Raw genomic sequence first — 263926 nt, forward strand, 5'->3', positions numbered from 1 at the left:
TATTTATTCTAGATACATAAGTACACATATACGAACAACAAAATTATAATGACAAATAGTGATGTCTAACACGGCTTTTGAAAATAGCTAGGGATTTAGAGCGACGAATATCGTCAGGGAGTGCATTCCACAGCGTTGCAGCTTTTATTGTGAAGGATTCCGAGTAACTTTGAGACTTACATTTCATCATTCGGAGAATATTCTCCCTAGCAGAACGCTGAGATCCTTGAGACGGACACGTTTTAAATACTGTTTTATTAAATTCCAGGGGTGCGGCTATATTTGGTCGCGCTGACGCTGCTGGCCACAGTGGCATGTCACAAGCCTCACCGAAGACGCTCTTTAGCGGCCCAAACACAAGTAAGTTTCATATTATGTTGTCAACTAGCTATAGACTATAGCAGTCCACTGGTGACTAAAGTCCTCTTCCAATTTGAGAGTGTCCCATAATCACTGCGCTCGGCAGATTGGTGGTCGCAGTTAATGGTAGTAGTAACACAGAGGACGCTGCTCTCCGTTCTCTGTTATATTCCCCTATACCGATTTTGTCAATCAATTTGTTAGTTTGTTTTAAGTCTTTATTGCACACACACATTTTATATAAATTAAACACAAATACAGAAGAAACTAAAAAAAACGATTTGCTTTGTCCTCTAAAAAATTTTCTTAAGTTATAACTCGTACTGGAGATTTTCTTCATTTTATATCATTTGCATACCCTGTGCATACCCTCTATGCACGCCACTGTGTCACAGTCCTAACAAGTGAGCCCGCTACCATGCACCATAACACACGTAAGATAGCATAAAAAAAGTTTATACTAAAGTAATTAATTCTACTTCCAGAATTTGCCAGTCTCGAAAGGCGGCTGGAGACCCGTGATCGGATCAGGCGGACTTCTATACGGATCTATTAACACCGCACAGCTACATTCTCCTTATAAGATACCAGCTTCTGGACTGGAAATGTATCATTCCTCAGCGAGACCATTTACTGCCAGGGATGTAAACAAGCTGACATCGATAGCCCAATCATACCACCCAACTACACTTCGAACTGTACCAATAACATCGCATAACTTACCCCCAAACCAACCTATAAACTCGTACCTCAACCCCTTCGCCCTACCAAACAACCTGAACCAATATAAATTCCTCCAAAACTATCCGATAGACAGCAACATTTTCCGCAATCAACACCACCAGTACTCCGTTCGTCCGGTCTTGAAGAACACGAAACAGAAGCAATACCATAACAATATAGGTCAGATATCCAATGCTCAGTCGATACAATACGGGCAGTACAATATACCTTTAGACATATATGGGAAAATAGATTACCCAAGACCGGATGGTAAGCGGCCACAGTCGTCTGACACCGAGATTTACAAAACTGAAGTTTTTAAGCTACCCGATACCGACACGGCCTCTCAGTTCATCGCACAGCCTGTGAAGACGGCTCACCAACAGCATACGTTCACGTCTAAATTACCGATCAATCAATATGGCCATCCATTCCAAGATAATGTTTACAACATGCAACAGTTCCCGAGCATTTTAGGTATGTATTTTGGTTAGGGAAAACTTCTCCGAATCAGCGTTGCGATTCTTGTGAAATATTTTTTGCATACTCGGAAGGTCTGAGAGTTCTTTATCTATATTATCTATATTTTTCAATCCCTAAATAATAACTCTTTTTTTTTTTATATAATCATCTCAAAATATTATTAAAAACCCAAAATAAGTGCGGACAAAGGCCATACTTATATATAATTGTAACTTATAACGGCATTAATACACTAAAGAATTAAAAGTACAGGGGTGAATAAAGATTACCAATGGTTTAATAGGAAGCCAAAGTTGTATACAATGCTTTAAATCTTGTATAAACATCTATCCCCCCGATGTCGTCGAGCCCTGGGGCTCTTCTCATGGCAAGCTTTCGCGCTCGCCCCACTTCCCCGGTGACGCCGTAGCATCCCCTCAGGTGGGCAACCCCTTTCAGCAAGTGTCCATTCGAAAATCGAGTATAAACATAAAGATGAAGAAAAGATTATTCATACATTTTATCATAATGTTTGTAAAGGTATGAATTGTTATGAATAAAGGCATGAATCTCACACGAAATCCAAGAAATGTATTATTATGGAAAGATTAAAGCATTTCCAACGTAATTGTGGTTTCGAACTTACAACGGAAGGTGATCGTAAATGTTTAAAAGTAGATTGTTATTGTATCTGTGTGTCATTATCAACTCGTTGTCCGCCGCGCTGGCTAAGTGAGGATAGGTGGACTTGCCATGCCTTTAAGAACATTGTAGAGGACTCTCAGGCATTCGACTTACAAGAAATGGTCATAAATTAGTGACATCTGCATATCGTCTGCGAAAGGTGCAAAAGTCATTTGTGGGACTGAGTATACGCTTTTATAATATGATTCCTAAGGTAATTTTGGACCTACCAATGCATAAGTTTAAAGAATGTGTTAAAACACATTTATTACAGCGAGGTTATTATACAATTGATGAATTTCTTAATGATAAGGTTGCTTGGAAGCATCCGGCTCCGCTTTCATCTCTCACAAGATAGAAAAATGAATTTTAAAATGTAAAATGTAAATTGTTAATGTTGGAAAAGAGCAACTGCTGAGTTTCATGCCGGCTTCTTCTCGGTAGAATCTGCCTTCCGAACCGGTGGCAGAGGCACACACAGACAGACTTGACGTTTCAAAAGTGCTTATATTAGGCCTACTTGAAATAAATGAATTTTGAATTTTGAATTTTTTTTTTTTGCATACAGTTTCCTCACGATGTTTTCCTCCACCGTTAAAGCAAGTGATATATTGCAAAAATTAAAAACGCACATTACTCCGAAAAGCCGGAGGTGCGTGCCGGGGATCGAAGTCGGTTCGACCGAAACGAAATTCTAAGTTGTTCAGTTCACTTCAGTTTAACTTTTAATTATCGCCTTGTTTTAGAATAGTTTTATAATTTTAGGTGTTGATAATCATTTTATTATTCTTCCAGGTACTTTCGGATCCTTTGGCCTACAATCCGTAAAAGGAAGAGATCATTTGCATCCAAACACAAAAACGACATATTTACCCCCACAACCGACCAAGCAGACAATTTTCAACTCTTTTAACTATTCACCAAGTTTCAAAACTACATCTAGTTTATTCCCTTCAACTACCCCTAAGATGAAAACAACGAAAAATCACTTAATCTTCAGTTCAACGTTCAATGATCTCGGAAATGTTCCCACGCAGCGAACAAAAGTAGTTTCTCAGTTAAAAATTGACCCCAACGCTGGACTTAAAAACTATTTTAAGCCTAGCCCCCAGGATCCGTTCATCAAGAACACCCATAACTTTGACTTCAATAAGATTACTACTTACAATCCTCCTATTATACAAACTACTACGCAAGGTACTTTCTACAACGATTATGGCTACCAGTCACAAAACTCCCAAAACTATGATGACCACGAAACTGTCAACATCAATCAACAATACGTTAAAACGAAACAAAAGGTATCTGATAACGTCGGTCTCACACAACAAGTTTCCCAACAATACGCTCACGCTCCTGGACTATTTGATCTACAGAGCTCTTTCAATAGTCTGTCTCATCGACCTTCGTACGCAGTAGTGGAAAATATATCAGAAGACACAAATACCCACACATCACCATCATGGACAGTTACTCCACAATCCTACACTCACAATCAGAAAAACGAAGAAACTGTTACAAAACCTGACAATACTAACAATAATTTCGAAAAACCAACAACTGCAACTCCCGATTCGGCAGATGAGTATGCCATTGTCACAGAAGGCGAGAAAGGTTATCAAAATGACTTCAATTATGAAAGTCACATAGACACTCAAAGTCGACGACCTCTAGGTGATGACTTCGAACCCATCGGAAAGACCAAATTGAAGGAATACTATTACAAAGTTTCCACTCCAGTATACCACGATCACAAACCCTACAGAAGAACGAAGAAGCCGAATGATATACCTAAACAGGAAATTACAACACAAAGTGCAAATAGAGATAACACTGAAGTTGCGATTGAAACATTACCTACTCTCCCTCCCAATCTTCATTTTAAACGCCCAAGTACTTCTGAAACTGTAGTAGATAAGGATAAAATCAGAAAACGGAATAAGATCAGGAGACGTCGTCCAATAAATCGTAACAGAGAAGAAACAACAACTCGCAGAGATTTATCTACAGACGCTTCAACTACTACTTCGGATGAAATTCCTACCATACGACCACGGGTAAGACCTATCAAGGCAAGAACTGAATCGATTGTGACTACTCCAACTGTAACTACAGACTTAACTACAAGCGCATTACCAACTACATCTCCCACAAAACCTACTACTATACTCAAGAAAAAGCTTCTCGGTCACCGACGGCCTTTAACAACTCCTTCAGACAAAATTGATACAACGACCCAGTCCATAAACGAACAAGATTACAATAAAGATTCTCCTATAATGAAAATATCTTCTCGCCCACAATCATCTAAAGTGTCTATTAATCTTAATGAATATAAAACCAGCGAAATTCCAGATTATAGTCATAAACAGGACGAAAAGGATACACCAACGAGTGACGTTTCCGTAAGTCTAACCGATACCCTTCAAGATTTTTCATTCCACCGTGATGCAAAACCTGTACTGACAAAGAAGTCTACCACAGAATCAGTAAAAGAAACTGAGCCAACAACTATCGCATCACGCACAGAATCAGATTCACGTACGACAGGAAAAATACAAAGGCCAAGACTAAAAAGCAAATTGGATAGACCAAAATTCAGCGTCAAAGATTATAGAAATCGATTAAATTCAACAACAAGTACAACGGAAAAAGTGGAAGAAAACACACACAAACCAAGATTTCCGCAACGAAAGAATCCATACAGCGAGGTTATTTTTAGCGACGTCGAAACAACGACAGAAAGAAAGAAGTTTACGCCTAAAGAACCCAGACACAAATTGAACAAGACTGAAAATAACGAGCAGGAAATTCATTCAAGACATAATGGCCGGCCGAAACAGAACACAGACAGTGAGGTTATAACACAAAAGATTTCATCTCGAATTCGCAATGGTCAGAGAAGGCCAAAACCAACTGAAGACGCCACAGAAACAACTAGTCCGACAACTGCACATAAAAGACCTTTAAGAAAGAAGATTCCAGACTCAGAAATTGGGCAATCGGTACAAGATATAACAGTGACGGAAACCACACCAAGTAATGATCATAAAAATGATATCACTTCTGAAAGAACGCGATCTGAAAGTGCAATCATGAAAATAGCGGACAAAAAGCATCACGACCATATAGAACGACTCTTTGAGCATTCAAAACGAGTGTCAGATTTAACTCTAGCGGCCAGCAAAGACTACAGCACCCCCGGTATGTTTAAAACTCTCTCTTCGAATAGCAGACGGATACCAAGTTACTTCACAATAGCTACAGACGACCCTATACTTCCAATAGAAGCTTTTTTCCCCCAGCTTAACCAAAAGAAGGAATCGTAATATTCCTAAATCCTATTAAATGTTACAAAAAACCAAATCTCTTCGACTGCCAAAGCGTCAGAAAAATCTAGTTTAACGCAATATTAGTTCTAGCATTTACAAATTGTGGTTGTATACGACCCCACCTGCATTTCTTTGTCGCTATTGACTACTTTTTTTTAAATAATAATTTCAACAAATGATTCCCTGTTATTTAAACTCATTGTTGGTGCTCATTTTAGTATTAAGTCCAATATATCATGAGTGATATATTCGTATAGTATTAAAGTACATAAGTGTACGTATGCATGTCTGTGTTGTTTAAATATTAATTATTATGTGCTGTCTTTCGCGTATGTTAGGCTATGAGTGTGTATGTGCGTTTCTTAAATATTTATATTAAACTGTAGTTGTTAAAAGTGTAAATAAATTAATTTCTTAAAGTTACAAATTCTTTTATTTCAAATTTACAATATATTATTAAACATTTTAAGTAATAATTCTTGATTCACTTATCCAGCATTGGCTTCTTCAGCGGCGCGCATTTTTGATGTTTTCTGCATAGATTTCACCGCCGCTTGATGAATGGTCTTATCCAAAGAATCTGTAATTAATATATCTATATATAGTATCTTGTGATCTATTATTTGACCCATAATACGGCAGCCTCAAAATGAATGAAATAATTGAGAAACCGAAAAATCTAATGTGAAATGCGGCCTAGTTATCCTCGTACCAAATGTACGAAAAAATAATAACAGATCATGAACATTTTAGATTAGGTTGGATTAGGTTATTCTAGTATTTTAGGGGTACATATTTTTTTTTTAATTTAAGCGGCAACTTTAATTACAATTTATTGTAATTTTTGCAGAAAACTAAAATGTTATTTACCTATATATATATATACACTTTAATATAGAAATCTTATTATGAATATAACTTACAAATCTTATGATGTCCCTTGATAGGAAAACGCAGTCTCAGACTGACGGGATTAGAGCAAATGAGTACGTAGGGACTGTCGCTCTCGTCACAGTTCGCGTATCTAGAAAAAAAGCACCATTCAAATTTCGATGCCCCTTTCTGACCCTTTTATAGCATAAACAATATTTCATATGCAATCTTTTTTTTGGCCTCTTGTTTTTTCTTATTAAATTAACGCTAGGATGGTTACAAAAACTCAGCCAAGTATTATTTTTGTTAAAACCATCTCACAGTGATATTTCATATACAAGCTATTTACCGTTTACTAACCGTTGTGTTCACCAATAGCCCATCAGAATGACGTAAGCTTACAGAAAAATCCTATTATAATATTAAGGATTACTTAAACGATAAAAAAAGCTTGGGTGTGAATTGCTCTAGCTTCATAGCTTAATATAGATCTACTGTCACATGGTGATAACAAAAAAAAAAATACCCGGCTAAGTTTGTTGTGGGCGTGTTTGGAACCCTAGTAGCTTTAGGTTTAAGTTGGCGAACGAAGTTATCACCATCCCCTTACAATTATGTAAACATATATGTATGAACGCTTCATAAGTGCCTGTGATAGGCCTACATGAATAAAGAAATTTTGAATTTGTATTTGAATTTGCCCATAACAGTCCCCTGCTGAACTAAAGAAGCACACAATCACCACGCTGAGTAGACAGGTTGGTGACAGAGAATATTGTGGTGGTAGCACAGAAAACGCTGCTGGCCGTTCTCTGTTATATTCCCTTAATCGCCTCGTACGTCTTTCGTCGAAGAGTAGGGCTGGTGACAACTGTATTCTAATCTACCGTCACCACACGGCATATATAATACGTACGTTAAGTTTATATGTTATATATATGTCAAAAACCTGGCTAAGTTTGTTGTGGGCTCTTCTTAGACCAGGGCACGTTTGGAACCCTCCTAGCTTTAATTTAAGTTAACGAATGCAGTTATCACCATCAGTAAAATAAGTGTGACATGTTAAATGAATGAAGGCTTCAGAAGTGCCTGTAATAAGGTATGCATGAATAAAACATTTTTGAATTTCAATTTGTTGCTTTAAAGCTAACAAACTCTTCAACTGTATACCATTAGCTATCGCCACCTAGCCCCAAATTAAGCGTAGCTTGTGTTATGGGTACTAAGATGACTGATGAATATTTTTATAAATAATATACATAATTAGAATATACATATAAATCAGTGTCTGGGACACTGAAAAACATTCATGCTCATCACACAAACATTTTCCAGTTGTGGGAAACGAACCTACGGCCTTGGGCGCAGAAAGCAGGGTCGCTGCAAACTGCGTACATCGGCCGTCATTTAAAGTCACATATAATCTACGTAATTGACTACTATTACAACTATAATTTACGTAATTGACTTGTATTACTTACTTCTTTGCATATTCCTCTTGCGGTAAGCAGTCATCAACATTGACGCATCCGAGAAGACATCCCGTTGGATAGAAAGAGGGAAAATTGTGTTCCTCATCTGTGAACCATAAAATACAACGTGTGATTGAAAACCGAAATAAAACTTCACAGGCTTCAGAGCTATATTATGTATTGTCTCTAAGACTCATCTGTGCAACAGAAAACCTAATAGTTTTTTAGTAATCCACTGCCATAGTTTTTACTGAAAGAAATCACATACAGCCATAACATCACATGCAAAATTAAAATCATGTGACTCCCGTCACTTTATTAGGTACGCGTCACGTAGGTACTATGCCCGTGTCGGGCTTTCATCATCAATAGGGTTGTCATAAGTAAACACTTAGAATGTTTTGAATTCGTTTGTATGGAAAATTATATATGCTTCTTTTGTTTTAATATCTTTACAAGGTCAATTAATTAATGAATTATTTCGTAATTCTGTATATCACCATCATCATACTCATCAATACTGATATACAGTAATAGCTTTAAACTCCATATTTTCCAACTTGTCTTATAATGTAAAAAATTAAGGATGATTATTAGATAAGAGTTCCTATGCATGGGCATGGGTCTCCCCACAATGAGAAGGGGTTAAGGCCGCAGTCCACCACGCTGGCCCAGTGTATTTTAATTGCTTAGAACGAACATAACTTAGAAATGTTAAAGTGCATGCTGAGATTTCATTGCGAGTTTTCGCAAGATTTCGTGGCGAGTTGCCATTTCATGCTGAGTGCATGCAGTGAATTCGAAGTCCTACCCTAAAAAAAACTTAAATTACCCGGACGAAGAACTCTGTACTGGTTCTCAACCGAGCTCACAACACCGTGGTCGGGTGCTCTAGCGGTGGAGGCGATCCAAAGGCGGCCGCGGTGGCTCGTGTACCAGGTTCGACCCTCGTGTCTGCGGAAAGAATAAATAAACCGTTGGATAGAAGCAGGCGTTACTTTGCGGAATTCCGCTTAATATACAATGTAAATTGAGCTTAATTTCCTATACTCCGGAAAAGGATGAAAATGTGTACGCTGTAATTCATAATTCCTTCGCCATTGGATAATTATTTTCATTGTTAACTCAACGTCTCCCGAGGACGGTGTCGGAACGATACGTGCGCAGAGAGAAGACTGCCGAAGATCTGTTTGGTGTGGAGTATAAAGATTTAAAAAAAAAGATAATATGCTATGTATACAACGTGTAACCGAATTACGAAATACTGTTGAAGGGTGGATAAGTATATTCCATAAGGAATCACCCTGTTAAAATTTCAAATCAGAAGAAGCATATATATATTTTTTTTTATATATATAATTGCGATTTCCCGTCTCTCATTGCCTTATTCCAATAGTTAAGGTAGCCTGGAAGAGATCACTGTTAGTGATAAGGCCGCCTTTTGCATATAATTTATGTTAATGAAAGTGTTCCTGTGTGTTTCCTTTATTATGCAATAAAATGTTTAAATAAAAATAAATAAATATATTTTTTCATACAAATTAATTCAAAACATAATCAGTGTTTACTAATGACAACCCTATTGAAGATAAATGACCGACGCGCGCATAGTACCTACGCTACGCGACGCGTACCTCATAAAGTGGCAGGAGCCACTTGATTTTAAGTTTGTTTGTGATTTCTGTGAAGGCTTTGTTTTCTTTCAGTAAAAATTATGTCAGTGGTTTACTCAAAAACGATGGTGTTTCGGTTTCACGGATAATTCTCAGAGAAATAATGTACTTCTAAAGCATGTAAAGTAATATTTCGGCTTTCATTTACACGTTGTATAGAGAACGCATGATGACATTTAAAAAATAACACCACGTCGAGGGTTCAAACGTATTTAATATACAGGTCAAAGTCAAAGTCAACATCGACTATCACTTTAACGATACTGACATTTAATACTCGAAAACGACTCCTCGATTGCTAGAGAGAATGTCTTGTACGAAGGCAACTGCTTAGAGCAATTATTCAAACTTTTTTTGGTCTTACCTTTTAATGCCCTCAACCAGCAGCGATGCCCAAGGTTGGTGCATGGACAAGCATTTGCCGGAGTCGCTCATCTCTTGCAGCTCCAGATCTTGGATGCGGGTTGACTGAGCCCAGGTCGACCTCACCGCTGATGCATAATAGCCTTCACAGACCGTCTCGTCGAACTGTTGAAAATAATTTAAAACGTTATGACAGCGGATTGGCGCAGTGTGTAGCGACTCAGCTAGTCAGATTCTGTTTTTTTAGTGCATTAATATTGTTCTCTCTTTCTTTTTAAAATAATTAATATAGTTCTCTCTAATTAGTTTAGTTTAGTTTTTTCTTTTGCAATATTTAGTTTCTCATTTCTTTTTTTTTTTCTTGTTGTATGTTGTAGCTACCTATAATACCTAATAAAAAAATTAAAAACATATGCGTATCTAATATATTAGACTTTTATTATATTATGTCAATGTATTATATGTGATTCTTTTGGTGGTGCTTTGAATAAATAAATAAATAGACAATGCTTTTTGAGTCCAAGGCCGTGAGTACGATTCCCACAATTGGAATTTTTTTTGTGTTATGAACATGAATGTTGGTCAGTGTCTGGATGTTTATATGTAGTGATAAAATATCAGTATTTCTGTGCTGTGTGGTGACAGATTAGAATACAGTTGTCACCCCAAAGTGGATATATCGATGTTTTTGTAAAATATTTAGATTTTAAATATCGATACTATGCCTTGCCCCCTTTCTCTAAGCAGCCAAGCGATACAAAGCGGTGAGTTATACCATATTGATTTTCATAGTATGGGAATTTTATTTTACAGTAAACATACCTGTAATAAAGGCGCGTTCACACCCGGAGCAACGTCGCGATCGGTCGACATGTCGGCGAACAAGTCTGGCCGCAGAATTTGCGCGTTAGTACTGGTGTTGCCACTATTTGCAGTCATTTGCCTAATGCGTTCCTCATCCACTTCGTGATCTATGGTCTTGTCTTCTAAGATTTGACGACCTGTAAGGTAAGTTTTTGACTAGTTACCAGCCTTTTTTTTTTTGGCGTGGTGGAAAAGCCTTTGGCAAACTAAAAACCACCTCAGCATATCCGGGTCCCTCGTGTTGGCGTTGTTTTAGATGCCCGGACGAACTAGTTACCAAGTAAATGCAGCCCCGTGCATAGGTTATATATGTATAATAGGTATAGTCTTCACTTAAAATTTACAGGAAAGTCAGAACCCTGTTACTTTTCCGGGATAAAAAGTCCTATGTCAAGATGCAAGCTGTCGATTTACAGATAATATACGCTGTCAAAATAAAAGACTTATTTGGATTATGGATATCATACACATCCTCAGATACACAGCTTAGATGATAAGAGACATAATAGCCAACTAAGCTACGTATGTGTGCTGTGAGGGAAATGCGGAGTGCCATCTGCCTGCAACGGCACTCTGCGGTAGGCCGATCCTGATTTGCTAGCGCGCCGTTTCTTTCAATGAGTATACAAAGTAAACTTCAACATATTAAACATAATATGATGCTGAGCTTAATATTCACCTCCAAAATCGAAAGTCATCTTCTTATTAAGCCTGGAAGTGTGCTTCTTTTCGTGTAGCGATTGCTGGTACTTCTGCAGCTTTTCGCGTTCGGTTGCGTTGAGCCACACGCTGTTGGCGCTGAAGTAGTCGCTATCATCATCTGTGACGCGTGTACGACGTTCACTGTTAAAGTTATGTGGGAGATACTCAATGTAGAACAATAAGATTTACTGTAAAGAAACTATTCTATCTACCGTCTCACTCTTGCTCACACATTCTCATTCTTCTCACTCATTCCCACATTTCGTTTCCTGTCGATATTTATAAAATTGAGAGATATTATGGAAAATAATGGTTTGGCACCATTTCTTTGTACAGAAATCGCTCAACTAAACTTCAAATAGTGCCATCCCTTTTATTGTATTCTTTGTGGAAAAGAATGGCACCATTTTTTGACTCATCAATAAGTTAAGGGATTACGTTATACGATTATTTTTATTTTTATTATTTATTGTTAGATGTTATTTTAACAGTATATTGTTTAAATAATATCTCTCCATGATGAACCCTAATAGGTAGAGATATCTCATGAACCGTTTATGAGATAAAGCCAACTGTCATAAAACAGTCCATAAGAAGGAAATATAAAGATTGTTTACATTTTATGGCACGGTATAAAAAAAATATTACACAATGATGTTATACATACCTAGTGCGGTCATACTCCAGTAGCCTGTTCCTATGTGACACAGCAGCCTCCCAACCCTTAGGTCGGCTCCTTTCCATCAGAGTCTCCATAAGCTTGGCACTGGATTTAGTCTTCGCATTTATTTCTCTTTGCTCCTCTGGAGTGCATACCTGTTTATATAACATTAATCATAATCATAATCCTTACCTGATCAATATTTTGGTTCCCAGTCACGTGTGAGACACCTGAGTCTACTAATCTGCACTTGGCCAGCGAGGCTTTAATATGATGGGTGGATAGATGGGTGTACAATGGAGCTCTAGAAAAATGAGGTATTAATGGATACTTAAGAGATTCTTTTTTTTTTATTTATATTTCAAAATTGCGGAACCAACAAAGTTTGACTGGCTTCCATAGCCGGGAGGGTTTTGACCACTTTTCGCAACTGTTCACTTTTACGTTAATAACGATTTTTTGACATCTAACTTTTGCTCTCCTCAATCCCTTGCAGTAGTTAACGATGTTAATTTCAATTTCTTTATTAGCAGATTGAATTACATAGTCGGTGGGTAGAATAGTGCTACAATCGATTGGCATGGAAATTTGATTTCTTAAAATTTATTAGTTAACTCACTAAGATATAGGTTTTCCTGGTTGCTGGCTGATTGGCCAACAGGCACTTCTGCGAGCCATTTTATCCCCATTAGTTTTTTTTTTAATATGCCTTAGGAAGCTTTGTTTCAAAAGAATTTGCTATAACTCCAACAATGCTTCTTTTCTTGTCTTCTTATATATCTCTGCTGTTAGATTTGACTTACCAAATTACCACAAAACAAGCAGGGCCCGGAACCTTCTTGCCTGCAAACCACTCGGCCGCATTGCAGACAGTTGTTTATCAGCTCATGCTTGGACGCCTGGCATTCACAGTGGTGCCTACCTGTTCAATAAAAAGATTGAAACATTTTATAACTCTGAACAATTTTTTATCTCAATAATTAGGATTAATTTGTTTTATAATTTATCTACTAAAACACTTTCGAGCAAGCTCAAACTTTTTACAACAACAACAAAGAGTAACAGTAATCTATCTATTCAAATTTTTACAAAGAGTAACAGTCTATCTTGTAGGTTTAAATAACATGATCATAGCAGGAAGTATCTTTATAAATATAAAACTATTTCTATAATAAAAATTCCATCCGAAAAGGAAAGCTACAGATTTATTTAATGCAGATAAAGCCAAAGGGCAGTACTAGTTATAAATTATAGCGATTTATTCAAACCTTTCAATAAAACAACTTGAGCATTCTTCCCCTCTTGAGAGTAGAGGTTGACAAATTTTGTTTTTTTCTTAGATTTGGAATCTTCTTCAGTATTTGTATTTGGTGTAGTAGTTGGTTCAACACTCATAAAATCTTGCTGTTTATTTTTTGATAACTTTTTTTTTTGCTGTTTTGTTTGGGAACTTCCTGAAAAATAATAAAAATAAAAAAGTTTGTGCGTATAACCTTTACGCGCAATTGAAGTTACACTTTAATTATTATTTATTGATATTTACAAAAGTAATAAATAAACAAGTATATTGAGAGATTTTCACAAAACTTTGCAATTAAATTTTTTTCTTGTAAACTGTTGAAGTTTTATTCACTTTGCTATTCACAATTGATCAGTTTGAAAATATTGGAAACAAATAATCCTAGTTGATTATGATATTTGCCCACTAGCTGGCGTATAAGACAAGAAGCGTGGAGTACATATAAGACATATACTTATGAACAATCCAAACGTGTTACTTGCGTCAGAAAAAAATCTGAGTTACTCCCTAGTCAAGCCTAAAGAAGATTTACTTCAATAAAAGGTAATAAACTAATCTAAAGAAATTCTGATGGGATTTTATTCAAACATTTCACCAATACATAGAAAATCTAATGGAGGACCCCTCCTACAATAATGATGATATATCATCCGCTTTTCAGTCTTTGTGTTATATGTATGTTGTATTAATAAACAGATACTCATTATAATGAAGATTTTTGAATAATGTGCATATCTCTCTTGGGCAGGTACTTTATAATTTAAATAGTTTTATCTATAAAACACACTTAAATTTAAAAAGAAAAGTAAAGCAATCCAATTGTATTTAAATTGAATTACTTTTTCTAATTACTTCAAAAACTACCCAACGATCGTTTTTGTATTACACAAGTACACATCAGAGCAGTTTTATCTCCTTATTTCTACTGCAACAGCAAAGCTTAGAGTTTTAGTGTCAGTTAATCTTTTTGGGTTGCTTGTGACAAAATTAGTGTGCAGTACAACTACTAAAGATGACACCCATGTCAAGCTGTTAAGTAGCTGAATCATAGACAAGAAAGAATAAGGTTTATATCATCCTCATAATCAATCTGCGGCAGAATGGGACAAATTAGAAGTCTAAGGCACTCCAAGAAATTCTTTGAGCGCAATTGGAGCTTGTTTTCCAAACAAGATTAACAGACTGAGTAGGAGACAGGCAAGATACGCCATAGCGGCCATAACAGGACACTTTGGCACAGGGTCCATGCTGCTCGAAATGGGCATAGTCCATGGAGCATTTGCTTTGTGAATGCAACTGATTGGCTAGAAAGTGGTTGGACCTCCTGGGAGTGGCCTATCCACAACCAGAGGATTACTGTGCCTCCAACCTAAAACTTCAATCAAACTCTTAAAGTGGATATTTGAAGCTATTTAGGGTGAGGGGATTCAAGGACGGGGCGAGCACAAAAGATCCTGTTGGGTCAAGTGCATCCACTAAAGCGGGCCTCATTACAAGATAGATAGATAGATCCTCATAGTCATCAAATTCAACAGCCTATTTTAACTTCTACACTAAATGTCTCTCCCATAAAGGCCATAATCATATCGCAGTCTGCTATAGTAGTAGCAAAGGGGAGACTGCTGCACTGCCTTTATTATATTCCTTGCCTTAAACGACACCAGCAGGAAAAGAAGAAACCGTATAAATATATTTATTATATATAAAATTATAAAACCTTAACTAACCTCTGTTAGGAAATATCTTTTTAGTCAACTCTAAGTAAAAGTTTTTATGCTGTGAATTATCGAAATCCAGTAGAGTTCTAAGATATTCGTTTAAATCTTTTTCATTCTCTATTGATAAAATATATCTGCAACAACAAATCACAATAAGTAATGGAACTATAGTGAATTGAATTTAAGAAAAATTTCAAGAACTTTTCTCACTTTATTAGATCTTCAGGTATTTCAAAGTCTAATATTTTGGACAATCCTTCACTGACCCACTCTTCCATTTTAATTTTAACCTTTCGCAATATTATCGCAACAGTCTTCAAAACTTTCAGAAATTCCGAGAACAGAGCCACCAAGAACAGCTGTTTGACATATTAAGACCTGTTGTCACATCTAATTTTTATAATAAACTGAACTTTTTAGTCCTAAAAGCTTTGGAATCTAATCTTTTTGAGTGTCACTTGTCACCAAAGACAAGAAACCTCGCTGAATCAGCCGTTGAAAAATCAATTAACTACAAAGAAGCGCGTCTGCATTCTGAGATGATACAAACACAACCACGAAGCCGAACATCGTATTCTTTGATTTAATATGTTACTATCACTACTTAGTATCATTATTATCATATTACCTATTACAATTTTTATTTTTAATCAACCGTTTAGGTTTTTTATTAACTTGCAAGTGGATTTTTCCTAACTGCTGGCCTTTTAGGTTTAGGAACCTTCTACCTTCTTAAGACTATGAACCTTCTTAAAACTTGAATTAAAACGCGATAGGCTGGCTGACTTTCAGAGATCGAAGGGAGGTACAGGACAATTTGAAAATAAACAAAAACTGATTATCACATTTTAATTACCTATCACAAATAATAAATAAATAATACAAGCGTAACATTCATTGTGTCTTATCATAATCAGTTAAAATTAATATTTGCAATAAATACAAAACGCGTTCGGTTACATCCTCTAATGACTTATGGGATAAGTTATTTGTTATTATGTTCAACAAATCTTTCTCTTTTACTATTTCCATTATGGTTTTATCGTTTCTCTCTTCGGGGGTCAAATACTTCTTAAGTAGTTCAAGTATGCGTTTGTCTTCATCTCTTGTCCATTCCAATGGTTCGGTTTTTATAGACTCGTCTTCGGACATGATAAGCATAGACATATCGGTTTCGCTGTTTTCCTGAACTTCTGTTTTAGTTATGGTTAATTCAGTTGTTTCTACTGGTTCCTGTGTTAAAAAGGAAGCTATTAATATTTTAAAAGTTTCCACGGATATAACAAAGTGCGCGGTGATTACAGTGAGATTGTCATATGCTTTATTGTAAGGTTGCTAGACAGTATAATTATTGTAAAAATCATGAGTTTTGTCATATGCTTTATTGTAAGGTTGCTAGACAGTATGATTATTGTAAAAACGCTATCTCATCATATTCAAGACAAACAGTCAGTCAGTCTAGTAATGAGAATTGACTCAAAAACATTTTTGGATCACACAACCTCGTTTATATGCTAAGTGAAATCAGTGAGGTAGTTAAAACGGTAAATCTTATATCTTTAAACGAGCAATTCTTGTATATATATATAATTGGAATCTCGGAATCGGCTCCAACGATTTTCATGAAATTTAGTATACAGGTGGTTCGAGGGCGATAAATCGATCTAGCTAGGATTCATTTTTAGAAAATGTCATTTTATTTGTGTTTTCCGGTAATAACCGATTTGGTGCAACGAAGTTGCACGGGTCAGCTAGTAATATATTATATAATATAGGTCCAAAAAAGGTTTTAAAATATCTCTTAGGTTATGCCCCGTGATGACGTCAGATTAGAACCAAATACAGTTGTCACCACCCTGCTCTTCCCGCGGGTGTCGTCCGAGGCGACTAAGGGATTATAATGGGGAATGATATCATGTAATATGGTATGTTCTCCATGTAACATTATACCATGTAACAGTGTAATGAGATCACCAAACCGTCTGTCCATGGTAAAACCCTCCCATTGGGAGCACCTTTAGTCCAGCTGTGGACTATTATAGGGTATTGATGAGGACAGACAGTGCCATTCTGCATGCAGAGCATTTTCCAATAATATGATTAATTAATTCTAGCTTATCTTCGTAGAGCTCAGCACTTATATCATAAATAAATGAGTTTTTATTTTAGAACGGAAGTGGCTTACATATTTAATAGTAGTGACTAGTTGTACTTGTTCTTTGTTTTCTCTTATTTTAGCTGATTTTTGCTCCTTATTTTCTTCATCCATTTCAAGGCCAAATTCTTCGTCACTGAAAATAGTTAAACACAAAGTTTCATTATACTGCACTTATTTTTTTTTTCTTATAGAAAAGTCTTATTAGGACTATGGAATCGATAAAAACCTTGGTTGTGAATCTCCTCCTCTAGAGCAACCTCTAACCAGGTTGCTTTTCTAATAATTTTAGATGACAATGTGACATGGTGATAACAAAAAAGGACACGCGGCTAAGTTTGTTGTGGGCTTTTGAACCATTGTAGCTTTAGCTTTAAGAGTACGAATATGGTTATCGCCATCATGTCACTACCATGTACACATTTCTCATGTAATGTGCGCGTCATAAGTGTCATCTTTTGGCCTGCTTGAATAAAGATATTTTTGACTTTGACTTTACATTTTTTAGTATTGTATATTTTTTGTGTTTTCTTTTATTATTCTTATTTTTATGTAACTTATTGGTTTTCTGCTTCAATAATTAAAATAAAGAAAAAAAAAATACCTGCAAGAATTGTCAGCCTCATAATCCATAGTAGCTGCCGTTTCTTCACAGACACTGTCCCTTGTTTCACATGTACTTTCTGTTAATCGACGCATATCATCCTGCTTCTCTTCACAGACACTAGTAGTTGTTCTACACGTACTCTGTGTTTGTTGGTAATATTCGCGTTGTTTTTTTTTTCTACAATTACAAATAGAAAATTTTTATTCGCATAAACATTATAAATACGAATGTGTAATGCTTGCTTTATGGTATATAATAATAATAATCATTTATTTCAGGCTTTACCCATAAAAATTTAACATCAGTTCAACAAGTACATCAGTTACAAAATTAAATTAAATGCAATTAAAATAAATACACGTCAGAAATGAATTAATTAAAAACTAAATTAAATCAAATCCAAATAAACCGAATCAAAATTAAAATTTAAAGAAGAAGAAGAAGAATAATCCATCAATACTAATTGCAACCTGCCTATCACAGCAATGTCGGAGGTAACGACAGTGCAGTCTAGCCGCAATCATCTTCAGAACTACATTGGAGCTATTCCGCACCAAAGACGCACACCACTTTCGCAACGTAGTGTGCAAACAATCCGTCCGCGCATCCGCAAACATACCTAAGGCGCTGAAGAATCGAGGCAGCCCAAACAACAATCTGAATACATTATTGTACAAGACGCGGACGTCGCTGTACCTTTTCTTAGAATAATTAGCCCACAGGCTGCACGTGTATAAGTGACGTAATATAGTTATAGTTATATAGTAAGACGTAATTTAGACGTAATATAGTTAGTTGAAAGTACGTAGGGTAACCTATGCTATTATTTATTACGGGATAACAAACGATTCCCAAGACGTTTGTAAGAAAATTGGTAATACAACGTGTAACGGAATTAGGAAATACTGGTGAAGGGTGCGTAAGTATATTTCATAAGAAGTCACCCTGTAAAAATATTAAATCAAAAGAAGAATATTTATTTTTTAAAACATTCTAAGTGTTTACTTATGACAACCCTATTGAAGATGAAAGAGTGACACACGCATAATAGCTGTATCAATTTCTATAAAAAAAACTATGGCAATGGTTTAATTAAAAATTATTAGTAGCGTTTCGTTTTCACAGTTGTCTCAGAGACAGTAAATAATGTACCTCTAAAGCCTCTGAAGTATTATTTCGGTTTTCATTTACACCTTTTAAAAATATTAAATCAAAAGAAGAATATTTATTTTTTAAAACATTCTAATTGTTTACTTATGACAACCCTATTGAAGATGAAAGAGTGACACACGCATAATAGGTGTATCAATTTCTATAAAAAAAACTATGGCAATGGTTTATTTAAAAACTATTAGTAGCGTTTCGTTTTCACAGTTAAGTCTCAGAGACAGTAAATAATGTACCTCTAAAGCCTCTGAAGTATTATTTCGGTTTTCATTTACACCTTTTAAAAATATTAAATCAAAAGAAGAATATTTATTTTTTAAAACATTCTAATTGTTTACTTATGACAACCCTATTGAAGATGAAAGAGTGACACACGCATAATAGCTGTATCAATTTCTATAAAAAAAACTATGGCAATGGTTTATTTAAAAACTATTAGTAGCGTTTCGTTTTCACAGTTAAGTCTCAGAGACAGTAAATAATGTACCTCTAAAGCCTCTGAAGTATTATTTCGGTTTTCATTTACACCTTTTAAAAACATTAAATCAAAAGAAGCATGTTTATTTACCATACAAACTTATTGAAAAATTTTTAATGTTCACTTATGTCAATCCTATTGAAGATTATTTATTTATTTATTTATTTATTCCCATCTCACAATTTTGTCATTACAGGAAAAAGTTATCCTAATACGACAATGCAGCATGTTATGTAAATTTTAATAATATATATATAACTATAATGTATATGATAAAATCCAAATCGCTATATTTGTGAGTTCACTCGGAGTGCAACAAAATAAATCCGTCTTCTCTGCTATTACATTGAGGGTACGGAGTGCGCGCGTCAGTGAAAATGAGATGAAAGAGCGACACGCGCATAGTACGTACGCTACGCGATGCGTACCTAATAAAGTGACAGGAGTCATTTGATTTTACTTTTGTATGTGATTTCTATCAAACAATAAACTATGGCAATGGTTTATTTAAAAACTATTCGTAGCGTTTCGGTTTCACAGATAAGTCTCAGAGGCAGTAAATAATGCACTTCTAAAGCCACTGAAGTATTATTTCGTATATAAAATTCGTGTAAATGAATAAATTGTAATATTCGTTGTATATACTTACGCATCTTTCCGTCGATGCGGGAACAATGAGAACACATATCGTGCTAGCTCAGGATAGTCCGCCATGCTCATTAACAGTTCGCAGCACATATCACAGGGTGAGAAGGACTTGCAGAAGAACAACTCCTTTATTAGCGCTAATATAGTGAGACGCTTTAAACTGTCTTGAACTTGCTCCTGAGGAAGAGGGAAAATTTTTGAAGCGAAAATTTCTTATATTTTTAGATGAGACAAAATCTCTGGACTCGCGATACCGTTACGAGACGCAGCTATTTGAATTTTTGAATACAAAATTAGATTTTACTAGGTAAAATCAACGCAATATTAGTACGACGAGATATAAAATAAATAAATAAATAAATATACTACGGCAATACACACATCGCCATCTAGTCCCAAAGTAAGCGTAGCTTGTGTTATGGGTACTAAGATAACTGATGAATAATTATATGAATAGTATACGTAAATATTTATAATATATAGATAAACACCCAGACACTGAAAAACATTCATGTTCATCACACAAACATTGCCCAGCTGCCCACTGCGCCAATCGGCCGTCTAAATTACTTCCACCAGGTGAGATTTCAGTCAAGGGCTAACTTGTAGTGAAATAAAAAATATATATGTATTCCCTTGCTCAGCTCGTACGACACCCGCGGAAAGAGAAGTGTATTCTGATCTTACGCAAAATAAGATACAAAAAAAAATATTACCTCAACTTTCTTGAGTAAACCATCCACGCAGTTCCTTATGAAATAATCTTTGAATTTTCCAATTTTATCTGCTTGTTCCGCTGTCAGGAATCCCAAAAACTCAGTGAACATGTCCGCTAGGTCGACATTGAATATTTTGAACAATTTCTCCGCCAATTCCAAAGCGTCACCGGATTCAGTGTTGAATTTTGAGAATGTCACTTGAAGGGTTTTTTTTACACTGGTATTTCTTATTATACTCGTCCGAGCTATTAATTTGGTTTGATATGTTATTGCCGACGCTAAAAAGATACAAGTACGAGTATAATTACTTTGCACAGTATTTTTTTTTTACTACGACAATACACACATTTTGTGTTATGGGTTCTAAGATGTGAATATTTTTATGAATAACATACATTAATACTTAGAATATACATATAAACACCCAAACACTGAAAAACATTCATGCTCATTACACAAACATATTCCAGCAGTGGGAATTGAACCCACGGCCTTGGACTCAGAAAGCAGGGTCGCTGCAAACTGCGTCAATCGGCCGTCAAAATTATTGTTTCGAGCTAAGATTCAGAGATTGGCAGTATAAAAAGGAGATAAGTGCTAGATTTCTGTGCATAAACTCGGAAAACGTAGCATCAGAAGTGGGATAGTTATACGTAGCATCAGAAGTGGGATAGCTTGACTGCCTATAAAAAATGTCAAAGTCAGCCGACTTTTTACTGTGTTATTTATATTTAACTTAGATCAAGAACGACCAAACAAAAATACGTGTGATATTACACAAAGTTCAGAAAGACAAAGAAAACGTTTTATACTGAATGGATATACCACAACGTATATCGGAGGGGTTAATATCGCAAAATACACTACATGTGGCATGGTGGCTATTTATATAACAAGTATATAGTTTATTCTTTGAAGTCAAGTGTTTCGCGGACCTTACTGCCATCGCTTAAAACAATATTATCCTAAAATGAAAGATTATTTGTCATACATTGACGTTCTAGATATAAGAATTATAATTCTGGAACAAAACGTCAACAACGTTGTAATAATACTGCTTTAAGCGATGGTAGTAAGGGGGAAGAGTAAGCGCGCGAGGTGTGCATTTCCTAAGGAAATACAAAACATTTGATTCTATCTAGATTTAGTTGCAAGGCAATTTTCCAAGTTGACACGCTACTTTCCAATCAGTTTTCACTATATCCACTTCGCTTAAGACTTGAATAATGTAAATCGGGCGTTAAGAAAAGTAAAAGATACATACCAAAGTCATCCATGCTAAAATCCGTCGATTCATTAATCAATTTATTCCCCATATCGCGATTTATGTCAAGTTTCTCCAATAGATTCGAGTATAAAACATTCGATAGAGTTTTAAAATTGTTCACTAACAGTTTCAACTTGTTCGTCATTCTTGGATACTTTTTACTAGTACATTCGCATTCTCTGACCTTTTTCTCTCTATAAGGTATGAAGTAATCAGTTATGTACGATTGCCTAATTTTACATATCCGTTTTAATATCAAGCAACATGGGCAATGTAGCGTCTTATCACTATCTTTTGAATTATTATTCGGCGTTATTACAATACAATTTTGTTTGATACTTATTTCTGCAATTTTTTTGTTATTTTCTTTAGTTTTATCACTTTCTATTACAGCTGGTGAACAAATAGGTTGCGTTGAACTATTGACTGTGCTAGTTTGTAGCCTTAGAGGCATCAACTGTGCCCCCGAGCTGGTATTTACAAGTGTATAAAGATTTGATGCTACGAGAAAATTTGAATCCGCCACACTGTCCGCTGTTGTAGCTATATGCACGTCAACTTTGTCAATAAAATTTGGTTTAGGAGTCTTTGGTATTAAATTGATGCGATTGCAGGATATGGGCTTTATGAAATCGATAGGTAAGGCTTCCTTTTGTATGGGCTCTATTGCTATCCCGGCTTGAACTTCGACACCCTGCGGAGCTTTTACAGTGTGGTATCGACGACTTGAACAGTGCTAAAAGAATTTTTCATTTATTTTACTACTATTATTAGTAAAGCTAAAGTTTTCATGGATTTTTGTGACTGAAACACGCGGGCAGGATGAATTACGTATCTCGCGACAGGCTTGCGACAGGCGTAAATCTCGCAATCACTGCTGTCGTAACTTTTCTTTATTTATTGTATGGAAAAGCGACGTTTGACAGCAGTGATTGCAAGATTTACAATTAACGCACATCTGTCGCGAGATACGTAATCACCCTGCAGAACGGCTGGACATAATTAGATAGAAATAGTAAGAGAAAATATTTATTCGAAAAACACAGTAAGGTACGAGTTTTTGGATTCCTGACCCCTAAACTGGGAAATCCCGTTTCGGATGAAAATTATGACAAAAATAAAATCATTACTGGCATTGTTAAAAACCGTAATAAACACAGACGAAATCGCGTCACATTTCCCGCCCGCGTTTTTCCCGCCTGCTGGACCTTTGCTCTCTCCCAATGTCAGGAATTTCAAATGGATGACAGATTTAAAATAGATCGCCGATATCGTTCTATCTCTTTCGCACAATAGGGTACGGATATTGTGCTGTGATAGAACGACATTGACCGCCTTGTTTAATAATCTATTCTTTAAATGCACGGGTTATAGATATCTGGCGATACACCATGTTATCATACACAGAGATTTTGTAGCAATAAATACTAAAATACTAAATGGCATACTTTAAGCTTAGCTTCTAGTTACCTACTATCACGAGCATAAGATATTTGCGTAAATCTCTTTCATTTTCTAGAATTCTTAATTCTAATATTTATTTATTTAAAATTCTCATTTCTTTAAAATTCTTAATTCTAATATTTATTTTAAGATGTGAATCAATTAAATAAACTAATATTATCAACTCGAAACGCTAGAAATAAGAAAACTTACTCTAAACCGTTTACTATTCGCTGCGAGGTATTTTATCCAGAGCCGGGGCATTTCCATTTCGGGATGTTCGTATAGTGTCATCTTTGGGTTGTATGGCAAGATTGTATGTCGCACCGGATCTATAGTTTTCTCCACAAAATATTTCTACAACAACAAGAAGCTTTATGTCAATTCTAAAACAAAATTCGTTCATTTCAAGTGGGCCCATTTTATGAGCGCTTTCGAAACGGTAATTATCTCTGATTGCAGTGACTCTACCACCGGTTCGGAAAGCAGAATCCACCGAGAGTTTGTTTGTAACGTAACACGTAACGGTCTCGGTTGAAAATCTACGTCAGGTACGTATAATGCATGGCAAATGCTTAGCTGTACACCCTTTCTGTCTGGTGTTACAGTCAGACATTCTGTTACTACATTAATATACAATGTACTGTTTGTAACACAACATAAATAAATGCATAGTAAAAACAAAAAACAGAAGAAAAAGGCGGCCTTATCGCTTAGTAGCGATTTCTGCCAGTCAATCTTAGGGAAACAGTTCGATAAAGTTAATTGGGCGATTGTGAAACATACCCCAAAATAAATTTGACTTTAGACTTACCACGATAGGATTACGTATATCTTCAGTTTTTCTCGCGGATTGTATGTGGCTTAATAAACCTTTAGGAGATAGCCAGGGCATCATGTGCTTGCATATCAGGCGGACAGTGATCATCAAGCCCCATCGGCGCCGCGGGTGAAGCTTTTGGGGCGGCTTGAAGATATCTGGGTTATTTTCTACGTACCACCAGAATTGTTCCAATCCCAGCACGATGAGTCTATAAGGGAGACAGAGACTATAGTAGTTACATTTTCTGCAAACTGGACGTATGCAACTATTACAACTTGGTCTCGGTAAAGATTAATAAATTGTTATTCAAATTTGCGTGATTGGTTCGTGCTACAATCTGGCATTCTATGGCATGCAAAATATAATAACACCTTAATTATAAAATTATTTTTCCATTTTATACAAATGTCAGAAAATTAAGGTAGCAAAATTAAATAACAATGGCAACTTTTTTTTTTAAATATATAAATAAATATACTACGACAATACACACATCGCCATCTAGCCCCAAAGTAAGCGTAGCTTGTGTTATGGGTACTAAGATGGCTGATGAATATTTCTATAAATAATATACCTAAATACTTATAATATACAGATAAACACCCCGACACTGAAAAACATTCATGTTCATCACATAAATATTTTCCAGTTGCGGGAATCGAACCCACAGCCTTGGACTCAGAAAGCAGACTTTTTTTTTTTTTAATTTATAGACGAGCGTTTGACTGCAATCACACCTGATGGTAAGTGATGATGCAGCCTAAGGTGGAGCGCGCTTGCCTAGAAGATGCCTATTCACTCTTGATTTGAAGGTACTAATGTTGTAAGAACTGGGGAAAATGGAAGCTGGAAGAGCATTCCAGATCGTAGCGGTGCGGATCAGAAACGAAGATGCGAAGCGCTTCGTACGCGTCCGCGGTATATCGACCACGTAGGGATGCAGATCCTTACGGTGCCTCGCGGTTCGATGGTAAAAAGGCGAGGGGGGAACTAGATCAAATAGTTCTTGAGCACACTCTCCGAAATATATCCTATAGAATACCGAAAGAAATACATGTTGAGCTATGCCGATAACTCTAGTTCTTCTACGGATCTCCTCATTTCTGATTTGATCACGTAGAGATACTCCTAACGTAGCTCTTTCCATCGCCCGCTGAGTGACTCTGAGCCTTCTTATGAGGCCCATAGCCGCACTATCCTTATATCTTTTAATGTAATATACTCACGAATCCTCCGAAGTCAGGTAGTTGTATCTCCGATGCGTGTTGAAAGATCGGAATGGCAACGGTGGCAGCATGTATGGGTATAGGAACACTGTGCTGTTGGCGACCACCTTTTTGAATAATTCGGGGAAGTCCCCGACATAGAGGCTGTTTCCTGCGTTACGCCGACGGCTAAAGATTCGAGTAAAAAATAATACTGTAAAATTTGGATATTATTTATAAGGCGGTCTCTCTTAATACTCTTTTATCTTTAATAGGCTTTTTTTTTTGCAAAAAATATTAAAAACGTACTGTACAAGCTTAACTGCCAGTTTTTACTCTTCTCGCGCCTGTATTTTTTTTTGTTCATTCAAGTCACATACCTCAAGGCTCGTGTTAAAAACACTGTCCGCACTTACATCAAAATATATCTTTTGTCTAGTCTTCTACTTTGCTTTTATTTTAAAATATCGAGTCATTAATTCCGACTACAAAATACAAAGAACAAATACAGTACTAAGTAGTTTTTATTAAATATGTTTGAAGACAAATGTGCTCTTAAACTGTAATGTTATGATATTATGTTACATGGTACATTCATTTGTATTTTTTTTAATAAACGCTAAATTTTTTTTTGTCTGTTACGGTAAAGGCTTAATACAATATACAATATACTTTTACAAAATTTACTTACCATTTTTCGACTTCTTCTTGAATAAATCTGAAATAAAAGTAAATTTAAAAATAATAAATTTTACCTTTATTAAATAATAGAACATTTAGGCGACTATAAATAAATTAATAGTAAATCATTTTGGCATACACACTCCTGCACTGTAAATTTTAATTAGTTTGTTATGCAAAACATATGGGAAATATCGTAAGTATTCATGACCATACACCATGATAATTTTTTTTTTAATAATCGAACTTTCAAGATAGTGTGCATTATTCTACTAGCCAAGCACTACATGTAGTGTGAAGCGTATCGAATGAATGCACACACGCAATCACACGCTTACGCTCACGCTCTTGCACACGCACAAGCTCACGTTTACGCTGACGCTCACGCACACGCAGTGACGTTCTTAGGGTTTTGAATTTGAGCAAGCCCAGTTACCTAAAGGACAAATGTAACTCGTCATGATCTCTAAGTCACCATTCTTGTTGTGCTAAATGACAAACCATATCAACAAATCTTTGAAAAACACTACGGTTAGGGTCAGCACGCGAATTATGATAAAGAAGTTTCTATGCAATGTTTGCCAAAATTAAAAAGTAATCATAGTAATCCCAAGTGTTTCTTTGAGTTCTGCTCTCTTTAATTCTTATGTTGCCTGGTAATTTATGTCGTAACAAGCCGCGTTCCAACCATTATTTTCATTAGAAAAAAAATATGCAGAATTGGCCTGTTGTTCGCCAATTATTTTTTGATTTCGCCACAGAAACAATTTGCACACAAATTGAGCTCATATTTAACAATATTTACTATAATTTTTAAGAAAACAAACCAGTAAAATGAACTATTCAACTCAAAAAAACAATAATAAACTCCTAACTAAGTAATTACTAATCAATAATAATGAATCTGTCAAGTGTCAACTAGTTGTAACGCAAACAATAACACGCGTGAAGTTGTTTCAATTCGCTCGCTGGTCATCTTCACCAACTTCAACTAGCAATCTGGCATTTGATCTCCATACTAAATTATTAAATAATCTAGATTGTCTCTGCTAAATACATTGAAATTTCTATGAGAGAGAGCAGTAAAATAAAAGCCACATATAAGCAAATGAGTGTGAGTGAGACAAAGCGGGGCATCCGCGGACACGCGAAGAGCGCGATAGTGACAGTTCGGCGCGGCGCCGCGCCGTTCGGCTGGTTGCTACCACAGAGACTACCTGCCAGAGTAACGTAGTGCTTGCAGTAAAGTAGACAAAGAGTATATACATTATTAAGCAAAAGTTAAAACATTGTATTTATATCCTCATTGCTATCAAGTTTTAATTATTTTGTTAATTTCATTTCGGAATAGTCGAGAAAATTTTTAAAGAGATATTTATTGTAACGCAAGCCCGGCTTTTCGGCTTGTATGGTAGTACCGCCACTGCGCACACGCTTACGCTGACGCTCACGCACAAGAACACGCTTACCTACCCCCAACTTATAACACCCCGCGCTAGGTAAAACTGTTTCATTATTAATGTAACAGTTTTACCACGCGCGGTGAGATACTGTTTTAATATGAACCGTTTTGTGAAAACGCTCCTCAGACTTTGACAGAACATATTTATATATTTTGTGTTAGTGAGTTAGTTATGGGATACAAATACTTACTCTACCATTTTCTTATTCTCCTCATTGTCTTTGGACACCGATGATTCCCAGCTCCTTATAAGTTCTATCGCGGAGGTCAGATTGCATACGTTTACCACTGACTTGGGTTTCGATGATAGAATTTTCTCGAACGTTTCCTTAAAAAACATAACTACGAGAGTGCTTACTACGATCGCATACAGAAGTATAAATAAGTATAAAACTAACTGTTGCCCGCGACTTCGTCTGCTTTTATTCAAAGGTATTTTAAAATCCTACAGGAACACTTTTTAGCCCAGAAAAATTTATCCTTTGGCCGTCTACAGGACGCAATCTGTTTCAAATACGCTAACTCATTATTTCTATTCGCCCGCTTTGTTCCGTTTTCGCAAATTTAATGCTTGGTTTGAATATTACAGTTTCTTATTAACGGTCGTCTTATATTCTTTTATTCGCTCGATAGATAATACGTGTATGTCTGTTTGTTTGTTTGTTACCTATGTTCGGCTCAACCGTTTCACCTTAATGGAATAAAATTTATTTATTATTTTTTCAGGGGAAACAAACAGTATTATAACACATAAAAGTAATGCGAAGTTTCCACGCGGTGCTGCGCTGCTGCTGGTAAAACAGTACAGAGCACGGGTCCCCTCCCACAATGAGAAGGGGTTAAGGCCTTAGGCCACCACGCTGTTCTAGTGCGGATTGGTGGGCGATGTAATTTATGCCAAAGAAAAAACACAACCAGTGGCTGTTACCGCACGCGGCCGTGAAACAATCATAATCTTTTTTGTGTTGGATTTTCCTTTTAACGGGTAAGGCAATAAGCTATATAACATTACGCTACTATTTAGGAGCGATCGATAAAAACTTTGGAAAAATTATTCTCACCGATCCTAAACGTTACGTAACTCTGCTAAAAAAAAGTCTGCGACAGCATAATATGACTGGTGATAAAAGACTAAGACACCGGGAGGTAGCTTTGCATCGTTCGAGTCCATGTAGGACTGAGGTGCGTCGATAATGCAGTCGTATTTGTATCGAAATACCCATCAACTCAATGTCATGATCATTGGTTGTTAATCCCTACTAATATAATAAATGTCAATGTAAGTTTGTTTGTTACGCTTTCACGCAAAAACTACTTAACCGATCCTTATGAAACTTTGTACACATATTCTTGGAAGTGTTAAAAGTAATATGAGATACTTTTTATCCCGACATTAAGCTCGGTTCCTTTGGGAGAGGAGATGAAAGTGTTTGAAGATTTTACACCATAGCTCCGACAAATTATAACCGATTTAAATAATTATTTTTGTACTATAAAGGTTATAATATGTGTTTAATTTTGCCCAAACCTTGTGTAGATCTGAATGTGGTTGGAGATAGAGGACAGAACTCCTCAGCGGACAGCAGCAAACCCCTCATTTAAGGCTGAGCGATACTGAATACTTTAAATTTTTTTTAAACTACAACTAAATTGAATGCCACAGCAAAAAACAAAATCAAACCCAGACGAAGTCGCGGGCAACAGCTAGTCGAATATAATTTTAATTGTTTCTTGAAAACGGCCTATTAACTATTTAATAAAATATCTGGCGAAAATAAATTTATAGTTATTAATTATTCACCCACTTTATAAATTTACTGTAACACTACCCTTTTAAGGTTGACTCATACGCCGGCGAAGTCGCGGGAGAGCGCTAATAAAACATAAGTGGTATTATGGTGACGGCCGATTGGCGCAGTTTGCAGCGACCCTGCTTTCTGAGTCCAAGGCCGTGGGTTCGATTCCCACAACTGGAAAATGTTTGTGTGATGAGCATGAATGTTTTTCAGTGTCTGGGTGTTTATATATATATTTTAAAGTATTTATGTATATTATTCATAAAAATATTCATCAGTCATCTTAGTACCCATAACACAAGCTACGCTTACTTTGGGTCTAGATGGCGGTGTGTGTATTGTCGTAGTATATTTATTTATTTATTTATAATAAAATATCTGGCGAAAATAAATTTATAGTTATTAATTATTCACCCACTCTATAAATTTACTGTAACACTAGCCTTTAAGGTTGACTCATACGCCGGCGAAGTCGCTGGAGAGCGCTAATAAAACATAAGTGGTATTATGAATTTGGATACATACCAAATAACCTTTGTACTTGTGCGCGTAAGACCAATGCACCGGGTGTACAAATAGTTGCAGGAAGTTCGAAGCAGCTAGCTGTACGTGCATTCTCAGCTGCTGCTGTAATATGCTCACTTGATCGGGTGACATCTAATTATTTAAAAAAAGGTAATTAGATCATCAACATCATCAATGTAAATATTTGTTAATATATATATATATATATATACAGTGTAAACTCTTTATAACGAAACTCGAGGGACTGAGCATTTTTTGTCGTTATAGAGAGTTATCGTTATATGGAGTGAACAAAAAAAAACAAGACAGCAACAGTGGATTGACTTAGTTCAAAACGCCTTCCAACGTCACTTTTCTTTTCTCCCTTTTCAATCGCACGTATCACACAAATTTTTTCGTCAACACTAATCGCTTTCCGTTTACTGGCCATGTTAACAGTTTCAAAGTAGGTTTACGACTGATAATACGATAGGTACCCAGTATGCTTGGTCGAAGACCATCACTTCCGAGAAAACAATGCGTTATACTGCACGTGTACAAGGCAATTAAGGATAACAAAAGCTAGACCGACCTCGGATGTTTCGGAGCTTCAAAGTCTTTTGTTACCTGATAACATAACATAAACAATAATACCGATAATAAATATTTACTGTCTACAAATATGAACACATTTCTTCGTAATAGAGAATGGCGTATCGCTATAAAGAGTGTTTCAATATGTGAGTTTTAACGCAAACCAACCAACTTGGGCTCACTCCAACGTTATAGGGAGTTTATCGTTATAAAGGATAACGTTATAAAGAGTTTACACTGTATATATATATTTATTTATATCTTATTTTATTTATCTCTTTTAATTATTTATTATATTAGTTATTAGTAGTATGTACTTAAGTGTGTAAATTTATGTATTGTTTATTTTAATTGCGATTTTCCGTCTCTCATGTTTTGTTGTGTACTATCGGTAAGGTTACCTGGCAGAGATCACTTTTAGTGATAAGGTCGCCTTTTGCTTTTAATTTTTTGTTTAACTATATTTGTAATTTCTCCTTTATTACGCAATAAAGATGTTTAAATAAATAAATAAATAAATCATCGTCATGTTTCAAAAAAGAAGTCAAAAAACATTTAAAAGTACGGCATGATACATTCATTTTTTTTTTGTTAAACTTTTTTCTTCGTTATGTAAGTACCTATTTTAGGGGGTTTTTTTTCTCTTTTTCATTATAATTATCTTTAGTTTTTTTTTTTTTAATAGCGGGCAAACGAGCAATCGCCTGATGTTAAGTGATCACCGCCGCCCATAAACATCTGCAGCACCAGAGGAGCCACCGATGCGTTTCCGGCTTTTAAGGAATAAATAAAAATAGTGGATTACATATTAATCCACTCTTTTAGGGAACAAGAGTCTTCGGCCAGGGTATGCATAAAGCAGATTGACAGCCGGTTGGCGCAGTGGGCAGCGACCCTGCTTTCTGAGTCCAAGGCCGTGGGTTAAATTCCCACAACTGGAAAATGTTTGTGTGACGAACATTAATGTTTTTCAGCGTATGGGTGCTTATCTGTATATTATAAGTATTTATTTGTATTATATTAAAAAAAATACATGCATCAGCTATCTTAGCACCTATAACAAAAGCTACGCTTACTTTGGAGCAAGATAGCGATGTGTGTATTGTAGTTGTATACTTATTAAAATAAAAAAATATATGCCATAAAATGGAAATCCCCTCGAATACGAGCTATATTAAATAATATATAAAACGAGCTATATAAAATGGGTAGGCAGTGCTTTTGTGCATGTATGAAGTGCACGCCACTGCAACTAGTTATTATTAATATTCCTTAATATTCTTAACTATGATATAAAATTGCTACATACCTCCACAATGTTACCCACTTCGATGTTAACTTTGAGCGGCTGGGGGGCCAGTAGTTGAAGCAAAGACGCTGGAGGCTTTATGGAAGACTGTTCCGGTTCCGCCACTGGATGCTCTCGCTCCTCTACTGTTATAGTAACCATTCCGCTGGCTGCACTGAAACAACCATAAAGTTCAGTCAAATAAGGTGGAAATAATTATAATTCATTCATTCATTCATTTTATTTATACTCTTCTCAGAGAAAATTTACAGAGATACAAATACAACAGCATAATGAGGTAGAACGTACAATTTGGCGGCCTTATCGCTAAATAGCGATAAGGCCGGCAAAGGCATACAAGAAAATGCTATAAGAAATAAGTAGGTGGTACAACAAACATTAGTAAATATTAGGATTTAAAACTAAATTAACATAAAATAAACATAAAGCATAGTACATTTTACTCTTTATTTGCACACAAAAAAATACAGAAAATGAATAAAGAAAAAACACAGACGGAAGCAGTATGTCGTAGATTTTTTTTTTTAATATATTCATTTATCTCTTTTGACTTCAAGACTTACTGTTTGACTTACTTTGTTGTTATATCCAAAGATGCAGTGCTGGGTGTTTCAGTCTTAGGAACCTTTGTACTGTCTAATGTAGACCCTTGTTTATCCTTGTCCCGCTCATTTTCCGCCTCTATCTTGCCAACAGAAACCCGGGACACGATGTTACTCGATTCAAAAGTTATTTTCGACGCTATGTTAGCGGGCTGGGTTTCATCATCAGATAAGGGTTCTTGCTTACCTTCCCAGTGAGGTACCTTGGAATAAATATATATCTTATATATATAAAAATTAACTTATATCTTATATATAATAAACTTATATCTTATATATATATAAAAATGTTATGTTGGTTTGTGTACGCTTCAAAAACTGAAAAAGTTCTGCACCGATCGAGCTGAAATTTTAGCACGATATATAATACGCATTAAGGATTGTTTTTACCTATTTTTCTCAACCATTCAATCACAATGTGCCACAACGAAGCGTGCCAGAGTACAGCTAGTACTTTTTAGTTCTTTGGCCTTAATCTAAATAATAAAAAATAATATTGTAAGCATAAAAATAAATTTGTATTGAGTTAAAAAAATCATTTGATGTCATTTAAATAAGAATAAACCAATTGAACGTGGCATAACGTCGGAATATGGACGTTTCGATTTCTGGTAAACAGTTGTCAGGTCGGAGGGTAGCATAGGCTACTTTTTATCATTGAAAAACAAAGGATGTCCACGACATTTGTAAAAAAAAAACATAGTAAACGTGGACGAAGATATTGATTAACCTGGCTAAGTTTGTTGTGGGCTCTTCTCAGACAAGGGCGCATTGGGAATCCTCCTAGCTTTAATTTTAAGTTAACGAATGCAGTTATCACCATCCCCTAAGGACATTAGTAAATATTTTAAACCATTAAGTGTCTACAAGAACAATACTTCCTTTTACAATCCCATCGTTCGCATGTGCCGCCTTTATAATGATTTAGTATCAAGTAATCATAATATTGTCATTTTTTAACAAAAGGATAAATATTTTTAAAAATCAAATTATTAAGCACTATTCCACATAATCTTTAGGGAAATAATATATATATTATTATTTAAGTGTTTCTTTTTTGTTTCAACTTTAATTTTATCTTAACTTTCTGTTTAATTTAATTCCAAGTTGTGTATACATACTTTGGGTTGTAGTTTAGAACAAAACTTGTTATTACTTATATTTAGATCTACTTTTAGTTATTACCTGTTTTGTGTACCTAATAACAATAAACAATAAACAATTAGTGGTAACATGTTATATGTATGTACGCTTCATAAGTGCCCGTGATATGGTCACCATGAAATAAAAAAAATTTGTTTTTTTTTTTTTTTTAATTGGAATAAGTTTGAGAAATAGCCGTGTTACCTCAGATTTTCTCTGCAACTTGGCACTCCTCGTATCCACAGCGCCATTGTTACTCTGACTCTGATCACTCTGCGTGCTGGAGAGCAGCTGGTTCTCAACGCCCTCGGGCATCACATTCATCAGTTCGGTCACTAAATCGTTCAACTCCTTCTTCGATATTTTTATAATGCTCTTCTCTAACGCATCTTCGTCTTCGTCATCTGTAACAACAAAATAATCGTAATAAACCATGAACGATCGGCACCTTTAAGAAACAAGTGAAGGAACACTACTAGTCTGTATCGGCCGGGCATTGATGGGAATGATCACTGTATTCTATTTTGTTTATAACGTATTCTACATATTTGTGAGGGTTCTTTTTTTTTCCTTAATTATGTATTTATAGTAGAGTATTTGTATGTTTTTATGTTTGTATATATGTATGGAATGTATATTATATTTTTGTACATATCTTTAATATGTTATGTTTAATATGTACTATGTTGTGTGTTGATTTTATGTTAATTTAGTTTAAATATTTCACTAATGTTTGTTGTACCACCTACTAATTTCGTATAGCATTTTCTTGTATGCCTTTGGTTGCCTGGAAGAGAGCCGTAAAATTGTACGTTCTACCTTATTGTGCTGTTGTTTTTGTATCTCTGTAAATTTTCTCTGTGGTGTACATTATAAGTGTATTCATTCATTCATTCATTCAATGAATGAACTTATATTTTGACGGGTGCACTGTTAAAACTTTTACCAAGATTTCAATTGAACCTATACTAATTCTGCATCGTCATCAACCAATTTATCGCCCCACTACAGCGCACGGATCTCCTCTCATAGGCCGTAGTCTACCACGCTGACCAAGTGCGGACTGGTAGACTTCACACGCCGTTGAGAACATTATGGAGAACTCTCTTGCATGCAGGTATCCTCACGATGTTTTCCTTCACGGTTTAAAGCAAGTGATATTTAAATTGGCTAAATTAAAAACGCACATAACTCCGAAAAGTATATATGTATATATATTACAGTTATATATTAAGATTTGTATATTTATGTAATGTTTATATCTTATTTATTGCACCCACCTACCAGTGGCGTGCACAGGGTTTGCGACCAGGGTATGCATAAAGCAAGTAAATTACATAAAAGGGAAAAATTTCCCCTTCAATACTAGTTATATAAAATAATTTGGGTATGTAGTGCTTTTGTGCATGTATGAAGTGCACGCCACTGCCACCTACCCACTTTTCTATTTGTCATCCTTATATCTTTGGTTGCCTTGAAGCAGTGGCGTGCACTGGAGTTCTAGGACTGGGCTATATTTCAATTTTAGGGTATGCAGTGCTTTTGTTCATGTATGAAGTGCACCAAATTGCACTCTCTTGCTCTATGTGTACATCTCTGTAACTACTTTTTTCATTGGTGTACAATAAACGTGCATTCATTCAAAGGTCAGTGGTGCGTGCCGGGGATCGAACTCGGTCTCGGCGAAAGGCCGGCGAAGCCTTACCCACTAGGCTATTACAGCTTCACTAGGCTAAGATATGCATGTTAAATATTTTGTCTTGAATCACTCTATCTATTGCTGGAAATTGTTTTAAAATCATTTGCGTAGTTTAAAAGATCTAAGTGTACATACAACAGTAGTTACTTTGTTTCAAATTCTGTTATCATCGTCATATAAACCCATTATCAGCCCACTACAGGGGTCTCCTTCCACAAAGAGAAGGGGGTATAGGCTGTACTCCACCACGCAGGCCCAGTGCGGATTGGTGGATTTCACACGCCTTTCAGAACATTATGTAGAACTCTCAGGCATGCAGGTTTACTCACTTTTCCTTCACCGTTGAAGCAAGTGATATTTCAATTAATTAAACAACGTGCGTAACCTAGAAAAGTTAGGAGTGTGCGCTGGGATTCAAACTCGGCCCCCGGATAGTGAAGCCGAAGTCGTAGCCACTGCGCTATCATCGCTCCTAACTAAAGCTATAAAAAAAGTATATGCTATGTAAGGCTATAAAAAACATACTTGCATCAGGGTCTGCCGCAACATTGTACTCCGGATCTAATTCATCGTCCTCCTCATTGGTTTTAGATTCTGGGTTCAAGCACTCGCTCAGAAAGTCATTCCACAGATCATCCACATCCGGCATTGGGAGATCATCCGGAGGTATGAAAGAGCTCTCTATATGCTCTATGGGCGTCTCTGAGAGGCTCAACTTGGATCTAGTGCGGAGTGCAATTGTCGCTTCCTCTTCTAGTTCCAACTTCTTGCGCACCGTTATTGAAACATCCTAGAAAAAAAATAGTGTGTTCGTGTAACCTTTACGCGCGATCGAAGTAAAATTTTTATTATTGACGACCGAGTGGCGCAGTGGGCAGCGAGCCTGCTTTCTGAGTCCAAGGTCGTGGGTTCGATTCCCACAACTGGAAAATGTTTGTGTGATTAACATGAATGTTTTTCAGTGTCTGGGTGTTTAACCACCAGAACAGACTAGAGAAAAATCGGAAATAATAAATTCTCAAATTGCCCCTACCGGGGATCGAAACCGGGACCTCCAACTTGAAACCACCGCTGCGTCAGGGAGTTTTTTTTTTAATTCCATTACAAGTTAGCCCTTGACTGCAATCTCACCTGGTGGTAAATGATGATGCAGCCTAAGCTGGTAGCGGGCTAACCTGTCAGTGTAGTCATACCCCTAATCGGTTTCTACGCGACATCGCACCGGAACACTAAATCGCTTAGCGGCACGTCTTTGTCGCCACGGTGGGTAGGCAGCTATTTTGTGCAAGTATGAAGTGCACGCCACTGGTTGTAACTAGCCACGGCCAAAGCCTCCCACCATATAAATATATAAGGCTGATAATATTAAACACTAACCTGTGGCACTTTAAAAGGTCCATCTTTTACAATCGCAGGGCTTTCTTTCTTTTGGCTCAAAGGTGTGGCCGGAGTACGTGGCTGTGAATCCAAGTCACTGCACGATTCCATGCAATGATCGTCGTCACTCTGAAAAAATGTTAAACATTGAATACTTACTTAGTATTAAGGCGAATAAATAATGCGAAAGAGTGCTCGTTTGTTTGACCTTCTTTAATGCCCTAGAAAGGTATATTATGAAAAATAAGCTTAATTTGCTATACTCCGCGAACAGCAGGAGATTATGCTTTTCGCATCTGCTTTTTTTTCTGCTTAGAATAAAAAAGTGGGTAACATACTGTAGCGCGGTATTAATTCCGATTTAAATAAATAGTTTTATCATACAGCAGTAAAATACTTTTTAATTCATGCCAATTGGAAATTAAATTTAGAAGTTACCGCAAGTTTCAGAACTGCACCTAAACAACACAGTTATTTTTAGTGATTAATAAAGAAGTTCTTTCTAAAAACTACATCCGATTTAAAAAATTAGAACTAAAAAATATCTGTAGTTTTATTCTTCAAAACACCTTAATTGAACGCCACATATCTGCCAAATAATAATAAAATTGATTTCCATTAAAACAGTTAATATACAGGACAAGAACTGCAGTGCACTTCATACATGCACAGAAGCACTGCCTACCCAAATTATTTTTTACAACTCGTATTGGATGGGAATTTTTCCATTTTATGCCATGTTCCTGCCAAGTCGCGGGCAACAACTGGTATATTATAGAACAGTAGGTTTAAGCTAAGACCAAACCAAGGAGTCTAACATGCCTCCGCATTGGCGAGCGAATTAGCGACCTGAATACGAGTGTATTGAGGACACAGGTTAGACGCCCTGCAGGGCTAGCACGGGTAGGAGACAAAAATTCTATACCCGATTTTATCCTCTGACAATGGATATAATTAACGTGTCAACTTGCTAAAGTACGGGAACATTATTTGGATATTATTTCAACTTGTTCTGAGAGTTTATATAGCTGTGGGAGAAGTTAAATTTTTATGTTTCCCCGGGGATAAAAATGCCTCCTGCCCATGGCAACCTTGCTGGTGTGATCTTCGTTTTATATTTACATCATCATGCGTCGGTTCATATTCCTCGTCATCTTCATCGTCGGGCAGTTCTTGAGCAATCAGGGCTGTAACTTCAGGCCTGGTCTTCACTGGTATGTGCTTTATGGGCGTCAACTGGATGGGCCAAGGTGGCACGCGCGGAGATACTTTCATTAACTCCCTGTGTAAATCAAAATTTAGTTAACATCCTATCATCTACGCTGCTCAAATTACAGATAACAGGTTAGGATCCCCCCCAAGACCCCCCCCCCTCCTTTCAAGCGGGGGGGGGGGGGTCTGATTTCGGTCTCCGGCACCTCTTCATTTTCGGAGTACTGTGAGTTTTTAATTGAAAGCAAATAAAATATCACTTACTTTAATGGTGAAGGATGACATAGTGAGAAAACCTGCATGCCTGAGTTCTCCATAACATTCTTAAAGGTGTGTGGAGTCTAGTCATCCACACTTGGCCCGCTGTGTGAACTACAGCCTAACCTTCTCATTCTGTGAGGCCCTGTAGTGGGCCAGTAATAGGTGATGATGATGATAAAGATGGCAAAGATCGCTGCTAAGCGATAATGCTGCTTTTTGTGTTCTACTATTTTCTTCGTGTTTCTATGTCCTTTTTCATTTCAGAGAGAATCAAAATTTTAGGCCGGATGAAGATACTGTCAACAGCCAGTTTTGTTATACTTACATGTACATAAATTAATTTTTAAATATGTTTTGATTAGGTACCGACATTACTTTTACTTCTTTACATTTACAACTTAAAGACTCTCTTGAGGCCATTTTATATATTGCATGAACAACTGTCTGCTACTCTGCTTTAAGATACTCTAAGAATATGCTATTATTGTATTATACTTTACTCACTTAGCTTTAGCCCTTGTAAACTTTGGCTGGAGACCATCCTCAGCACCAGAATCTTCTTCCTCCCGCAACTTCACAAAGGCCAACACATGGTCATTTGTCACTACTTTCTGAAAATACAAGTTTTATATGATATTTAAGCTGTAAAGGAACCAGGGAGTCTAATTTCATCACTTGAACAGGTATTATTTTAAAATTGCTTGTGTTAAATAATTAATTATTTTTTGAGATATTAAAACTTTCATAAAAAAAAACACTGGTCCAAGTAACCGGAGTGAGCCCACAGAGACAAAAACAATAATTTCCTAACATTGAGCTGGGGCTGAGAATTTCTTAGTAAGAACTCTCAGAAAAAATATTAGTAATAGAAAATAGGGAATTGTTTTAGTGCTATATCTAGATGGAGTTAAGACTAGTTAATCGGTAGAAAAGATATACAGCTTAGAAAACTATGTCTCACATAATTATTACCTTTAAAATTTTCTTAACGCTGATATCATCTAAGTTATTTTTAATAGCCAAAGCGTGCAAGTTTTTCTCAGTTTCCAATGTGTTATCTGGTAGATCATGGTCCACATCGCTGCTACTTTCGCTGTATAGTCTGCAAAAAAACATAAATAGTATAATATAATCATAATAGGTTTCGATTTTGATTATTGTTTTATGGCCAGTTGAAGAACACAATTTTTATTCAACTTTTAAACACTTCTGTATGTCACAATAATTATTTGTACCTTCTTAGGCATGCATTAGAATAAAGCTGTGATAAAAAAATTAATACACATACAAACAAACAATAATAATTATCTTATTATCATCCCAGACTATTAGTTTAGAACTTTAGCAGTTAAGAAACCTAGTAATGAAGGCTCTTAGATTTGAATTCTTGATGAGTCATCAAAAAAAATTACAGAAAATAAAAAAAAATCTATCTATCAAAACTGTGTAGTGAGTAGTCTTCTTCGAAATATTTATTTTAAAAATTGCGCAAACTTGAAATTTATGTACTCCTTCGGCTAACACGTTTTAGTGAATAATTTAATATGTAGACCCTGTACATCAATTTAATATGTTTGCAAATATTGCCCAACTTATTAAAAATAATTAATACTTACCGCTTGCGTTTTCTACCACGAATTCTTGGTTTACTTTTTGAAATACTTTCCGTAATTGTAATATCGGGCACATGCTTTCCTTGACTATTATTCATTTCAAACTACAAGCATTTTATTTTCTAGAAAAGAGAACTACTGTTTCATATTTTTTTATGAATATAAGATTAAAGTCTCCGTAATAATCTAAAACAAAATAAAAATAAATCGTCCAGCACTCAGACAGATGAGACAGACTACAGCACAGGTTTCCAGAGTATCAACGACAGTCAACTATCAAACAGGCACGTCAGGAAGCACCACTATGGACAATGCCTACTACCTAGACAATACCAATTGCCACAGATTAATGACTTTTAAACGAAGAATCTTTCAGCCTAATTTCAGCGATATCCTCGTAATATTAGTAGGAAATCACAGGAAAAACGAATGAAAATAATCATCTACGTTTGTCTAGCGGTATTAGTGTTTATATTCTCTTTGCTAAAGGGTTAATAATCTTATAGTTGCAGTTGCTATGTACATTTTTTCGAAGGACAAAAAACAGACATTTCCCACACTTTCGCATTTATAATATTAGTAAGGATACTATTATTAAAAGAAAAAGAAATTGTTTGTTTATCTTCTATATATATATATATATATAGAAGATAAAATATAAAAGAGAAAGTGTGTGGCTATGTTCCGTATAGGCTCCGAAACGGCTGGACCGATTTCAATGAAACTTTCAGGGAATCTCCGGATTCACCTGGCGAGTAGTCCTGTAAAGTTGGGTGACGATCGGAGCACTAGTTTTGAACTGTCAAATAAAGCTTTTATTTACTATGATGATATTCTAATGTTGGGTGTTCATGGGTGAAGATAATGATCTTCACCCGCTCGAGAAGAGAATAGAAGAGAATGAATACGAAGAGAAATAAATGATTTAATATATTATGCGCCTTAAATTAAAAATTTGATGATGCAAGGTTATTGTTTAAATAAAATAAAGCAAAATCTAGCTCGGCGAAGCGGGCTGGGTACGCTTAGTACTCAAGAGTTCGAATCTTATAGATCGATTAAAATATTTTTTTTAAATATCACGAGGTTGCATATTTTTATGTAAAATAGATACTTTTTTCGAAATAAGTGATTAGCGGCCGGTTATTTATAATTCCTGACATTTCCTCTCTCACTCAGCCATTATTGCATAAAGTGCATTGTGTCAAAAAAAAAAGTGAAAACTTACTTCCCACTTGCGGATAGTTGCTCACAATCTTTTCCCATTTTCCCCATTTTATGGTAAACGTTAAAAACATTAGAGGTAAAATAATTACTGCTAAATGGAATGAACGGACGGTTTTTGAAGCTTCAATATTAGCAATGTACGCGGCTCCTGTATCTTAATTCTGTGACTAGGGTAGTTTTATTCCTCACTTAAGAGAAAGCGAGCAAGCTTTGCCATACGCTGAACTTAATAAGTAGATGAAGATGATGTGAGGGCATAAAAAAACAAAACTCAGTCAGACAGTTTGATTAACATACACAAAAATAAAGAGACAAAGTACTAGACAATACACTGTAAATTACACAACTTTCAGAGCACTATCATAAAACTCAGCAAGCAAATTTTGCATATCCTTAAAGCCAGAAATTTCTTGGGCCTGTTGTAACGGAAGCCACTTTAAGTCCTGATGCTCATCTGATAGTGTGACTGCTTGATCTGGATTCTTAAGTTTGGCCAGCCAATATACAACCACCTTTGGCTTTCCCTTGACCTCATAGTTTAAAGCCTTAGATATATCTTTGTAGATCTGGAAATGGGTAAAAGAACATATTTATTATACCTCTAAACTTAATTACAGGTCTAAAAGTAGGGCTATACTTTTCACAACTCACCCTGTAGAAAAGGATGCGACTACTTTAAATGTGTCTGATGGAAACTGCCCGACCGAGCAACTTATTTAAATTATTCGAACGATCGAGCGACTTATGGAAACTACGCGTTAACGAAGTTCCCTAGCGACACTGTTAGATTTGCGAATAATGTTTAGTTTAGAGATTTGCGTAGAATTGATGATTGACACCCTTTTAATGAAGATTTAGTTAAAGCATTTATTTTCTACGCAATGAACAGGTGCATCTGAATTATTTGGAAAAAAATATATTAAATCAATACAGATAGCGCCATATAGCCTCAAAGTAAACGAAGCTTGTGTTACTAAGATGACTGATGAATATTTTTAAGAATAATATACATAAATACTCATAATATACAGATTAACACCCCGACACTGAAAAACATTCATATTCATCACAGAAACATCTTTCCAGTTGTGGGAATCGAACTCACACTACTACTGTGCCGGTCAGCCATGGAAAGCAATGAATTGGGCAGAAAACTGTGCAATGATTGGGACCATCAATAGATGCATCTACACACATTGTTTATACCAAGCATACAAAATTGAATATGCATCAAAATGTAATGAAAAAATTTAATTAAACATTAATGTGTGAATATCTGACTTAAAGATTTTTATTGCCGAACTATTGATGTATTCAAAAAAGTTCACCTTCAAAATATAAAGTTAAATGGTTTATAAAAAAAAAATATCTTTAAGTTACAAATCAAAATACAAATTTAAATCGAATTTTTTTTTTTTTTTTTTTATATACCTAACGTAAGACTTTTTACCTCCAAATCATTCTCAGATAGACCTGCCTCTTCTTGGGTTTCACGCAATGCTGTCACCCAGTCGGACTCTCCAGGATCTACATGACCTGAAAATATTAAAATATAGTTCTAATTCAATATTAAATTCGGTAGTAGAGATGTTAGTAAAATGTCATAATGTAAAATATTACATACAATAAATTTTAAACAAAACACCTTTTGTTTGGTTTCTTATTCCAGAGCTACAGGCAATATTTTTGAATGAGAGAATCTAATATAATACAAAATTATATTATTATATTCAGTAATGATCTTCAGAGGTACCAAGTTCAATCCTCAGCATGCCACTCTAACTTTTCTGAGTTAGTGGGATATAATTTTTAAGAAACAATCAAAGAAATCCATAACCTGTGACTGTTCCTACTGCAAAACCCGTTCAGGTAATTTGTCACCAGATTGGGAAACACCACGTGCATTTTAAGATATCAAATGTCTCTTGCTTTAACATGAACAAAAACATTGTAACACAACAGGAGGCCTTAGCCTTACTGTGGGATGGTCATGGGTTGAAAATAAAAATAAAATTCATTAAAAATATTAATTAAAAAATTGCCCAACCTGGCCTAATTGAAATTTGTACACTGAGTAAAACATTAAACTTGGAAAAAACTGATTCATCTATAATGTAAGTTATTGGAACAGAATATGAAAATGTTATTAGGTTTTTTTTTTGTCGCTAAAACCGCCAACTCTCACTTGATGTCTGTTTACCTAGTGGGGGGAAGTTACAATTATTTTTTTAATTGCACTACAAGTTAGCCCTTGATGGTAAGATGCAGTCTAAGATGGTAACATGCTAACCTGTTAGGGGATAATACTACCTAATCGATTTCTAGCTAAACTTTCTTTAAATTTCTTTCTACACTAAACTGCTTAGTGGCACATCTTTGTTAGTAGTGATAGCTTGCCACGGGTGCAGCCTCTCACCATATAGGTACCAGTCTATTATCTAACCATAAGAAACTGAAGGACTTTGTTACCTAAGAGTTGTACAGCTTCTCAAGGTGTATTCTCTGTTTTTATAACATTTGTTCAGAGGAGTCAGTATGATATACAATGGTGTTTACTGTTTTTACCTGTTATACCTATGTTTATTTCGGAACTTTAGTTTGTAAGTAATTTCTTCGTGCACACAGCGCGTTTTTAGTGTAGAAGCAAACATATCATACCTTTTGGTGGGGTCCAGTGATGTTGTCCATAAGAAGTTTGCAGCAATAGGAATTGAATAATTTGATTTGTTTGTCTGAATATTACTAAACCCGCTGCTCGTGTTGGAGACATTTCGAAATAAACACCAAAATTAAGATTTTTTAGAAATTATGAGGGCATACAGTGTTAATTAAATTGTATTGTAGTAATTGCGGAAAAATGTGTTCAAATAGGCTGTTATTTAACTAAATTAGATTACCTAGGTATTTATATTTCGTTGGTTTGGCAAGTAAATATAGATGTCCTTGATCCAGCAGTGAAATGATAAAATTGTGTTGCCATAACTGTGTAAACTTTGCCCCAGAATTACATGTGTGTAGGGTGCACTCTTGTCTTTGGTTGGAAACATTTTTAACTTTATGTTTGCTGTGGTTAGAAGTAGAACGTTGAAAAAAAAACAATTCAAATTGCAACGGCGAGCAACGACTGTTGATAAATTTATTTCATTTTTCAAATCATTTGTTTTCTAGACGATTATGTATTGACTAGTTTCATTATTATTCTACAGCAATTACATATAATGTAAACAAATACAAACGGTGTAAGCACAAAATTAACATTCTCGATTTAAAAGTGATTTACAGTGAAAATGTTACAAAAATGGAAAATTATTCTTGTAAATTGGGTGTGTATGGTGTATTTAATTTAGTTATTATTAAATGCCTTTGATTAATTCGTTGAGTTAGGAATTAGAATTTTGACTTTGTAGCAATCTTGCTTGGTATTATTACAATTTTTGTTTATCCAATATGCGCCGTATAGTTAGACATCTGCAGGATCTCGCCAACCGCCAGGTGTGCGTGTTATTTGCAAATGGCCAAAATACAAACCTTTGTAACGGTTGTCCTTCAAACCATTCATGGATATGCACAATTTATTATCCAACGAAACTGCTGTACAGTAATTATTATTATTATTATTTATTATTTAACTCTTTATTTGTACACCACAATGAAGTTAGGAAAATAAAAAAAAACAAAAGAAATACAAAGACAGAAGTAGAATACAAAAGGCGGCCTTATCGCTAAGTAGCGATCTCTGCCAGGCAACCTTTGCCTGAAAAATTATTGTACAGAAACTATGCACAAATTTTTGTACACGAGTAAATAAATTTTTGTACACTTGTGAATAAATTTTTATTTTGATGTGCATCGAATCGAAGTAGATTAAAGTTTTGCGGTTACACCTTATTTCCACAAAGACCGTGTTTTTAGATTGACTGTTATTACTGACATTCTTCTTCCTTGTTTTCATCCTACTCTGTTTTTCTGGAAACTGGGACCAGACTAAAACACAGTTTTTAAAAAAATTACAAAAGTTGACATCTTTATCCACACTAAACTTGGTCAAATATAGTTACTTACTGTGAATGCAGATTCCCGAATCATACTAACCATTTTTTATTATTTCAGATAAATTGCTACTTTGAAAATGAAACAAAAATGAAATACCCGTTCACATCAGAATGTCTTGTTAATATTATTTCGCTTTTACGAGAAAACTATAATTTGGATGAGTCAATATCATCAATAGACGCTCATACAATACAGGAATTTATATTAAAGAAATATCCAGAATTCCGTTTTCAAAATGGGAACTTGGAGCCGGTTAATGAAGAGGATATTTACCTGGCTGCTTCCCTCCTTCTTTACTTTGTGTGTGTGAATTCCAAAGATCTGGACATTAAAAAGGCAATGTGTAATGAACTCAGCACTGCGGATCAGGAAATTATAATGAAGTTCAGTAAATGCCTGATGAATTGTTCTCATATATCCTCAACAGATGTTCTGACTGCCATTGCAGGTATATTTTAAATTTATAATATAATAACAATATTCTATGTGTTAATCCAGGACTTATCCATTCCTCTAATCCAAGAATGGTAAGACAGTTAAATTATAGAATAGTATCAAATATTCGTAAATGGATAAAAGAGAATGCAAATATTTATCAGAATTGGGCATTCTTCCATCTTAATTAAATCTTCACTATTTATGATACAGTATTTGATGGAAGTTGAATTTTTCATGTAAGTTGAACAACAGAGATCGGAAGAAAATTTGTAAATTTACAATTGGATATCTTTTTAAAAAACCAACATGTTTCAAATATTTCAATCAATTCCTAATACAATAAAAAAAAACATTGTGTCAAAAACGGTTTTTAAGTGGTATTGCCCTCACTGTGTAACAGCAGCACTGAAACCTATTGTATCAGTGTTGAATAAAAACTATAAATAATTAAGAAAGAACGCAGGGTGGTGGGACTTTTTTCAAAAATCCTTTAATATTAATAGTTTTTGAGTTTTTATAAAAAACTGATGCAATCTTTTTTGTTAATAACAATTTTTTATCTGCTATTTATATACTTTCAATACATTTTTCTAGATAGCATTCCAAATTATATGCTCTCTGATCGAACTTACTTTTAGGAGCTATATCAAGAATTACATTAACTGTCTCGTGGCGCAGTGGGCCCTGCTTCCAGAGTACAAGGTTGTGGGTTTGATTCCCACAACTGGAAAATGTTTGTGTAATGAACATGAATGTATTTCAGTGTTTGGGTGTTTATCTGTATATTATAAGTATTTATAAATGAATACACTTTTATTGTACACCAAAGAAAAAAAAGGTAGTTACAAAGATATAAATACATATCAAGAGAGTACAATTTGGTGGCCTTATCGCTACATAGCGATTTCTTCCAGGCAACCAATGGTGTAAAAGGAAAAAACATAGAAAAGAGGTAGGTGGTGCAATAAATAAGATTTAAAATTATACAAATATATAAATAAAATATATATATATATATATAACTATAATATATATATATATATATAAATATTTTACATATAAATACAAATAAAATATATAACATATTTATGTGTATTATATTCATAAAAAAACAAATATTCATCAGCTATCTTAGTACCCATAACTCAAACTACGCTTACTTTGGGGTTAGATGACGATGTGTGTATTGTCGTAGTATATTTATTTAATTAATAAATAGCGTAGTTTGAGTTATGGGTACTAAGAAAGCTGATAAATAACTTTATGAATATAATACACATAAATACTTGTAATATACAGATTAACACCCAAAACACTGTTCATCACACAACCATTTTCCAGTTGTGGGAATCGAACCCACTGCCTGGGACTCAAAAAGCAGCGTCGCTGCCCACTGCGCCAATCGGCTATTTATTAATTATTTAATTAATTACTTAATTTATTATATATTTTTCAACATGTTGTATAGCATAGCAAATAAGTTGCAGACCTAAGGGCACAATAAGATTTTTATTGGATCATGAAACTACTAGTGACAATAATCTTGTTTACCAGGACATGAGAATAACATGTCGAACATGAAATTGAAACCATATAATAACATTTTCCATAGCAATTCCATTAAATCTCAGAGCCAAAGGTTAGGTTACACTAGGTTACTAGCATTGCCGCGGATGTGTGCGAAAGCGTTCCCGTGGCACAGCCACCAGGCGACTGGTAGGAGTCCGACATAATCACCATGCTTATCCATGAGGATTTCCCCAGGTGATAAAAAATAAAGTTTATAGCATTACTAGCATTGCGCCTACTTTGCCCAGAGCCAAAACACACTATACAAAATCATATAAGAATTACAGGAACATGAGACTTAACTGCCTTGTTAGTCTAGTGGTAAGCATGTTCAACCATGGATTATGGGTTCGGATCCCAGGTCATGCCAAAAATTATATAAAGTTGGTGTTTTGTATTCTTCTCTTAAAAGGTAGACTTATGTTACAATGATGTTGAAAACAAGAAAGATCACTCGTGCTATGGGATGAAACAGAACATAAAATAATGATAATGTTTGTTTGTTTACTTAAACGCGATGATCTCAGGAACTTCTGGCCCGATTTAAAGAGTTGGATAGCCCATTTATCGGAGAAGTCTATAGCATATATATCATCACGGTAATACCAATAGAAGCATAGCACCAAATTTTCGAGCTTGTTTTCTTTTGAGAGCTGCCGTGCGTAGCGTGCGCTACGTAAACGGTTAAAGTTTAGAAAAAATCATGTGTGACCACTTGATCATAACAACAACATTGTTCCTCTTTTAAAAGTTCTAAAGAAAAAGACCGCGACAGCATAATATGTTTAAGATAGACTTGACTGCTAGTAAATACGATACGAATATGATGGGGTATCCGCAGTGGTTAGAACTTTGGCTTCACTTTCGGGAAGGAGAGTTCGTATCCTAGCATGCATGACGTAGCTCTAACTCAAGTTATGTGCGCATTAAAATATTACTTGCGGTGAAGGAAAACGTCGTGTGGAAACCTGCATTCCTGATTCCTGCAGGCGTGTGGAGTCCACCAATCCGCACTGGGCCACCGTGGACTAGAGCCTAAACCCTTCTCATTGTGGAAAGAGACCCGTGCCCTTTGGTGGGCCGTAAGGGTTTGATATGATTTAAATAACGGCATTGTATTGTAGCGAAGCCAAAAAATTGCCAAGAAACGACATCGCGATGTGATTTTTTAAGAAGACATTCGCATGACACGATATCGTATCACGTAGAGATACGCCAAGAGTTGCTAATAAGTTTTTATTTTTTATTGGTCAACTTAAAGAGTCAAAACAATTAACGCTCTCACCTCATCTCAAACCACACAATGTTTATGTGACGAGGTATAAATTAATAATATTAATTTAATATATATATATATTTTTTTATTTAAGTTGCAATCACAACCTTACCAGTAGTGAGTACACAACATAGCAAGTTTATGATTACAACTTGTACTTGAATCGACTGCTGAATATATAATAAACTGCCATAACCATTCTAGGGTGCTACATCTGAAGGGCAAACTTTAATTATTAGACCACATCAAAAGTAGAACGTACATGTTGGTTTTTTTTTTAATTACTAAGAAAAAACATAATTCATTTATTTCAAGTAGGCCTACTGTAATTAGCACTTTGAAACGTAATTATTGATGGACCAAAAAATAGCCCACCGGATGTTAAGTGAAAAAGAAAACCATCGCCTATCTGTTTATAGGTTTCTAAGCACCAAAGGGTATGCAAGGAACACAAACTGCAAAACGTTGCCCTGCGTCCATCAAGTGCCCTGCGTAGATGTGAAGCCTCGTGCCACCGGCACACCGGCACCCACACCCTTCAGACCGGAACGCAGCATTACAACAATGTTGCTTAGCGGCAGAAATAAGCATGGTGGTACTTCTCCGAACGAGCTCTCACAAAAAGCTCTACTGCATTATTGTGTTTTCTGTTGTTCTTAACTGAGTCTGCGTACATCACATGCATTTTGAATTTAATTTGTTTACTGTGTGAAAGCTTGGGTATGAATTGCTCTAACTTCACAGCTCAACATCAACTCGATTGTGAGATGGTGATAACAAAAAAAAAAACCTGGCTAAGTTTGTTGTGGGCTCTTAGACCAGTTAACGAATGCAGATATCACCGTCACTGACATTAGTGTTAACATGTTAAATGTAAGAACGCTTCATAAGTGCCTGTGATAAGGTCTACATCAATGAAACATTTTTGAATTTTGAATTTTATTTCAGAAGCCTGCGGGCAGGATGCAGCGGCCGCCAATACAGTGCTGACTACAGTAGCGGAAACACCGCCCGCGCTCCGCTCACTTCACAATGAAGTGCGGCGTCTGCAGGCTGCGCTGGACGCGGAAAGGTTCGATAGGAACTATCTTCAGGAGGAGCTCGCTAGAATACACTTGAAAATGGAGAAACTTGGTACGTACCAAAAAAACACATGCGTACGCCCATCAGAAGTTACACAACATGTAACTAAATTACGAAATAATGTTGAAGGGTGCATAAAGTATATTTCATAAGAAATCACCCTGTTACAATTTATATCAAAAGAAGCATATATATTTTTCCATACAAAAGAATTCAAAACATTCTTTCAAGTGTTTACTTATGACAACCCTATTGAAGATAAAAGATCGACACGTTCATAGTACCTACGCTACATTACGTTTCATTCGGTAAAAACGATGACAACAGTTTACTCAAAAACTTTTACCGTTTCGGTTTCACAGTTAAGTCTCAGAGACAGTTAATAATGTACCTCTAAAGGCTCTGAAGTATTATTTCGGTTTTCATTTACACGTTGTATATATAAATCGTTGGCGTTTATCAAATATTTTTTAACTTTAAAATAAATTTATCTTAGTTACACAATAGACAGCATCACATTCTACGAAAAACAGTGCAAATTCCCCCACATCCGTTTCCTATTTTTCAACAATGCACTCATATCTATTGCCTGTCGCGTGCACACGGTATTAGACGGAAAATGGAAAAATCCTTCGGATTTATGAGTCATACAAAAATTTTAGGGTAGGCAGAGCTTTTGTGCATGTATGAAGTGCATGCCACTGCGGCTAGCATATGCAGGTAACAAATCTTTATCCTGCAATTATATCCACTGACAAGGGATAAAATATACTCGTCCACGGCAAAAGGAGAAGTTATGTCCCGTTTAATATCAAGCAAATATTATTCGGATATTATTTCCACCCGTGTGCGCCCAAAATCGGTGAGTAGATAAAACTGTGGGAGACGATAAAGAAATTAAAGATGAGAAATGTCATGTCAATGCTAGCGAGTACTAAGTCCCAGTGAAATTTGCTTTCGTCGCCTTTTTCGGCATACTATGAAACCTCTTATAAATGATATTCGCTCATTGTTATAGTGAAAGATAAGGAGCAGTACAAACAGGACATAGTGAACCTAAAAGGGAAACTATCTAATTGTGTGCAAGATAACAATGTTCAAGATCCCGAAGTGGCCAATAACAACTTGGGGAGGCTGGTCAAACAGTTGGAGCAGGCGGAACAGCGTCTGGTTACGGCGCAAGAAAAGTTGGATGATATGCAATATGAGAGGGACATGTTTAAAAATAAGGTAAGTTTATCCAAACAACCGGTCAACTAAAGTGCTGCTGTTGTTTGTGGCAACCAGTAGAACCTGCTGGAAGGCTTCAGACGTGGCTTATAACTACTGTAGAGTGACTTGGCGACTAGAAACTGATAAGGTGTTAAATATTCTGCTATAATAGCCGATAACCGCCCGTTACCAACTCAGATTGCATCATCACCATGGGTGTACCCAGGGGGCAGGGAATGTATGAACCTTCTTAAAAAATGTATGGAGGCAAGATACAGACAAAAATAAAAAAAAAAATACAGTATTAGCTACAGTATATATTACTGAGCTACCTATAAGCTATATAGGTGTATTACGCTTATAGAGGGCATAAAAGCCGTGGAATATCTGACCTAAAAAAATCTCTTTCTCAAAGGCGTGTGAAATCTACCAATTGGCAAGAGTGGTGGACTACATGCCTAATCCTTCTCATTCTGAGAGGAGATGATAATAGGTTTTGACGATTGGTATACTTTTTTTAGCTAGACGAACTAAAACGTGAGCGTGACAAATGGATAGCAATAAGCCAGGAGGAAACATCCAGAGCATTACTGCTAGCAGATGAGTTGGAGACGGAGCGAAAACACATTCATTCCTTGAGAGAACTTGTTACTGAGTTGAGGCAACACAACCGGCTCAACGGCGTCAATACTAGTCAGTTGGAATGCGACGATCTTGATGCTAGTATCAGATCGCTGCACAATGCCTGTGAGTATATTTTATACATTTAAAAAGTTTTTTATTATAGAAATTGAAAACCTTGGTGGAGTATAGTTAAAGTCGGTCCATCATTTTCGGAGCCTTTTTGGTACAAACCAACCAACAATCTATCCTCTTTATAATAGTACATATAGATTTTTCATGTATGTAAAATACGCTATTTTATACTGTATTTTATTATTTATATAATCTGTAAATAACTTTTTAATTAAATAAAATAATTCATCATTTAATCTTGTATAATTTTAGCTGTTTGTAGTGAAGCTGCTTGTGCCTATGTTGTAGAAGTACAGCTGAGTGAAGAGCGTGCTAAAATTGTCGTTCTGGAACAACAGATTAAACAGTTACAGGTTTGTTGAAACTTAATTGTATTATTTTTTATATCATTTGTTGTTATTTTTGTATAGTTCATGAATTTTCTGACAGTTTTTATTAATTATTTTTAGGATCAACTGAATAGCTCTGAGGAAGAAAAACAAAACTTGTTTAAAATAATCTCTGAAAAAGATACTGATATATTTAATTTAAAACACCGTATTAATGAGGAGATTGAAGAAAAGAATAATTTAAAATCTCGCTGTGATGATGAAGTCACTAAATTAAACAATGATGTTAATGAGCTGGAGCAAAGGCTACAAGAAAACGGGGAAAATTCAAGGACAATCATTGATTCAAAGATGAAAGAAATGCAAATTTTACAAGAAGAGAAACTATCTCTTCTGCAAAGCCTAACTGACCAAACTACAAAACTTGAAATTACAGAACGAAAATTGAAATCTGACATTGACGCCGAAAAATCATCAAAACTTAAACTTAAAGAAGAGTATGAGAATAAAGTAATGAAGTTGAATGAAAAAGTATTGAATAGAAATAATGAATTAGTTGAACTGCAAAACAAAATATGTGAAAAAGGCGAAGCAATAGAGAAATTACAGTATGATTTGAGACAGGAAAAGGAATTGCGGGGTGATCTTGTTAACAAATACAACAATGATGTTAAGCATTGGAATTTACAAATTGAAGCATATGATACAGATTTGAGGCACAAAAACGATGAAATTTCTAATTTAAAAGACCATATACAAAAATGTAATGTATACAATGAACAACTGGAGAAAGATATAGATAATCTTAGTTCTTGTCTTTCGAAATGCAAAGATGATAACCAAGTTTTAGAGGATTCTAAGGCAAAGATCTTAATTGACTTACAAAATAGGGAATCTACAATTGTGAATATTCAAAAAGAAAAAGATCATCTTGTAAATGAGTATGCTGAGGAAAGAAAAAGTTTGCAGTATAATTTAGATGAAATAAGTGCTACATCGGAAGCTTTAAGAAATCAATTACAAAATGAGATTCAATATAAGATAAGCATACAAAATGAATTTGAACTCAGTAATAACAAATTAACAGAAACAATAAATAACTTGAATGGCCAGCTAACTTCATTAAAATTGAATTGCAATGAAGTCGAACAAAGTTTATTCAGTGAAAGGAAAGTAACTTTTAAATTACAGGAAAAATGTGAAGATTTGAATACACAAATTGAGAAATTGCATAGAGATAATTGTGAAAAAGATAACTTGATCAAGATTTTCAAAGAAAATCTAGATAAGGAAAAAATGAAATATGATGAAGTGTGTCGGGAGAAAGATAAAGTTATTGACATATTAAATAACAAATTAGATTCAGCAGTTACAAACCTAAATGAAGAGATAACTACATTAAAAATAAATTGCCATGAAGTGGAACAAAGTTTATTCAGCGAAAGGAAAGTTGTTGACGAATTCAAGAAAACTTGCGAAGAATTGAATGCACAGATTGATATATTGAATATTAATAATTCTGAGAAAGAAAACAGGATTTCAGATTACGAAAAATCTCTAGAAGAGACAAAAATCAAATGCGACTTAGTGTGCCGAGAGAAAGATAAAGTTATTGATATGTTAGATACTAAATTAAAGGCTGAACTTGCGAAATTAAATATATATAACCAAAATTTAACAAAAGACGTTAGTGATAAGCGTGATATTATTATCAACTTAGAAAACGATATGGCTAAACTATTTCAACAATGTGAAGAATTTAAAAATAGTAAGTAGAATGTTATAGTTTGTTATAGTTTTATTTGTTTATGTCTTCTTATTTCAATATTAATGCCTTTTAATTTTTCTGTTATAGCCATTGATGAACTTAAAATTACCATTGATGGAAAAACAAAGGCTTATGATCATCTTCAAGAAAAATATACAGAAGAAACTACTACATTAATAATTAAATTAGCCGAAATGGACAAGTCCCTAAAAGAAATGCGAATGAAGTTCAACAATACTGTAGAAGCTAAAGAATTAGAAATAGATATTTTAAAAACGAATATTGACAAGTTGCAACTATCCCAACAACAAGAAAGTGAAAAATCTTGTGCCGCTGAAAAAGAGAAGGCGATCCTTCTACAACGGTTAAATGACGTTAACACTTCTAAAAAAGAATGTGAAACAGAGTATTTGAATAAATATGATCTTCTGAATTCATTAAACGCCCAACTGAAAGAAGACATCATAAGGAAAAATACAGAAATTAGTGACTTGAATACTACATTACTGCTTTCGACAAAGACGAATGAAGCCAAAGTTGAAGGTAAGTTTTATAGATTATTGCGTATATGCAATATTAACTTATGTTTTGTGGGAACAACAATATACACAGCATGATTTTAATTAATGTGAGTTTTAAAATTGATATTTATTTTTAATTTTCAGAAATAATATCTTTAAAAAATATCACAAATCAAGCTATACAAAACACTAAGGATATTACAATTGAAAAAGGTCAAGAAATCGAAAAGTTAACTGAAACAAATAAACATTTAGATCTTTTGGTTCTTCAGTCAGGAAAAGAACTGAAGGCAGTTATGGAAAACAATACACAGGTGGTGGAGGGTTTAAAAAAGGAAAATGTTCAATGGCATTGCACTTTAGAAGCAAGTATCAGTAATCATGAACTGATGCTTAAAGAAAAGAATGCTATGATTGAAGATTTGGAAGCACGATTTAAAAGTGCTACAGACAGTTTAAACCTATTACAGCAAGAATACGAAAATCATAAATTTCAATGGGAAAAATTAAAAAATGTACTGCAAGAGGAAGTTGATGTTAAGTCAACTGAGGTTATTCAGTTCACTAACAAAGTAATATCAGCTGAATCTAAAATACGTAATTTGGAAACCCAACTACATATTTCTAACAACGAGAAAGTTGAATTGACTGAACAAGTTAATTCACTACGTAAAACTTATACCGAAAGTGCACATACTAATGATAACTTAAAGAAAAGTCTTTTAACGGAAAAGGCTATGAAAAATGACATTGAAATTGAGAAACAGAATTTGATTAAAGAAAAGGAATATTTCTTACAGAAAATTTCTGCCAATGAGAGTGCTTATAGAAAAATTTCATCAGAAAAAGACAGTTTGTTGAACGAGAAAGCAATTTTAGTTCAAGAGCTTATGGAAGAAAAATCTGTGAGGCAAATAGCGGATGAAGGGAAGGGTGCTCTTTATGTTGAAAAACAGCGATTAAACCTTCAGTTACAAGAAGTTGAAAATATGAAAAATACTTTATTGCAAGAAAAAGAATGCCTTACACAACAACTCGTTGAAGAAAGGCTTGCTAAGGACTTGGCTGAACAGGAAAAGAAAAATATAATTGAAGTAAACGTAAGGTTGGAAGACAAATTATCAGCAGATACATTGTTGAGAGCTGAAATACAAAGAAAACAAGACAGTCTCTTAGAAGAATTACAAAATCTGCAAAAAGAATACACAATGCTCACAAGCGAAAATGCCTTGCTTAAAACTGAAATGGAAATGCTTAATAAATCTTACACAGAATTAAAAGCATCACTTGAAGAACTGACATTAGAGAGAACTGATTTACTGGAAAAAAATTCGGACTTTAATAAAATGTTGGATTCAGAAATAGCTGACAAGAGAGAAAAAATTGAGAATTTCACTATCAGTTATGAACAATTGAAATCTGACTATAATTGTAAGTATAGTAAAAGATTAAAAAAATATTATCATCACGACCGTAATCGGTCACAGCTTCCGGATTATTGTTCGTACGTTATTGCGATCGTCGTTCTCGTGCTCTCTGGTGGCAAACGTAGCCGATCTTGTAAATGACCGTCTACGTTTGGTTACTTTGTTAGGACGATATTTGGTGTAAAAATACAAATGTTCCTGTAGACCACCATTAGGAATTTGATATTTCTCCAGGATCAAAAGTAGCCTATGTTAATGTTGGCTTTCCAATTTACCGGTTGATTTTCTCTTAATCAATATTGGTTATTCAGCTACAATAAAGAGATCGAACAATTTTGCACATCTCCAATTAATGGGCATGACAATAACATGGATGCGTTTTGTATACCTCAGTAGTTACGGCTACACGCGAAATGCTTTGTGTGTCACCTTCATTCAGTAATTGCCGAAATTGACTGTACAATTTGCAGATATAAATGTGTCACAAGTGTGTTAAGATTGTTGTTAATATAATTATTTAGTATGTATAATTTATAATTTTAAAATTTTATTATTTTCAGCCATAAAAGAAGATAAGCAAAATGTTTGCACTATTTTAAATAGTGGTATAAACAAAGTGCTTGATGTCATAAAGAAAGATAACACCTGCAATGATATTTTATGTAAATATGATAACATCCTAGCAGACGATGCAAGCGTTATAGAGAAGTGTAATGTTGTTTTTAAGATTCTTAATAATTTAGTTTCTCAATTGAGATTGAAAAATAATTTGGAGAAAGCATTAGAGGAAGAAAGTACAGTTGTTAAAGAAATATCAGATATAGTAAAGGCGAAGGAAACACAAATAACTCAACTTCAGGACGAAGTTCAGACTATGGAAAAAGCTGTGCACGATACAAAAGCTGGTGAGTTTAAAACGAGAAGAAAAAGAAATGAAACTTGAATATATGTGTAAAAGGTGGAAAATAGACCAAATATTAATAGAATTACTACACTTTACCTTGTGAACACACAAGTTAATTTGGCAATAGTTTGCAAAAAACACACAATTCTGTTGCCTTTATAACATGCGGCTCGCATTCTGCAATGCCGCTAAATCTATGTTCATATATACACAATACACATATAGCTTAGAAATGCTTTCGGTGACGATAATGCGATTTATGTTCCTGAATAGAACAAAAAAATACATATACAATGTGTAACCAAATAACGAAATAATGTTGAAGGGTGAATAAGTATACTTCATAAGGAAAAAAATTGATCAAAGAAGCATATTTATTTTTCCATACAAACTAATTTAAACCATTCTGTTTACCTATTACAACCCTATTGTAGATAAAAGACCGACCTGCGCATAGTACCTACACTTGGCAACGCGTATCTAATAAAACGACAGGAGTCATACAATTTTAGTTTTGCATGTGATGTTAGGGCTGTATATGATTTCCTTCAGCAAAACTATGGCAGTGGTTTACACAAAAACTATTAAGTTTTCGGTTTCACTGATAAGTCCCAGAGACAGTACATAATGTACCTCTAAACTATGGAGGGTAGAGGTAAGGAGAGTCATCTTATATGGGAGAAAAGTTGAAAAAGTGTCCAGTTGTATGCGCTAAATAACAGTTCAAAAATCCTCCACAATGGCGCTGGTGGATGCACAGGGTATGGTATGAATGTAGCAATCGTAGATGAATTGAAGTATGCCGAGTTAAACAATTTAATGTCATTATCGACTAAAGTAGTTAATTATTGAGAATTTCAACAACTTACGTTGTACAAAATATTGTGGTAAATATAACCTTACTTCCTTGTTTATTTTTCAAGCCTACTCTAACAATATTTATATTTAGCGCTTCTTTTAAGAGTTACCTTGATGCAAATGTGGCGCCATCCTAATTTAATACATTTTGACGACACTTTTTCATATACACAGATGATCCTCCTTACCTCTACCCTCCATACTCTAAACTCTAAAGCCTGTGAAGTTATTTCGGTTTTCATTTCCACATTGTATATACTCTATTGTACATTTTTCCAGATTTGATAAAACAGAACGAAAAGCATATCGTACATTTAGAGACCAAAGAAACAGTCATACAGCACCTGCAGCTAGAAAACCAAACGCTTCGCAACGAGTTAAATGATGTCAAGATACAGTTAGAGGTAAAAGTGCACTCCCTCAAGGAGAAACTGATTGACAATGAAAATTTGACCGACAAATTGAAGAAAACTTACGAATGTCAGATTGATAACTTGAATATGATGATTACGAAGTTGACGAATTATTTGAAAGAGAAAACAGCGGAAATCGAATCTTTGAGAAATGAGAAAGAAAGGTTCCAACACATTATAGAAGAAAATAATGCCTGTAAGTTCTAAGACGTAGGTCGAATTTACTAACTTCGTATGTCGATTAGTCGACGGTGACACTTAAAACGGCGACGGCCGTTTGGCGCAGTTTGCAGCGACCCTGCTTACTGAGTCCAAGGCCATGGGTTCGATTCCCACAACTGGAAAATGTCTGTGTGATGAGCATGAATGTTTTTCAGTGTCTGGGTGTTTATATGTACATTATAAGTATTTATTTATCATCTCAGTACCATATCACAAGCTACGCTTACTTTGGGGCTAGATGGCGATGTGTGCGTTGTCGTAGTATATAAATTATAAATTATTGTGTTCAGTACACATGAATGCTACCTACCTACCTATCTATTTATTATAAATCTCAACTGTTCTCTCCAGTGCTGCAAAGGTATTTCTTAGAGTTTTTAAGCAATGTTTCGCCACCTTTATACCCTCTGTTAAAACGAATAGTTATTCGTGACTATTGCATACTTCTGTTTCACTGATTCCTCTAGTGAGGTTTAAGTAAGTATTTTACAAATAGAATTTAAAAGAGATTCAGGTCCCATGGTTACGCCTGGCACAGTCCTCTACAATGACTATCAAAGTCGCGTTAAAATCCTTTACCCATTTTGAAGCCCCTGACAAACCATAATATTTGATTAAAATAAAACCGTATCTAGATTGGACTACAAATCAAAGCCAAACACTTTAATTTTATTATGTATTAACTAGTTCGTATCTGCGGGGCGTTTAATATTTCTTAAGCTAGTAGCTCAGGATGTATGATATTTTCGCTCTCCAGAAGTCAAGCTATCTCTATGCTAAAATTTACAGTACACTTGTTTGAAGTATCAGATAGATAATTTTTGTTTTTACTTGAACTTTGTTTTAATATCTTATTTATAGCAATCAAGACCTTAGAAGAAGAGTTAAAAATCCAAAAACAGAATCAAGAGAAACTAATAAACGACTTCGAATCCGAAAGACTTGTTCTTAAGAATATGGTTACTGTGACAGAGTCTATCATGGAAGATCAAAAAGTCAGCCTTAGTAAAATAATTGCTGAAAATACACAAGCTAATCAGATACTAGAAGACGAGGTTAGAAATTTGAAAGAAAGCATTGAAAAAGAAAAAGAATGTGCTCAAATGAAGCTACAAGATAAAGGTGAAGCATTTAACACTGTTTTTAAAGAACTAACCGATTTGCGCAAAGAAAAAGAAACAATGGAGAAAGAGTTTATTTCTGAAAAGGAGCTATTTAAGAATGAAGTTACGAACTTAAAAGAAGATGTGTCAGAGAAAACAAGTAAAATAGACGCGTTGACATCCGAAATAAAGGAGACTCTTGGAAAATTGAAAGAACAAACTGAAGGTAGGATTACAAACACATTTACTATTACTGTACGGTCGATTCCCGTATGGTTATAAAAACGTTGTTGGCTAAAGTATCGTTTATTGAGTAGGCGCCTGATTTCTTCAAATTTAATAATTAACCAGTGTTATTGGTCTGAAGTTCATCTCAAGCTTGGACTCTAAATTACGTTATTTAAAACCATATACGAACTACTACTCTATTCCATATGATTTGTTCCGCCATTTAAAGCAGCCTATGCCGAACTGGGCGGTTTCCTATCTACCAAAGGAACCCGCCCAGTTTTGGTTCCAACATGTTACAGACGAAAATAAATTGAAAAATATCTATTATGTTATTCTTAAATTAACAAAGACATCGATTTGGAAAACTTAATTCTTGGATTCGACCCATATCTTCACTATGCAGTTGTCAATCGAACTTAAACTAATAAAGTTTGAAGTTAACATTTTTATCTAAGAACTACTAAGACACTAATTTGGAACACACTAATTTGACGACAGTTCTTCAAGTACTGTGTCCAACGGTGTATGGAAGATGGTCCATCGCCTTTCATAAGACCAGTTTAGAAGTAGAAGGTATACGTCTGTTTCACGTTTTTTAGTAAGGTTTTTGTTTTAGGGATTATTTTATTAGAAGAGAGAAATAACGAATGGAAGATCAAAAATGATACTCTAGAAGTTGAATTTGGCGATAAAGTCGAGAAATTACAAGACGATTTAAACAAACAATGTAAATTTACTAAAGAATTAGAAATTTCACTCAAAGATAAACAAAAAGAAAATGCTGAATTAAATGAAATTATAAATAAACTTAAAATTGATTTAGCCACTTTGGAAAAAGACAAGCTGAGAATCGAGAATGAAAAAGCAAATCTTTGCAAAATAATTGACGAATTAAATTCAGCACTTGAAAGACGTGTAAAAGAAAACAGCACATTAGTGACACAATCAAAGAAAGAAATCTTAGAACTAAGCAATGTAAATGAAGATTTGAAGTCAAGTATGTAGATTTATTCATTGCTTTTTTACCTGTATATTTATTAATAACTGGGTTACTAGTTATCTGGGGTACTAGTTTCGTACGAGTGGCCTTCATATATAACGCATATTCTGGTGAAGCAGTACCTTATATTATGAGGGTGGTTCTATATCCGATTCAGAGAGTCGAATCTTTGTCATCGTAGCTAACAGACGTATGGATCCGAATGGGGTTATATGAATCGTCTGTATTGCTTCGGGATAGAATATGTTTTAATGCTACAGCCCTCAGGAGGCGCTTCAGTCACTGTTATCCTGAAAACAACTGAACCATTGAATACTGTTTTTTGTATTATGCAGATAAACTTAGAGGTTCTTTGATGCTGCAAAAGTTTTTTATTATTTTATTTATTGTATTACTAAAATTAATGTATTATTTTTTTATTTTAGAAATAACAGAATTACAATCAGAAATACAAAAGTTTGAAGAACATGCTCAAGAAAAAGTAAATATTATTAACAAATGTTCTATCCTTGAAGAATATCAGATGAAAGCTGAAATAGAATTAGAAGTGCGAGCGAAAGAAATCAATTCACTTGAAGATAAAGTAAAGACTTTAAAATCAGACATGGAACGCAATGTAAGTAAAAGTGATCAATTAATTGAAGAGCTAAATAGGCAAAAGGATTCAACGATAAAGAAATTTAATAAAGAATTAATTGATGAAAAAAAAAGTTTGGAAGACGCATCAAAACTACTTCAAGTTAAGGATTCTGAAATTCAAGCCTTAAGAAGAAAGTTGGACGAAATAAAAATTAAAGAGGAAACTATTAATATTTTAAAAAACGAAAACGAAAAATTGGTTAAAGCTATAGAACAAAGGGAGACGTGTGAGTTAATTATGCCATTTTATTTATTTATGAAAACAAGACCCCGTAAAATTAATAAAAAATATAAGTTAAGAGACTATTTTTTGATTTCCCAGTTTGTATAACGTTATTTATATGTAAAAGTTCGTACGGGTTTTTATTTGTTATTATTACATTCTGTATTAACCTTTGGTATGCCGGACGCAGCCATTTGACAATTACGCTATCTGCCGCGAAAAACAGAGTGATACGAACGCGCGGATCCGCGTTCCGGCAAAGCCATGTATATTTGTACAAAGGATGTTCCATTTTTTTTAATTTTTAAATTTTATTTTGTACTTTATTATTGTATCACCTACTGTAACTATTTTAGTTTAGAAATAAAACAATGTGAACTAAGTAGGTATAGTGGAATGGTTTTATTACAAAAACAAAAAATGCTACATAAATTCAAATCGACTCGAATCGATAAAGTTATTTTCATATTCATGAATGCATGTCTATCATCATCAGCCTTCGTTCTAAACGACTCCACTGCAGGAGCATGGCCTACCCAATCAGGATCATAATCCACCGCGCTGACCCAGTGCGTGTTGGTGGATATCACAAGTCCTCAAACTTGCTAGGTTCTTCGACTTGCTGGTTTCCTCACGATGTTTTCCTTCACCGTTTAAAGTCAGTGGTAATTTTTCTTAGAAAAATACGGACTTGAAAAATATCATTGGTCCGCGCCGGGATTTGAACCACGACCTCCCGTATGAGAGGCGAGCGCTCTACCGCTAGGCCACCACGACTTCTGCATGTCTATGTCTATTCATAATTCGTGATAGGTACGCCAACATTGGCCTACACACAGGAACACTTTACACTGCGAGCAAATTATGTTTGTTTCCTTTCGTTGTTTGTTAGCTAGGCATTGCACACAACGTCCTCGTTTCTGGCGATTTTGACGTTTATTAGTCCGGTTTGTTGTGTCAACTGGTATGTAGTCTGGGACATGTCCATTACAGCTTCGACTGTTATCTCCGGACGACACACTGGTATTAGGCCTTATGCGCTGTATTTTATTATGTTCCTTACAGAGTGCATCTGCTAGAATTAAACGAAATTTCCTGTGACTGTAATTTGCTGCGCTGCGACATTTATGTATGATATAACTGTTTAGAATACTGCAGTTCAGCAGGCGCCGAAAAACTTTCAAATACCATTTTAGCCCTCGTTTTCGTTCTAATAAATACATGGAGAGCTTCTGGTCTTTTAAGTCCACGCCCCCCATGTATTTATTATAACTGTGGACTGCAATGGGTTTTTCGTAAGTGACTCCTGCTCGGCGGCCTGGAGCAGTTTCGGGCTTATGAAACGTAGATATTGTGGTCACAAGCTTGACATCTCTCCAAACCGTTACTGCTACGTCACCACAGTGGCGAGAGACAATCTGCCCCCGCTGCAATTGTCTTTCGCTTAAGTTTTTGATATCTGACGGAGTGTCGACTCTTCGTCGATTTAACACTCCGACAACGTCGGTGTGGTTATGCTTCAGGAACCGTGTAAGACTAACGGAATTAAAAAAATTGTCCATGTATAGACAATAGCCTTTTCCTAGATAATCTTCTATCAATTTGAGGACGACTTTTGAAGTTGCGCCAGTAAAGCCATGTATAGGTTCAGAATTTTCACCTTTACCTGCATATATGTATAATTTTACCAGATATCCGGTTTCCGCCTCACAGAGCTCATAAGTTTTAATACCGAATCGTGCTGCCTTAGAACGAATGCACTGAATCCAACTCAGGCGTCCCTTCCACAGCAGCAGCGACTCGTCAATACTTATGGCTCTGTGTGGGATATATATTTCTCCAAATTTTTTGTTGCAGTGTTCCACAATATTAACAACTTTAGATACCTTTCGCTCATACCCGCGAATATTAGGACCGAGTTCATCGTTGTCAACAAAATGTAAAAACCGTAACAGTAAGAGGAACCTGTTTTTGCTCATTAGCTTTCTAAATTCTGGCATGCCTAGTATGCCTGTAGTCCAGTACTCGTCAATTCTGCTTCTGTAGCATATTCCCATATAAATCATAATTCCGAAAAATTTGTATAACTCCTCTACTGTTGTGTCTTCCCACTGATAGAGACGGGATTTAGGTTTAATACCATCCTCGACTTCGGCGGCAGCAGCAATTTTTTGCCATGCGTAGTAGTTAGTTTCTTTGACAATTTTTTCCATTACAGACCTATCCCAGATGGATTTAAATATTTTAATTGGAGTATCTTCCTGCACTGTGGGTCCTGGCTGTACTTCAAATCTCTCTTCTGTACCAGTAAATTCTTCGAAATTTTGAGACCACGTGAAATCATAATTTAACATAACTTCCTCTTCCCCTCTTTCTTCTATTTCTTCCCCTTCTTCTTCTATTTCCAAAATCCTGCGTAAATCATTTTCATCAAGATCGTCTTCTTCGTCATCTTCACTTCCTGAATCGACTGCCAAAGCCTCAGCTAGTTCAGACGTCAGATATGTATTTACGACCTGAAAAACATGTCGGTAGAAATTAAGTTATTCTTATTGAATTAAGTTTAGGACAATTCCAATTTAGATAGATAGGAATTATTGACATAGACAAATATTCTCTACTATAGATTTGACTTGGTATTACAATGGTATCCATGGCTTGTACTGACTAACCTCATGAGAGGGTATAGGTGAAACAGAATCGCTTTCATCTTCAAAATTTAACATTCTGAGTTGCTGCATCTCGTAAGACTCTCTTGCCACATTCCGCACTGGCTGCAAAAAAAGTTTGATTAATTACAATGTTACAAAATGTGCAAAAACGGATATAAAATGTAATTGTACAAATCAATACCAACCTCATTTGAGGGCCCAGGAACGTCAGGATCAGGTGAAAAATTTAAATCTACCCTCCTCCAAATTCGAGGTGCTTCAGAGGATTCTTCGACATTGGCTTTTGTTCTCAGTAATTGGCTGCCAACCTCATTTGAGGGCCCAGGAGCGTCAAGATCAGGTGAAGAATTTAAATCTAACCTCCTCCGGATTCGAGGTCGTTCAGAGGATTCTTCGACATTGGCTGTCGTTCTCAGTACCTACAACGAACGAATATTAATGTAATGTAGAAATTTACACCTGGATTCGAAATAAAATGGTTTAAATAAAAAACCAAGAACCGACTTCATTGAAGTCTCCGCTTAAAAAATAATTATCAGCTGTTTCATCTCAATAGACACAAAATGTATGAAACAGCATCCCCTCTATTTAAAAAGTAATGGCATACATATGTGCAATACATACATGTAATGATCCGGATAGGGATTTTTCCATATATACGGTTTTATCAGGTCGTGCATACAAAGAACCGTTGGGCGAAATCTGTATTTCCATACCCACAATGGGTTGAGTTGCTTCCCACTCAGGTGGTGTAGTATTCCTCACATTTGATTCCATCTAGAAATAAATAAAATAACAGCAAATTGGGAGGTAAAATTATAATGTAAGACATGAAGTCGAAATGTAAATAAATTACCTCTACAACATTTTGTATAGTCTTGCTTTGTCAAAGAATAAAACTAATTATATGTGAATTTTTTTATTAGTTTTAAACAAATAACAGTAACCTTCTCATTGTAATACTTAATTAAATTTTTGTTATTTAGAAATCAGCACAAATGTTACATTCGTCATTTGTGTAATGTTCATATATGGCAAACATACAGTTTCGACACCAAAAATGTTTAGCGTGTAATATCATTTTAAAAGTACTTTTTTTGTCAGTCCGAAGACATAAATGTCGAGGCATTTTAGAATTCGTGCGTTTTTTACATATGAAACAAGCACTTAATTTTATAAAATGAGTCTCTTTCCAAGGCCATATAGCTTCACGAAGACATAGGCAATAATCTCCTTTGTTGAGATACTTATCAACATCTAGGTACACCACCATTATTTTATAACCTTGAAATTAAATTAATAAAATATTGTTAGGTTCAATGCAAGATATCTCAAAATATTTTCTGGACAACTCAATAAAGTAAATAAACAAGTAAAGTGCGTGGTATAAATTTGAACACCCTGTACGTCTTAGCCGGAACGCGGATCCGCGCTCAATATGCGGTAAGACTATCGAAAAACAAAGATTCTGAATAAACTATGAATTATGGACGAAAACACTTTGCAAATTGAAGATCTTGACAAAAAAGTCTTCAAAACTATATATAACACGCACTCAGAATGAAAGAAATACAATAGTTATGAATAAATTTGAAAAAAAAAACTAACCGACAAATCGTTTACTTCTAATTATTTTAGTAATTGCATAAATTTCTCATAAGATTTTATTGAAAACTATTCTAAATGAAAGAAATTATTGAAATAACACAAAAATATACTCACTGTGTCCAGTAATTACAAAAAATCAAACACTTAGTTCTCAACGAAGTCGAGTATTCAGTGACACGAATGAACAAGTTTCTGAACTAAAGACAGGTATAAGAGAATTTGGTACATTCATTCATTCAAGGACGCAAGCGATTTTGACACTTCTGCATCGTTTTTATGAGAGAAAATTATAAAAAATTGTCTGCTGGTCGGAGAGCGTGGATCCACGTTCCGGCAGATAACTGCTTTGCGCTGATCCACGTTCAGGCATACCAGAGGTTAATAAGTTTATTATAAATAAATAATTTTATCATGAATGGGTAATTTTTCATTTTATACAATGCAGAATGCAGATCCCTATGTATAAGAATAATAAAAAAAACATTATTAATTTTAAATAAATTTTAATCAAGCCCGTAGAGGTTTCTTTTACATATAAATTCCGCCTTTCTGATGGTAAATTTAATATTTTTTTCAGTTGCTGTTGCGCATCAAGAAAATTCGAGCACACAATATCCGAGGCAAGTTGAGCATGAGCACCTTCAGAAACAGGGAGATACCACTACTACTACTGATTATTCATCTATGGAGAGCTATAAGACCATTTCTGATCTAGAAAAAATAATACAAGACAAAAATAGGACAATAACCACCCTACAAAATGATATCACATACCTTAAATCTCTAGTAGCTGATTCGGAAAACAAATACCTGGACGTAGCCAAGGATCTGGATATGAGCAAGGAAAACTGCCAACAGCTGTCCAGTCAACTAAAAAAAATCGTTTACCAGAAGAATGAAGAAATCGCGGATCTCAAAAGGCAAGTCATAAAAATGAGCGCAACAGAAAACCGTGCGTCACAAATAATCAAAGTATCCGCTAAATACCAAGCTATTATATTGAAGAGGATCGCAGAAATAAAGTCTAATACGGTATTAAAGGAATTGACGAATTTTGGGAATACTAATTGCGACAGCGATCTACGAAAGAGCCTGACTGCAGGAACGATAACTATGGAAGATCTCGAGAACTTCCTCGAAACAACCGAGAGGCACATACGACGTTGCTCCGAAAAGCAGATCGCATTGCAAAAAGAGAGGGACAGACTGTTTGAAGTGAACAGGATAAATGAATCTGAAATAATAAACATGAGAAAGTTCCTAGCAGAGCTGTCGGTTAGCATCAAGACATTTAATTCAGTTCGGGAATTGTACACGCAAAGGTTGAGTCGAGTGGTTTCCGTACAAAGGACGGTCAGGCGGGAGATATTGAGCCTAGATGGACGTATTACTGAAGCAGCCATGGGAAAACTGGAGAGGGGCTATTCTGCCGTAATGCAGGATTTGTCAGAGTGTGCAATGAACTTAGAAAGGTGGATTGAACGCTGTGTGTCAAGGACGATATCTTCGGAGAAAATTAAGCAAGCCTTCACCTCTGAAGACGAGCGCGCGTCCCTCTCTTCTGCAAGTTTCCAGAACGCTGGTCTCGATGTCCAGTTGGAAGAGTTACAGAACTCATTCCAGAAACTTCTGGTAGAAGTTGCGCGCGCACAAAACGAAGACGCGAAAGACGCCCAATCCGTAACTGTTATGGAGGTTCGGGCGGAATACGAGGATAAACTCAACAGGATGAAGGCAAAAATGGTCAGTATTCTCCCCATACTGTTCTTGATCCTTGCCTATCAGGTTGTTTGGTGGTTCTACTTGCAAATGGACTATTGGTGATTGACGTATACCGTGTGGCTTTAGCTGTGATGATGACTTGTGAAGTCTTTATTTATTAAATAAAGTATGTTTTAATGGATGCTTTTGTTTTATTTATTTGTTTTGCGAGTGTTCATTAAAACATAGGCTGTAGAATAGTAATATTGCTTTAACAACAAACGTATACAGAAAAGGTAATTCGTGTTTTTTATACGATAAAAAGCATGTCTCAATGTTTTAAAAATGCATGCCTGCTTAATTTTTTCTTTTATTATTAAGCATGTTTTGTTTCGGACATGGCTTGGTTATAAAGAATTTAAGTTGATTAAAAAGTATTTAAATTTTGCCTCACAATATATAATACTTTCAGAAACAATTGTACCTAGAGCAAATAGCGTTATTCAAGGAGAAACAGAACGACGAGATAATCAGGTTGGAGACGGAGTTAAAGAATACCCGGAACAAATTGCAAGAATGCGAGAAACACATCAAGTCTTTGACTACTGAGCTTTGGAACATTGGGGAAAAGTACGTTATGCAGAAAGACGAAGCGGATTGGTTGAGGAAGAAACAACAATCGGGATCCCTTATGTCCTTGCAGCATGTGCATTCGGTACGTATTTTTCATATTATCTCAGATCTTGGGAGTTGTAGCCCGGTTTTTTCTAGTGACCTTGACAGGCATCTAAGCTTATGAAATTTAAGTTTAATTTGCTTTACTCCGCGAAAAGCATGTATGTCTGTGTAATTTTAAATTTCTTCTTGATACTCCACACCAAACAGATCTTCGACAATGTACTTTCTAAGCACGTTTTGCTCCGAAACCGGACTTTACAATTAATAATTGTTAAGGTGTGGAGTATAAAGATTAGACAGCCGGTTAGCGCAGTGGGCAGCGACGCTGCTTTCTGATTCCAAGGCTGTGGTTTCGATTCCCACAGCTGGTAAATGTTTGTGTGGTGAACTTTTTCAGTGTCTGGGTGTTTATCTGTACGTTAAAAAATGTTCATCAGCTATCTTAGTAACACAAGTTACGCTTACTTTGGGGCTAGATGGCGATGTGTGTATTGTCGTAGTAAAAAAAAAAAAAAAAAGATTACCATCTACTGCGCTCACCGTCTACGTCAGCGTGATGATTATGGGCAAATTTATTAATTCATAATAATATAGTATTTGTAAGGGAACAGGCGACTTACAAGACATGGTCGTAAATTAGTGTCAACTGCATATTGTCTGCGAAAGGTCAGAAGTCATTTGTGGGATTGAGTATACGCTTTTATAATATGATTCCTAAGGTGATTTTGGACCTACCAATGCATGAGTTTAAAGAATATGTTAAAATACATTTATTACAGCGAGGTTACTATACAATTAATGAATTTCTTAATGACAAGGTTGCTTGGAAGCATCCGTCTTCGCTTTCATCTCTCACAAGATAGAAAAGTGAATGTTAAAATGTAAATTGATGATGTTGGAAAAGAACAACTGCTGAGTTTCTCGCCGGCTTCTTCTCTGTAGAATCTGCCTTCCGAACCAGGGTAACAAACAGACATACTTGACGTTGCAAAAGTGCTAAAATTAGGCCTACTTAAAATAAATTAATTTAAAATTTTGAAACCCTTCCCTTAGGACCGGCACAATTAAATGGTTCTTCTACAAATCTCTTTTGATTTAATCACGAAATATAATCTCAGCAGGGCTAGCACGGGCGGGAGATAAAAATTATATCCCCCGATTACATCCCCTGGCAAGGGATATAATTAACGTGTCCACCTGCGTAATCACTGGAACATGGAATAGGAGAAGTTTACCCCCGTTTATTAATACACATATAGTATTTGGATATTTTATCCACATGTGCGCCAGTGCTCTGAGAGTTTATAAAGCTGTGGGAGAAGATAAATTTATATCCTTTCCCCGGGGATATAATTGTCTCCTGCCCATGTCTAGCCGGGCTGATAAGGTCATCGTCATCAATAGTCTATAGCAGTCCACTGCTGGACTAAAGACATCCTCAACTGGAGGGTTTGCCCGTAATCATCACGCTGGGCGGACGAGTTAGTTATCGCAGTAGGCGGTAGTAGTAGCACAGAGGACTCTGCTAATCGTTCTCCGCTGTCAGATAGAAGAATCAGTTCTACCAACTTAATAAATGAGATACAAAGCGAAAGTCGCGTGGTTAAGGAGAACATCCTGGCTGAAGTACCTGCAGGGATGAAAGAACTCCGCCACTTTACAGAGCTGCTGTATCCTAAGTTCAAGTTGCCAGAATGATCGTCGAACTTCGTTATAAAAGGCCTTTTAAAAATATGCAAAAGCTTAGAAGTGGCAATGGGCGCAGCACATAGCTCGGAGAACTGATGGATGTACAGAGGACGATGTAGTCCGTTCTGCGTTGTATTCCCTAAGTCGCCTCGTACATAACCCGAGGGAAGAGCAGGGTTGGTGATAACTGTATTCTGATCTGCCGTCACCACACCGCACGTCTAAAGGTCATCGTGATATAATTATAGTTATATTTCAGTCAGGCCTAGTCCCTCCGCAAAGGGAGCGCGGACGTCCCTCCGACACACACTCCCTACGCTCGCTGCCCGTCAACACTAATAATAACACGAAAGGTGAGTCTAATGATATTATTTTCTGACTTTTTTTATTCTATTACAAGTTCGCCCTTGACTACACTTTTTTTTTTTTTTTTTTTTCATGTGACCCTTCACTACCCTAACTTAATCCATACCCCTGATCGGTTTCTTCGCGGCTTACCGGAATAAGTAAGGTGCGGTCAATTTATCAGTTAAAAAAGAGATTACGGTTCCTTAACTTTGTAGATTAGGTTAGGTTATTTTAGTAGTTAAAACATATTTTTTTTGTTTTTATGGAAAACTAAAATTAATATTTATAAAAGATTAAAATGTTATTCACCCCTTTACTAGGTGAACGACCTGTCATTGCTTAAGTATAGTTCAACGGGTACATACCACAATATTTGTCTTTTGTCTTTTTTGCAACTGGGTCGAAATATCGATATGCACTCGTTGAACTTATTTAAGAAATGTTGATTAACCGCGAAAATCTTAGTTTAAAATCATTGACCTGTCATTGATTGTTTACATTTCGCCTGCGGAAAATTTGGCCGCACTTTAACAGCACAGCCGGAGCCTATCAGTAAACCAAACCACAGAAATTAGGAAATTGTGTTAGACTGCTTACATGCTACATGCATGAGTTATTAACAAAATTATAATTTTCTTGTTTGTTACAATGTAGGATTATAATCGACATCATCATATTAACCCATTGCCGGCTCACTACAGACACGGGTCTCCCCCCACCATCCCACCATGAGAAGGGTTTTGGGCCGTGGTCCAACAGGCTAGCCCAGTCGGGTGGACTCCACACGCCTTTGAGAATATTATGGAGAACTCTTAGGCTTGCAGGTTTCCTCACGATGTATTCCTTCACTGTTGTAGCAAGGGATATTTTAACTAAAAGCGCACTTAACTTAGAAAGTTAGGAATAGTTGCTGGTGAAGCCGAAGTCCTAACCTCTAGTCTATTCCCTCTCCATGTTAATAAAATATATTGTTAAATAAATAAAGGAGAATGCCGGAACACGGTTTCGTTTGGTGCCTCAATCAAATTGGTATCGAAAATTAAGGTTTTATTTTTAAATAAAAACCTCTAAAATCCGAAGCCGAAGCGAATAAATTAGTGCTTCTTTTATTTCCGTCTTATTGTTTATATTTACATAAAAAAAAACGAAATGACGGCCGAGTGGCGCAGTGGGCAGCGACCCCGCTTTCTGAGTCCAAGGCCGTGGGTTCGATTCCCACAACTGTAGAGTGTTTGTGTGATGAACATGAATGTTTTTCGGTGTCTGGGTGTTCATCTGTATATTATAAGTATTTATGTGTATTATATTCATAAAAAAATATTCATCAGCTATCTCAGTACCCATAACACAAGCTACGCTTACTTTGGGGCTAGATAGCTATGTGTGTATTGTCGTAGTACATTTATTTATTTATTATATATTATCAAAAAAAATCAAAAGAGGTAGGTCACATGTGTACGTTAAAACAATGAAAAACGAAAAATACATATTTTGAACAGTACCATCAATAGGTAGGTACAATAATCGCATGAGTCTAAGATAACCTTAATTCACGTACTTCATTTGCTTGTAACTCTGAAATCCGGTGAACTAGAATTTAATGTTTTTGGTAATGTACTGTAATTATTAAACCCTATTAATTGATATAAATTCCATGAAGGCACCTTACAAGTATTATGTGAAACCAAATCCCATACTACGTCCGGCATTCTCCTTTAATAGTATACTGTTAAATCAAATTATATCAAATCGAGCAGCCGATGCGCTAAAAAGGCCCTTATCAACCCTCCTCCTTTAACTTATGATATAAAACAGAAGGTCGCGGCTTACACATGTCGGACGAGGAGGGTGAGGTGTTTGACAATCGCTGTCTGCGGGAGCTGGCAGTCACGCCGCGCCGTGAGAGTGCGGTCCCGCCCGGGCAGCGAATCTCGGAACTACGGTACAGGAACTCCCTGTGCCCACCGCACCTGAAAAGCTCCTACCCTGCCGAGACGCAATTCGCGCCCGCCATACAAGAAGAGGACATTAAGGTGAGAACTTACAGCCGTCACGAGCACGAGTTTAAATAAAAAAGAAACAAACTTTGTTTTTTTTTTTAATTTTTATTCCACTACCAGTTATCGAAAGTACGATGGGCATGACAAATCGATGAAATTTATGACGCTAATACGACATATAAAATAAGAACGAATAATATAGAAATATAATAAAATCCCTATTACTCTGTTAGAAATTCATAAATTTATTAAAAATAATAATTGTAAACGTCAAACAAATTTCTTTTTACGGCAATTAATTATAAAAATCTATTTTGTCCACCACTCTCTTTATCGGTTAAAAAAACAAAAAAAAATGAAATAGGCAAATGTTATTGAAAACAATGTTAATGCGGTGCATGTAAGAAATACCTACGCCAAGTGCGCGTAACGAGGCGCGGCGGCGGGCGCACAATAACTGTTTCAGTCCCGCACCATCAAACTAGCGGACCCGCGCAACTTACAAAACTTAAAAAAATACCATACTCCCTAACAGGATAGCACGCTCTACCATCTTAGACTGCATCATCACTTACCACCAGGTGAGATTGCTGTTAAGGGCTAACTTAGTGTAATAAAAAAAACCACTGCGCCAGAAAGGTTGTCATAATGTTATAGGATTAAGGATATTGATGTTATTTAAAGGCATTGTTTTGTTTATTTCAGTGTGCCGGTAGCACGAGTATGTCGCTCGGTGGGAGACAAAGGAAAGAGGTTGGGATTATCGCCTACAAGAAGCCAGGACCGCCCACCCCTAGCAAGCAAGCTGGGCGACTGTCTGCCACGGTAAATTCATATTGATTTTTATTAAAGCAGGCATTCCTGCGTGAAAAATTGAAGAAAAAGGTATACTTACGGTAGCTTCACAATGTTCTATATATATATATATATATATATAAAAGAGAAAGTGTGTGGGTATGTTCCGTATAGGCTCCGAAACGGCTGGACCGATTTCAATGAAACTTTCAGGGAATCTCCGGATTGACCTGGCGAGTAATCCTGTAAAGTTTGGTGACGATGGGAGCACTCCTATTGAACTGTCAAATACAGCTTTTATTTACTATGATGATATTCTATTGTTGGGTGTACATGGGTGTAGATGATGAACTTCACCCGCTCGAGTAGAGAATAGAAGAGAATGAATACGGAGAGAAATAAATGATTTAATATATTATGAGACTTAAATTAAAAAATTAATGATAAAAGTTTATTGTTTAAATAAAATAAAAGCAAAATCTAGCCCGGCGAAGCGGGCTGGGTACGCTAGTAATATATATATTGTGACTCTGCAGAGTGCTCTTCACGAACATCATTTTACAGTTTGCAAACTTAAAAATTTTCTTTCTTGTGGGGGATGAGATCTGAACCTGCTTCCAAGCAGCCTTGTCGTTAAGAAATTTATCAATTGTACAGTAACCACGATTTATAAAATGTGTTTTAACACATTGTTAAAACTTTTGCATTCATCATCATAATTATATCAACCCATTAATGGCCCACTACAGGGCACGGGTCTCCTCCCACATTGAAGAGGGGTTAATTCCGTAACCCACCACGCTGGCCCAGTGCGGTTTGGTGGACTTAACATACCTTTGAGAACAGTATGGAGAACTCTCGGGCAAGTAGGTTTCCTCGCGATGTTTTTCTTGACCGTTGAAGCAAGTGATATTTTGATTGCTTGAAACGCCCTACGTTAAAATGAAGTTGAAGTCCGGCTATCACCGCTTCCGTCCTTCCATCAATTATTAAGTATATATAAAACAAACCATCAGGTGTAATTGCAATCAAGGGCTGCTAACAGGGTCTATAAAAAACTTAACATTTTTTAAACCATTAATACTAATGTAGTTATTTCCTTTGTGCACAGGATTCCGAACTACGTGAATCTTTACGCATCGAAGTCGACCCGTCCGCTTCCCGCAAGACTAGCACGCCGTCCAGAATCCGCTCGCTTTTCCGCTCCGCCAAGAATGACACCACTGAAGTAAGTTTGACGGTCGATTGGCGCAGCGGGCAGCGACCCTGCTTTCCAAGTCGAAGGCTGTGGGTTCGATTACTACAACTGGAAAATGTTTGATGAAATTAAATGTTTTTCAGTGTCCGGGTGTTTATATCTGTAAACACATTAAGTTTAAAGTTGTTACTGAGTCTTTGTTTTGTTTTTTTTTATTCCACTACAAGTTAGCCCTTGTTGCAATCTCCAAAGGCTCAATGGTTGGAAACAAAAACCTACGAAGAAACGAAAGCCTACGAAAACGAGAAATCTCTACTAGAGAACCCATTCAAATTGATTTAAAAGTATTTTTACATAAGTCAATTTAATAAATAAATAATAATTCAAAGAATAAATAATAAGTAAAATTAATAAATAAATAATAACTATTACATAAGCACACACTCACAAACATACACACACACTCCACAAGTTTGCATGCAAGCATAAAAAAAAAGGAAAAAAAATTTGAATAATATACAGGTGAATTAGGAAAATTAGCTCAATGTGTGTACACATTTTGTTATAGAAGAGCGAGACCTCCTGGTACAAGTATTTTATATGCTTAGAAGGAGATCTCAGCGTAATAATTAAGTTATGAATGAAATTGTTAATGAAATAAAATTTATTATTATATTATTAATCTCGCCTGGTGGTCACTGGCTAACCTGTTAGAAAATTTGGTAGTCATCTGTCATAACCCTAATCGGTTAACTTTATAAATCTATACCTTTTATAAAGAAGAAAAATCAAAATAAAATGTTTTTGTTTTAACAGGGTACACCGCGCAGTAGAAGATTAAGCAATATATTCAGAAAGAAGTAACCCGCAGTCTGCATCCACCAGCCTACTTAGTATTGAAGCTTTTATTTGGTCGATTAATACATTTTATTAATTTATTACTTAGATCAGAGTTTTATTTAAGGGTGAAAAATGCATTCGAATCGCATTTTATTAACCGTCTTCAAAAAAAGGGGTTTCTGTAATCATTTGCATCGTACATCTGTTATTTATTTACCGATTTAGTTTTATGTATGAATTTGTCGACCTCTTTTCGTGAAAAAAGGTATAAGGGATGAAAAATACGCTTATGATACCCCCTCCAGGAACAGGGTACCCGAAGCTGCGTAGAGGGGTATGTGGGACTCGCCGGCTTAAAGGAAGCCAGAATACACACAGAATCCCATTACTCTGCGTTTATGCGGTTGCCACTTTATTATAATTTCCCTAAGGTGATGAAGCCTAGTGAGCGCGGCTTCGGCTTGATTTCGATTCCCGGCACCACTGACTTTTCGGAGTTACGTGCGATATGAATTTTAGCAATTATATAAAACAAATATATTAAAAAATTAAAAAAAAAAAAAAAAATCATTTGTATAAATTTTAAATGTCTATAGTCGTAAAAATTTATGAAAATGTAAAAATTTTAGGCCCGTTTTGACATTTATGCAAGACCATAGAATGTAACTTGGAACAAAACTGAAGGAAACAATAAAATAAAAATCAGTTACACACAGTGTTTTATAAAATACGTAAATTTTTTTGGGACGTTAAATAATATGAAAGAAAATATCGCGAGTATTCTCTTTGCGCTTACTTTATAGTAGCATGCAATTTATAATTGTTGCGAAACGTTTCGAAAACAGTTACGTTCTCAGTCTTTTTTTTTTTTATTCTAGAGTTGTAACCATTTTTTTACTGAATATCGAAAGCCGCCGCGCTTGGTTCTCAAAGCCGCAAATAAATTTTGAATTGACGACACTGGGTTCTAAATAATGAGTCTGAGTTGATGTATCTGACCAAGCGGCACATGACTGAAGCGTCCCCGCGCGCAGTTTTTCGTTCCCCATCTTGTAAAGTTAACTGTGCGCTCGTTTAAGTTTGATATATACTGTTTACTATTACGTTAACTTTTGCTCTTCTACTTTGGATATTGATTTAAACATAGTGATTTGACTCGATTTTTGTGTTTGTTGTTATATAGTACGAACTCTGTTTCAACATGTTGAAAAGTGGACGTATAATCAACAGCCAGTCACGCGAATTGGTTGTGAAGTTAAAGGAATACTTTGAACGAACGAACACTTTACAAAACATAATCATATCAATCAAGTAATGATACAAACTTGAATTGATTTATCGTGAGTATCGAGTACCGAGTCTTATGGTTCATAACTAGTTACGTCGCGATGACAAATGTCAAAACGGGCCTTTTACTTTTTTACGACTATAAGCAATTTCAATATCACTTGCTTTAACGTTAAAGGAAAACATTGTTAGGAAACCGGCGTGCCTAAGATTTCTCCATAATGTTCTCAAAAAATAATAATTTCAAATTCAATTATTTCAAGTAGGCCTAATATAAGCACTTTTGAAACGTCAAGTCTGTCTGTATGTAGTGACTCTACCACCGGTTTGGAAGGCAGATTCTACCGCGAAGAAGCCGGCAAGAAACTCTGCGGCTCTTTTCCAATATCAACAATTTACATTTTAAAATTCCTTTTTCTATCTTGTGTGAGATGTGTAGTATTTATAAATACTAATATGTTGTCTTACGAATACTATATTGTTATAAATATATTGTGAGGCTACCGTAAGGATACCTATTTCTTTAAATTTTTCACGGAGGGATTAAATTTCTCAACGGCGCGGCGTGTGAAATATTTTAATCGGCCCTTTGCCAGCCAAGTAGACTACGGCCTATACACCCTTCTCATTTTGAAAGGAGACCTGGAGTGGACCGGTAATGAGTGCATGATGATGATTATCATTTCCCTGGATGACTCTTACATATTTTAAATTTTTTTTTATTCAACTATAAGTAACGCCCTTGACTGCATTCTCACCTGGTGGTAAGTGATGCAGTCTAAGGTGGAAGCGTGGAGTATGGTATGTCATTCCCCTAATAAGTGTCTAGGCGTCATCGCACCGGAACACTAAATCGCTTAGCGGCACGTCTTAGTCGGTAGGATGGTAACTAGCCAAGGCCAAAGCCGACCAGAACAGACCAGTGAAAATTCAGAATTTATAAATTCCCAAATTGCCCCTGCGGGGAATCGAACCCGAGACCGACCTAAATTCACAGAGCTCACCGCTGCGCCAGGGAGGTCTTCGATTTCTGTCTAAAGCATAGATATATCCATTGTATGTCTATCAGTAAGAACAACCTTCGGACTTTTACTTAAATTCCCACGCACAAGTATTTCGTTGAATTATACATAAGTGTTTGGTTATTCAGTTCTCGAAACAAGCTTATCTGCTGGCAAGTTTCCTGTGTTCCAGCTAATCTGGAACGGTTGAGTATACACAGTAGCGTGCACATCATACTTGCACAAAAGCACTGCCTATCCGATATTTTTCATATGCCTAAGGCCGGGTTCCCACTATGCCGGACCGGCAGATCTGCCGGAAACCGGACACCGGACAGAGTGTTCACATTTAAAGCACCTCAGTTGAATTTGGACCTGTGCCCACAATGGACGACGAAATTGTTGTGTTGTGGTGGTGGTGGTACAGAAGGCAAAATAAAAGAAGAAAGTATTGGGTACATCCTATTTTACGGGAAAGATTTACACTAGGGACATTTGAAACATTGATGGGTGAACTTAGAAGTGACGGATCAAAGTTCTTCAATTATTTTCGAATGACAACAACCACTTTTGACGATTTACTGGGACGACTTTCACCAGGCATAAGAGTACGAAATACAAGTTTTAGAGAATGTATTTGCCCAGAACAAAGATTGGCCATTTGTTTAAGGTAAAGTGTGTGTGTGTGTTCTTTTGACAATAAATAATTATTAATTAAAAATGCAAATTAGTCACTTAAGTATTTATTTGTACTCAAATTTAAAACCCTTCAAAATCTAAATATTCTGACTCTTGGGAGTATATGGAATGAGTAGATGCTGTTGGCGAAACTGGATTCACTGGAATTTGGGAAGAAGTTGATGGTATAGGTGTTGTAGAGTATCCAGAGTGTTGATCTTGCGTAGGTGTCGCCTGTTGATTAGGATGTGTGTAGTATCCAGAGCGAGTATACTGATCTGGTCCGGTCATCTGATTATAATGACGCCAATGTCCGTAATTCTCTCTCTCATAATTCCTACTTTTAATTTTTTGCAACATTGTCAGGACGCTGGCTTGAAATTCTAAAGTCTCTTCGATAGTTAAAGTGTTCAAGACTGGTATAATGCCTTTGAAAAAAGAAAGATGATGGTTTTCTTTTTCTGGGTTCATTCTGGAATCCAAAAACTTTGACATCTTCTCATTTACTTCTTTATTATCAATTGTTCTTTTATCTTTAATTAAAGATGAACGAAAATCTGATTCCATGCCTACTTCAGTCTCGGTTCTTGCTTTTTTTGAACCCGACTCATGAGGCGGTCGAGGTTCGGAGACCTTTTTCAAAAACATTAATTGCTCGTGATATAAATAATTTCGTGTCTTTTTGGCCGAAGATCCAGATTTAGACTCATCTTTTTGTTTTTTCACCGTCTTAAGCCATGAATCTCGTATATTATTCCATTTAGTTGAAACCAGTTTTCCTGAAATAAATAAAAAAATATCAGAATTGAATTTATTTATTGGTGACATATAATGTAATATGTAGTAACAAAATATACTTTTTTCAGATATTTAGCTTCAGGATGTTCATTCAAAGAAATACATTACTCATACAGAGTAGGCGTTTCGACAATAAGTAAAATAATAAAAGAAATGAGCAACGTCATTTGGGAAAGCCTACAGACAGATTTTCTTAAGCTGCCTGATACTGAGAGAGAATGGGAGGACATCGCTTTAAGATTCGAAAGAAAAGCCAACTTTCCTCACTGTATTGGAGCAGTAGATGGCAAACATATTAGAATTTTGAAGCCAGCCAAGAGTGGTTCTATGTTCTTTAATTACAAGGAATATTATTCTTTTGTATTAATGGCAATTGTCGATTCAGAGTACCGATTTATTTTTATCAGTGTGGGCTCGTATGGCAAGGAATGCGATTCCACTATATTAAAGGATAGTATATTTTGGAAAAAAATCAATGATGGTACTTTAAATGTACCAAAGCCTCGACCACTTCATACAAACATGCACGAGGAATTACCGTTTATACTAGTTGGCGATGAAGGCTTTGCTTTAACACCTAATCTCCTACGTCCATATGGAGGTACACATTTGAATAATGATAAAAAGATTTTTAACTATAGATTAAGTCGAGCACGAAGGTACGTTGAGTGCGCTTTTGGTATTCTAGCAAATAAGTGGCGAATACTCCATCGGCCTATAGATCTGAACGTAGACACAGCAATTAAAGTAATTAAAGCTTGTACAGTCTTACATAATTTTGTTAGAGAAAAAGACGGTATAAATTTTGAAAGTTACCAAAATATAGAAAATGGACAAGAACAAGAAACGAGACCCGTGGATCGAAATGGGTCGACTCGAGGTGGCCCTAATGCCAATGCTATACGAACAGCATTTACTAATTATTTTGTTTCGGATATTGGTTCCGTTCCGTGGCAGGCAGCAGCTATAAATTAAAATTTGTGAATGCATTTTTATCAATAAAAATATTTAAAAAACTCACCGTACTGTTTTCTTTCTTTTTCTTCCAGTTCATCGAAGTTTGGTTTCAGTATTAAACATACTTCACGCCATGCTGCTAACTTTAAGTTTTTGTCTTTATAGACATCTTCGGTCTTGTCCCACAGAACAGGTCTCTCTTGGACAAGCGTAATTAAAGTTTCTATTTGTATGTCGCTCATGCTACACGTCTACTTTACTCAGAAAATGCGAGCCGAATGAAGTGCGGGGAGAACGGGCGGGGCGGGGCGGGGAACGCGGGTCGAACTGGTTCACATTATTCCGGTCCGGTGATTTTGCCGGCATTTTGTAGTGACAAAACGCTCGGTAAAAATGCCGGGCTCGGCGAAAAAGCCAGACTCGGGATCATGTGAATAGCTTCATACAATTTGTACCGCCACTAGGCCTTCCGGCAATTTTACCGGACCGGGAGATCTGCCGGTCCGGCATAGTGGGAACCCGGCCTAACTAGAATAGGAAGAGGATTTTTCTACTTTACACTATCTTCTTGCTTTATGCCTACCCTGGTCGAAACCACTGCGTACACCAATTAGTATGAGAAGGCAAGCATTCGTATTAGAAGGCGATAGCGTACCGACTACCTATACTTTATTTTTTTTATAGTAATTATTGACGGCCTACAAACGAGGCAACACTTCGCAGGGCATGTAAGGAGAACGTCCTACAACGTCGGCCCCCGTGTCCATTGACCTGAGGCGTAAATGTCATGTCTGTAATTGGTGACCTGGTAACCTGTTTAGCGGGGGGGTAGCGCTGTTTAGTTTAGTTTTTTTTTAATCTATTTATTTAAGGGACTTTTATACATGAAAAAGGAAATTGTATAGGTACAATTTTACAATAAACTCTGGTAGTTTATATCTTAGAGATGTTATATAAATTCCAGAGGCATCTCTAAGATATCCTAGTTGATATCTTAAAGATGACTCTGGAAAAGTCCAAAGTTTGTATTAAACGTAAGCTTATAGAAACTACCTATTATAGTATTAAGGACTACCTACGTAATCATAATGTCATCTCGTAATAATGAATATTACCTACCTGTATGAACGCTTATTACAGAATTTTTGAATTTGAATTTTAAAGTAAGGCTTCTTGCAAGAAATAAAAGACTAAGAGCTAGTTCAGACATGGCGGATTCCGCGCGGATGCAAATCGCGCGGTTGAACCGCGCGGATCCTAATTACATTAGCGCCTTACAAATCGTTCATACCTGTCCGCACGGATTGACAATCCGCGCGGCTCAACCGAGAAAATGAATTCGCGCGGTCGCCGCTCGGTTTTATTTACTTGACGTACCTAGAGGGCGTTCAGTTGCTCCGCGGAAGCCGCGCGTATCGGACGGTGACAATGGATCGCTTCGACACCGAGCTATTCATCGATGAGGTGGAAAAAAGACCTGCTTTGTGGAACATCCAATGTGCAGAATATTCTAACAAAACGATTAAAAACGGAGCTTGGCAGGAGCTGGTGGAGATTTTTGGAGAAAATGAGGATTCTTTGGAAAAGAAGGTTCTTTTTGGTCAGTAGACATTTAATTATACATTTTACCAGGGTAGTTTACATGTTTTGTAATAGACAGTCCACCCCAAATAACTGAAATGTGTATAACGTTGTTTGGCGGTACGTAACGAGCGCGGGAAAACTATCACGTTACCACAGTAACGTATAGCTATTAACTGTAATATGTACAACCCACCAACGCGACGCGCCATCTTGAGTTTAGTTATTTGGCGCGAACTGTAACAATTTTAATTTCATATTTTCGTGTCTTGCCATTCTACACGACCCTCATTCACAAAGTAATTAGCATATTTGTCTCTAATGTTTAATGATGATGGTGTACCCCTTCCTGCATGTAATGTAATAAGATTACTCATTGGCGCAGTATGTAAAGTATCTTCATACTGTATACCATCTCTAGTTCTAACAAAATTGTGTAGCACGCAACAGGCCTTTATTATGTCTTCGGCAAAGTCTATATTCACGTTTATAGGCCTATGAAAAATGCGCCACTTGTTTGCCAGAATTCCGAAAGTGCATTCAATAAAACGTCGAGCTCTTGATAACCTGTAATTAAATATTTTTTTTTCATATGATAGCCCTTTACCTGCATAGGGTCGCATTACATTTTCGGATAAACCAAACGCTTCATCGCCAACTATGACGTATGGCAATGGTTTAGGATCTGTTTCAGATATTGGTTTAGGTTTTGGTATGTGTAATGACTTTTCTATTAACCTTTTATAAAATGCTGAATTTTTAAAAATTGCAGAATCACTACTTTTTCCGTAAGATCCGATATCTATGAAAGTAAAACAATAGTTACTATCACAAAGTGCCAACAGTACTATGGAAAAAAAAGTTTTGTAATTATAATACAAAGAACCCGAATCTTTGGGTTTTGTAATCCTTATATGCTTGCCATCTATGGCGCCTATGCAATTGGGAAAATTTGCATATTTTTCAAAATCTTTAGCTATTTTCTTCCATATATCTTCGCTGGGTTCAGGCATGACGTTTTTTGTGACTTTTTCCCACAGAGTTTCACATACTTCACGGACAATTCCTGTGATTGTAGATTTGCCAAGACGAAAGTTGTAATGTAGTTCTCCAAAGGAACAACCAGTACCCAGATATCTGAAAAATAAAATATTAATCTGTATCGTTTTGAAAGTCTGCCGGGTCCGCTAGTTAAAGCATAATGAGTGTCTTGAATTACCTAACCGCTACTGTATTTATATTTGTTAAAGATAGTGATTTCTGTTCCAGGTGTATCATTACAAAAAAAATGGAAGAACATCCGTGATGCTTATAATAAGGAATTCAAGAAAGGCAAATCAATTCCTTCTGGTTCTGGTGCATGTAAAGGTTCAAAATACATGTATTTCGACCGGCTTTCTTTTCTTCAGAAGACGATAGAAAACAAAGAAACTATCACAAACATAGATGAAGCCAAAAATGAAGAAATTCGGAACATTGACCAAAAGCTAGATAATTTTGTAAATGCACGTGAAATACAACCGGTACCCAATAAAAGGAAGAAAACTAAAATTACTTCAGAAGAGCGATTGGCTAACATATTAGAAAATAGTATTGAATCAAGAGATAAAATACAAAGACAAATACAAGAAAGTATGTCAAAGCAAGATGATGATGATAAACTTTTTTGCATGTCATTGTATAAAGAGTTAAAGAAAGTTCCAGAAAATAAACGATTGGCTACTAAAATTGAATTGCTCCAGGTAATACAGAAAGGGCAGAAATTACCATCGCCTATTCATATCACGAGCCAGCAAAACACGCCTAATGCAGTATTTTGGCAAAACCAACAATATTCAAACCCACAAGGATATTTCACTGGATATTCTACAATAGTACCAGGAGAGTCTCCATCGCCTTTATCATGCAATAGCACTGACGATTCACAGTCTTCTATAGTACAAAATATATATTCTGACGTATAAAATAAATATCTTACCTTAATGTGATCACGAGTTTTTCTTCTGGGGACACGCTTGACCTCATATGGGTATCATTAGATTCAATTTGTTTACTCATCATTTCTAATAATTCATCAAATGAATTTATCGACATTCTCAAATAATTGAAGAATTTTGGTTCAAAACTTCTTAATTTTGGATATAAAGTCTGAAACTGACCATGAGTAAACCGATCGCGTAATATTGGATGCACCCAATACTGCCGTTTCTTCTTTCTTTCTTTTTTACGGAGCAACAAGTACACACATATTGCTTCTTCGACTTCCATGATTGGACTGTCACCCTATGCGAATAACGGCACTCCGCATGTACATCCGCGCCTGTCTGAACACTTGCGTTTAGAACCGCGCGATTTGCATCCGCGCGGAATCCGCCATGTCTGAACTAGCTCTTAATTTGCTCAGTTATATCAACATTGTCTGGTGGGAGGTTTTGGCCGTGGGTAGTTACCACCATACAAAGACATGCCGCGAAGCGATTTAGTGTTCCGGTGCGATGTCGCGTACAAACAGATTAGGGGTATGGCTACCCCCGAACACGTTAACCCGCTACAATCTTAGACTGCATCATCACTTACCACCAGGTGAGATTGCAGTCAAGGAGGGTGGGTAACTTATGGAAATAAAGAAAAAAAAAGTAAGCTAGAAAAATTTATTGTACTGAATAAATTAGCAGACATTTGTATTATTATTATTATACTTTTAATAAGTATAATAATAATAAGGTCAAAATTATTATGTGGGTAACCTTAAAGATAGCTCCTCCATATGAAAAAATAACACACTGGATAAGTGATAACATAAGTAATTCCTACTGAAATTGTGCCCAATTGTGATGTTCTTATTGAAGTAGGAAATGGCAATGGCTCATAGCTGAGAACCGATGGACGTTGGGGTCTTAAGGTGCTGGAATAGCGACCCCGCACCAGTAAACGCAGCGTAGGTCGGCCCCGAACGAGGTTGACAGTCGACATTAGACTAGTCGCTGGGAGCCGCTAGAGGCAAGCGGCCCAGGACCGTGGTTTGTGGTACTCTATAATTGGTTGAAATTATGATGACGATGATGAAAGTAGGTATTTAGTAGTCTTTAAGTTATCTCCATTGACTTGAGACTTGCCGATAGATGTCCATGCAAGCCTTTGCGTCTTCCACAGAGTCGTGTTTGTCAACTTGTATGTTTCTTCCCAGATAACGTTTCGCCAGGAATTGTAGCGACGGCGGTTGCCCGTTATTTAACTGAAAATAAAGAATACCTATGAATTAAAGTAATATTAAAGGTTATAAGCAAATGCAGTGTTGGTCTCTAGAGATGTTATATGTTAATGTTGTACTACGGATCTCGTGGCCCTGGGTTCGAGTCCCGATTCGGGCTGGTAATAATTGTTAGATAAATATAGTTTCTTTTAGTAATTTTCAATGCCTAATAGCCTAGAGTTACAATTTTTTAACTTGCTCTAGTAACAACGACAACATTAACAGGTGTATTAACTATGGGTTGACCTTACTATTTATTATAAACACCACAAACACATTACAGATAGCTTAGTTATCTTTTCCTAATTCAGCCATTAATATATGCATTACATTGTGTCCCTAAATTATTAAATGCCCCGCGCACGTCTCACTTTACACCGCGGAATGTTGTTCACAAACTTTCCCATTTTCACATTTTATGGTGAACGCTTAGAACATAAAATAATTACAGTCTTGTTCTAAATGGTATGAAGTGACTAACAGTTTGTTGGAGAAACCATTCTAAAGTAGGGTGGGTTGTTTATGATTCAATATCGGTTTCTGTATGTTTATTGTGACTATTACAATACAAGAGTGAATAAAGCATCATCCAGGCAAACTCATCCTAACCTACAGCAAGATTATTCGATCGATATAGTTAACCACATCCTAACCTGTTAAAGGAAAGTTTAACAAAGAAACCAGTTTCCAGTTTATGAAGGAAACTAAAGTAACATAAAGGTAGATTAGTTGCCACGTGGCGTTCAAACACCCTTTCCCGCAGAGATCACGTCTTGCTGTACACCGCGAAGCCATGCTGCTCAAAAAACTATATACATACCTAATTCCTAGCGCAATCAGCTAGTTAAGATTTGAAAACCATCTCCTACATGCTTGTAGGCGATGGCAACCTCACAGAAGTCGCAGGGAATGCAAGGAATACGTCCAGCAACTTGCCGCCCTGTATCCATCATAATGCTGCTTAGCGCCAGAAATAAGCATGGCGGTAGTTCCCCGGAAGAGGTCTGACCCCCAAAAAACACTACTATTAGCGTAAACTCACCCTTTTAAATGGCTCGTATTTGGCCAAGTCGCGTCGATTGTGCTCTGGATGGGTCAACTGCAGAGCGTCAAGATCAAAATGCAGCGAGTGGCCGATCAAGATTGACCCATTGATCAATGCCAGTACCTTGCGCTGCACTGCCGAGAAGTCGCTCGCGTTTTCCAAATCTCTACGTTTAACGCCAGAGACGCACGACCTATAGTCAGTCACGGGTGCTGTAGGCTTCGCGTATTCATCTAGAATAACGCCTCCATATTCATTAACCACGGAGACCCTTGCCAAAATACTACGGTTTCCACTCGCAACCATTTCACAGTCAATTGCGTATTTAACCATTTCGATTACTTCTATAGAATTCTTGTACTTCGATAGAGATGAGAAAGCGGGGCGAAATTCGACTAATTTTAGTTTAATAGTTCGAACGAATTTGTTTATATAGTATCATAACGTGGAATCACCAACCATAGACAATATTATTAGGAAAGCGCGCGCGCTCCGAGTTATTGCGAGGCCAAGCACGTAACGGCTTATGAAAGTTCATCCTATGTTTGATATTGATAGTACCTTTATTGATTCCACCATTTTGATGTAGTTTGATGATTTAAGGGTATTCCCCTACCATAAACTAGAAAGACCTGCCTTATGAATAGTGTTACCAGAATATACATCATAAAATAAAACTTAATGAAACCAAACTTCGTATCCACTTTACCCGTAGTTTTTAACGAATTTCTCTGTGCCTTTATAGACTAGGAATCTAGACGTCATGTCTGTTCCTTGCTTGGAACTAAAAAATAATATATTGTAAACAGAACTATTTTTTTCATTTCTGACCACACTAGGTCTCTAGTGTATATGCTATAAAATTAAAATCGTTAAAGAAATGATGTATCGTTATTCGTTAGTTGCTTTAGTTAGTCCCGCAGTGGTCAGTGCGCGCAGCGCGATGGTTGTTTTTATTAAAGTTATATCATGATTCCTCAGGAACGCATTCTTTCAATGAGCAAGTAATAAAGCCGAGCCGTGATCATACCTACGCAGCATTAACAAAAAGTTACCTTTATTTCTATCTACCTATATAATCAAATCCTAGACTAGCCTTGTCTGTTTATTAAGGATTTTCGAAAAAATATAACTGGGAGACCTTATGAATAAGCAATAGAAGGCAAAAATGCAATTTTTGGTATTTTTGTCAAATTTTTTGTTTAGTTTTTTTGTGCAGGCAACACGTAAAATCTGCCGAAAGTGGCAATGAAATACAGAACACTATCCCGGGCATGACATAATAAAAAAACGCTCAAGTGTGAGCGGAAGTTGCGTACTGGGGGCTACGTAGCTACCTACGCTTAAAGGATGATGTAACTTTAAAGTTGTGTTGCGTTGCAATAAAAATAAGCCAAAATATTTATAGTGATCATTTAAAAACAATATAATAAAAACGTATTATTATATTGACATAGCCAAACGGTTGTTGAAATAATTTTTGTCACTTATTTAATTAGGTTGTTCTGGAATTGTAATTGTGTGATTCCAATTTTGAGATAGGGTTTGTATTTTCATTGCTTTGAAATTGCCTATTGCAAAGAGGATAGTAATACTGGGGCGAATAGCCAGTTATCAAACATTGAGTAACTACCACAGCTAGGTTAGGTACGAGAACTTCGGGAAAGCCCCTTATCATAAACTAAATTTCGCTGTTATACTAATGTATATAGTATAGGTACTATTACTATTGATACGTAGTGGTGGTGCCTGCGTCGAGGAATTCGGGGAAGACCCCGAAAATAAACAGTTTCGCAGTTAGAGATAAATTACATACGTATAATAGTTATAATCATAGTATTTTAGAGGTAAGTGTTATGATCGCAAACAATCACCGCTTGCAAGAAAATGTCGCCACAAGCACGTTAAAAGGGATAGACCAAAAAGCATGATAACCGGTATTAAATATGATATTATAAGTTGAAAAAGGAAAAGAGAGGGATGACTTAAGATGGTAAAATTAGGACAGCAGCATACGGGATAAACACATTCCATTAACAACCTTCCATCGTACCGTATAGCAATCTACCGCATACCTAAACTATTGAATTGATTCGAAGGAAATTGAAATTTGCCGGTAGGTACCTAGATTTCTTTCTAGAGACGTGCATAGGTAACACCGAGGATCATGTCAAGCTCCCGGGATATCAGGAATTCTATACCGACGGAGTCCGGGGCATCCGCTTATATACCCTGAGGTGCACACTACTAATATTCTTTTTTTATACCTAGGTAGTAGGTATGCAGAGTTTATTAACAGTATTTTTTAAAACTTTGCTTTCATAAATCAGATGTATTAGTATAGTATAGAGATTATTTATTAATACAGAATATGTATTTCTTTATGACTGTGATCTGATAACGGATATAATTCTTACCTATTACAGATTTTAAGGTGCTACTAATATGCGTAGGCGGTTATACCTACTCTAAATTGAAGCGGTTTGTCAGCTACCACAACGGTGTTGCTATTGCTAGGGCGGTTTGACAGCCAATTGGCGCAGTGGGCAGAGACCCTGCTTTGTGAGTCCAAGGCCGTGGGTTCGATTCCCACAGCTGGAAAATGTTTGTGTGACGAACATGAACGTTTTCAGTGTCTAGGTGTTTATCTGTATATTATAAGCATTTGTGTATATTATTCATAAAAAATATTCATCAGTTATCTTAGTACCCATAACACAAGCTACGCTTACTTTGAGTCTAGATGGCAACGTGTGTATTGTCGTAGTATACCTATTTATTTATTGCAAATAGATCTTATTTGATACATTTTCTACACTTTATTTAACAATCAATAAATGCACCGTAAAAATAATAAATAGCGAGATATCGACTTATCAATATATCAACATATACGTGTCCACTTAACATTCATCATAAACATAACACATCACACATCTTGCATTAACGGTGAAGGAAAACACCGTGAGGAAACCTGCATGTCTGAGAATTCTCCATGATGTTCTCAAAGGTGTGTGAAATTAACCCTAAACCCTTTTCACTGAGAGGAGACCCGTGCCCTGCAGTGGACCGGTAATGACCTTACTTTAATGTTTTTACCATGATCCTTTTTTATATTTCGGTAACAAACTTAAAAAGGAATACGAAAATCTTCCTTAGTTTCCACCCGTCCTCTACAGGTTTTACGCAAAGTTACGCAAACTGCCCTTTTTTTTTGTTGACGGCGGGGAAATCTTCTTAAAAGATACCCGATTCTCTGCAGGAGAATTCGCGTTATGTGGTGATTTCTACCAACTAAAACCCCTTCGGTAGCCAGCCTCAGTACATATTGGGAGGCTCCGGGATCTCTCAAGGAACGCACCGGTGCCTCCCTTTGCAAAATGCTAGTAGCTCTTCCCGGGAAGAATGATTTCCGACCTCATGTAGGTCCGTCGCTGTGAGGTTGCTTTAGCATTTAGAAAGCGGCTGTCTTCCCAGGGTCGAAGGTAGACACTGATGTCCCTTCGTCTGGGACTATTGAGCAGAGTGCCCTATGCGACACTTAAATAAATCCTTTACACCATAATAAAATAAAACTAAAATTGTTTGAACTTATTTATTTATAGAAGTACACCACAAAACCACTATAGCACCAAACATTACTTACAAAATGTACAAAATTGTGCATGTTCGTCAATAGATATAGCTAGATGTACACCAATATTAACATGGCTGTTGCTCGACTTATTTGGCTACTTAGTATTATGAGTTTGTTGGCCACTATTGATACTTTGGCAATAGTACCTATAAACATTGTTGGAAATATGGAGTAGTGTAGATTTTATCGATACTATCTCGTAGTCATATTAATTGGTAGGCAATAACATTATTGACCTCTCCTTTTGCCTCGCCCTGCGAACTGTTTTGCCGTGTTGTGACGACAGATCACAGTTGTCGCCACCTGTCTTGTCGAGGATGTCGTACGAGGCGACTAATCTGACGGAGTCTGGACAGCCCGCGTCCTCTATGCTACTAATACCTTCTACTGCGATCACCAACCCGTACGCTTAGCGTGGTTATTGTGGGAAAATATTTAGGACTATTATAGGCTAATGACTTGAAAATGGATACCTTCGATAGTTCATAAAATATCGTCCAATACTAGTCTTCCCCGGTATTGGGCTATCGATAGTAGTTAATTTTGAACAATCTCGACAGTAATCTTACGCGACGACAATAGATAGTATCGACACTATCGTTGGTATCTACAGCGTTGAGTATCTGCGCTGTTGATTTATTATAATTCTATAGATACTATCAATAATATTGCATTATCAATGTTATCACCACATTTTATGCCATCGCTGTATTTTTTCTATCGACTTTCTATCGATTTTCGGGGTGTATTGATAGTAGGAATATCGACAATAATTGCGTAGTCGGACAACATTACTTTTGACGTGACAACGTCTTATAATTCGATGGAGCCGGCTGAAGTCACGATAAAACATGACGTATGTGGCGTTACCTCGCTCTGAGGCGTTCCATTCAAGGCTTGAAGTGCAAGCGAGAGCGTGGAACGAGCGACAAAGAGGCACAGTCGGCATCCGCGTTCGACATCTGTCTCTTTCCTACTTGAGTGAGCGATGCGGTCGCGTGGACAGCTTCTATACAATAATACATTTACATGTTTTCGGCAAGGATGAAGTGCAGTGAAAAGTGAATGTGGTGTCAATTGTTTATAGCAACGATAATATCTATCAAACAAATAAAATTAAAATTTTCTTTTGAAAAATGCAACCATTCCATCAGTATTTTCTTACGACGTTGTCACGTTCAACTATCGTTAGTAAGCCGATTTTACAGACAACCATTTTTTTTGACCTTGCCGTCAGTTGAGATTCGTGTACAGCTGCTGCAGCACTAATTACCCATGTCTAATTAATTATCTATATAAATAATACAATCTAAAAACGAAATAGTTTGACATCTTGTGATTTCAGAGTAATTGAGTATTTTTTTTATTTTGAATAACGTCAAGGACGCGGTTTTTACACTAAGCTAGGAGTCGGTTACTTTATTACACTTATATAAAAAAAACCGTTTACAAAACAATCAAACTTCGTGCGTTTCGATCAGCCAATCAGCGGGCCCTTACAGTTGCCGACCTACGCGAAGCTACACTCGCAGTTAACTTCCGCGACGGCTTATAGCTTGAATCTAACATACCCTTATCACAGTAAATATATAAGCTAATGCAGTATGGAATTTCGAACAGATTGATAAAATACCAACACTCCACACGACCTACTTACACTATAGTAACGCGAGCGACCGCTCGTCTCGACACGGTAACCCTGACTAAAATACTTCAATAATAGCTTTAGGGTCTCGTAAAGGCGTGCATCTGTGTGAGTGTACTGTTTCGCACGTTTTTTCGTAGTTTCCATACGGCTTGAATATATTTGCTATGCCCTTACTCACAAAATACCGTGTAAAGACATAAACGTGTAGCATTGAAGTAGTTTGCGCAACCTTTCTGACGTTACGCTACGTTTATTTCGACTACAATAAATAAGGCACTAAATAATACCCTTAATGGTGCTACAGAATGGTACTCTGTGTACACTGTACAAATTACATTTCACTTATTTAGGGGGGCACCGAGTTAGTGCTCTATTTATAGTGTAGTCTAATCACCAATAATATTAGGGTAAGGGCAATTGCCTCCAAACTTCGAATACTTAGTTAGGGTTAACCACAGAAGTAAAAGCATACGGAACCCTCAGCCATTGTTGCCTGCAGTGCACAGTGCATTGTGTACGAAACTACAAACACAGTGAAAACGCCCCGCGCACATCTCATTTCACACCCGCGGTAAATTAATTACTGGCAACTGCTAAATGGAGTAAAGTGGCAAATCGCCTGTCCGAGAAACACTAAGGTGGAGTGGATTTTGATGCTTCAAAATTAGCCGTGTACACGGCTTCTGTTTCTCTTTCTTATGTTCTTAATTCTGTGGGGTTAATGATATGTATTATGAAAAACGTATTTTTATTTATTTTCCAAGTAAGATTGGTATTACTTCAATAAATATACCACAAAATAATGATAATATGTAATCGTTAATAAATTATAAAATAACTATATTTTAGCCAAAACAGTTTTAATTTCTCTGCCTTTATATATCCTAGATAGACTAGTCGCAAAGTGCGCGATCTAAGCAGTCAAACGGTTTTTTCCTATTTCAATGGGAATTAAAAAATATATATAAATATAGTATTTGCCGCGAAAACGCTCGAGTGTTATGGCCGCACTATTATTGATTTTGGTATCGATGACAAAAAACCGTGTATTATTTACTTTGGTATTGATGACACAAAACTAAGCAACCGATAGTTTGAAATCAAAAACAGTTGATATACGCAAATAACGAGTGCAGAGTGTTTGTCTTTTTAAAGTTCAAGCGGTACAAAATTATGTTTATTTTTACGTGACGTCATTTGGCGTTTCTCCTGTCATGGCGCATCGAGCGATTTTGCAATTTAAATATTGAAAATAAATACCAATCTCACTTAAAAAATAAATAAAAATATTTTTTAATAACATTAGATAAATACTACAGATGAATACAATATTTGCGATTAATTGTTACTGTTCTCATTCTTATTACTATTGTGTATTGTGACATTTAACGACATCTAGTGGCGAGTTTTATAAGTTGTTATGAATAAGCTTTAAGCCAAGATATTAAAGGTAAGTTTTCTGCGCCATCATTTCGGTCGTTAAGTTTTTCTTGCAAGTAAATATAACCGAGTAATTGTTATTATCATATGTTTTCTTCTTCAACTTATCATAGCAATAGTAACAACAATAAGGAATAAGCTATCGCGGGCCAAATTTATGATACTATAATGGCGACCCCTGGGTAAGCAAACTTGCGTAGGTGTGGGCACGCGCACACTCACAATAATTTGGTGTCGTTTTCGTGTGTCGAAATATTATAATTATAGTAAAACGTACGTAATGCTAATACATAGTTTCACAGTAGCAAATTCTGGACCACTTATTTTTATTTTACATACGTTTCGCTAAGAGCACTGACTGTTGAAGTTTGTACAGATTTAAGCTTTTAAACCAGTCGAAATCAACTTCCCAGTTGCTAGTGTTGAAGAATTCGCTAGTAACTACTTCAGTATAATCTGCATCTTAGTATCCATTCACTAGATCTATACCACGGACTAAAATAAGATAGACATGTAACAGTGTGATAATCACTTAACGCACTGACGTACTCAAAACAATAATATTTTCCTACTGTAGAAGTTCTTGTTATAAAAGATTTATAGTTCCTATTATGGAGGTCTATGGCGCCGATTCTGTTGTACATCAATATTTTAACTAAACTGACAGATTAAAAAATTGCGCTATCCTTTACCACAGCGAAAATTATGAAAAGGACGGCACTACTTTTACACCCATCATTGAGTTTATTTTAGAAATAATTAATTGGCATCAATGTATACACAAAATATAATTTTGAACTAAAATTTATTTACCTTCTTTATGCTTATGCTTTGTGGTTATAAGGCGTCTGGGTAGAACGAGATTAGTATTTTGAAGTCTTCCGAACCGGTGGTAGAGTCACAAACAACTGACTTGACGTTTCAACAGTGCTTATAAAGTAGGCCTACTTGAAATAATTGAATTTAGAATTTTTAGGCCCCTTATTTTAAAGCACATTGGTCAACGCTCTTACATAACATCAATTTTTTTTCAAATCATTGTTTCCATTAAATAATATATCATCATTGCAAAAAAAGTCTTACGCCCAAGCAGTTACAGTCCATTCAAAATAACTTGACCCCTATCTTATATAGTATCTTCCATTATATAGGGGACAAGTTATATGATACAGTTAAAAGGGAATGGACATTTAAGTACACTGTTAAAACACATCTGTTGTTCACGCGTTTCATGTGTATATGTATTTTTAAAACAAGTCTATCGTAAACACTTATATAATAAATAACTTAAGATTTAAATTTTTACATTAACAAGATAAACTTCAAAAACTAAAACCCGATAAACTACTCTATCAAAAATAACCTAAATACAAGTCAATTTGTTGCTATGAGAACATCCGTTTGATAGCAAGCTCGATGTTGTGTTTTTATATATCTATGTCTGCTTGTCATGTCGGCCATGTTGGATTTGTTGTATCGTCATCCAATGTTTTGGATAAGTGGCGGTAACGACGTCAGCCAACAAAACTATTACTTAGGTTCTAATAAACTAAAATTAATGAGTAGGTACAGGTATGAGTAGTTAAGGGTTATGGTATGCAAACACTGCTAAAATACAATAATTTTGTGTGTCTTTTCTATTTAAAAAAAAAAAAAACTAACCTTCGAGTATTATGTATAATTTCAAGAATAAAGTTATTTTTCATAGCTGTCTATTTAGATTCGATGAAGAACCTTAATTAACAGTTAACAGTTAGTAGTGGCACCTTTTCGCATTTCTTTAATTGAAATGACAGCTATCTGCAAATTTAGATACTGCCATATGACGAAAAACGAGTTTTACACGAATCCCTATATTAAATTTACAGGTCTAAAAGTAGCTAATATTCTTTTCACAGTTTCCTCTGTGAAACGAAACGCAACTTTGTAAGCTATGTGGGTAATTTTGGTTCTTTTGATCTCCTCATTTCTTGTTTGATCACGAAGTTAAAGGAATTGTGTTTATTATACATAGCTACTGTTAAGTTTGTGAATGATTTACTGAGGTCTGTTGAGGAATTCCAAATTCAAAATATAATTATAGAGTTACTACTAATCGGCATTCTTTAAAGCTTATTTTTAGTTTCACCGGTCGTTTTGTCTTAGAAGTTACAGTTGACCTAATCCCGAGGTTTCCTATTGAACTGAAATTTTGCGAGCAAATGAAAATACAATACCTTTACGATGTGCTGATCAAGAATTGTCCAGAGAAAAAATAACCTCAAACTGTTAACCTTGTTGTCTTACGGAATAGAATGACGGTTTTTTAAATTCTCCGATTAGTCAAGATCATATGATACTAATATTAATTAAGTAATTTTGACTTAAAATAATTGTTATTTTTACGGTTAAGGCCGAAATGAACAAAGTGCATAGTCTAAAAATTAAATAGTTTTTTAGTATTGCAATTTCATTCCCTGGACTGTTTTTAACAATCTTTAACTGGATTACTTTTTGCATATTTAGAATTACATATATAGATTATCACACATTGGTGCCATTTCAGTTGCACACTAAACTAAATTGACAAATCTAAAAATAATGCAAGTTGCAATAACCCCGACGTTTTGTTTGAAAGGTTAATTATTCTGGAGTGTTCTTGGATGTTTGATGAAAATCTGCACAAGATAGCCGTCGGCAAAAAATGGTGGATTACATATTATATTATCACAACTCTCTATCCACCAAAAGAAAAGGCTTGACTAGTAGAATTATGTCATGTATATGTCAGTCATCAGTTATGTCATCAGTGTTTTTAGTTTATATATTATTAGAATTGTCGATTTAGATAAGTTTAGTTATTTGTGTAGAACAGATTTTTTTGGCAACATTGAATAAATATTTACATACAAATAAATATATCACTGAAAGCAAATAATTTCAATAATGATTTAAATCGTATTTTATACACACTTAAATATTATGATTTACACTGTCTCCGATGTACCCAATGGCGAGAGTGTAAATTTTCCCACAATCGTTACATTCACGTCAGAACTAGAAAAGAGCATTATTTCTAGATCTTTTAGTGTAAACGAAGGCTCGTTTCTAGCGTATGTAGCGACACATTAACAATCAAGAATGTGCCTAGTTCTGGAATTCATGGGTAATATTTGTTTCGTCGAACGAAATTTTTTTCCTAGAACACAAGAACGCTTTTAAGAGACAGCTCCGATCTTGCTTGTCCGAACAAGCAAGAACGATCTAGGCATAGAATTAAGAACAAACAGAACCCTCATTCAGCCATTATTGCATTGTGTCCAAAAACAGTGAAAACGTCCGCGCTCGTCTCACTTCTCACCCGAGGAATATTGCTAGCTCACAAACTTTTCTCACTTTCCCCATTTTATGGTAAATGTTTAGAACATTTAAGGTAAAATAACTTCTGTCATCTGCTAAATGGAATTAAATGCCTACGGCCTGTTAATGAAACACTACTAAAAAAGAGTTGTTTTTGATTCTTCAATATTAGCCGTGTACACGGTTTCTGTATGTTCTTAATTCTGTGGCTCTAGGAAAAACCTAAATTTCTAGTACCGTTTACATCAAGCGAGCGAGCGTTCTTAGAACTAGCCATAGAATATTGGACAGCAGCAGTCTTTACTTTGCGGAATTCCATGATATACTATGAACATTAAGCTTAATTTGCTATACTCTGAGAGAAGCAGGGGAATATCTACGGTGCAATTTATAATTTCTTCAATCTTTATACTCCACACAATATAGATCTCCCGAAGTGTACCTACGTACTAGCGTAGAGAACGCACGTTTCGTTTTTGTTTTTACAATTACCAATTGCTAAGTTAAAGTAAGATTGTAAAGTCAAAATCTCCTGAGGATGCTTCGGTATCAGAGTGAAAAGTGCGTAGAGAGTACACTGATACTGTAGATTGAAGAAGTTATAAATTGCAGCAGACAGATTCTCCTGCTTTTCACGGAGTATAGCAAATTGAGATCAGTGTTAATTGTATTCCATGGAGTTCCAAATTTCATGCCAATGCAGAGAGAATAAGGAAATCATGCTGAAATCTGTTTACACTAGAATAATTTAATAGAGTGGGAATAGAATTAAGATTCGCTCGTCTGATGTAAATCGGCCTTTAGAGATATAACGTAAAACATTTGTCATAGTAACTTATAAAAAAAATTGTACTGTACTTAATTTAATGATTGTGTTAAATCAAAAAGTATTTTAATTGTGTTCTCTTCACGTTGTGCATATGCTACTAAGCAAAATAACATTTAAATTGTGATTAAAATGGCAGTCAAATGGGTATCTAATAGACCTTATAATTATAATATTGTATAATTTAGTATTTTCATTACCTTAATATTACAAGTACATTTTCACTTAGTTATAAATTAAGAAAAATTACAGAGTTATTAAATTAGTTTAATTTAAGTGTAACTACAAAGCACTGTACAATGTACATAAATGTAATCTAATATAGTTGTCATCTACATTTATAACAATTCATTATTATTTACAACATATCTATACTAATACTAAAACTGGGCCCTGATTTCATATAACCTACAAGTCGTAAATACGCGCGAATAATAATGTGACGTCAAATTTGACATTCTCATGCAATAACAATTATGATAACGCAGTGACGAGTTAGTTAATATTAGATTTTCATCGGAAATCAGGGCCTAGGGAAAATTTATTTCACAACGTTCAGTAGGTAACAAAAACATTTTTCGAGCTATCTAAGCATATAGATTTCATAAATCGAGTTTTGTGCGAGCGGCAATCGCCAGCGTGGCATTTCAAGCCATTATATAAAATTCCATACTCCTTCAGGAGAACATGCCCATCTAATTCAAGGCTAGAGGCAGGCGTGGGGGTTATGAGAACACCAGCGTGGCCACAAAGGTGCCGCGTGGATGCCTTTTGCTATTAACCGCGTCCGTTGCGTATCCAATCTTAAGTAAACATCTGCCGTGGCGCCCTCTGCACGGTCTGACCACAGACGCTCCGCAAGGGCAGCAGTCCGCGGCCACACTCTCGCGTCAAGACCCCCAGAGCCCAGCTGTTCGGTCCACTGACACGCCGCCCCACCGTCTATCCTCCAAGGTTCGACGCCCGTGGCTAATCCCGGCATCTCCTCTATCCAGGGTCGATGTTCGTAAATCTGCTGCCAGGACCGGTACGGCCCGCAGTGACCGTCCGAGCTGTCCCGCCACGAACCGAACCCACAGTCTAAGTACCAAGCATCTACGTGCGATAGGATTGAACGATAGCCAGCGTCTAACACGGCCCGGGATTCCGGCCACCGCGACGAACCCCATATCTGCACGCCGAAATGTTTCTTGTCAAGACGCTCGAGGTACGGCGTATGCGTGAGGCGCGACGACCACAGCAACGTCAGTTCCGGCAGCTTTCCACCATTAGCGCGTTCCAGGGCTTTCATCGCACGTTTCGTGAAGTCAAACCATAAATCCATTGGGTCTGTATCGTTGAAATGTTGCGCCCAACAGCGCTCGGACACCTCGTCGCCACCCAGATGGAATATATCGTCGACTCCCGTCAGTTGGATAATCTCAGCGTATACACGCTCTAGAATCGCATAGACGTTAGGATTCCGCGGGTTAAGCTGTCCACAGGGAGGCTCCCCGCAGTATGTACTCCAAGGTTCCACTTCGACACAGTGCGCTAAGTGGCCTAACCCCGCTACAGGACCCCACGTCCATGCTCTACCCACATGCGCTGGCGCATCCACTTCTATTAATACCCGAATACCCCGTAATCTGGCTCTTCTTACTATAGCTCTCACGTCATCGGTAGTGTACACGGCGCCAGGCCCGTACGCGCCGTGTTGCGCTAACTGTGGGGCACTGTTCAGTCTGAGAGGAAACGACTGTGAGTCACTAACATGCCAATGAAACGTATTCATTTTGCACGCACCCATTGCGTCGATAGTTCGCAGTATATCACTCACAGGGAAGTAATTTCTGGCTGTATCAAGCAAAAGTCCTCGGTACCGAAATCGCGGTCCATCCTCAACGGTTGCAGCTTCGAGGATTAGTAGGGAAGCGGCGTAGGGATCCAGCCAGACCAGCTGTGATAGAGTTTCGAAGCCATGTCGAGCGCCAACGAACGAGTGTGCAGATATATCGACAACGAGCGTCTGGCTGGCTGGTCGTAGTGTCAACTTGTAAGTTTCATCGGTTTCCTGTCGCATTCGCGGGTCTGCGGTGCCGTTGACTGCGACCCGGACTACTACGTCGTGGGGCGCCCCGCTACTAGCTCGCCTGTTCTCTAAGCCAGCGTTTCGTTCCAGCGATTTGAAGTCTTCTAACATCAAATTGAAGGCGTCGGTTAGATGCTCTTTTATTTCTCGGGAAGGTGATGAGACGACTTGTAGAGAGAAGCCGTTCGACCGCACGTGAGCCGCGGCGGTAGCTAAGCTGACGGGGCCAGTCGGCTGCGGCCAGAGCTGAGTCGAAGCGCATAGCATGTTGCAAGTGGGAAGAGACTGCAGTATTGGTGTTTCCGTTGCAAGAAACCGCTCGCAACGGTCGTTTCGGCAGATCCAAGACCATTGTGGGGCAACATTTCTGAAAATTAAATAAGAACTCATTATTATCATTGATACAATTAGTTGTATAATTACTTACTTATTACCTACACTGATGCCCGTTTTCACTAACGATGGACAAGGCAATGCCTTAGTAACGCCTAATCAAAGAAGATTCCTAGGCATACCTTTTTACTTTTCATTATTTGATTTTTACTAGGCAACTCAAGTAATAACTTGTCTATGGTTCTTGCCATAAGAGGTGGTATTTTGTGTTTGTATTATCACAATTTTCATTATTTCATCATTATTCATGAAAAATACGATTCGCTGAATCGGTATCGTAACTTAAGACGGCGCCTAACGTCGTTAGATATAACGTAGGAGTTCGTGAAACCTATTTTTTCTATAGGAATCACCTAAATCACTAGACATCCGATTAAGGCGACTAGGTTAAGTTAGTAATTTTGACTGTGTAATATCTCGGATTTTCTCTTCAGGATGCAATCTATCTCTGAACTGAATAACGTTAAATTTGATTCAGCAGCTAAGCTAAACATAGTTAACTTGTATTACAAAATGTTATTATGAACGTAACTTAACTAACTTACTGGGGATTGAACTCGGGACCACCCTTCGGGACTTATAAGACCACAACGGTCACCACTGTACCAGGGAGTTAGACGAGATAGGAGGCGGTAGAAGAAAACTTACGCGTAAAGAGAGTGCAGGGGTCTGTGCGCAGAGTCGTCGGTCTGTTGCCGCCAGTACAGCAACGCAGCGGCAGTGCACGCAGCAGCAGCTAACAGCAGCAGCGCCCGCCGTAGTCGGCCGACGCGCGAGAAGTGCGCCGACGCACTCCGCCCCAACGCTTCCCCCCAAGACTTCATCTTTTAACGGCCGCCCTTCAACTGGAATGAACAATAACACAAAATAACAAATTCATCCTTCCTAATATTATAAAAGTGAAAATCTGTTTGTTTGTCCTTACTTGACGCCCCTAACTAAGCGAACAATCGTTAGATAGAGTTAGTTGAAAGGACGGAGAGTGACAATGACTATTTTTTATGACGCGTAGAAACCTTTAAAGGGTATCCTAGGTCAGCCCGCTCTCACATCTTAGACTGCATATTTACGCAGATAGGATTGCAGTCAAAGGCTAACTTGTATTGGGATAAAAATAAACTAAAAAGCTTCCGTATATTATTGGTACAAAAGACAAACGGTGAGGACATGTTTCATTGGCATTGAGATATCGCAGAGGGTTCAAACATGAATGCAGTAGTTGAGCTAATTGAAACAAACAATTAAACATTTCCCAAGATGGCGGTTTCAGGTCACAAATACTGACTCTGTACTCTATTTTGTTTCCAAAATCATATAAGTTCTAAGGTTCTAAGGCTGCTCAAAATTGAGATGCGATGATTTCAGGCTGCTTCATCTTGCTGGTTACGGACAATCGCGCCGACTGACCGGCGATGAGGCTAGTTACTGAAGCAAATGACTGTACAACGTGTAAAGGAATTACAAAATACTGTTGAAGGGTGCATAAGTATATTTTGGAATCAGTAAAAATATTAAATACAAGGAATCATATTTACTTTTTCAAATGTTTACTTTTGACAACCCTACAACCCTATTGAAAATAAAAGGCCGACACGTGCATTGTACCTACGCTACGAGGCGTCTACTTAATAAAGTGACAAGAGTCGCTTGATTTTACTTTTGCATGTGATGTTAGATCTGATTTCTTTCAGTAAAACTATGGCATGGTTTACTAAAAAACTATTAACGTCTCGGTTTTACAGATAAGTCTCAGAGACAGTAAATAATGTACTCCTAAAGCCTCATAAGTGTTATTTGGGTTTTAATTATATACATACCAAGCTTCCACGCGTAGTGATTTGCACGGCGGCCAGCACGTAAGATAGCTTCTGATAACCATGGTATTAACAAAATTAAACGTTCTTGGGATGAAGAAGTAAAACGAGTCGGTCTGTCTGAGCACCCGGATCATACAATTCCGGACCATTTCCAAAAAAGTACTTCTTCCCGTTATGCATTATAGTCAGAAAGACGCTATTGTATTTGTGAAACAAATAAACTATGCCGTATATAATATAACATCCATACATAAGTCAATGCAGATCACGTCGTTAGGTGTCACATAAGGGACGTTCGTGAAACGCGAAAGACACGTGGAATTGGCATTGAGAAATATATCCGAGTGTTCCTGGAGCAGATGAGCTAAAAGGTGCCCTAGATGGCGATTTTAGGTCACAAAGATAGTTTGTGTTTTTTTTTCTGAATATTATGATAGACTTTCTAAATTCGAATGCATAATAATGTATATTTAGTTCATAGTTTCTTGATTTAAGAATTTTATGACGATTGAGTTTAGATTTAATCGTATAAGTATTTCTAATGTACCCGTGAAACATATCTAAGAATTTCTTAGGTCTTAGAACGCTCAAACTGCATTTAACCATATACACATTTATCATGTAATGTACGCATCAGAAGAATCATCCATGGGCCTACTTGGATAAAGGTATTTTAAACTTTGACTTTGACTTTAAAAATATAACTACCTTACAGAGCCCGCAACCACCACTTGTATGACAAAAAAATAATACATATATAGGTTAGTTTCTCCCTTACTTCTCAACGCATATCATGTGTCTATATATAAGCCCGCTAATAAACAATTTGCAAGACGAGTTAAAATAGGGATGCGAAAATAGTGAAGACGATTCGCGTCTATTTCTGCAGCAGACGAGGGTGGCCTAGATGTGACTCTTACGTCACCGGGGACTTCCATCTTTTTGGTATATAAACTTCTTAGTGAATGTAATATTTATTTTTAAACCGCTTATGCTTTTAGCAAATTGAATATGACGAACGCTGCAACATTAGGTGAGTTGCTTACTGCTAATATCATTTATATTTCTGGATATCGCAAACTGTACAATTTTTACGATATTTTTTTGCTTGATCTGGCTCAACTTTAAGTATGTCTATACATTGTATATATATTTTACTTTTTTGGCCAAACCCCCACTCGTTTTTCTCGCAGTTCCGAAGGTTGGACGGCCTTTTGAAAACCGTTTTTTGGTTGTGCAATAATATAAATAAATAAATAAACTTTTTTTAATAAAAACTAACCTAAAAAATAATTGACTATGAAACTAATTGTAATACTGAACTTGAAATTACATATGCGTGTGTAAACGTGTGTTTCTGAATTATTCTTTAAATAATATTATCTATGCCCACAATCTTTGTGCTTGTGTCATCCGTAATTTCTTGAGTGTAAGCTGATGTTTTGGTTCTTAGGATTATTATTTAATGACAACTAAGGTAAACTTTTTTTCTAAAAATATTGTTATGAATACACAATACACTGTTATGTTCTCCATTATTTTTGTAATGGAATACCTCATTAGCCTACTACCCCCTTTCAAAATTTTTGAAAATTAATATACCTACACTCGCAATAGTAGAGTAGTTTTCGAGTATCGAAACCCTGTAAAGTCAAAGTAAAACGTACTTATTATTAGAAGGTAGCTGGCTATAAAAGTGTGGATGGTTTTTAGCTTTAAAACAAGATGTGTAAATTCCATGTTATTCTCTCATTACAGTATTTCGATATCCGAAAACGATCAAAGAATCTCAAGCGTAAAATCTAATACCTATTTAGGGTACTGGGGGCCCTTGCAGTACAGGCACTATTCATTTAGCTAAAATAGCATTTTCTGGAAGTAGGCCATTAATTACCAAAGGAACTCATTAAAATGGCGCCAGTTTTAAAAATATCGATCATCCGCTACTCTAATGTCCGGTCTTAATAAACCACAATAGCTTTATTAAGCCCCCAGGCGGGGGTCAACGACCTCAGTGGGTATTCCATTACAAAAGGTGCATTTAACTGAATTACTTTCTATTCAGGGAGCGTCCCATTATTCCTCCGTTTTATTCATTCATTGAGTCAATGCAATTGAAATGTTACAAAATGGAGAATTTTTTTTTGGGGATATGTTCAACATATTTTACTATGACAACGCTTTCTTCTTCTACTTCCCTAGTAACCTGAAATCCTTGACCATAACCAACCGCCTATTTTCCATTGTTACACAGGTCTTTTTTCACATTACAGAGGGATAAGAGTTTGGATCAACCATGCTGCTATAATGCGGATAGTTGGGTTTAGAAAGGAAACACCGAATTTTCTGTGGCAGTTATACTAATAGTAACCAACGGTTTTGAAATATTCCGCGTCAGGGATTTCATGATCTAACTATCGGAAATATTATATAACTTTAAACTTAATATATCCGGTAATGAAAAACTAAATTGTACCAAACGACGCGGCGACGTCAAAATGCAGCTGATTGGTTCTGGATTTTTCTGGCCCTTCTCTAAAGTTTCAGGGTATTTACGTATGTACTTCATTACAAAACACTTTAAGGCCAAATTATTGTCAATAGAATGCGGTCTTAGCGCGTAGTATAGGTTTCTGGAAGTAGCCTATTATAGTCGAAAACAAAGTATATCGAAATTGTATATAAAGTTGCGCTGAACAGAGAGCCGCTTCGACGTGTATTCATGCAGTACATGAAAGGAAACATTGAAAATGTCGCTTTTGTTCATTATTTTGTGTAGAACAGATTTTACATGATTTTCTATGTAAACTCCTTTACCAAAACCTGCACTTGGACACAAAGAAAACAGGCAAGCTTGACGAAAAATCTTATGTCATAAGTAAACTACCTGTTTATCAAAAATATAGAGTCAAGTCAAAAGTTCGTTGAATCGCTGCAAACACCGTGTTTAAACTATACATCGTTTTATTCGAAATATATATATTTTAATATTTAGGTTTTTAGGGTACACAAAATATTTTTGATATTATTTTTTACTTTCATTATTATTTGGTAGATAAAACTTTTGCACTCTAGAGTCACCTATCCTGCTAGCTTGCTTGGAGAGCTGCCTGAAGTGTGGGCAGTTTTGAGCTTAAACACAAGATTGAGAAGTTCTATTTTACTCTAACATTACAAAGTCTCGATACTACGAAAGCGATCGTATAAAGGGGTACAGGGTGTCACGTAGCTATTTATTTATTTATTTTTTATTTATTTGTACAGCACATCATTCAGAAAGACAAAAAAAAGAACAAACTCGTAAAGAAGGTAGTAGGATACAAGGGGCGGCCTTATCGCTAAGTAGCGATCTGTGCCAGGCAACTTTAGGATTAGGAGAACTAAAAAGAAAAACGAAACGGTGGGATTTTTACTAATTAAAGAAGGCATAAATATTCAACATTTGTCCAAATTATAGTAAAGAATCCTTGAATCTACTCAATTTAATATAAATCACACATATCGGCTAAGAAACGATGGTTTACATGTAAAAACTAAACGCAGATGGACACAACAGAACTTTGTTATTCAAATGAAAAAAATATCTAAGAATTTGAAACTTTCCTATTTTTAGCTCAGGGTACTAAATTATGTAAGGCAATCGTGTGTTGTCTACCAGGAAATGACTCGTCTTTAGCATAAATGTGCGGACAAGCTTCTATACAATTCATTCTAAACTTATCATGTTCAGGGATGTGCGAGTCGTTACATTCCTTAAATATATATTGCTTCAATCATGACGGCCTACTGGCGCAGTGGGTAGCAAACCTGCTTTCTGAGTCCAAGGCCGTAGGTTCGATTCCCACAACTGGAAAATGTTTGTGTGATGCACATGAATGTTTTTCAGTGTCTGGGTGTTTATCAGTATATTCTAAATATTTACGTGTATTATATTCATAAAGATATCCATCAGCTATCATTGTACCTATAACACAATCTATGCTTACTTTGGGGCTAAATGGCGAAGTGTGTATTGTCGTAGTATATTTATTTCTTATCAAGGGAGGTTAGCTTATTGTTGGGTAAGATCTTATATCTTTATTTGTTTGCAATGTAGCTGTTAAAAAGGTTTTAGGTTGGAAAGGATAAAAATTTATCTTCTCCCACAGCTTTATCAACTCTCAGAGTACTGGCGCACAAGTGGTAATAACATCCAAATAATATAAACTTCGTTCAAGTTCCCGTGCTTTAGCAGGTAGACACGTTAATTATATCCCTTGTCAGAGGATGTAATAATAATCACTTAATAACTATTAAAACTAAATACTAACAATCTATGGATGGAAACGCCTGAACGTTTCCATCCATAGATTGTTAGTATATTAGTAAAAAGTTTCCTTAACCACTAAGTTAAAAATTAAAAAAAACAACATTACACTCGCCCGATTGCTACTCTCACACAGTGGCACAGATATGAATGCCGTTGTCGCTGGTACGTAAACGCTGTAGGAGAGAGGCTGCTTTGTTACGCATTATGGCAAAATTATCGGGGATAAATATGATCGGGGATATTATTTTTGTCTCCTGCCCGTGCTAGCCCTGCTGGACCAGAGTCTATTATTGGTAAGCCTTGTTCATGTAAAAGTTGTGTTTTAAGCCATAAATAAGAATTGAATTGATGTTAAGTTAAGTTTGTTATAAGTTACACTAGAGGTACTGGTGTGTAATAGAGGAAGGATTTATTTATTTGCAGGATTATTTTAATTGGAGATGAAAGCGGAGTCGACGGCTTCAAAGCAACCTTATAATGAGGAAATTCATCCATTGTATATAGTCTGAATATAATAAATGTGTATTTAATATGCTCCTACAGTTTACTTGAGTGGTAATTTCCTTGTTAGACCCCATCTGTCTTTCGAACTTTGTTATTATAAAAAATATGCGTAGGTACTGAAAGTAAAATATTTAATCTAGAAAAAGGTCAGGTCTTAAAAATTTTATTGCTTATATCCCGAAAATAGTAAAATTACTAATAACGATAAACCGAAAATAGTAAAACACTAGTCGTGCGAGTCGTAAATAAACCTTCATGTTACACTAAATGGGTACATACAGTATCAGAGCGGATGTGTTATTTGCATATTTGTATTTTTGCAGGAAATTATGATAGAAAAATAATTGGAACTATTTATTATTTATTAATACTAGAAAATAAAAATTATCGAAGATTTCGTTGAAGAGTTTTGGCCTCAATCCTTGCTGATTTATAGATCTTCCTATTTCAGCCGCATCGATTTTTTATAAAATCAACATTGTCTGAAGTCGGTGCACATCTCGGTTATTTGTCGAGTAGCATCACTGAAATAAACATGTCTTAATAACTTTTGTGGGAAGTCGGTTGGAAGTTCTATAGACAACCTTGCGTCGATGCTGCTAAGCCTTAGATATTCAATTATTTAATACCTTCTCAAGAAACAAGAGGGTCTTTCGGTTTTTCTTAAGTAAGTGCATGAAGTATTCAAAGCAAGTTACGAAGTTTCCCCGACTATGAAATGCATCAAACTAAATATAATATTAAGGAACGTTAACCGGGTCAAGTCATACAAAATTTTCGTTGTTTTAAAGTTTTCACTTTCAATTGAAACTGATGTGTACTTATCTCAATTCTAAGTTACTATAGCAGTAAAATTGCTGCTTAAAAATTTAGCGTTCCTTTGTATCTTTTCTCTACGTTACCTTACCATGCCTGAAGTAGAGAAAGAAGGAAAGCCTTTTTCCCCCACTAAGGCTTAGTCTTCACGCACAAAGGGGTAAATTCCAAACTCGGACCGCCAAAATCACCTATCCAATTTTGATAACAGTTTGTAACAGTTTGTCATTTTGGTAACAGTTGCGCAAGTATCGCAAAAACTAAATCTATTGTCACAATACAAAAGGTTCCATAAAAAGTACCAGGCAAGCATGGCTAATGAGACAGTGACCGCTGACGTGGCTATGTAAAGTGACGCGAGAGTCTATCACATGGGCATTCACTAGGGAAACGCCAGGCGAGGCGCCGTGAGAAATGTGGGCTGGCGATGCAATATGTATGACTCTGTCTCATTTACAATATTAAGTATTCTGTCGAGTTCTAAAAATAATATGTTTTTCACTATAAAAGTTGTTATGAATCGCTGATACGCGGTAACAAACCTTTTCTTCTTTTTGCCTTTATCCTACTTTATGTGGTATCGGTATAATATATTATCTTCTTTAAACATGATGACAGAGTTATTGTTTTGGTTTTGGCATATTTTTTAACGACTGACCTTCATCCCTCCTTGGGAAAATGCTTGTTGGTGGTATCACCTTTCAGTTCAAAGAGGTGAGGTTGTTATTCCACGCTGTATGTGACGTCAGAGAGTGAAAATCTGTACAAGAGAGCTGGCGCTTATGTGCGTCCATGATTCCGTATCTTAAGTGTTACTTTAGACGAAGTACCTGCATTATTATTTTATATTAAATACATTATCTGCATTTTCATGCATCTCATTAAATACCCCTGTAGCTACGCCGTATCGTAGCATGCGATAAATATTGTAGGGCTCTACAACGTAGCACCTAGTTTACATCAACAATATATAATTTTTCTTGGAATTGTATGATAAGTAGAACGCCAATAGCACTTATGAAGTGCCTACCTGATCGATAAATGTGAATTATTTAGATGGGCCGCCGCTTCTTAGTCCACGTACTGTTTTATGTGATGTTAGTTCTACTACCCTGGTGCCTTTTTATGAGTAATGCGATACAGTTAGTGAGTTCTAGAGGTGTAATTCTTTTTAATCCGCGCCTCAAAGAGAGAGGTGCTGTAAGTTGAATGTGTGTATCTGTGAATTTGTCTGCGGCATCGTAACTACCAAACGAATGTTGATTTCGATTCGGTTTTATTTGTTTAAAAGCTGTCATAATCTAGATGGTTCCAAACGCCAATTTCCTAGCTCCGGGCTAATACTGTCATTTTTTGATAGAAAAACCCAATAGCATTTACGACCTGGGAATCGAACCCAAGACTTTTTTATTCTACTACAAGGTAGCCCTTGACTGCTATCGCACCTGGTGGTAAGTGATAATGCAACGGTAGCGTGCTGTTAGGGGTATTGCAGTTTATGTTAAATCTTTACCCGTAATCAGTTTCGTCGCGCCGCGCCATCGTACCGGAACGCTAAATCGTTTGGGGGCACATCTAAAACTGTAGGGTGGTAACTCTCACCATAGAAAATTCAGAATTTATAAATTGCTCCTGCCGACGATCGAACTCGGGACCTTCCTGATTATAAATATCATAGGGCTCATTACTACGCCAGGGAGAACGTCTTTCTTGCTAGCTTCTTCTCAGTAGAGTCACAAAGAAATAGGACTTAGGACTTTGAACTTTTTTCGTAGTAATAACTTTCCCTCAAAATTGCTTAGTGCTTGATCATCAAAGCCTACGAACAGTGCGTGTTGCTTGTCGCCAACTATGGGCCTCATAAGAAGGCTGAGAGTCACTTAGCGAAAAATGGAATGGCTACCTCAAATCGGTAAACCAAGCGTTGATCGACCCCCAACGAGGTGGACAGACGACATCAAATGAGTCGCGGGGGACACAAGCCCAGGATCTTGAATTTTGGAACGCTCTACAAAAGACCTATGTCCAGCATTGGACGTCAATCATTCGAAGTAATGATAATGAATTACTTTCCAATATCGATTTTCGTTGTCACTACGAGTATATGATATATTTTCACGAGGCTTTATTCAGCTCGCAGTTTATCCGAACCAATTTAAATGCAAACTTTCGTTCTATTCACATACGCATCGCGTCTTCATTTGAATGGCGGCCACAATAGCTGAAGAAAGATTGAAATTCCTACATCGGTGCATTGTTGTAAATAGTCCGGAGAGTATAAAAAGGAGCCTTTTATTTGTTTGTCCGCGAAAAAGTATCGCTTTTACGGAACATTTTGGCTAGGTTATAGAAATACAGCTTCGGAATACAGCTTCGGTATGTTGGCTAAACTCGAAAAGTGGTCAATGGTTTGGTTTGATTTAAGGTTCCATCAGTCAAAAGTTATGCGTATACGCAAAAAAACTTTATGTGTTTTAACACGATTGCGTGAATGATCGGTATTTGCTCCGTATTTCTTTTTGTTCATTTACAACGTAAAGAAATACCGAGTAAAAAAAAGGAAAAAAAAGGAAAAAAAAAATCATCTGGACTCGATCCGGGATCTCCTGGTTTTGGAACCAGAAACCATACTAAATTTCATAAAAATCTTTGCAGCCGTTTCCGAGATTCAAAGATGTATCACATTATTAATAATAAAAAAATACTATTTATTCCATTCCTCAGTTTCTCAATAAATGGATTACCAAATTCACAAATTAGACCAACTAGAATTTCCATAAATCAGCGCGTTCATACTAAAAAAAAACTACTATTAGTATCTATACATATAGGACAGGGTTCAACGATTTGTTCGTTCCAGAGAACTCTGTTTTTCGTGGTCGGTTTATATGCCTTTGACAGTCGTGAAATTCCAAATCGAAATAGAAAAGAAAACGAAATATCGCATGTCAGCTAGAAGATTTGATTTAACGGGAAAAAAATCTCAAAATACGATGTCACTCGTCAAATAAATGTGTTCGAGTTCCACACAAAGGCGGACAAAAACTGACTATCTTGAGAAATGGCGAGACGTTATGTGTAGCGGGAACTTAAAATTATAGCAATATACGATTTTATATTAGCTAAGATGGATAAAGCTATGCTCGGAGTGACTCTACTTTGTACAATTAAGATTGAAGGGTTTCGTAAAAGGTACGGACATTATCATGCAATATATTACATGATGACACAATTATGGTCCAAGTCAATAATTTAGTTACAAAGACTACGTAACCAAAACTCACGCTATTCAAATGTGAACGATTCGGAAGCAAATATTACGGGTGCCGACTTCCATCAATAATACACTACATTCGCTACATAAAGGAGTTGCTTTTTTGATGTATCTTTTAATATAAGATAATTCATTATTTGTTGAGTTTAGATAGACAGAGATTATTAATAAATTAATATTAAACAAATATTCAGTAATATAGAAGTAACTAGCTGACTTGTCATAACGAATTGGCTCGCCATATTTACATCATGTGACACCCGAATGATTTATAAGTTACTAGCTGTTGCCCGCGACTTCGTCTGCGTTTGATTTTGTTTTTTCATGTGGCATTAAATTCAGTTGCAGCTCTAAAAAATTTAAAGTATTCAGTATCGCTAAGCCTTAAATGAGTGGTTTGCTGCAGCCCGCTGAGGAGTTCGGTTCTCTATCTCCAACCACAGTTTGCGCAAAATTAAACACATATTCTAAGCTATATAGTACAAAAATAATTATTTAAATCGGTTACATTTTGTCGGAGTTATGGTGTAAAAATCGTTAAGCACTTTCATCCCCTTTCTCAAAGAAACCGAGCTTTATTTCGGGATAAAAAGTATATTATATTACTTCTAATACTTCCAAGAATATGTGTACAAAGTTTCATGAGGATCAGTTAAGTAGTTTTTGCGTGAAATCGTAACAAACAAACTTACATTGACATTTATAATATTAATAGGGATAGGGATATTTGAATTTATTTTATAAAATAAAATTTTTAAATTTTTTTTTTTTTTTTTTATTTGGATTAATTATAATTAGCAGTGATTTCCAAGGAGTAATATTTTGAGAATTATAAATAATTCGTTCGCTTTGACGTCGCTACAAGTATGGTTGATATAAAATACTAAATAGTAATTATTTGCTATGTGTAATTTACTTATTTCATTATAATTCCAATCTAAAGATTTCATGTTTCAACAGTGATTTTATTCACTCTTTAGTTTGTATAAAAGCACTCCGGAAACTTGTATCTTAAAACTTTAAACGGTATCTGAGCCGTAAAAAAGGAGTAGAATTGGATTGTCAAACAGTCTTTTGGTAACAAGAATTGGGAGAAGGAAACTGTGTGAGAATATAAAACAATTGTATTAAGTAAAATAGAGTATTATTAAGGTCCATCCCCGCGTTCGCGTAGTGTAATATAAAAAAAGCATTTTAAAGAAGTACGGACATAACACTTTGACAGACAACTAACAGATTTTGAAATCGTAGTACCACTGTAAGAGCCAATGGTTCATAAAGCTTTTATATGTTTTGGAAAATAGAACAAGAAATATTACATAGAGTATACAATTATTTGAAATCAGATTAGCGGGGACGAACACACAAAGGTAAGGTTATACACACGCCTACCAGCGAGTGGCAAGTCGGAATGCAATATTTTTTAATTTTTTTCAAAATGCATAAAAAAAATCGAAAACACGTTGGTTTTGATCTGCGACTCTCACGCTTTCTCACACCGCTGCTACCAAAATGAATATGAAACTTATGCAGGTAAAACACTTTATTAAAAATTATAAAACATTGCATTCTTGGTTTTAGTTGCCATTAAGGTGAAGTCATCAGGGGCTGCTAGTCTGCTATTTTCAATAATGTCGATCAATTATTAAAATATTACTTGTGACTCGATGTTTGAAAAATGCCCCGGGACAAAAGTATATTCATAACTTTGTCCGGGACAAAAGTATCCTTTGCCTATCTCCGGGATGCTTTGAATAATTACATCCTAAACTGTTCAGTAGTTAAGACTCAAAAGCGTTATAAACCAAAAGACTCGGAATCGCATTGATACCATAAATTTTGGATTTAGTATCGAAAATAAAATGAACTAAAACAACTGATCTTTAAAGAGATTCTTTACGGAGAACCCGAATGTGAGAAAAAGGTATCTAACTGAACATTGAGTACGTAATCATAACAAGCAGATACGTAAAATATACACATAAAGTATTAATTTCTTTTATAACAATGAAATTAATCACATACTAATAAAAGACGATTCCTAGATACAAGAGATAGGACTGCCGTATGGATTAAAAAGATTAAAGGACCGGCTATGGCCAAAGGAAGGAATTCTGGAAGCCCAGTGCAGTAGGAGAAGAGAAGAGCATAGAAGAGGAGAATGCTAATGGTTTATGATATCAACTAAGTAACTTCCAAGATACTAGCAAAACTTCTACGAATGGCATGCTAGTAGCTCGTACTTGCCAGTTTCTGGCATGCATTTGTGTGTATCAAGGGCTTTACAATCGAAGCGCCCTTGGTATAAGGTTTAGAATCGCGTGACTTAAAGCTATTAAGGAACACGTACATACCTTGCGGCGTGGGGGACGTCCACGGGCGGAGTGACAACAAAGTTCAAAAGCTGGAACCAAATAGCCAACTAACGCCAACTTTATGTGTATATTTGACCAAGCATACACTCTCGTGCACTTATTTTCGACGATAAATAAAACACGTACAAATATTTCGAATTGCGATAGTATACTGCACGATACTATCTTAATCGCAGTATTCCTATCAGAATGTTGTATTAAATAATATTTAGCACTAGATTATGTTATCGTCTGTCATTTTTATTTATCAATACAGACAAAAAAGAAATTTTGGTCTGATAAAATCGCATAGCTAGATTAAAATGATGAAAAGTGTGACAGTTTAACAAAAGCAGTAGCAGGTCAAACTGCTCTTTCCATTCAATCAAATATATATGATATAGATGATATGAAAAAAGGATGGAACTATTGATAGAAAAGATCTATATCTAATGGAGCATCAGTTCAAATGAAAATAAAAATTTGCGAGATGACCAGTGTCATAAAATGGAAATCTATCGATGGAGTTCCAAATTTAAGTTTTCGAAATGATTCCGCGAGGTATTATAATGTTCAGTTAGTAAAAATAAGTTGTATCTAGTGAAAAAAGTTCACCTGCTCACTCGCGGAAGTCATTTAATTTGGTCAATCCGATCCGGAGATAAAGTTATTAACCGTAGCTTGTAACAATATAAAAAGAACTCAAGATAACCTCAGTCTTCCTTCTCTATTAAGTATTTAAAAAAAGAAAAATAGTTACAAACCAGGTAGAATGCAATTTCAAATAAAACTTTTCAACGTAACTTAAATAAATGTGAAATGAAAGTACACTTCACTCAGTCACAGTTTCGAATATCCATTTATAGATTTATCCGCAGAAGTTATTCAATTTCGGCACTCCGATCTAGAAATAAAGTTTAAAAAGCCAGTTCAATTTTCAAGGCTATACGCTACACGCTATGTATTGAGGCGGAGTATTGGACGTGTCTGGCCAATATTGGCGGCAAATGTTCGGCCTACGGGGGTGAGGGTGGAAGTTTCATTCGGTTTCCGTGCCTCGACGGCGTGGGACGTTGTCGCGATCGTACGTAAAGTTTCCCGGTTACGTCGTGAAGGATTACGTTTCGTTGTTTACTTAAGATACGTAATAAATCTGACACTATGTTGAAAAGTTTAAATGACTCTACGTAGTTATGTGAATGTATGCTTTATGCAGGTATATACTTGTAATTTATGTTTTTTTTAATTATGGAAATTTAATTATAATCATATTATTTTTTAATGATTTTACGACTAAGTGATAAGTGGTACAAAGTGGGTACAAATGGTTCATGGGTATTAACACAGTAGTTCATGTACACTTTTAATACCTAATTAATTATTTGTTATTATTCGACATTGCATTTGATTAGAGAATGTTAGCTTGGGAATTCTTAATTAATATATGGTATGTCTTCGGTGAGAAGTGAATAACTCCAGGTCATTTTTAAATTGTATTCAACTTTATAAGTTTAGATCTTTATTACGAACGAAAATTCAAACAACCCTTAAAATATTAATAAGACTATACTTTCCTTCCAGCAGTGGCGTGCACTTCATACATGCGCAAAAGCACTACATACCCAAATTAGTTTATATAACTCGTATTGGCGGGGAATTTTTCCATTTTGTGCCATGTACCTGCTTTATGCATGTCCTGGTCAAATGCACGCCACTGCCTTCCAGCGATTCATGTAGGATAAAATAAAAGTGTATTTATTATCTTTTCATGGCATTCCGTACATTGGCTTTGAATAAAACCCTATATAAATATTTTGCTACCTTGTCAGGTTGGTTAAAATTGATTATTTCGATCTATATATCTGCAGGTTACAGAAATTAAAAAAAAAATCCGGAGACCTGAAACTTTAGTCTGAATAAAAGCCATTTACGTTTGCTAGCCCATGATTCGATTGAAAACTGTTCCATATTAGTAAAAATAATCCACACTATACATGCTAATATCAATAAATTCGAACGTGTATTTGTTGCCTATATTCGGCTCACCCGGTGGCATCAATTGTGATGTAATTTGGCACAGCTTCTATTCTGGAATGTCCATTTCATGGTTTATTTAAAGGATACCTTTAAAGCAGCTGTGTAAATCACCGGTATTTAAAAAAAAAAGGAGAAAATGTACATACATATATAGACTGGTAAATACATTACATTACCCTTCCGTAGTCGGGTAAAAAGATTTCAATATAAAGCCGTTCTTTTAGTTAAACAATTCGCTAAAGAATTTAAAATCCCCTTTGTCCAGAGTCAAGTTCTAGTGAAGGCTAAGAAATCTTCTATTCTTCTAAAGACTTCTTAAAAGTGCCTATTAAGTTCGTATAATCTTTATTAGGTAGCGGAATGAATAGCGCACACGTTTTAGAAAAAAAAAACTGAATAGCATAGACGCGGACGTTAAATTCTTTCTTATTAAAATTATGTAAAAAAAGCATTATAATACTCATCCAGCCAACTTAAAGGAAACCGTTTCAGTGAATTTTCAATATTGCCTCATTATCCCTTCAATTAGTCAATTGTGCAATTTTAATATTTTAAATATATGCACTTTTTAATATACTTTTCTAGTAGTCGTCTTTTAGTTATGACATATTAAATTTATTTCAAATATAAGTTTTTTTTTTGTAAAACGGAATTTTTTACACTTAAAGTATACAAGTTTTAACCATAGCTTCTTCAATTAGAAAAACGTGAAACTGAAAACAAAATGGGTTTGGATATGTTAATGGGACCACTTTAAGAATTATTAAAATCGGTCAATAAACAAAGAACTTCCTCCTTTTTTAGGCCATTAGAAAATACTTTAATACAATGTTGCCGGCCTTAAAGTTATTCACAAAAGAATTTAAAATGCTCTTTGTCAAAAGTCAAGTTCTATCCAAGAAATCTGAACAGAAACCATAAAGGCTAAATACGATTAATTCGCATTATTTTTATTCGACGACTTCAATTTAAACTATTTAAATAATGTGCAAACTAAGACAATTATATGGTGCAATATTCTTTGGTTGCGTTCTGATTATACTACTGTGGGGTTTTTAGGTACTAGGGAGATTATTTTGTAAAATAAACTCGCACATTAAGTTCCACGTTGAGAAATAAAAATATAAAATCCAAGAAATTAGTCCCGTCGATTAATAATGTGCCCGCGTAAAACGTCAAAATACTTTTTTATTTTAAACTAACTGTTGGCCTCGTTCTTTCTGCGCGTAACAACACTGATTGCGTAAAAAGTTGCCAAATTATTGATGACATCAGTGTTAGGACTAAAACAAAAGGATAGAAATTTTCTTAGGTTACCATAAGCATACGAATCAACAATACGATTTCTGTTCACCCTTTAATGATTACTATTCTTTGTTAGTGATAGGAGGAGATAGTTAGTGGGACTAAAACTGTAGTTAGACATGTTTTAAAGATTTAAGATGTAACAGATGTTAAGAACTATACTAAGTTTCACGTTGAGCAATACCAATTAAAAAATATAAAATTCAAGAAAATAGCACAGTCTATAAATTTTGCGTCATAATAAAATGGGCCTAATGTAATGTCACACGTTTCGGAGTAGCAAAACATGTAAATCCGATTTTCATTATTCTCAAAAGCCCTAGCTGAAGAATTGTACGCAAATTTCAGGTTTAATGAAATATGTAAAAGATTTATTTTAGTCTGATGTTCAAGTATTTCGATACTCGAAAACGAATCCTCCACTGCGTGCTAGCAAATCTTGTACTAAGCGTACAGATGATCATTAATAAATAACAGAGCGAAATTACTAAGTTGTCCAAATCAACTCGATGACATTTGCTAATTGTGTTCGTGTAGCCTTCGCAGGAATTTAAATGAAGAATGAATGAGAGACCTTTAATTGCTATTATTGTACTTTTAGACGCTAAAGATGTTGATCACGTGCTAAACGAATGATGACTGATAATGAAACACTGAAGTGCGCTTAGTTCGTTCAAAGACGAATGGTAATTGTTTATATTAATTACTTGCTTTTCTAAACGCTGTTTATCTCTATTTTTAACAATTTCAAAATAGATACTTTAATTTTTTTTTTTTTTTTAATTTTGATGTTGTCATCATTGACTTCTACGGTTAGGAGTTATTATGTGTTAGCGTATTATCTATGGTTGTGAAGTCAGTCCGTGTTGACCGGAGGCCGGAGGAACTCTTTAGTAATGAACATAAATCGAGTATCATAATTGAAATATTGTATTTAATAATATACCATTTTGATAATAATTATTAACGTTGGCGATTATTCTCGACATTAGCAGGAAGAGTTAAAGCCTTTTTTTTCAAAATAGCTTAAAACGCGTGTATTTGGAATATTTGTGAAGTAATGAGTTACTTGCCAATATAAAAAAAACTGCAGCATCTGATATGTAATATTCGTTTTCCAAGACTTTTTAAAACATAAAAGTTGCTATTTGGTTTTTGATCCATTATTTTTTATAAAGTATTGAATAATTTACCTAAATTAAGTACCTTTTAGAACAACAAGAACAGTATACTTTCAACTACTCGCAGGAGGTAGGTAAAATATAAAATATACAGAAATAGGTAAATTTATTATTAAAATCTTATGAAAGTATGAAATTTCTAACCTACTTCTTGCTGGTCGTATGTGTTATGTACATTTAGTTCAATTTTGACTGTATTGTTACAGATGTGCCTAACGGAACCGAGCTGATATCTGTGCTAGCTGTAAAGCATGTAAAAGTGAATTTACCGAAAGAAAGATCCACTTTGAAAAGGGAACGTGCCGGACGGTCGACAGTCGTACGCAGCGGCAGACGCGGCAGTCGCGCGGGCGACGCCGCGCAGTGCGGTTGTGGATTGCTGGCGTCGCTGGTGCCGCTGGTGCCACTTCTGTGTGGTGGCGAGCGCAGGAGCGAGTGCGCAGCGAAGCCCTCTCGGCTGGGCGATGGGCAGCTCGCACCGAATGGCCGCGGTGGCGGCTGTCTCACACTCAAAGCTCTACTACAACCATACTAGACCAGACGCAGTACAGACGGTCCAGTCATCGCATTACACAGTCAATATTTTTTTTGTGAGGTTAGTTATTTTAACTATACTAGTCATAAGATAATATAATTAATTAAGGCGCAACGTACAACGTACTAGGGGGGCGTATAATCGGTAAATGTTTTTGTGCTCGTGGCCTAATGGCGTAATTTATATCGTCTTTATGCCTATTATGGTACTCCTACCACTTTAAAAAAAGTTTTAGTATTTTCAGTGGCATGCACTCTATACAATTATAGAAGCACTGCCTAATCAAAAATTCTTTAGACCTGTATCTTATTATAAATCGCAAGATTTATCTTAAAAATGCATAAGCAACGTGCTCTGCGAGACGCATAAGACTTTCTTACTACAAACCAACGTAACTGTGTTATAAGAAAAAAATACGATTGAACTTTTAAGTTTAAGCGGACATAGTCGCGGTTGTTTTGGAGTAGTAGTTCCATTTAAATTGCGTCGAATGAACGTTTATAGGAATATTTTGGTATAAAAGAAAAATAAACTTTTACTAGTGTCTTATGATGCTTGTAAAATAGCTATAAAGGCGTGTGTGCCAGCAATAACTAAGTTATAGCGTGTATGACTCGAAAATATAAATTTTAATGAAACTGAGATATGGCTGTACTAAATATAACGAGTTTTATTAGATCTAAAGATACAAACGTCAAGAAGCTTGGCAGTTGGCACATGAGTATTAACACCTACGCCTCAGATACATAAAGGTACTTTACAGGACGTGTTCCATGGACGTCCAGCGAAGTGTGGCTCTGTTTTCCTGCCCTGGCCATCTGTCTGTCCATTTATTATAACTATATTAAAAAAAAAAAAAAACTAGAAACGTGAGAAGTTATACTTCTTTGGCGTAGCAAGATAAAAATCTTTTCAAAAATTTAATATTTCACCTTATTTTACGTTTGTAGAAAAAACGACACTTAAAATAGAAAAAAGGTAGTTAATACATTGAAAGTTTTAACATAGGTATTTAATACATAACGCATTATCTAGTTATCTCAACATTAAAATATGATATTATTGTACAATTAAATCAATAAAATATTAAATATACTAAATATACTGCGACAATAAACACATCGCCATCTAGCCCCAAAGTAAGCGTAGCTTGTGTTATGGGTACTGAGATAGCTGATGAATATTTTTTTATGAATATAATACACATAAATACTTATAATATACAGATAAACACCCAGACACTGAAAAACATTCATGTTCATCACACAAACACTCTCCAGTTGTGGGAATCGAACCCACGGCCTTGGACTCAGAAAGCAGGGTCGCTGCCCACTGCGCCACTCGGCCGTCAAAATTAAATGACCGACCCGCAGAGTTTGACAATTGCAAGGTTCAAAGTCTTATGTTAAAGTTTTTTTGAAAAACTAAAACATGTTGACTATAGCTAACCTCAGGGTGTCGGTTTTTTGTGTAGAAGGAAGTATTCTGGAAGTTATACTTCTTTTGGCGCGTTTTGGAAATATTATGAGAGTGAATTTTTACGATGCGCGCGCACTAAAAACCGACACCCTGAAGTTAGCTTTGGTTTGACAGTTGGCTCATTCCGGTGATTTAATTGATTCAATTGTGCAAAAATCTCAAATTTTAATGTTGAGGAAAACTTGGTTGTCCAATAATGAGTCAATTAGTATTCCTAATTTAATTATGTATATTATGTCAATTTCTTTAATTATGTACACCGACCTACGTCACTGATTATGTAGAAATATTTTTAGTGATATTTAAATAAAGTTTTTTTAACTAGATAGTATAATAAAACTTTCAATGTATTAAATACCTTTCAGGCGAAAGACATTTTTGAAAATATTTTTATCTTGTAAGTATAACTTCTAACGCGTGTACATAAGTACACACACTTTTCTTCAAATCCCTACACTGGAATCATATGCAGTAAGAGAGATAATGCAGTCTAAGATGGTAACGGGGTACGCTGGTAGGGGTATAGTAGGTATATTAAACTTATACGAAGTGGCGTACATAGAGGGTTTGCACAGAGTATGCAAATGATAGAAATTGAAGAAAATCTCCAGTACAAGTTATAAAAACTTTAGGGCAGTCTTTTTATAACTCTTACAATGCCTATCCTTATGTTTTTTATAACCCGTACTGGAGATTTTTAAAAGTTTATATCATCTGCCCTGTGCCTACCCTGTATGCACGCCACTGCTTGCAGTTACTACATGGCATCGTACCAAAATGCTAAATCACTGTTTTTTTTTTTTTTTTTTATAATTGGGAGGGATGGACATCCCTATGGATAGTGCCGGACTCCTACCGACTAAAAACCCCTCCTGCCTTCTAAACGTTGGTGTACCTGCCATTTGGCCTACCACTTACGTCGTTGTCCTTTTACCTTCTCTCTCTTTCGTCGCTTTCCTTTACTTTTATTACCTCTTCCATGTATTTTTTTTATAGATACCCATTTCTCTGATGCCTCTAGCATTATGGAGGTTAGGTTTTCTGTCTTGATTTAACTTCCTATTTCCTTCTTCACATTCTCCCTTTCTTTTTCAAATCGTGGGCAGTGAAACACGGTATGTTCTGCATCATCACATGGGTGTTCACAATACATGCAATCACTACTCACTCTAAATCACTTCGCAAACCATCTTTGTCGGGTTGTCGGTAACTAGCCACGGATGAATCGTTTCACTACACGAGATCAGAGACAATAAAAAACCTAAACATAAATTCCCAAAATTCCTCTTTCGGAGATAGAACCCGTGACGTCTCGTGACCGGCCACAACACGACTGCGTTGACCAATAAGGTTATATGAGAATCATGTTGATGACTTCTACGCATTAATAAGAAAAAGATCTGCATCAATGATGTGCAGAATGCGCGGAAGCTCCAACAATATTTTGAAGCGCGCGCATTGGGCGCTGCCTTTAGTCCAGCAGTGGACTTTCATAGAGTGTTGTATTCAATGGCGTGCGTAGAGGGTATGAACAGGGTATGCAGATGATATAAGATGAAGAAAATCTCCAGTTAAAGTTATAAAATACTTAAGGAGAGGCATTGTAAGAGTTATAAAAAGCCTACCCTTAAGTATTTATAACCTTTTCTTCATTTTATATCATCTGCATACCCTGTGCATACCCTTCTATGCAAGCAACTGGTTGTATTCACCACTGCGTCAGGAAGGTCGTCAAAACTTACTATGAACGGGAATAGTTTCCGCAAATGTTACAATGTAGGAAAAACTATGAACTTGTAACTGCACTAGTATAGTCTGTACTAATTAAGCTTGTCTAAAGTTTGTCTGGACATTCTCACAGCAGTCTATAACGGGTACCCCGCTATGAAACTTGAACGTTAGCTTCCTATTACGTAGTTGCCAGTGGCGTGCACTTCATAAAAGCACAAAATCACTGCCTATCCCACAATTATTTTTATAACTCATAAAGGAGTAGGGTTTTTCCTATACATCCCTTCTTTATGCATGCCAGGATATGCTCGCCGTTGGTAGTTACAAATACTTTGGTAGAGCTTTTAGTTTGAAAACTTTCGATTACTTAACTGTAATCTTAAAAGCCAGGAGTTCCATAAGGGTTGACTTTAAGCAGGGGAATATAAAATTGAAAATTCCTTCTCAAACATCTATTTCAATCTATCTACTAAAAATAAAAATAAAGGGAGTTTTTTGTTTGAACGCGCTCCAACTCTCTGAATCTCACTGAATTTTTTTTGGCCCAACTCAACAAAGAAGATTAATAGTTAGAAAAGGTTGGCCTCGCGACGCGGTAGTTCCGGGTATAGTGAGTAGTAGTGGATGTACGAGTAGGTTTGTATGAGATTAAATAAATAAATATACTACGACAATACACACATCGCCATGTAGCCTCAAAGTAAGCGTAGCTTGTGTTATGAATATTTTTCTGATTAATATACATAAAAACTTATAATATAAATATAAACACCCAGACACTGAAAAACGTTTATGTTCATCACAAGAAAATTTACCAGTTGCGGGAATCAAATCCACGGCCTTGGAATCAGAAAACAGGGTCGCTGCCCACTGCGCCAATCGGCCGTCAGTTTATCAGAAGTTAAATGCGGACGACAGAGCGGAAAGAACCACAAGTGATTTATAAAAAAAAAGAGTTTCTTCATATTACTTTATCATCATCAAGGCATTACCGGCCCACTAAATAGTATGGGCTTCCTCTCACAATGTGAAGGGTAGTCTACCAAGACCACGGAGTGCGGATTGGTTGACTTCACACACCATTAAAAACATTATTGAGAACTCTCCGGCATGTAAGTTTCCGTACGCGTTTCCTATTACCACTAAAGCAAGTGATGTTTTTAATGGCTTTAAACGCACATAACTCCGAAAACTTAAGGGTTTCCCTCCGAAAGGGAAGCGGAAGTCCTAACCTAAAAGGCTATAACCTCTAAGCTTATTTTACTTACTGAAATTGGCTTAGCTTATTTTACTTACTGAAATTGGCTTAGCTTATTTTACTTCAAATTAAATTTTTATCAACGACGTTAGGCAATTTTTGTTTTTTTTTTATTTGTTAAAGGAACACCAACTGCTTGCTCACAATACATAGTAATGGAAAATAACAAATATTTTGTTTCTAATCAGTGTGACTAGCCACTCAAAGGTGTGCACAGTTTACTACAAAATGACCGATATCAAACTACAAACTATAATAAAAATACGAAAAATTAAACAAACTACAAAATAAGAACACTGAAAATTATCATCTAAAATTGCAGTCTGGATTGCTTGACAAAACAATAATAATGATAGCCAGGATAATTCATCAACAACTTGCGTTCGGTTTGGCCTTATCGATTTTGAGATGCCTTACTATACGTACGACCCGGCGTCAGTTCTTGAAAATAGTGCATTGTTCTACTGGGATCGAACGATTATCACTGACAGGTATATTACAACTAATAGACCTGATATAGTGCTAGTCGATCAACCAGTGCGCCGTGCAATAATTGTTGACACTACTATTCCACAGGTGAAAGCTGAAAAGGAAAAAGTATCTAAATACTTGGACCTTGCTCAAGAGATTACCGCCATGTGGGGTGTTGAGTCAAATGTTATTGTTCCCATCGTCGTTTCAGTCACTGGTTTTCTCGCGAAAAGTTTCGACCAATATCTTAAGAAGCTTTCGCTTGGTTGTTGTAGCAAGAGTCGGATACAGAAGGCAGTAGCGTATGCTGAGGAGGTTTCTCGCTCTGGAGCCCTGATCGCCGTTTGCTTGGGTACCCAAAAGCCCCGCAAGCGGAGGAGTGGTTTTTATTTCAAAATATTTAATATTATTTTTATTTTTATTTTATAATTTCACTGTTGAAAATTTAAAAGTATATAAATAAATGATAGATATAATAATGAATCTTTTATTCGGGAAGAAAAACAATACATAGGAATTAACATATAGATTACACGTTACACAAAACATATAAAGGTCATCGTTGTAAGAAGGAAAGGAAGTCAATAAATTGCTCTTTCCCGAACAAAATGCGCAATAAGATAAACACCACTCCAGCTTCAACCCCCAAAGGTAAAAAGGTTAAGGGCCTCCATTATTAGCCGCTTACGTCATGACCTTTACGCAAAGATGAATATCAATTGATGTGCCGCACGAATATATCTTATTATATATATTTCTTGTGTGCGTGTGTATGTCACTGAACTCCTCCTAAACGGGTGGACTGATTTCAATGAATTTTTTGGTATGCGTTTGGATGGCACCCTGGATGGTTTAGATTCACAAATCAGCCCGACAGATAGCGCTGGGGTCCGCTAGTTATATTATATATTTTTTTGATGTGGCCAATTTTAACTTCCGATGAGTCATGTATTTATCTAAACTACTATCTTCACTACATCTGCACGGCTAGCATGGGCAGGAGACAATTATATCCCCAGGGAAAAGATAAAAATTTATCTTCTCCCATAGCTTTATTCTCAGAGCACTGACGCACCAGTTGAAATCCAAATAATATATGTGTATTAGTAAACGGGGGTGAACTTCTCTTATTCCATGGTTCAGTGATTTAGCAGGTGGGCACGTTAATTATATGCCTTGTCAGGGGATATAATCTAATATAATTTTTATCTCCCGCCCGTGCTAGCCCTGCAGGGAGTAATAGAGACGACTAAATAAATAAAATTGCCTTTTTAAAATCAGTCAGTGTTGGTGAAATTCTTTTTTTTAGACATTGCCTTAATCATTGAGCATTCGATTAAGGCGATACCTAGGTTTAGTGGAAACTGGCATTATTCTACCTTAACGTATATATAGGATACTGGTGCGCCAGTTCTCTGGGAGTTGATGAAGCTGTGGGAGAAGACAAATTAATATCTTTTCCCCGGGTATATAATTGTCTCCAGCCCATGCTAGCCGTGTTGGTAGTTGAGAACTACCATTCGACGCATGCGCAATAATTTAAAACCGTCGCACAGCCGGCAATCTTCGTCTGACAAATGATGTTACGCGCTGTCTCTCTTCCACTCTACCTTAAATATTTATCTTTTTTAACAACTGCATTATCAACATGCGCAACGGCAACCGTGATTTTTTAAAATCTTCCCATAAATTACCGCGATGTAGACGATATTTTATTCAAAAAACAAGTGAACAAAACTTTTTCCCAAAAATAAATTAAAAATAATTTAATTAAAAATGCTGGCGGCCAAATTTTGTTAGGCATCCTGGTAAATATATACTCTTTTAATTATAAATATACATAAAAAAATGTAAAACTCCGATAAACGCGCTAATGTCGCGCTGATAGTCCTATATACATTAAGGTGTAATAATGCCAGTTTCCACTAAACCTAGGGATCGCCTAAATCGAATGCACAATGATTGAGGCGATGTCTATAGAAAAAAAGTTTCAACTCTGAGGTCATAACTATTGGGGAACTATTTATGTTTGCCTAGGAATCGCCTTAGATTAGGGGTTATCTATGTAGACATTTTATAAATTTCAAACGCATATAAAAATTTTCGGAACTGACAGGATTTGAACCTGCGACTCTCTGGCAATCGCGGCCTGAGCGCTTTTTCCAATTAAGCTACGGCTCTCCTACTGTCGATGCCAAACATTAGTATATGCCTTTTACAACAGTCTTATAGCGACTGTAGGCGTCATCTAGTAGGAAACATTGCAAATTCGATCAACTATTTATATGCATTTTAAATTTATAAAATTTATAATTCCTCCAAGTGTTACCTACACTTGGAGGTATAAATGAAAAAACATTAATAAAAATAATAAAATTATGTAGACATTACCTAGATCGTCGTTAGTGAAAACGGGTATAAGTTGCGTATAACCCGCTACAAGTCTAAGTATGCGTGAGCCTTTACAACATATTCGTTGGTGCGAGTTCCTACTTGGTCGATTAAGCTTCTTTTAAAATTAGACTCGCTTCGGAAAATTTCAGGAACAGTTGGGGCGAACTGGCTCATTTCTGTCTAGAGTGGTTACGTAGTTACTGAACAAAAGTTTACGCAAAACGGGAGTTTGTATTTAAACGTGTTGTTTTTTATTGTTCGTATATATCTCGATACGGCCGATTGGCGCATAGGGCAGCGAAGGCTGGGGGTTCGATTCCCACAACTGGAAAATGATTGTGATAAACTTGAATGTTTTTCAGTGGCTGGGTGTTTATCTGTATTTATGTTCATTATTCATAAAAAAATTTAATTAGCCACTTTAGTACCTACACCTAACATAATTAAGCACGCTTACTTTGGGGCTAGATGGCGATGTGCGTTTTGTCGTAGCTTATTTATTTATTGTTCTACTTTCTGTTGCCCGCGTTCTTCGCCGCGTTTTTTACAAATCACGTGGGAACCACCTATTGCCTGTTACTCTCCGTTCTTTTACCTAACTATGTCAAAACTCTAGTTGTATGCTTGCTTAGTCAGAGCGACAAGAGAAGGAAGGACAAGTTTTTAGGTTTTTCTATCAGGAATGTCTTAGTAGTAGTATTGTTTGAAAAGTGACTGTGATTTGGTCTTTCCAGTGTTGAAGGTTCTGCCCAATTGGAAAATGAGAGTGAGGGAATATAGAGTACACATGTGGTCGCGCACCCTTCCAACAGAAAAAAATGGGTTTTAAATTTAACTTTGGGCTGGTAGTGAAATACCAATACCGAATCGAATTGAGGGCCATATTGCATAAAAGCAGGCGTTACTTTGCGGAAATACATGATATATTATGAAAATTAAGCTTAATTTGCTATACTCCGCGAAAAGCAAGAGAATCTGTATGTTGTAATTTAATCTTTGTACTCCACACCAAACAGATCTTCGGCAATGTACCCTCTACGAGATGTTGACTTTACAATGAATAAATCTTAACAATTTTTCATTGTAAAGTCAACATCTCCGAAATTATAAATTACACCATACAGATTCTCCTGCTTTTCGCGGAGTATAGCATATTAAGCTTATATTTACATCTTTAAACGAGCAATTCTTGTATATATATAATTAGAATCTCGGAATCGGCTCCAACGATTTTCATGAAATTTAGTATACAGATTTTAGTATCATTTTATTTGTGTTTTCGGGTAATAACCGATTTGGTGCAACGAAGTTGCACGGGTCAGCTAGTATTCATAATACGAATTCAGGTCCTGCGATCCACAATAAAACATGCTAGCCACTAAACCAATGAGGAAGTTGGCCACCCTAAATAAAGGCGTAAAGATTCCAGAGTGTACTTAGCTTTAACGACTGTATAATTTGTGCGTTACAGACCATTTCCGCGACTTATCGAGGTTTCTCCGACGCATACTGATTTGAGGGGATCAATGTAATGGTGCTAGACATAAAAATACTAAACTAACACAAGCGAAAATTTCCTATTTGAATTTAAAAATAAATGCTTAATGCTCGGTAGAATCTGCTTTCCGAATCGGCGATAGAGTCACTACAAACAGACCCACTGCTTGCTTGGCTTGCTTGAAATAAATGTATTTTTGTTTTTATTTGAATTTTAGTGACTCTTCTATTTTTGAAATGAGCATGTTATGAGATTACAAATTAATATAAATATACTACGACAATGCAAAATTCGCCATCTAGGCCCAAAGTAAGCGTTGCTGGTGTTATGCGGATTAAGATGACCGATGAATATTTTTATAAATAATATACATAAATACTTATAATATACGCTTCTACGTGACATCGTATCGGAATGCTGAAACGGTTAGTGGCACTTGTCGATAGTCTAGCGAAGGCCCTAGCTTCCCAGCAAATCAGGCCACAAAAAATTCAAAAATAATAGTTTCCAAAATGGCCTCATTTCGGAATCGAATCCGGGAATCCTCTGCTGCCCCCGCCTAAAAAAACAGAGAGGTTATCCATTCGAATGTTTTTTTTGCATGTTCAGGCATAACTTCATCATCTCATAAATATATAACTCATATATAAACGGATGTGTCTAATTGTATTTTTGTTCGAAAAGCCTTTATTCCTAGAAGTCCCAGAAGACAACGGAACTTTAAAAAAAATTACATTTCATTCCTACCCTAACCGTTGGTATTTTCTATTCCTAGCAGTGGGTGTACGGGTAAATATGAATTCCCCTTGGACCCTAGTGGGAGAAGCCGGTGGGTGCACGGGTAGTGCCCCAGCAATTCAACGGCGATGGCTGCTATATGGCTGGATTAATATGCATTTTTTACGCAATTACACAACACAATGTCACGCCTGTACACGCGAAAAAGTTGCGCAGATGCCACATTTTCTATTTCAACACAACTAACTAAAAAAACCTGGCTTATTTGTTTGTGGGCTCTTCTCAGACAAGGGCGCGATGGGAACCCTCCTAGCTTTAATTTTAAGTTAACGAATGCAGTCACCATCACCTAAAATTGGTGTTAACATGTTAAATGTATGAAAGCTTCATAAGTGCCTGAGATAAGGTCTAAATGAATGAGACATTTTTGAATTCGATTTTTGAATTAGTTAAAAGTTGTTGCACATTTTCCCGCGACTGGAAGTGCTTGGCTGTTGCACTTAATATTCAAGCTTGGTTAATACAAAACATGGTAGAGTCACTACAAAAGAGACAGACTTGACGTTTCAAAAGTGTTTATATTAGGCGTACTTAAAATAAATGAATTTTGAATTTTGAATGAATAACTTTTTAATTCATGATCTATTTATCTATTTTGTGACGGCCGAGTGGCGTAGTGAGCAGCGAGTGCTTTCTGAGTCCAAGGCCTTGGGTTCGATTCCCACAATTGGAAGGTGTTTATGTGATGAGCATGTGTGCTTTTCAGTGTCTTATCTGTATATTATAAGTATTTATGTATAATGTATATTATTCCTAAAAATATTCATCAGCCATCTCAGTACCCATATCACAAGCTACGCTTACTTTGGGGCTAGATGGCGATGTGTGTATTGTCGTAGTATATTTATTTATTTATTTATTTCTATTCCCCAGTGCAACGCTATGTGGAGTTCTGGTGGCAGTCTGCGCCGCTTGCTGGCGACGCTCCTCGCCACACAAGCCAGATGCCGTCGCTGACTGCGGGGTCTACACGGTCAGTGCGGATACTAGGTTACACCAGGTAAGATTTTAGGAATTCTTCTTTCAAAAGCAAGGTAAATAATAACTGCTGCCCATATTGCCCTAGCTGTTAAGCATATTTTTAAGATCTGTATTCTTGTAAAAAAACGGGGGTAGTTTTTAAAAATAACTTTTTCAATTAAGCGTATCTCTTAAAATAACTGTTTTGTTTAGGTGATATTATTATTTTTTTTAAACTCGCGATACCTTCTACATTAAGTGTCCGAATGGAATGAATTCATTAAGCAGTAAAAAGTATTTTACTGCTGTATAAATACTTTTGATTTTTAGAGATACTTATTTGAATAAGAATTCATACCGCGATACTAATGTTAACCACTTCTGTTTCTGCCGGCGCGCGGTCTAATGCAATTTTAGAACACAAAAGCTGCTCCTGCCACTTAACTATGATTATATATTCCCTCGCGACCTTTTTTGTATGTGGTAATATGTACTTTAATCATTGAGTATATTTTTTATGTATCATCAATAGTTTTTTTAGCGTTCATGTAATTAACTTTAAAGGCAAAATATTGCTACTCTGGGAGGACCTCCCATTTAAAAAAAAATTAATTATAGCCTTTTTTACTTCGTGATAGCTTAGAGTTAGTGAATAGCTTTCTTTTGCCGTAACTAAGATTAAAATCGTTCCAGACGTTTCGGAGCCTATCGGGTAAAAACCAACAAAAAAACTTTTCTCTTTATAATATTAGTTGACTATACTAACCTGTAACTTGTTAAATCGCAAAAAACACGTGGTTCAAGGAGGAGGTACTCATTTATTAAGTGGGTTTTAATTTAATTTAGTCATTACCGCTAATCGGTTTCTTAGCGATATCGCACCGAAACACTAAATCGCGGCACGCCGTTGTCGGCAAGGTGGTAACTAGCCATGACCAAAGCGTCCCACCAGACCATTCCAGTACCAGGAATCGAACCCGATACCTCTTACTTAAATTCACAGCGCTCACCATTCCGTCATAAATAATTTAAAGCACATTACCACTTTTTCAACAAAACCTGCTGTTTTCTAATTCTAAAGTATTTTATATTCACTCGTTATTTGCTCAGTGTAGGTATCCCAAACACTGCAGTCAGTTTTAACTGTTAAACAAAACAAAGAGAGTGAGCGAATTGCATTCTGTAGATGTTTGTGAAAAGCAGAACAGTTGTGTTAAGTAAACGGGGAAATTTGATTTTATCTTAACGAATCGCTATTCTTGTTCCGTATCCTTAATTTGTATTGTCTTTACGTATTACAATTGAGTTATTTTAAGTTATTAAGAGTAATTTATATTATACTAGCGGTAGCTCGCGACATCGCCGCGTATACCTTATAAGATACACATATGCTGTCGCGGACTTTTTTATTGATCTTTTGCCTCTAGCCTTCCTCGATAAATGTCCTATCCAACACTGAAATAATTTATATTGGACCAGTAGTTCCTTAGATCATCGCGTTCAAGTAAACAAACAAAAAAACAAAACTCTTCAGCTTTATATAGAAGTATAAGATTGGTAATGTTCCTTACTTTGAACAGTGATAGCCTTTGTCGGCAGGGTGGTACAGTATCGGTGGTGGAGGTAACTAGCCACGGCCGTAGCGAAGCCTCCCGCCATCGTTGATAATATTCAATCTCTTTATTAGGACATCTAAGGCCCATTTAGCGATGATACAAAGACAAATCTCCATTGTTAAGTTTCTTAAATTTAAAACTTACACTAAAGGCTTTGACGATCGCGGATGTTTCTGAAAGTGTTTCTGTGACTGGTAGGAACTTTGCGAGAGTTAGTCAATGCTAGACCGACATAACCACCGTATCCTCACGGAAAAAAAGTGTCTCTGTCGACCAGGGGCAGTTTTTCCAAATGAATAAAAATGAAAACTTGAGGCCGAATGGAACTACGGCTTATGACACCAGCAGGCGGCGAATTTCCGCGGTTGACCGGTATCAATCGTTTTATTTACGTTATGAAAATTACAGAATACTGTGGAACACTGTACACTATGTCAAAATTTCGTAACTAAGATGGCCGCCACCACAAAAGTGTTATCGGCATCAAATAAAAGGGCTGGACGAGTAGAATAATGTACACTATCTTGAAAGTTTGGAGTTTTTAAAAAAATTTATTTATATATTACTATACAGTGAACACTAAGCTGAATCCACATTAATATTATAAATTCGAAAGTGTGTCTACAGGTTCTCTCCACTGCACCGATTTTAATGAAATTTAGCATAGGGATAGTTCGAAAAACCAATATAATATGCAATAAATGAATTCGAATTTGAAAAATGTATTTCTGAGATCCACATCACACCCTTAACTCTTTTAATATGAATTACATATAAAAAAAAAAACCTTACAATCTTTTAAAAACTAGATACCTTACATCATTATTAAAATTTAAAACGACTCCTAAAGCGAAATTCTTAGCGGCGGTAAACTATTCCAAAGGTCAGGGTTTCCATACCTCTCTGGCGCAACGGTGAGGGCTGTCTCTTTTCGGTTTTGTTCCCCGGCAGAGAATTTTATAATTTCTGACGTTACCACGTTACCGACAAAGACGTATCGCTAACTTGGAGTGGAATAAAAATAACAAAAGTGTATAGAAGTAAGGAATGGCGTTAAAATTCTCAAACAAAATTAGCACCAGCAATGCCTTTAACGGAAGCGTAGGTTCCTGCGTTCAGCCGTCGTTTGCTTACTTCGTCATTTCATTTCCACTTTGCTCAAGACGTAAGCGTCTCTTGAATCGGCTATATTTACGAAGGATATACAATCACAAACATTTCTACTAACTAACTTTCTATGTATTATTATTGGCCGATTGGCGCAGTTTGCAGCGACCCAGCTTTCTGAGTCCAAGGCCGTGGGTTCGATTCCCACAACTGGAAAATGTTTGTGTGATGAGCATGAATGTTTTTCAGTGTCTGGGTGTTTATATGTATACTATAAGTATTTTTGTATTATAATCATAAAAATATTCAACAGCTATCTTAGTACCCATAACACAAGCTATGCTTACTTTGGGGCTAGATGGCGATGTGTGTATTGTCGTAGTATATTTATTTATTGTATTTATTTATTTATGTATGTTGGTAAAATAATATGTGTGTTACCAACATACATACAATATAAACTAGTCTGAGGGAACAGAAATTCACGTCGAATTACCATCACCGGTATTGTGGTAACAAACGTCGATAGGTGGTTTCCTGCCTGATATTGTTACTAATTTAAATGCACGTTGCATTTAATCGTATAGACACAACATTTTGGTAATAGACTTCGAATTTACTTTCGATTCACTCCGAGTTCGATTCCCAGCACGCACCACGAATCGCACCGGATTGGTGGATCTTTCACTGTATGTCATGAAATTCCACAAAGTAACGCCTGCTGCTATCCAATGCGTAAATATTCCTCCATGTTGTTACAGGTCAATAGCCTGAAATGTTAGTTACCAACAGTGATTAGAGCGATTCATCTTCAGGGGTCCAGTAGGTCCCGCCTCCCGAGACGCGTGACAAGTGTAATTGACCTCCAAACAGACGTTCCGATCGGATTAACTGCTCGTACAGATATTAGCTGCTGTCTACTAAACAAGTGGGGCAGTATTCAATGTTATGCAGATATGGTTATGGAGATTGGAAACATCCTAGTCTAACCCGAGATGTTAAGCCCAGCTAAATTACGTGTAACCGAATCACGAAATAATGTTGAAGTATGCATAAGTATATTTCATAAAGATAAATATTAAGTCAAAAGAAGTATATTTATTTTTCCATACAAACGAACTTAAAACATTAAGTGTTTCCTTATGACAACCCTATTGAAGATAAAAGACCGACACGCGCTTAGAACCTACGCTACGCAACGCGTACCTAATAAAGTGTTGAGTCACACGATTTTAATTTTACATGTGATATGAAACCTGATTTCGTTCAGTAAAAACTATGGCTCTTGTTTACTTAAAAACTATTAAATTTTGGTTTCACATGCGAGTATATCTCAGAGACAAAACATAGTGTGCCTATTACGCCTGTGAAGTAATATTTCGGTTTACATTTACACGTGGTATACGTTTTAATAATGTATACCTTTAATACATCGATGTTACTATACTATTGATACATTTCTTAATGGCAAGATTGCTAGCTAGCCGCTCCGCTTTCATCTCACATAAGACAGAACAATGATTGTTAAATTGTAAAATGATGTTGGAAAAGAGCAACTGCTGAGTTTCTTGCCGGCTTCTTATCGGTAGAATCTGCCGGTGGTAGAATCTCTACAAACAGACTTAAGTATTAGACGTTTCTAAAGTGCCTTTATTAGGCCTACTTGAAATAAATGAATTTTGATTTATTTTTTGATTCATTTTGCAGTAAAAAAAAACACTAAATTTAAAAGTTGGTACATTTTCATCAGTTTTGGTCACATTTCCAAAGAACACTAGAAAAAGGATAAATAAAAGGAACGGCTTTGCGTTGCACAAAGGATTTCTAGGTCCCGCTTGAGGTGCTAAGTGAGATCTAATTGTTCTGGTTAGTCTTAAGTGTCGAGTAATTTAGCTGTTAAGTGTAACGCAGAAATGTAGGCCAAAGGAGAAAATCCTCTTAAGTTTACTTTATAAAAATGCAGTGAGTTTCTTTAACAATATTTAGCGAATTTGTTTGTTGATAATGGATTTAAAAGGAAACGTTCGCATAAATAAAAAAATAATAAACTTGCCTATTTGACGATTTGTGCAGTTTGCAGCGACCCTGCTTTCTGAGTCCAAGGCCGTGAGTTCGATTCTGTTAACTGGTAAATGTTTGTATGATAGTTGTAAATGTTGATGTTGGAAAAGAATAGCTACTGAGTTTCTTGCCGGCTCTTCTCGGTAGAATCTGCTTTGTGAACCGGTGGTAGAGTCACTACAAACAAACATACAACATACTTGACGTTTCAAAAGTGCTTAAAAAGAAAGGGAAGGAAATAAATGAATTTTGAATTTGAATTTTGATAAACATGAAAGTTTTCAGTGTTGGGTGTTTATCTGTATATTAATTTCTCATGAATTATGTATTAGTTATAAAAATATTCATAAGACATTTTAGTACCCATAACACAAGCTACGCTTACTTTGGGCCTAGTTGGCGATGCGTGTATTGTCGTAGTATATTTTTTTTTTAAATTTTCTTTGAGTATATGATTTGGTTTCCGCAGAAAAACAACGCTTAGGTTTTTTTAAATTTAAAAGCAGAGGCAGACGCAACCATATTTACTTATTTTTTCTTCAGGGTAAAGCGTGGCAATTGATAGGTTTAATATTTATTGTAACTTAGTTTCATTTATTACCTATTGATGTAAGTCATAGTTACGATATGTATCTTTCGTTATAAATAGTTTTGTGAATCGATCGGTCGTTAACTTTGAATGCCCATTTCATAATTTCTCGTGTCCGCTTATACAAAACGTTAACAAACAAAATTTTTAAAAATTGCATTTCAAATCGTTCTATTTTATTTTCATCAACCCACTACAGGGCACAGGTCTTCCTTTCAGATTGAAAAGGGTTTAGGCCGATTTCCTCACGATGTTTTCCTTCACCGTTTAAAGTTAATAAATCCTTATCTGCTATTGTTTTATGTGAACAAATAAATTTTCATTTCAATTTTCATTTCAAAATAAAACGCACATAACTCCCGAAAAGTCAATGGCGCGTGCCGCGACTGGAACACGATCTCCTCGAAAGGAAAGTCGATGCCTTAACCACCACGCTATCAAAGCTTCTATGTAATCGCACGAGTCGTTGCGCACGGCAATCCATTTAAAAAAAAAAAAAAAAAAAAACGTGTGTGTAGTTATGTACACGCGCTAGAAGTTATGCTTCTTTGACGTAACAAGATAAATATCTTTTCAAAAATTTTATCTTTCGGCTTATTCTACGTCTGTAGAAAAAACGACACTAACAATAGAAAAAAGGTATTGTTTGAATTATTGAAAGTCAACTGTCAAAACTTTTTTTAGAGAAAAATAATGTTGACTATACCTAACTTCATGGTGTCGCTTTTTTGTGTCGGTGAGGGCGCGCATCGTAAACATTTACACTCACCATTTTTCCCTAACGCGCCAAAAGAAGTATAACTTCAAAATCTCTTGAACGCTCATTTTATCGATAAGATAGACTGAGGCCTTGATGAGAGTGACCTTGAGCTTATGGAAAGCCACTGAGACACACATATCCTCTTTTTGGCAAAAGCCTACGTTCAGCACGGTACGTCTGTAAGCTGAAATGATGATAATGAGGATAATGAACTTATACAATATTCGATTCTTGTCTTATAGCTTACGATACTGTAACCAGGAATGCTAGTAGCCTAGTACTCCACAAAGATAATTGAGTTAGCACGAACAGAGAGTTTGACTGAAGTGGAATATTTCAAGAGATCGAGTGCACGTATAAATTCCTACGTATTCGAATATTTCAGATGAGGTAGTCGATGATGACTCTTTAACATTGGATCAATAGTTAAGGATTATAAGTATTATGTAAGGAATGTTTCAACCTCATAACTTTTTTGTTTTGGCTGAAAATCGCTTAACAGTTAGTTTTCTGTCGTCTCTTTGACTGGTTCTTATTCTCTTTAATTTTAGTAAGTACCCTGTTTCTAATTTTGAGTTCCTCCTATTTTGACACGCCGGTGTCCTCTGCGATGTGTCTATTATTATTTTACTTTTGTTTAGCATTGTTTTATGACTATGTTTGTATTTACATATGCATTAATTAAAATAAATTATAAGTATCCGAATTACAAATATAATCATTGCGGTCACTATACAGTATAATAGAGTTTTTATTATTCTCTTAAAAAGCTCAATTTGTATTAAGCGAAAGCTGAATTGATAGATAAGTTCAATTGTAGCATAAAGGATTATGTAAACGATAATAAAGCTAGGGTGTGAATTATTGCTCTAACCAGGTCTTAAATATTTTCAAATGACAATGTGAGATAAAAAAATGACACCCGGCTTTGTTTTTGTGGGCCTTTTCTTAGACCAGGACGCGTTTGGAACCCTCGTAGCTTTAGTTTTATGTTTACGAATGCAGTTTTCGTCATCACTACTCACTACTATGTACACATTTTGTAAGTAAAGAACGCATCAAAAGTGCCATCTTAGTGCCTATTTGACTTTGACTTTATTGGTAATAATATTTATGGCCAACCTGCTAGAGGTATGGCAGATGGTTAGTTTGTATGCCCTCCTATCTAACAGAAGTTTCTGAGATTAGCTTGCACAGTCAGGCAAACTCAGCTATACTTCTTTCTTTTATAATATTTAGTTGAGTAATGACAATGATCATGAATGATCTTGTTATGAGATATTATTATATTATGCGGAACCCTAAAAATAATTACGAGATACCTAGAATTTAGAATTATTGGTTAACTTAACCAACCAAGTCGCCCCACTAAGACCTCTTTTTGTAAGAAAAACGGTTTTGCCGGTTTTAAAATATAATAAAACCAAGAATTAGAGATATTCCTTTGGGGCTACAATAAAGTGACACAATTTCAAGACATGCCACGGAACATTCCCTCATCTCTGTGTTGTTATGACTCAGACAAAAATTTATTTGATGTCAAAGAGAATAGCTTTTGGCTTTCCCTAATTCAATTGACTTTATGGGAGGACAACGTGTAAATGAAAACCGAAATATTACTTCAGAGGTTTTAGAGGTACTTTATTTACTGTAACTGAAACTTATCTGTGAAGTCTCAGAAGTTTTTACTGAAATAAATCAGACACAGTCCTACTATCACATGCAAAATTAAAATCCAGTGACTCCTGTCCGTCGCTACGTGCATAACCTCTATGCACGCCACTGCAAGACTGTATGTTCGTAGTAGCTCTGCCACCGGTTTGGAAGGCAGACCCTACCGTGAAGAAGCCGGCAAGAATCTCAAGAGTTGCTGCTTTCCAACATCAGCAATTAACATTTTAATATACATTATTTCCATTATCTCGAACACTACCTTCAATTGCATTTTGTAGTTCTACACGTAGATATACGATTCCAAGGCGGGAGCAATTTTCCCAAATGCGCTTTTCATTCCGGCGCGGCATTAGTTCGGATGGTCTGGGCCCCCGGGATGCCGTTACATTAAATAAGATTATGGAAGCCGATCATATCGCGGTACCTTTTTTGAGCTTTTCAATTAATTAATACAGGCTATTAATATTTATACAGGATATTTTTACGATCGTATCGTTAATAGAACATCTTCATCGTCATCATCACCAACATCATCATGTCAACCGCAGGACGACTACTGCGTGATATAGGTTTTTTGTAGGTACTCGCTAAGATTTTTATTAGTATCCAGCAACTTTCTGCTACTCGTTTTTATGTCACGTTCCATCTGTTGAGGGATGTAACAACACTGACGCCCCGTAGGTCAACATTTTAGTAATTTCGGACCACAAGTTAAAACCTTTCATTTGTTACCCATATTGAGGGAGTTATGAAAGAAAATTATAATTCGCAATTTTTGGAGGCGGCCATCTTGGATTTGAAATTTTTCATAGTGTTGCCCTTTCATTTGATACACATATTACGGGAGTTATGGAAAAATATGTAATCATCCATTTTGTAGCGGCGCACATCAGTTTTACACTCCCGAATAATAATTCACCTTTCAAACAAAATGTATAACACCCTGTCGTTTTTGAGTCGTGGTTTAAATATATATCTATTTTCGGAAACCTAACCGTACACTCTGAGGTAAATTTTTGAGTGAATTTATATCGAAATCAAAATCGGAGTCAATACATAGACCTCCCATGGGTAAACTCGGTGCACTAACGACCGACGCCTTTTCTCGGCAAGTGGGAATAAAAAGCGCATTTAAGATAAGGTACGAGTAATTGCTCTTAGCTCTTAATTGTATTCTACATGTAAAATAGAGCGTGAAGAGCTCTGGCTTTAGAAATACTGCTCGCAATTACACTGAAGCTGACACCCATGCTATGTATCCATTAACTTAAATCAAACTTAATAATAAGGCAAAAAATGACAAACTTTCTTGGCGCAGTGGTGTGAGCTAGGGTGTTAGAGATGAACAACCATTCAGATTTTTTTCTGGTCTGTTCTGGTGGGAGGTTTCGGCCTTGTTTATTGTTAACACCATACAAGCAACGTGTTGATAAGCAAGTAAATGTTCCGGTAAAAAACCGCGTGGAAACCGATAAGGGCAACAGATTAAATATAAAAAAAAACTAAATTCGAAATTCATAAATTTCAAGTAAGCCCATATTTATAAGCTTTGAGACGTCAAGTCTGTCTGTTTGTAGTGACGCTACCACCACCGGTTCAGAAGGAATATAACTTTTTTTGTTGTTAGCACACTACCATCTTATCCTGCATCATTGCAACTTGAAGTTGAATAAAAAAAGTAAAGAATTCCATGATATACAATGAGCATTCATCGCAACATAAATCACAGACTGACACTTTTGATTTGTTAGTATACTATTGATGTTGCAGGCAGCCTTAGCTAGAGGGATAGAATCGATATCCAACCGTCGGAGTTTTCATATCGAGCCAGTGGATGCTCGAAACAAGACTCAGCTCTAAACCCTGGCTAACCATGACTAACAAAGTTAGACACACTTGCGCAGTTTGTGATACTAGTTAAGTCTTAGTTAGGAATACTGGCTTAGGTCCTACGTCGACCGCTTAGCCTAATATCGAGAATGCATCGAATCCATTTGGCTTTATTGAATGCCCGCGAGTTTGTCCTTTAAGGATATCTAACAAGCACATTGACAAGTTTTCAATGTACATATATTCATTCACTAATTATATATACTAGCGGACCCTCGCGACTTCGTCAGCGTATGAGTCAATCAAAATGCGAGAATAGATCTGATACTATTATCATAATCATCGTGCCTTGCTATGTACCCTCTATCCTTTTACGTGGTATACTGAGTTAGTAAGTTGTTATTATTTTAGCTGAAACATACATACATAAATCCATCCATACATTCATACAAACAAACTTTCGCATTTATAATATTAGTTAGAATAGTTAGATGATACACATGCATTCCATCACTGTCCCATATGCCTTGCGATTTTATGTTATTTATGAAGAGTTATGTCCTTTATCTCCGACAATATTTATCAGATCCTCATTAAAATAAGACGATCCATGTTCGATAGTATACACTTTCAAATAAAAAAAGAATCATTAAAATCGGTTCAAATTTAACGGAGCTATGAATTAAAATTATCCGAGTTGGAAAAACACTGCAAAATTATTCCGACGTTATGCAACTTTTATTTGTAAATGCCCTACACTTTATGAGATAATGCAGTCATAAAATAAATTAATCTTATCGTGCAGACAGCACAATTATAATGCAGTGATCTTGACTAAGTTAAACTATCTATCTGTAATCTGTTGATAAATTGCTAAACAATGTTTTTATTTGCTAATATTCTATCGATTACGGATAAATAATCTATAGATTACGGATAGAGTGAATATAGAAAATGGCCAAATATATAAAATAAATACTTAATATAATTTGATATAGTTTACCAAATCCCCACATAATTAGCATTAATTAAAATTAAAAGTGTTTTAATTAGACCTCCTTTAGTCTATTTCAAATAATTTCCCGTAACGAATATTTCTGATGTAAATGCTAACTACTTAACATTGGGGGAAAAACAGTCTTTTAGTTTAACAGCTTAGCTTGGCTTTCGCGTTAGATACTCGCCTGAAATTGTACGACAGTGAAATTCCTTTTTCGAATGCACGATTCAGCGCTCTCATTTGGGCAGAAGAATGCCCAATAATCCAACTTAAAACGTCACTAATTGGGTTTTCTACGCTTTAAATGTAGGGATGCGGAACATAAATGGCGGACATATTGCTAGATTCAATTAAATCCGTGCATAATTCGCCTCCATCAGCATCTCTTGAAACCAGAAACAAACGAAGTTTTTTTAAAAACAAATACACTATACTTGTATTCAAGTAAATTGTTCAGAAATGTTCTCAACATTCTTTTACAACGGGAAATATTTTGATTGTATTATATCCATTTAAGAAAGGCTGCAAATTTTTCTGAAACTTGTAGTCCCGCGACTTTATCCGTTTTCAATAACTAAATTGTGTTTAGTTTTGATAGAGTGTAGAGGTATTTTATTAAAACCTAGAAGTTTAACTGCATTTTAGTTTCTGTTATGGTGGTGCTTTTAATGTCATAGCTCGTCCGAGGAAATGCCTGGCGGCATTGCTTATTTCTGCCGTCAAACTGCATTGCTGTGCTCCAGTCTGAAAGGCGTGATTGCCGGTGTAGATACATACGGACGGTATCTGCTTTGCCTGTTGTTGTAGTTTTCTTAAACAGGTACTTTATAGGGCCTGTACGTACTGTTTCACACCATGTCACATGCCCATTCTAATTGTGGACATATTGTTTTTTCTTTGGATAGTATCATTGTGTCTCCTATGTTTGTGTCCTTCCACAGCCCGTAGGCCCTTACTCTAAGGGCTGCAAGTGTAGATTACTCTTTAATGTGTAGGTGTAGTGGTGGTATATTTTCCCAGCTAACTTTATTGTGGACTCTTCTTAGATCAGGCCGCGTTTGGAACCCTCGTAGCTTTAAGTTTAATTTGGCGAACGAAGTTATCACCATCCCCTTACATATATGTATGATGTAAACATATATGTATGAAAGCTTCATAAGTGCCTGTGATAGGCCTACATGAATAAAGAAATTCTGAATTGAATTTTTAATTGTATACATAGTATAACCTTTAGCGCAGTTATTGGTGTTGTACTCAGGGTTGCCAGATCGATTCTTCCTGTTATCGGGATCAATAACCGATTTTTCGTATTTCGTATAAGTTAATAATATTAATTATACATAATATATTAAGTAAACAAAAATATTTTTGCATTGCACTGTAGACATAAGAAAAAAAAACATAGTAGGTATTTGTGACACATAAGATAAGAACCGAATGAGCATGTTTATTGTTTTTGTTCTTGCCATAAGTATTAGTAATTTTTTTTGTGTGTTGTTTGCAATTTTCGTTTGACGAAAATGTGAACTTAAAATTATCGAACTTGTTTTTCGGGAGATTATTTGGTTTGTCGGGAGTCGGGAGGACATACGAAAATTCCGCCTGGCAACCCTAGTTGTACTCATGCAGCCTGAAATTGTAGTTACAAGCACATAAGGCGTAACACGTGCGCGTCAGGTAGATGGGCACAGTGCGTGCAATGAGTACACTTTATTTGTGTTCTTAATCTAAATAATTTAATCCTAGCACGTCACAATATAACATAGTTTCTCACACACGCAAATCGACATTATACCGGTACAAAACGCATTAATGGAATTAAAATGAATCATGTTAAATTAATTTCATTGTTGTTTTAGAATGCCGTCGCTGGGATTATAGAGAATCACGCAACAATGTTGTTTCAAATTAATCAAACAAAATTAATTGGATGTCGCATCCGAATGTAGGTCATGGTCATACACCATAGATACTAAAATTCAAAATTCAAAATTCATTTATTTCAAGTAGGCCTAATATAAGCACTTTTGAAACGTCAAGTCTGTCTGTTTGTAGTGATTCTACCACCGGTTCGGAAGGCAGATTCTACCGAGAAGAAGCCGGCAAGAAACTCAGCAGTTGCTCTTTTCCAACATCAACAATTTACATTTTGCATTTTAACATTCATTTTTCTATCTTGTGAGAGCTGAAAGCGGAGCCGGATGCTTCCAAGCAACCTTGTCATTAAAAAATTCATCAATTGTATAGTAACCTCGGTGTAATAAATGTGTTTTAACAAATTCTTTAAACTTGTGCATTGGCAGGTCCAAAATCACCTTAGGAATCATATTATAAAAGCGTATACTCAAACCCACAAATGATCCCTGTACCTTACGCAGACGATATGCAGATGACACTAATTTATGATCATTTTTTGTAAGTCGACTGTTTATGTCCACTTTTTGTTTATAAAGACTAATATGTTGTCTTACAAATACTATATTGTTATAAATATATTGTGAAGCTACAGTAAGTATGCCTATTTCTTTAAACTTCTCACGGAGGGATTCGCGTGATTTTAGTTTATATATTGACCGTACAGCTCTTTTCTGCAATATAAATATAGTTTCGATATCAGCTGCTTTACCGCATAACAAGATTCCATAGGACATAACACTATGAAAGTACGCAAAATAAACTAGCCTAGCTATTTCAACGTCAGTAATCTGTCTAATTTTTCTGACTGCGTAGGCAGCCGAGCTTAGTTTACCCGCTAATGAATCTATATGGGCACCCCACTGTAGCTTATTATCCAAGGTCACGCCCAGAAAAACTGTGAAACTAACGTTGTATATGCAAAAATGTGTATGGGTATGTGTATGTGTGTGTGCGTGTGTGTATGTGTTTGTATGTGTGTGTGCGTGTGTGAATGTGTGTGTGTCTGCATGTGTGTGCATATTTGTAACCTAAGTTCGAATCTCTATCTATTGTCTAGACATTATTTGCATCCTATAGACGGATATAATAAAAATTCTATCCCGAAAAGCACTCCGGGTTTTCTTACCTATGTAAACCGATCTTGACTTTATCAGGAGATCTCGTATTCTGGGGCATAGAATATTATTCAGCCCCGAAAAATAAAACGTTTTCCGCCGAATTTAAAAACAAAATAAAAAGTTGATAATAAGAAACGATTTAATAAACATATTCGCGATGCCCGCGACGTTTGCAGCGACCCTTCTTTCTGAGTCCAAGGCAGTGGGTTCGATTCCCACTACTAGAAATTTTTTATGTCATGAGCATGAATCATCATCAGTCATCTTTGTGCCCATAACATAGGCTAAATGGATGTGTGTATTGTCGTAGTATATTAAAACAAAAATTTACATTTTAATTCATTTGCAATCACAATTTATAGAATTTACTTTACTCGGTTGGACGGCTGCAAGATTTCTTACGATAATTTTTATTGATCAATAATCATAACAGTAAGAATGCTACAACGATACCTACCTTATTATTTTATGGCCAATCAATAATTGATTTCCTAACGTAACGGTATCATCCCAAGTCTACTAACATCGAGGGAACAGTTGTTGCTAATCAAAATTTCATATGCGTAGGGTTCTGGAGATTTCCCAGAACAATAATAATATTGAATGTTTATCGACCCCAGAGGGTGTTGAATGATTTATGATTGGAATACTGTGGGGTGTTTTTATTTATCTGAAAGTAAACGTAGCGTTATTGAAGATTAGACTAATACTAATAAATTTAAGTTATATGTATTGGCTTTAAATTGGCCCGGTCTTCATAAATCTACAACAGCTTAGAACATTCGACTGCTGAACTAAATTCCTATTTAACTAAATTACTACTAAACATGATGAGTTTGCTGTCACATTGCAATCTCATTCACCTGATGTCTTCGCTATAAACGAAACTTGGCTCAAGGAAGGCGAAGATGCTCGTGCACCCAATATACAAGGCTACAAACTCATTCATCTGCCACGTCCAACTGAAGTCCGCTCCCGTGGTGGGGGTGTGGGGTTCTATGTTAAACGAGGATTTAGAGTCCGTAAGTGTGCACACCCTTCGGGGCTGGCAGAAGTTGAACAGATGTGGATATCACTTAGTATAAATTTACATAATATTTTAATAGGCACTGCTTACAGACCACCTTGGCTCGACATAGACAAATTTTTTGATGCCCTAACAGATTCCGTTTTATTCTTTTCCAAATTTGATGAGATTGTTTTGCTTGGTGATTTTAATATTAATCTGCTTAATAGTTCCAGTAACAGTTTTCAACAATTAAAACATTTTTTAACCTGCTGTAATTTTAATAACTACGTTACTGAACCAACTCACTTCACATCACACAGCCGTACACTGATAGATGTAATATGTTCAAATATTCCAATTTTTAATCTTAGCGTTAATCATAATCCTGAACTTGGCGGCCACGCAATGATTTTAGCAGAAGTAAAAATAAAGAAACCCAAAATTCCATCCAAACGAATAACCTATCGACAAATTAAAAACATTAATATTATAGATTTTAATAAAGACCTTGAGAACGTAAACTGGAGTGCTATTATCAGCGAGGAATGCATTGATAGTATGGTGGAGTTATTTAATGAAAAAATTCTCAATCTCTATAATAAACATGCCCCTGAATTAACATTAATTGCTAAAGATAAATATAGTCCTTGGATAACTAGTAATGTTCGTCTTATGATGAAATTGCGTGATAAGGCACATGCAAAATATAAAACATTAAAAAACGATGAAAATAAAACCAACTATAAAAATTTAAAATATCTTTCCGATTTCAGTGCTAATAGTGAAAAAAAAGCTTATTATGATTATAATATAAATGCACATTTACATAATTCGTTTTATCTTTGGAAAAATCTCAAGAAACATGTCCTACCAAGCTTTAAGAACACTAGTGACCTGCCAGAACATTTTGATAATCCCGATGTTATAAATGACCATTTTCTAAATATCATCATCATCATCATCATCTCAACCAATTGACGTCCACTGCTGGACATAGGTCTTTTGTAGGGAGTTCCACAATGCACGGTCCTGGGCCGCTTGCCTCCAACGGCTCCCAGCTACTCGCCTGATGTCATCTGTCCACCTCGTTTGGGGCCGACCTACGCTGCGTTTACCGGTGCGGGGTCGCCATTCCAGCACCTTAAGACCCCAACGTCCATCGGTTCTCCGAGCTATGTGCCCCGCCCATTGCCACTTCAGCTTCGCAACTCGCTGAGCTATGTCGGTAACTCTAGTTCTTCTACGGATCTCCTCATTTCTGATTTGATCACGTAGAGATACTCCTAACATAGCTCTCTCCATCGCCCGCTGAGTGACTCTGAGCCTTCTTATGAGGCCCATAGTTAGCGACCATGTCTCTGATCCGTAAGTCATCACTGGCAACACGCACTGTTCGAAGACTTTAGTCTTCAGGCACTGGGGGATTTTGGACGAGAAGATGTCACGAAGTTTCCCGAACGCTGCCCATCCGAGTTGGATTCGGCGGTTTACCTCTTTCTCGAAATTGGACCTACCTAACTGGATCGTGTGTCCTAGGTATATATACTCGTCTACAATTTCGAGTGCAGAGTTCCCTACAATTATTGGGTGGAGCGCAACATGAGCGTTAGACATAATTTTCGTCTTGCTCATGTTCATACGAAGGCCCACCTGTTGAGAAACTCTGCTGAGGTCATTGAGCATCGCATTAAGGTCTTCCAGAGTCTCTGCCATTATGACTACATCGTCGGCAAACCGAAGTTGAGTGATGTACTCGCCGTTAATGTTGATGCCAAGCCCGTTCCAATCCAGAAGCTTAAAAACGTCCTCCAACGCAGCGGTAAACAGCTTCGGGGAGATAACATCTCCCTGTCGCACTCCTCGCTGCAGTTGGATCGGTTTCGTAGTCTGGTCCTGTATACGGACTGACATAGTGGCGTTTTTGTACAAACACTTCAAAACTTCGATGTACCGGTAGTCAATTCGGCATCTCTGCAGTGACCTTAACACAGCCCAGGTTTCCACCGAATCAAAGGCTTTCTCATAGTCCACAAACGCTAAGCAAAGTGGCCGGTTATACTCTTGAGTCTTCTGTATAACCTGCCGCAGCGTATGTATGTGGTCTATGGTACTGAAGCCCTTTCGGAAACCGGCTTGTTCAGGAGGCTGGAAGTCGTCGAACCTATTCGCGAGACGATTCGTAATGACTCTTGAGAACAACTTGTAGACATGGCTCAACAGCGAGATAGGTCTGTAGTTCTTCAGCAAGGTATTATCACCTTTTTTGAAGAACAGAACAACCACGCTCCTGTGCCATGCCTCTGGCGTTGTGCCTTGATGAATGACGGAATTGAACAACCGCTGAAGGACTTTAAGTATCGGTTTTCCACCCGCTTTCAGGAGTTCTGCTGTGATTCCGTCATCACCCGGTGCCTTGTTGTTCTTAAGTTGTTTGAGAGCCATACTAATCTCGTAAAGGCTGACGTCCGGGATATCTTCAGTGAAGTGTCGGGTCAATTTGGCTCTAGGGTCTTTAGCCAAACTTTCAACAGGCTTTTGTGTTGAGGTGTATAACTGTCCATAGAATTTCTCAACCTCACTCAGGATCTCTGGTTTAGAAGATATGAGACTACCATTGTCAGTCTTCAGGCGAGTCAACAGGCTCTGTCCGATAGACAGATCTCTTGCGAACACTTTCGAGCCTTTGTTGCGCTCAATGGCGACTTTAATTTTCTCAGTGTTAAAGTGTCGCAAGTCTTTCGTCTGCAACTTCGAGATCTGTCTATTAATACGCCGATATTCAGACGCATCTTTTGAAGACTGTAGTCTCATTTCTTGTCTCTTCTCCATAAGCCCGAGTGTATGGGCTGAGAACTTTTTGGTTCTATGTTTACGGTGGGTCTTAAAGAACTTGGACCCAACCGTATGGACAGTTTCCACAAGCCTGTTGTTAAGATCGTCCACAGAATCGCAGTCCAGGCAATCAAACCGGTTTTGCAGCTCCAGTTGAAAGCTCTCGGGGTTTTGGATATGAGCACGAGTAGGCCGGAGCGTAGACTTTACCAGTCTGACCCTTTCCAGCTTTACATTTATATTCAATGTGCCTCTTACCATACGGTGATCGCTCCCGGTTTTCACCCTGTTGATCACAGAGACATCATTGAATATATGCCGTTTGGTCGACATGATAAAGTCGATCTCATTTCTCGTCGAACCATCGGGGCTCAGCCAGGTCCATTTCCTGTGCGGCCGCTTTTCGAAAAAGGAGTTCATCATAAAGAGGCCCTCCTTCTCCATAAAGTCGGCCAGCATTTGGCCCCGTTCGTTCCGTTGCCCATATCCAAATTGCCCCACTCTCAGCTCTGCACCGCTTCGCTTGCCCAGCCTCGCGTTGAAATCCCCCATCACAACACTATAGTAGGTTTTCGAGGCATGTATGGCTTTCGAAATATCCTCATACAATGCCTCTACTTCCTCGTCGGAGTGCGCAGTTGTGGGTGCGTAGACCTGTATAACCTTCAGGGAATACCGTTTGGTTATTCTGAGTACAAGGTACGCTACCCTGCTCGACACGCTTTCGACTCGAACAATGTTGTTGACAAGGGATTTGTGGACGATGAATCCGACACCACCTTGGGACTGTTGTTCGCCCTCCCGGTAGTAGAACAAGTTGCCGGATTTTAGGATTATCGTATCCTCCCCCTCTCTACGGATTTCAGATAAACCCATGATACTCCAGCGCAACTTGCTCACTGCTTCTTCCAGCTCGACTAACTTCTCATCGGTCCTCAACGTGCGTGCGTTATACGTTGCCAGGTCCAGTCGTCGGGTTTGGCAGCGGAATCTCTTCCGGAGATTCTTGACACCCCTTGCCCCGCCGTTACCATAACCGCTGCCAGAGCCAGGAATAGCGGGGCTGCCGGGGACTAGGGGCTGTGGCTTTCTTTTCTCCATTCATACAAAGATTTGCCCGGTAATGACCACGCTGGGCAGGCGGGTTGGTCATCGCAGGGCTAGACTGATCGCACCGGCGTCGCTGCTGCCCGACACCGGTCTGTGCCATTTATTCAGTCTAGCCAATTTGAAGTAGTTATACCGCCACTTGTCGGTCGCCAGAGCCTCGTCGGTTAGACGGCAGGGTGCACCACGTGCAGGTGAGGTTGGCATTTTGGGAGGCTGACTGGTACTAGCCTCCCCCTTACACCCCTAAATATACCTGGTGATAATGATATTGACCCGTCTGTTTTAGACTATTTCGAGACTCATAAATTCTCCGCGGTTAGTAGTTTTGAACTGGAGACTGTACATGATTATGAAGTAGCAAAAATTATACTAGGAATTAAATCTAACGCACGAGGAATAGACGAAGTAAACATGGATATGATTATTCTTACACTACCGACTACTCTTAACGTCATCACAGCTATAGTTAATAAATCAATATTATCTACGAAATTTCCTTCATGCTGGAGAACAGCCTTAATCTTACCTTTACCCAAGAATAATAACCCATCTGAAATCAAGGATTTAAGGCCAATAAGTATTCTTCCATATCTTTCTAAGATTCTTGAAAAAGTTATTTACAACCAAGTCATAAAGTATTGCGAAAAAAATAATTTATTACCATATTTTCAATCAGGGTTCAGGAAAAATCGTAGCACATCTTCCGCTTTATCAGACGTCATAGATGATTTACTCACATCCCAAGATGCCGGCCAGGGTAGTATCCTTGTTCTGCTAGACTTTTCTCGTGCGTTCGACTCGATTAATATTAGGCTAATGCTTGCTAAACTTTCTTACTACGGGTTTTCTTCAGCAACAGTCCAATGGTTTGCTAGTTACCTTCAGAATAGAATGCAACAAGTGGTTATACGAAAAACCGATGGAAAAGACCTAGTTTCGACTCTAAAGTCTGTTAGTAGAGGTGTTCCTCAGGGGTCAATTTTGGGTCCTCTTTTATTTATTTTGTACTCTGCCGATATAATTAACTGTATGGAAAACTGTCAATATCATTCATACGCTGATGACCTTCAAATTTATGTTCCTGTTAATCACCAAGACGTTAATAAAGCAGTCGGGCAATTGAATAAAGTCCTTGATAAAATTTCACTGTGGTGTCAACATAATGCTCTTATTCTTAACCCTATCAAGTCTAAATTTATGGTAATAGGATCTAAAAAGCAAGTTAGTAAAATTTTAGCTTGCCAGCCAAAGTTGAATATCAATGGAATATGCCTTGAACATGTAAGTGATGCTCGTAATCTAGGACTTCGAATGGATGAAAACTTACGTTTCGAAAAACATGTAGTGGAACTAGTACGAAACTGTTTTTATAGACTAAAAGTACTGTACAGGATTAGACCTTACATTAACATCAATCTTCGAATGAAACTTTGTGACACGCTGATACTTTCGAAACTAAATTATTGTTTTACTGTTTATGGTCCATGTCTATTAGGTAAATCGTGGCGATTAATTCAGCGCACACAAAATGCTTGCGCCCGATTTTGCTTTACTATTCCGCCCAGATCTCACATCAGTCCTTTTTTAAATGATCATGACCTACTAAACATGAAAAATAGATATAATTTGCTAGTAGGCACTCTTCTTTTTGGTGTTGTTAAAACAAAAGAACCACCATACCTGTATAGGAAATTAGTTTGGCGCGACCCTTGCTACGGTAAAAGAACTTCAGCGCCACCACTATCGATGCCACGCCACAGGTCTGCAGCATTTCGTGGCAGTTTTAAATATCTTGCCACCAAATGCTGGAACGACATCCCACCGCCTTTTAGAAATGCCAAATCAAAGTTTTGCTTTAAAAAATTATATCGCTATTATCTACTGAACATTCAAAAATCTAATGTGGCACTATCTTACAATAATAACTACTAAAAACTGAAAATTATTATCTGACTAACATACTTTTCCATTACTACTTAAACAAAAATGAATTTTCATCTTCTTTCCATAATGAAGTTTACTTTCTTTTATAAAGTTTATATATATATATATATATATATATATATATATATATATATATATATATATATATATATATTTTTTTTTTTTTTTTTTTTTTTATTGTTTTTATATGTGATTTCATAATTGGACTTCCCTCAACTAAATAGGTACTGACAGAATACCAGAGTTGTGGGTACATTAGTATCCGGAGCATTAAGCTGAGTCAGAACCTTTTTATTGGCACGACACATCATAGACTTAAGCTATTTATAATTAAGTACAAAATTTTTAAGTTACTCCGTATGTAAGTCTGTTTGTGTTGTTCTGGTAAATAAACAAATTCTATTCTATTCTATTCTATTCTATTTTTCTATATCTTTCGTTTTAATAAATAAATAAATATACTACGACAATACACAAATCGCCATCTAGCCCCAAGGTAAGCGTTGCTTGTGATATGGGTACTGAGATAGCTGTTGAATATTTTTTTATGAATAAAATACACATAAATACTTATAATATACAGATAAACACCCAGACACTGAAAAACATTCATGATCATCAGACAAACATTTTCCAGTTGTGGGAATCGAACCCACGACCTTGGACTCAGAAAGCAGGGTCGCTGCCCACTGCGCCACTCGGACCACGCCGTCATTAAGATTGCTAAATAGCATACATTTAGCAATTCGTCACGTTGGGAGAGGTCTTTAGCTCGGCAGTGGACTGTTCTAGGCTTTTGTAGATTTCTGAAGACCGGGCCATTTCAAAGCAAATACATATAAGCAGTGGCGTGAATACCCTCTATGCTCAAACTGAGGAAAATCTCCAGTATAATCTCGAGTTATAAATACTTTGAGGTAGGCTTTATATAACTATTACAATGCCTACTCTTAAGTTTTTTATAACTCTTACTGGAGGTTTTCTTCATTGTCTTACATACGGAAGTGTTTCGTAGAGGGGATCGAAGAGATTTTAATACATCTGAAAATAAACTTCACTTAAAAAAATTGTATCCTTCCTTAGCTTTACAGGTAGGTAAAGCAGAGACTGCAAACCTTTGTAAACGTACGTGCGACATATTGAATATATTATTTAAAAAAATACACTTCTTATATCAATTATTTACGGAGTTTAATTGCCTAAATGAAACGTCTAGTGGTTATCACATTGGACTACGGATACCAAGGCCAAAATTTGACGAGTGCAGGACCAAAATTTTCAGGGTTCCCTGTCGGGTACCAGTTTGAAGTTAGGAAGATTGCTTGGTTCTTCGGAGAGTCGTTAGTGACAGTTATTATGGATCGTTCAAGCCCGCCAAATTGCATTGAAGCAACGTGGAGTGACTTTAGAACTATATCTGCTCTTATGCAAGAGTTGTCCTGTTTCCTGCAATAGGTCCTTTAAATAGGCTAAAGGCGATGTTAAGGAACTGTTTTTTTTTTTTTTTTTAAATATGGCATCCCTGGACTAGATAAATTTAGATCGAAGATTCGACTCGACATTCGACATTCGACAAGAGACTCTTTCTTTGTGTCGGTCCGGTTGGTGCTTTACAAACACTCCCAGGCTCCAGACGTATTGGTTTCAATCTTACGTTTCATTTCGCTCCAGCGTCAACATAAGTTTTGGTCTTTTTGGGTTTTAAAACCGTATACTGGAATAGTTTGTTTTTTTTTTTGCGTTATATACCATGTGTATATTACGTAGGCGCTATTTTGTAGTGCCATCTAGTATTTCGGAGTAATAAGTCAATAGAACATATTTAAATTATTAATTTTAATAATAAAAATACGTTTTATGGCTTCTTTTTGCATTAGGAGACCGATTGGCGCAGTAGGCAGTGATCCCACTTTCTTAGCACGAGGTTGTGGGTTCGATTCTCACAGCTGAAAAATGTTTGTGTGATGAACACGAATGTTTTTCAGTGTCTGTAAACATCAAGTAGATTGGTTGCTTAGTTAGGGCGTGAAGGAAGGACTAACAAACAAACAAACGCACTTACGTATTAATAGTATGAGTTATTGTTTTTTTTCCTTTATTGGCCAAGATATTTTTTTTACACATAACCTAATACAATGCGCAATCCTTAGAAACGATATAGTTTATGTAAGGATTGCGAGTTCACAAACAGTATTCTACAACGAAAATATAGAAAAAAGGTCATTGAATTCATATCAAAACCAAATCAGTTAAACTTATATCTTTAATAGTTATCACAGCCTAATTTAATAAATAAGGATTTAAAACATAATTGGTACCAAAATATACCAATCCTTCAATTGTTTCTTACTCACCATACTATTGGTAAAGTCAGGGCTCGTTTCTTTACCGGACATAAACAGGAGCATCTGAAAAAGAAACCTATTAGATGACACATATTTTGTCACGTATAGACTGTTTTTGAAGTCGAAGTAAAGGCAAATTTATACGAAAAGTCATTTTATAATAATATAAATATATAATACTATATAACTAATAGGTATATATAATACTTTATTGTTCACAAAGTCAAAACCATCCTCAATACAATCGGTACACACACAACGTGCCGATTATAGATAGGGTTATTTTAACAAAGGAGGTGCTGACGTTGAATATGTTTTCCATACTAGGTGCTGAAGCATTTGTAAATTTTTAAAAATCAACAATTTAATTCCAGCATCCGCGCCTGGAGGATATCCCTGGTCCTCCGCCGGCGTACGAGACCGTCATAGAGGAAAATTTGCATAAGGATAGCATCGTTTTACAAGTAAGTCATGATTTATACATATACTAGTTTCTGTGTGTCACCTTAGATATCCAGAATTTCAGTGAATGAAATTCAGATGTTGTATTTTTTTTCATTTATTTTCACCACAACGGGTTTAGATTATTTACAAAGAAAAGTAGAAACTTAAAGTCTATTACTTTAAGATTAAAAAGGCAACCTTGCCGCTTAGTAGCGACCTTGTTCATATAAAGTAATATATATGCGCAAAGGCAGTCTTATCACTGGAAGCAATCTCTTCCAGACAACCTTTGGTTGGCGAAGCATATGAGGTACGGAAAACGTGATAGTACAACATCAAATTTAAAAATCATTAATTAATAAACATTTCATGTACTTTACATACTAATACTACATAATATTTAGTTACATCATATATATTAGATTATAATTACAATTAAAATTAATTAGGCAAATAATACAATTAGAAAATGATTTATTGTAATAATTACAGGAGGTGGTAACAGAACCTTGTTCGAAATGCAACACTGCAAGAGTGGACAGCGGCCTGCCATCCTACGAGGCCGCAGTTTTACTACGTGATACAAAGTTATAATGAATTGTCACCCTAGGATAAAATCTTTCAAAAATGTTTGTACGTGGTATCGCAAAGCATTCAAAGCATTTTTTTGGTTATATTTCATAAATATAGGCATAATATAATCGCAGTACTCTTAAGCTAAGTCAAAGCGAAGCATTTAACCACACTTTTTGTGTCCACAATGGCGTGGATGTTTACGACCAATCACAGATGTGCCGGTATATGCACGTATTGTGATTGGTTGCAATGTACTGCAAAGTTGCACATGACCACTCATCTGTGGCTTTACCTTTTTAGCATAATATTTGCACTCTCGCAATCGTAAAGTCGTTTTCGAGTATCAAAATTCTAATTTCATTTAGTTAAGTAGGCGTAATATAAGCAATTTTGAGTCAAATACGAGTAAGTCTGTTTGGAGTGACTCTACTAAAATCTATCAAACTCTGTAATATGAGATTAAAAAGGACACATATACATGTAAAGTTCCGAGCTGAACGTTTGTTAGCTTAAAATCGGTAGTAGGTACTGCAACTACGACTTTACTTTGTTGATATGATTTAGATAATGGCTTTACAATTGCAAACGTGCAAATCTTAAACCGTTTTAGGGAGCTTACTGTCATCGCTTTACGCAATATTATTTAAGAATGACGGTTTTATATAACACGCCTTGACGTCCCTAAAATAATGATCCAGTGGTAATTAATAATCCTACTAATATTATACATGTGAAAGAGTGGATGTTTGTTACTCAATCACTCATGCATGCATGTAGTCTTTGATGTAGAAAAGAACATAGGCTACCTATTATCCCGATTCCTTAAGTAGTTCCCGAGACAAATTATTTACTTTCAAATTTAATATGCATGTCACCTATGCTATGGAAAAGGACATGTACTTTCTATACCGTACTCTCAAATAGTTCCCGTGTTGAGATTAAAAATTGTGAAGGAGCGAAGCTTTAGACCCAAATCCCGCAAACACTGCTAAATCCTTAGCCATCCGTGTCGAAAAAAATTCAAAAGCGTCCTCTAGTTTCCTGTTCGCCTAGTCAGAAGTGCAATCCCAAAACAATATTGGGGGCAAGTGCCCGAAATATAAAACTCTTGACGTCATCATTAAAATGAGATAGGTATATTTCAATAGCATTCGCGATTATTAAAAGTTCAAGTTTTCAGCTCATTGTTAACAAGTCTCACTGCGATGGCACTTTGGAAACTTTTCTGATGCTGTTTATTTTCAGTCTATCGATATGTATTGTTGCGAGCTAGGGTTCAGAGATTGGAAGTTTGTTCTTTAATTAGGTGCCTTTATTTGCGACACGTAAAGCGGTGATAGCCCAGTGGTAAGGCATCGGCTTCCCTTTCGGGGGCGTCCAGTTCGATCCCCGGCACGCACATCAAACTTTTCGGAGTTATATGCGCTTTTAATTTAAGCAATTAAATATCACTTCCTTTAACGGTGTCTTCTCTCAGAAGGAGGCCGTAGTCCACCACGCTGACCAAGTGCGAATTGGTAGACTTCACACGCCATTGAGAACATTATGGAGAACTCTCAAGGCATTCTCTCAAGGTTTCCTCACGATGTATCCCTGCACCACTAAAGCATGTGATATTTAATTTCTTAAAATATAAAGCACATAACAATAAATGATGTTCGTGTTGGCAATCAAACACGGTCCCCCACGAAACGAAGGCCCGAAGTCTTTGACTCTTTCACTCATTAGACGTTAAACAATAAAATCTATGTAGGTCCTGTAGATATAACTGGCCTCAAACACGCTTTATTAAAATAAAATATAGCTAATATCATTATAATATACTATACATACCTATTGGACATAGGATACTAGCATACATACGAGAATATATCAACCATAGCAAATATATATATAGATATATATATATATATGTAATTTAGTATATATATATATATATATATATATACATACTACATTTAAATGAATGGGTCACGTAAATAGACTCATAGTGATGAAGATTAATCACGATAATATCATAATAATATACTATATATACCTATTGGATATAGGATACTAGAATACTTACTAGAATATGTCAACCATAGCAAATATATATATATTTCGCTGTTCGCGGAGTATAGCAAATTAAGCTTAATTTTCATAATACCTCTCAAAAAACTCAGTCGCATATAACTGTATGAGCGTTCCATCGATGCTGTTTTATGTGACACTCAGTATATCTCTCTTTTCTTAATAATTTGTGTGGCACGCAATAAACATACTTATTTATTTCTCACAAAATATATTGCTTTGTTGCCTGCATTTAGATGTATAAAGTGTGCGTATGAGTTTAAAAATATCAATGATACCTTTAGAAGTGTAACAATTAAACTAAGTAGTTATTAAATCCTTAGAAGGATGTACATAAGTAATGATAAGATAAGTGGCCTTTGTAATAAAGTTCATGATATCTTATGAATAGGTTAAGACTGTTAATAACCAATTATTATTAAATAAAGACCTAATCATATTAATCACTAGTCGGCTAAGCATTTCAATCAGTTTACCTTCCCACGCATTGTTATTTACGGAGGGTAGAGGTATTTATATTATCAGGACAATTCGAAAGTGTCCTTTTAGCAGCATACTCAAGAACCCGTTTATGTTACAGTAGAGATTTTTCTAACAGAGCTCGACCGGGAAAGTACTAACGAAATCCCTATTTCTGCCGCCAAGTAGCATTTTTGCAATGCTGTGTTCCAACCAGGGGCGTGCAAAACAACGAAGAAAAACACTACGGGTTTTACATGTTTAGGTGCTGCTTAGTCATGAATCAGTATCGCAGTGTTGGATTCTATTGTTTCCAAAACCCTAATGAGCTCTGAGGGTCCCTACCCTCAGAGCAGCATATGCAGTGCCTTTACGCATGAATGCAGTGCACGCCACCGGTTCCGGTCTGGAGGGCGTGGTTGTAATTACAGGCACATAAGACTTAGCACCTACGCCTCAGGTTGATGGACTCAGTGCGGCACTTCGCAATATGTTTCTTTCAAGTTTTCAACTTACCGTCGGGTCGGCCATCTACTTGGTCCGCCGATTACAATTTATTAATTTTACATGTTAAAGAGAAAATATATAATTGCCTGTATGTTGTTGTTTAATATCATTAAGCTATGTTAATTTAATTCACCAAATTGATTTGTGTAAACATAACTGGCACGAATATCTCCGAAAAGCATTTGAAAATTGATCTAAAACTCTAAACTGATCGTTACGATAAATTAAAAACAGTTCGACTTTAAAATAAGAACTTATTCGTACTTTGGGTACAAAGTATACAAAGAGTACGCCAAGTGCGGATTGGTAGACTTCACACACCCTTGAGAACATTACGGAAAACTCTCAGGCATGTTGGTTGCCTCACAGTATTTTCCTCCGCCGTTCAAGCAAGTAATATTTTAAAGGGAAACAAACTCAGTCCACACAAGCCTCTCCTTTTAGGCTATCGCCGATAAATGCAGTACTTGCATGTTAAAAATGCAGTTGATTAATTTATTTTTATTTTTATACGAGTGCGCTTATTTTAAGTCATTAAATAAAATTGTAGCACAGAGTAGCTTATTCATGTGTACTCACCTTGTACACATGAATAAAAAATAAATGAAAATTTTACCAAATTGTTATGTTTTCATTTATATTAAAGCCCTTTTGTTTTAGTACTAGGAATTTAAAAAAAAGGCTCTGGGTAGAAATTCATCCGTTGGATTCTCGACATGGACATTCTTAACTGAGCTGCTCATGTTCAGCTTAGTTCAGCAACGTAGTTAGTAAACTGAATTGTTAAACCATGTGAAAAGAATCGATGTACAAAACATTCAAGCCCACCATCTCGCATCGCAGCAGGTGGTGGGTCTATGCTCTACAGCCCTCTCCCCCATGAATGAGCCCAGCAATGGTACGCGTAATGGCTGAATATGAGTTAAGTATGATGACATAAGAAATTTTTAAAGTTTTTTGGTGCAAAATTAAATCAAACTGAGCCCAAGTCGAAGATAAGATGGAGTTTCAAGACCGCGGTAATTATATTCATCTTTCAACCGCGATTGAAAGAAATTCAAACAGTGATATTGTAAGTACTTAAAAAACTTCATTTAAATCTTTCTACATGAAACATTAGCATGGACCCAATTACAAGCGCCTTTTTCCTCGAAATGTTACAGCACCATTTTATTTATTTTTGAATATTATTATGATTAATTAATTTTATGCACTAAAGCACTAAGAAGTTTTAGTCTGCATCCACCCGAGCTCGAATAGAGAAGTGAAATGGTTGTTTTTACAACTAGTGCGGAAAATAATGTTATGTCCATGTTATAAGAACATCCTTTACACTTTGACTGCGAGGAAATAAAACAGTGATAATGTAAGTAAACATCAGTTTAATAAACTAAGAACTTATATTACATTTCAATCTTTTCCTTAATGTTTTCTGTGTATTTATGTAAATCTAAAATAATAAGAAATAAATGTTCAAGAGTATATTTTATCAATGCATTCAATTGACGTTAATTTAATTTGACTCAAGTCTGGTTAGGTTTTAGGTGTTATTTTTATTCACCTCACTAGATTTAATTTGAGTTTAGTAATACACATTTTGTTAAAAAAAAAAAACTATTATAAATTATAAAAAAAAATATATATTTAAAGACAGTATTTGAAAATATTAAAAATGCGCGTTTACTCGACAGTAGTTTCCGAATTCTTTTGAATTCATGTGTTCTACTTGTTAAGTTTATGAAATATTTATTATGCTGATACGGGGGTGAGTCCAAGCCAAATAAGGAGGGGAAAAAAAATCTATTAAATTTTCATTTTCAGACATACAACCCTATTCGGAATTACGGACGATTGGTGACCTATTTTATCTGCTAAACAAATAATACAAAGAAATCTGGAGCTCTGCGCGCACCCAATTAATACATTTTGGAGCAGTTAAATAAACGTATCATATAATAACGTGGACCCTAATGTTGGGCCACCTGATAAAATTATGGGTCGCGCAGGGTTGTCACCGCCCTATGCATACGTGGCAAAACTTACTACAATCGCTTTTAACAGCATATATATAATGTTAAAATTGCAGTTTATTTATGTATATCTTGACATCCTAAACATACAAAAACAATATTTAATAATACTGCTTAAGCGACGGTAGTGTTACTACTATTACTAATGTAATGTTTTAGAATTTACTGCGTATAACGGATTGGCAACCCTATATTCTCAACAATGAGGGTTACTAGTTTAATGAAGCGGGTATCTCTACCTAGAGCACAATTATTTTATTATACATAATATTTTAAGGTATGTTTCATTTTAACAATGTTTATACAATTGTTTGCTTTATTTTGAGTATTCGTTCGGAGCTTTCAGATAAAGCTCCATAATGTTTCGTAGTAAGATTAACGAAGATTGAAAGCAAGCTCGTTAGTAAATTTCGGAAAAAATGGTGCTTGTACATGGTGCATCATGCGGTGTGAAATAAGTCAGAGCTTTTTTAATTTCATTGATATCTTAACCATTTTGGCCTGCATCATCATTTACGAATTTGGCGAATTTGTAGTCAAGGGCCAGTAGTGAAATAAAAACCAAAAAAATAAAAGTTACCTTTTGTGTTTTTCTTTTTAAAGAAACAGATTCATCTCTGTTAAGTATTTAAAACCCCGTTCTATCTTTAAAACAGTCTAAAACCCGGAGTGTAGAACATTCAGTTGCGAACCACACCTGCTGCAAGAATCCAATTTATTTCTACTACAGTACAAAGACTCTAATAATAATTGTACTAACAAGAGAGCTCGGAATACTTAAACTCGTAGCATGTCTTCCCTACTCAGTAAGGCATACCTACTTAAGGATGAATAATACAATTTTATCTTCAGTTTCTTTTGTATAGAAATATCTTTTATAAATAAAACGGGTAAGAGGTACCTACAATATGTTCTTTTAGTTAAGGATCCGTACTTCAAAAGTAAGTCGTTAGTTATATCTTAAATTTAAATATACAAGGAAATACAACTAACTAATTCACTCATACAGCAAATAACCCAACAAAGGGGGTGATATTGGGTTTGGAAGTTTGTATGAAATACCTTTGCTTTTGAGTTAGTATTTATAAAAAAAAAAAAAAAACATGAACCTTGGATATAACTTTTGAGTGGCGGTGGTAAAATGCCAGTAGTAATGCCAGTAAAATGCTGAATTTTGTTAATTACCAAGTCTACAAAGCTGAAATTAAGAAAATAGCGTTCTTTAAATAGTGACGGCCGATCGGCGCAGCTACCCTGCTTTCTGAGTCCAAGGCCGTGGGTTCGATTCCAACAACTGGACAGTGTTTGTGTGATGAACATAAATCTTTTTTAGTGTCTGGGTGTTTATCTATTTGTTATTTAAAGTATTTATGTAGGTATATTATTAACAAAATTATTCATCAGTTATCTTAGTACCCATAACACAAGCTAAGCTTACTTTAGGACTAGATGGCGATGTGTTGTCGTGGAGTATAAAAAAAAAACAAATTCAAGCATATCACAAAAAATAAATCAGTTAAGAAACATTTTATTTTATGAATAAACGGGCTAATAAGTCAGCAATGCACGTGCAATAAAAGAGAAGTTTTATACGCAGAAATCGGCCCATCAGATGAAGGTAAACGGAGGGATGACCTAAGGTGGTCAAATTAGGACATTCGGGATTAACGGATTCTTTGAAACTTTGTTTAAGTATAACAATAATCCGCAATATAATAATATAACTATAACCGCCAAAGTGTCTCTTTCTGTATGTTTGTAGCTACCGTATAAACTAGTAAAGTAATCTTGAAGAAATGTTTCGTTCTTTCTGGATAAGGGCAAAGGCTCTTCTCAAGCTCACGGAAATCATGAATTCTACGCTGTCGAAGTCGCGGGCATCCGCTTAAGTTAACCTGAGATGCACACTACTTATATCTTTTTTGAGGAGTATTAACAGTATATTTTTAAACTTTGCTTTTATAAATCATGATTTACGTGAACGGAAAATCAAAATTTTATCGCGGACGAAGTCGCGAGCAACATGTAGTGTCTTATGATTCCCTGTTAAGCGTAATGTATGTGCAAAGATAACAAGATACTATCTTAACACGGCTGTGGCTTAGTCGTTACTACTATATATTGAATTTAAAAACAAAAATTGACAAAAGATAACCGACTGTGTTATACAACAACTAAAATGCAAGAAATACATATTTTCTACAACATTTTTAAGTCGGTGCCATGTAAAATGTAGAAAAGTAGGTATAGATCATATACCTACTTCGTGTTCCCTTTTAAATAGTACATCAACCGAAATAAACACGGGCGAAGAACGTAGGCACAGATAGTCTAGAAATAAAAAACTTTTCCCGTGATATGGAAAAAAAACCTTTTTGAATTGGACGCCGCCGGAATAGATTGACAAAATCTAGCTACCTGTAGTGTAGCCGCGGGCAAAAGCTAGTAAGTTAACATCGCATCAAAAAGGCTATTCGCATCCGGATGGAGTAGACAAGTTTTTATTTGGCTTTAAAAAACAGATTTCCGATAACCGCCGCGAGCGTTCGCGGTTTATAACGTGAAAGAATTGGCTTTGATGGATGGTAAAACCGCTGACTGGCTGCGCTAAATTTGGACTGGACCTGAGTGAAAAGCGTTCTGCGGCGAGTGCAAGCAATTTCTTCTTCGTCTTTTTCTTCATTAACGAAAGTCGTGGCCGGATTCAAGTTTCGTTGCACTGTTTATTACAACCTTCCATTCTGATCTATCCGCGGCCTTAACAGCTACCTTGGTAAAGGGGCCTGCGAGCGACTTTGCCTGATCCGACCGGCAACGAAGAGATAATCGGCCGCGTAGTCTTTTTAAATATATATTTGAAATGTATATTTTAAGAAGACATATTTGAAAAGTATAGGCGTTACAAAACGAGCAAGATCTTGCAACTACGAGCCTTGATTATATGAGCGAAGCTTAGCTAGATGCGAGCTACAATGGTAAAGAATTACAGTAAAAATTTAACAAACGTGGGTATATTTGAAAGTGTTCTTGCGGAACCTATTCGTACAGCTGCGAGAGCCTTATACGAGTTAATTTGAGGATGTATCCATCTATAATTAAATTTAAGTTTTGTGAAGTTAATATTTGTTTTAGGGTATTATAGGTCGGGCATAATCTCAACCTCGACCTAATTTTTTTTTAATTAATAAATTTAAAAAAAAGTAGTAGGTATCTGAAACTGAGTTCGAGAATAAGAAAAGATAAGGAACGTATGCTTAATCCTTTTAATGGGGTAGTTCTGTAGGGGCGCTGTCAGGGGTATATATATATATTCGGGGGATATCATTTTCATCCTGACGTGGGAGTAACAGAGTCAAAGTCAAAGTCATAGTCATATATTTCTTTATTAAAATAGTTACATAGATGGCACTTTTGATGCGTACATTACATGTAAAATATGACATAGAAGTTAGATGATGGCGACAACTTAATTCGTTAACGTAAAACAAAAGCTACGAGGGTTCCAAACGCGCCCTTTTCTTAGAAGAAGCCCACATCAAACTAAGCTGGTTGTTTTTTTTGTTATCACCATCTTACATCTTAATATATATAAATCTCCTGTCACGATGTTTGTCCGCGATGGACTCCTAAACTACTTAAGCGATTTTAAATTAAATTGGCACACCGTGAGCAGTCTGGTCCAACTTAAGAGATAGGATAGCTTAGATCTTTAATTATAGTCGCACTTTTATTTTATTGCAAATTATTTGTCTATAATTAATTGACAGTCACATGTTATATATACTACTATACTCATTTAAGGCTTAGCGATTCTGAATACTTTAAAAACAAAATCAAACGCAGACGAAGTCGCGGGCAACAGCTAGTTGTCCTATAAAACTATTTGAAAAGGGCCCTGGTTGAAGCAATAATTTACACCCAAGCTTTCTATGGGTAATACAGCGATAGGACCCCGCGCACGCTGTATACTGAGGCCATAGCCTTAGTTAAGCCTGCTATAACTGAGCACATTAGTTGATCAAACGATCGGAAACATCAAATAGGAAAATGAAAAACTATTCGTATTTATCTTTTTCCCGCTTCCATTTAACTCAACCAGCGAGAGCATCGGCGATTTATAACTTGGAGGAATTCGCTTCGATGGATTACCGAAATGGTTGTCGGATGCCTTTAATGTCAGTGTTAAATATATACACCAACTAAATCAAAAGAAGCTTTTTTTTTTTTAATACAAACTAATTAAAAACATCCTAAGTGTTTACTTATGACAACCCTATAGAAGATAAAAGACCGACACGTGCATAGTACGCTACGCGACGCCTACTTAATAAAGTGACACTTCATTTTTCTTTGCATGTGATGTGATGATTCTTTAAGTAAAAAATGGCAGTGGTTTACTAAAAAACTAGTAGTGTTTCGGTTTCACAGTGATAAGTCAAATCAAATTAGTGAAGAAATATTTCTGTTTTCATTTACCCGTTGTATATACGAGTAACTTGCCCTTTAAGTCATGTTACATATTTGGACGTACATTTTAGGAGGTAATCATAAATTATAATTCGTGAATTAAAGTCTAAAAATATCCAAAGATTCAATATATAGTGTACATTTTTTTACTCGTCAAGCCCTTTCATTTAATATCCATATTGAGGGAGTTATATGTGTTAGATTTGAAATTAAACACAGTGTGTAGATTTTTTTTTTTAGAAATTTTTATAGGTATGATTGACGAACTAAGCAGATGGCCCATCTGATGGTAAGTGGAACACCATCGCCTATAAACAGAGCAACACGGGTGAGCTGTCATGAAAGCTCTGCTACTACGTAGTATTCTACTGGTCAAGCTCTTTCGTATGATACCCTCGATCGAGTTCGATTTTACTCTGAATTTGTACTTATTGTTTCGCTTCACGAAAAAACTCATACTAAGACTTTAAACCCCAAATCTCGAGCCTTTGAAGTAGCATTTCCAGAATCCTCTAAGAAAGTAATTTACTTGTAAATTCTCATAAATCACATCCACGTGGCTGGTCAGGTATGTGTACAGCGTACGTAGACGTAATCGTTAAGATGTTTGCCGACTAGTCATGCGTGAACTTGGAACACGTTGCTTAGATGTAACGTGGCAGTTTTATAAATGGAACGTCGTCTATATTTTAGTCTATGTGTGTTTTGTATGTCGACGGTGTTATGGATTTGCATTGGAGAGCCTCAAACATGGAAGTTAGTCGACGAACATAGCATTAGCTAGCATCCACTATAGTTAACTTAGGAGCATAGAAAAATGCATAATATTAGGTCAGGATGTTGATAGGGTTGCCGCGTTTCTGTTTGCGTCTCTGATATTGACAAATGTACTAGTTTACGGACAAAGATACAAATTGTATTTTTATATATTTGTCCACCGGGGGAATGTAATCGGGGGATATAATTATTGTCTCCAGCTTGTGCTAGCCCTGCTGTGCTACTACTACCATCGTGGCCAGTGTACATTTGCCCAGCATGATGATTACGGGAAAACATTCCTCTTGGAAGGAGCCTTTAGTCAGCAACAGCTGACTGTCAACAGTCAACAGACTGTTATATGCCATTGATGAAGTAAAATAAGTATAAATACTATGAATTTTTTAACATGGAAAACTCACATATTCATAACTGAGGTTAAATAAAGGAACTAAAAATATCTATTTCAAAGGCGTTACAAGACGTAAGACCTATCAACAACGAGCCTTGAGAATATAATATGAGCAAAGCTTAGCTAGAAAGTATCTGAAAATAAGTTCGAGAATAAGAAAAGAGAAAGAACGTATGCTTGAAGCGTTAAATGGGGCAGTTCTGTAGGAGCGTTATGAATATAAAGTACGCGGCTCGGAACTAGATGCTGAATAGTTATTAAATAGTTTGGGAACTAAACAGGATTCAAAACTCTGCGCCACCTCCGCCTAGCGCGAAGAATTTTTGTATTCACTTGAAAACACGGGGTTAAATGAAAATCATTTTATGCATTTTTACGAGTTATTATTTAGTTTACAGTTTAAAATACATAAATTTTCGTTTGCGGCGTATTGCGGGTGTGTCTACCCGCCAATTGATGTATTATAAAACGTGTCATATTTCCATATTTTATAGGCAATCAGTCTCTATATCTGTGCGTCTTGCGCCTTAAATTCGATAGAACTTATATTCGATGCCTTATATTAGATATAATCCAGGATCTGTAGATGAAAATGCTGAACACTGTACCATCATCATCATAATCATCATGCCTATCACTATCTATCATATATACTCACGACAGGCCTCGGGTCTCCTCCCACAATGAGAAGGATTTAGGGCGTAGTCCACCAAGTTGGCCCAGTGCGGAATGGTGGATTCCACACGCCTTTGAGAACATTTTGAAGAACTTTCGGGCATGCAGGTTTCCTCACGATGTTTTACTTCACCGTTGTAGCAAGTAATATTTTAACTTCTTAAACGCACATAACTTAGAAAAGTTAGACTCGCATGCTGGGATTCGAACTCGGCCTCCCGAAATCCTAACCACTAAGCTATCACCGCTTAGTTAGTCAGTACGAGAAATTTGGTCAGTAATAAACAAAAGTCTTTTTAAAGTAAGTTAATCAATAGCATTGGATTATTGCTCTCAAAACAGGGTGCAGTATCGACAGCTGACGAGCAGACTGGGCGCAGTCTAAGGAAATTCTACTCGAATGGATTCGTAATCAATTGGAAGGAGGAATTAGAGAGCGCTTTGAGTCTTGAGAGGTGTCTCGGTATTTTCGCCGATACTAACTTCGAATATTCGGGTATCTATACCTATATAGAGCCATGACTACAAACGTACCTACAGTTTTAAAGAATAGAGATTTGAAACTTGGCAAATAGTTTCCTTGAGTACCCATAAAGATATATTCTATACGAAATCCATCTCAGAGCTGGTTTGTTTGTTTGTTTGTTTGGTTTTAAAAATATCTTTATTAATTACATAATTGTATTACAGTTCATATCCTAGTGACTAGCCTAGTTTAAACAAATAAATAATATATTACTTATATTACTTACAGTTTAGCAGGTAACAACACCATAAAACTTTACAGCATTTAAACTAAACATTTTTAACAACTTATTGAGCCACATAACAGATGCTAATAAATTGTTTTACTTAGAACTTAGTACAGACATACGTTTATTAATAAAATTGTGCATGCATTGCATTTAATTGTTCCTGATATTAATCCTATATTTATAATTTAAACGAGGGTAGAACTCGGAACTATGCAACAGTTACGTAAAGCATTTACTCAGTCGTCGAGGAAGTAGTGATGTGGTAGTCGGTATCGATTGTACTTATCGATATATGATAAGTCTTTATACCGGCTTTTGCCAATTGCGGACATAATCGATTTTTTAAGTTTTACTAGCGTACCCAGCCGGCTTCGCTGGGCTAGATTTTGCTTTATTTTATTTAAATAATAAACTTACAACATTTTTAATTAGTCTCATAATATATTCAATCATTTATTTCTCTCCGTATTCATTCTCTTCTATTCTCTTCTCGAGCAGGTGAAGACCATTATCTACACCCATATACACCCAACAATAGAAGATCATCATAGTAAATAAAAGCTGTATTTGACAATTTGACAGTTCAAAAATAGGAGTGCTCCGATCGTCACCAAACTTTAGAGGATTACTCGCCAGGTCAATCCGGAGATTCCCTGAAAGTTTCATTGAAATCGGTCCAGCCGTTTCGGAGCCGTTACGGACCCACACACTTTCTCTTTTATATATATAGATAGATAAAAGATAGATATTACAGATTATATAGAAATTTTTGGATATGTAGTATGAAAGCTTTCAAGGTAGGTCTCAGAGCGGGTAAGAAGGAGGTTCTGCTGTTTTTACTTGACTTGACTTCACGTAACCTTCTGACAGCTGACCAGCATAGAGAGGCAGCAGTGGTAGAGGATACCCAGGCACCTCCAGCTACTGTCCTCTTACAGCGCTTGCAAGACCAGATGCCAACACAGCTGTGCTCGATGGAATCCTCTCTACAGAAGGAGCACGTATTCCTAGCGTGTTGGGTAACTTCCATCTTTCCACCATTTTACGGAGGGATTGACGTGTGCCATATTTTCCAGTAATTCCGACATTTTAAAGCCTTAATATGTTTCAAAAATCACATACTATTATTAAAACTATGAAGATGTTTACAGCGAAATTGTTATTCATGCGTATATTTCTGACTTCTGGTAGAGGTACTGGTAAAATGGTAGTTTCTTAATTCTAGCGTAAATTTGCATTCTGATTTTCTATATACTAATATCATATATTTTTGGATAAGCACACTATGTGCGTGCAAATAAATACTAAGCGTTATATTCCGTATACTGATGGTTGAACATTTCATTCCATTCCATTTCGAACGTGCAAGTCTCAGAGTAAGCGTACAGGTAACTTTTATTCATTATATTATTCTTTTTAGCACCCTAAAGGTGTTAGAAAGGTTCATTTCCCTTTTTCTCCCTTTTAGGGGGTTAAACAGAGAAGGCAGTTTGTATGAAAGATTGACATTTTTTTTAGTAATAATAAGTGATACCCGATTGGCGCAGTGGGCAGCGACCCTGCTTTCTGAGTCCAAGGCTGTGGGTTCGATTCCAACAACTGGAAAATGTTTGTGTGACGAACATGAATGTTTTTCAGTTTCTGGGTGTTTAACTTTATATTATAAGAATTTCTGTATGTCGCAGCCGGAAATGAGTACGGACACTAAATGAAACGCAAACGCGCCAGCTAGCGGCTAGCATGAATCAACAGTTTTGGCGCGCTTCGACAGAGTCGTGACGGGGTCTACTGACTAAATTGGGATTATTAATTAGTTGGGACGAAAGGCAGAAAGACGTCGTCACTGAACTGTCCTACGTTTCTTTTAGTGGTTATTATTTTAAAAGTTTGCTATTACGATATTAGTTAAATTCAGTGTAAGAAGTTAAATTTAGTGTTCGAACAAAGCGAGTCAAATCTAAAGGTGTTCTTATTGCACGATACCTGAAAATTGCCCACACGATGTCGGACGGCACAAGTCAATATCCGCCCGATCCTACATCAGAAGTGGTATCGCATCGTGCAAATGAGAATCACACCGAAAACAATGAAACTCAATGGTAGCTCTGTAGTTTGCTATAAGTGCGGAACCCAGGGCCACATCGCCAGCCGCTGCACAGCCAGCGGACCCAGTGTGAACCAACCCCGGTGGAGAAACGAGGTCAAGTCCCAATCCGGAGTGCAAAATCACGGAACGGTCGAACGGATCAAGTCAATATCCGCCCGATCAAACATGTATATTATTCATAAAACAAAATCATCAGTAATCTTAGGACCCAAAGTACAAGCTACAATTACTTTGGGGCTACATGGCGATGTGTATTGTCGTAGTATATTTAATTGTCGAACAAATGGTCCACCTCATGTTATGTGGAAATGTGTGTGGCCAAAATAAGCATGAAGGTAGGAAGTCCCCGGACGAGCTCTGTCTCAAAAACTCTACTACTACATTTTCAAGTTACATGAAACTTAATATTTAGGCTTTTCATTGCTTTTAGCTTTGCCTCAGGTCAGTGGTCCTTAGCTTGTTTTCTGGAGACTGGCAACAATTTCTTAATATTACGTGCTACCAGTACCCAGACAAAGTTTTTGAGGTTACGATTTACGTCGGACGCGGATCGTCCCGTGTATGGACCCTTCACAGGTACATAGCTTTAGGAGAGTCACTACTTGCTGCTTTACAAAGCCCTCGAAGCCTCGGTTGACGTTCGAGTAGGCTCGAGGCCTATTGTTCGGGGCCTCTTTGTATCCTACCAATAATAAATTTTTCAAAAATAATATTTTAGGCATGAATTCTTTTTTAATCAACCTTAAAAACTTTGTTGAACCTAAATCAAGCTTCGTTGTATTTATTAAATGAGGTTTTATAGTGTGATATTTGCGCAAAGATAAATCTTATGTTACCTTCGGGTTTCTATACTTTTCTCAGGTGATTTATAGGTATCACTGATTTATGTCTATTTTTTAGTAGGTCAAAGAAGTTAAATAAGTTTAAGTTGGTCAAAGATGCGAACTGCTTTGTACGCGTCCGCGGTATATCGACCACGTAGGGATGCAGTTCTTGAGCACACTCTCCGAAATATATCTTATAGAATACCGAAAGGCAGGCAACCTTCATATATTTACATAGCCTCGTTTCTGTGGTACGTAGTATTCTGAGTTCGTAGTATTTGTTTAACAAAATTCCAAACCAAAGTGATGCGGTTTTCCAAAATTTCATTAATTTGTCTAGTGCAGTCTAACCCCCCCGCATTACTGTCAATTTACTGTGGTCAGTGAAATACGACTTTGGGTTAGGGTTGACACTTTTAATACTAACTAAAAAACATAATAACAAAGCGGTGATGGACTAATGGTTAGGGCGTCTACGGTCTGTTTCCCTTTGCCCCCAAAGGACGGGTTAGATCTAATCTAAATTTTTAGAGTTATTCATGTTTTTAGTTTATACAATAAAATACACAGGCATCGCTAAACGCCCTACTACTTCAGTATAATGATGGTTTCAGAATGCTGTTGGGCTTACCCCGTTATTGTAGTGCATCAGAAATGTTCGCGATGGGTCATACTGATGACTTTTTTGCCATCAGAAGAAATCGAATAGCATCCTTGATGAAAAGAACGTGGATAAGCAGTAACGGCATTCTAAAAGCACGAATAAATCGATACGACTCTCCAATTTACAAGTTGTATATAAACTCCACGTAGAGCTGCCTGGACGCAGAAATTTTAATTTGTAACTTTTTTTTTTATATTGCATATTAATATTTAATATAAGTTTTTTTTTTTTAGTTTAGTTTTTAATTATTCTATTTATATTAAAGTGTAGTGCGTAGTGATGGGTCATAGATACCAAATAAATAAAAAAAAATAAAAAAAAAATAAAATAAAATAGAACTTGCTTTAACGGTGAAAGGAAACATCGCTAGGAAACGTGCACGCGTGAGAGTTCTCCATAATGTTCTCAAAGGAGTGTAAATTCTACCAATCGGTATCCACCACGCTGGTTAAGTGCTGTTTTTTTTTTGTTCCACTACAAGTTAGCCCTTGACTGCAATCTCACCTGGAGTGTAGCGGGCCAACCTGTTAGTGAGTATGGTAGTCATACCCCTAATCGGTTTCTACGCGACATCGCACCGGAACACTAAACCGCTTAGCGGCACGTCTTTGTCGGTAGAGTGGTAGCTAGCCACGGCCAAAGCCTCCAGCCAGACCAGATCAGAGAAAATTCAGAAATTCCTAAATTTACTGTGCCGAGGACCGAACTCGGGACATCCCACTTTAAACTACAGCGCTAACCGTTGCGCCAGGTCATCGAAATCTGTTAGAGCATTGATCCACCGAAGAAAATTTAGTACTAAATGTTTATTGGATGATATGACAGCAACCCTGTTAGCTAATCCTGTACGGCATCGATGAAATCAATATTCATTTAATTCAGATTCAAAATTAATTATTAGGTACGTTTACCTACAATTATTAATAAATTGTAATATTTAGCCCCCGTAGCAAAACGGTAATAAGTCGCGCACGCGTGTGCGTGTGTGTGTGTGTGTGCGTGTGTGCGGTGTGTTGTGTGTGTGTGTGAGGGTTTTTCACCAATTATCTCAGAATGGGTATGAAATGAAATTATCTTATTAATTATCAAGAATTATTAATTTTAAAAATTTAAAATGCATATAAAAATTTTCGGAACCAATAGGATTTGAACCTGCGACTCTGGCAATCGCGGCCTGAGCGCTTTCTCCAATTAAGCTATTGCTCTCCTACCGTCGAAGCCGAAATTAGTATGTGACTTTCACATCAGTCTTACAGCGACTGTAGCGTCATCTAGTAGGAAACGCTGCAGATTCGATCCACTTTTTCAAAGGTCCATATTACAATGAGACATGTTTGAAAAGAGATGACACATTACTTTTATATAATTTTTATAATTTTTATTAGTGCTTTTACCTACACTTGGTTCAAAATCAAATGGCAGGTTCAAAACCTGTCGGTTTCGAAAATTTTTATATGCATTTTAAATTTATAAAACAAATTTTGTTTAAATTATACAGTACATAAAAATTATAGGCTAAAGATGATGACGATACAGCCTGCTCAATGTTTAGCTGTCTGTGTATATGCATAATGTGCTAGCAAATAATAATAATTAAATCGAATCAATCAATTACTTGTCGACGATCAATCGTTTACGCTCATCCGCCGATCGCATCTCTATACAAATATCATGTAATCTGATTTCAGACTCGGATAAAAGATTTGGGTGTTCTTCTGTCAGTCTAATTTATTTTAATACTATTGTGTGACCTTTCGCATTGCCGGAGTGTCACTGATCCAAGCATATATGTTATACATATAATCTTTCCGCTGTCTGTCTGTTCCTATAAATGCTAAGATCTTTAAACTTACGCAACGGATTTTTATGCGGTTTTTATTCATGGACACAGTGATCTAAGAGGATAGTTTTTATCTATACTTATAATAAAAAAGTTCTAAGCTAAAAGTTCACGTGCGGGAGTTGTTACAAGGCAGACGTTAGCAAGGCGAGGTTATTATATTTTGGAGAAGTGTAGTAGCAAAGTGCGTCGTCGAATTTTGATTCAGTAACTTATAACTTCTAATCAGATTTACCACAACATGAACTTTGATAAAACCGTGCTCAAATTCACTGTAACAATTTATTTATAGCTGTTTGTTTTCCAAATTAAAAAAAAAAATCTGTGACTGGAAGATTTCTGAACATTTAATATATTTTGACCGGAGGATGCTTTATAATCGATACTGAGTCCAAAACAGATTTTTATTTAATTTTTGTCTGTCTGTCTGTCTGTCTGTCCGGGCATCACTTGAAAACCACTGAACGGATTGAAATACAATTTGATATAGTGGTAGCTGATATCGCGGGTCAACATATAGGATACTTTTTATGCCAATAAACAATAAGTTTCCTCCGGGAAATGGGATGAAAATTTTTATCAATTTTACTTCATATCTCAGTTAAATTTGCGCTGATTTTAATAATTCTTTTTTTATTTGACAGTGTATAGATCTGATGAATATTGTCGGAGATTAAGAAAATAATTCTTTACAGATAACAGCAAGTCGCCAGGCATATGGGACAACGGTCGAATGTATGTGTACCATCCTACTAATATTATAAAAGCGAAAGTTTGTGAGGATAGATGTATGGATGGATGGATGTATGTTTGGATGGATGGATGGATGTTTGTTACGCTTTAACGCCACAACGAATTAAACGATTTGGTTTAAATTAGGCACATAAACCTACAAAATAGTCTGGAATATCTCATTGGCTTCTTTTTATCCCGGAAAAGCAAACAGCTTCTACAGGATAGCATCGCTATTTTTTCCCCATTTGTCTTTTAAAATCCGCGCAACGGAGTTTAAGATTGACGTGTTTTTTTGGATAAGCATAGTTAAAATATTATAAAGCTTTCAAATTTTGTTTGGTTGAACGCGCTAATCTCAGAAAATGCTGTTTAGATTTTTTTTTTTGGATTGGTAGTAACAATTACGGCTATTTAACATCATGCTACGACCAATGGCTACTATTATTAATGAGAAATGTTGCAAAAACTGCAAAAAATATCCTTTTTGAGAGTTTCTAATGCGTGCGAAGCATGAACAGTAAACGTTACGCCAAACGACGGAAGTGTGTAACAAGTATATCGGAATTGTCGGAATTGGTGTTTCTGTTTTTTTTTTTTTTATATACTACGACAATACACACATCGCCATCTAGCCCCAAAGTAAGCATAGCTTTTCTGATGAATAATTATATGAATAATATACGTAAATACTTATAATATATAGATAAATACCCAGACACTGAAAAACATAAAAGTTCATCACAGTTCTATGAAACAGTCCGTGACAACATACGAATATTTTTTGAAGTCGACTCATTCGCGGACGAAGTCGCGCGGGTCCGCTAGTGTATAATACATGCATAATATAGTAAAGATACCCCGATAATTTTAGAGGTTTCTAACGTGATGGCTTAAAAATAAACACTTAAATTGCAAACGTTTGGTCAGATGGATCAAAATAATGTACTACAGTATTGTAGACCTTAATAAGGTTCACCAAACAATCCACAATGGTGTCTGTCTATCTCTTAGAGATAACTCCTCTACTTGAGTATATAAAATGTTTATTGTGAGTTTTTAACGAGAAGAAATGAGGACCTTAAATACATTGTGCATTTTATAAATAAATATACTACGGCAATAAATAAATAATTAATAAATATCAAAGCATTTAATTTGAATAAATATTTTCGAAGATATTACACATTTAAAATGAAGGGACATAGCGGTTACGGAGTTACAAGCGGGGTAGCCGACGGCGATATTGCACATATGCTAAGCCGAGTCGGGTCGCTAGTGCTAAATATACTCTCTAACATTGATTCAATATGTTACTATTTATCTCACTGCTTTCTAATGTAATACTAGATTTTTGACTCGACGACCTCTCTAGGTCCCGGGTTCGATTCCCCGCAGGGACAATTTGGGAATTCCTAATTTCTGAATTCTCTCTTGTCGGGTCTGCTAAAAGGTGGGAGCTTTGGCAGTGGCTGGCTACCAAGCACCACCTGGTACGATAAAACACGATAAGATCGCTTAAAAACAATTAGAGGTGTGGGTTTAATAAAAGTACCATCTTAAACTTCATCATCTCTTATAACCGGGTGAGAAAGCAGCGAATGGCTAACATAGAATGGAATTTAAATAAATAAACAAAAAAGAACAATCTAAAATAAAAAGCAGCTTGTTTAGTCAATATACATTTCGTTTTTATTTACCTTTGATAACTATACCGTACTGTACCTACGGACTAGCCATGAATCCGTGATTGGTAGGTACACGGCAGTGGTCAAATATTTTCCAAACAAAGAACACACCGTCAATATGTCATTTACCAGCCCCCGAGGTTCCAATGATTTTTTTTTAAACCGGGAATGAAAAAACTTTTTTGTAAAATATTTGTGGCTCTCTTCCGAACTTTTTCAATTCAGACATTCAGACAGATGTTTATTTTTCTGCGCTGCGAGACGAGGTTTTAAAGACACAATTTTATCAGCAGTTATAAAATGCAAGAAAAATGTGGCAATTCAAGAAAAAATAATAAGTTTAAGAAAGTTGAAATTTTCGTTTTGCATTAAATTGTGCCTACTCTAATTCTGCAAGATAATATTATGCATTTTATTTCTCAAAAAAGTTAATAGTCAATTCAAAAATAACATTTTGTCGTCAAATATTCACGTAACAAACCAAAATATTAATAAGAGTTATAATGTATTCTGTAGATTTTAATGTACACACCAAAGTGTTTATATCCTCTTTGTGACATAAAATCATTTGACATTTAAATCTTACTTTAAAGGTATGTAGGTACTGTACTGTATGTGTGGTGTATTTAAATGAAAATTTATCTTCATATCCACCTATTACAGCCCCTCTACAGGGCAAAAGTTTCTCCCACAATGAGAAGGTGTTTAAGGCCGTAGTCCACCACTTGCCAAGTGCGGATTGGTAGACTCCACACACCTTTGAGACTATTGTGGAGAACTCTCAGGCGTGAAGGTTTCCTCACGATGTTTTCCTGCACCGTTGAAGCAAGTGAAATTTTAATTACTTAAAACGCAATAACTTGGAATAGTTAGAGATGCGTGTTGGGATTCTTACTCGGCCCCCCGAAAGTGAAATCGAGCTCCTACCAACTGGGCTATCACCGCTTCACGACAAATCCGCAAAGTGCAATTTATAATTTCTTCAATCTTTTAACGCCTGCGACCACGCCTGCAAACAGACAGTGGTGTGCAATTCATACATGCACAAAAGCACTGGCCACCCTAAAATTGATATATATTACTCGTATACAAGCAGAATTTTTGGCCTTTCAAAGAACCCGGTGCACGCCACTGCAAACAGATCTACTAATGCATTCTCTACGCACGTTTCGCTCCGAGCCCGGATAATTGTTAAGAGCTGTTTTACAATGCACGTTTGATTCTTCATTCAACAAAAACTGAATGTTAATTGTATATCATGGAATTCAGCAACGCCTCATCTATCCAATGATATTATATTAGTAAAAACTGGAAGAAAGGTCGCTTGCGTACGTAAAATGGGTAGACAGCTAGATCTTATATTCCTCCTACATTTCGACGCAGATCACGATTTTACAAGTGAAGGAAGGCTGTAGTAACGACAACGTTGCCAGTTATGGTTGCATTAAAAGATACTTACTATCTCATACGTGTCACATTACGCCGCAGTTCACATCGATTGATCTGAAACAGGGAAACACGAAATGTCACTTAATCCTCGCTAAGTATACAATAAGTATAATATAACAGTTAGTATTTTCCGATAATGTAATACCCCGAATCTCGGAAATCATTCTCCGTGTAAATATAGAATACACGTAATAAGGCAGTTGGCAAGTTAGGCGTGCAATAATATGATAAAATCAGTATAAAAATCTAAATTTGACCACAGTGCAGAATTAATTTAAAAATATAGTGTTATATTTGGGCACGGTGACAGTAAAAAAGAATCACTAAAACATTGTTTTTATGTAATGAAAATTATAATAATGTTACGAATGTATTGTACAATACATGTATTATACAAACGTATTTATTTTTATATTCGAAATGAGATTGGTATTTCATTCCCATAAGCAAAACTGCAAAATCTAGCGATCCGTCATGACAGATGAAACGCGGAATTCAAAATTGTGACATCACGTCTATATGAGCATAATTTTTTAACGCTTGAACTTTTGTAAATAAATAAATTATTTAATAAAAAATATATACTACGACCATACACACATCGCCATCTAGCCTTAAAATAAGCGTAGCTTGTGTTGTGGGTACTAAGATAGCTGTTGAATTTTTTATGCATGTAATAAACATTAATACTTATTATATACAGATAAACACCCAGATACTGAAAAACATTCATGTTAATCACACAAGCATTTTCCAGTTGTGGGAATCGAGCTCACGGCCTTGGACTCAGAAAGCAGGGTCACTGCCCACTGCTACGAATAAGACTACAGAATAATTTTTGGATATAATATCAATAATATGACGATTTCTGTAAAAATAAGGCCATTTCTTGGATATAGTACTACTATATACTTGGATATAGTAATTATTGATCACGCCTATTATAGAGTCCTTGTATTAAGAGCAGTCATAAATTACGTCACAAAATGCTTATTCCTATTACGGCATCGATTGATTTGAAACAAAGACACGCGTAATACATGAAGAAGTACCAAAATCTCTATTCAATTCATATAGTAACACACATTTCACATTCATAAAGATTTTAATATAATTCCTATTAGTAAACACATTATAATAATTTTTTCATATTTTGCCTTAAAAATGTATGACGTAATAATTGGTTATTTAGGAGTGAAAATTTCAAAAGTTATATTCCTTGGCTTTCAAAAGTTGGGCTATCCAGTGGCGTGCACTGCATACATGCAGCTTATTAAGGTTTTTAGGTAGAATCCCACACTACGATACCGATTCATGACTAAGCAGCAGCGATGTACCTATGTGTATTTGATAGGTGTAATAGAACATTTTTTCACCTAAACATATTGTAAAACCCGTAGTGTTTTTCTTCGTTGTTTTATATTGTTGCTTTTTTGATGCATACCCATGTCAAAAACCCGTTGCACGCTCCTGGGGTTGCCAAATGCAAAAAAGATTTTTCAAAGCAGACTGGTAGTACTTCCAGAGTTAAAAAAAAGAAAACGAACTCAGCTTTACTATTAGACCAATTTATTTACTAAGAACCTTTTGCAGCATCACCAAAATTGTTTATTCAGCTTTATTTTGCGTAAAATATTGAATTGTAAATAATTAATGATGTAAACAAAGTCTAGTCATATAAAACAAACACAGTTGGAAATATATTTAAACAGCTGCCTGTGCTGAAGTAAAGAGGTGCATATTGTACATGAACGAAATTATTATTATTATTTCGTTACAATAATTACTTTATCTATATATCTATTTCTCATGTTTTAGATTCATGATCAACTCAACCAACATCTCTAAACTCCAAGAAATCGGCATTAAAAAACGTCTTTCGGCGTTAGTACAGAGTCGCATCTTAAAATTCTTCGGGCACGTCTCCCGGCGTGAGAGTGACTCCATAGGGCGTCTTGTCGTGCAGGGCAAGGTGGAGGGCACTAGAGGTCGAGGAAGGTCACCCATGCGATGGACCGATCAGATTAAGTCTGCTGTGGGTGGCCCTATGCACGAGTGCACCAGGCTTTCGGCCAGCCGAGAGAAGTGGCGGATGCTCGTGGGGCGTGTGACATCTGCCCTCAAAGACGCTTCATGATGACCACGACCACTCTGCCAAGAGTGTAACGACAAAGAAGAAGAAGAGATTCATGATAAGCTCTTAAATATCTTTTTATCGTTAAATTGCTTTTACTTGAGCAACTAATCAGGCGGTCTTTGGATATAATAATCATTGGTTAGCATATTAAATTCATGGTTAAACATAACAAACTACATAATTTCAATATTTTATATTTAAAAAAAATATTTTGTTTTGATATAATCTGTTTTAAGATAAATGATGTTTCGAAGAATTAAAATAAAATCAAAATGCAAATCCACAGAATCGGCAGAATTCAGATTGTTCTGACAAGTGGATCAAAGAGCATAATATTATGTCACTCTTTTTTTCTTTTTTATTATTGTACTACAAGTTAGCCCTTCACTGCAGTCTTACCTGGTGATGAAGCATAAGATGGTAAACAAAAAATACCAATAATTGTAACACAACATAATCTGGGTATATACCACTATAATTCTGTGTCTGGTACTAGCCATGTTATTGGTAGTCTGTGGTCATTTATTATGAGTCGGGGCGCCGCCATTTTGGGAGGATGACGAACGAGATTCTCTGAAGTGAGTGATTTCTCTAGATGCGTTTAGAAACTGTGATTCTTATAATTCTGAACTAAGATATTATGTATGTGAAAGTATTAGAATATTAGTGAAGTGATACGCAACTGTGAATACATAAATATACCTCATGCCTTTTATTTTGGTTAACCCTTTTGAGATGCTATTACATACTGTAATAACCCCCTCAGTCTAATACTCCGTTTCCGACTAGCCTTGTACAACATTCCAAGTGCTTGCGCATTGGAGTCATCAACGAAACGATGCAATAAAATGTTAGGAAGAAGTCTCCGTGATCATAAACTTAATAGACCCAGAAGTTACCCCGGTTCCGTAACCTACAAAGTGAACTTTAAACAAAGGTCGACACGAAATAGCCCAAGATATTTGAAGCTCCTAAAATAACACGTACGGTTAAGTATTATAGTAGGTATAGTATAGTATATGTAGGTATATTTAATAGGTAGATATGTTTTGTTTTACATTACAATGACATTTGTATCGTACTTATGTTTACTATCAGTATATATTTATATGTTGTATGTGTTTGAAACACATCTTCAAAACGCTACTCATGTACAAAATTCGATTGCTTGCCATATTCGATTTTAATGACGGCCGATTGGCGCAGTGGGCAGCGACCCTGCTTTCTGAGTCCAAGGCCGTGAGTTCGATTCCCACAACTGGAAAATGTTTGTGTGATGAACATGAATGTATTTCAGTGTAGTTTCAGTTACATACAAAAACTACCTAAGTTTTTTTACGTAACTGGCGTCACGGTCTTCTTTAGGGCTTTCTATTTGTGCATCTTTTCTAATCCATCGCTAGCTAAGATTAAGAAGACATATTGATCTAAGAAGATTTTGCGGGCTTCTTAGTTCGCCGTGCATTCGTTACTCTCGTAGCGTTAGTTTTAAGTTAACAGGGGTAATTATCAATATGACCTCTCAATAATATAAAAAATAACGTTTGTACAATTCATAAGTTTTTGGTATCCCAATATGGACTGGTTTTATTTGAGGCGTCTAGATGCATCGACGTAGAAGTCAACTCAAAGACGTATACTTACCGTAATACTCAGCATATTGAAGACACTAAGATCTGCTGAACTCACCGCAAATAGTCGGTTTGCGGGATGACAAAGCACAGCAAAACACCAAGAGTAGATAATGTTACTTGAGACAGACTAGAATTAATTTCACTTTGTACTAAAATAACACTGCTCGTGCATAATATTCAACTGGCATTATATAACAAATCCAATGAGGAAAAATGGCCCATATTCCCACTCCAACCAACGCCTAATGTTCTTTGAACCACAATAAATTATTAACAAATCATTGTAATGCGGTGATAGCCTAGTGGTCAGGACTTCGGCTACACTTTCGGGGGGCCGAATTCGAATGCCATGCCACGCACGCACGCACGCACGCACGCACCCACCTCAAACTTTTCTAATTTATGTGCGTTTTATGCAAAAATATAATGTCTTATTCAACTTCTACAAAACGGTTAGTGAGAGACAGCCTGTTGATGGTCGGACATACAGACAGACCTACAGAACCCCGAGTCTTATTGATAGGGGCCAATTTTACTCTCTGTTTATATAGATAAATCTATCCATACTTCCTCGCTAACTTTCACGTTTATAATATTAGTTAGGATATTCAAATAAGACTTGTTCTCGAATTAGGACGCAAAAAATATATTACGGGAAGGCTCCAGTTTCTTACTTTAATATTTACTTACTTGTTTCAGACTTCTGACAGACAAGGGCTTTGTGTTTATGTCTGTGGAAAATAATGTTCCCTTGAGAATAATTACACGCTTATTTAGGAATACAAATATTGACAAGGAATTAAATAAACAAAATTAAAAATTTCAGTAGCACCACCTTTTGGCATTTAACCTGAATATATATAATATTATATTTAAAAAAAATGTCTTTGTTGTTTATCGAAGCGGTGATGCACATAACAGTGTTTTAAGAAATTAAAATGTAACTTGCTTCAACGGTGAGGGAAAACATCGCGAGGAATTCTGCATGTCTGAGACTTCTCTATAACGTTGCCAGAAGCGTGTGAATCCCCATTTTTTTTTTTTAATTTATTAACTCATCACACATAATATACATCACAGGTCTTAGTTCAAAGGTGAAAGAATAAAGTCACAAGAATTTCTCTTGAATTTCTTGAAATGAATATTTGAATATATTCTTGTAAACTTGGCCTAATGGACTACGGCTTGAACCCTTTTCATCCTGTGAACTGGTTGGGGACTGATAATGGTGATACTAAGAAACTATGAATGGTAATTTAAATTGATTCAATTGTACAAAAAACTCAAATTTTAATGTTGAGTGAAACTTGGTTGTCCGATAATGAGTATTAGTATTTCAAATTTAGTGATATTCAAATAAACTTGATTTAACTAGATAATGCGTTAAATTAGAACTTTCAATGTAATAAATACCTTTTTTCTTTTGTTAGTGTCGTTTTTTCTACAGACTAAGGCGAAATATAAATTTCTTGAAAGATTTTTATCTTGTTACGCCAAAGAAGTTTAACTTCTAACGCGTGTACACACACACAGTTTTTTTAATACTAAAGTAAAGGAGGTACGATATAATATATTTGATTAGGAGGATGATTTCTATTTGATTAAGAGCTAGCTATCATACTTGTTTAGAGTTTGTTTGGTAGTAGACTGAATTCTAAATCCCTTCCTACTAAATTACAGATTACCCTACTTGTAGAAATCAAAAGAAGGTAGTCGTGCTTGTGAATTACGCACGACTGCCTTTACACTGACAGAGTTTCAGGTAGCTATTAAATGTAAATCAACATCGTCATCCGTCATTTTATTTACGTAAACGTCATAAACCCACTTATTGCAATCGGGGCTTAATATCCGGCGCGCTGATCGCAAATATGGCTGCTCAAATATAATAAAACATTCCATCTTCACCCACTCCCAATTTGATTGCAGGAGACGAGTTTTATTTGCGTTATAAATTGCCGATATTAGGTACTACTAGTTCTCATCGTTTTTTCGCCATTTACACGGAAATAATTACTTTAAAAATTAAGAAAAAAAAACTATTATTAATCCACCAATATATATATACTAATATATACAAAATTTAACTAAAATTAAATTTTGATTTAATTTGGGATATTTTATTGTCGTTGAGATCGCTATTTATAAGTGAACACCTACCTATTCTACCTAGGATATTTTATGGTCGTTATCCTTATTTATATATTAAACGTTAATTTAATTAAGTGTACGGAAATTTTATTGTCGTTATCGCTAGTTTTAAGTGAATATATATTCATGTATTAAACGTTAATTTAATTTAGTCTAGGGATATTTTATTGTAATTATCGCTGGTTATAAGCAATCAGATATTCATGTATTAAACGTTAATTTAATTTAGTCTAGGGATATTTTATTGTAATTATCGCTGGTTATAAGCAATCAGATATTCATGTATTAAACGTTAATTTAATTTAGTCTAGGGATATTTTATTGTAATTATCGCTGGTTATAAGCAATCAGATATTCATGTATTAAACGTTAATTAAATTTAGTCTAGGGATATTTTATTGTAATTATCGCTGGTTATAAGCATTCAGATATTCATGTATTAAACGTTAATTTAATTTAGTCTAGGGATATTTTATTGTAATTATCGCTGGTTATAAGCAATCAGATATTCATGTATTAAACGTTAATTTAATTTAGTCTAGGGATATTTTATTGTAATTATCGCTGGTTATAAGCAATCAGATATTCATGTATTAAACGTTAATTTAATTTAGTCTAGGGATATTTATTGTGGTTATGTCTAATTATGAGTATTCTTCCATGCAAAGAAAGCATTAATTATTACCTTCAGTAATTAATTTCATGGTAATTATTTAATCTATCTCAACCTCATATATTAGAAGTTTCAATCTAGATATCAGTTAATTAATCGTGTAAACTTTCGAGCAGTTTAGCGATCTCGACGCGAGTTCTCTTCTTCCTGCTAGTAATTAGGTACCTACCAGGAGATTGCATGATTAGCACCTATTTCTAACACGAATTCGAACCTGATAAGTGATGATGAAGCTGTTATAAGGTAGGTAGTAACTTGGAATGTACGAAAGCGAATATTGTAACGTTAGAGCTTTAGAATGTTAAATATTCGGGATTCCTAAACAAGTCAAATAAATCTCCTGAGGAATGTTTTTGATTGCCTATAGTGAAACATTTGTAGATACATCAAAATTTATTCGTACGTATTATTCATAAAAATATTCATCGGTCATCTTAGTACCCATAACACAATCTAAGCTTAATTTGGGGCTAGATGGCGAGGAGTGTGTATTGTCATAGTATATTTATTTTATTTGATTATTAATTAAATGATCACTTGCCTTAACAATGAGGGAAAACATCGTGAGTGAACCTGAAGGCCTGCGAGTTTTTCATAAAGTCGTGTGGAGTCCATCAATCCGCAGTTGGCCATTATGTTGGACTACGGCCTAAAACCTTATCATTCTGAGAGGAGACCAGTGACATGTAGTGGGACTGTAATCGGTTCATAATGAAGATAACAATTAAGTACCTAATGAAAAACTAGAAGCTCAGATCTCAAACATGTGTATGAAACATTACGTCTTAGTTATCGGTATATCCAACCTTCGATAATATTCTTTAGGGATTTAAGAAGCGCAGATGCTTAACTTTCCGGAGTTATGTGCAATAACAATATCAAGAATAAGAACAATATAGTGCTGAAATCGATGATGATGATAAAATAATGTACAAAATCGAACACGAAATGAGCAACCTAATCATCGCGTACGCAAATTGAAAATTACACTCGAGTCTCCGTCTGTAGTAGCTTGATAATTAATTTATCTCAAGAGTAATTTAACATACTTACGTTTGGGTCTTATTTGAATAATCATGACTCAGAAAGTTACAACTAGTTAAGGGTGGCAGGGGCAGAAGTATTTTTTAAAACATTAGTTTAAAACATTAGCTCCTACAAGTTGCGATTTGAAATCGATCGAAACCTTGACAACTTTCTCCTTGCAGAGTGTAATAGGGTGCCCTATCACCTTGGAATCCGTATACAAAATTTTGTGACTGTACTCTTTGCCGTTGAGGAGTTTACTCGCTGGGAGACAAGTTTTTGTGCAGCAGCCATGTAATTTTTTCACATTCTGGGTTACCATTATTGCTGTTAGCTTAAATTCCTGCTCTTAAAAGTAGTTTCTGCTCGTAAACGTATAAAGTATAAGATATATTGGAAACGTTGCGTTCGGAGTAAAAAAATGCTATACGAGTATAACCCACCTACGCCATGATGATCAGTTTCTGTCAACAAAGCAGTCTCATCAAGCGATGTCGAGTGGTTGGTATACGCAAATACACACGCAAGGGATAGCGTTAGGCCATTTCCATGACGGAATACGGGTCGATTCCACTGCTAATAGATGTTTTACATCACAGACATTTATTGGACTACTTTTATTTGTTAGTATTTAGTGCGCAAGTGAAGTAGTGCTCGCTTTGTTGTATTACCTAAAACACGCGGGCACGACTAGTAGATATTATATATATTCCTAGAAATTTTAAAGTACCTTCGTTACATAGGCTTCTTTTTATCGCGGGAAAGCAAAACCACAGGATGTATAGCAACGAAGTTGTGTGCGAAATAATAATTTTAACTTACATCATCGTTTTTCACTAGCTTGTTTAAAACTTTAATAAAAAGTGTTCCTACTCGTATAATAGCCCTAAAAAATATTATACTTTCGCATATATATATGCGAAAGTGTTTTACTGTGTTTTTTGGTTTGCCCAACTTTCACGCAGCGACGGACCAACGCATCCACGTGAATTTTCCATATGTAGATATACAGACTATAAACGAGGCTACTCGGTACTTAATTGCCGGAATTAAAAACATAGGAACCTAATACAACATAAAATATCACTCAAATAGGAACCCTTTATTTTCCCGGGATGAAAAGTGCTATGTCCGTCGCCGGGATGCGCGTTACCATTGTGCGAATTTCCATTAACATCGGTGCAGCAGTTGACCTGAATATGGGTAACACTAACAAACGAACGTAGGTCGTCGATTTTGTTATATTTTTAACCAATTTTTATTTACTCCATATTAAAAGTTCAATAAAATGCAGCCATGTGAAGTACCCTAGTGTGATCAAGTTAACAATGAAAATGCAGCCAAGGTCGAAAGCTGCCGTACTCTATTCTAGTTGAGAGTAGAGTAGGTGGTACTCCAGAAAATATGTTAGTTTCATTTTTTAATGTGCCTTTTTTAGGCTTAGATTTCAATGACACCTTTTTTATGGAAATAATAAAACCGTATAATAGACGCGAAAAAAAAAATATATATATACTACGACAATACACACATCGCCATCTAGCCCCAAAGTAAGCGTACTAAGAAAGCTGATGAATATAATACACATAAATACTTATAATATACAGATAAACACCCTGGCACTGAAAAACATTTATGTTCATCACACAAACAACTTTTTTTTCCAGTTGTGTGCATCGAACCCTTGGACATAGAAAGCAGGGTCGCTTCCCACTAGAAGTTCGTGCACGCCTCTCTGGAGGATTTGGCAGCTATCAGGCCATTGACGATGGGACCCGCCACTCTTTGGGGATTCTAAACCTTGGCGAGAGTGCGGTGAATAGGCAAGTGAATCCCGTGCTCTCACTTCTACGTCTACCGAGGGACACAGAGTTTTTAGTGGGTGCAAGTCCCACATAACTACTCCGTTTCCCTCAACGGAGTGGTATGCGTCAGGCATTTTCTCTGTATAAAAAAAAAGGGTCGCTGCCCACTGCGCCAACCGGCTATCTCAACAAAATAAATTAATTTTGCGACTACAATTTTGTAACCAAACTATCAATCAAAATACTTTATTGCACACAAGAAAATATAAATAAAAGGGAACAAAGGTACAAGTCAATTAAATTTGTGTAACAAAGGCGGCCTTATCACTTATAGTGATTTCTTCCAGGCAACCATTATGAGGAATTGGCTCACATATGAATCCTTATAGCGGTGCGCAAAACTCTAAGAATATACATACATATTAATAATTACAAAAACAGTACATATATAAAATGAAATAAAATACTATATGGTAAAATAAATAATACTAAAACTATCCCTATCCCTACTAATATTATAAATGTCAATGTAAGTATGTTTGTTACGCTTTCACGCAAAAACTACTCAACCGATCCTCATGAAACTTTGTACACATATTCTTGGAAGTGTTAGAAGTAATATAGGATACTTTTTATCCCGACATTAAGCTCGGTTCCTTTGGGAGAGGAGATGAAAGGGTTTGACGATTTTACACCATAACTCCGACAAATTATAACCGATTTAAATAATTATTTTTGTACTATAGAGGTACAAAATAATATGTGTTTAATTTTGCCAAAACTGTGTAGATCTGATGAATGTGGTTCGAGATACAGGACAGAACTCCTCAGCGGACAGCAGCAGACCCCTCATTTAAGGCTTAGGGATACTGAATACTTTATTTTTTTTTAGAAATACAACTAAATTGAATGCCACATCAAAAAACAAAATCAAACGCAGACAAAGTCGCGGGCAACAGCTAGTATATAATAATGTTAACGGTACAGAAAGTAAATGTGGAATATAATTATCATACAGTTTTAAATAATAATTCTTTAGAAGAGTCTTAAAAATACTGTGTGATTTAGCGTAACGAATGTCACGTGGAAGAAGATTGTAAAGTCAACATCTCCTTGAGAATGCTCCGGTGTCGGAGCGAAACGTTCCTAGAGTACATTGCCGAAGATCTGTTTGGTGTGGAGTATAAAGATTGATGGAATTATAAATTAAACTATACAGAGTTGCTTTTCGCGAAGTATAGCAAATTAAGCTTCATTTTCATAGCATGTTGGTTATAATAATAATATATCTAATTTTTATTAGTTTAGATTGCATATCCTAAGTATATAACCTTGAATCAAACAACGAAGAAGTTTTAGGAACCTAGATAAAGTTACTCATATTTACATAAGTTCAGCATCCAAGCTCGCCAGCTTTTATAAATGACGAAAGCATTCCATATTGTAATTACTTTTACATTATATCCAGGCGAATGGGTACGTATTTTAATTTATTACAAAATTCTTTACACATTATACAAACAATGCATTTCAACTTCATTAGTGACGAATGTATTTCAATTTATTTCTGCAGTGAAATTTCTTATCTGTCGGAACCAACCATTTGGCTTAAATATGTTCAATGACGTAATACGATAATAGCCTAGTGGTTAGGATTTCATCTTTGATTTTTCGGAGTTATGTGCGTTTTATGCAATTGAATATCACTTGCTTAATCATTGACGGAAGACATTATGATGGATCACTCAGAGAGGTCACCATTATGTTTTCAAAGGCCTGTGAAGTCTACCAATCTAATCTTGGCCAGCGTGGTTGCCTGCGCCCTATACTATTATATACCGCCGGGTATTATGATAATAATGATAAGTGAAACTATCAAATGGCAACTTCAATCGCCCAAATCGGTTGTTTAAAATAAAGGCTTTTAATTTATTTAAAAGTTTTGTTACAGATTTTAATGACTAATTTAAAAAATATAGGACTTCCAAACCAGATTTCACTCCCTTAGCGAGACTATTTCAGTCTGAATAATAACATCCTCTATAGAACCAACTCGATAAATATATTTATAATATATATGTTGCGATCTAGTGTTTCTCATGAGGTAATTTAACCCCTATTTCAACTTAATAGGGGGTAGATTTTAGAAATACTATTTCTTAGTCGATACAAAAATAAAATAGAACCTACCTCAAAATTGTAACTTTGACTCTCATAGTGTTTCAACCGATATTTCACCCCGATAGAGTTCTACTTGAACACGTATAAAAATAGAATTCTATACACAAAATATATATATCTTTAAAATATAAAAATAAACATTTTGTATAAAGTCCTTTCTTCGAATAATAGGCATTTCCAATGTCATAGTTTAAGGCATAGGTCCATCTTATAAAATTTATAATCCCCTATTGACCCCTAAAGCGGTCCTTAACGAATCCCTTCTCGGCCAATTCGCTTTATTGATCTTGAATTGATCGAAGATTGAGTAACGAGGGGACTACAGTAAAAAATAAATATAAAACTGAATGTCAACTGAACACAGGCATAGGTTTTGAGTAAAAAATGTTGGTCAATTTCCGAAAGCACCGAGTACTCGATATCGGAACCCCAATCACGCTTTTCCTTAATTTCCTAAAAGCTTTTTCTAAAAGCCTGTATGACAAACTTGAAGCGAGCAAAGAACCCAAATGGCCTTCAATCAATGTTTTTCCGAATTCAAGTGCTTACTTATATAAAGGGTCTCATATACAATCCGTCGCATCGCTTCACAACTTCTTCCGCAGCAATGAAATCTGTCGGTGCTATCCATCGCTATGACAAGTGCTATAGTAATTTTATAAAGTAAATAAAAAAAAAAAAAAATTTAAACTTTTGATAACTTGATTGAAATTGATTAGCATTTTAACAAATGTGCTGATAATTCTTATTTAATTATTAAATAGTTTTCAAGCCAATGCTCAGACATTACGCCGGTGGGTATTTTGATATTAATACGAGTGCATTTCGATACTATGCAGGCTTTCATCATCATCATCATATTAACCGATAGACGTCCACTGCTGGACATGGGTCTTTTGAAGGAAGTTCCAAAATCCACGGTTTTGTGCCGCTATAGTTCAGCGGCTCCCCGCGACGCGCTTTATGTCGTATGTCCACTTCGTTGAAGGTCGACCGACGTTACGCTTACCAGCGCGGGGCCGCCATTCCAGAACCTTGGGACCCCAACGTCCATCCGTTCTCCGAGCTATGTGCTCCGTCCCTTCAGCTATTGCCACTTCAGCTTTGCGATTCGTTAAGCTATGTGAGTAACTCTGGTTCTTCTACGGATCTCCTTATTTCTGAGATACTCCGAGCATAGCTCTCTCTATCGCCCGCTGCGTGACTCTGAGCCTTCTTATGAGGCCCATAGTCAGCGACCATGTGCAAGAAGCATAGGTCATCACTGGCAACACGCAGGCACGCTTTATGAGACTCAAAACGATGCAGATATACCTCACGGATCACGGCGTCCTAGTCGTTATTATTAGTTAGTATCGGGATCTGGATTTACAGAAACCTCGTGCAAAAAGAATGCTCCAGTCAGTAGTTACTTAATGTTTAACACATCTATGTACCAAAAGAAATATATAATCCGCCATTTTCTGCCATCAATATGTGAAACATACGCCATTTTTTACGAACCATCCCGGCTTTTACACCTTTCAAACAAAAAAAAAAACAATATCAAAATCGGTTCATCCGTTCGTTTTTGCGTCGGGAGTTAAAAACAATAAGTACCCGACATATTGTGACATTTTGCAGGGCCACTCATTCGTTTTAAAACATATGCGGTTAAATTTGTATTAGTTCGCAAAACAATGTCCACAGACGAATCTCATTAACATGTCAGGTGAATATTAACTTTGATGCAATTCCACCATTTTAGTTTTAAGCCAACCACAATGTTTGCTTTGAGTTTAGCACGAGAAATTACCATGACAACTTTAATAAATTCGAAACAGACATTTCTTTATAATTAAATTTGTGGATTCGTACCGCGTTATATTAATATTAACCTTTGTCCTATATCGTTTTGGTATGTGTTCATATTTTAAGAATTTAACCGCCAAAAGGAGAATGACGCCTAGATTTAATAAATAGGAGAATAATTAGGAGGATGAATAAAATAATTACTTCGCTAAGAAAAACACCTGGCTATTTATTGCCACTAAAAATCTAAATTTCTAATTTTATTACTAATATAGCAAAAAAAAACCGAGATTATAAGCCTTTTTTGTTCTGTGGATAGTGAGCACACTAAAATAAAGGATTTCGACTTCTGCGATTTTTGTAAGACACACATACACACGCGTAGGCAAACGCGCGCACATACACACACCCATTTTTCGAAAATGGCACGATGATCAACAAGAGGTTATCCTCGTTGCAAAAATAATCTATACCAATATTATTCATACCAAGGGGAGCCTGTTTGTTTGTATATATTCGGCTCAACCATTGTATCTACATTGATGAAATTTAGCACATATACATAGCGTGCATCCTGGAGATGGACAAAGGTTATTTTTGTCTTGGAAAAGCATCCGGGACATCCGCGGAATAAAAAAGATATCCTTTGTTACGTGTGCAACTTTTTCACAGCGAAATCTATTTGGGTGAAATCTTTTCTCTCGGCCTATTTCTATGAGAGATGAACTAACAGAATTGTCTTGTGGCATTTTAGTCCTGCTGAGCATAAAAATACGACTTCCTATCCCGGGTAAACTTACAGTTCCGGTATGAATAAGAAAAAACCGAAACAAACGCGGACGAAGTCGCGCGCAACTGCTACGGGCTTTTACTACGATCGATAACAATTTTATCATTTTTAAAAAATGGTTAATCCACATGACATTAAAACATTTTTATTACAGCGGTTTATAAAAAATTTAATCTGCGTAATGTGTTGCGTAAGCCATTACTGGTGAAATTACATTGTAAAACATAAAACTGCTCTTTTTAATCTGCTTTTGCTGGTAAAATAGATTAGGTGAGGGAGTAAAAATATATTGTGGGCTGTTGAGATTTACAGACTTCTAATTGGGGTAGGGTATCTAAATCATAGATGTCATTTAAAGTTAACTTGTTATCTATAGATATGTCGACACTTGAAGAAAAACTTTATACCCCTTTTTAATAAAAATACGCGGACAGAGGAGTGTGCAATTTCCCATACTTATAGTTTATATGGAGAAAAAGAGAAGAATGCATTTTTTGTTATTATGCACAAAAATGCATCAAATCAATAACTCAAAGAAACATTACACAAACTACCACGTATTTGATACACTCGCATATATAATAGGTATACATATATATATAATTACTATTTTTCAGTAGTAACGTAAGACAAGATATAATAACAAAGGAGTCTTGGCGAAATCTGTGATTATAGAAATATATAATCTTTGACATAACCTTAATAATATATATAATGACTATTTGTCAGTAGTAACGTAAGACAAGATATAATAATAAAGGAGTCTTGGCGAAATCTGTGATTAAAGAAATATATAATCTTTGACATAACCTTAATAATGTTCACTAGTTTTATCTTCTTCTTATCAAGTAGCTTGAAAAAGGCACGAACTAGAGTGGTTAGTGAAGAAAAAAAAATGTGTATTTCATAACTTCGTCCAGCAATAGAAGTTGTTAGTGAAATGAACTAGGCACGCATGATTTTAACAATCATTTTAAAATGAAATTCAAATTTTCACTAACTCGAAACATTTTAAGTGTTTACTTATGACCCAGTTAAAGTTAAAAGAACGACACGCGTGAAGTACCTACGATTCGCGACGCTTTAAATTACATTAGTGACAGGATTCACTTGATTTTAATTTTCATGTGATGTGAGGGCTGTATCTGATTTTTTTCATTAAAAACTACGGCAGTTGTTTACTCAGAAACTATCAGCGTATCGGTTATACCTCTAAAGCCTGTGGAGTAATATTTTGATTTTCATTTACACATTGCATAGTAGCAATACCTACGTAACGTATATAACAAATAAGTTGTACTATAGGTTTCCAATACACTTTTTAAATTCATTTTATTTCATAGTTTATACATGGACCAGAGAATAACATAGGTACACAAATCGATCCACGCAGACAACTAGTAGGTATATAATATTAAGGCTGATAATAACGACGAATTATATAAAGAGTCATGAAATCCAAGAAATCGTAAGTAGCTACAACTCTACGGTATTAATTAATAGAGTGCGTTAATTATAACTCCAGTCTCCGGCGGGATAATAGGTTATTAAAATGGGATGCCTATTTGTGTTTATCCAATTTTAATACCACGCATAATTTAATTACTTTATTGTTTTTCATCTGGAAATTTGTTTAAACGTATAAGTACCGTATAAGTACTTAATTTATTGATACACTTCGGCTTATCATAGTCTTCATACAGAATGTTCTGTTTGTTTCTTTGCAGAAATTATTTTTAAGTTAAGTTTTTATGTATTGGTTGTAAATTAAAAGCTCAGAGTAATCTTAACGCTAAATTGCGAGAGCATGCTCGTTTTCCATTTAAAAGTATAAATAAATATCACCCGTACCTAAATAAAATAAAGTTACTACAAACGAATGCACAAATACGAAAATTTATCAATTCACATTTTAGAAATTTCACATGTTTAATCAATATTTAATTTGGATTTGAAAAGTGCTGAAGAATTATTCATTAGAAGATATTAGCGCTCAGGTGGTAGAGCTATGAGTTTTTAAAACAGAGCCATCTAGCGAAACGAGGATAAACTTTTTCACGATCCAGCCACTTCCGAAGTTTCAACCACAGCCCAACACAGTAGTAAAATAAAATGCAGAAAGATGGCGCATCCTACGTTAATATAACCGTCGGTCCTAGCTATCAGGTGAAGTAAAACAGCTGGTTATAAATAACAGCAGTTTTAGTTAGCACCAACTTCCATGGGTGCAGCTTGCGGACGCCCAGTGCCAGCATTAATGACATAGGTATTTTATAAGCTTTTAAATACAGATACAAAATTGCGGCCAGAGAGAATGCGAGTTCAAGCCTAGGCGGTAGGCACTATTTAAATATTATGTTATACATCTATGTTCATACATCTAGGTTTCCATTATTATAAGGATATGATGATAACTACATTCGTTAAAAATAAATCTAGGAAGATTCCTATCTCGCGGTGGTCTAAGAGCCTACAACAAACTTAACCGGGTCTTTTAGTTGTTTTTTTTTTCATTACTACCTTACAGTAAATAAATATTAAGTCACGAAGTTAGAGCAGATTCGTTTCATTATCAACATATATATATATGCCTTTAACAGTCCGCTAGACTAAAGGCATCTTCCGACTGGAAGATTTGCCCATCGCCAGACGGGATGGTGATCGCAGTACACGGTACTAGTAGCACAGATAACGCTGTCCGTTCTCCGTTAAATTCCCATAGTTGCCACATACGACACCCGCGGGAAGAGAAGGTGGTGGTGATAACTGTATTCTGATCTGCCGCCACCACACGGCCTGGAGTCAACTATTTACTGTTGTGTATTCCTGAACCATGTATAGCGGTTGCACCATGTTTGGTGAACATGGCGCTATCAACATATGCCAAGAAGAAATCTGCGGCAGAATGGGACAAATTAGAAGGTCTAAGGCACTCCAAGAAATTCTTGGGCGCAACTGGAGCTTGTTTTCCAAACAAGATTAACAGACTGAGTAGGAGACAGGCAAGATACGCCATAGGGGCTATAGCAGGACACTTGACACAGGGTCCATGCTCAAAATGGGCATAATTGATGACCCTACATGAAGGGCCTGCAACGAGGACGTCGAGTCCATGGAGCATTTGCTTTGTGAATGCGACGGATTGGCTAGAAAGCGGTTGGACCTCTTGGGAGTGGCCTATCCACAACCAGAGGATTACTGTGCCTCCAACCTAAAAGCTTCAATCAAACTCTTAGAGTGGATATTTGAAGCTATTTAGGGTGAGGGGATACAAGGACGGGGCGAGCACAAAAGATCCTGGAGGGTCGAAGTGCATCCGCTGAAGCGGGCCTCATTACAAGATAGTTAGATAGATGTTGGGTATTAAAACCACGAGATCTAGATACTGAACTGATTTATTGTTCACTTATACCAACACACCCACATGGTGCAGTCATTACAAATCTAACTACATATTTCATACACATCAAATACCTACACATAAATAAGATTTAATTATTTATATTCAAATTCAAATAGGACGATTTATGAGAGAGGTTATGTTTGTTCTCCAATTGTATTATATGGATAGATATTATCCATATAATATAATTGGAGTGTCTGTTCTTAGAAATGGCCGTTTTTTACTACATGTACATGAATATATACGGCGCATACTTACACCAAAAGATTTTTGTCTGTGTGTTTTTCTGTTTGTTCCCGCTAATCTCTGAAGTGGCTGGACGATTTATGAAAGAGGTTATGAGTCGTATATGTTATCTATCCATATAATAAAATTGGAGTGTCTGTTTGTAATATTGAAATGACCGTTTTTTTTACTACATGTGCATGAATATATACGGTACATACATAAAAATATTTTTTTTCAATATTTGCCTGTTTGTTCCGGCTAATCTCTGAAATGGCTGGACCGATTTTGACGAGACTTTTATTGGAAAGTAGCTGATATAATAAGGAGTAACTTAGGCTACGTTTATTTAGAAAAGTTCTTTTATATAATCGTGTGATTAAAAAACTTAGTACACCTAAACAAAACTTAATTGGAGAATATACAACTTAAAACCTGATATGAAACCAAAAAAACAAACGCGGACGAAGTCGTGGGCAACAGCTAGTCCTTTATATTATAACAGGATATTCATCAGCTTACGTTCGAAATAAACTTTGAATTCAGAGAGCCTTTCAGCTAAAGTAGTTTATAAGCTTTATTTAATATTTTTTCTTTATTAAATATTTTTTTTCTTCTAACTAATGACGGTTTCAGAGTCTTAAGTGATGATGTCTTAGGTCCTAATCTAAGGTCGTTCGACACAATAACAATTACCGTGGATAATGTCACAGTAATTACAATCAATTGGGAGCTAGCAGAGTGGCTTTAAATTGGTCACGTTCAGAAATACACGCACGACTTACCTTTGTTTACGAACGTATAGTATAAGTATATTATTTTTTTATAGTAAAATTTGACGGACTAAGCTGATGGTTCACCTGACGGTGACGGATGACGGTGAGTAGAAAAGCATCGCTTATAAACAGATCTAAACCCAAGAACATGCAAAGAACGTCCTACATAGAGCCGCATCTGTGTCCATCAAGCTGAGGCGTAGGTATTAAGACGCATGTACACCGGAAACCTCGCCATACATACGTCAGGGCTAGCACTGGCAGGATAAAAAAATTATATCCCCTGAAAAGGGGATATAATTAACGTGTCCACCGGCTAAAGCACGGGAACAGGTAATAGGAGAAGTTTACTCCCGTTTTTTCATCTATCATCTGTTCTTTTTTAAATTCTTAACGGCGGTGCACGGCGCACTGATCGATCGACTAGCACTATATCAGGTCTATTAGCTGTAATATACCTGTCAGTGATAATCGTTCGATCCCAGTAGAGCAATGCACTGCTATTTTCAACTCCCGTTTATTATTACACATATATTAGGTGGATAATAGTTCCACTTGTGTGCCAAGGCTTTGAGATTTGTTAAAGCTGTGGGAGAAGATAATTTTTTTATACTTTGCCCGGGGATATAATTGTCCCCTGCCCATGCTAGACTTGTTGGAATACTGTTTGGCCGCAGAAATAAACATAGCGGTAGCAGTTCCCCGGACGAGCTTTATCATAGTGCATTTACTAGTCAAGCCCTTTTCTTTGATACCCATACTGAGCTAGTTGTGAAAAAATATGACACACAGCCAGCCAGACAGACACACACACACATACACACACTGAAGATGATGATGATGAAGAGTAGGGTCTCCTCTTCTCTGTAGGTTCGCAGATTTATATGGCACCAAGGTACACCGAACAGAACCCTCCGTGTGCAAGTCCAACTTAGCCAGTTTTTTTTAATAAACTATAATTTTGTTATATATTTCTTCCATATAATAATACAAAACACAATCTGTTGCCACGATTTCGCCGTAACTACCGTGATAGGAAAATAATGCCACGGCGTGACTTTAGAACCAAGTTTTTAACTAGTTAACGATCTCCGACGACCCTTCCCCAGGTGGTGGAGCGCTGTGGTTTTAAGCTGGAGGCCCCGGATTCAATTTGGGAAATTATAATTACTGAATTTTCTATGGTCTAGACAGAAAAGGAGGCTTCGGCCGTGACTAGTTACCACCCTACTGACAAAGACGTGCGGCTAAGCGATTTAACATTCCAGAACGATGACTCGTAAAAACCGATTAGGGGAATAGCTCAAATATAACTGCAATACTCCCTACAGCTTAGCCGCTTTCATCTTATACTGCATCATCACTTACCACCAGGTGAGATTGCACTCAAGAATAACGAGTAGTGACAAAAAGAATACGTTGTTCGCCATGCCCGTCGGTCCCTCTCCGGCTTCAGAGACATATAATTACCTACTAGAAAGCTGGCGAGGAAAAACGAAGTTATTGATCGAAACCTCATGTAGTTTTTTAGAGTCAAAATTCATTGCTTAAAACGCACTTGTTCATCCCGAAAGGGAGGCCGAAATCTTAATCACTAGCCCATTGCCGTGTAGCCGTTTCCACATAACCAAACTAGATGGCGCCACAAAAATCCTGCATCGCGCTAACGAAGTGTTATCTAAATTTACCATATATACAACTTCTAAAGATTAATGATCGGACTTCGGTCCCCGAGCACGATCACCCGCTGGGAGGAAAATGTTCCTATTGTTACGGTTAACCAAATCACCTAAGAGGCTAAGACCCGTACAGCCGCTGAATCCCTAACAAAATCTTTGCCATTATAACTTCATATGGATTAAGAACAGTTTAAAAACAAATAAATAACATAACTTCGCAATATATGACCATTTAACACAACTGATTACTTGTTTATCATTGTATCTAAACATATTCTCGTTTCCGTTAATTGCTCTAGTCCACAAAATGATAACGTTCGGTTATTTTCCATCGTTATAAAAATATCGGTCGAGTGTACATATCGGAACGAAGATGTTGAAAATGCTATAATCTGTCAATACGTTATATCGCATTGTAAACTGATGTAATCCACAGATATTATAATACAGAAATAAGATATATTTTCGAGAATGTGCTTACTTGATCTTAGTTCTCCCCAGATCATTTGACCACAGACCTGTGAGACATCTGTACTTTTACGTTGTTAATATACTATGTTCATATAGCCACTGATCTAAATACTAAAACTAAATACTAAATATACTAAGACAATCCGCACATTGCCATCTAGCCCCAAAGTAAGCGTAGCTTGTGTTATGGACACTTAAGATTTAAGACTTATATTTTAATGAATAATATACTATACAGATAAACATGAATGTTTTTCAGTGTCTGGGTTTTTATCTGTATATTATAAGATGTAACTGCTGCCAAACGCTGCAGTGCCTGGATGCTTATATTATTGATCATCCATCATCCTCATATAAACGCATTACTGGCCGACTACAGAGCAGAGGTCTCCTCCAACAATAAGAAGGGTTTGAACCGTTGTCCACCACGCCGTGCGGTTTAGAAAAGTTAAGAGGTGCGTGCTGTGATTCGAACTCGGCCCCCCGAAAGTAGCCGAAGTCCTAACCTAGGCTATCCCAGCTTTCTATTGATCATTACACTCTCGTAATACTGCGGCCACTTGGTTAAGGCAAATCATTTTACGTCACATTTCACGACATCAACGGCGTAGCGGTGAGCGACTTTGTTTTAACTGTGAGGACCCTAGTTCGATCCTGGGAAAGGGCATTCTGAATTTTAAAATTTCTGAATTTTATCTGGTCAGTGGGGGTACGGCTGGGGCTAGAAGCCCCCTATGGATCTTAGCGTTCCGTTAGGAATTGGAACCATAGGGATATGGGTTTAATGTAACTCACATACCTCTTACAGGTTAGCCCGCTACCATCTAAGACTGCATCATCACTTACCTTAATCTGTAAACCACTTCCTGAGAAAAACAGAGACATCATCAAGCCCATACAATTATTGTTGTTTGTTAGAGAAATAAGTAAACACATCACTTCTATTGCACAATGGATGCTATTGTGTGGAGACGATATTAGTTTTATCTGGCGTGGGATAACGGTTATTTCATAATGAACCCATTTACTAACAATGCTACTGTGATGCGAGTAAATACAGCGATTCAAACATAACGACATAACAATTTATACTGTATTAAATTATACTGTAATTGATTTATTTTAATTTGGAACAAGCATCCTGGTTTAACTGCCTCGTTGGTCTAGTTGTTAGCATGTTTAACTTCGGACGCCGAGGGCCTGGGTTCGAATCCCGGGTAGATGTAGTGTCTTTCTTAGTAACAAATTGGCGGTGTCCACCAACCCGCACTGAAGCAGCGTGGAGGGTTGATGCTCTCAAACCGTCCCACCTATGAGAAAGGAGGCCGGTACTCAGCAGTGGGACTTTAGTAGACTAAAGATGAACCCGTTGTTCAAATAAAGCGGATTAGCTCTTTAGATAAAATAGATACTTGCAAAAATTCAATCTAAAATCCAAATACAAAGCGGACTAACATGCTAAACCTTAGTAAAAATCCAGATCCGTAGTCTCAACCATTTAAAAAAAAAACTATAATTGCTTCATGTACCGCGTCGTGAAGGAGTTTATAAGGGACTTCTACAGACTGAAAACCCCAAAAAAAACTCGATGCCTGGTGACTGGGTCACCGAAAAGTTTTTGCACAAACCCATCCCAGAGACTCTGGGATTTCAGCGGTTTCTACTAGTCTCAGTTAAATGCCAGACAATTCAAGACAGGAATACAGGTTGTGACCAGCTTGAGGACTTTAATTCGTTGGGCAACCGATTCCCCGTATACTTAGCCTTTCTCAAAAGGGCCGAAGCCTGTCTTTGATAGGGCTTGGAAACCGGTAAAGATTGCGATTAGGGGCGGTTAGAGATAGTTTCATCCAGAAGAGTGATCCGTACAAGGCCAGCGATCCCACTACCTTTGTGTAAAGGGTGTAAACGCATCTGGTATGAGATCCGCCTGCGTTTGAAAGAGGCTTTTAAATTTCCATCGACTTCAGAGATATTTTAGTAGATCCAAAACCTATACCTTTTTGTACTGCACGGTCAGGACAGGAGACATTCTTCTCCCAGGGGAAATTATAAAATGTGATCATCTCCTACATTTTTATCATTTCAAGCCAATGCTAAAATGCCAATGAAATGATAAAAATATGGGAATAAAGTGTGTGTTTCATGTATATTATTTTCACAAGTGCGCCAATGCGCACTAGTGAAAATAATATACGTGAAATAATGAACGGTTGTAGCTTCTCCTATTCGTTATTGCCGTGCATTGCCAGGTGGGCACGTTAATTTTATCCCTTGTCAGAAGATATAATAAGGGGATATAATATTTGTTTGGTGCCTTATATGCTAAGCGCTAGTCGTGTTATGGGCAAAAATCACTTTTTATGAGATTTAATCAATTTTATTGCCGTGCTTTGCCAGGTGAGCACGTTGATTTTATCCTTTTTCAGGGGATCTAGTCGGGGGATATAATATCTGTATGATGTATCTGTAGGAGCAAGCCGTGTTATTAGGGCTAAAATTACTTAAACGGACATTTTAATAAATTGTATTGCCGTGCTTTGCCCGGTGGGCACGTTAATTTTATCCCTTGTCATTGGATATAATCGTGGGGTATAATATTTGTATGATGCCTTACATGCTAGGCGCTAGCTGTGGTATGGGCAAAAATCACTCAAACGGAGATTTAATAAATTATAAATATTTCACGTCTGCCAAGTTGTGAAACCGGTCGTTATTTTTATTTATTCTTATCGCAAAAATGGTATGTAGAGCGCTAACAGGAATCCAATTAGGTAATATACAGCCTACATACGATTATATGGAATTGGTTTTATTGCACGGAACAAAAATAAAATGCATGTAAGAATTGTTGCCATTCTTGTTTAAAATATATGAATTGTTCCATTTGACAGCCGATTGTCTTCCCAGAAAGCAGTGCTTTCTGAGTCCAAGGCTGTGAGTTCAATTCCCACAACTGGAAAATGTTTGTGTGATGAACATGAATCTTTTTTAGTGTCTGGGTGTTTATCTGTATTTTATAAGTATTTATGTACATTAATCATAAAAATATTCATCAGTCATCTAAGTAGGTACCCAAAACACAAGCTGCGCTTACTTTGGATCTTGATGGCGATTTGTGTATTGTCGTTAGTATATTTATTTATTTTATTTATTCTTGAATAGATTTCATACGATTTGCCTGGCGCTGAATAGTAAAGATTACTTCTTCTGAGGCTTTCATTTTTTCACTCATACCAATCTGTCGTAAGTCGTGCTGACAAGACGTCGATCACTAACGTCACTTGACGTCGTCAACTAAGTCCGATTTAGTTTTTGCCATATGTTTTCGGAACCCTAATAAGTTAGGTTTATTCTTTTGTAGATTGACGAAATAGGTAGGTAAGTACATTGTACGCGTTGCAGTTACTTTAACCGGTAAGTAAAGTTCGTTGAAGGATATGACTTTTCATGAGTCACTTGTTAGGTAACGAAATATACATATATACATACCTACCAGCACGGCTAGTAGGTATTCGACGGAGACAAAAACTGTATCCCTCAATTGTATCCACTGGTCAGGTTTGAAATTTACTCGCTCGGCAACAAGTAAAAGGAGAAATTTACCCCCGTTTTGTATTCCACGTACCTATATTATTTGCATATCTTTGCTGCACCTGCTGTGCTCCGAGAGTGGATATAACTGTGGTAGAAGATAAAAACCGTATCCTTTCCCAGGGGAGAAAATGTCTCTTGCTCATGCTAAAGTACTAGTACAGCTTTTTGTGACAGAGCTCGTCCGGGGTAGTACCTACTATCGCTAAGCTTATTCTCTCCGAGCATTGGCGCACGCGTGGAAATAATGTCCAAATAAGTTTTACCCCCGTTTGTCTTGTTAAAGTATACTTTGTCAAGTGGACATTGTAGCCCTCGTCAGGGGATATAATCGTGGATATTAATTTTATCTTCTGCCTACGCTAGCGGTGTCGCAGCACTGTTCGGGATATGAATCTATGATTACTTACCAAAAAAATGTATGAACTACCTACAAAAAATACGCTCATTAAAAAAATTGTACTACGACTATTTTTATCTCCTGCGCATTCTAGCGGTGACACATTACTGTACAAAATTAATTATTTACCAAAAAAAATGTATTGAAATTATAATATTGAAATATATTTTAAATTTACCTACAAAAAAATTCGCTCCTTAAAAAAAAACAATTTACAATAGTTTTTCTCTCATAATCTTCTGAGAGATGAAAGCGGTGCGGTCTGCTTTCAAACAAGACGGGTCAATGATGATGAAATACAAACTTTGGAAACCGTTTTTTTTTCAAACTAGATGCCTGATTTGGATCTATACCCGTGAACTCGTGTAGCGGCGAACTTCCTGCTTCACACGCCACCTATTTGTTGATGTTGCTCAACGGTGCGATACGGTTCACTGTGGTTATTGAAATACTCTGAAGGTTATAAAGAAATATAAACGGATTCAATTGTTTGCTTACAATCAACAATTGCATAAATGCTTCTAAGTATACCCTTTAACTAGAACGTCTTCTATTTACGTTACCTAGGCGAGATTATAATGTACGACTGGGTATTCTGGAATCAGCGATAACCCAATGGGTATTTTGATTTCACTGCCGGGGGGGCAGTTCGAATCCTAGTATCCTAGTTTTGTGCCTATAAAATATCACCTGCTTCAACGGTGTAGGAAAACATCGTGAGAAGTTCTCCATAATGTCCTTAAACGTGTGTGAAATCCACCAATCCGTACTTGGCCAGCGTGGTGGACAAAGCCCTTAACCCCTTCTCATTGTGGGAGGAGACCTGTGCCTTGTAGTAGGCCGGCAATGGGTTGATGCGATTATGATAATGATAATGAGGTATTCTGGAACTGTGTCCGCGTTGATTACATTATTTATCACATGGAAACCATTTATTATCGAGGGCTGAAAAAATACCTTCTGTGGGATTTTCAAATTGTAACAATTGAAGGGCCAGGACAATACTAAGCAGGGCATACAAGGCATACGTTCTGCAAAGTGCCGCCCTGTATCCATTACCCTGAGCCAACAACGCCCTTTAGACCGAAAAACAGCATTGCAACAATGCTGCTTAGCGGCAGAAATAAGCATGGCGTTAGAATTACCCCGGACCGGCTCTGTCACAAAAAGCTGTACTACGACTAGAAATGAAAATTGCGAACCCATTATTGCCAAATACCGCAATCCGTCATGAATTTATAGTATTCATATGGGGCTTCGAACCCGGGAACTTATTTTTATAAAGATTCTCTCAGTAAACTAGTAAACTATCATCATCATCGTTATAAATAAAGCGACATAAACACGAAGCTCAACCTTGACATAAAAGGCCTGTATCATATCAATAGCGTCATCATTTCTCTACTGTACTATCCCACGCTTTCAAGTTTGTCGCCTCGTCTTTATATTATCTTTAGCTGAAGTGTGAACACGAGCTATCAAGCGTTTTCTTAAAATCTTGCTCATCTTTTTATGCAAGATTGTTTAAGTTAAGATTGGGAAAATTCGCTGGTTGCTGGAGCGTTTGTCACGCAAGTATATTTGTTCGAAACAGTTTAGTGAGTATGTAAATTTCCAAATGTTTTGTTTTGTTGGAAAACAGAACAATTTGTTGAGTAGGAACCTTAGCTATATGTGAAACCGATCCTAAAGTTGTATTCGTTGCGCGCCAAAACATTAATTCCCGACGCAAAAATATTTTATTGCCGAATGTCCGCAACACAACGTTTGCGAAGCGAAGGCACCTAGGATCACACCATCGTTTATAAAACCAGTCTGACGCTTTCCGGCATTATGTTGATATATTTAATGGGCCTCTCACCATACAGTGATTGGTAATTAAAGATTGAATATAGGTTGTTTGGTCATTGGGTGAGGTCAATACTCAATATTAGTCATAGCATCAACTCTGTCTAACAACTTGTAAATTGTCATACCACTTTTTGTAGATTAACTAGAGGATATTAATAAATTTCAGAAAATGTTACAGATTTTACCATAAAGATATGATTATTCATTTGATAAAGTTGGCATTTAACAGTTTTTCATTTAAAGTTTGTTGGTCCCTTTTAAAATTCATAAGCATCCAGTAAAGATCTTCTCTGTCGGAGAATGGAAATTCTCAAAAGACAACACCATATCAACACGGACAACAGAATCAGTAACAAACAATAACTTAATAGTTATCATAATACTTTTAACCATTAATAGTAGTTAAAGCAGATTACTCAGTATAGTTTTTCTTGTAAATCCTAACATTGAACTAGTTTTAAACTCAAAGAAGTATTTAATCCGCCTACAAATTTTGCTTTAAACAGTCCATAGATTTTTTCATGCTGCACAAAAAAGAAAATGAGAAAAATATTGAAGTCACTGTGTATGATTCAACTTTAAATTTTAGTAAAAACCTATTCCGACTACAGTTTTACTAAGTTATGTGCTAGAAGTCACTATCAACATTATAATCTCAACCAATGAACATTCACTGTTAGACTTTGATAATAATTTTCAAATTCTATGTCTTTTTGTCGCAGTCCACAGCAGCACCTTGTGCAACTTGGCGGGAATTCCCCTTTTTTGAATTTGTTGGAAAAAAAGTCAAGAATTGGTGCCAAAGGAGTATCAGAAACCGTGATAGGATCATTAAGTTGTTGAGCCAAAGATGTAGTAGCTACAAATGTAGTAGACATTTTGATACAGATTAACACAAACAAAACTAAATGGATATTTGATTACAGATCACAAGGTCTTAGGTTTGATTCACAATTTAAGGCAAAACTTGTTAAGTGTTCAGTTTACTTGTACAAAATTGACAACACCAGCCCAAAAATTTAAAGCTGTACTGCCACTCCTCAGGCAGAGTGCATCTTAACACATTTATCACAGGTATCATTACTAATGTAATACTCATTATTAAAGCCTAACAATCCACCTTGAACAACCATGGTAGGTCAATGCTCGAATATGTTCTTTCCTACGAAGAGGTAGCCTATGACCAGCAGTTAGGCATTAAAAGGCTGGGGTAGCTGAAAGTAGAATCTATTGCCATTCACCTTACAAATGATCATATTATAAACATACTTTTGAACATATTAATTATTTTTCATATATATACATGATATTATTATCGATCTTGGGAAATAAAAGAACAAATTTGTGAAGTGATTTTTGCATTAGTTTGTGTTTATCTCTAGAGGTTTACAGGCTTTTCTTTACTTTTCTTTTTTTTTTTAGATTTCAAATCAGCAAAGGTGCGAGAGCACAGGATAAAATAAAATAAAATCCCAGACCAGATAGTTAGTATATAATTTACATTTTTGAAGGATCCCTTAAATATAAAAATGAGGTTCCAAGCTTTGAGTTTTACTGAAGTGTTAACAGTTATCCAAAGTGCTACCTTTCAGTTGACTTTTCTGGTAACATTCATTGAGATTCCAGGTTATAATTCCATGTATGACATGGACAGTCAAATTTACCATTTTATGTTTTCCTATGATCACAACATGAAACTTAATTTATTTTTTCAAGGATTCTTTTTCAAAGAAATAAGTAGGTCAATCTAACAATCTTCTATTCAATTAATTTCTGTACATTCTTCTGACTTAAAGGATTTCGGGAATTGGATGGGAGACCTGGAAAAGTTAGGAAGTGGGTAAAGGAGTTATAACTTTCAAATATAAATAATAAATATGTAGTGCAACTTTCACTTACCTCTGTCTGTATTATACTTCCTGCCCCTATGTATCGATGCAGCCGACGGGCAAAATTATCACAATTATTACAAAACCAGACCTTCGTATTGAGTTCACTTTATCTTAATTAATTATCACCAATTCACCGAAACTACTGTATTTCGATTTCAGATTAGTAACACAATATTATAAAACAAACACAGAACGTTTTTTTATATCAACAAATCCAGTTCTCTCGTATTGCGTTACGTATCAAGGTTTTAATCATTTGTGTCGTTTAAATATTTTCACGCAGATTTATTTTTAAATTTAGAATTGTAATAATCAAAACATCGAATTGACAATTTTGACAATCTACTAACCTCAACACAAAACAAAAGGAAGCTTTCTAATTTTAATTTAGAACTTTATTTTCTCTTTTATTCACACATCTTTTTTATTTATTACGAGCGCGGAATTATTTTTATTTTTACTTTCGACAGATTTACGATTTAGAAAAGTCTAAGCTCAAGCTCCTGCCACAGACAGATATCACAGACTACAGAAATACATACAAATTAAAATGATGTTTTTCTCAACCTGACAGCTTAGCACAGATAGCAAAGATAAAAGTTCAAGATTTTGTTTTTTTTACGTCCCGTATTTCAATAATTCTTCGATAAACGTTATCATAATTAAACAACACAATTCTAAATGGTAGCGACAACGCAGCTAAAGCGCCGCCAAATAACTAACTAACAAATACCTACCTACTCTGTACCTACGCTGCGTAAAGTAATAATCTATTTTATGATTAGTTGTTCACTGCTCTCGCTAAAACTCAAAAACTGTTAAGACCGATTTGTTTTGGTTTTGTATTGTCAGCTTTAATAGTGGTTTAAAAAATAGGTAATCTATTGCAGTAAATCTCAAACCAATAAAAAATTGTATTTTCGGCTCCCTTTAATTTTTAACTTTATTGGCTTAGTGCAATAAGTATACCTATAACATATTAAAGCTAGGTATGAAAGGACACCTACTCAGCCTGAGTATACATCGTTAAAAACATGGTAAAAAGTAGATAATTATTATCACATCAAACACACATCTTATGAAATCTCCATATTTTATTACAAACTCACTTTTATTTCTAGCTATATTGCAGTTTTGTCTAGTTTCTCTTAATTTTATACCGTGTTCCGTGTACCTCGTTACCACTATCCATAAGGTGAAAATAACGAAACTCTTCGAGGGTGAATGCCGGTGTTAGTCTATTTTCTATGATCATTCCGCTGTCTGTCCTTCCGTCTGTTCTATCGTCGTGTAGCACCATCCACCATTAGCCTAACTACAAGATTTGCACACTCGGAATCTCTATACCGTCAATATAAAATGTACCTTACCTTCTCCGTCTTAGTCGCAAATCCCATATTTCTTTTTTTTTTTTAATTTTCATAACGTTGTGCCAAAAGCTTTTGCTGAAAAATTGGAGGCAAATTAATTCAATAGATATGGTCTATTTTACTCTGATGTTCAAGTATTTCGATGCTCAAAAACAACTCGTCAATTGAGCGCGAGTAAATCTTGTAAGAAGCTACCCAAGGGTCTGGGGGCACAAATGAAAATGGGACAATGTTTAAACTAAACTAAATACTAAAGTGCAAATTTACTCCATCAGCATCTTCATATGACCATTGCAGGGCTACTGCTCATACTTATTAAACGAAGCTACTTACTACTATGTAATAACCGTAACTAATAATCTCAAAACAATCTTTGTATACAATTTTGCACACGGTTACGGGCCTCATCATCATCATCACCAAAGCTCTACAGCCCTGGGTGGGCCTTGGCTTGTTAAGCAAATTTCTCCATTTGAGGCGGTCAGAAGCTACTCCTTTTCAACACCAGACTCGCAAAACCCTCATGTACCCTCTTTACTCCACCTCCCTTAGGTACTTACATGATAAATCTCGACAGGTAGGACATAAATTCTCAAAACTTACGCAAATTAACGCTAAATAATGATCGAATAATTTAAATTAATATTTTTATATTATAGGTTATGTGATAGCGATGAAAAGCTGTAATAGCCTAGTGGTTAGAGCTTCGGCCTCCCTTGCGGGGTGACCGAGTTCGATACCCGGATGGTAAGTGTAACTAATAAATTTAAGATCAGTAAAATATCCCTTGCTTTAAAGGAAAACATCGTGAGGAACTGGTATGCACGAGGGTCCCCATAGCGTTCAAAGTTGTGTGAAGTCTACCATTCCGCACTTGGCCAGCGTGGTGGACTCAAGCCGAAACCTTACTTATCCTTAGGGGAGACTCGTGCCCTTAAGTGGGCCGTTAATGTTTTGATAATGATGATAGGTTACGTAAGATTTTATCGAGTGCATGAAACACAGAACAATTTAAATTCAGAGTGCATTCATTAGTCAGAAAACTTTTGATAACGACTAAGCCATCGGGAGGTATCTTTGCATTGTTCGAGTCGATACTGAAGTGTTTCGATAATGCAGCCGTATTAATACCAAAGTACCCACTAACTCAATGTCATGAACATTGGTTATTAATCAAATATAATTTAAATTGTTTCTTGAAAACTATCTTTTAACTAATAAATAATTATTAGGGTATTTGCAACATCCTAATCAATTCAATAAAATATCTGGTAAATATGAATTTATAGTTATCAAAAGTTTGGTTATTGACCCAGTTTATAAAATTACTGTAACACTTTATTGGGATCGCCCATACGAGATTAAAATGTCCGAGATGTAAATGTTATGCCGTCATCACCTGGAATAATCTTAAAGCTATTAAAAAACTGATCCATAGTCTCTCATTCTCTCTCATTCGTTCTCTCAGGCATAGCTCCAGAGGCTTGGCAAAGGGGATCTGTTATACATCTTCCAGATTATTAATCAATAGAAGTTTGAATAAAATATTGAGTTACTTAAAAATTGTTAACTAAGTGTATAAAAAAAGTCGATGTTATTCTATTAGAGCAGATGTAAGTACCTACTTATTTAGCAACATTAAAACGGTAGAAGCACCATATCTGGTTTATCTCGGCAAACTACTGCGGTCACGCTGCGCCGTTCCCATTTCACTGTCATGACGATGCTAATGACCGTTAAGTATTCACAGAATGTATTATAACGTTCTATCACATTCAGAACAATTTTTTATCATATTTTTTTTATTCTACTATGGTTTCGTCACGTGTTTGAGAGGCAACGGCCGCTAGTTACCACCCTACCGACAAGGACTTACCTCTAAGCGATGTAGCGTTCCAGTACGATGTCGTGAAGAAACCGATTATGTTATGCATAAATGGGATGGGATGGGATTGTACGAGTATATGTGTTCAATATAGGCTAGCTCGTTACCATCGTAGATTGTATCATTACTAACCATCAGGTGTGATTGCTGTCAAGGGCTAACTTTAAGTGAAAAAAAATATGTTAAACGTGCGTTTAAGGTTGCGTCCTGCATGCGGCCAATCACAAGCCTTGCTCGAATGCGCGTTTCTTGTGATTGGTCGCACGCTGGACGCTTTATTAAACGCAGCTAAGAAACTTTAAATATCTTGACGGCATGTCTTTTTCGTCTTATAGTTAGTTATGAAACCAGCCGCTTAGACACTGCGCTAGAGAGGTCGATTACCACCATTATCGTAAAAGTCTGACAGCTAAAAGTGCTAATTTTAACATAGGTAGGTACTAAATGACCCTTAGATTGCGTAATTTATGACGACACACGAGCTATTTTCGATGGCTTCCGATTTTGTAGGTTCATATTTAGTAAATGGGAGATTTTGAGAAAAATAGGAGCATAAAAACAGCACTCTGTTCCAATGCGGGTTAGTGGGGTTGAACGACTATTCCCACCAGTGGCGTGCATGGAGGGTATGCACAGGGTATGAAGATGATATAAAATGAAGAAAGTCTCCAGTACGAGTAATAAAAAAAATTATGGTTAGGCATTGTAAGAGTTATAAAAAGCCTACCCTTAAGTCATCTCATCTCATCTTAATATTATCTGCATACCCTGCGCATACCCTCTATGCACGCCACTGCAGGGCTAGCACGGGCGGGAGATAAAAATTATATCCCCCGTTTATATCCCCTGGCAAGGGATATAATTAACGTGCCCACCTGCTAAATCACTGGAACGTTGAATAGGAGTTTACCTCTAATTAATACACATATATTATTCGTATATTATTTCCACTTGTGCGTCAGTGCTCTGAGAGTTGATAAAGCTGTGGGAGAAGATAAATTTATATCCTTTCCCTGGGGATTTAATTTTTTTTTAATTGCCTCCTACCCATGCTAGCTGGGCTGATTACCAGAAGTAAGCGATAATAACCGAGACCGACTGTTCTATGTGCTCTAGGCACATGGGTTGAGATCAACAATTTCCTAACACCACGCTTGTACTGAAAAGTTTATAAATAGAAAATACACAATAATTTTTAAATATCTTTCGCTCGTCCCTGGATTGACTGCCTCTGAAACTTCATCTTCGTATCAAGCCATTCCCCTCTCTGAATCTTCATCTTCATATCAATGCGTACCTTGTAGTAAGCCGCACAACAAGGTACGGGTCTCCTGTCACAATGAGACCCCTTCTCATTAAGGTACTACTCCACCACGCAGGCCTAGTGCGGATGGGTGGACTTCACACGGCTTTGTGAACATTATGGAGAACTTTAAAGCATGCAGGTTTCCTCACGATGATTTCCTTCACCGTTGAAGCAAGTGGTATTTTGCTAACGTACGTAACTCAGATAAGTTAGAGGTAACCAGAAAACGATGTTGGATGAGGATAGCGATGAGCAGAGAGAAATACAGATAAAGAACCAATAAATTAAAGGCATTTATTAATTTCAATACTTTATTTTTTTATTAAAGCACAATTCTAAGGCACAACGGTCAACATCAACAACAAAAGGTGTATGTATTATCACAATTTTTTAACTTCAATCGCAAAACCGACGATAAGTCTGACTATAAGTGTTTGTGTGTTTGTGGGCATGTGTGTTTGTCTGTGGCATCGTATTTCCCGAACGGATGAATTGATGACATGACGAGCCCAAATAAAACAAAAAAAAATTGGGTTCCATATTGATGTTATTATAGTTCATCCAATTATAATTTCAAAATAAGTATATTTAATGTGTAGAAGTCCAGTTAAATTACAGTTTTATTATTAGTTAAGATAGATTAACTCTACCACTACATTATCTTCCTCAGAGCTCTTTTGTGGTCTGTTTACTTTACTAAGGTCGATTTTAACTTGCAGTTTTTTCAAGTTTGAGGAAAATGCAACAGGGAAACAAACCTGACAAACCTCAAAACTGTTTGTTCTCGTGGATGTCTCAGTTAGGCAAAAAAATAACATAAGGACGTCTCGGTGGAATATAAAGGTAAACTTATCACTACATAGTATAAAACAAAGTCGCTTCCCTCAATCTGTCTGTCCCTATACCTATATACTTAGATCTTTAAAACTACGCAACTGACTTTGATGAGGTTTTTAATAAATAATTTAGTAGAAAAACACTGTAAACTTTTGATATTTATTTTTTCAGATCCGGCGGCCTATTGCCTGCGACTTAAGTCTGCGTTTGATTTTGTCTTTAATTTTTTTTAGAACTACAACTAAATTGAAGTGGCATTCAATTTAGTTGCAGTTCTAAAAAAAATTAAAGTATTCAGTATCGCTAAGCCTTAAATGAGGGGTTTGCTGTTGTCCGCTGAGGAGTTCTGTCCTCTATCTCCAACCACATTCATCAGATCTGCTCAAAGTTTGGGCAAAATTAAACACATATTATAACCTCTATAGTACAAAAATAATCATTTAAATCGGTTATAATTTGTCGGAGTTATGGTGTAAAATCGTCAAACATTTTCATTCCCTCTTCCAAAGGAACTTAGCTTAATGTCGGGATAAAAAGTATCCTATATTACTTCTAACACTTCCAAAAATATGTGTACAAAGTTTCATGAGGATCGGTTAAGTAGTTTTTGCGTGAAAGCGTAACAAACAAACTTACATTCACATTTATAAAATTAGTAGGGAGGTATAGGGATAGGGATTTTATTAAAAAAAAATATATTGGTAAGCACTTATTTGTTTATCTTGTGTATATGTTACCGTAAAATTGCAAATACCATTAGATTAGATTAGATTGTAGACTGTCCAAAGATTGTGAACCATAAATAATTTACTGCTTACAAGTTTTTCAGTAGATTATCATCTATCTAACTGGAATTTTGAAGCGGTGATAGTTCAGTGGGTAGTACTGCGACTTAACTTGCAGGGTGTCGAGTTCGAATCCCAGCATTTTATGTTGGACATTTAATTAATTTAATTAAACGATAGTTATCTCAACATATATTTATTAATATGATTAAGATGATTTTTACACTTGTTGAAAAATATGTAAATTAACATTAAAGAAGACGTGAAATTAATCCTGACGTTACGTCGCGCACGTTCGAATCGTAATTTTCTCCCGTAATTAATGTCATTGTGTAAGCGCAAACAACAATATACGTTGACACAAAAAAAAATATTAAACATAGTGAAGTTCAACAATGCATCAACCAACCTCGAACGACATTTTCTTCCTAATGCGCGTTTTAAAAACAAATAAAATATCACTTGTTTCAACGATGAAGGAAAACATCGTGTGGAAACTTGCATGCCTGAGAGTTCTACACAATGTTCTCAAAGGTGTGTGAAGTCCACCAATCCGCACTGGGCCAGCGTGGTGGACTACGGTCTTAACCCCTTCTCATTATGGGAGGAGACCCGTGCCCTGTAGTGGGCCGGTAATGGGTTGATTTATGATGAAGTGGGATGTTAGAAAATAAAGTTTTTTTAGAACAGTATACACCTATAATTTGTTATTGTAATGGCATCAGAGAGAATTTATAATTCTATACAATTTTTTTTTGTATGAATGTTGTTACAATTAATTGCTGATGTGTCTTATGAATAAATAAATAAACATGTTATTACCCTAACGTCCATCCGTTCTCCGAGCTATGTCGGTAACTCTAGTTCGTAACATGAAAATAACACTAAAGTTCTAAGCATCAATAGCCTATCACAGCCCACTTTTGGACTGAATGCCACTGGAGGTATTCCATAATCTCCACGCTGGGCAGACGGGTTGGTGATCGCAGTAGATGGTAGTAGTAGCACGGAGGACGCTGCTGTCCGTTCTCCGTTAAATTCCCTTCGCCTCATACGACACCCGCGTGAAGTGGAGGGATGGTGGCAACTGTATTCTATTTATTTATTTATTTATTTATTTATTGGGTCTACCAGCGATTTTACATAAATAAAAATAATATTACTTATCATATAAATATTACACATAAAAATGTGTAAAACCTTTTTGCATAACAGTTAATCGGTATTTGTTGTGTCCAACTTCACTTTCAAAACAATTTGTAGACAATAACACGAATACACGTTTCACCTACACGACGCTCGCGCGCATCAATTTTGATTCGCGTATTCTGATCTGCCTTCACCAAACTGCACGGCTCAGGCACATATTCTTAGGTCCATTTTATTTATAGGCGATAGTTTCACTTTCCTTCAAATATTACTATTAAAAAAAACTATTAATATGTATATTGCACAGAGCTGAGAAGGTGACCCATTGACCACAAGGAAATGAGTCACCTCTTCACCTCTGTGTTGCAACATCACGACAGGCAGTGGCGTGCATAGAGGGTATGCACGGGGTATGCAGATGATATAAAATGAAGAATATCTCATTTTATATCATCTCTATTTTTATAACTCTTACAAAGCCTATCCTTAAGTTTATTTTAACTCGTACTGGAGGTATTCTTCATTTTAAATCATCTGCACACCCTGTGCAAAACCTTTTTGCACGCAACTGTCGATAGGGTACCTGCCATAGAAAACTGCATCGCAAAAGATCAGTTAATAATTGCCATAGGTTTGACTTTCAACTTTTTCGCTAACGCTTCACTGCACTCCAGCTGTTGTTTAACGTAAGAGACCGTCCCAAGTGAGTCAGTTAGTTGGGCAGCTTTCTTCTCCTTGTCGCCGGGAGCCAAGACAGGTAGACTGCTATCTGCCTGTAAAGATAATAAATTTAAACGAAAGGTTATTTACATTGGGGCTAGATGACGGTGTTTGTATTTTCTCAGTATATTTGTTACAAAAAAAAAGTAGTCTACTCTCCGTCCTTTCAACTTACTCTATGCCAAAAATCAAGTTAAATATATACATATATAAATAGTAAAAATAGTATCTACATTCTACATACGTTATTTAAAGCGTATATTATAAATATTATAATAATCACACATCCATTTTCCAGTTGTGAGAAACGAACCCACGGTCTTGGACTCAGAAAGCAGGGTCGCTGCGCCAATCTGCCGTCAAATGCCGGAAAAACAAACCGATGGGTTTTATAAAAAACCGTAATCAGGCCAACAGATAGTTAGTTAATATTGCTAGAACCTACATAGTTACCGTTTATGACGTTGTTACATCAGTCAGCCGTCATTCCCGATCAAGGCCAGAAATAAAGCGTGGTAATTATAGACTAAAATATGCCCAAAGACCCTATTTGCTATTTGAGCGGTGGCCTGTACACCAGCAACATGGACAAAATTATTCATCTATAAATTATCTTCTCCCAAAGCTTTATCAACTCTTTGAGTATTGGCGCACGTGTGAAAATAATATCCAAATAATATAAGTGTAATAAAAAATGAGGGTAAACTTCTCCTTTTCCCTTTTGCCAGGCTTTGGCAGGTGGACACGTGAATTTTATTTATTGTCGGAAGAACATAGATATAACCGGGGGATTTAATTTGTATACCCTACCTGTACTAGCCGTGCAGTGGAATGTTAATAAGATATGAAAATTACAATGAACATGTACCAACCGGTTCTAATTCCCTCCAATGCCGGATAGAATCCGTGAGGCGATCTCCGAACCCGGGTGCAAAGTTTTCAGGATCCACCGCAATGAAGCAGTGGCCAAGGTTAGCCGGGCCCTCTCCCTGTTGAGTCCACGAGCGGATATGGTGCCCGTATTTCGCACCTGCAATACGCCATATGATAACAAAAGCTTATCTAAGCTGAAAGATCTTCTTTCTTTCAGCTTAGATAAACGCCAATATTAAATTAAATATAAAAAAAATCTGTATTTATTATGTATAGATTTCTACTAGTCAACAAGCCGATACTGACATTGAGGGAGTTGCGAAAAATCAGTAATCCGCCATTTTGTGGCGGTGGCCATCTTGAACAGATTTTCATCAATCATAGCGACGCCACAGATAGACGACCCGTCCTGTTGCGTCGGTTCTTAAAAACGGACTTAATCAAACAGAACAAAAATGAATCAAAGATGACTCAATTTTAATATTTCTGTTTCATCATCTATAAAAGACTTCCTCTGCACATTCTTGGTATAGAATATGCAAAAAGTAACCATGCATCTTGATTTTTGGTCTAGAAAAACAAACGGTACCTTTGATTTCTTAAAAGCGATACAAATTCGGCCGAACAAAGAATTCTACTTAGGTATGTGATTTGCTAATATCTATACTTATAATGAAACTGTAACTGGAAGATTTCTGTACATTTAATATATTTTGAAAATTTTGACCGGGGGATGCTTAATAATCGATACAGGGTCCAAAACAAATTTTTATTTAATTTTTGTCTGTTTGGCTGTCTGTCTGTCTGTATGTCTGTCTGTTCGGGCATCACGTGAAAACTCCTGAACGGATTTGAATAAAATGTGGTATAGTCGTAGCTGATATTTTTTACTTTATCAATTTTACCTCATAGCTCGCTAGTTAAATTTGAACCGATTTTAAAAATCCTTTTTTTATTTGAAAGTTTATACTATCAAGCATGTTTTGTCTTATTTTAATGAAGATCTGATAAATATTGTCGGAGATAAAGGACATAACTTTTCACAAATAACAGCAAGTCGCAAGGCTTATGAGACATCGATCGAATGATCGAATGCATGCGTAACATCCTACTAATATTAAAAATGCGAAAGTTTGTGTGGATGGATGTATGGATGGATGTATGTATCAACTAAAATAATGACAACTTACTAACTCAGTATACATCGTACTATAATAGTAGGTACAAAGCTAGACACGATGTTAGCATCAGATCTATTCTAGCTTCTCGATTGACCCATACGCGGACGAAGTCGCGAGGGTCCGCTAGTAATAAATATTTACTAAGTACAGACTTCTAATATTAAGCAAAATCTTCATTATAACCATCGAACCATTACCGGCCTCCTTTAAGAGTAAGGGTTTAATTATTAATTTCACGCTAAGATATTTGATTTTTAAATCTGTGGATGTAGGCCGTGGTCTACCACGCTGCAATGGTCAAATGCAGATAGTTAGACTCCACACCCATTTGAGAACATCACCGTCTTACCTGATGAGATACCACAGAACAGTTCAACCATAGCTGCCAGACCATAACCCTTGTAACCAGAAGTTTCTTCTCCGCCGCCCAGTGGCATCAGACAACCTGTTTTGAACGCCTGCAATAATTTAACAAGTTAGACAATTATTTTTTTTATTAATATAAACCTTTTGTGACCTACTCGACTAACTATTATACTCGACTTAAAGCAATGACTATAATTTCAAATATCGACAAAACTTCAGTTTCCATTTATACCAAACTGATCTTTGCATAGTCATGAGTCTGTTATATGACTGAAGTGTATCGAAAATACACCCACATTCACAATATATATATCAATATTAAATATACCCACATTCACACTGTCAAGAATATTGGCTGCGACTCAAATATAGTTTTAGCTAAGTGTTTCTTGAAAACTATTTATTCATTAATAAAATAAGAATTACCCGCAGATTTGTTTTAATGTTCATCAATTTAATAAATTATCTGGCACATAATTATATTATAGTTATCAAAAGTTTAATTTTGTACCAACTTTACAGAATAACTATTACATAAGTCACTAAAGAAATAAATCTTTCTAAATCGCTGTAATGACGTGAAATATCATAAATACATGTGTTATATGTAAATTATTGTTTTAACATTATCTATTAGGTATAGTAATCTGTGACTCCATTTGACCTTAAATGTTAAAAGCTGATGTCATGGCTGTCACTGCGTAAATTTATGAGAAATTTGCACAGTTATTCCTTAAAAAGTAACTACTTATAAATCTCAGGAAATGTTTTGCAACAAAAGTTAGCACCTTTCTAACCTTGTAACGTACAAATGTAAAAAAAATATACCAGTTCCGCGTCGTTTGTTTGGTTTCCAATAGGGTCTTGCGCCCAGCCTGTTGGTATGGGTTCTTCTTTGCGCATCTGCATTTCTATCTGAAACGATTAAATTATTTTAAAGAACCGATTTTACAGTCATTCACTAACATCGCGAGATTTTATTTTGCCAGTCTGAAGTCTGATACGTTTGCAGTATACAGAGATACGTGTCCAGTGTACACTGCACATTCTCAACATTGTTTACCTAAAAACAATATCTACTGCGCATATATTTTAGTCCAGCCAACTTAGATCAAGCGTGCAAATACTTAAGTTAAGAAATAATTGGCAGATTTGTGAATACCTCACATAATATATAATCCAATTATGGATTTAATTGGCGATGAAAAAAGCGGGTCTAAATCTATTCAAGAATCACAAATGCAAAAGTATACGTAAGTTTGTTACCTACCTATGCTCAGTACCGATTCAGCCCAAAATTTTTAGCCCGTGAGTTTACTAAAACTAACTGAAAATTACGAGAATTTTAATAAAAACCTAAACAAAAATTAAAAACACTTGTTTGTTTTGCAAAGTAATATTATAGAACGTAAAAATAAATAATGGCCTACTTTATCGAGCTGAGTATAGTTACCTACTCTAAATAACTTTATTACCTTTCCAACGGCAACGGCAGTCGTGGCCATATCCAAGTAGAATGTTTCCCCATCCGCTGCCGGCGCCACCACTGACAAAGGATTTGTTCCTAAAGCGGCCTAAGTAATCAAAAGATAATACATTCAGTACTTCACTATCATCTTAATTCTCAGAAAGATTTAAAGTGCCACATCCAAGAGCTCAGGCCAACTGAGTAAGGCATAACTGAGTCCTGAGCGGCGTTCAAAATTGCCTTCAGCGTACGGCCAATTTTACGTACGATAAATAAGAAACGCGCGTTAGAGAAGAGTCTTGTCACAGTCGCTCGAAGAACGCAAGCTTTAGCGCTGCTAGGCACATAGATCGCAAGTTGGACGCAGCGATGAGGCCCTCGTAAAAGGCAAAGCCAACCCGAGGCGTAATTGCGTCCTGAGCCGCGTTCAAAATTGCGTTCAGCGAGCGACTATCACAAGAAACGCACGCCCGAACTAGAGTCTTGTGATTGGTCGTTCGAAGGACGCAAGTTTTAACGCTGCTAGGTCGATCGCAAGTTGGACGCGGCGATAAGGCTCTCGTTAAAGGCAAAGTTAACCCGAGGCGTAATTGCATCCCGAGCGGCGTTCAAGATTGCGTCCAGCGTGCAGCCAATCCTAAGAAATGCGCGTTCGATCGAGTCTTGTGATTGGTCGCTGATTTTTTGATATTTCTCATTACAACACCTTGCCATTATCGCTACGGCCAAAAACAGCTGGGATCGTAGTCCTAAAAACTTTATAATACAACTGAAAAAAGAAATAAATATTTTCTACATTTCTATGTCAATGCCAAGTAATGTTTGGGTAGCTTTGCAATCATATCTAAGAAATAATAGCCGAATGTCGACTGCTCATAATTACCGATTCACAGCATTGAGCTGTAAATTGTTGAGAAATTCCTTCGACTGCCTATGTTCTCCATCATAAGATCTACTGCAGAGCTTCATTATAACCATATGGGTGCAAAGTTCTCATAAGAATAAAATACTTATTGAAAAACATATAACGGCACTAGTCGCCCCTACGATTTTTGGAATGTCCCCTCGATGTCTCTGGTCTACCATCATCAAACCCTGATTTTTTATTATGAGACTACCTTGGAAACATTTTCTTTTCAACAAAAAAAGAATTATCAAAATCGGTTCGTAAACGACGATGTTATCCGTGAACAAACATAAAAAAGCATAAATACGGACGAATTGAGAAACTCTTCCTTTTATGAGGTCTGTTAAAAATAGATATAGGCATCATATGCCTACCGAAGAGCATAATAAAGTCGTCGATCCCCGATTAGTTTTTATCACTAACATATTGTGATAACAATCGTGTAAATCCGTCAACTCTCATTAGTTCCATGCTACTAAAAATCTCTCCTATGAGCAGGACTTGTGCCCTATTGACGGATTGGTCTTTCAAAGCTTGTAAGTTTCAACTGCGCAATGTATAAGTAGATACAATAAAACTAGGCACCTTTTTGCTTCTTGTTGGAGCAAGTAGTGGTGAGGTGTTGGTGAAAGCCATTCCTATTAAACCTTCATTCGCAGCCTTCTTTGCCCAGTAACCCGCCATACCGTTGTGGTTCGAACCTGAGAAAAACATAGACAATACAGATAAGTACTAGAGACAAAAAAGTATCAACAAAACCAGTATTTCGATTTGAATATGAAGGTAGTCCGAAATTTAAATGACTTGGAGCTATAAATAATCATTACTTTCCATAGTTAGTATTATGGTTTGGGATCTGCGATTAGTATCTAATGTGGTGTTTGTATTAGTGATATTATAGTTAGGAATTTTAATAAAACACCTATTTGTTTTTAATTCTACATCGGTAAGTAGTTTTCTATTATAATTAATACAGTTTAAGTACTCTCAAAAATACTGTACTAGAATTATTTCAATGACAATATAGCTCTCCGATAAGGCTTGCATATTTGAACATGCTAACTACTTTAAGGATATTTAGGAACTCGATAGTGCTTTTAGGATCCATTTATTTTGAAACTAGGCTATTATTTAATACAGATTTCGAAATGCGGGTTCAAAAACTTAATAATGTTTCAGAAACCGCCGATTCTGAAATTATGATACGTATTTTTCAAGTTCATTCATTCACGACCTCTGTGAATATGTGTGTTAGTTATATTATACCTGTATCTACCGGTAACATGGTTCTACGTCCTAGAACGCTAAACCTCATGGCAGCACATTTTTGTTAGTTAGTTACCAGCATCAGTCGTCTATCAACGACAAAGTATAATGGAAAAATTATAAAAAAAAACTTTTTTATACTATTATATTGTTGTGTGCAGCAAAGTAGTTTGTAGTTTTAATTGTGACATAATTGATGACAACACAGTGAATACAATTAAGTAAACACAATTTGAATAGGCACCGACAATACAGGCTTAGCTAGCAATGTTTGGCAATTCTATTTATTGTCAAATTGTTTTTATTAATCGTTATTTATTTTTCTTTCATTTGTACTTGTCATGTCATGAAAATGTTATTTTGGCAGAAATTGAAAGCTTTATCTGCCTTAGCAAGTCCTTGTTCCATAGCTAAAAATTATTAATTCTGGTATTGATTATATAGATCTGACGTCATTGGGCGTTTCACCTGCCATGGCGGATCTCTAGATTTTACAGTTTTATTTAGTGAAACTTTAAACTAATATATAGATTCTAAGTGAAATTCATTGCGCGGTCGGAGGAGTATGAAATTTCCCACACTTAACTTTATAATATAACTAGATGTGCCCTGCGGCTTCGCCCGCGTAATTTTGGGAGGCAGCGTACTGCTACATAGTCTACACCTATAGTCATATATGAGATTTTTAGTTTTTTTCAATGAAAAGTATACTATATTATTTCTAATACCTCCAAGAATATGTATAAAAAGTTTCATGTAGATCGGTTTAGTAGTCTTCGCGTGAAAGCACAACAAACAAACTAACATTCACATTTATAATATTACTTGGGATTAGATAAATTAAGCAATATTTAAGCGATTCTTGGTTACTGTCATTATGGAGCCAAGACGGGACAATTTGGAAATTATAAACTACCCTCACATAGACCACAGCGCTCTGCACTGGGCCAAGGATTTCTAAAAATTGTTAGTACCTACCTTTTACTGTGACCCATCCAACTCCAGTGGTCTTAGCCTTCTTGATGGCAATGTCCATCGCAAAGTGGCTTGCAGTAGCGCCCAGCACGTTGTTGGCGTCCACCCACGCGGTGGATGCATTCTCTTTCAGGATCCGAGGCTGGTCGTTGGGTTTGCAATTACCGGTTAGTATGTCGTTTATGTAAAACTCTGAAATAAGAACGGCGATACTCTTTATCATATTTTCGTCAGAGGGTTTGCCATTTGCTACGAGTTATTACATCGTTGGCATGCACATTAGTTATAACGTATTTGTCTATAATTTGGGTTCCAACTTTCCAAGATTTGTTTATCGCCATTGTCATTAATTTCAAGTGAAAGACGACCACTGTTGGACCTTGGTAATTTGGAAGGACCTCCACACTCCACAGTCCTGCTCCGCATATGTCTAGCATCTCGCTTGATGTCGTCTGTACCTACACCTAGTGGTGGGCCACCTACTTCTTTGTAACGTTCACGTCATTGTTATCATTTCAACTGAAACACAACTTGAACTTGGTCATTTGGAAGGACCTAGATACTCCGCAGTCCTGCTCCGCATATGTCGAGCATCTCGTTTGTTGTCGTTTGTACCTACACCTAGTGGGGGGCCATCTAGTTCTTTTTAACGTTCACGTCATTGTCATCATTTCAACTGAAACACAACTTGACCTGGGTCATTTGGAAGGACCTAGATACTCCACAGTCCTGCTCCGCATATGTCTAGGAGCTCGCTTGATGTTGTTGTTGATGTAAAGGCGTAAGATATCTACCAATCCGCATTTGGCTAAAATGATGGAGACCCGAGATCTTAAGAGAGAGGGGCTAAAGGGTTAGAGGTGCGTGCTGGGATTCGAACGCGGCCCTCCGAAAGTGCGGTCGAGTTCCTAACCAATTCGCTATCATCGCTTCTAATTAAATGAAAGAAGCGATTAATATTATACTCATTACTCGGAGATAAATACCAAGTTTGAGCTCATTTATCTAATGTTTGTTAATAACGTAATTGCGCTATCAATAATAATTTTATATTTATCGACGATATCTCATAAAAATGCACCTTTCACATAATATACCATCATAATTACCTAGTTTCACATAATATAAATACATAATTAACAAATTATTTAGTCGTTTACAGAACAGTGGTGTGCATAGGCTGTTTGAGGACGGATTAATTATATTTGCCTATTTGCAGTGCTGAGGCTAGCTGGTTTAGGAATTTTATCAATACATATACTCATAAATATATATATTTATATTACATGGGTATATTAAGGTTTTACGTTTCGTATGCCCTTCGTGTAACTTCCACTTTATGAAACTTAACTTTGGAGTATAGGAAATCTAACAGAAAGGGTGAGACAATACTGTTTTACAGTATTGTAATAGGGTCGCTCCATCTATTCCATACTAATCTTAGTTAACTTTTACGCGATCGAAAAGGTAGGCGTAGTTGAGATAGAAAATCTCTAAAGACTGGAAGATTGTATCGAGTTGTTAAAAATTTTGATTCTCTATTTCAAATTTTATTTTTTTGACGGCTCAGTCGGCAGCGACCCTGCTTTCTGAGTCCAAGGCCGTGGTTTCGATTCCCAAAACTGAAAAATATTTGTGTAATGAAAATGAATGTTCTTCAGTGTCTGGGTGTTTATCTGTATATTATATAAGTATTTATTTATATTATTCATAAAACTATTCATCAGTTATTTTAGTACCCATAACACAAGTAACGCTTACTTTGGGGCTAGATGGTGACAGTTTTCAAAGTCCCATTTAAATATGTAAATGATGGATTTACGCTAACGTGAGTGCGACGCGTTTAAATACACTGTACCATCAGAGAGTTGGATGTCTCATAGAGTTGAATCGATAATCAACTCTATATTAAATGGTGTTGGCCGCCTTAGCCGATATGCCAATAGCATTGAGGCATATTAGCATTCAGTGGCTTACACTGGGTTTCTTACCAGGGTATGCATACAACAGAAAAATTGCATAAAACGGCGAAAATCCTCCTCCTATACCAGTTATACATAAATTTAAGGGTAGGCAGTGCTTTTGTGTATCTATGAAGTGCATGCCACTGGTAGCATTGAGGCATATTGGGGTATGCACTTACCTAATCTATTGAGGCCATGACTAGGATGTCCCACGCGGTCAGCCTCTATGAGCAACTCTGCCTGCTGTTGAGCCGCTTTAGCCGAGGCGCCAACAGCTTTAAGACAGTCTGTCATAAAGCGCAAAGCCTCCGAAGTCGCTACCCTGGCCATTGCTCTTAGCCTTTGCAGCGGCCTTTGCACGCTGAAATATCAATACAAAAGAATCATTACTGAAAAAATATTTTGATTTAAATAAAATCAGTTCTTAACAGTTGCTACCTGCTCTTGTTTCTACCTTTTATAACTATTTGTATTTCTTTTAAGCCATCCGCTCAGTTATCTTTTGTTGCGATGTTTTGTTGTTTCTTGTATATTTTGAAAATAAAAAACTCATCTGAATTCAAAAAATTCCTAATATGATTATTGGGACCTCTCATTTATTTGAACATCATAATAATTCGGTTGTGAACAAATCTATCGAAAACTTAAAACGCTATCATAAGGATAGCTATCTACTTTTAGATCCGCGATTTTAGTTTCGTTTAGTGATTGCAATAATTACAAAATATTAATTATTAGTAACACAGTAGTTGGCAAAAATACACAAATGTAATATCATGACGATTGGTTATAAATTCAGACATAACTTAAAAATACGAAGAAGAAGAAGAAGAAGAAACACTTTATTGCACATATCACATACAGGAAAGGAAACATTAAGGAGTATACAGTACACAATGTAGACATGCAAAGACGGCGTTATTGCTGCAAGCAATCTCTTACAGGCAACCTTTGTAGATAGGACTTACAGCAAGAGAGCGGGATAGTGCCGAGAGTAAATACCAAAATAAAAGGTAATATATAAATTTAAAATATACATAATCTATAACAAATATAATATATATAAGTAGATTTTAACACACAATTTAAAAAAAATATATAAAGAATCTACTTCAAATTCCATCACTCAAAGAGAGGTCCTTCAGTCGACTCTTAAACATCGGAAGGGAACTACTTCAACGGATTTCGGCAGGCAGATTGTTCCAGAGCGTAATTGCCTTAAAGATGCGATGCCGATGGTAGAGGGAAATAAACAAAAATGTGGTCTATAGGTATTCAATATATAGCGAAGCAAAACAAAGATAGGTAATAATATTTGTCTATTTTACTAATATTTTTCATACGATTAAAATCGAGTAGGCCTTTTTGTATTATTCACAAATCTCAACGATAGACTAATTTAGTCGACTTAATAGTAATCTATATTATGTAGCGTGAATAGCTAGGTATTCGGTGCCAATACTTTATCAGTAGAAACCTTCTACTTCTGGACCTGATGATTTAGTTTTTATTGGAGATTGGTGTGCGGGTGTGTTGAGTTTAAATAAATTTATTTAAACTTAAAGGGAGCGAAAATGTCAAAAATATCATTTGAAAGAGCTGTTTGTGTTTACTCTATAAAATATAAATAGATATGAAAAAACTTTTTTTTTACTACTACATTATGGTATTGATTCATGAGTTATTAAAAATGATGAAAAGCTTGGGTGTAAATTATTCCTCGAACCAGGTTGCTTCTTAAAGTTTTAAATAAAGTTATGGCAGTGTGAGAATTGATATGTTAATAACAAAAATAAAACAACTAAGTTTGTTGTGGGCTTCTTCTTAGATCAGGACGAGTTTGGAACCATCGCAGGTACCTAATCAGCTTTAGTTTTCACCGTGAACTCACTTATATAAAATATTTTACATGTAATGTAAATAATACACGCATCAAAAATGCCATCTATGTGCCTAATTGAATAAGGAAATCTATGTCTTTGATTGTGACTTTAATGTTAATAATATAAACTATAGTTCTTATCGTTAACAGTAGATACTTTTCTTCTTTTTATACCATTGTATTTCTCTTTGTGGAATTCCAAACTGGTGGTAGAGTTATAACTAACAAACCAATTTGTCCTTTGGTAACGAAGTGGTCTTTTAAATGATAACAATTTAAAATTTCCAATTAGAAACGTCCAACGTAAAGGTTATGTACAGGAAAAAGACTGAACACTGCACCTATGCCATGGAAAACCCGATAATAAATAATTTAAACTTATAAATGACACTTCATATAGCTAATTAAACAAAACATGATGAGAGTTCGTATAATCAGAGTATCTTTATTACATAATTAATAATTCTACTCACCAAGATATAACAAACACTACAATATAAACAACACAACAAAGCAGCTAAATTGATAGGTAACACGTCTGCTCCGCAACGCGCAATGTTGGCGACTGAATTTGAATTTAGAATTCTGGACCTTCCGACTTCCAACCTTAAGCAAGTAAGAATAGGAAGCAAATTATTACATTTAACACCAGCTAAAGGAGTTCAGCAAAGTCAAGGTTATGGAGTATGCAACAATACGAAGATAGAAAAAGAACGCGAATGTGTTACCTTAGTTTAGTTACGTGAAATTTCCTTAGAGAGGGCAAGACAAGGTTTAATGTAGGTGCAACTACTTATCTAATAATTTTAAGAATCTAAGCTGTTATTACTTTAGATCGAAGTACCTAGATAGGATTAAGGTTTATTTTTATTTGCTCTAATTGCATACTCAACCCGACAGATACAAGACAGAAATTATATCCCCGACTATTTGGATATTAGCTACCAGAGCTACCTACAGCTTTATTAACTACCAGAGCATTGTAGCACTTGTGCGACAATGCTCTGGTAGTTAATAAAGCTGTGGGAGAAGATCAATTTTTATCCTTTCCCGGGGAGATAATTGTCTCCTGCCTTGCCATGCAAAGTACTGGCGCACAAGTGGAAATAATATCCAAATAATATATATGCCCTGTAGAAGGGCTAGCACGGGCAGAAGACAAAAATATTATTAACTTGTCCACCTTCTAAAGCACGGAAACATGGAATAGGAGAATTTTACCCCCGTTTATATTACACATATATATTATTTGGATATTATTTCCCATTGTTTTTTAGGTTGAGGAATAGAAGATAAAATTGCATCCTTTCCCCGATGATATAATTCTCTCCTACCCATGCTAGCCGTGCTGCAGTGATAAGAATAAGCTCCTTCCTCTGAGTTATAAAGTCTAAATATCTTATTTATTTCCAAGAATCCGTCTCATTTCAGTCTCTTTATTTTCCGGGAAATAAGACTTAGGTACATAACATTCTTTTTGTTGACGCTTCGATCGCACTTTATTTGCACTTTAATTATTGTATGTATCTACTCACATCAATCTGTTTGTTCCTTCGTCACAACAGTTTTGCACGCACCTCTAACTTTTCTAATTAATATGCGTTTTTTTAAGCAATTCAAATATCACTTGCTTCAATGGCGTAGGAAAACATCGTGAGAAAAACTGCATGCCTGAGAGTTCTCGAAAATGTTCTCAAAGGTGTGGGTAGCCCACCAATCCGTATTAGGCCAGCGTGGTAGACTACGGCCTTTACACTTTCTAAGTGTCGTAGGAAACCCTTGATATAAACAACACTTGATAATAGAATTGGGTTGTCCAATCAGAAAGCATAAACTATCGATCGACACCACAGTCCAATAAATAAATAAAAAAAAACCATAAATAAAGAAATATACTTCGACAATACAGACACCGCCATCTAGACCCAAAATAAGCATGTTTGTGTTGTGAGTACTAAGATGACTGATAAATATTTTTACGAATAATATACATAAATACTTTACAAGTTGTGGGAACCAAACCCACGGCCTTTGACACAGAAAGCAGAGACGCTGCCTACTGCGCCACTCTACCATCGACATATTGTTTCTCTTAGTATACGAAAGTCGACCATGTCCGTAACCACCGTTAAAGGCGCTTTTTTTAATACTATATTATAAACTTTTATAACGTTAAATTTAAGTTATTATTTTTCATCATCATGTCAACCCATTACCGGCCCACTAAAGGTTACCCTTAGGCCGTAGTCCACCACGCTGGCCTAGTACGGATTGGTGGGCTACACACACCTTTGAGACCATTATCGAGAACTCTCAGGCATGAAGGTTTCCTCACGATGTTTTCCTTCACCGTTGAAGCAAGTGATGTTTTAATTACATAATAAAACGCATATAACTTAGAAAAGTTAGAGTTGGTGCTGGGATTAAAACTCAGCCCCCCGTAAGTGAAATCGAGCTTCTACTCACTGGGCTATCACCGCGTTTTCCTAACAACACTTATCAAACTCACTGTTTGGTATTTACACAAGCAAATTATAAACACCACTTTATCTTTTTACCTACTTACATGTTTGTACATAAACAGAGCAAGTTAGTTCATTCATCTCATAAATAGTGCAAAAATATATATATAATATATATTATTTATTTATATAATAGTCATAATGTGATATAATTCCTGGGATTCGAACTCGGCCCCCCGAAAGTGAACCCACTGGGTTATCACGGCTTCAGGGCTAACTCGTAATGCGTTATATTCAAAATTAATTTATTTCAAGTAGGCCAAATATAAACACTTTTGAAACATCAAGTTTGTCTGTTTGTAGTGACAATATCATCGGTTCGGAAGGCAGATTCTTTACAGTGTACATTTTTTATTTTAAAACATTCATTTTTCTATCTTTTCTCTTGTGTGAGATGAAACAGGACGAAAGTTTTTCCAAGCAACCTTGCCATTAAGAAATTCTTCAATCGTATAGTAACCTCGCTGTAATAAATGTGTTTTAATATATTCTTTAAACTAATTAACTGGTAGGTTCAAAATTACCTTATGAATCATATTATAAAAGCGTATATTCAATCCCACAAATTACTTCTGTACCTTTTGCAGACGATATGCAGTTGATACTAATTTATGACCATTTCTTGTAAGTCGACGGTTTATACCACTCTATGTTTAAATTCAAATTCAAATTCAAATTTAAATTCAAAATTCATTTATTTCAAGTAGGCGTAATATTAGCACTTTTGAAACGTCAAGTCTGTCTGTTTGTAGTGATTCTACCACCGGTTCGGAAGGCAGATTCTACCGAGAAGAAGCCGGCAAGAAACTCAGCAGTTGCTCTTTTCCAACATCAACAATTTACATTTTGCATTTTAACATTCATTTTTCTATCTTGTGAGAGCTGAAAGCGGAGCCGGAGGCTTCCAAGTAACCTTGTCATTAAAAAAATTCATCAATTGTATATTAACCTCGCTGTAATAAATGTGTTTTAACAAATTCTTTAAACTTGTGCATTGGCAGGTCCAAAATCACCTTAGGAATCATATTATAAAAGCTTATATACTTTATATGTTGTCTTACAACTACTATATTATTATAAATATATTGTGAAGCTACAGTAAGTATACTAATTTCTTTAAACTTCTCACAGTGGGATTCGCGTGATTTAAATTTATATATTGATTAAATAAAAATAATTTAAAAACGTCCTGGAATTAATACTGCCATGATGACATGGATTTAATATGTTACTTAACATTACTTTGAGCTGTTTAAAGCATGACCTTTGTTCGACCACCTACATTGACAGATTTAAGCTATCGAGTGCTTAGGAAATATACTCGTAGTACCTACTTTAATTACCATAGTTTATCATTGATTTTAATACAAAATAGTTTGATATGTTGGAGAAGAGACTATTAAAAGATCTAACGCGATTTAAAGCTAAAATCTTGTATTGTATAAATAGAGGATTCTACCTGATCAAAAGGTCGGATTTGACCTTGATCACAAAACGCAAACCTCGATGACGTCACCCCAATAATATTTAGGAAGGTTTTTTGTTTTATCCTGTTTAGGGTTTTTATTCTAGCAGGGTTCTAAATTATAAACGGAACCCTAACAGGATTACTCCTTTATCCATCCGTCCATCAGTGTATATCAAGAATAATAAAGTAAAACGTCTCTTAAATTGTTTCAAAAAGCAATATTCACTCTTTTATCTGGATAATTTATACAAAGAAAAATATGTAATTTTCGAGTTTACATGAACGCTAAAATTTCTTCCAGGGTACGGAGCCCTCAGTGTTCGAGTCATATGCCCGTTTTCACGAACGAAAAACAAGGCAATGCCTAAGGAGATTCATAGGCATACATAAATTTTTCACCAATAGTTATTACATTAAAGTTGGTGAAATGTTTTTTTTGATTCCTAGGTAACGGCGCGAGGTTCAAGCAACCAAGGTCGCCCTAGAATACTGACAGGCCGTTGAGGACTTCCGGAAATACTGTCTAGATTTACGTCAGTATTCAAGGTGCTTTCCCTGAGTATCCTATCTAGAACTTGAGGACCGATTCGATTTTTTGTGTAATTTTTTCTGTGGCTACTAATGCTGATATTATAAAGCTAATTTTATTTTCGTTTGTCGGTTATATAAGTTTACAAGGGCACATCTAGCTAGATAATAGGATAGCACGAGGTCAACGACCCTATTCTTATCGCATAGTATTTTCTTGATGTACCGTGAACAGTCGTTGATGTGGCAAAAAAAGAGCGGTTTGTTGCGTGAAAAACTCAATCAGTTAATGCAAAAAGTAGAATACTTATTATATTGTATTCCTTCACCGTTGTATAAAGTGATATTTTAAATGCTTAAAACGCACATTACTTAGAAAAGTAAGAGATGCTTGCTGTAATTCGAACTCGACACACCGAAAGTGAAGTCGAAGTCCTGCCCACTGGGCTTTCAACGCTTTTTAATAATTAACCTACCTTCAAATGTCAGACTTTTTTTATAAATATCAAGTGAAAACTGAAAATGATGAATTCGTGCTGAAGGAAGGCTTTTAGTCAATCGTGATGAGAATGCATGATGAAAAGTAGCAAAAAGGCTCCGATTTTTTAACCCTGGCGATCTCTTGTTCTGTGTAAACCAAAAATGAATATATCCCACGAGAACCGTTATTATTTACGGGACAAGGATTTATAATAAACCGTTATCGATTTCAACGCGACATCATACCGAAACTCTAAATCGCTAGCCGGCACGTCTTTGTCAGTAGGGTGGTAACTAGCCACGGCCGAAGCTCCTGTCTGGCATAATGGAACAAAAATCCATCCATTCAGACTTTCGCATGTTATATGTTACAGCTGTTTGTACTACAAAGGTAAAAAAAGAAAAAAGATATGTTGTTAAAAATAAGTTGTGTTGTACAAATTCCGTTTAAGCAAATAAAAACCAGAATTTCGGACATTTTAAATAGTAAAGTTTTATTTTCCACTACCAAGCTATCGTATTTAAACATGGTAAAAAATGTTTTTTTTTTCCTTTTTTTGTATCGTGGGTTCTTGGGTATGTTTTAAGGGTAGATAGGTATAGGCCACTACGTAGAATTTTAAAATTATTGTTCGTTGTAGGTTTTTATTTTTTATTTAATTGCAATAATTATAATTAATTTGCAATAATAATATTAATTTAATTTGCAATAATTAATTAATTGTCAATCAATTTATAATGAACAATTAATAAAGCATTTACAATTTAATATAGGTAGACAAACCTCCTTATTCAAAAACATCTGAGAACGAATTAGTAAATAACATTGTTATCTGACTGTTCATTCATTTAAAGATTAGACAGAACGGGAGCAACCTGTAGGTATACACACAGGTTCACATCTAGGTATATATACCGAACCACACCGCGAAAGCCTTTTTGTCTGTCATTGGCATTGAACGACATTGGTTGCTTATAAGACTTGAGTGTTGTGTGCGTGAATTTGATATCGTGTTGATAAGTCCTTGAGGTGCTTGTGTACTGAGAAGAGATTTATCGGTAAGTTATAGTATCACTACATATTTCCTTAGTTATAAGTAAGAGTAAAATTTGTCAAATATTGAGTTTATATTATTCTTGGTATAACCTATCTGTAATCAAGGTAGACCCAAGTGAGTGAATTTGGTTACTTTTCTACAAAGTCTTAGAGAGCATGTTCTGCCACCCGTTCTTGTTATTATAACTAACAGCTGATGAGTATAATTATAGCCAGAGTTAATTCGCAAGCCTAGATTTTGCGGAACATGCCGGGTGTAAGCGCTCTAGAAAGAGAAGTTTGTAGATTATTTTTATTAGGCTGATAAAGTTAATGCATATCTGCTATAAGTAATCTTCCGTTAATATACGAGTAAATTTGTATGCGTTAAATTTCTGTTTCCCGTGAGATTAAGAAGTATTTTACAACAGTTAAAGAGAAACAATGCCACCATGCATTATCTTCAGATAACTGTAACGGTTTATGAAGTGCATGCGAAGATAGCTCTCAGATGGAAGATTTTTTCCAACGCACGCACTGTTTGTTTTGGCTCATTTTTTTTTTAATTTACAAAATATATTTATAAAATTGTAGCCTATGTGTTATTCTGATGTATCATACATCCTCACAAACTTTGTCGTTTATTAGTTATTAGTTCTTTGGATTAGTAAGTAAGATATCGTGAATTTTATTCAAGGAACTAAAAAATTATTTCCCTTTCTTTATTTTTAAATTTAATAAAACATAAAAGTACTTTACATTGTAAATATCTAAAATGTCACTAAGTCTTAATGATACGTTAAAAACAGCTGTGCGAAAAATTTCAGGTAAAATGTGGCTATATTTGCTAATTAAAACTGACTTATACAAGTTTTAACAATAAGTTGATATCATTGAAGCGTATCGGGGTACTGTTGGGATCTAGGCAAGTGGATTAACCTTATACTCGTAGTACTAGCTCACACGACTCAGATGTTAACGGAGGTAGGTACCCACTATTATAACTGTATAAGATTTGCACACCAGTAACCGGAAAGTAGTGTTCGAGTAACAAAACAATATAACGTCAGAGTAATAAATAATCTGTAAGGCGCGATTTAAAACTCAAAATCGTTCACACGTCTACTGGTAGCGCGCATTGCTGAGAGTTTATAAAATAAACTATCAAAAAAATTAAAGATGTAAGGTCCATTTGACTTTTGACTTTACAATGTTCAAACTACTTTGATAACGAATTTGTTAATCTGACAATTAAAATAAATAAATATAGGTACCACGACAATATACTGCGTCGCCATCTAGCCCCAAAGTAAGCTTAGCTTGTGTTATGGGTACTAAGAGTACTGATGATTAATTCTATGAATAATATACATAAATATATTATAATATACAGATAAACGGATGACGGCCGATTGGCGCAGTTTGCAGCGATCCTGCTTTCTGAGCCCCAGGCCGTGACTTCGATTCCCACTACTGGAAAATGTCTGTGTGATGAGCATGTATATTTTTCAGTGTCTGGGTGTTTATATGTATATTTTAAGTATTTATGTATGTTATTCATAAAAATATTCATCAGTTGTCTTAGTACCCATAACACAAGCTACGCTTACTTTGGGGCTAGATGGCGATGTGTGTACTGTCCTAGTATATTTATTTATTTAAACACCCTGACACTGAAAACATTCATGTTTATCACACAAACATTTTTCACTTGTGGGAATCGAACCACGGAATTATTAGTTGATTCTGTGAGGAATGCTGCTGTAGCAATTATATCTAAGCTTTTGTTACAGTAAATTTATAGAGTGGGTAAATAATTGAACTTTTGGATAGATATTAATTAATATTTGCCAGATATTTTATTAAATAGTTAATAAATAGTTTTCTAGAAAGAAATAAAATTATTTTTGATTAACAACCAATGTTCATGACATTGAGTTGGTGGGTATTTTGATATTAAAACGACTGCATTATCGATGCACCCCAGTCCGACATAATGGACTCGAATGATGCAAAGATTCATCCCGGTGTCTTCGTCTTTATCACTTTATATGCTATAAATAGATGCTGTCAGGAGTACCTACTGCCAGGTCTTTTACATGTTTCAATTAAACAGGTAAGTAATTATTGATGTTTTTTCCACAGATAGTATAATCAGTTTATCGAAGACAGCACCGTCATGCCTGAGGTACGAGTAGAAGAAGCACAGAGGTTTATGGAGGAGAGTCTGTTGGCTGGAGGGGCGCCGCTATCGGAGGCTAAGGCACACGCTGACCTTCTGCTCCACGCGGACATTGTTGGGCACTATAGCCATGGCATGAACAGACTTGGTGAGCGGATTGAACTTCATTGTTTTGTAGATCATCATCATCATCAAATAAACCGACTGACGTCCACAGCTGGACATAGGTCTTTTGTAGGGCGTTCCAAACTCGACGATTCTGGAGCGCTTCGGATCTGCCCATTTCCGATTTGTTGTACAGATACTCCTAACATAGCTCTTTGCATCCATCAATCAATCGTCATTTCAAATGTGTGTAGGTGCTAGACTTAATTGCAGCATAGTTTAAGATGTATGTTTCCGAGTTGTATGTTTCCTAATTCTTACAACCTGAGTATCTTTAAAGCAAGAGTGAATAGGCAACTTTTACGCAAGCGCGTTTCATCTTAGGCCAATTTTGCATTTTCGATTAGCTAAGACTGCGGTCAAGGGTAATAAATAGCCCCTTAATTTAAAATAAATAAATTTTTATAAACTTTTTAATACCAAAAAAGCCTTAGTTTTTTTACTAATTATAAAAAATGAAGAATACAGCAAATGCCAGTGCAGTGACACATATGCCAGTTTTCACTGAATAGCCGATGTCTAAAAAAAAAAAAACGTTTCACCAACTCTTTTCAGAGCTATACATAAACGATATGAAGTCAGGTGTCTGCAATCCACACGCGGAACAGATAATCCTGAAGGAAACTGCTGCGACCGCATGGGTGGACGGCTGTGATGGTCTGGGAGCCACCGTTGGAAACTTCTGCATGGACTTAGCCATCAAAAAGGCCAAGGAGTTCGGAGTTGGATGGGTTGCTGTAAAACGTAAGAATTACTTTTAAATTTAACTAGCGAAAAGCATGAGGTTTGCACAGGTATAAATAAAAAAGGGGTTTTTTTTTATAATACGACTAAGCTTAGTAGGATTCTAGATCTGTTTTCAACTTCATTATACAGTGTTTCTTTCGTTACAACGATAATGTCATTGTAAATTTGCGAACCCGCACTTGTATTTTTTCATCTTTATTGCGTAGTAAAGGAGAAATTACAAATACTTTATACACAAATAACTTAGTGATCTCTGCCAGGTAACCTTAACGATAGTACACAATAATGCATGAGAGACGGGAAATCGCAATTACAATAAAGAATACATAAATTTACACACTTAAGTACATACTACTATTAACTAATATAATAAATTATTAATAAATAATTATATATATTTACTATAGATATATGTATAAGTACACGTATACGAACAACAAATATCTATTGGTGAAACTAATAAAAAAAAAAATTTGGGCCGTCCAAGCCTATTGAGCAACACTTCACAGGGCATGTAAGGAACACGTCCTACAAACTACCACTTTGTCCACCAACCCAAGGAACAACGTGTTAAGCCTCACGTGCCTGAAATTACAACGGAAACAACTTCCTTAAGACCGAAACACAGCAGTTTTTCCAAAATAAGCAAGCTGTCACAAAAAGCTATTGATGAAGTGCGATTCATTATTGATATCAACATATCGTCTTAGGAAAGAACAGAAAACCTTTGTGGAGCTGAGCATATTCTTTTATAACATGATACCGAAAGTAATATTAGATTTACCATTACATAAGTTTAAAGAATGTATAAAAACACATTTTATACATCGAGGTTACTATACTATTGGTGAATTTCATAATGACAAGGGTGCCTGGAAACCAGCCGCTCCGCTTACATCTCACACAAGAAAGAACAAAGAGTTTTTTAAAACGATGTTGGAAAAGAGCAAAACTGCTGAATTTCTTGCCGGCTTCTCGGTAGAATCTGCCTTCCGAACCGGTGGAAGAGTCACTACAAACAGACATACTTGACGTTTTAAAACTGCTTATATTGTGCCTACTTGAAATAAATGAATTTAGAATTTGAATTTTAAATTTTATTCTATCAACCCCTCAGTCGATGGCTTGGCTGTGAAAACTCCTTTAATAATACTATAATCTTTTAAAGTATTATTATCTGTGGCAAGACCAAATTAAAAAATCATAGAGAACCATTAGGCAAATAGGCCAATCATGCTGGACGGTCACGGTTCGATTTCTCCTGCTTATTTAAATCAATCAAATAGTGAGTAAGTAGGTATAGATTACTGGCAATTATTTATATATTGACACGTAATTCAATTCTGGTTGCTCTAGTTAAGAAACTCTTTCGTAAGAAAACGTTCAATAACAGCCTGCAAATTTGTCAGAGTATAATTCTTGAACTTTCTCGAGAACTAGAACAATCCGCTTTTAAAGTTAAATACCTATGCCTAAATCACGCCTAAATATCTGAATATCCTTCTGCAATAAACTCAAATGATATTATAATACTGACGTAGAAACTTATTGTGGCGAGTACTTTCATTATCTTATGTTTAGTTTTTTATGTCTGTAATTTTTTTGTGATTTTAATTTTCTATCCTTTTAAGCTTTAAGGCTTTTCTTGTTTTATTAAAATTTCACCATTATTTAAATTTCTAAACCTAAACAATAGGTACTTGTAGTAAGGTAACAGAAATCCCTATCCCTACTAATATTATGGATGTCAATGTGAGTTTGTGTGTTACGCTTTCACGCAAAAACTACTTAACCGATCCTCATGATACTTTGTACACATATTCTTGGAAGTATTAGAAATAATATAGGATACTTTTTATTCCGACATTAAGCTCAGTTCCTTTGGGAGAGGGAATGAAAGTGTTTGACGATTTTACACCATAATTATTTTGTACTGTATAGGTTATAATATGTGTTTAATTTTGCCCAAACTGTGGTTGGAGATGGAGAACCCCTTATTTAAGACTTAGCGATACTGTGATTTTTTAACAAATACAATTAAATTTAATGCCATATCAAAAAACAAAATCAAATGCAGACGAAGTCGCGGGCAACAGCTAGAACTTATATAACATATTCTGTCGTCGGTGTTAAATAAACAGATTTGAGATTTAGGCCGTATACCTATGTTATTTTTAAGGTTGCAACCACAACGGCATGGCTGGCTACTGGGCACTGAAAGCCGAGAAGGAAGGTCTTATAGGCATGTCGTTTACGAACTCTGCACCCATCATGGTCCCTACAAGATCGAAGCAGGTAAAATAACTATTGTTAGAAAATATTCCACAAAAAGCTACTGCAATGCGTCCATAACTTCTTAATAATATCACAACTATTCATGTCGACAGGTTCTTACGTTGCCCAGAACTAACCCAGTAGTATTAATAATAACAATAAGAATAATTAACTTTATTAACCACAATAAATTCGTAAAAAAACTTACAAATAAAGATAAAAAGGAGAAAAAACTAAAACAACCTATTTGAGGCTGATGGTGTCATAGTAATGAAAAATACTCAATGTCAAACCGATTGGTGCATTGGGCAGCGACCCTGCTTTTCGAGTCCAAGGCTGTGGGTTTTATTCCCACAAGTGAACAATGTTTGTGTGATGAACATTAATGTTTTTCAGTGTCTGGGTGCCTATAACTCTATGTATTATAAGTATTTATGTATATCTATATCTGTATATATATATAAAAGAAAGTTGTGTTAGTTACCCCATTTATAAAACAAGAACGGCTGGACCAATTATTATGATGTTTGATTCTTTAGATTCCTCTTAGACCGGAATAGGATAATAAGTATTAATTTATAACATCCATAAAAAAAAAAAATTCCGCGGTACGAAGTTCGCTGGGACAGCTTTGAAAATTATTCATCTGATATCTTAGTACCCATAAAACAAGCTACGCCTACTTTGGGATAAGATGGCGATGTGTGTATTGTCGTAGTATGTTTATTTGTTATTATTTACAACCAAAACAATTGAGAGCTAATAATTGCATTTTCTTTAAGCACATAACTTCTGCTATTGATTTTGCTGCACCACACAAATCTAACCTATGGGATACATAGATATATTCACCATATATATTTTTATATACCATCAATTATTTATTTACAATGTGTATAAAACAAAAGTTAGTAGGTATTATAGAAATAAAATAAAACCTCATCCATAAAACTTAATAAAGTATCTGTAATATTTTTTCCCAGAGAGCTTGTGGCACAAACCCAATTTCATTGGCCGCACCTGCGACCGGTGGTGATTCTATTGTTGTTGATCTGGCGACCACTACTGCTGCTATGGGAAAGGTAATGTCAATTTAATATTATCTTCATTCATCATCATCATCATATCGACCCATTACCGGGCCACTTCAGGGCACGGGTCTCTTCCCACAATGAGAAGGGGTTAAGGCCGTAGTCCACCACGCTGGCCCAGTGCGGTTTGGTAGACTCCACATACTTGAGAGACATACCTTGAGAACATTATGTACTCAACTTTCAGGCATGCCGGTTTCCTCACGATGTTTGTGTTCACCGTCGAAGCAAGTGATATTTTTAATTACCTACTTAAAACGTAATTAAAACTTAGAGGTGCGTGATGGGATTTTAACTCTGCCCCCGAACGAGAAATCGAGCTTCTACCCACTGCGCTATCACCGCTTCTATCTTATTTTCATTACTGAAAATTCATAATTGAAAACTCCGCCTACTTTAAATAGGTTTACAAGTATGCTTACTTTATACCTAAGCACTTTTTAAACTTGTCTGTGTGTTTATAGTGACTCTACCAAAGGTTTGGAAGGCAGATTCTACCGAGAGTTGCTCTTTTCCAACATGAACTGTTTACATATTATATTTACGATTATTTTGACATTCATTTTCCTATCTTGTGAAAGATGAAAGCAGAGCCGAAGCCTTCAAAGCAACCTTGTTATTAAGAAATTCATCAATTGAGGTATATGTTATAACATATTGTTTAAACTTATGCATTTGTAGGTCCAAAATTACTTAGCAATCTTTTTATTAAAGCGCAGGTATACCTCGTCAATCCTACGGGCTACGAGGTACCATATTTTTAGGCATTTTATCTCAAGTCTTTGTCTAGTCGCGGATAAGAAGGTAGTAGTCTAAAAAGATATATATATTAATTTGATTATATATTTTAATTTGATTTTGATCAGGTCGAGATGCAAGTACGTAAAGGTGAACCGCTACCCGAAGGATGGGCTTTAGGTCCGGATTGCAAACCAACTACAGATCCACAGTTGGTAAGATTAATTTTAGAAATTATATAAGATATAATGACTGATAATAATAATAATAACATAATTATATTTTTTATGTTGAGTCGAATTGTCTTATTTTTTTTTTGACATAAAATCATGTGATTAACTATGGAGCTAAAGCCCGCGCAGCCTTTTAAAAAAGTCATAAATTCTATAAACCCAAGTTTATAGAATTTTTGAATTTAGAATTTGAAAAATATTTCATTAATATTATGGTGAGCAATTATTGCTTTTAAAACTTTGCTAATATATTTTTACAGGCGTTTGAAACTGGCCACCTTTTACCTTTGGGCGGTTTCGAGAAAACCAGCGGATATAAGGGATACTGCCTCAGTGCTATGGTAGAAGTGTTATGCAGTGGACTTTCTGGTATATTTTCTTTATTTACGAGACATTCAAGCTTATAATTAATCATCATCATCAATAATATAAAACATTCCGTAGCTGGACTAAAACTCTACGACTAAAGTTTCTCGAATGGTAGGGTTTGCCCACAATCACCACGCCGGGCAGACGGGTTGATGATCGCAGTAAATGGTTGTAGTAGCATAGAGGAAACTGTTGCGCGCTCTCCGTTATGTTTCTATACATTACGAAGATGCATGAAAGCAAAAGACTCCGTGTTCATTTCGCATAGAAACGATGACTTTAATAAAAAAACCTATTGGGTTTCTTGGTTTTTCTCAGTAGACTCTGCATTTCAAACAGGTGATAGAATTACAACGAACGCTTGTCTTTTCAAACAACCTGCCTGGCCTGCCGAACAATGTGCTTGGTTGGAGGCTTTGACAGTGGCTAGTTCCACCCTACCGACAAAGACGTGCCGCTAAGCGATTTAGTGTTCCGGTGTGACGTCGCGTGGAAACCGATTAGGGGTATGACTACCATACTCTCTAATAGGTTAGCCCGCTACTATCTTGGACTGCATCATCACTTACCACGAGGTGAGATTGCAGTCAAGGACTAACTTGTAGTGAAATAAAAAAAACAACCCTTATTCGGTACTTCAAATGAAGAATATAATATATATTTTTTTGTGCTAATGCCTATATAAATTGTGTTTAAACGCAGTTGCTATCGGGTTAAAAGATAGTTAGGCATTACTTGTATCAGTTCTGTTTTATATCGTCAAGTTATGACTAACTCGCTCCGTTGAGTAATACAATTCTAATTAACTTACAAATAAATAGGCAGCAGGTTAACTTGTATTCTGCTGTCTATATAATTATATTACTGCTAACCATTGAAGCAGTTTTTATACAGTTCATATTTATATAATGTGTTTTTAAAAGGCGTTGTTTTCTTTCGACTCTCTTATCAAAAATAGCAGAGCTTTTTCGCAAATAAAAAAAAGGTTTACTCGAAAACATATAAATCTTATCCTAGGGGTCACCCTAGGATAAGATTTATATGTTTTCGAGTATCGAAACACTGTAGGACGTAAAAAGGGGGGTTAAAAACGTTAATCGGAAATCAACCTTGTGTCTTTGACGACCTCCCTGACTCAGTGCGCGCTGTGGTTTTTTAAAAATTCAAAATTCATTTATTTCATGTAGGCCTAATATAAGCACTTTTAAAACGTCAAGTCTGTCTGTGTGTAGCGACTCTACCACCGGTTCGGAAGGCAGATTCTACCGAGAAGAAGCCGGCAAGAAACTCGGCAGTTGCTCTTTTCCAATATCAACAATTTACATTTTACATTTTAAAATTCATTTTTCTATCTTGTGAGAGATGAAAGCGGAGCCGGATGCAACCGTTTTAAATGGGAGATCCCGGATTCGATCCCCAGCAGGGCTAGCACATGCAGGAGATAAAAAATTTTATCCCCCGATTAGGGGTATAATTAATGTGTCCACCTGCTAAAGCAAGGGAACATGGAATAGAAGAAGTTTACACCTGTTAGTTATTACACATATATAATTTCGATATTATTTCCATATGTGCACCAGTGCTCTTAGAGTTGATATTTATTTATTTATACACTTTATTTGTACACCACAAAAAGAAATAAAACAATGGACACAAAATGAGGAAAGTTAAAAAGTAGGATACAAAAGGCGGCCTTATCGCTTAGAAGCGATCTCTTCCAGGCAACCTTAGGATTAGGAAAACCAAAGATAATGCTATCGGAGTAGATCAATTTTTATTCTTCCCCGGGGAGATAACTGTCTCCTGCCCACGCTAGCTGTGCAGGCTGTGCAGCATGGACAGGGGCCATTTGGGAACATATCATTTCTCAATTTTCTCTGGTGCCTCTGATGGGAGGCTTCGGCCGTTGCTAGTTACCACCCTTCGTGCCACCAAGCTATTTAGCGTTCCGGTACGATAAAGCGTAGAAACCGATTAAGGTCAGTATATGTCAGTATAGTAAGGTCAGCCCGTTACCACCTAAGACAGTAAAGGGCTAACTTGGAATAAAAAAAAAATCTAAGATAACAATTACTATACAGGATCCCGTGCAACTCACAACGTACCCCAATGGTCTCACACACAGACAGAGGCTCCGAACCTAGGGCAGTGTTACGTAGCGGTGGATCCCGACTGCTTCGCTCCCGGCTTCGGGGAGAGAATAGCCGATTGCTTGCAACACTGGAGAAACTTGGAACCGGTAAGATTATGCTCAACTTGTTTGCTGGAAACATTGGAAAAAGGGTGAGGCCGTACGCGTACAGGTTTCCTTACGATGTTTTCCTTCACCGTTGAAGCAAGTGATATTTTAATTCCTTAAAAACGCACATAACTTAGAAAAGTTAGAGGTGAGTGCTGGGATACAAACTCGGCCCTCTGAAAGTGAGGCCGAAGTCCTAACCACTGGGCTATTACCGCTTCTCCGGATTATTTTAGTATAATATAATTAAGGATTGCTAATAATAATTATATTCGGATTATTAACAATGCTTTAAATGCAAAGATTGTTATAAGACTGACAACGAAGGCAATATGTAGTCTACAAACCAGATACGTACATAATTTATGCTATATGCAAACTTATTCTAAGCGAACAACATTTTAATGCTAAGGTGTAATAGTTTATTTATGAGACCGTGAAGGTGGTATGACAGTAGATCATAAAAAAATATGTTCTTTATGAAAAGTAGGTTATAAAACGTCACATCCTGCTGCGTGCCTCAAATGGTATTTACAATAGAACAATGGGGCAAACTTTCTTTTGGCTCTTATTCAAGAGTTCGTGAGATGTTAATGCACTTTGTATTTCTTCAGATCCTTATGCAAACGTGATCGGTTCCAAATCGGTTTCTACCTCGTACCGAAACGTTTAATAGTTTAGTATACGGTTTAGTCCTTAATATATAAATCTGTTTAACGCGTTGCATACATTTTTCTGCAGCTTAACTATCAAAATCATCGCCAGCCATGTTCCACTACTAAGCCAAGGCCCTTTATTTCCACTACGCTTCTTTAATACTGAATGGTGGGCTTTCCGGATTATTATTACAGGCATAACCGACATTTTGACGTTAAAAGGCGTGGCGGCAATGCCAATATATTAACTTTGGGCTGGTAAATGTTGTCAGTAGCTTTTGGGGGATAAATATGTATTATCATATGACCATCTCACTGATGCAAGCTACATGTGTACCAACTTTCATTAAGATCGGTTTAACGGCTGAGCCGAACATGGGCAGCAAACAAATTAACTATCGCATTTATATTCTTAGTATGGATAAATAAAATCTGTTAAGGAATAGCGAAATTATGGAGTAAAAGCCACCAAAACTTTTTATCGTCTATTGTTAACCCTATTGTTTAACCCTATTGTTTTTCGGGATGAAAAGTGTATATTATTTTAATCCCGAGTATCAGCTATAAATGTACCAAATTGCACTCAAATAATTTCAGTACTTTATGCATGATTCGCGCACAAACCAACAGACAAAGACACACAGGTAATCAGAAAATAATTTGAAATGTGATTTTTGCGTTTTATTACTTATTTCTAGTCTCCCATTTTTTTTTTTGCAAAAATCTTTAATGTTTTACACTAGACACAGCTGTCTACGATTTTATTATATGTATAGATAATACGACGCCATTTTATTCCAGGTTGATCCAACGCTTCCCGTGCTTGCACCAGGGGACAAGGAAAAAAAGAATGCGAAGATCACAAATGCAAGAGGCACCATAATGTATCCACAGTCACAGTTAGATTCCGCGCAAATCTTTGCCGAAAGAATCGGCATACGACCTCTGGAAGCTGTTAAAGCATGAACAAGTGAAAGGTTCATATTCACCGTCCTATAAAATAATTAATTAAAGCAGTATTTCTATAAATAAAATTTGTTTCTTTATTATTTCATGCATATTTTATTACTATTTTAATTCAACTTGGTCGATTATTTCTTACCTGGCTCAAAATGTTAACAATGTTTTGGTAAGAAATGTAGGTAATGCTTTCAAAAGATTATAAAAACCTACTTTTTTGTCCCCTGTGTGTTGGTTCAAAAAGGGTTGATATTATGATGATGATGATTGTTTATATATTCGTTGTGTTTGGCGTACAAAAGGGACATTATGATGACGATGACGATTGTTTGTAAATTCATTGTGTTCGGTGTATAGTAGGGTTGACTTCATGATGATGATGATGACTGTTTATAAATTCTTTGTGTTTGGTGTACAATAGGGTTGACATTTTGTTGATAATGATTGTTTATAATCTCCTAGTATTTGGTGCACAATAGGGTTGAAATTCTGATGACGATGATGATTGTTTATAAATTCGTTATGTTTGGGTTACAATAGGGTTGTCATGATAATGATTGTTTATAAATTCCTTGTGTCGGCGTACAAAAGGGTTGAAATTATGATGACGATGATGATTGTTTATAAATTCGTTTTGTTTTGTGTACAATAGGGTTGACTTGATGAAGATGAAGAATGATGATTGTTTATAATTTCCTTGTGTCGGCGTACAGAAGGGTTGACATTATGATGACGATGACGATGATTGTTTATAAATTCGTTTTGTATTGTGTACAATAGGGTTGACTTGATGACGAAGAATGATGATTGTTTATAATTTCCTTGTTTTTTTATGTGCAATAAAGTTTATTTCATAATTAAAGATTTGATTTCAGTAAACATGCATGATGCATTGCGTCGCGTAGGGTGCGGTGGCGAGTTGCGTATGTCCATGCCATCGCCGAATCCACTTCTGAATTCGGTTTACAAAGGCACCGTAACGCAACACTGTCGTATTTCACGCAATTGTCAAATATGTTTAAAACTTAATCCTGCTCGATGATACTTTATTATACCAATAAATAATCCATTACAAAATATTATTAAAGGTTACAATAAATTTTGTAATTCGCGCTTCAACGAAAGTTACTTTTAACTAAACTGAGTATGAAAAGTAAAGGGGGTTTCTAACCGTCGACTCAAGGGTGCCGTAGGTTTAACCTCAGTTGGAATAAAATGTCGATAACTTTAATTTTTATACCCATATTGCCATTACCATTGCCGGATGTATATTGTGTTTCGGTTTCCGCAATTTTTCCTTAAGACATTTTTTAATGTAATTACAAGTTAGCCTAAGATGGGAATGGCCTATCTGTTAGGGGCTATAGCAGTTATATTAAAACAACACCCCTAATCTATTTGCCTCCATAGCATACCTACAATTTTTGAATTCTTGAATTTTGTTTACTACCTTATTTTATGTATATTTTGAAGTTTGTTTGCAGCAAAGTATTTCTTCGCGCTTGGCGGCACATCTTTGTCGGTAGGGTGGTAACTAGCCACGGCGGAAGTCGGCGATCACACCAGGGAAAATTTAGAAATTAAAAATGACCTCATTGCCCCATTCCGGGGATCGAACGCAGGCCCTCCTCAAAACCACAGCGCTCAAACAATCTTACATATAAACATTGACCTTTACAGCATGTGTTTTGGTGACAGTGTTATAGATCTTTTTTTTAATTTTTTTTATTTACTTCAATAATATAAATTAAAAACATTCTGTCAGACTAGTTTTTTTTTTGTTTATATTAATAGCGGGCAAACGAGCAAGTGTGTTGTGACGTTAAGTCACTAAAGGTGTGTTAAGTCCACCATTCTCATTGTCTGAGGAGACCCGTGCTCCGTAGTGGGCAGGTAATGGGTTGACGTGATGATGAACATCTGCTTCTATATAATAAGCCCAATCAACACAAAAAAAATATTTACGGAACCATAAAACGTTTGACAGCCTAATAAACACTATAGAAAATTCATACAATTGCCTAATTCATAAAGCAATATTTATCTTCGACGGTGCTAAAGATTAACACCAGTGGGTGGGCTTGTCAGTTAAGTAAACATCGAGTTAATTTATTAGCTAGCAGAAAATACCCGCGGCTTTATTGGTTACAGACTTATATTATTAATGCGAAAGTGTGTTTCTTGGTTTGTCCGTCAATCACGCAGCAATGGAGCAATGGATTTTTTGCATATAGATAGATTTATGGACCCGAGATTGACATGGCTACTTTTTAATTCACAATAGGGCTATCACTATCTTCACTTTGGTGGTGATGCGGTGATAGCCTAGTGGTTAGCACTTCGTTGGCTTTTCACTTTCGGGGGGCCAAGTTCGAATCCCACGACTAAGTTTTCTAAGTTATGTGCGTTTTAAGCAATTAAAATATCACTTGCTTCAACGGTGAAGGTAAAACATCGTGAGGTAACCTGCATGCCTGAGAGTTGTCTATAATGTTCTCAAAGGCGTTCGGAGTCCACCAATCTGCAATGGGCCAGCGTGGTGGACTACGGCCTAAACTTTTCTCATGTGTGGGAGACCCGTGCTCTGCAGTGGGCTGGTAATGGGTTTATATGACTTTGGGATAATTGATAACCTATGTCTACTAAGTAGGTATATACAAAAAAAAGTATAGTAAGTTTTCATTAAAAAATACTCCGCGAAAAGCAGGAGAATCTGTATGGTGTAATTTATAATTTATTTAATCTTTATACTCGCAAACAGATCGTCGGCAATGAAGGGCACATTGCCGACGATCTGTTTGCTATATACGCACGTTTTGCTCCGAAACCGGAGCATCCTCAGGATATGTTGACTTTACAATGAATAATTGTTGTTAAGTCGTAAAACTAAAAATAAAACAGAAAAAAATTAATTGTCAAAAGAAATTGTGTAAAGCTTAATTTGCATCATTTATAAAATATCTAAAAAATTGAGGTAACACAGAAAAACGCTTTTGATCTATGCCATACGAAGTTTGTGATTGTTTGGCACGAAAAGTCTAGAGTGACAAAATGTCAAAAGAGAAATTAAGTACTTCGTAACAAAATTATTTAAATAACAGACACACATAACAGAATAAAAATAATATGAGTTATGATAAGACAATGCATAAAAATGATGTAGAGTACGTTAATCGCATTTTCCTTAGAGTAATCATGCCTACTTTAAATCCTTCGAAAGTTGTAACCCTTGGGAACAGGTTATAAACTTCCATCCTCAAAATTGTTGTCCGTAAGTGTTTAATGGGACCTCGCGTACCTACTCTGCAATGTGTTCTCATTTCTAAAGCTATTTGGTTATCTAAAATATCATCTTTGGCAGAGAACATTTTTCCTCGCAGATTGTGTAACTATAAACGCGTGATTACTAAAATTAAAAAAATTAATGCTCATATGTTTTCATATTTTTTTGTTTCTTCTATCGTACACGATATTTAGTAGTAGAAGATTGGTATGATTAGTTCTACTGTCAGATAAATGATTCGTTACTACTTTTCAACTTCTTTTACGACGATCAGATATAATCACCTACTTTTACTATGGTCAGTGAGTATGATTTTTACAACTCATAAGGTATAGTGTTATATTTAGGAATTATGACAAGAAAATACCTACTACTTGAACTTTATTTTTAGAATTTGTATTTGTAGACTGTACCTAATTTATAAATATATGAATAAAATTGTTAGGTATGGGGTTTTATGCCAAAATTCCTAGTACCAGCTCTGAGTTACCGAATTGTCTGTGTCCACCCCCTTGGAGAAAATACTACTTGAAATTTATTTTTAGATGTTGTATTTGTTGATAGACTGTACCTAATTTATAAATACATGAATAAAATTGTTAGGTATAGGGTTTTAGTGCAAAATAGAAATAATATAATAATAATAATAATATACTATATATATGATATACTATATATCTACTCCAGTGGCGTGCATAGAGGGTATGCACAGGGTATGCAGATGATATAAAATGAAGCAAACCTCCAGTACGAGTTATAAAATACTTAAGGAAAGGCATTGTAAGAATTATAAAAATGTTCTACCCTTAAGTATTTATAAATCGTACTGGAGATTTTCCTAATTTTATATCATCTGCATACCCTATGCATACCCTCTATGCACGCCACTGATCTACTCTAATAATACAGAAATATTTGACTTCACACGACTAGCATGTTTACGAAGGCTGCGTAAGGATGCGGGATAACCACTCGAACACTTTAGAAACCTAACGTCCATCGATCTTCCGCGTGCATCGTGGCATTTCCATCAGTTAAAAGATTGGAAACTCGGACTCCATGATACTGGTCACCTAGTGTGGGGTTCGCCGTTCCATATATGGAAAAGTATATAGGTTTTTATCTGGAATTTGCTTAGTGATCGCAATGCTGTGATGAACATAATAAGTTGCAATTATTTGATATCAGTCATACAATTTATTTGTATAAAAGCTCACTGCTATCAAAATGTAATATAAACAAATATACTACGAGAATACACACATCGCCATCTAGCCCCAAAGTAAGCGTAGCTTGTTATCGGTACTAAGCTAACTGATGAATATCTTTATGAATAATATACATAAATATCTACTTATAATATACAGATAAAAACCCACGCTGAAAAACATTCATTTTCATCAGGCAAAAATTTTCCAGCCGTGGGAATCGAACCCACGGCCTTCGACTTAGCCGTGCCGTGGGCCGCCAAAATGTAACTAATAACTGAAACTGTATAAATAGCATATACCTTTGTATTATTATTATTGGATATTATGCTCGTACCAATGGGGAAACCGAAGTATTAACTAAAAAACCCGATAGTTGTAATGTGTTCTTATAATTGGCGGGTTTACACTACGAAGATAAATGGTTTTTGATTAAAAAAAACCGTTTTAATATTTTAAGGTGATATTATATTCTGACGAGTGGTGACGGTAGATCAGAATACATTTGTCACCACCTTCCTCTTCCCGCGGATGTCGTACGAGACGACTAAGGGAAAATAACAGAGAACGGGCGGCTGCGTCCTCAGTGGTATTACTTGCTACTGAGATCTCCAACTCCTCAGCCCAGCCTGATGATTATGGGCAAACTCCCCGTTGGGAGGGGCCTTTAGTGGACAGTGGACTGTTATGTTACATAGGATAATGTGTTATGTAACATAGGATGATGATATTATTATTATTTTTATTCCGCTACAAGTTAGCTCTTGATTGTAATTTCACCTGCTGATAAATGATGATGTAGTCTAAGGTGATAACGGGCTTTATTAAATTGAAATAAATGTGTTATGTAAGGGAAGAGCGAGATCTTATATATTCATATTCAGTGGCGTGCACTTCAAACATGCAAAAAAGCACTGCATACCCAAATTATTCTTATTAGAGGAGAATTTTCACATTTTATGCCATGTACCTTCTTTATGCATACCCTGGTCAAAAACCCTGTGCACGCCACTGTTCATATTCCTAATCGGTTTCCATGCGACAGCGCACAAGAACGCTAAACCGCTTTATGGCATGTCTTGCCAGTAGAGCGGTAACTAACCACGGCCGAAGTTTTTTAGCAAAATTTGTAATTTTCTGTGAAATTGTTTATTCGGTTGCGCGTAAGGTCTATTCTATCAACAACGATATGCAATTATTACATGCAAAAATGAAAAAATAACAATAAATACACACTTTTCTTTTAACAATAAATGGACAAATTTCGCTACCGTGATTTCTTTGGTAGAGATATGAAATCAATGAGTTATGTAATGCCATATTTATTCTGAATCGCAAATAAAGCGTGCATTCCGTACATAGGTAGATACACAATAAATTACCAGCTGAGAAATTAAAATATCTTTATAATATCCAATAATTATTGCACATTAACATAAAAGAATAATTTTAATGTAAATTACGTGCTACATCGTTTATTTATTTATACACAATATTGTGATGTTGCTTATTAAATCAGGGAAATAATATTTTATTATGAACTTACCAGCCGGTGCATCATTCAGGTGATGCATACTAAATAGCGACGTATTAAAGCATATATTTTGCTGTAAGTAGACTAAATATATAATAAATATATATTTTTTTCGTGATTTTCACTTTCTCGACTTTCCGTGTCGGCTGTTATAAATATCCCGTCCCGCAACTCACAGGAAAAAAAGATATCTACACCCCCATTCTATGTATATATATTATGGTATTCTGTACTTCTTCTTCTTCTTCTCCCTCTGCCTCTCCCTCGTCGTCTATAGTGATGAGTCTGTGTATGATTTGGGTAAGATCTATTTATTCCGCTTGGTGACTGCCGCGTGTTTTGTGTGTAAGTAATGTTTGAGGGGCCTGGTGTCCTTGAAGACATCGGCGGGCGATGGAGAAAACAATGCTAGGAGTATCTCTACGGGATCAAATCAGAAGTGAGGAAATCCGTAGAAGAACTAGAGTTACCGAATAGCTCACAGCGAGCCGCGAAAATTAAGTGGCAATAGGCGGGGCACATAGCTCGGAGAAACAATGGACGTTGGGGTCTTAAGGTACTGGAATGGAAACCCCGAACCGGTAAATGCAGCGTAGGTCTGCCTCCAACGAGGTGGAAAGACATCAGGCAAGTCGCTAGGAGCCGCTGGAGGCCAGTGGCTCAGGACCGCGGATTGTGGAATTCCCTACAAAAGACGTATATCAAGCAGTGGATGATTCTTAACTCTCTCATATCGCAAATGCATGCACCGCTAAAATATGTTGGTAAAGTTTGACTGTGCCTAACTACTGCATACTTAACGGTTGACCTCAAATTGTTCAGGGTCAGTGTGACTAGTAGCTGAGTACACAGTTATTATCCAAGACCCTTGACCCCTGCCTTAACATTTAAATAATGAAAGTAAGTAGGCTTGCAAGAGAAAGGTCCTTGGAATTGCGAACTTTCTCTTCGGCTTTCTTTAGAAAAACACGTAAAACTTCTTTGAGCAACCTCATTATCACTTTTTATTACAAGTATATTATTAGCGAGCGGCCAAAGTATTAGCACAGATTTTATACATTTTAAAACAACCTCCCTAGCGCAGCGGTGATCGTTGTGATTTTAAACTGATGATTCCGGGTTCGATTCCCGGCAGAGGAAATTTATAATTTCAGAATTTGGTCCGGTGGGAGGCTACGGTCGTAGGTCGTTATCACCCTGCTGACAAAGACGGCACGCTAAGCGAGATAGCGTTCCGGTATGATGACGCGTAGAAACTGGGGTATGGTTTAAATATAACTGGCATGCTCCCTAAGAGTTTAGCCCTTACCATCTTAGACTGCATCATCACTTACCATTAGGTGAGAATGAAGTTAAGGGCTAAATTGGGCTAGTAAGAAATGAATAAAATACTAAAAATTGTCTAATATATACCTAGGTAACGGTTATTGTTTGAGTAGTAATTTCTTGGAGGACGGACGAGTCCAAAAAGTCTTTGCATTGATAACTATCTTCTTCATCATATCAACCCATTACCAGCCCAGGCCCACTACAGGGCACGGGTCTCCTCCCACAATAAGAAGGGGTTAAGGCCGTAGTTCACCACGCTGGCCAAGTGCAGATTGGTGGACTCCACACACCTTTGAGTACTTTATGTAGAACTCTCCGGCAAGCAGGTTTCCTCACGATGTTTTCCTTCACAGTTGAAACAAGTGATATTTTATATTACTTAAAAGATTACGAAAGAAAGATCACTAAGTATATTGTTAAGATACTGTCTTCTATATCACTTAACAATTATCTCCTAAGGATGTTCCGGTTTCAGAGCGAAACGTGCGTACAGGGTACATTGCCGAAGATCTGTTTGGTGTGGAGTATAAAGATTGAAAAAATTACACCATACATCTTCTGCTTTTCGCGGAGTTAGCAAATTAAGCTTAATTTTCATATAAGACGGTCGATTGGCGCAGTGGGCAGCGACTCTGCTTTCTGAGTCGAAGGACGTGGGTTCGATTCCCGGAACCGGAAAATGTTTATGTGATGAACATGAATGTTTTTCAGTGTCTGGGTGTTTATGTGTATTTTATAAGTATTTATGTATATTATTCGTAAAAATTATTCATTAGTTATCTTAGTACCCATAACAGAAGCTAGCGATTGTTATGTGCGTTTTAAGTAGCGTTGGGGACTAGATGGCGATGTGTGTATTGTCGTAGTATATTTATTTATATCATGGAATTCCGCAAAGTAACGCCTGTTTCTATCCAATATTTAAAAAGATAACACATACTGTTTTTATACTTTTACAAGGCTATGTCAAATTATTGTTTTATTTACCCACCTGACGCATTCTTTTTACAGCCGGATCGAACGTGAATTAGATGCTACTAGGAATTCCGAGTATAGAGTAAAAATAAAGAACCCTCCCGCATTCTAATCAAGTAAGTATCAAGGTGAATTGCCATGACAATCTTATTGTGTCGTTCATAAATGTATTACTCACGCGGTCTACGTGATGTCTGCAAATTCAAGATGTCTTCCCACAAGCTAACGCTCACCAGATTAGGTCATAGAGCCGGAACAAGATAAAGCAATTATATTGTTGGACTGTATACACATTTACAAGCACACACTGGTACAAGTATATGGAGTGATGATGCAGTCTAAGATGGCAGCGGGCTAACCTGTTAGGGAGTATGCCAGTTATGAATGAATGAATGAATGAATACACTTTTATTGTACACCACATAAACATAACAAATTAACAGTAAAAATTTAACAAAAGGTATACAATTTGGCGGCCTTATCGCTACATAGCGATCTCTTCCAGGCAACCAAAGGCGTTAAAAACAGCTCAAGAAGAGAGGTAGGTGGTGCATTTAACTGTACTGTGTTGCAAATAAACATGCATAAACCTATATATACAAATATAATATGTACATATAACAAACTTACAATAAAATAGTAGTTATATTAAAACCATACCTCTAATCGGCGGGGTAATAACCTATCTCGCGACAGGTTTGCGGCAGGCGTAAATCTTGCAATCACTGCTGTCAAACGTCACTTTTCCATACAATAAACAAAAAAAACAGTCGCAAGCCTGTCGCGAGATAAAGAGATACGTTGCCACCCTGCGGTTTCTACGCGACTTCGTACTGCAACGCTAAATCTCTTAGCGGCACGTCTTTGTCGGTACGGTGGTAACTAGCCACCGCCGAAGTTTCCCACCAGGCCAGACCAGAGAAAATTCAAAAAACCCGGGAACTCCTACTTAAATTCAGAGCGCTCACCGTTGCGCCAGGGAAGTCGTCAAAAATTGAAAATAAAGCCGTCATTCCACAGAAACGATAGAGTATGCACAGTGGCGTGCATAGAGGGTATGCACAGGGTATGCAGATGATATCTCTGGTCGTTCCTTCATCACTGAAGATCGTGGTCCTGGTGAGATCTCAACTTCGCGTTGGTAAACTGTATCCATCGGCTTCTGTTGGAGGCCATTTTGGCGATTTGATAGAAGCGGTCCGAATTTGATTTTTTCAACTGGTCTACCCATATTGTTGGGGACTGACCTCTAGGTCTTTTGCCTTCGGTGTTGCCCCCGCCGCAGATGATATAAAATAAGGAAAAAGCTCCACTACGAGTTATTAAAAACTTATGGCTTTTTAAGAGCTACAAAAAGCGCACGCTTGAGTATTTATAACTCGTACTGGAGATTTTATTCATTTTGTATCATTTGCATACCCTGTGCATAACCCCTGTTCACGCCACTGAGTATGCATAAGCGGTGACAGCCTAGTAGTTAGAACTTCGGCTTCACTTTCGGGTTGCCGAGTTCCAAATAACAGTACCCACATCTTGGTAACGTGCGTTATAAGCAATTAAAAACTGATGATTACTGTTACAATAAGTCACCGGCAGCCACGCCCTTCTGACAGACAGAAACGCTGCTTGGCGGCACAGAATAGCATGGAGATAGGACTGCCCCGGACGTGCTCTGTCTCAAAAAGCTTACTTAAGTACTTCAGAACCTCTTCATAATTAAGTGTTACAAAGTTAAGTTATCGAGTCTACCGGTGATCCTAGAGCGGGCAGTAACCTTGGCCAACGAATTAGTTTGGCCATCCAAAGGGACAATGCAGCCAGCATCTTAGGAACTGTGCCTTGCTGCGGTGGTTTTGAAGACGTTTTAGATTTTATTTAGTTTTACATTTTTTATTTTAGGTTATATTTATAAAACAAATATATTAATTAAGTGTTATAAATGTAATTAAAATAATAAGCATGCTTGGACTCAATTCCATATTGCAGCAAGGTTATGCAAGACTAGAAGCTAATATCTAGATAGCAATTTTCCCTTTATTGTGCCTTGGAAGGCAGTTATTTTTAAACCACAGCTAACAATAGTCATTGCGGAGTTTATGAATTAAAATAACTCGCTTGCATAGTTATTTGTTTTGAGTGCTTCTGTTATTAAGTGTTTTTTATTAAACCACTATGTTTTTAAATGGTTTATTTATTCAGAGTATACGTAAAGTATATGTAAGTACACATTGTTTTTATGAATATAATTAACTAGGTGTCGCTCACAACTTCGTCCGCGTTAAACGTTAAAAAGATATAAGCTATATTTACGTAGATTCTGACCCGGACATTGTTTGTTTGTTTGTTTGAAGTCTTTATTGCACACTCACATTTTTTACAAATTAAACACAAATACAGAAGAAACTTAGAAAATAAAATAGAGCGTGCAACGGCGGTCTTATCAGTAAAGCGACATTCGTACTGTTCGGAAAGTTCGGTGTTTGTAAAAAAACACCGATTGTTCTTAGCACCACTTTATTAAATATATAATTTGTACCCTTGTAATATCTACATTAACCACTTTACTTTTAACGCTATAAAGCTTGGCGGCTAGTCTATTAAGGCAGGGTGGTATCTAGCCGCGGCCAAAGCAATACCTTCAACCACTTCACATCCACAGCTGGACATAGGTCTTTTCTAGGGAGCTCCGAAATCCACGGTCCTAGGCCGCTTGTTTCCAGCGGCTCCCACCGACTCGATTGACGACGTCTGTCCATCTTTTTGGGGACAGACGTTGCCTTTACCGGATAGCCATTCCAGCACCTGAGAACCCCATCGTACATATGTTATCCGAGCTAAAACTGTTAGAGAAAAATGTTAGTAAACAATAAAAGAACCGGAATTTTCTAACAGCAATAGCTACAATTACGTGTACAATCATGGAATAACAAAAGTCTAAACAAGGAAACAACGTAGCGATTAACCTTGCTAAAATGTTAATGTCTCGACAATTGCTAGCGGCGTCACTCATCGGAATGGCAGATGGGCAGAAGTTACTCTTTATGATGCTACCGTGAACTTTGATACGACGTTTAATTAAATACCTACCAAGATAATGTTTGGGGTGCTCGAATTCAATCCCCTTCACCTCTAACTTTTTGCAATTATGTGCGCTTTTAATTAAAGAAACTTAAAATATCACTTGTTTTAACGGTGAAGGAAAACATCGTGAGGAAACCTGCATGCCTAAGAGTTCTCCATAAGGTTCTCAATGGATTGTGAAGTATACCAACCCGCACTTGGTCAGCGTTGTAGACTACGGCCTAAATCCTGCAAGTCCTGCTTCTGAGAGGAGATCCGTGCCCTGCAATCTTTAAAAAAAACTACAACCTAATTGTAGCGCCACCTACCAGTTACAGTTTTATTTCCAAACTATATTATACGCGACCAGGCAACTCGCGGCATTTTTGTTGCTTTTAATATTTCTAAACTTCTAAACGATAGGTCCAATTTGTATGATTTAAAAAGAAATTTGCAGGTACAGAATTAATTTTAATGATAAAACTATTTATTTGGATAACGATAAATATCATGATAGGAATGTCACGCTCTTTCGATTGTACCCGTGTTTTGATTGACAAATTATAAAATAAAACCAATTTTAGTATAAAACCATGATAAAATATCCACTAAAACCTTCCACATGGGGCACTTTGTTCATATAGATTAGATTAGATTAGTAGATTTTTAGTGTTTCGCGTCCAGACAGACAAACGCGGCAGGGTACTCTTTTTTTATTATATTTTAAGGATGAAGGATAAAGATTCTACACAATATATCTATTTTGCTAGCGAAACATTAACAAAAAATATCTACCTGAATAATTAATTGTATCTGGCATTGAAATTTCTGATTTATTTAATTTAATAAGAAACTGTGTACAGTACATCGTGAAACATATGAGTTATTATTCATTAGTAGTTATTAACCTGTGATTGACCTACTACTTGACATCATTTCCCGTTTGGCAGTTTAAAAAAACGGACCTAGTGCGAGTTGAAACCACTCACTTACGCCTGAGGGTTCTGTACCTTAGAATTGAATAGATTTTTTTGTTAAACTGATTCAACTTCTTCAAATACAAAATAATATTTTGTTTTCAATCGCAATAAACACTTGATAAATAAATAAAAAAAATTGCGTTTTAAAAAGAAACATATGTACAAATGTTTTGAATATGCAAATGAAGCCCTCTCTTTATTTCACCTACTTTCTTCTCAATTTAATTATCGATATCGATAGCATTATCCATACTATAATAATAATCGCCAAAGTGTGTTTGTTGATTTGTTCGTTACCTATTTTCGGCTCAACAGCTGTACTGATCAGGGCCAAATTTTGAATACAGATACCTTGCATCCTGGAAAAAAGCAAAGGGTAACGCATGATTTTGAAAAACCTAAACAAACAAATACGAATCACAGTTAATAGCTTAATAAGAAAAACAAAAAACCACCAGCACTGGGAAGTAATGCATGTATGTTCTCAGTGCTAAAATGGAAGGTATGCCAAATAACATACCGAAATTGTTTATACATATTATCTTAACTGATGCAATTTTTTATTATTCTAAATGGATGTAATTTGTACAAATAAAGATTATAATTATTATTATTATTAAAATAAAAAGTTATGACAGACAGAAATAGTTAGGAGTTTATTCTTATTGAAATATTTAAATTGCTAAAGGGGGCTTTTAGAATTTGGATACGTAACCCTATTTCGTATTAGTGGTTTCCGGTGATACCGCAGACCTTACCGAATTTCTGACACGCCATCTTACGTAAGTATGAGAGGTACCTTGGTTGTATAATCTTGGACGAACAGTGTATAAAATTCGCGTCTCGATTTTACACTGTTCTTTCTAACATCTCTATGTCAGGCACCGTTAAAATAAATCAGGTGTATTGAACCTTTAAAAATTGCAATTATAATATACGTGTGGTGACGGTGGCATGCGCCCAATGCGTAGAAGCTTTGTCCATTTTAATATTATGCATGCGAAAGAATGTCTGTTTGTTTCAAATATTCTGCTAATCACTGATGTTATTGTTTTTTTTCTGTCTTACACAAAAAATGTTTACTTAAAAACCTGTTTTAGAAAATAAATATTGGTAGTATAATTTAAAAATTGGCAAAGCCCTGACGGGGCTAAGGCTTCATGTTCATATGATTATCTACCTACTTACAGTATTGAGTGCTATATATGTATAAATGAAAGCATTAAATAAGTAAATAATGCAATTTGGCGTACACATAACTTGAATCCTAGAAATAGGATACGTTTTATCCCGAAAAAACAGTATCTATAAATATAGCTAACTATAAAATCTATCTGAATAGATAAGTCCAAAACATTGATTGAACCTTCGTAATTGTACCCTGTAAGTATCTACCTCCTAACATGCACCTTAATTTGCATGGGAATGAGCATTAACAATCGTATGTTCTTATAATTTGTATTAGGTGTATCTAATAATTTAATGTGAGCTCGGAATGGCTTTTACTTCAGTTACCAGATTGTCATCGAAACTTTGTTTTATATCGTAGTCATTCTGTGTTCATGTTATGTAAAAAAAATATTAATAACTAAGAAAAAAATACTTAAATTACTAATTCAAAAATTCAAAATTTGCTTCTATAGAAAATAACAAAAAATGTTTGCTATACCTGACTTCATTTGGGTGGATTAAATTATAGAACAGTGTTACGAGACAAGCCCGGCCGCGGCCGGAAGGTCAAACGAAAGTTTCGTGTGTGAATGTGATGATAGTTTTTTGAAAAGCATTTTATACTAGAATGATAAATGAATGAATCATCTAATGAAATAGTTAAATTAATTTGAATTTACAATTCATGACTTAAATCTTTCTCCCCGTTACTACCATCACTTAAAGCATTATTATTTGAATTTAGAACGTCAAATTACATACCTTCTAAAGACTGTTATTTTAAATTAATAATAGACTGTTACTACTAACTGCTACTAAAAGACTGTTATTTTAAATTAATAATAGCAGTAGTAGAGCTTCGAGTGACAGAGCTCGCCTGGGGAAGTACCAGTTACCTCAATAAGCATCATGCTTATTTCTGCGGAGAGGAATCATAAAAAAATTGGCCAAAGAAACGAATATTCAAATTCAAAAATTCTAAATTCATTTATTTCAAGTATTCCTAATATAAGCGCTTTTGAAACGTCAGGCAGAGTCAGTACAAACAGACAGACTTGAGTCTGTCTGTTTGTACTGACTCTGCCACCGGTGCGGAAGGCAATTCTAACGTCAGAAGCCGGCAAGAAACTCAGCAGTTGCTCTTTTCCAACATCAACCGTTTACATTTTTTCTTTTATCATTCATTTTTCTATCTTGTGAGAGATTAAAGACGAGCCTTATTATTTGGAGAATTCCCTCCTTTTTCCTGGATCCCTCCAATAGATTGAACTTAGTAAGTATATTTATCTTTATTTATCTTTGTTTAATTTAAATTACTTCGCACTTTTATAGGAATTAACTATGTTCTACTTTTGTTTTATTGGTACCATACATTTATTGTTGGAGGAGGGCGTTAATTGTTGCGACACAGCTTATACTAATGCAACAGTTTATCGCGGCACCATGTTTATTGTGTCAATTCTGTACCCTTACAAATATTCTAATAAATAAAGAAATAAAATCAAATATACAGTTTCATATACTGAGGTAAAAAACTTTACAACCGAATTGAGTACCTCCTCTGTTTTTTTAAGTCGATTAAAAATATTAAAATCCATTTTAGAATTGTGAGGACTCATACCGCACGAATTATTAATTTAGAGGTCACTAAAAACAGTATATTTTTTACATATCTGGATTGCAAATACCAAGTACTAACATATCCAAGATTGTATCTAAAATACATAGGTATCATAATGTGGAAGTATCAACCACTGCAGTTGCATTACGTAAAAAAATGTTAGTATTATATTAAGTACCTGATGGCCAATTGGCGCAGTGGGCAGCGACCCGGCTTTCTGAATCCAAGGCCGTGGGTTCGATTCCCACAACTGGAAAATGTTTGTGTGATGGACATGAATGTTTTTCAGTGTCTGTTTCTTTATTGAAACACGCTTCACTTTTACTACACAAACATACCAACGGCGCCAGTGCTTTTCAATTACATCACTTGTTTAAAATGTTAATTTAAATGTTTAAAGGCCAGTCTTGATAGTTGTGCTGTCAAATAAAATAAGGTAAAAAAGAGTGATAGACTGTTGTATGACTATAGGCACTGTAGGGGGCCGACGGTTGACCACTCTGTATAATAAATATGTACTTTGTAATTATAAATTTTAAGCTGACCCCAGCGGCTGTGGGAGGCAAAATTTTATTTCTAACTTTTCACAATTATGTGCATTTTTAATTTAAGCTATTAAAATATTTTTTTTATGAATAGTAGTAGGTATAAATACTTAAAAAATATTTGTGTGTAAATTCATTCCTGTTGTATTTTATTCATAAAAATATTCTCCAGTCATCTTAGTACCCATTACACAAGTTACGCTTACTTTGAGGCTAGATGGCGATGTGTGTAATGTTGTAGTATATTTATTTATTTATAAACTGATGAAGAGGTTTCCCAAATTTATACAGGTTAATATGGAAAAAAAATTACAAGACAGGAAGGCTTTTTTAATAATTACGTGATAAATTATGTAATTTTGTAGGTACTTCCTAAACTTTGCAATAAGAATAAGTGAATGATTGGACAATATTTTATTGATGTCATAATTGCTTCGAAATATATTACAATCATGTTCCACACTAGATTACTCGTATCATTAAAAAGCACTTAACCCGATTGTGTTGTGGGTACGCTCTCATCTTGTATCCGATTATCACGAAAGATTTTCTTTAGAAATCGTCTGATAGACTGGTGGCATTTCAAAATATGGGAAGTGAAGATTTTCACTTATAAGTAGCTTACGTTTGCGAAAAAATAGCCTGATATTAATCTCTTGCATTGTACTATCGTGATCTATCCGTTACTATCAATTATCTATTCCGCGCTGTTGCTCCGTTGCTGCGTAAAATAAGTAAAAACAAACGAACGCACTTAACACTGAAATTATTGCATCTTTGGGCAATCGTATATGAAAATCGTGTAGTAAGCTTAATTTAAATTAAGCTTAATTTGCTATACTCCGCGAACAGCAGGACAATCTGTATGGTGTACTTTATAATTACTTCAATCCGTATACTCCACACCAAACAGATCCTCGGCAATGTACCCTCTACGCACGTTTCGCTCCGAAACTGGAGCATCCTCAGGAGATGTTTGACTTGACTTTACAATGAAAATGGATTTCCGCAAAATAACGCCTGCTTCTATCCAAAATCGTGTACGTTTTGCAGCTCCATCATGAAACCATTGATAAAATATCATTTGTTTTTATACTTACCTATTCATAAGTCGAAATATTTTTTAGCATCTAAACATATTACTGCGAGCCGACCCCTTCAACAAACTTTTCTACAGTGTGAAGGTAATTGTAACTGAAAAAAATAATTGTGGAGGTTTATAAATGATCGCATATTGCTACGAGAGCCGCAATGCAACGCATTATTTTAGTACTCAAAACTGAATTACAAAAATTCATTAGTTTGCGGCTCCTGCGGCAATGTGCATTTGATGTTACGAGTCGAACCGCAATCATTGTATGATGTCCGACACTTCATTTGTTTGGCGCGTGCGGCTAATGCAATACTGATTTCCGTTTCTATTACGCTAATCTTCTGGCTTACTAAATACTAACATTGAGTGTAGCTACGGTGCACATTGGTAATGTGCGTTCAGCATTAGGTGATAATTGAATACAGCGTTTTTCACGTTTTGATATCAAATTAGCAATTTTTAGAAGTTTTCCGGGTATTGTTTTCCTGGATACTTAATCATATATTACGATACATAAAATTCGAGATACCGGTTTTGATTATTGTCAGGTGGCCATAAGTCATAGGTCACATGCGAAAATAGCACAAGGGTAAGAAAGTTGATATGTATATATGTGTGTTAATGATATGAGCAAACGATGATAATATGTTACTAAACTACAAGATTAAAAAAAAAAAATTAACGACAACGAGGTAACCCTCATAACCTCGTCTCAAACATCGGGTTTATTTGACAAGGCATAATGATATTTTTTTTTTATTATTATTGGACTAGGTGAAAGAATAAGCTAGCTCTTGTTTTTCTACTAGTTAGAAAAAAAAAAACCTATAATAAAATAAAATCGCGTCTATTATTAAGTCTCAAGTAAAGTGGCATACTTAATGTTTTTTTTAATTTTTGGACATCGATGTGGACAATTAATTTTGAGGCCCATTTATACTTTTCCAATTATAGAATTTGCATATAACATAAACACATATTCTTTATTATTATAATACCACTCTATTAACAATATGTTGAGAAAAATAATTACAAACTATCATTATTATTTACAAAAAATAAAAGCCGTTTAACTGTAGCCGTAACTTATGGGCATGGTACCCAAATGCTGTAGCTATTGCCCCTTTGCTAGACTTAGGCGTTGGGCTTAATAAGCGCCAGCTCACGGGTCACCAGACGTCAAGACCAATTTTTGAGACGATAAAAAATTAAATTAAAAAGTCATGTCTTCTTCAAATCATGGCTATATCTCTTAAATTGTTTTCATATAAATTACAATGATATTTTGCAGTTACAGTGTAACAGTGTGTTCAGTGGCGTGCATAGAGCAGAGTGTATGCAGATCATATAAAATGAAGAGAATCCCAGTAGAAGTTTTAAAAACTTAAGGATAGGCATTGTAAGAGTAAGAGTTATATAAAGTCTACCCTTAAGTATTTATAACTCGTACTGAATATTTTCTTGTTTTTATATCATCTGCATACCCTGTGCATACCCTCTATGCACGCCACTGAGTGTGTTACAGTATAACACAATATTTATATTTCATACGTATAGATTTTTTTTATTTGTTCTCAAATTTTTAATAAATAAAGCATTCCATCGACCTATTTTGGAGCAGCGTGTAGGGTCTTAGCTCTAAAGCTGTCCATGGGATGGGATAGGAGGCCAGTGCCCAACTGGTTGGGACTAAAGTACAATAAAAGTGTATTATTTGATTCATTCATAGATTTTTCATTGCTATAGGCAGTCCCAAAGACTGTCCCGTTTTTTTAAAAAACCTTGTTGCATACTTATCGTCCTGCAGTATTACTTTGTTTTAACACATTATTATTTCAACGGATTCGCCATATTATCCTCTACCTTTACAAATATGTTTAAACATACATTGGGGACTGAGGATGATTATCTCATAGCCATAGACGGGTATTGCAAATACAGCAATTCGATAAGATTGCTTTACGGCAATTGTATGGTGAGTGAATAATGGTTAGATGCACTGCAATGGGAACGACACGGTGTTAAAGATATAATTGAAAGATAAACTTAATGGCTTAGATAGATATACCATTGTACCGTATTGCGATATTGTTATGTTATAGATATGTTATTAAGAGCACCACATGGTTTTCTAAATTGCTATCATCATCACCAACAACCCATTACCGGCCCACTAAGGGTCTCCTCACACTATGAGAAGGGGTTAAGGCCGTAGTCCACCACGCTGGCCCAGTGCGGAATGGCGGACTACACACACCTTTAAGAACATTATGTAGAACTCTCAGGCAACATAACATCGGTCCTGCCCAAGGGTTGGAGGTAGCTATGACGCTTTTCCACAACGTCAAAAACAAAGGCATGCAGGTTTCCTAACAATGTTTTCGTTCACCATTGAAGCAAGTGATATTTCAATTACTTAAAACGCACATAACAGAAAAGTTACAGGTGCGTGCTGGTATTCGAACTCGGCCCCCCGAAAGTGAATTCGAGCTTCTACCCAATGCGCTATCACTGCTCAGAAATTGCTTTACTTATCAGCAAAATTTTATGGATTAACTGTTACGCGCGTTCGTTGTGGGAACCGTTTGTTTTCTTGGGATAAAAAGTAGCCTATGTCACACTCCGTTTTTTCAACTTAGTCTATGCCAATAATCAAGTATCCACAAGGTTGCTAATTTAGGGCGTGATTGAGGACAAACAACCAAACACACTTTTTTATGTATAATGCTAGGTAAGGATAAAGTACTCGCAGTTCAAGTCAAACTCCTTAGTCTCCTTACTAAGTCTATGACAAAGATCAAATGGATCGGTTGCTAAGTTAGGGCGTGATTGAAGATAAACCACCAAACACACTTTTTCATGTATAATGCTAGGTAAGGACAAAGTACTCGTAGTTCAGGTCAAACTCCTCAGTCACCTTACTAAGTCTATGACAAAGATCAAGTGGATTGGTTGCTAAGTTAGTGCGTGATTGAGGACAAACCACCAAACGCTTTTTCATGTATAATGCTAGGTAAAGATAAAGTACTTGTAGTTCAAGTCAAACTCCTTAGTCCCAATCGGCGCCTAGTGAATAGCGTTCCGCATGACTGCTCCCACACAATAGAGCTGACTCTACACGCACGCACACATGTACATCACGCGTATGATTAGAGACACTTGCTGGCGCAGATATAATTATTATTTCAAGTCATCTCCATTTATCTCCACATACATAATTTTAGCCCGTGACTGAGCGTATGATTGATCTTCCGACGCATTTAATAGGGCTGGCAGTAAGCTTAAATTTTATATAGGAATAGATTTTTGTGTAGACGCTAACTGTTCTTCACATCATGTTAAGGTTTGGTCACACCACTTTTGACGACCTCTCTGGTGCAGCGGTTAGCGGTGTGGTTTTAAGCTGGAAGTTCCGGGTTCGACTCCCGGCAGGGGCAATTTGGGAATTTATAATTTCTGAATTATCTTGTCTAGTCTGGTAGGAGGCTTTGGCCGTGGCTAGTTACCAACCTACAGTTTATATTCCCTAACAGGTTAGCCCGCTAGCATCTTAGACTGCATCTTCACTTATCATCAGGTGAGATCGCAGTCAAGGGCTAACTTATAGTGAAATACAAAAAACACGCTGGCCAAATGCGGATTGGTAGACGCATTAGCAAAAAATATGGAGAACTCTCACGTATGCAGATTTTTAAAACGATTTAAGAGACTACACTTTGATGCGGTATTTGAGAGAAAGTGTTCTCCGTGTGTGTCTAGTGGTTGGCATGTTCAAATACGTATCATGTTAGTACTTGGTTCGATTCCTGGGTGAGGCCAAAAATTATAGGGATTGTGTACTTTCTGTTAAGGAATTCAGTACCAGCCTGGATACAGGAAATTATCGCTGACTTACTTGTGATAAAAGCCATTAAAGCCCACCTAGCCGCTTTGGAGTAGCATGGTGGGTATACGCTCATACCTAATTTTAATCCGTGACCGGCGTATGAGTGATATTCGGACACACTTATTTACAAGCAATATGGCTGGCGATAATGCCAGTTCCATTTATAGGTGTGTCAAGTCCACCAATCCGCATTGGGCCAGCATGGTGGACTACGGTATTAATCTCTCAGTTTAAAATTTAAAGAAATAGGTATACTTACAGTAGCTTCGCAATATATTTATTACAATGTAATCTTTGTAAAACAAAACATTAATCTTTATAAAAAAAAAGTGGATATAAACAATCGACTTACTAGAAACGGTCATAAAATAGTGTTATCAGCGTCTTAGAAAAGTACACAAAACCTTTGTGTGGCTGAGTATATGCTGTTATAACATGATACCGAAGGTAATGTTAGATTTACTATTACATAAGTTTAAAGAATGTATAAAAACACATTTAAAACATCGAGGTTATAATTCTAAACTATTGATGAATTTCTTAATGACAAGGTTGCCTGGAAGCAAGCTGCTCCGCTTTCATCTCACACAAGATAGAACAGTTATTGTTAAATTGTTAAATTATGCTGGAAAAGAGCAACTGCTGAGGTTCTTGCCAGCTTCTTCTCGGTAAAATCTGCCTTACGAACCGGTGGTAGAGTCACTACAAACAGACATACTTGGCGTTTCAAAAGTGCTTAAATTAGGCCTACTTGAAATAAATGAATTTTGAATTTGAATTTGAACCCCTTCTTATTGTGTGGAGGAGACCTGTGCGGCCTGTAGTGGGACGGTATGGGTTTATAATACGATGAATTTTTAGATTTACCCTTTCGACATACTTACCTTTAATTCAATCATTGTAAAAGGATGAATTCTCACGAGACGCGTCTTACCTGGAATGCTTCTCTTTCCTTCGCTATGTTGGCAGGTACTTAAAATATGGGTTCCATCAAATGAATAGGAATTAGGTATCCTCTATGCAAGCGTTCTCTATCTTAGGCTGTACTTTCATCTGATTATAGACAGCATCTATTCTGTATATTAAAAAAAAAAGTCAAAACAAACTAAATAAAGACCACGTGCGCTTACACACCCCCTAGCTACGGCCCTGGATCTATAATCATTTATAATATAATAAATTAAAAACTCAAGTCATCGTAAGTCGAATGCGATAATGATTTATAATTTAAATAAGAAGAAATACTTAATGATGGGGGAGTTCCATTTATTCTCCGAAAAATACGCATAAGTATAATTTATTATTAGCATACAAATTATCGTTAATTAATCGAGCCATTATTAATTTATATCATTAGATAACACAATTATTTATTGTGTTATATACTTACCTTTATAAAAAGTGCAGCGGGTAATTGACTCTGTGTAAGAGACAACCGACAGCTTTAATGGGTAACGATAGAAGAAACTGGGTTTACAATAAGGATAGCTCATCAACATTAAAAAACATCCTATAGCTACTGCGAGCGACGCAGTGCGGTTCCAGTATCCATAACTGTTCTGGTACAATGCCGTGTAGAAACAATACTAGAGCTATGCCAGTTCTATTAAACCCTTGATCCTATAGGTTACAGTTATAACCACGTTAACCTGCTACCATATTTAACTGCATGGTCAAGACGGCCGACTGGCGCAGTGGTCAGCGAACCTGCTTTCTGAGCCGTGGCCGTGGGTTCGATTCCCACAACTGGAAAATGTTTGTGTGATGAACATGAATGTTTTTCAGTGTCTGGGTGTTTATCTGTATATTATAAGTAATTATGTGTATTATATTTATAGAAATATTCATCAGTCATCTTAGTACCCATAACACAAGCTACGCTTACTTTGGGGCTATGTGGCGATGTGTGTAATGTCGTAGTATATAAAAAAAAATAACCATCAGGTCGAGATTGCAGTCAAGGGCTAACTCGTAGTTTAATAAAAAATATTAAAAAATATATAAATATAATATAATAACATAAATATACTACGACTATACACACATCGCCATCTATCCCCAAATTAAGCGTTGCTTGTGTTTTGGGTACTAAGTTGACTGATGAATATTTTTAGGAATAATATACACTATACATAAATACTTATATTATAAAGATAAACACCCAGACACTGAAAAGCACACATGTTCATCACACAAACATTTTCCATTTTAATCAAACCCACGGCCTTGGACACACAAAGCAGGGTCACTTCTCACTGTGCCAGTCGGCCGTCGTATATCAGTCCACCAATTCGCACTGGGCCAGCATGGTGGACTACTGCCATAGCCCCCTCCTATTTGTAGGAGGGTTGATATGCTGATGATGATGATGTCACATTGATGTCCTGTCTTGGAAATACAGGACAAAAAGTCGCCAGCTAAAATAAATAAACAAGAAGTGCAAAACAAATCTTACGAACGAGCGTTAACCTTTTGCAAAGCTAATAAACGTTACAGGACAGCTGTCGTATGGGATATTTTTTTAAAATACTTTTTTAAATAATTTTCGTGCTCACAGGGACTTGTTGTTAAATTTTTATGAACGAATGACGGATTTGACTTTGGCTAGTCCTGATGATTATTATATTGTATTTGGGGACTTCAACATACCTAATGCTACTTGGGTGAGCAATGTCCATCCACACGTGTCTCTCCAGGGTGACTTTTCATCGGACTTAGTCAACGAGCTTTCAAATTTTCTTGCTTTTAATAATTTTCAGCAATACAATGGAATAAATAATTCCAACAATCGTATTTTGGATCTAGTAATGTCGAATATTGAGTGTAAAATCATCTCATCTTCGGCGCCACTGGTGCCTGAGGATGCACATCATCCGGCTTTCGAGGTTATCCTGGCTAGTACAAGCGGAAAGTAACTTGGACCCCGGCAAAATAAGATAAGAATATTTAAGACTGCAGATTATGACGAAATAAATAAAGCTTTGTCGGTGTTTGATTGGGAAAGTTATTTACTTTCTGATGATATTGAAGTTTCGGTTGAGAGGTTTTATATTAAATTAAATGAAGTTATTGACAAATTTGTCCCTTGTAAGTCTTTTAATTGTAACGCTAAATATCCAATATGGTATAACCGGGCATTGGTTAAGATAATCCGTGAAAAACAAAAATTTCACCGTAAGTGGAAAATCTACAACCAGTATTGTGATTATCAATCTTTTTCAATACTAAGGGACAGGCAGAAGATTATGGAAACTGAGTGTTATAACAAGTTTATTGAGAGTGCAGAGTATAAGATGGGCATAAATAGCAAATACTTTTGGTCATACGTTAAATCTAAACGTAAATCTAATGACCTACCGGACTCGATGTACATTGGTGATGTTAGAGCCTCTGATGGTGAGACAATTTGTGAATTGTTTAATAATCATTTTAATTCGGTTTTTGACAAAAATAAGGACTCCCCTAGGGATACTCAGTCTTTAACTTCGTTCACTTCAATATTTGTTAATTCTGTTTCCTTCAGTGTGCCCCTAGTAGCTTCGTATTTAAAAAAATTAGATATTAGTAAGGGAGCAGGACCCGATTGTATTCCTCCTATATTTTTGAAAAGTTGTTGCTATCAGCTGGCGTATCCCTTAGTATTATTATTCAGACAGTCCTTAGGGCAGGGCAAAATGCCTATGGTATGGAAAAAGTCATTTATTACTCCTATCTTCAAATGTGGTGACAAGCACAATATTAGTAACTATCGTCCTATTTCAAAGTTGAGTACTATTCCCAAATTATTCGAGAAAATTATATATGATACCCTTTTTCGTATTATTCGACCAATTATTATACAGGAACAACATGGGTTCGTTACACGGAAGTCTACAGAAAGCAATCTCTGTGAATTCCTCGACTATGTCTACCGAGCCATGGATGCCGGGGTTCAGGTTGATGCTGTGTATACCGACTATTCTAAAGCATTTGATAAAATATCGCATGAAATTCTCATACAGAAGCTCGATAAAATTGGTATACATGGTGACCTGTTACGATGGCTTGCATCTTACCTTAGGGATCGTACCCAGGCTGTAGCTATAAAAGGATACTGTTCCTCATTCCTGCCAGTCTCCTCTGGTGTCCCTCAAGGCTCACATCTTGGTCCGTTGCTATTCAACATCTTTATCAATGACGTTATTTCTTGTTTTAAAAATTCAAAGGTTTTGCTTTTTGCAGATGACATGAAAATTTATAGGTCTATCAATACACTTCATGATTGTAAACTCCTACAAGAAGATCTTTTTAGATTGAATACGTATTGTAAAGTCAACCTTCTTGATATTAATGTCAAGAAGTGTAATGTTATTACTTTTACCAGAAAGAAAAATCATATAATTAGTGATTATTACCTAAGCAATAGAGTGGATGAGCTGCGTGACCTGGGTGTACAACTTGATAGCAAGCTCTTGTTCAGGTCGCACATAAATATAATTACTAATAGGGCATTTGGAATGCTTGGTTTTATCATGCGTGTTACTAAGGATTTTAAGAAGACGTCAACTCTGGTTCTTTTATTTAATGCCTTAATACGTTCTATTCTTGAATACTGTTCAGCATGCTGGAATCCGCAGTATAACGTGTACATTGATGCAATTGAAAGGATTTATAATAAATTTCTGCGTTATATTAAACGTCGTAATTTACTATGTGATCACAGTATATCTGCAACTGAAATTACTTTAGAAAAAAGACGCGATTTAAGAGATCAAATGTTGTTATATAAAATAATACATAATTTAGTTGACTCCCCACTTCTTCTAAGTAATATCGATTTTGCATGTCGTAGGTTAAATGCAAGGCGTAAACCTCCCTTTGCGTGGGCTAGATGGAAGACAAGGTATTCGGCAAATAACTTTTTATCTCGTGCGTGCAATGCTTTTAACAACAAATATTGTGAGACGGACATTTTTCATGTCAAAATTGGCACGTTTAGAAAATTTATTTTGACAAAATAAGTACTATAGCTTTAAAGTTTTTGTTTTTCATTTTTGTTTTACTTACATTATTATTATTTTTTCTTTTTTTTGTATAATAATTGCTTGCTAGGTACTTACTCCTAAGCAATTGTGGTTAATGTTATCGTGTTATATGTATAACCAAGTTGTGGAAACTTTATTGGTCTATGTGATACAAAAATACGGCATTACTTTTATGTATAATTATACTGTTTGTTTCCCTTGAAAAGCTAATAAATAAATAAATAAATAAATAAAAATCCTATTATTTATTGTTTTTAGCAATTATAAAAATCTGGTTGTTGCACCCATACCATATTTAATTCAATGCTCTAACGAAATTTTTACGCATTGCACCCATCT

General features: G+C 36.1%; 15 protein-coding genes across 19 annotated transcripts; 6 read left to right on the forward strand and 9 right to left on the reverse strand.

The window, feature by feature from the left end:
* Window positions 1-261: 261 nt before the first annotated feature.
* LOC120633410 lies at window positions 262-5558 on the forward strand (the record flags this gene model as incomplete). The annotated part of the gene is made up of 3 exons (XM_039903617.1): window positions 262-360; window positions 846-1560; window positions 3025-5558. Coding segments are annotated over 3 exons (3348 nt in total), but the record flags the coding sequence as incomplete, so codon positions are not given.
* A 420-nt stretch (window positions 5559-5978) lies between these two features.
* LOC120633431 (activating signal cointegrator 1) lies at window positions 5979-15589 on the reverse strand. The gene is made up of 12 exons (XM_039903639.1): window positions 15398-15589; window positions 15197-15321; window positions 13438-13623; window positions 12973-13091; window positions 12176-12324; window positions 11486-11649; window positions 10765-10943; window positions 9944-10107; window positions 8739-8860; window positions 7916-8012; window positions 6485-6585; window positions 5979-6141 (listed from the first exon to the last, which is right to left on the reverse strand). The coding sequence occupies exons 1-12, from the start codon at window positions 15463-15465 to the stop codon at window positions 6050-6052; spliced, it is 1566 nt and encodes a 521-aa protein (XP_039759573.1). The 5' UTR covers window positions 15466-15589; the 3' UTR covers window positions 5979-6049.
* A 433-nt stretch (window positions 15590-16022) lies between these two features.
* LOC120633233 lies at window positions 16023-40220 on the reverse strand. Of its 2 annotated transcripts, XM_039903387.1 has the most exons (21): window positions 39956-40219; window positions 39312-39441; window positions 38844-38950; window positions 37989-38148; window positions 36867-36995; window positions 36015-36279; window positions 33995-34194; window positions 32621-32850; window positions 32046-32199; window positions 30164-30295; window positions 28034-28170; window positions 26391-26417; window positions 25721-25888; window positions 24486-24702; window positions 23885-24028; window positions 22226-22964; window positions 20959-21239; window positions 20244-20419; window positions 17947-18126; window positions 17373-17478; window positions 16023-16420 (listed from the first exon to the last, which is right to left on the reverse strand). In XM_039903387.1, the coding sequence occupies exons 1-21, from the start codon at window positions 40048-40050 to the stop codon at window positions 16082-16084; spliced, it is 4116 nt and encodes a 1371-aa protein (XP_039759321.1). In that variant the 5' UTR covers window positions 40051-40219; the 3' UTR covers window positions 16023-16081. The 2 variants fall into 2 exon arrangements, with proteins under 2 accessions (XP_039759321.1, XP_039759322.1); XM_039903388.1 differs by lacking the exons at window positions 16023-16420; window positions 17373-17478 and having other exon boundaries at window positions 18000-18126; window positions 20240-20419; window positions 39956-40220.
* Window positions 40221-41450: 1230 nt separating this feature from the next.
* On the reverse strand, window positions 41451-44164 carry LOC120633138 (bis(5'-nucleosyl)-tetraphosphatase [asymmetrical]). The gene is made up of 3 exons (XM_039903257.1): window positions 43838-44164; window positions 42630-42715; window positions 41451-41745 (listed from the first exon to the last, which is right to left on the reverse strand). The coding sequence occupies exons 1-3, from the start codon at window positions 43947-43949 to the stop codon at window positions 41518-41520; spliced, it is 426 nt and encodes a 141-aa protein (XP_039759191.1). The 5' UTR covers window positions 43950-44164; the 3' UTR covers window positions 41451-41517.
* Window positions 44165-44283: 119 nt separating this feature from the next.
* Window positions 44284-74838, forward strand: LOC120633136 (centromere-associated protein E-like). Its single transcript, XM_039903255.1, has 21 exons — window positions 44284-44502; window positions 45290-45680; window positions 49464-49649; window positions 50617-50828; window positions 51332-51557; window positions 51819-51919; window positions 52016-53663; window positions 53751-54206; window positions 54329-55615; window positions 56172-56516; window positions 57653-57982; window positions 58870-59337; window positions 59959-60339; window positions 60768-61208; window positions 66062-67227; window positions 67658-67900; window positions 69812-69905; window positions 71716-71933; window positions 72606-72725; window positions 73807-73923; window positions 74710-74838. The coding sequence occupies exons 1-21, from the start codon at window positions 44467-44469 to the stop codon at window positions 74755-74757; spliced, it is 8514 nt and encodes a 2837-aa protein (XP_039759189.1). The 5' UTR covers window positions 44284-44466; the 3' UTR covers window positions 74758-74838.
* Window positions 61584-65860, reverse strand: LOC120633137 (piggyBac transposable element-derived protein 4-like). The gene is made up of 5 exons (XM_039903256.1): window positions 65599-65860; window positions 64501-64653; window positions 64062-64295; window positions 63877-63978; window positions 61584-63720 (listed from the first exon to the last, which is right to left on the reverse strand). Exons 2-5 carry the CDS (start codon window positions 64651-64653, stop codon window positions 62002-62004), a joined length of 2208 nt encoding a protein of 735 aa, XP_039759190.1. The 5' UTR covers window positions 65599-65860; the 3' UTR covers window positions 61584-62001.
* Window positions 74839-77306: 2468 nt separating the features above from the next.
* On the forward strand, window positions 77307-79517 carry LOC120633337 (protein ALP1-like). Its single transcript, XM_039903529.1, has 2 exons — window positions 77307-77691; window positions 78566-79517. Exons 1-2 carry the CDS (start codon window positions 77408-77410, stop codon window positions 79470-79472), a joined length of 1191 nt encoding a protein of 396 aa, XP_039759463.1. The 5' UTR covers window positions 77307-77407; the 3' UTR covers window positions 79473-79517.
* Window positions 77749-79975, reverse strand: LOC120633339. Its single transcript, XM_039903530.1, has 2 exons — window positions 79519-79975; window positions 77749-78478 (listed from the first exon to the last, which is right to left on the reverse strand). Exons 1-2 carry the CDS (start codon window positions 79694-79696, stop codon window positions 77781-77783), a joined length of 876 nt encoding a protein of 291 aa, XP_039759464.1. The 5' UTR covers window positions 79697-79975; the 3' UTR covers window positions 77749-77780.
* Window positions 79976-80858: 883 nt separating this feature from the next.
* Window positions 80859-83023, forward strand: LOC120633280. Its single transcript, XM_039903459.1, has 2 exons — window positions 80859-81054; window positions 82305-83023. The coding sequence occupies exons 1-2, from the start codon at window positions 80883-80885 to the stop codon at window positions 82997-82999; spliced, it is 867 nt and encodes a 288-aa protein (XP_039759393.1). The 5' UTR covers window positions 80859-80882; the 3' UTR covers window positions 83000-83023.
* On the reverse strand, window positions 81050-83427 carry LOC120633279 (protein ALP1-like). Of its 2 annotated transcripts, XM_039903458.1 has the most exons (3): window positions 83014-83427; window positions 81774-82172; window positions 81050-81602 (listed from the first exon to the last, which is right to left on the reverse strand). In XM_039903458.1, the coding sequence occupies exons 1-3, from the start codon at window positions 83301-83303 to the stop codon at window positions 81290-81292; spliced, it is 1002 nt and encodes a 333-aa protein (XP_039759392.1). In that variant the 5' UTR covers window positions 83304-83427; the 3' UTR covers window positions 81050-81289. The 2 variants fall into 2 exon arrangements, with proteins under 2 accessions (XP_039759392.1, XP_039759391.1); XM_039903457.1 differs by having other exon boundaries at window positions 81050-82172.
* A 245-nt stretch (window positions 83428-83672) lies between these two features.
* Window positions 83673-85855, reverse strand: LOC120633161 (RNA exonuclease 4-like). The gene is made up of 2 exons (XM_039903290.1): window positions 85331-85855; window positions 83673-84270 (listed from the first exon to the last, which is right to left on the reverse strand). Exons 1-2 carry the CDS (start codon window positions 85664-85666, stop codon window positions 84127-84129), a joined length of 480 nt encoding a protein of 159 aa, XP_039759224.1. The 5' UTR covers window positions 85667-85855; the 3' UTR covers window positions 83673-84126.
* Window positions 85856-90079: 4224 nt separating this feature from the next.
* On the reverse strand, window positions 90080-201951 carry LOC120632989 (probable beta-hexosaminidase fdl). 2 transcript variants are annotated; one of them, XM_039903001.1, is made up of 5 exons: window positions 201265-201951; window positions 172789-172832; window positions 150330-150383; window positions 99336-99532; window positions 90080-98661 (listed from the first exon to the last, which is right to left on the reverse strand). In XM_039903001.1, exons 4-5 carry the CDS (start codon window positions 99509-99511, stop codon window positions 96930-96932), a joined length of 1908 nt encoding a protein of 635 aa, XP_039758935.1. In that variant the 5' UTR covers window positions 99512-99532; window positions 150330-150383; window positions 172789-172832; window positions 201265-201951; the 3' UTR covers window positions 90080-96929. The 2 variants fall into 2 exon arrangements, with proteins under 2 accessions (XP_039758935.1, XP_039758936.1); XM_039903002.1 differs by lacking the exon at window positions 150330-150383.
* Window positions 112928-151369, forward strand: LOC120632990. Its single transcript, XM_039903003.1, has 5 exons — window positions 112928-112977; window positions 116491-116879; window positions 127322-127448; window positions 150695-150784; window positions 151257-151369. The coding sequence occupies exons 2-5, from the start codon at window positions 116749-116751 to the stop codon at window positions 151356-151358; spliced, it is 450 nt and encodes a 149-aa protein (XP_039758937.1). The 5' UTR covers window positions 112928-112977; window positions 116491-116748; the 3' UTR covers window positions 151359-151369.
* Window positions 201952-208058: 6107 nt separating the features above from the next.
* LOC120633145 (uncharacterized oxidoreductase YjmC-like) lies at window positions 208059-218641 on the reverse strand. The gene is made up of 8 exons (XM_039903268.1): window positions 218489-218641; window positions 216349-216537; window positions 214690-214805; window positions 213205-213303; window positions 212558-212644; window positions 211713-211821; window positions 210182-210339; window positions 208059-209362 (listed from the first exon to the last, which is right to left on the reverse strand). Exons 1-8 carry the CDS (start codon window positions 218637-218639, stop codon window positions 209201-209203), a joined length of 1071 nt encoding a protein of 356 aa, XP_039759202.1. The 5' UTR covers window positions 218640-218641; the 3' UTR covers window positions 208059-209200.
* Window positions 214936-237969, forward strand: LOC120633144 ((2R)-3-sulfolactate dehydrogenase (NADP(+))-like). Of its 2 annotated transcripts, none has more exons than XM_039903267.1 (9): window positions 214936-215050; window positions 228371-228555; window positions 229128-229316; window positions 231499-231614; window positions 232577-232675; window positions 233551-233637; window positions 233916-234024; window positions 236106-236263; window positions 237721-237969. In XM_039903267.1, exons 2-9 carry the CDS (start codon window positions 228405-228407, stop codon window positions 237883-237885), a joined length of 1074 nt encoding a protein of 357 aa, XP_039759201.1. In that variant the 5' UTR covers window positions 214936-215050; window positions 228371-228404; the 3' UTR covers window positions 237886-237969. The 2 variants fall into 2 exon arrangements, with proteins under 2 accessions (XP_039759201.1, XP_039759200.1); XM_039903266.1 differs by lacking the exon at window positions 214936-215050 and adding an exon at window positions 226120-226248.
* Window positions 237970-263926: the final 25957 nt, after the last annotated feature.

This window comes from Pararge aegeria, chromosome 21, assembly GCF_905163445.1.
Source record: "Pararge aegeria chromosome 21, ilParAegt1.1, whole genome shotgun sequence".
Lineage (NCBI taxonomy): Eukaryota > Metazoa > Arthropoda > Insecta > Lepidoptera > Nymphalidae > Pararge > Pararge aegeria.

Excerpts from the sequence above, each read along its gene's own strand:
- LOC120633233 (XM_039903387.1), bottom strand. The coding sequence starts at position 40,050 with ATGAATAATAGTCAAGGAAAGCATGTGCCCGATATTACAATTACGGAA. Across the intron at positions 30,296-32,045 it reads AAGTGGGTAACATTGTGGAG|ATGTCACCCGATCAAGTGAG; the intron begins GTATGTAGCAAT and ends TTAAATAATTAG. Across the intron at positions 24,029-24,485 it reads ATATACGTAATCCTATCGTG|AAATATTTTGTGGAGAAAAC; the intron begins GTAAGTCTAAAG and ends TTGTTGTTGTAG.
- LOC120633144 (XM_039903267.1), top strand. The coding sequence starts at position 228,405 with ATGCCTGAGGTACGAGTAGAAGAAGCACAGAGGTTTATGGAGGAGAGT. Across the intron at positions 228,556-229,127 it reads CCATGGCATGAACAGACTTG|AGCTATACATAAACGATATG; the intron begins GTGAGCGGATTG and ends AACTCTTTTCAG. Across the intron at positions 231,615-232,576 it reads TCCCTACAAGATCGAAGCAG|AGAGCTTGTGGCACAAACCC; the intron begins GTAAAATAACTA and ends ATTTTTTCCCAG.
- LOC120633339 (XM_039903530.1), bottom strand. The coding sequence starts at position 79,696 with ATGAGCGACATACAAATAGAAACTTTAATTACGCTTGTCCAAGAGAGA. Across the intron at positions 78,479-79,518 it reads AAAAGAAAGAAAACAGTACG|GAAAACTGGTTTCAACTAAA; the intron begins GTGAGTTTTTTA and ends TATTTATTTCAG.
- LOC120633280 (XM_039903459.1), top strand. The coding sequence starts at position 80,883 with ATGGATCGCTTCGACACCGAGCTATTCATCGATGAGGTGGAAAAAAGA. Across the intron at positions 81,055-82,304 it reads GGAAAAGAAGGTTCTTTTTG|GTGTATCATTACAAAAAAAA; the intron begins GTCAGTAGACAT and ends TTTCTGTTCCAG.
- LOC120633136 (XM_039903255.1), top strand. The coding sequence starts at position 44,467 with ATGTTACAAAAATGGAAAATTATTCTTGTAAATTGG. Across the intron at positions 45,681-49,463 it reads TGTTCTGACTGCCATTGCAG|AAGCCTGCGGGCAGGATGCA; the intron begins GTATATTTTAAA and ends ATTTTATTTCAG. Across the intron at positions 49,650-50,616 it reads CTTGAAAATGGAGAAACTTG|TGAAAGATAAGGAGCAGTAC; the intron begins GTACGTACCAAA and ends TCATTGTTATAG.
- LOC120632989 (XM_039903002.1), bottom strand. The coding sequence starts at position 99,511 with ATGAAGTCTTGGGGGGAAGCGTTGGGGCGGAGTGCGTCGGCGCACTTC. Across the intron at positions 98,662-99,335 it reads CCCCTGCACTCTCTTTACGC|AAATGTTGCCCCACAATGGT; the intron begins GTAAGTTTTCTT and ends TTTAATTTTCAG.
- LOC120633161 (XM_039903290.1), bottom strand. The coding sequence starts at position 85,666 with ATGGTTAAATACGCAATTGACTGTGAAATGGTTGCGAGTGGAAACCGT. Across the intron at positions 84,271-85,330 it reads AATACGAGCCATTTAAAAGG|TTAAATAACGGGCAACCGCC; the intron begins GTGAGTTTACGC and ends CTTTATTTTCAG.
- LOC120633145 (XM_039903268.1), bottom strand. The coding sequence starts at position 218,639 with ATGGCCAGGGTAGCGACTTCGGAGGCTTTGCGCTTTATGACAGACTGT. Across the intron at positions 213,304-214,689 it reads CTCCAACAAGAAGCAAAAAG|GCCGCTTTAGGAACAAATCC; the intron begins GTGCCTAGTTTT and ends TTGATTACTTAG. Across the intron at positions 210,340-211,712 it reads GTTCTGTGGTATCTCATCAG|GTGCGAAATACGGGCACCAT; the intron begins GTAAGACGGTGA and ends GGCGTATTGCAG.
- LOC120632990 (XM_039903003.1), top strand. The coding sequence starts at position 116,749 with ATGGGCAGCTCGCACCGAATGGCCGCGGTGGCGGCTGTCTCACACTCA. Across the intron at positions 127,449-150,694 it reads CGGATACTAGGTTACACCAG|CATCCGCGCCTGGAGGATAT; the intron begins GTAAGATTTTAG and ends ATTTAATTCCAG. Across the intron at positions 150,785-151,256 it reads AGGATAGCATCGTTTTACAA|GAGGTGGTAACAGAACCTTG; the intron begins GTAAGTCATGAT and ends TAATAATTACAG.
- LOC120633138 (XM_039903257.1), bottom strand. The coding sequence starts at position 43,949 with ATGTCTCCAACACGAGCAGCGGGTTTAGTAATATTCAGACAAACAAAT. Across the intron at positions 42,716-43,837 it reads TCACTGGACCCCACCAAAAG|GTCATGTAGATCCTGGAGAG; the intron begins GTATGATATGTT and ends TAATATTTTCAG. Across the intron at positions 41,746-42,629 it reads TATCTGAGAATGATTTGGAG|ATCTACAAAGATATATCTAA; the intron begins GTAAAAAGTCTT and ends ACCCATTTCCAG.
- LOC120633431 (XM_039903639.1), bottom strand. The coding sequence starts at position 15,465 with ATGGAAGAGTGGGTCAGTGAAGGATTGTCCAAAATATTAGACTTTGAA. Across the intron at positions 12,325-12,972 it reads GCTTGTTTTGTGGTAATTTG|GTATGCACTCCAGAGGAGCA; the intron begins GTAAGTCAAATC and ends TTATATAAACAG. Across the intron at positions 8,861-9,943 it reads CTGGTTGAGGGCATTAAAAG|ACACGAGGGTCGAACCTGGT; the intron begins GTAAGACCAAAA and ends TTCTTTCCGCAG.
- LOC120633279 (XM_039903457.1), bottom strand. The coding sequence starts at position 83,303 with ATGGAAGTCGAAGAAGCAATATGTGTGTACTTGTTGCTCCGTAAAAAA. Across the intron at positions 82,173-83,013 it reads AAACTCGTGATCACATTAAG|ATATCTGGGTACTGGTTGTT; the intron begins GTAAGATATTTA and ends TTTATTTTTCAG.
- LOC120633337 (XM_039903529.1), top strand. The coding sequence starts at position 77,408 with ATGGACGACGAAATTGTTGTGTTGTGGTGGTGGTGGTACAGAAGGCAA. Across the intron at positions 77,692-78,565 it reads AGATTGGCCATTTGTTTAAG|ATATTTAGCTTCAGGATGTT; the intron begins GTAAAGTGTGTG and ends TACTTTTTTCAG.
- LOC120633137 (XM_039903256.1), bottom strand. The coding sequence starts at position 64,653 with ATGGAATCAAATGTGAGGAATACTACACCACCTGAGTGGGAAGCAACT. Across the intron at positions 64,296-64,500 it reads CCCTATCCGGATCATTACAT|GTACTGAGAACGACAGCCAA; the intron begins GTATGTATTGCA and ends CGTTCGTTGTAG. Across the intron at positions 63,979-64,061 it reads TTCCTGGGCCCTCAAATGAG|CCAGTGCGGAATGTGGCAAG; the intron begins GTTGGTATTGAT and ends CTTTTTTTGCAG.